Source organism: Pongo pygmaeus, chromosome 6 (assembly GCF_028885625.2).
Source record: "Pongo pygmaeus isolate AG05252 chromosome 6, NHGRI_mPonPyg2-v2.0_pri, whole genome shotgun sequence".
Taxonomy (NCBI): Eukaryota; Metazoa; Chordata; class Mammalia; order Primates; family Hominidae; genus Pongo; species Pongo pygmaeus.
In genome coordinates this window covers 128,398,617-128,636,594 of record NC_072379.2, presented here as the reverse complement: position 1 = coordinate 128,636,594, position 237,978 = coordinate 128,398,617, and the positions used below count along the sequence as shown (strand labels likewise).

The 237,978-nt window shown below is 43.1% G+C and overlaps 1 protein-coding gene and 1 long non-coding RNA gene across 8 annotated transcripts; one reads left to right on the top strand and one right to left on the bottom strand.

Moving 5' to 3' along the window:
• Positions 1-786: 786 nt before the first annotated feature.
• NRF1 (nuclear respiratory factor 1) lies at positions 787-141,978 on the bottom strand. 7 transcript variants are annotated; one of them, XM_054497254.2, is made up of 12 exons: positions 141,851-141,978; positions 96,748-96,976; positions 84,270-84,384; positions 78,345-78,471; positions 65,223-65,363; positions 48,621-48,779; positions 47,293-47,490; positions 46,285-46,386; positions 40,473-40,630; positions 30,497-30,621; positions 13,574-13,630; positions 787-2,846 (listed from the first exon to the last, which is right to left on the bottom strand). In XM_054497254.2, exons 2-12 carry the CDS (start codon positions 96,968-96,970, stop codon positions 2,683-2,685), a joined length of 1,569 nt encoding a protein of 522 aa, XP_054353229.1. In that variant the 5' UTR covers positions 96,971-96,976; positions 141,851-141,978; the 3' UTR covers positions 787-2,682. The 7 variants fall into 7 exon arrangements, with proteins under 7 accessions (XP_054353229.1, XP_054353228.1, XP_063524523.1 ...); XM_054497253.2 differs by having other exon boundaries at positions 96,748-96,979; positions 141,851-141,971; XM_063668453.1 differs by lacking the exon at positions 141,851-141,978 and adding an exon at positions 141,251-141,337 and having other exon boundaries at positions 96,748-96,979.
• A 44,365-nt stretch (positions 141,979-186,343) lies between these two features.
• LOC134739938 (uncharacterized) lies at positions 186,344-195,128 on the top strand. Its single transcript, XR_010127111.1, has 3 exons — positions 186,344-186,496; positions 191,264-191,355; positions 194,543-195,128. It is a non-coding gene; the product is annotated as an uncharacterized LOC134739938 (long non-coding RNA).
• The last annotated feature ends 42,850 nt before the right edge of the window (positions 195,129-237,978 follow it).

The window sequence follows — 237,978 nt, the reverse complement described above, 5'->3', positions numbered from 1 at the left end:
GTTGGTGACTTAGGCAGGAATGGAAGGGAAGGTCTCCATCGGCCCCACCAAAACCATTTGTGAAGCGTAAGCTGTGTGAGAAACCGGGGAGTGAGGATGCAGGGGAACAAGTCATGGCTTGAGGCTTCTGCTTGGAGAAAGACAATTCACTTTAACAGTAATTCCCAAGATGGAGAGGCACCATCACTCACCCTCATTTTTTTTTTATTTTTTTGAGATGGAGTCTCGCTCTGTTGCCCAGGTCAGAGTGCAGTGGTGTGATCTCAGCTCACTGCAACTTCCGCCTCCTGGGTTCAAGGGATTCTCCTGCCTCAGCCTCCTGAGTAGCTGGGATTACAGGCGCCCGCCACCATGCCCAGCTAATTTTTGTATTTTTAGTAGAGACAAGGTTTCACCATGTTGGCCAGGCTGGTCTGGAACTCCTGACCTCAAGTGATCCACTCACCTTGGCCTCCCAAAGTGCTGGGATTACAGGTGTGAGCCACCGTGCCCGGCCTAGGATTTTTTAAATTTGATTTTTTTCCCAGAACACCAGTATAAGAAAACAAGTTATATATGAAATGTGTGAAATGGAGCAGGTCTGGTGATGGGGCTCGCAGCGGGCTCTGGGCAATCTTCAGTGTCTTCTTCACGGAGGTCCCCAGCGTCGGAGCGGCACAGGTCGGAGACCACTGATCTCGAGTAGGACTGCATTTTAAACGCAGAACGAGCTGCCCCAAGACAGAGTTCCTTTTGCCTAAGAAGCCAAGAGCTCCTATAGAGATGAACAATTCCACTTCCTGTTGCCACATTTTTAACTATTTATTGAATGAGGCAGTCAAAGACAGAATGGGAAACAACACAGAATCCATGCTCTGCTACTGGGGTTTTGCTTTTTTCTTCGTCTTGGCAACTTCTCAAACTATTTGGAGGTTATTTCACCACAAAGGAACATGGACTTTAAAGTCCCCGGACAACTTCACAATGACGATAAAAAATAATAATTAAAAAAATAACAAATTGTAGAACTAGGACTATTTATATGTAAATTTCCCTCCCCTTGCCCCGTTACGTACAGAAAAGAACATATAAAGAACATTAGATAGTTTTATATAAAACAAGCAAATACAAGAATCTGAAACTTCTCTCAAAGGTTGAGCAAGACGTGGAGAATCTTTTAATGTCGCATTAAAAAAACACATTAAATACACTATCACACACATGGGGAGAGCTGGGAGGAGGGAGGAGGAGCTGTCCCTGTACTCAAGGTTCAGAGATTTGGCCTGTTGAAAAGTCAGGTGAATTCAGCCACTGGAGACTCAGGGCTTGCAGCTGAGAAAGACAGAGTTAACGGTTACCAAGAACACCCAGATGGTCAACACCTCTGAGGAGGCAAGCTGCTCCCGGCCTGGGCCACGAGGCTGCGTCAAGGAAAACATGGGCCTCCAGGAGTCCCTTCTGAAGCAGAGCCTGATCCAGGAACACAGCAAACACCCTCAGCTGTTTTCTATGGCTAGGTGTCCCTTCTTCCCTTCCGCGTACTGACCGGGCCCAACCAAGCTTAGCTTCCGAGATCACGGACGATCAGGGGCATTCAGGGTGCTGTGGCCACAGGCCAGATGTCCCTTCCTGCTCGTTCCAGCGCCTCCTCTGCGAAGCTACAGACAGCAGAGAAAATTGCTCCCACGGGTGTATCCTGGTCTAGGAAGATTTTCCTTTCCTTCCTTTCCCTTCCACCCCCCCACCCCCTTCCCATCCTCTCCCCCACCACGCACGCACGCACACACACAAGCACACTTACACGCACGCACTCCTCAAACCCCTAATACTTCTGTTACCTTCAGTTCATATATACGAGCAATTCAGGACTGACCTTAAAACCAGAGCAACATTTTAATAGTCATGAGATCAAGGATTCCTGGGAAGGAGAGGAGATGGGAGGCTGAGGCCCGGGAGCTTTCAAGACATTCATCTGCCTGTGGCAAGGTCAGCACCTGGGCCAGCCGGAGGAGCATCTCAGCTGGCAGACCACGCAGCCCCTGGACCTTGCGAGCACATCTCTGACCCACTCCATGCTGGAGCCTCTTTGCTCAGGTGAGTCCAGCAGGGAGAGTTCTGTGTGGCCACTGGGAGGCAGCTTTGGTGAAGGGCATGGTCACCTCCGCCTGAGTTTGTCAGTAGCTCAACGCATGACCCTGGTATGAACAAAAACTGGGTGACTGTGTCTGGCCACGTACCCTACCACCCACTAAACTGGGTGAATTATTGTTTCCACAGCTCACCTTGATTTCATACAGATAATTCCATGCGGGTTTCATACATATATATATATGTATATATATATACTTTATATATATGTAAATGTGTATGTCCATATGTACACATATACATATATTCACACTCACACATACACACACATAAGTATACACACACATTTCCGCAGAAAGAAGTCCTGCCACAATTTGGCTTTTTTGGGACAGTGAAATTGACAATGCAGTTTCTTCACCAATCCCAGAAAATCAAGAGTGGTGCTTTAAAAAATGCAATTCCAAAATCCGCTGTCTTTCTTCCTTTTTTAAAAAAAAAGGTTAACAAAACTTTTCTTCCAAAGTCGAGAGACTTAATTTCATTTGATTGCACCTCTGCAAACGTGTAAAAAATTTTGAAGTAGACTAGAAAACAATGCCATAATATGGCTGTATGTCACTGTTCCAATGTCACCACCTCCACAGCTTGGCCGTCCATGGTGACTGCGCTGTCTGATATCCTGGTGGTCACAGGGGCCATGGCCACCTGCACTGGTCCGTTGCCCTGGGCGAGGCTGGTCACCACAGTCTGGTACATGCTCACAGGGATCTGGACCAGGCCTGGAGAGACAAAGAGAAGACCGTTGGTGGGGCTCAGGCTCAAGTTCCCGGATGCTGGCTGGATGGGGGCACCCAGGTCTTGCCTTTGAGGTATCGTGGTCACCAGCCTCAGGTGATCACATACCCATGGCCCAGGCACAAAGACATCTCTTTCCCACCTCATTAAAATTTTTTTCATTAATTTTTAAGATTTATAATTGATATATAGTAACTGTTCATGTTTATGGGGCACAATGTGATGTTTCAATGCATGTATACATTGTAGAATGATCAAATCAAGAAAATTACCTTATTAATCTCTTTAAAGATTTATCATTCATTGTGGTGACAACATTCAAAATCTAGCTATCTTGAAATATAGACTACATTGTTATTCGCTAGAGTCACCCTACTGTGTAACTGAACACCAGAACTTATTCTTCCTTTGCACCTGCTGGCCAACCTCTCCTGCCCCCCTCCCCAACCCTTCCCCAGACTCTGGTAACTATTATTCTACTCTCTGCTTCTAGGAAATCAACTTTTTTCCATTTTAACTTTTTTTTTTTTTTTTTTAAGAGACAGGGTCTGGCTCTGTAGCCTAGGCTGGAGTGCAGTGGCGTGACCACAGCTCACTGCAGCCTCGAACTCCTGGATTCAAGTGATCCTCTCACCTCGGTCTCCTGAGTAGCTGGAACCACAGGCATGTGCCACCATGCCTGGCTAATTTTTTTTTTTTTTTTTTGAGATGGAGTCTTGCTATGTTGCCCAGGCTGGTCTTGAACTTGTGGCCTCAAGTGATCCTCCCACCTTGGCCTCCTGAATAGCTGGGATTACAGGCGTGAACCACCAACCCTGGCCATTTTAATTTTTTTAAAACAGACTATCAGGAAAGAAAAGTTTAGAGAAATTGTGGAAACACGCCTTAGGGTAGGGCCTTCCCAGCTTGCCGTGAGAGGGCCCTGCCTGCCTCCGCATCTAGGAAGCACAGGCCCGTCAAGTGTGAATGTCCCCGGCCTGTCTTCTCCGTTTCAGAACAGGCCACCATTACTTGTCTTTGATATTTGGCTACACTGCCTTTTTCAACCCTCTTTCTGCCTATGCTTAAGTCTCTCTCAGCCTGAAAAGAAAAAACTTGTCCCTCTCCTATCCTGTCTTCTGGCCACTGCTCCATCTATGTGCCTGCCTTCATAGTCAAGCTTATTTTATTTATTTATTTATTTTTAAAGCCTAGGTCACTTGTTTCCTGATTTCTAGATTTTACACACCAGTAAAATGTAAAAACACATTTTGGGGTCAACTTAAAAAAAAAGACCCCAGCTACTCCCTAATATCACTATTATTTCAGAGTAGAAAGGATGGCTTAAAGGAAGAAGCACATAACCCCCATAAAGGTAGTCCTGCCTAAAAAGGGAAAGCTGATAATATATTAAAAAAAAGGATTCCCAGTAAGGCCGTAACTAATGTATACATCAATCTCTCTTCCTTCTGAAACTAGAATTACAGTGAATGAGGAAAAAAGGATATAACTGAGGGATGTCAACATTTTTTTGGAAGATGCAAAGCAAATGTGAAATGGTTCTGATTGAGCAGAGAAGTGGAAGGGGCAACTCCTATGCTCACACAGGGCTCAGCACATAGAGGCCTAGCTACTGCAGAAAGAGGGATGAGGCTAAAAATGAGAATGAGTGGAAAGTTTGAATTTAATTGATTAGACCAACCCCAACATCCAGACCCAAAGACCTTTGCTGACTGGGCCTCTGAGGTTCACTCACTGTATTGAGAAACTGACCCAGAGAGGCCCCTTTTAGTTCTTTTTGACATTTAAACCATAGGCTACTTTGATGAAGATAAAAATTATTTAAAAAAGGGTTGTCAAAATATTTTCTAATGCAAAAAAATCAAATATAAGATTTTCTTTTCTAATGTTAAATTGTATGTAACTTTTTTCTAGGAGTAAGTTTTGCCAGTTTAGGGATAAGGGGTAAGCACTTGATGATGCAGTGAGACTTCATGAAATGAGACTTGCTGTTCTGGTGACACATCACTATAAACCCTGGCTCTTCTGGTGTGCCCTCACACAAATGGAAGACGTGGCCAGGCGCCCCCACACTTGCAATGCAGGCCTGAAAGGAGAAAGAGAGGCCAGCCTCCATGTGCACGTGGGCATGGGGGAAGCAGGCGGAAGGGCCAGGCCTTGGCCTACAAAACTGTGGGCTTCAGTTTCTTTCAACTAAACCTTTGCAAATTGCTCTTAACTGTCTTTAATTAATCTCTCAGTTCACCCCTTCCCAGTCACTCAAATTATCTTTCTTTATTATTTTTTATTTTTTTAAATAGTGACGAGGTCTCACTATGTTGCTCAGGTTGGTCTCGAACTCCTGAGCTCAAGTGATCCTCCTGCCTCGGCTTTCCAAAGTGCTAGGATTACAGGCATGAGCCACCACACCCAGCCAAATTATCTTTCCATAATGTGTTACTCCCCTCATCTCAAACATTTAAATTCCATGGTTTTTAAAAGGTTTCCAAAGCTTGTAACAAAGTTCAAATGATTTAGCATGGTCTTCAAGGCCTCTCATGATTTGCCCTGGTCCATCTTTCTAGTCTCATCTCCCTCACTCTCTCACAGGTGCCCTGTGCTCTAGGTGCCCCCCACCCCCAGACTACTCTCAGTTCCCCCAATCTATCAGCCACACTCTTTTGGGCCTTTGCTCAGGTTATTCATGAGATAGACTTATCCCCCACTCCTTCCTTTTACACTGGGGTGAGCTTTCCCTCCTTGTGGAACCTGCCCCATCCCAGCCTTATCAATGCTGGAGTAGCCTCCTCTGGATTCATAGAGGCCCAGGGACAGCCATGGATAAGCCAGCTGGGCCAGTTGATGCATGTCTGCAATAGGCCTTCCCACTTGACAGAGGGTTCTTTCAAGATCAGGCCTGGCTCTGGCTTATTTCATGTTCCTCACAGTATGAAGTACAAAGTGTGCCACAAGTTGCTATCAGCATAGCCTCAAGGGCCATATACTGCTGGCCTCAACCAGCGTGCAGCTGGGCCCTCTCCCCAGCCTCTAGACTCAAGGCATGGGCCTGAGTATATATATGTGAAGATTGTATAACCCTGTCAGTCCCCCGCCTCCTCCTATCACGATCATGCGCTCCTCTGGTCAAAACAGGCAAAGTTAACGAAATCACCCAAAATGCCCAGTGGCAAAGCCAAGACACCTGTGTGTTCCTCCAGGGAACCCACATACTGGCAAGTAGCAAGCAAAACCAGAAGCAAAGGTCAGCCTCATTTCACTGCTCTTGCCTTTGGGCTCCATTCAGTTCCAAAAGCTCCAGGCTTGGGGAACAAGTCCCCTGCTGTACAAATACAGTGACTACAGTGTGCAGGGAGATCTTTTCTAACTGTGAGCAACCATCTGGGTTAGGGCTGGTGTGAATAGAAACTAAAAGAATTGTCAACGTTGAATTTCTTTCACCCTGGCTGTGATGTGTTTGGGTTTCCTATGATGTGGGCCCATGCCCAATTGTTAAAATAGTTTTCATAGTATCACGGAAGATTTTCCCCAGAATAAAATGAAGCAAGGTTCTAATGCAAAAATCTATCTATTGGCTGATACTGCCATCATCAGAATGGTCTTCTGAACATCTGACCTGATCTTGCTGTTCTCCTTCCCAGTTCTTCAGTGGTTTCTAGTGGCCTACGGGATATAAAGTCCAAACCCCTTTGCAGGTATTTAAACTCTTCACGTCAGCCACTGTTGTTGAGTTAAGCCTGGTGATCCACTAATCCCCACTCACTTCACACGCCAGCCAGATGAACTACTTGACTGAGGTTCTCCAAGTACACACCTCCATGCCTTCTGCCTGGAGGGGGCTCCTCCCCAGCCTCTCTCCTCCCCATCTTGGGTCCTCTTCTCCGATGCTCCTCCTCTGCTCCCTGTACAGGCTCCTTGGAGACAGTGGCCTCATTCATCCTCACTGCTTGTATGTCTTGTCCCCAAGGACACCGTAGATTCCTTAAGGGAGGAATTAAGTCTCCATCTTTGAGTGGCCAGCAGTCAGCAGGTGCTGGAATGTTTTCTACTACCATGAATGAAACCTGCTTACTAAGATTTAACTTGTGTCCCTTCTAGGGACTGCGTGATTAAGGTGGGTGAGCCTTAGGGTGATGAAGCTGTTTTGGAACAAGAGCTTCCAGCCCAGAAAAAAAGCAACCTAAAAAATACTGCATTCAAGACGCACCCAAATAAAGCTGTTTTTGAAAGATTCCATCTTCTGTACTCCACCCTAGACAGGGAAGAAGCATATTTGGCCACACCTGGGTAAGGAAATGGTCCCCACCCAAAGCTCCCAGGGATGAGTAACTGGTGAGGACAGCCACACACCTTAGAAGCACGGGAGAGGGAGGCCATGATGGGAGTCATTTCATCACCTCGCATGCCTTGGAACCCCAATTCCGCTATTTTCTACATAGAGTTTCTGTCTACTGCCACCTTAAATAAATGCATGACCATTCCCACTGTAGGGATTTTAAGACCTCTCTCTCTCTCACACACAGTCATTTTGACATGGGATTAGATTAAATCGCCTCAGTGTCTCTGACCTAACAGCCTTCATGTCCCTGGCAAGGGAAAGGGGGAGGGGCTGGAGGCCTGGAAACCCAGCGTGCACTAAGTCGGGCGGCTGCCCTTGGAAGAGAGATGATTAAATGCTGAGGTACAGTAATCAGGCTGGGACTGTCCCTGCATCTGCTCAGCCTGCCCCTGATTAGCCCTAATCTAGAGGCGCATGTTAATCCAAGCTTGTATTCTGGGTCATTTTGATTGATTAAGCAACAGGAAGCCCTTCGTGTTCTACTTTAAGGGGTGGAAGTCCTCCTTTTTCTTACAGGGCCCTTGTAGAGTCCTGGTAATGAGACCCTTGGCCTCAATACAGCCCCTTTCCGAGCCCTCTCACTCCTGCTGCATGTCACTTGACTTCTGCCGAGACCCTAGAGAAGTCCACAGGGCAGGCTCCTTCCCTTTCACGAGTCAGAGCCAGAACCACGGGCTCATCATAAAGGCACATACTTCTAATGTCCCGAAGACTTTAGTATTTCAGAGCTACAGACAACCTTAGAGTTAACTCAGTTTAGTAAATACAACCCGTCTTTTTATTTGAACTCAAAAGTAAACATAACAATTTTATTAAAAAAAAAAAACCTCAACACAGATCAAAGGAGGACTGATTTTGTTCCCCAAATGACTGAGTTGATGGTGAAGTCAGGGGCCCAGGCCTTTGATTTGGGAGTCTTTCCATATATTAGAATGTCCTTAAACACTTAACACTAGGGCCAGGAAGGACCCAGAAGGGTGAGGACTGTCCTCTTTGGGCCCCCTGCTGCTTTTCTTCTCAAGCTTCATGGCAAGGTTTATAGAATTGGTCAAAATGGAAAAAAGGTCAAAGGTGACTCAGAAACTTCAGGTGCCAACATAAAGATTTCCTCATCAAGCAGCAGTCGGACCCAAATCTCTGGAAGAACTGGCTGCAGGACCACGTTTCCCTGTCAAGGACAATGAGGCCTGACATGGCTCTATTTTTTTTTTTTTTTTTTAATGTGTATCATTCTTGAGCCAAAATGGTGAAACATGCTTTTCCCAAGTCTCCTCTCTTCCCAAATAAATGGCAATAACATTCTTCTAGTTGCTCAGGCCAAAAGCTCTGAAGTCATCCTTGACTTCACATCCAACACACCAGCTGATTCTCTCCCTTCAAATACAGACCCCAAATTCAACACTTTTCCCCCTGCCTCCCTGGACAGGCATTACCATCTCTTGCCTTCCTTTGTAATCACCCTACTTTAGCGCTTGCCAGAGGGATCTTTTAAAACTTCCATACAAAGTGATGCCTCTCAAATCACATTACATGGGTGGCAGATTATGATATCTACTCATAAGCCTGGCCTTGCACGCTGCAAAACAAGGGGCCATGAGGTTTTACAGTGGTCTCTGATGGTGGCACCAGGGGAGCACTGTGGTAGACCACGGGCGCCAATGAGAGTTGCTTTAAAGGTTAGGGTCACAGCCTTGCACACTCTGGATTTATCATTCATGAGCCAATCAACTCTATTCTAGATCTCTCCTGGGGCAATGAGTTTCATCACTTGCCTATTGTGTAATGAAATTTACACACATAAACATATGTGCATGTATCCGTGGAAATGGAATTTATTTATTTTGAGGGAATTTATTTTTCCCAAGGCTAACTTCTTTCAGTATTCAGTATTATTGGATGAATAAGTATGTTTATCATGGTTAACATCTTAAAATATTGTTTGGCAAAAGCCATCCCATCCCATCAAAAAAATTACTTTGCTTTCTCCTATCAGGAAAATAAAGTCCAAATAGCTAATAGTTGAAGGAGTTTATGTAGCCTTTCCTGCAAACACCCTACACTATCCCCTCACTACAATCACATGTGTCCCTTGGATGCCATGTGAACTTCCTCAGGCAGGTCTCTCTGTCTGGAATTAGGCCCTGCCAGTCTCAGGCCAGTTCTTCTGGCAGATTCCACATGGTTCATGGGGTTGCCTCTGAGGGGACAGCCCACCTGGTTTCTCCCTCCTGTGACTTTATTGCCGCCACCATTCATTTGGCCCCAGGTATGTGCTGACCTGTTCCCAAGGAGTTGCTGCTTTTCTCTCTATAAATCTGCATGCTTGCATTGTTGGTAGGACAGTCTTTTTTTTTTTTTTTGAGACGGAGTCTTGCTTTGTTGCTCAGGCTGGAGTGCAGTGGCGTGATCTCGGCTCACTGCAACCTCTGCCTCCCAGGTTCAAGTGATTCTCCTGCCTCAGCCTCCTGAGTAGCTGGGATTACAGGCGCGCACCACCATGCCCGGCTAATTTTTGTATTTTTAGTAGAGGTGGGGTTTCACCATGTTAGTCAGGCTGGTCTTGAACTCCTGACCTCGTGATTCACCTGCCTCGGCCTCCCAAAGTGCTGGGATTATAGGCGTGAGCCACCGCGCCCAGCCGAGGACTGTCTTTTAATGTTGAGCAACTTGAACACAGTAGGTGCTCAATAATTGAATATGATATGAAAATGTATCATTGATCATACTCTTCATGAATTTCAGAAACTTGATGGTACTCCCTTTAGTCTTGCCCTCCACAGACCGAACAGCCTTAACACCTTTTACTCTGATTCAGAATGAAGTCGAATTTTCTCCACAACCACATTCTCATGGTGCTGTAGATCAGAAAAAGTAGGCTGTTTATTTCCATTAAAGGCTTCCCAGTCAGAAAGACCTACATGTGAATCTTGGTTCTGCTGTTTAATGGCTTGTGAGCCTGTTTCCTCATATGTAAAATGGTGATCACTCATCTCACAGGGCTGCTGAACTAGATAGATGGAATGACACATTAAAATCTATTACACTGCTTGGCACATAGTAGGTATATAATAAATGCCACTGCTTTTCAAAGATGACTTTGAGGACGAAGTTTGATGGAGTATGGCTGGGGTCACAGATGTCAGACTAAAGCTCTCGGGAAACAGAAAGAAAAGCAGAGACAACACAGATCTCCTTTCAGCAGTGATTTTCTCCTGCCAGGAAGCACATCATTCACCACAGGCCTTCAAAGATGTAAAGATTACAGATAACAGCCATGAAATCAGGGCAGATGGACTGGCAGGCAGCTTCCCTTCTGAAACACAGTGATGGTCAGAACCGGCACTGCACATGACGTAGATGAAGTGGTTGCTAATCGAGTGCACTGGTCAATAAGCAACCAGGCAAAACCACTCCTCAATATTAAGAATGTGAAAAATACAATCAGGGCAGTATGATGTGATGTCATCACCCTGATACATTTCTGAAGTCCTCCAGAAACTAACAGGCTTGAGCCAGGCAGAGCACAGGGCTGCAGGGCTGTTGAAGTTATCCAGCACCATAGCTGGCCCTCCTCCCCTCACCCCACGACAAGATAGAGCAGGACAGACAACCTGAGGAAGAATGGGCCTTTCATTTGCCCTCACAGTCTGGGAAACCTTTGGGAATTGTTGTTTGCTGTAACTGAATCTTTCAGCCCGAAGCCCTTCCAAGTTGGTCATGGAAATATCTTTAGTTGGGAGAAAAATATTGATGGCTGTTGAGAGAAAAAGAGAGCTAAACAAATAATAAACATGACAGTAGGTGGAAGAGAAATAATTCTTAAAACCCAAAGGGAAATTTACATTACGTAATGCCTTCTTTAGTTTATGAACATGAACGCTAACCATGTACATCAAGGAAATACTGGCCCAAATGGGAACCGGGACCATGATTAGAAAGGAGAGGAATACATGAGTAAGAAATTAAATTACAGATTATATTGCTTGAGTTTTTAAGGAGCCAGCAAGGGTATCTATAGGTGTTTCTAGGGGTGACAGGCAGGAATGAAGTCCTTTAAAAATCTTACATTTACAGGCCTGGAAAAATATTTACATCAGTGGCTGACGTCTGAGGAAAGCCACTATAAGCAGAAAAACAGGCATGGTATGTGCCAATATAGAAGTGGAAGAAGGTAACAGGAAATCAGTAAAGAAGCTAGTCTAGCAGGCAGACAGCAGTCAGACAGGCTGAGAATACCAAGGACTAGATGGAAAGAGGACACATGTAGGGCAAGAAGAGGGAGGTCATGAAGACAATGTCAATATCAAACAAAAAGGAGGTCCAAGTAACCTCATGATAGCAGGGCAAGCGGGGAAGAGAAAAAGCGTTTCCCAGTGGTTCTGTTTCTGTTCTATTAGCTGCTTTTGGGACATTTAATCTCCCTTTTCCGTGTTTCCTAAGTCCAAGCTTTTGGGTACATTTGGGGGATTTATGGATTAAAATATGTCTTACATCTGGCAAGTACTGAATATTCTCATGAAGCCAAGAGCAGCCTCACAGGTGCCTTGGTGCACAGGGTGCTTTTCAGCACTCAAAGAGTTTTCTTCTCTCTTGCTGGACCATCTCAAGACTAAGAAAAACTGCTTTCTGGAATAACATTCAAAGGAGTGACTCTGGTTGAGACAGGGTCACTCTATCTTTTACCTGATTTTGCAGACCACCAGGAAGCTTTTCATGCCCCTCATCCCATAAGCCAAATATTAAAACTGAATTCATTTTTACTTTATTAGTAAATATATCTCAAAACCTATTTTGGAGATACAATGTCATGATTTCCTCTTGAAATTACTGGCGATGCCCAGGAGCATTATGAAATCGGGTTCTGTGTTTCAGTATTCAGAACCACCATGGTTTATTATCCTGAAAATTGAGCTCCCAATGTGGGGATGAACAAGCTAACTGCAAGGCATGTTGACCCTGCCAAGAAGGCTTTAAACTGAAAATGGCAGGAGAGAAAGCATTCTGCTAAAGCTTGTGGAATATGCACGTGCTCCGGAGCAGCGGTCCCGAGCATTTTTGGCACCAGGGACTAGTTTCGTGGAAGATAATATTTCCATGGATGGGGGGGTTGTGGGGGATGGTTTGGGGATGAAACTATTCCACCTCAGATCATCAGTTCACAATAGGGTTCGTGCTCCTATAAGAATCTGATGCCGCTGATGATCTGACAGTAGGTGGAGCTCGGGCGGTGATGCTTGCTCACCTGCCACCCACCTCCTGCCATGCCAGGGGTTGGGGACCCCTGCTCTGGAGGACATCTGATCTGACTGTACAGAGCAGGGCAAGGGGTACCCAGTAAATTCCCAGAAGAAATCACTAGGAAGAAGGGTGGGAACAACACTCAGGTTGAAGTCTGTGTCCCAGAGGATAGAGTATGGCAATACGCAGAGTGCACCAATATTTTAAAATGGAAAGTGGAGCCCAGATGACAAACCTCAGAAGAAAGTCACCAGGAGCCTGCAACAGTCAGGTGCAGATATGAACAGCAGGCCCACTCAGGAGTTACTCAGAGTTAGGAAAGGAGGTTTACTTTTCTGTTATTATTATTTTCAAACTTTTTTTTTTTCCTTCAAACTTTATGATGGAAAATGTCAAATAGGCACCAGGAGAGGGAGGAGTACAACAAACCCCCATGTGCCTGTCATCCAGTCCCTGCCTCTTCTATCTGACCAGGGATACGCTGAGGCAACGAAGCTTCCAAAAATGTACTCGTGACTTTTCATCCCCTCACTCAGCAAAATCTGTAGAGCACCATTTAGGAAAAAAACCACAAAAAAACTAAAACTTTTTAAGAGCGCATAAAGCGCAGAATTAAATTTGCTCTAGGCAGTGAGACACCTGAAAAAAGCAGATCAGTAAGTGGAAATAGACAGTAATGGGGCTTTAGAGTCAGATGGAAAGAACTCTATCCCAATAAACTTCATCAAGTTTTTCTCCTGCTTTTCCTATCTGAACTGTACTTAGCATAGCCAAATTGTTAATGGGGACAAGTTCTTTATAAAAGAATCCCAGCTAGAGGTGGGAGGATCACTTGAGGCCAGCAGTTCGAAGCTGTAGTCTGGGAATAGCCACTGCACTCCAGCCTGGGTAATGTAGTAAGACCCTGTCCCTTAAAAAAAAAAAAAAAAAAGAATTCCAGCTAATAAATGAAAAGGAAACATTTAACACTAGAAAAATCAGATAATCAATGGTTACTAAAACTATCAGGTGACCGAGTGAGGGGGACTGCACAGTAAAGGAATCCCACCATCCATGCAGGAAGCAGCGCCTGGAATGACAGCCTCACAGTGACTCTATCCTCCAGCTGCTTCCTTCTTTCCCCAAAGATGAACCCACCTGTGGCTTTGTCAGTCAGGATCCACTTGCGACCTGCACGATCTGCCATAAAGAGGCCTGACAATAACACAGAACTGTTAAAAAAAAAAAAAAAAAAAGCACCGGGCAAGATGGGCCACCAGCCCCACTGCGGCGCTGCAGCCTCCCATGCACATCCGGTGCAGGGTGCACAGCCTCGCTCCTTCCACCCGTGAGGAAAGCCTTCGGCAAGCATGCCAGCACCAAGTGCTAATGTGCACTTAGACCACCAGATCTTAGTTCAGTTGAAGGGAGAGAAGGTCATTTCCCTCATATTTCCCCCTCACCATTGGAATTTGTGATGTGATTTTCTTGTAGCAGACTTACCTTCCTAATTATGTCTTCTTTAAGCTAATATGAAAACTAATTTGTATTCCCTAAGTACCCAGCAGCTGGGTCGGGGGGCGGAGGAGATGGTCCAGGCTTACACTGGCTCGCTCAGAGAAATTGCCCAAGGATTTAAAATGTGTCACAAGTAATCTGTGTGACAGATAATCTGTAGGTAACAAGTAAGAGTTGACTATATTCACATTTGTAAAACCAACAGGCCACTTCTGTATCTTAGGACCACTATGAGGATAAATAACATCATGCTTACATGATTTAAGTTCTTGAGAAAAAAAGACACTGTCTAAATTTGAAGTAGTATTGTTATTTTACGTGGGCTTTCTCCAGGAGTCAAAGCAACTGTGTAGTAGCTACTAGACACAGACAAATGGAAGAAGCAAGATTAAAGGCCCTGTCCTTGGTCCCAAGAGTTGCTGGAAATGGAAAGTGTTGGCAGCCCAGCGTTCCACGCCCAGCAGCATTGTCCACACAATGCACAACTTGTTTACACGCTCTTGGCCCGAGTGTTCACATGCCCTCTTGTTTTACTAAGGTGCTCCGTTTAATGAGAAAAGGACTGTCTGGTCCAACAGCAGGGCTGTGAAAGCTTAATTAGGAGAAGGCCAAGGAGAAGGTCAGCTGAAAGTGGACATTCCTAAAATTAAATTTCCTTTTCATTGTTATAATTCATTTTTTTTTTTTTTAAACAAGGGGTAGGAGTAGGAAAAGGACATGAAATCCTTGGAGAAAAAAATACAAAAAGGTGAAAAAGAACACAGTCCAGGTAACATGGCTGGAAGGAGTTGTTCCAGAAACATTCAGGCAAATTTCACTTTTTCCTTCCAACAAGACTGCAATAGAAACTCCGAGGCTTCCTTAAGCAGTCGAGGCATTTCAAGAGGTTCAGACCAACCTCAAACAGTGCGGTCCACTAGAGCTTCCTGTGATGATGGGCACGTTCTGTTTGAGTGCTGTCCGACACAGTGGCTACAGAGTGCTTGAAATGTGGCAGCGTGACTGAGGAACTGATTTTTAAATTTTATTCTGTTTTAATTAAGTTTAAATAGCCAGAGCACAGCTCTAAAACCTTTCCAGAGCTTCCAGTGTGCCAACTCCATATCATAAACATGCCTCCGACAGACACATACACTCACACTGTGTAACACTCTTAAGAGTTGCCTTTGTTTAAATGGAAACTGAATCTAAATTGGATGCTTTGTATTCACCTAAAATACAGATTTCTGGCATTTCCCTTATTTAAATCACAGGTTCTTTCCTTTACTGCCATACCTCATCAACTTATTTTAACACCCTCCAGCCCCACCGCCAGGCCTTTGCATGAGAAACTATCAGCATGTGAGAGCAATGCAGTGTAGATGCATGTTACAGTGCTACGGGAATAAGGAGAGGATGGGCTGGGCAGAGTCAAAAGACTGCTGGACGCCTCTCTAGAGAGTCAATCTGATAGCATGGTCTTTGTAGTCTCACTCACAGCAGTGTCTCGGTTTCCATATTTAGACCCCTTCAATGATTCTCAGACCCAATTGCTAGGCTTTATGATGGCAAAGTTTTTTTTTTTTTTTAATCAATTTCACTTAGAAAATCCCATTTAGGCTCTGAAAATCTCTAAATTGGGGCCTTTCTAATAATGAAGATTTGGTGTAATTATAATGTCACAGACAATTGTGCTGACAAAGCAAAACCAGTATGTCTCCTTGCCAGGCCTTTGCTCTCAGTCTGACCAACAGGAGGAGAAAAGAGGCTTTGTCAGGAGCAGATGTGCACTGGGAGGCCCCAGGAAAGCAGATCTGTTGAATGAAGCAGGTGCCACTTAGACATTCACTTCACTGACTCCAACCACAACCTCCCCTTCATTTGATATCCTGCTCTTGGCAGGAGGATGGAGAAAGAGCATCGCACAAAGAGGAAGCATGTTTATCCTGTTCAGATTACTGCTTCTGCCAGGCTGCTGCTGCTGCTGTTGGGTTCTGCACATTTGCTCTTTATTAAGCAAATGTTAGAGCTGGGTGCTGGCAAGTGAATCCCTGTATTTACACAGGTAACCTGAGAGCCAGAGGGCCCCAAACCATCCTGGCTGCGAGGGACAAGCTATTAGAGTTAATAACAGTGCACTGGCATTCCTTCAAAATCCTAATGGAAGCATAAATAAAAAGAGGAAAGTCCCCTTTACCCAAGAACCTGAAAAACTTTATTCTATAAGAATTTTTCCTGTTCTAATATTCTGATTGCTGTGTGAACAGTGATTAATGCCCTTTTTACATGCTCAATTAAAACCCACTTTTCCATCCATGTATTGAATAGAAATGACTCCAATTAAACTTGTCCAATTATGGTTCTGGATTTGGTATGCCAGAAAAAAAAATCCCTTTACAGAATAGCGCTCACAATGACAGGCACAAGATTCAGTCTTGGTTTATAAGGAGCTGGAATAATCTAAGACCAAAATCTGCCTTTACATACAAAGACTCCGAAAGATCTGCGGACCTAAAGGGAAGGAGAATGAGACAAAGCAGCAGGTAACTTGGCCTTGAGGACACCCTGGATGGAGAGGAGACCACAGTCAGTGGTGTCTATCTGCCAGATGGCAGGGACCTTCTTGGGAATCCGTCCGGAAGCCCTGACTTGAGTTGTCTGCTCGGAATGTCCCTGGCTTAGATTGGTGTTCTGTTCATAGGATGGTGTGCTGGCTCATCGAGTTTCCCCAAGCTGAGAATACCCAACACAGGCAGACCAAAGAGTAAATGAATTTGCATCTATTGAAGTACAGAAAAACAAAAAAAGAGGACATGAAGGTATGCCAAAGGGACTTGATTCCTTTGGGGCCCTGACATGTCGACTGGAGGTATCCAGTCTTTCACATGAAAAGTATCTAAAAGCTACATCTGAAGGACATGGTCATGGCTTAGATGAGCACTAAGAATAAAGACTGACAGCTACTGGCCTATCATCTCATTGTAAAGGCCCTCTATGTCCACTTTTGATCTGCAGTCTTTAAGCCTTCAAATAGCAGAGCTTAGGTCAGCAATTCCTGGCATACAAACGATGAATGCCCAAGGCCACCCCAGGTTATAATGGTAGAGAGAGAATGACACATCCCCTCTGGATGTGCAGACTACACAAGGAACCTAAACCCGCAAAGAGGGACAGGAGATACTTTCATGAGGCAGTGCTGGTCTTTCTGAAGGTGTCCACAGCTCAGCATCTCTGCAGGAGGCAAAGAAAAGCACCAAAGAACCCTGGCAACTGGAAATCCCTCCAGCTATGGGGGGTATGCCTGAGGAGCGACAGGAAAGGCCTGGTAATTCTAGAGAACAGAATCTCAGTATGCCTGAGGGATATGATGGACTTCCACCAGGAACACAGGCTTCCTGAAGTAGGGATCCTTGTGGGAGATTCACTACCACCTCTCTGCGAATGAAGACTGGCCCTGGCCCTAAGCATGTGTGCCAGAAGTACTAAGAGTGAACCTCTGAAGGTTACTTCCCTTCCCATTCAGTGTGAGTGATTAATCATTATAATGGTAATAATCACAACAGCAGTTGTAGCAGTGGTAGTCAACAGTTACTGCATGCCTCCGATGCCCCAGCCAGTAAAGAGAGTAGGGCTATAGTCTCTGCTACCCCTCAAATTAGTGCCATCAACACATCTCCCAGGATGGGGGAGACTGGGGAGTCAGGAAACTGCCAGCTCTTTCCAAGAGCTATTTTGGAAGGCACTTTGGACTTCAGGAGGTCATTATGAAGACAGGGAAGGAGGACACATTTGAGAAGTGAAGAATCACCACTGAGCTGTCCCTTCCCCTCCTCAACACCATGGAAAGGTTGGGTGAGAAACACACATGGGGCAGAGAACTGTACCCCTCTTTGAGTGTCTAGAATCAAGAGCCCCAGTGAACATCTCTGTGCTCCCATTTTTCAGCAGCAGCTCCGTTTCACTGTGAAATCTGGAATTCATGCAATAGTCATGGCTCCTGTCAGCCTTGTGACCCGTCAGGCTTCGGATATTTGATCTTTTGGCGGGCTACTATAAATCCATTAGAGCACCTGGCTGCAGATACCTGTAGCCTAGAAGAGAAATTTGCACTTGTGAGGAATCCAAGTGGAAATATGCACGTGGCCTGGGTCATGAATAAACTCACTAGGAAGTGAGTCTCGGTGTCGCCACTGTCTCCAGTCTCAGGTTTTCCTGCTTGGACTCTGCAGTGCATAAAAATAGATCAGTTCTCCTCACAACCGTCCCACCCTGCTGTTTACTGGCTGCGGATTACTGCAGTCACATGGGTAGATTTTTTTTTTTTTTTTTAAAGCAAAGCCATGCTGTTTATGAGCTGAGAAGGTCACCGGAAGACAAAGCTCATGAAGTATTTGTGTTGTCCTCCCCTGTGCAGAGAGGGTACAACTTGCCAGGAGACCACAGTGTTATTGATATAGCCCTTAGATCAGCACTACCCAATAGAACTGTCTTCAGTGATGGACATGTTCTGTATCTACACAATCCATTAAAGTGGCTACTAGGTACATGTGCCTGTTTACATTTAAATGTGAATAAATTATAATTAAATTAAAAATTCAGTATCTCAGGGCGTATGTGGCTATTCAGCACTTGAAATATGATTGTGACTAATAACTAGCTTTTACATTTTATTTCATTTTAATCAACTTGCATTTAAATTCAAATAGCCACATGTAGCTAACAGCTATCATACTGGACAGTACAGATTTACATGTTAGGTTTTGGTATCACGTTTTTATTTGCCTCTGCTAAGATTTACCATGAGTCTTTGACTTCTAAAGTGAGTAAAACATAGCTGCCACCATCCCTTAAAACAATCCTGCAAAGGAGTCACCACACCAAGTACTAGCGTAACCAGATGAATAAGAAAGGCCACGATTCTCATTTGTATTATGCCTTCTTTACTTCCTAGGTAGGCTAAGCTGGCAAGAGGGAGTGAAGGGGAAGAAGGGAGTTTCACTGGGCAGTAGAAAGAGTACTGGAGATCTGGTATGATTTCCAGTCTTACTATTTAAGAGCTGACAGATCCTGGGCAAGTCCCGGTTTTAGCTCCTTCTGAACAGGGCTCAGATCTGTTCTACTCAGTTTACTGGGTGAAGGTAGAATAATGCAGACACTGCTTAGCCATTTGCAAGGAGATGATGGTGGCAGTGGTGGTGGTTGTAGCAGTAGTAAAAAAACAAAATGAAAGAATGGACAATGAAAGGAAAAAGATGAAGACTGTAAATAATTATGCTCAATGACAGAATGGACAATGAAAGGAAAAAGACGAAGACCCTAAATAATTATGCTCAATGTGTATAGCCAAAAGGCAAACTTACAGCCGACTGAAATGGTTATTTTCCTGGTATGACATCTACCAACATGCTTCCCAGAATGAAAACGATTCATCTTAGAGAAAAGTTAGCTGACTTAAATGGGAAAGTCCCCGTCTGCAAAGAAAGCCTATTTCCCAGGGGGGTGTGTGGAAGACACTAAGAGACACTGCTGTCCCAAGGTGCTGCACCACACACTGTTCAGTTCCCAGGAACAGCCGCCAGCTCCCAGCTCAGCTGGAGCCGCAGGCAACGCTGCATACTCCCCTCACTCCTCTTCATTTTGATCCACAGCTCACAGCTCTCCTTATATTACAAGAAGGAATCTTTTCAGGTCTAGGACTATCCCCTCCTCCCCCTCTATTTAAAAAAGACCTATGATTCCAAAGGAGAAACAATTGTAATACACATAAATCTTCATTTGCTTTTTCTCACAGAACAGGCGATGCCTCAGCGCAGTCTGAGACCAGCACTCTAGTGTCTTCATTTTCTCTCAAGTTACTCTATCAACAAGGGAGTGGGTGGAAAAGACCATTTACCTTACAGTAGGGCAGCCTAAAAATCCACAGCTACCAGCTGTGCTGCTCTTTGGGGACCTTGAAGATGAGAGGCTTGTATCCTGGGACTCACAGCTCACACAAAAAACAGTTGCTTAGGGGCTGCCTGCTTCAAGTCCTGAGGCACTGAGCTTACCATCTTTGGATGAAAGCTACAAATAGTATCACAGTGTCATAGAACACAACAGCACTTTTAAGGCTATCATGCTTATGGTGACTGAAAACACACTCTTACACTAAGACTATTTAACACATTCATTTATTTAAACTTTAATTAAAATAATGAGGCAAAAAGTGATTTAGTACACACTGAAATAGCACATCAGCAACCTTTTTGGGGAGAAACAATAATACAGTTCCTAAATTAACATTTACATCTCAATGGACTCTTGTGAGAACAAGCCCATATGCTGATGTGTCCAGGGAACGAGGAGCACAGAAAAAGGTGGAAGGAGACGTGTTTTACAGTCTAACATGTGGAGGATTGGCATCATCCCTCTCATTTTTAAAGAGTTGGAACAGTGGGACATGCAGTAAGTAAAAATGGATGATGGTGGTGACAAAAAGGAAAAAATGGCAAAAGCTACCTTTCATGATAGAGTTGAAATACAATGCATCTGTTGAGATTTGAAGACAGATTGTGCCATTTTAGGAGTAAAAAGGCCACACTCATGACTGCAAACTATGTGCAGAAGCGAACAGCAGCCCTAGACAAAGGCAAGTGATAGAGCCTTTAAACAATGTCACCTTGTATTTTCTTCAGTCAAGGTTATAGAAAGGGCTTCTAATCTATTCCCATTTTTACAGCATCCACCTCTGCAACATACATCTTCAACTGCGAAAGGCAAGCATTCGGATCCATCTTAAAGACAGGAAAGCAGCGTCTACATAGTACTGTGCACTCCAACATATGTGAGTAATGATGGAGAAGAAACTGATGCCGACAGCTAAAGAATTTTATGTTTATGATGCATCCCTGTGCCAGGCACTATGCTAAGAACTTGACAGGAATCATCTTGTTTAATGCTCACAACTTCCTTCTGAGTACAGAACTATCATTATCCTAATTTTTATAGCTAAGGCTTAGAGAGGTTAATTTGCTTGCCTAAGATTACAGAGCTTGTTAGAGGTTCAGCTTTTAGGGTATCCAGCTCTGCGGGACCTCCCCTCTCCATTGCTCCTCCTTTTACTCTCAGTGCTATACCAGGTATCTACAAGTTAAACAATCCTCACCACCACCTTCTGTAGTAGAGGTTCTTAACCTTTTTTTGTGGGCTGGCGATGAACAGGGGTGGGGGTGGGGGTGGGAATGCCTCTGGTCTAGTTACACATTCAATCAAAGCTAATACCCTCCCTGCTGCTAGCAGAGGCAAAGAAAAAAAAAAGCTATAGATACCAAAAAAAAAAAAAATACAAATACCTTTGTATAGAATTTCTCAGGGTCCATAGACCCCAGGTTAAGAATATCCTATTGGGCTGGGTGTGATGGCTCATGCCTGAAATCCCAGCACTTTGGGAGGCCGGATCATTTGAGGTCAGGAGTTCGAGACCAGTCTGGCCAACATGGTGAAACCCTATCTCTACCAAAAATATAAAAAATTAGCTGGGCTCTCTCAGGAGGCGGAGGCAGGAGAATCGCCTGAACCCAGGAGGTGGAGGTTGCAGTGAGCCGAGATTGTGCCACTGCACTGCAGCCTGGGTGAGACAGAGTAAGACTCTGCCTCAAAAAAAAAAAAAAAAAAGAATATTCTATTGAGCATTGTTGAGATTAAATTCTGCTGGGAAAACATACATATTTTAAAAAGTTTTTATTAAGGTCAAAGAAAACAGGGATGTGAAAAGGTGAAGATTGTTTAGTGTAAAAAAGAGAGAATGTTTTTCCCTAAAGAAATGTCTATATTAATTTAATTTGGCAGTTGGAATGCATAGTAAAATGTACATTTGTTTTATAGCACAGTAAGGCAGAGTGGGGTCTTATAATTTTATTTTTTTATTTTTTATTTTATTTATTTTTTTGAGACGGAGTCTCGCTCTGTCTCCCAGGCTGGAGTGCAGTGGCACCATCTCAGCTCACTGCAAGCTCCGCCTCCTGGGTTCACGCCATTCTCCTGCCTCAGCCTCCCGAGTAGCTGGGACTACAGGTGCCCACCACCACACACGGCTAATATTTGTATTTTTTAGTAGAGACGGGGTTTCACTGTGTTAGCCAGGATGGTCTTGATCTCCTGACCTCGTGATCCGTCTGCCTCGGCCTCCCAAAGTGCTGGGATTACAGGCGTGAGCCACTGCGCCCGGTTGTCTTATAGTTTCAGAAAATATGACGTTGAAGTCTTAAGGTGGAACCTCAGCAGCAAGACTGGTTGCCAGGACCAGCCCAGAACGTGGGACACGCTACCCTGACGATACTTGCAAAGGGCTGTTCCTTCTCTAAGTGTAATGACAAAGCCTTGTCATCAGCTTTAATTTTTATTTTTATTTTATTTTATTTTTATTTTTTATTTACTAGGGAGTCTCACTCTGTCAGCCTGGCTGGAGTGCAGTGGCGCAATCTTGGCTCACCACAACCTCTGCCTCCTGGGTTCAAGCGATTCTCCTGCCTCAGCCTCTCAAGTAGTTGGGACTACAGGCGCGTGCCACCATGCCCGGCTAAATGTTATATTTTTAGTAGAGATGGGGTTTCACCATATTGGCCAGGCTGGTCTCGAACTCCTGACCTTGTGATCCGCCCGCGTCGGCATCCCAAAGTGCTGGGATTACAGGCGTGAGCCACCGCACCCAGCAGCTTTAATTTTTAAACAGCCCTCCAGTCCATTTCTCTTCATTCAGAACATGAGGAGGGAGGGTTGAGACCCCTAGTCTTAACCAGGGCAGCATAGGTAGTGGGTGGTTTCTGAGTCTTCAGTGCTGACCAGCGGAGACAGATGTGCTCTTCAAAATCTCTGGGGGACCCCAAGCAAGGGCTGTAGGCAGAGCCAAGTGGAAGACCCGGTGAGGAGCTGGGGAAACAAATAAGCCAATAAACTCGCTCCAGGCAAAAATGAACACGCCCCTGACCCGTTCCCCAGGCTCCATAGCCCTACCACCTTGGTCTCAACTTTGTTAGAGACAGGTGGGAAGGCTGAAAGAGTCCTGGCCTAAATTGAAGAGCAGCAGGAAGGCTTGAGCAGAGGCTTCTAGGAGCTAATGAAACAAGTCGTCTGCTGGGGTTCCTTCCTTCTGAACATCATCTACTTCCCTTAGTTTCCCTGGCTCTAAATAGCACCCGTAGCCCACCACCCAACTCCAATCAAGATGACACATTCACTAATTGCAAAGTACTCTGCTCACTGAAAATGTTTAAGGCTGACAGCCAGACAATGATGAGTTCTGCAACCGGAGAAGCATACAGACCTGTCGGCTCCTCTGGCCAGCAAAGGCAAGCCTGTGTGTGTGCAGAGGGAGGGCTGCTGAGCCCAGGGCACTCAGCAGCATGAACCTCCAGGGCACCCCTACAGCCCTCAGAACAGCTGGGCAGATGGGTGCTGTGGCTAAACTAGACTAAGGCAAGCAGCCTCTGGCATGGGGTGGGGAAAGGTTTGACATTTCCAAATTTATTTGTTCAACAATGGTTATCACCCTGTATTTGTGGAGTCTAGGCAGGAACCCAGAGCTCACATCAAAGGGAGACAGTGTAGTACAGTGGTTTGGAAACAAATTGCCTGAATTGTCTGCCACTCTCTATGTGAACTTGGTTAAGTTACTGAAACTTTCTGTGTCTCAGTTTCCCTATGTGTTAAATCAGTTTGTGTTTACTCATAAAGTTATCATGCGTTTTAAATATAATGCATGTAAAACACTTAGAATGCTTATACATAGTAAGCATTATATAAATTTTGTTAAATGAATAAAATAATGATACAACAGGATTGAGAGACAGAATGCAAGGTCAACAGCTGAGAAGTATGTTGATGTCCTAGGTCAGAGAGCTCCATAAGTGGGGTATGCCCTGCTAACATCTTTTTTTTTTTCTTTTTTGAAATGGAGTCTCACTCTGTCATCCCGGCTGGAGTGCAGTGGCACGATCTTGGCTCACTGCAGCCTCGACCTCCTGGGCTCAAGGAATCCTCTCACCTTAGCCTCCTGAGTAGCTGTGACTATAGGCATGAGCCACCGTGCTGGGCTAATTTTTATATTTTTTGTAGAAACAGGGTTTCACCATGTTGCCCAGGCTGGTCTTGAACTCCTGAGCTCAAGCAATCCACCTGCCTCAACTTTCAAACTGTTAGGATTATAGGTGTGAACTACTATGTCGGGCCTCCACTAACATCTTTATTAACGAAAAATGAAATTGAAAAAAATCAAAAGAAAATAAAGAAGAAAGTGAAATTTCAAAGTGCAAGAACACTTGTTTCCCTCACCTGGTCCATCTCTGTGATGAAAACTCCCTACAACCCTGAACCTGGGGAAAGCTGGGGTAGAAGCAGAGGAGAAAACTTGAGTCAATTTTACAGTTTATTAGTGGTTCTGTTGAAAGGCTTGGTAGGATAAAAAATGGCTAAGATAAGGTTTTCTTTTCTTTTTTGTTTTTTTGAGACGGAGTCTGGCTCTATACCCAGGCTGGAGTGCAGTGGCGCGACCTTGGATCACTGCAAACTCTGCCTCCCGGGTTCACACCATTCTCCTGCCTCACCTCCCGAGTAGCTGGGACTACAGGCGCCCGCCACTGCACCCGGCTAATTTTTTGTGTTTTTAGTAGAGACGGGGTTTCACTGTGTTAGCCAGGATGGTCTTGATCTCCTGACCTCGTGATCCGCCCGCCTTGGCCTCCCAAAGTGCTGGCATTACAGGCGTGAGCCACCGCGCACGGCAGGTTTTATTCTTTCAAATGAACTTTAAAATCAGTATAAAGTTCATATTCCCAAAACACTCTTTGGAATTTTGAATGCAATTTTTTTCAAATTTAAAAGATGAACCTTTTGTTTGTTTGAGGCAGTCTCGCTTTGTTGCCCAGGTTGGAGTGCAATGGTGCAATCTCAGCTCACTGCAACCTCTGCCTCCTGGGTTCAAGCAATTCTCCTGCCTCAGACTCCTGAGTAGCTGGGATTACAGGTGCCCACCGCCATGCCCGGCTAATTTTTGCATTTTTAGTAGAGATGGGGTTTCACCATGTTGCCCAGGCTGGTCTGGAACTCTGGGAGGCTGAGGCGGGCAGATCACCTGAGGTCGGGAGTTCGAGACCAGCCTGACCAACATGGAGAAACCCTGTCTCTACTGAAAATACAAAATTAGCTGGGTGTGGTGGTACATGCCTGTAATCCCAGCTACTTGGGAGGCTGTGGCAGGAGAATCACTTGAACCTAGGAGGCAGAGGTTGCAGTGAGCTGAGATTGAGCCACTGTACTCCAGCCTGGACAACAAGAGTGAAACTCCGTCTCAAAAACAAACAAACAAACAAACAAACAAACAACAAAAAAACCCCAAAGGACAAAACCCAAAAAAACCCCACTGCAAACCAGCAAATGCTACATCCTCTCTTTTTTCTTGTGGCATCATTAGGAAAAGTGTCAGCTATATTAAAAAATGCTGATGCTTTCTTAGCAGCTCTGCTAAGAGGCTTATTAGGTTGGTGTGAAAGTAATTGCACCAACTTCAAATATGCCATTACTTCTAATGGCAAAAAAACCCACAATTACTTTTGCACCAACCAATACTTACGAACTTGTTAATCTATTTTGTTTTCCCCCATCTACTTTTCAGGAATGAAAAATAGCTGTATGAATCTGCGATAAGATCTCAGACAGAAGAGTGTTTCTGAGGTGGCCAAGTGCCGATATAATCCTTCTCTTTCATTACGTTTGCTGCAATAGGAAGGAAGAGAAAGGTCTATAGGCCTGGTTTTCCGAGGCTTGCCAACAATGGGTGTTAAGGTCTGGGTGAGAGGTGAGAGGCACTCAGCAAAGAGCTCCTCAAGTCTGAGTGAATGCCTGTATCTGTCAGTCCTGGAGGTGAGGAGTCCTGGAACACAGGGGGTTCTGGGGACCAGCAGAGAGGAAGGCAGAGTGAAGAAAAACAAATGGGCTGAACTGTATGACTTCTAACATTAAGGTGTATAAGATGAAAAGAGTATTGAGATAACTGTGTTCAAAAAATGAAGTAAAGGGCCGGGTGTAGTGGCTCATGACTATAATCCTAACACTTTGGGAGACTAAGGCAGGAGGATCATTTTGAGCCCAGGAGTTTGAGACCAGCCTGGGTAACAAAGGGAGATCCCATCTCTACAAAAAATACAATTAAAAAAATTAGCCCGGCGTGGCACTGCGCACCTGTGGTCCCAGCGTCTCAGGAGGCTGAGATGGGAGGATAGCTTTAGCCTGAGGTCAAGGTTGCAGTGAACCAGTCTAGGTGACAGAGCGAGACCCTGTCTCAAAACAAACAGACAAACAAGTAAAGGAAGGAATTAATCTGGTAGCCTTCACCAGCCTTAGGCAATTCTACCTACATCTAAATGAAAAGGCACCTGTGAAAATCTTTATATTGAACTGAATCATGAAACTCCATCCTAAGAGACCAAAGACTCTATTGAAAAAGACAGAGAACATAGAAATAAAGTAATGTGAGTGCTTGGGTAGTTCCTTTAGTGTCGGGGTAGTGTGGGGTAGATGTCCAAAAAGAAGAAGTCTTCAGGGTGTGCAGGTGCTAGGTGCAATGTCTTCATCAGGTCTGCTTTGGTGATCCAGAATTTAAACTTCTGGCTTGCATGGGTCATTATCTTTTTTTTTTTTTTTTTTTTTTCAAGATGGAGTCTTGCTCTGTCGCCCAGGCTGGAGTGCAGTGGCATGATCTCGGCTCATTGCAACCTCCATCTCCTGGGTTCAAGCAATTCTCGTGCCTCGAACTCCCGATTAGCTGGGATTACAGGTGTTGCCACCACGCCTGTCTAATTTTTTGTATTTTAGTAGAAACAGGGTTTCACCATGTTGGTCAGGCTGGTCTCAAACTCCTGACCTCAGGTCATCCACCCACCTTGGCCTCCCAAAGTAGTGGGATTACAGGTGTGAACCACTGAGCCTGGCTTTTTTTTTTTTTTTTTTTGGAGACAGGGTCTCGATCTCTCACCCAGACTGGAGTGCAGTGGTGTGATCATGGCTCACTGCAGCTTTGACTTCCTGGGCTCTAGCAGTCCTCCCACCTCAGGCCCCCAAGTAGCTGGGACTACAGGTGTACACCACCACTCCTGGCTAATTTTGAAAATTTTTTGTAGAGATGGGGTCTTACTATGTTGTTCAGGTTGGTCTTGGACTCCTGGACTTAAGCAATCCTCCCACCTCGGCCTCCCAAAGTGCTGGGATTACAGGCATGAGCTACTGTGCCTGGCCTATGGTCATTATCTCTAACTTGAAAAACACCATCCCCTAGGATATTGCTTCATAACCTCACCTGCCCCTGCCACTTCCCAATGGTTATGGACTTCATCAGGCTCCACATGCAGTGGTCCTCTATCCCTGCTAGTTCCATCCCACAAACTTTTTCTACTTCAGGACTGAACAATATCCAAATTGCTCTCAGAAGAGTCATCTGCTATTCCAATTTTGATTTAAACCATACTCTGAAATATGGGATACATGTTTTCCCCTAAGTAGTATCTGTTTCCAAGTTAGTTTTATGTCAACAAACAGCACCTTGTTCTGCTATCATCTGGTTCTTCCTGATAAGAAACTCTTTCTGATTAAAAAAACTTGGCCTGGCCAGGGTGTGGTGGCTCATGCCTATAATCCCAGCACTTTAGGAGGCTGAAGTGGGAGGATCGCTCGAGCCTGAGAGTTTGAGACCAGCCAGAGCAATATGGAAAGGCCTCTTTCTATTAAAAAAAGAAAAAAGATTAAAAAAAATGTGACCTACTGGCAGATGCCATAAGCTTGTCTGCCCAGAAGTGACAAACACAGGCCGGGCACAGTGGCTCACACCTGTATTCCCAGTACTTTGGGAGGCTGAGGTGGGTGGACCACCTGAGGCCAGAGTTCAAGACCAGTCATGGCCCATCTCTATTAAAAACACAAAAATTATCTGAGCATGGTGTGGCACGTCTGTAATCCCAGCTACTTGGGAGGCTGAGGCACGAGAATCATTGGAACTTCCAGGAAGCAGAAGTTGCAATGAGCTGAGATTGTGCCACTGCACTCCAGCCTGGGTGACAGAGCAAGACTCTGTCTCAAAACAAAAACAAAAACAAAAAGAAACGACAAACTCTGGCAACAGGACAGAATCCTAAAGAATGATGAAAAAGAGAACCTCTAAAAGTCTAGCCAGATATCAAAATTGCTGATTAAGAGGGAAAAATCTGGTTCCAATCCCAAAGTAAATACTATAGCACTGTGGGCAAAAATGTTAGAAGACAAGAGGATTATCAAAGTTACTTGGATCATATCCAATATGAGATTCATTCTTTGGATTCCCAAGGGCAGATGAAATGATTGGCCTTTGCCTAAAACTGCTGGGATACGGCACAACTCAAGGGTCTGATTTGATATAGAAACGCTGCATTCAGAAAGAGATAACTTCCAATTCTTAAGGCCTGAGTTCAGCAAATACTGGCAGTCACAGACTGAGGATGGCCTGCTTTGGGGGAACTACTGGCTTTTAGGATGTGAACCAGAATTTTCCCAGATCACAAATGTAGCCAACAACATGAAATCACACCAAATCATTCACACAACCCAATGCTACTGAAAAGAGGCAGCTTCCAGTAATCAATAGTAGCGGGTGTGGTTCAACTTTATTGTATGGCTGAACGGTTCTACTTGGCCGAGAGCCAGAGGGTCCTTGGACTTACCTATAAATTCATCCATCTGAAAAGGTGATGCTGGGGAGGAGCCAGAATTATAAAGCAGTCTGTTCTCTCCCAGACAGGTCAAGTCGATTAGAATGGATAATAAAGTTTCCTACTGAACCCACATGGCAAGTTATTTTTAGCAGTTCCATAGTGAATAAGAGCAATCACACTTCACATGAATGCCACATAAGCCAGATATCCTACCCTTTGCTCAGGGTGCCTTAGGACTCTGATGAGGAATGGAAAAAGGTAAAAAAATAGAAGTAGGATTCTAGCTAGAGAGAGAGGTTTTCCTTAATTCCAACCATGGTCCATTTCATCCTGAACATGTGTGGCTATAAGATGTCCTTTGTCCTGCAGCATTCTGGTTGAGATCAACTCTTTCTAGATTTAGATAAGTTCATGAAAGCCTCTTTCCCTACAGAAAAAGTAGGCTATAGTTTTAGAATTGAATTTGTTTGGCATCTTTGGAAAATGATTCTCAGAAGCCACGATGGCTCTTTGCATTTCCTATGTTATTCTTCTCTGGGGGGACAGAGGTACTTTGTTTCCTCCTATTCCAAAGGAGGACACAGCACTATGTCTTTCTTCAAAGACTTTTCCAACTAATAGAGCATTCGGTTCTTAGGGACCTACCATAAAACAAAGTGCCAGGTACTTTTCTTTCTGCCACTAATGCCATTAAGGAACCTTCTGCTTACATGATGAAAGTATGTTATTTATCTATCCTCATTCCAGGATTGGTTTTTTTTTTTTTTTGAGACGGAGTCTCATTCTGTCACCCAGGTTGGAGTGCAGTGGCGCAATCTCAGGTCACTGTAACCTCTGCCTCTCGGGTTCAAGCGATTTTCTTGCCTCAGCCTCGCACACCACCATGGACGGGGTTTTGCCATGTTGGCCAGGCTGGTTTTGAACTCCTGACCTCAGGTGATCCACCCACTTTGGCTTCCTAAAGTGCTGGGATTAACAGGCATGAGCCACCATGCCTGGCCCCATTCCAGGACTTTAAAGCAACAATTTCCCCCAAAGCCATGGAGTATTTAATTTGTCCTGCTTAATTATATATTATTTAAAAATATAACAATCACATAGGGTCTCACAGAACAGATCTGGCCCTCCTCTTTGACCCAGACTTCTGAGGCACTTCCTTGGGCAGCTTGTCTTGCCAACTGACTCCTTACCAACGTGGACCCAAAGAACTGGGCTGAAGTTGCATATTTTTGCCACCATTATTTCTATGAATTTTATCCCTTTTGCTTATTCAGGATATTCACCAATGTCTAGGAAGTCAAACAGCTGGGGAAGAAGCTCAGGGTAGGGGCATGTAATTGGCTAAATCCAGAGGTCCTTCATGAGGCTACATATAACAGGAAGCAGAACCACAGTACCAACCAGAGAGGCACCGGCATCACAGCCTGCTGCCTGACCCCAAGCACAGGTGAGACAGTGGCGCCTTTCTTGATGTAGTCAGAACTTTCCATGATGGTCCTGCCCATGAGAGAGTCTCTGCTACAGTAAAGGACATTGATCTACCCTATCCGATGAGAGAGTAAAAGACAAAATGTGGCTCACAGTGAATTTTAAGGTGCCTCTCAGCAAGTCTTGGCACAAGAAGATAATCACTTTTTAAGTAACAATTCAATTAGGTAGCCATTATCATGGCATTTTCCTTCAGGAACCCCCATGTCTCCTACTAGTGAAAGGAATCACAGGCTCCTAGAATATTCCTAGGCATGAAATGTCTACCAATGAAGAAAAAAAAATCGAAGCTTGAACTCTTTCTGAAGGCTTTGTTGCCAGTCATGTCAGGAAGGTTTAAGTGGAAACAGGGAAGAAATTTAATAAAATATTTATGCTCTCTTACCATTAGCATCTTGGACTCCAGTAAGTGCTCCGACGGCTGCTGCGGTTTCCCCAGACAAGACGATCTGTCCCCCACCTTGTAAGGTGGCCTCAGCCAGGGTGGCGACAGCATGGGCGGCAGCTTCGCTGCGGGCACAGGAACAGGAGAGAGGGGGATGTGTAAGATGAATAGAGGAACAGCACTGCAGCCAAGACAAACCATCCTTTCAATGCCTTCCTTGGGTCTTTCTACTGACTCCATGGTTGTGATCCTACCAGCAAATACGTGATAACAGTGCTAATAGATAAAGCCAAGAGTAATTTTGAAATAATATTAATGGCTAGAGAAATCTCAAGTCTTACATAGCTATAAAGCTAATGGTGAGAATTTCTCTGAACCTCGGTAATGAGTGTTTGAGGACAGAAGGCACTCATTATCAGTTTCTTCCTTATCAATATCAGTTGAGTGCTTGCAAGCCATAGTGGAAGCTCTGATCCATATTCACAGTGCAAAAGCCATTTTGGTTGTCAATCACAAAGTTTTCCTTTTCTCTTTTCTCCTTACAGCAACATAAGGCAGACCATCTGAGACTGGCCTTTTATAGCCAAGGATGAACGATAATATGAGGAGTCAGCAGCAACCTGGACTCACTCTTCAATTAATACTAAATATTAATTTGATTTATAGTCATGCTTTTCAAATACAGAGTAATGGCTGATTAATATCCTGAAAAGTCCAACTCTTCCCTTTGACTCACTGTATATCCAGGCAGGGCTAAAACAAAGACTTAAAGTTTAAAATTATCACTACAAGTCCAAACTGTATAAATACAGTTTGCCTCTATAATTACAACAAAATAATAAACCTCCCTACATAGCACAAATGCTCTGTAGAATAGGAAGACATTAACCATTTGTTCATAGCAAGTACTATTTTAACAGTGTGTCCCATTTTTCTTTCTTTTCCTTGCTATATGCTTTTACTATGTGCATAAATACCCATTTTTCTTGATTCTATGATGCTACAAACTCTAAGACATACTATTATTTCATGGGCCAGTAAGGAAGAAAAATTCCTGACAATTGTAAGATTATAATCTGCCATCCAAATTTCAGAGATGTAAAAATGTGAAAAAACAGGCAAATTCATTATCCCTTCTGGTAAAGTATCAGGTGTCAATTTGCAGTTACTGAGGGACTACCGAATTCCAGTAGGCATAGAATAGAGATGGTGGTGCCATTTAGTTTAGCAGAAGTGGACAAATAAGCCAGTTGAGTCAGCTTTGCTGTAACATGGCAGTGGTCTTGTAAGCACAAGCCGTAAGTGGAGGTGGGTAAGGGGACAGGGACTAATTGGAGTAAACATGTTAGGACTGTGGGCAAAGCAACATGTACCAAACTCAATACAGTCTCCTTTACCTAAGACAGTCAGCACACAAGTAAAACAACAGATATAGTAATTCCCCTGCAAAAGACTTCTTGGTCACTGTAAGAATTTTAGGAAGCAGGAAAAGAAACCGAATGGACAGAAAAGTGTCATTAAACAGAAAAATTTCCTCTTCTTACTAATTTGTCTTGCTTTTAAATTTTTATGCCTGTGTTTTAAACAGTTATCTTTTTCTGATAATAAAAGCAATATACTTGCTTTTATAGAAAGTTTGAGCAAACTCTATTAAGTATAAAAGAAAATTTTAAATATCATAATTATTTCCTTCTAATCTTAAATATAACTTTAAAAAGATAAGATAAGGCCAGGCACGGTGGCTCACGCCTGTAATCCTAGCTCTTTGGGAGGCCAAGGCGGGTGGATCACCTGAGGTCGGGAGTTTGAGACCAGCCTGACCAACATGGAGAAACTCCGTCTCTACTAAAAATACAAAATTAGCCAGGTGTGGTGGTGCATGCCTGTAATCCCAGCTACTCAAGAGGCTGAGGCAGGAGAACTGCTTGAACCCGGGAGGTGGAGATTGCGGTGAGCCAATATCATGCCATTGCACTCCAGCCTGGGCAATAAGAGTGAAACTGTCTCAAACAAAAAAATAATAATAATAATAATAATTAGGATTGTACTGTACAGTTTTAAAAATTATTTTGTTGTGGTAAAATGCACATAACATAAAATTTACATTCTTAACACTTAAGTGTGCAGTTCAGGGAGTTAAATACACTCAGAATGCTGTGCAGCCATCACCATCATTCATCTCCACAACTCTCTTCATCTTGTAAAACTGGAACTCTGGACCATTAAACTTCCTATTCTACCATCTCCCTAGGCCCTGGCAACCACCATCTACTTTCTGCCTCAATGATTTTTTCATTTTTGTTTTTATTTTTTAGAGACGGGATCTTGCTATGCTGCCCAGGCTGGTCTTGAATTCCCGGGCTCAAGCAATCCTGCTTTAGCCTCCTGACGCAAATAGCTGGAACTATAGGTGTGTGTGCCTTTGTTGTCATATCTAAGAAATCACAGGCAAATCCAATGTCATTACATTTTGCCCCCATGTTTTCTTCTAAAAGTTTGATAGTTTTAGGTCTTAGATCCATTTTGAGTTATTTTTTGTCTCTGTGATTTGGACTACTCTATCTCACATAAATACAACCACACAGTATTTGTCCTTTTGTGTCTGGCTTATTTCACTTGGCAGAATGTGCTCAAGATTCATCCACGTCATAGCATTTGTCAGAATTTCCTTCCTTTTAAAGGCCGAATAATATTCCATTGTGTGTATACACCACATTTTGTGTATCCATTCATCTGTCGATGATCACTTGGTTGCTCCCATGTTTTAGCTATTGTGAATAATGCTGCTGTGAACATGGGCATACAAATATTTCTCTGAGATCCTGCTTTCAATTCTTTGGGATATGTACCCAGAAGTGGATTTGCTGCAACATATGGTAGTCCCATTTTTAATTTTTTGATGAATTATCATATTGTTTTCCACAGTGGTTATGTCATTTTACATTCCCACCAACAGTGCACAAAGTTTCCGATTTCTCCACATCCTCACCAACACTTGTTATTTTCTGTTTTTTGGATTGTGGCCATCTTAATGGGTGTGAGGTGATATCTCATTGTAGTTTGGATTAGTGATGTTGCACATCTTTTCCTGTGCTTATTGGCCATCTGCATATCTTCTTTGGAGAAATTTGGAGAAATGTCTATTCAAGACCTTTGCCCATTTTTGAATAGAGTTTTTGTTGTTGTTGAGTTTTAGACATTCCCTATATATTCTGGATATCAATCCCTTATCAGATACGATTTGCAAATATTTTCTCCCATTCTGTGGCTTGCCTTTTTCCTCTACTGATAGTCTTTTGATGCACACATTTTAACAATTTTCGTAAAGTCCAATTTGTCTATTTTTCCTTTGCCATATCCAAGAAATTACTGGCAAATCCAATGTCATGAAGTTTTGCCCCATGTTTTCTTCAAAGAGTTTTATAGTTGTAGGTCATGGAACCACTTTGAGTTAATTTTTATACACGGTGTTAGGTAAAGGTCCAACTTCATTCTTTTTATGTACATATCCAGTTTTCCCAGCACCACCACTCACACTTCTGATTTCAAAACTTAACACAAAGCTGTGGTAATCAAAACAGTATGGTACTGGCATAAAGACAAACATATAGACCAGTGGAATAAAATTGAGAGCTTAGAAATAAACCTTCACCTATATAGTCACATGGTTTTTGACAAGGGTGCCAACACCATTCAATAGGGAAAGGACTGTCTTTTCAACAGGAGACCCTTGATCTGGAATTACTACTAAGACTGTTCTTTACATTTTTCATGATAGAATTTAATTTTAAAGTGCTTTTAAGTATTTATTAGAGAGACTTTAATGAATATTTTTTAGTACTTAGGCCCTTAATTTTTAATATTTTGCTAAGAAATTTATGTTAATAAACACTACTACCAACCACTGGGATTTTTTTTTTTTTTTTTTTTTTTTTTTTTTTTGAGCTAGAGTTTCACTCTTGTTGCCCAGGCAGGAGTGCAATGGCACGATCTTGAATCACCGCAACCTCTGCCTCCCAGGTTCAAGTGATTCTCCTGCCTTAGCCTCCCGAGTAGCTGGGATTACAGGTACCCACCACCATGCCCAGCTAATTTTGTATTTTTAGTAGAGACGGGGTTTCTCCATGTTGGCCAGGCTGGTCTCGAACTCCTGACCTCAGGTGATCCACCCGCCTCGGCCTCCCAAAGTGCTGGGATTACAGGCATGAGCCACCGCACCCGGCCTGGAAATTTTATTAATTACCTATCTCGGAGAAAAAAAAAGAAAAAGATACATAAATATATGACCAGCCAATTTTACAGCATCCACCTGTCAATGATTAATGATGCAAATATTTACACTGTGACCTGAGACTTTATGGAAAGTAGAAAAGTATACTCTTTGGAAAAAGCTGTGTGATAGTCTGAAGAAGAAAACTGTAAATGAGAATTGTTTATATGGAATTAGGATCTTTGTTTATAGGTCACCTCAGTGACTGCTTATTTCCTATAATTATTCTTACAATTTACAATAATCTCATCTTTATGACCATCAAAGATGACATCCTGCCACTCCTGTACATCCTGAACACACTCTGGCAGAATGAGTTTCATGGGCAGTGAAGGGAGAGGGCAGCTCCCCAAGCCTTGACAGGAAAGTGTACCTGCAACTGATCACACTCATTTCGACTTAAAGCCCTAAAAACTTGAAGTTATCTTCTTTAACTTCTTTCTAAAATATGGTATGGTAGAAGAAAAGCTGAAAACCAGCAACAACCTAAAACAATCTGGAATGCCAGGGATGAGGGGTCCAATGCAATGGGGGTGACAGGTTGACAGGTCAGTACGATTAATTATTCAATCCCCAGTTAGGGTCTTTACGTGGGGCATGAAGACATCGATGATGCCTATGGTAAGCAGGGCTATCATTTCCAGAGCGATTCTAACCTTTTACACTCAACTTTATGGGAAACGACCAAATTAAACTGCTAGAAAAAGATTTTTTTTTTTTTTTTTCTGAGATGGAGTTTCACTCTTGTGGCCCAGGCTGGAGTGCACTGGTGTGATCTCGGCTCACCATGACCTCCGCCTCCCAGGTTCAAGCAATTCTCCTGCCTCAGCCTCCTGACTAGCTGGGATTACAGGCATGCACCACCACGCCCGGCTAATTTTGTATTTTTAATAGAGACGGGGTTTCTCCATGTTGAGGCTGGTCGCGAACTCCCGACCACAGGTGATTCGCCCGCCTCGGCCTCCCAAAGTGCTGGGATTACAGGCGTGAGCCACTGCACCCAGCCTAGAAAAAGATTATGTTCACTTAAAAAGGTGAATAGCAATTAAAAAGGCCCTGAGCTAGACCACTTCACAATTTTTAGACAAAAGTCACTTCAAAACCAAAGCTATAAATAAGAGGTTTCCATCAACCTTTTATCTGTAAGTGTCTAATCTTTACCTCTAGGAAAGAAAAGCAGTTGTACCATCCCTGACCTCTATTCCAGAGAAGATTTCTAATCTAAGTTTTCCATCCCATTTTATTGGACAAATATCACTCCGTATATAAAAGCCCCATTTTATTTTAATAATATGTCTAATTTTAAGTCAATAATATTTCATCTTAAAGACTAAGAGCAGCTGGGCGTGGTGGCTCACGCCTGTAATCCCAGCACTTTGGGAGGCTGAGGCGGGTGGATCACGAGGTCAGGAGATTGAGACCATCCTGGCTGACACAGTGAAACCCCGCCTCTACTAAAAATATAAAAAATTAGCTGGGCGTGGTGGCGGGCGCCTGTAGTCCCAGCTACTCGGGAGACTGAGGCAGGAGAACGGTGTGAACACAGGAGGCGGGGCTTGCAGTGAGCTGAGATTGCGCCACTGCACTCCAGCCTGGGCGACAGAGCAAGACTCTGTCTCAAAAAAAAAAAAAAAGACTAAGAGCAAATTTTTCTTTCAAAATATGACTTTTTAAAAGCAAAATCTTCACAACAAAAAAAAGACAAATTCTAAAATTCCTTGAGAAGAAGAATTAATCTAAGTATTTCCCCATAGCACTGAGTCACAGCCCTGCACACAGTAGACACACAATAAATACTGTCTCAGTGTTAACAATATACTATCAAGTAAGTTTCCACTACTTTAGAAACGTAGAGTAAGTCTACAAAGCCAAATCATGATCTCTACATGCAAGGACTATACTGGCCATATTCAGGAAATGGGTTTGTAGAAGGACATGTTTAAGAGGAACTACAAGTCCAGGACAGCCTAACGAAAGAACTGAAAATTCAAATTAATCACTGTATCACAAGTAAATGATGATATTACTTCCTTTCCTCCCTGGTTGTTCAGGCTAAATAGCTTATATATAAGCTATTTTATATATACATATATATATATGGTATTATATATATGTATGTATGTATATACACACACATACACACACAAATTTTTTTAAAGCTGTGATGTTCTGCTCATTTGCTCACTTTGATTCCCTTCCCACCTCCTTTCCAAAAGTGATTTATTCTTTATTTTGAAAATGAAAATTAACATAGTTTTTAGGTTTTTAAAGGACAATTTCTCCATACCCACTTTGGGTTGTTAGAAAGCCAGGGTGGGCTAAAAGCTGTGGAGCCCTGGGCCCTTGTGACTTGCAGTATGAAATTCTCTTAACAGCGTGGTTGAGAAACAAGTCTGTCCTGCAACTGTCCTGATCCCATTTTACCCTGTAAAAGATGAAGGAGCCCCTCTGCCTCCTTATCCCCAACCTGCCATTGCACGTAGCTTCCTCTCCCTTCTCACCCTGTGCCCACATCTGCTGTTTACATTGCAGCAGAGGTACAGGTGGTTATTAGAGAACCATGCTTGTTTTATCTGCACCCGAAACAGAGCAAGTTGCAAGAGGGCAGATTATGAAACTGCTTTGTCATCATAGGAACAAAGACCAGATTTCTCTGTGTATTTCTCAATGAGATGACTTCCAACAGAAAATTCTGCGGAGAGGCTCAGAGTGCAGGGACTAAATGATTCTACTGCATCTCGTCCACAAAGAAGCGAACATTAAGGGCTTGTTTCTTACATCCAACCCTCCTGACTAAGACATTAGACCATGGGCTACCTCTGTTGGGTTCAGAAAGCCCTGATGTTCCCCTAATAGTCTGCTATAGTCTAGTCTCTGCTGCCAGGCTTGGTTTCTCCATCCCCAGCAGAAGCTGCAATCCACCAACCCCTAACACTCACTGGGGCATCGAACTACCTGATTGCAAAGAGATTTTAACATCTCTTTATTCCTCCTCTATGCCACAGTGAACACATTCTCCTTCCTTTGGAGTAAACACTGTAGCCACCTCAGCTGCATCTGAGTTTGTTAACAAGCCCTCAGGGGATACCATTACCCGCTTGCCTTTAGAAATAAGCTCTGGTCCTTACAACAAAGGGAGCCCAAATGTGCCTCATATTTTCCACTATGTACAGAGTTCCCAGGACACACACACTTCACTGGAATATCCAAGGTGTTGGCTGCAAGTCTCAATGAAATCAAGTTTTGCTGGTCTTTAGTGAGGGCCTGTTAGACCCCAAGCTACAGTTGGGCGGGGAATGGGGGGTGTTACTGGACTAAAGGAACGGAGGGTCTCACTTGGCCATGCCTTTCAGGAAGTTTATCTGGGTGTTTCTCTCAAAGACAGGGGTAGAATTGAGCCAAGTGTAAGGAACCAAGTAAGACTTTCATGTTACTGAAAAGCAACATGATGAGTATATACGTGAGTGGGGGAAGAAAAGAAATGAAGAGCAACACGAGCAACATGGCTCAATGGGCTGCAAAAAATGTTCTGATCACTAGGGACTAACTAGGTAACTCTGAGAAGATGTGTTGTGTGTGTGTGTGTGTGTTTCAGTTTCCTATCCCTCATCAACCACCAATCTCTGGCCATACTTCTTTTAAAATGAATCACTTAGGCTGGGCATGGTGGCTCAATGCCTGTAATCCCAGCACTTTGGGAGGCTGAGGCAGGTGGATCACCTGAGGTTGGGAGTTCGAGACCAGCCTGACCAACATGGAGAAACCCTGTCTGTACTAAAAATACAAACTTAGCCGTGTGTGGTGGCGCATGCCTGTAATCCCGGCTACTTGGGAGGCTGAGGCAGGATAATCGCTTGCACCCGGCAGGCAGAGGCTGTGGTGAGCCGAGAACATGCCATTGCACTTCAGCCTAGGCAACAAGAGCGAAACTCCGTTTCAAAAAAAAAAAAAAAAAAAAAAGAATCACTTTACCTCCATACTTCAGCTTCCAAGACCTTAACAAGGCGTGCCTGGGGTGCCTCTTCCTAACTGATCTTCTAATCTCCTCTCACTATAATCAATTCAGAATAGACAACTCTTAAAATATAACTTAAATGATAATAACTATAATTCTTGAAGTGCTAACTATGGGTTGGACACTGCAAAGAGAATTTTATCTATATTATCTCATATACATGATTCTGTGTGATGAGTCTTATCCTCATTATAACAATGGGGAAAACAAGGCTCAGAGGTTATGTTTCTCAGGATCAAATGGTGGAGCCAGGATTCAAACCTGAATCTATGTGACGTTGGAACCCTGCTCTCAGCCACCATACTATACAGCCTCATACAGTGAACTGTACATAAATCCATCACAGCTCTCTAGTATCTATCATAATCAATCTAAACTTTCACTGATTTTATATTTAGGGGAGGTGATCACCCTCCTCTGAATTTCTACAACGTTCATAGTCTTTACCATACAATTCAATAGTGAGTTACACTCTAAGTAATACTGTTTGCTGAGTGTTTTACTTAAATCAGTCTCCCCAATAAGAGTATGATTTGAGGGCAGAGTATATGCTAGAACACTCTATTCTCTATTTACAGCCTTACCCAGTAGAGCTGGCATGCTGCAAGAGTTCAGCCCTTACTGCATACAAGACACTGACCTAAGGATTTCACATGGAGTAACTCAGTTCTCATAACACCCCTAGAAGAATGTACTGTTATCACTCCCATTTTACAGAATAGGAGAGCCTGGCTACTGAGAGTTCAAATGAACTGCTCGATGCCAAACAGCTTGTAAGTGACAGAGCTGGGCTTCAAACCCAAGTAGTCTGGCATCAAGGCTCATACTCTTGACCATTAATTTAAATGCCTGAGTCCATTAAAAATAAAATTGCATCAGGAATGAAGAAGTGGGAGAATGATATGAAGCTGATCCTTCCTGTCAACAACCAGTAGAAGGAACCAGGCAGGGAACAATACAATCGAGTTTCAGAAACCACCTCTTGGAGCATCCCATTTGGCAGCACCCTTCCTAACATACCTGAAGAAAAAAGTTCATTATTTTCCCCAATAATCCAAAACTTATTTATCTTGAGCTCACTGATAAGCAAGGGCAACACATTTTTCTCAAAGGCAAGTAAAATCAGCCACTTGCTGCTTAAACGTGGATTAATACCCCCAACAAAATGCAGTTTCTTTTGTAGGGCAAAAGGACAATAATCCGAAGCCTCTTAATTTGTTCTGTATCCCTTGAAAACATGAAGCACTCAAGCCTTACTGCTTCTGCTTACTGGACACAGAATAGGATAAACGGGAAGGCTTAACCAGCTTGGGCTGGAAGTCAGAAAGGTTGCACTGGTTGTTGGGGCTGGGTGGTGGCAGGAGTGAAGAATGATGCGGAGATGATCTTTCCATCAACAGCCAGTAGAAGGAACTAAGCAGGAAACAATACATTGAGTTTTGGAAACTACCTTTTACTGGAGGATTCCATTTCACATCACCTTTCCTAAGCACACCTGAAGGAAAGAAGTTTAATTTTTCTTGGTAAGGGCTGACCTATTATAGGCCAAACTATAATATTGTATGGGCCAAGAGTGTTAAGTTCCAACTGCCAACTGTGGCAAACAGATACATTTCTCTTTAAGGGGCCTCCACCCATATCTGCAGGGACAGATTTGTGATCCTCATTTATTCCCACACTCTTGCCACCACCTGTTAAGCGCCATAGTGACTGTAGCTCCCTGCTGCATCTCCTGAGAAGCTGCCACTGCGGCCTCTGCCAACGATGCCACTGCCTGGGTGGCCTCTGACGCTTGCGTCGTCTGGATGGTCATCTCACCTCCCTGTAACGTGGCCCAATTTTGTTCCACCTGAGGCAGAAAGGACACGATAGTAAAAAAAAAAGCCACAAAAGTATAATTTTACAAGTAATTTTTCTAATAATTGCTACTTTTTGGCTAAATACACATACTCTTTAAAATGACCTGCAATGTACAGAACAGAGCTTTAAGCATGCTACCTTTTGCATAAAAAAGGGGGTATTAGAATATATACCTGAATTTGCTTGCATTTGCATGAAGAAATTCTGGAAGGACACACAAAAGCCACTGAAATTGTATGTGTGGGGTTAAGAAGTTGGAAACACGTTGGATGGGAGACAGAAAGCAAGACCTTCCACTGTACCTTTTTTTTTTTTTGAGAGGGAGTCTCCCTCTGTTGCCCAAGCTGGAGTGCAATGGCACGATCTTGGCTCACTGCAACCTCCACCTCCCAGGTTGAGCAATTCTCCTGCCTCAGGCTCCCAAGTAGTTGGGACTACAGGTGTGTACCACCACCCCTGGCTAATTTTTGTATTTTTAGTAGAGATGGGGTTTCACCATGTTGGCCAGGCTGGTCTCAAACTCCTGACCTTAGGTGATCCACCTGCCTCAGTCTCCCAAAGTGCTGGGATTACAGGCATGAGTCACCACGCCCGGCCCACTCTACACTTTTAAATGCGTTTCTCAATTTACTTCCTGATGTATACATACTTCAAAACAACATGTTGTGCCAGATAAATATATACAATTTTTTGTCAATTTAAATAAATACATAATAAAGTTTAAAAATATATAGGCTGGCTTGTTAGAAATGGGCCATGAAAGGAAAAAAAAATTCAAACTATACCAAAATTTCAAACTGTATCAAAGAGAATATGATACCAGTACTCTAGACACTTTGTCCAAAGAGTCTACTACTGTGCCTATTTTCTTTCTCTTTTATTATTTTTTTATCATTATACAATATTTCCATGTAACGTACCTATTTTCTGGTGTACCTTTGTAGAGCTATTCCTGCTATATGGAAGTATATTTATACAGACACACACACACATTCACCCCATTTCCCCTTTCTACTCCCTCCTCTAAAATAAAAATGGCAGCATATTCTACATATCTTTTGTATCTTGCTTTTTTCACAAACAGTACATCTCTGAAATGATTCAATTTTGGAACATATAAAACTACTTTACTCATTCATGATTCTTAAGAATGGCTGCATACGATTGCATTTTTTTTTTTTTTTTTTTTTTTTTTGTTGGAGACGGAGTTTTGCTCTTGTTGCCCAGGCTGGAGTGCAGTGGCGCGATGTCGGCTCACCGCAACCTCCGCCTCCCGGGTTCAAGCGATTCTCCCGCCTCAACCTCCCAAGTAGCTGGGATTACAGGCACCCCAACACCACACCCAGCTAATTTTGTATTTTTAGTAGAAACGGGGTTTCTCCATGTTGGTTAGGCTGGTCTTGAACTCTCGACTTCAGGTAATCCACCTGCCTCTGCCTCCCAAAGTGCTGGGAAGCATTGCATTATATAGAAACATCATGATTTATTTAACAAGTCATCTTTTAATGCACATTTAAGTGGTTTACAGTCTTTTGCTATTAACAAACAGTGCTGTGATGAATATCCTTATATACTATTATACTTTGTATATTACATGTGAGTCTATTTATAGGGTAAATGCCTAGAGGTAGAATTATAGATCAAACTTATTTGGCATGTTTATTTTTGATAGAAACTGCTAAACTCAGAAACTAATTTTTTAAAGTGTAGCAAAAGCTGCTTTCTTTTTAGTAGGGGAGAAGTTATGAAGACTCTCCCACTGCCCACAGCAAAAAACCCAAAAATAAAAATCATACTCTCTGGTGACAGGATACATGAGAATCCAGGTTTGCTAGGCCTACAGAGTCTCTCAGCCTTGGCATGCTAACATTTTGGCCAAGGTATCCTTGGTTGTGGGGCTGTCCTGTGCATTGCAGGATGGTTAGCAGCATCCCAGCTTGTACCCACTAGATGCCAATAGCACCCTCCTCAGTCAGGACAGTAAAAAATGTCTCCAGGTATTGCCAAATGTCCCCTCTGGTCCGGGGTACAGAACTACTGATTTTAGTACAATTCTCTGTGTTTAGAGACTTAGTTCTGAATACCTGTATCTAGTTACTTCAGTCCATTTTGCTGAATAAATACTGGTTGATTAACTACCCACCCTCAAAACTGAAAAGCAGCAGGGGCAGTAAAAGCAATTTCTATTTGGAAGTACAGCAGGTGATCCATCAGCTCAGGTGTATATGTCTTTGGACTCCTGGGTCTCAGGACCTTAGCAGTGCTTACTGAAGCTCTTGCTATTCCTGCTTCACATTGCTGGGGCCTAGTGAGTAGTTATCTTGTGCCTGCTTGTTACTGTGTCCCAAAGAAAGTGCTCCAAGCTCTAGGAGGTAGATATTTTAAATGCTTCCTGCTTTAGTTCTATTACCATATTTAGATTATGATAATGCTTTTCAGAATGTTTGCCAAAAGCCTCCCAGAGAAAGAGACATTCCTTTGAGCTACCTTCGTGTTTGTCCTGAGTTCTCATGGGCAGTGTATTGTGCCAGCAAGCCTTCAGGGCCCATCACTCCTGAGGCAGAGATATCCTAGAGCTGCAAAGTTGCCCCTCAGGAACTTCAAAGCTCTTGCTTTCCAAGGTTGGTTGCTTTGATCTCATTGCTCCAATGAACATCACTGCCAACACTGCCACCATAAGAGGCAAGCTGCACTATCAATTCTTAGGTGGCTGATGAGTCCGTTCAAAACATCCACTGAAGCCGGGCAGCGCTGTTGCCTACTGCTAGGGAATGGTCTTCCTGTTTCTGATCTGCCCCTCTATTTCAGTCTGGCCCATGTTGCTGGTCTCACTTGAGCTTGGCCCAGTGAGGCTCTCTCAAGTCCTCAAACTCAAAAGGCAGCAAGTCAATATAGACACATTTAGTTACAACTATATTTGTAGTGAAAATAGCATTAGAATGCTGCCATATACAGTATAATTTAAGAAAGTTAAATTATATGGCATGGAATGACAGTAAACAGTGAAGAGAAAATAGGAGGAGAAACAGAGAAGAGATTTCTAATCAGAAACACGGCAGATGATCAAGAAATCAGCTCAAGTGCCAGCATCTCTTCGGAATTTCCTATTCCTGAGTTCTCAGTGCTTTCTTAAACTGTGTTTACTTGAGCTCTTGTTGCACTCCCTTCCCCAAAGAAAGGGCCACAAGCCCTGGGAGAGGAAGATATTCAGAAGATATCTCATTAGCTACTATGCATTTCTGAGAGAGGCCCACTACCACAAGGCCCTTCAAACTGTGGCTGTCCCACGCTTTCACAAGTCAAGGCACTGAATGTGTTGCTCCCTTTGACAGGATAGAACTCCCATCCCTCTCCTTTGTTTGGCTAGTTACCACTCTAGTCTAAGCTCAGGGGCTACCTCTGGGAAGTGTTTCCTGAGACAATTCCACTCCCCTGAAGTCCAGATGAGGGCCTCTCCTCTGCTGTTCCATAGCACCCTGGGCTTGCTGCTAGTAGACCCTTATCTCACTGCAATTGTTCTTTGCTTTTCTCTACCGCCTACCTATGTGCTCCTTAAGGGAAAGGGGAGTCTTTATTATCTTTTATCTATAGTCTCTACAGTGCCTGGCACAGGGCTCAAAAAGTGTTTACTGAAGGGATGGATGGAAAAATACTATTGATATTTTCCTACTTGTTATTCAGCCTGCCCATATTTAAGGTAAACTGACATTCATAAAAATGCACCTAAAATGAGTTATGCAATTCAAAACTGTTACATATATTGATGGTTCAGTTTAAAATTCACATCTCTAATGTTTTTGTACTTTGGCTTTCTCTTCTTCTAACAGAATTATATGTACTATATATAATCCTAGCACTTTGGGAGGCCAAGGCAGGCGGATCATGAGGTCAAGAGATCGAGACCATCCTGGCCAACATGGTGAAACCCCGTTTCTACTGAAAATACAAAAATTAGCTGGGCATGGTGGTGCATGCCTGGTGCTACTCGGGAGGCTGAGGCAGAAGAATCGCTTGAACCTGGGAGGCGGAGGTTGAAGTGAGCTGAGATCGTGCCACTATACTCCAGCCTGGGCCACAGAGTGAGAGTCCGTCTCAAAAAAAAAAAAAAAAAAAAAAAAGAAACGCAACTCCATTAATGTTATAAATATTATGTGTCAAAAACAAATTTTTTTATAGAAGGAAACAAAGTTACTTTCTTTAAATAGTACCAAGAAACATTCAGTAGAGAGATATGGTTGATAACTTTGTCTAAGCCAAAAACTAACACATCTCCTAACTGTACCCCTCATTGTCTTCCACCTCTTTCAGACTTTAAAGAGTGTCATCTCGTTCTAGTGTTCTGGGACTGACAAATTCTTTGCTTTGTTAATCCATATCCTTTAATGATGTTTATATACTTAGAAAGTAAGTGTCCTGTCAACCTTCACCTTTCCTCACCCAATAACCAAGTTTTTCAGTGTCCCAAACTTTCCCGGGCTCCTTAGGTGGAAAGGAGGCACATATGCTTTGCAGCATCCCTTACAGCAAGGCTAGAGTTCATTCACGTGGACATCTCTCTTCCCTACTAGACTGGAGTCCCATGACAGCAAGGATCCTGTGCGAATCAACTCCACACAGCTGCAGCTACACAGGGGTTTGGCACATGCAGGCTGGCCGAGGAGCCTGCAGTGCACTCTCCCTCCATCTCCCAGCCATGCGGCCTTTGCCAGTTCTCCCCCTCTCCTGAGGGGCACAAATGAAAGTGACTTTGTGGTGTTCTAAAGGGAAATGCTCCATGGCTCTCAACAAGGGTGAGATAATACTCTTAGCTTTATTCTGATACTGCTCTTTGACATCTGTTGGCTATTTTTCAAACTTCAGCACACCACATCAGTATCTTCAAGGGAAACACTCATGGTGACGTAACAAACCCCTTCCTTCACTGTTGAATCTTCACCAATGGCTCAGAGCCTAGGCAATGTTTTTCTCAATGCATTATCCAGCTTCAACACTGCTATGGGACTTTGGGCAAATCATCTAAGCTCTGTTATGTCTTGGTTTTCTCATCTCTAAAGTGAACATGATAACAGAACTTTATACTGCATAGGGTTGAGTGTTTAGCCCACCAAGTGATCAATAAAGGTTGGCTGTCTTTAGGTTAATGTCCCATAATTATCCCAATTTTGGTAAGGAAGAATTCTCCTAAGAAATCTTTTCAAAGGCATATTTAAAATGTAATAAATCATGTTACTGACTTGCAAACATATTTATCCCTTCAAAGAAGGCTTCCCTTAGTCAGTTCCAGTTTTAATGTGTCATTTTTTTTAATAAAGACCAAAGATGAAATTCTTTGGGATTCACAGCATAAAAATGGTAAAGGGATAATCCCTCTGTATTGTGTATAATACCAAATGCTATACATTCAAATGTAAAATTCTAAGTTCCTGACAGTTGGGTTTGAGTCATACTAATCCATGAATCTTAACTGTTACAATTAATACACATAGCATAAGACACTTTCTAAAACTTTCATGGTCTCATGTTCAAAAGGTTTAAATGAAAGAGTGCTACAGCCATGCAGGCTACTCCATCTTCTGGACCCTCGCTTTTCCCTCATTATACATTCAAGTATTTAAGAAGACGCAGATGGAATCTCTTTCTTACCTCTCCATCAGCCACGGCAGAATAATTCACTTGGGCAACGGTGACCGTGGTTGGCAATTCTGAAGCATCAGCCAATGTGGCTACTGTTGCCCCTGTACCAACCTAAAGAAAAATATGGAGAGTGGTTAAGTGTCAGTGGATGGATCTTTCCACTTCTTTACTCAGAAGCTAAGACTCATTTAATCCCAAATTCAACACAGATAACAACTAATATGCCTTATGATGTGAAATCTAAAATCATAGCTCACTAAAATCATAGTTCAGAGACTATGACGAGTTTCAGAATTTTACTTCAACCAAATAAGTCAATATGAGAAGAGCTATCACATCGCCACATCCATGCCCAGTGTCGGTTAACCAACTTTTTATTCTCACTTCAATCTAAACTTTAGAGGTTCCCAATCAACAAATTGTGTTTTACCTCAGAAGAGGTCATTCAGAGGGAATATTTCCCTATCACTGACAGTGAAACTGTAAAACAGAAGTCATTTTAAGGCCAGGCATGGTGGCTCACATCTGTAATCCCAGCATTTTAGGAGGCCGAGGCAGGAGGATCACTTGAGCTCGGGAGTTTGAGACCAGCCTGGGCAACACAGCAAGACCTCATCTCTACTTAAAAAAAAAAAAAAAAAAAAATTCAGCCAGGCCTGGTGGCATACACCTGTAGTCCCAGCTACTCGGGAGGCTGAGGTGGGAGAATCACTTGAGCCCAGGAGGTTGAGGCTGCAGTGAGCTGTGATGACAGAGGGAGATCTTGTCTCAAAAAAAAAGAGCCCTTTAAAAGTGCTTTGTTTTGGAAATGTCCAGGAAGCTACGCATAGCCCTGTATTTAGCAAATGCAAAGAATTTAAACTATTCTTCAGAAATCAATTTCAGGTAGCAAGATCTTGGGGAGCTATATAAAGTTCATACAAGAGTTCGCACAAAGGAAACTTTCCCTAGTCTGAGGTGAGGTGCCCACTGATCCATCTCAGAAGCCACAGTCTGGTAGCCCTCAGGTTTACTCACCTGGATAAGTGAGACAGTGCCATCAGGATTACTAAAGGTCTGGACTACAGTCTGTGATGGTACAAGATGAGCTATACTATGTGTGGCTGTGGCCTGTGTTTGCGTTTGCTGATCTTCAAAGGCATACAAAAGGTCTTCCCGCCCATGCTGTTTATAACAGTTTTTAACTATGGTCCGTAGTGCCTGGGTCCATGAAACCTGTCACCAAATGACCGGAAAAGCACATTAAGCCACAAAAAACTTTGGTTATTTAGTCCCAATATGCAATAAGCAGCTACTTCTTTATCAAATCAAACCAAACCAAACCTCTTATAAACTCTCCTAGGATTACCTCCCACAGACTGGTTCTGGTAGAAAGAAGCTGAGTACAAAGTATCAAAGAGGGCTTCTCATTGGTTTCTTCTTGATCAAAGTCTAGTTTACACCCTATTCCAACCTGAGGCCAAACTCTTAAACTTCTTGCAAAGAAAGATTATTCTGATCAAGAATGGCATATTAAGATTCTCAGTAAACTTCCAAGCTAAATGAAAAATAAATACGTGGCCAGGCATGGTGGCTCGCGCCTGTAATCCCAGCACTTTGGGAGGCTGAGGAGGGCGGATGGCCTGAGGTCGGGAGTTCGAGACCAGCCTGACCAACATGGAGAAACCCCGTCTCTACTGAAAATACAAAATTAGCCAGGCATGGTGGCACATGCCTGTAATCCCAACTACTCGGGAGGTTGAGACAGGAGAATTGCTTGAACCCGGGAGGCAGAGGTTGCAGCGAGCCGAGATCACGCCATTGCACTCCAGCCTGGGCAACAAGAGTGAGACTCTGTCTCAAAAAAAAAAAAAAAAAAAAAAGAAAAGAAAAATAAATACACAAAAAAAGTAAGGAATGGTATGTAGTTTAGTCTTTCTTGTAAAAGTTTTGTTATTAGCAGGCTCAGCTGGCAGACTTCATATCCCTCTAAATCCATATTTACATTTTTCAACAATGATTTTTAGTAACCAGAAATAAAAGCATTTCTAAGTGTTCAAAGTGATTAATACTTTTACTTCAAGTTTCTTTGACTTTCCCAAGCACTTCATAAAATTAAAACTGCTCCAAAAGGCAACCCTGAAGACACATTTTAAATTCATGAACTCACCCCAGTCTTCTCTTTATAGTATAGTGATGGAGCGACAAATGGAAAAGGCTATAAATCAAAGAACATCAGTCTTTGGAGGGACAGGCTTAACTATTACCCAAAGACTTTCTAGCACAAGATGTAGAAATGACAAAAATTGAGGTGGTTAATTTAGGATGGAAAAGCAACCAGGCAACTCAGTCAGAGGAACTCTCACCCTCTGCTTTTGCTCTTCTGTGCGGACATCACTCCGGACATTTGCCCAGGGGATATCTTCAGGCCACCAGATGGGCTTGCAGCTTTCTTTCCCCCAGCCTGGTTTTCCCCGACCTGTAGAGTACTTGAGCATCTCTGGGATAAATGCCCGAAGCTGGGCCTGGAAGAGAACAGTGTGGTCATCAATACTCATGAAAGACATCTGGGGTATGTTTATGATTCCTTAAATTCTAACCTTATAAAACAGAGAGGTTTCCAGGAAGGTCCCAGAGAATTCTAAGATGTGACTGATGAAAACTCACTGTTTTCCATAGGTTCCTATATCTCCATGGGTGGTTGAGAATTATAAATATGTTGGTAAAGTGCACCTTAGGCTGCATTTTGTAGACTTGTTCCTCTAAGAGTAAGAATATCTACCCCTAAGTTTAATTTCTGCTTCCCAAGATATTACTGGTACTATAGCTTATTTCCCTTCTACAGTTTTCATGCATGTAAGGTGCCAAACTCGGGGTGTTTTCAACACTGTTCTGGAAGTAGGAATCCATGCAATTAGATAAGAGAGAAATAAGAGGTGAGCTGATAAAATCATTATTATTTATAGATGAAGTCACCTTATATCTAGAGAATTCCAAAGAGATCAAATGAAAAACTACTACAAACAATAATGAGAATTCAATAAGGTGGCTGATTATAAAATATACGAAAACAAACAGACCTTCAACTTAATAAAAAGGGAAAATAACCCTAAAACTCTTCTAGAAATTTTCCAGTAAGCTAGGCCACTGTCCATGAGTCTGACATATAGACATAGTAAAGCATGTGCGAATTTAAATGCATTATGGACTTCATTCAGATTTATTTTACAAATCAAATCCAGATCAAACAGGTTTTAAACCACAAAGACAACTGCCATTCTTATTTCCTGGCATAGTAACCACACTCTGTGTGTGCTGGGGGAGGGTCTACTTTGTGAATATTCTTAATCGCTGATAATGATTTCTGGCAAGAAAAGCAGTTTATCAAGTTATGATCTATTCCTCCTTCCCAGACCTACTGTTTTCCTTTTAACCTGGTGGTCTATAGCACTCCAGATATAAGTAGCATCCTGCAACTAAGGATGCACCCATATTGCCCCTGCAGCTGAAAACCAAAAAGAGGCCACTTTTAGCAATGAATCAGACTCAGGGGCGTGGATTTGTAGTTACAAAGTAAAACAAGAAAAAAACAGAAATGAGAATACTTAAGTATTAATGAGAGAATGAGTACAGCAACACTTTAATATTAAAGATTTCTATAAATATCAGGTGTTCTTATCATTCTTATAATAAATATTAGATATTATTTTATGAGAAGATGATACAAATTGTTACATAATAGGGAACCATGAACCCAATCAGTAATGTTTACCTAATAAAGTTCTGGTTGACGGTAGTCATGCTGTTAATTCCTATGCCAAGCCTGCCACTTCACCTCTCTAAGTCCCCAATGCCCTGACAGTCTCCTGCCTACAGGATATGATATAATACACTCCATATATATTTGGCTCTGGCATCAAGCAGCAGGCTGATAGAAGCGTATCCATTTAAAAACCCATCAGCTGGCTCATGCGGTCATTACTTCAGTTATTTTAGGAAAGTACATCTCAAAGTCATTTTTCCCTTTATTCTAATTTCTTGGGAGTGTGTCTTTTTCTAGGCTCAAATACACAGAGCAGGAAAGGGCTTAATCTTCACACACAATATTTTATACTTCTTCATGTTAAAAAAATGGCTTTCTCAGAGGTATAGATTAAATAAACTGATATAGACTTTCATAAACTCCCTTTTCTTTGAATACCATTAACAGTTTCCAAAAAGGAGAATTCTTTATATTCATACCTAGGAGAGTCTGGAGAAAATGAAATGAGAAGGCTAAATAATTCTAAATTAACAAAATCCTAAAGTGGGTTGGGTGCAGTGGCTCATGTCTGTAATCCCTGCACCTTGGGAGGCTCAGGCAGGCAGATTGCTTGAGACCAGGAGTTTGAGACCAGCTTGGGCAACACAGTGGGACTCTGTCTCTACCAAAAATACAAAACTCAGTCGGCTACAGAGGCACGTGCCTGTAGTCCCAGCTACTAGAGAGGCTGAGGCAGGAGGATTGCTTGAGCTCAGGAGGTCAAGGCTGCAGTGAGCCATGATGGTGCCACTTCACTCCAGCCTGGGTGACAGAGTGAGACCTTGTCTCAAAACAAAACAAAAATCCTAAAGCGGGTGACAGAGCAAGACCCTGTCTTAAACCAAACAAACAAAACAGAAATCCTAAAGTGATCAGAAAGCACTCACTGTGGAGAATACTAGACTGACAGAGTCTGCTCAGATCCACCTGGAACCCTCTATATTCCCTAATTCTGGTGATTGCTTCACTTCTGACGCCTCACCCTATTTGCACCAATAGTTCCTTATGCTCCTCAGTTCTGGGTCACGTTGGCACCTGGAAGTGGATACCTTTCATCCTCAAGTCTTCCTTCGGCTCTCCCACCAGGCCTTCCAACTGAGTTCCAATAACTTAATGTTACTTGAAAGGTGGGCTCAGCATCAGCCTCTTCATTTAAACTCCTACCCTACCCTCTCTCCAATCTACTTGTCTTCTCAACTTTTTTATCTTAGCAAGTAGAAAACCACCCTTTCCCCAGCCACTCAAACTAAAAATGTTAAAGTTATCCTTACTTTTCTCCTTCAACACTTACCTAGTCACACACTGCAAGTCCAGTTCTTTTGTTTTCTTTGAAATGTCTCTGGTGTCTATCCCTTCTTCTCCGGCCCCACCTTTATTCTAACTTTTTGGCCCAAAGCTAGTGTATCCTTCTAGTTGGCTTTCTTGGGAAACTCCAAGTTCTCCCTTCATTCCCTCTTCCCACATATCCTTGCTGGAGAGGTTTTCCTAAATGTTACCTACATAGCTCCAAAGCTCAAAACACCTCCAAATGTCTTTTAACTATGGCAACTAAACTAGATCCTTCTGCCCAGCTTTTCAGACCCACCACAATCTAGCCTCACATTACAGTCAGTTCCCATTAATTCCCACCACTCAGCCTTTGTCCTCCATCAGACAAATCTCTGCACTGTCTTAAGAGCTGCTAAGCCCATTCCCGCTTCTTTGCCTTTGTTCTGTCCCCTTGCTGGACTACTTTCCATGCTACTATTCTAATGCCACCACTCATTCTTTAGTGCCCAGAAAGTCCTACATTCTTTGTGGAACATATACTAACTATTCGTTCATTCTCTCTCTCTCTCTCTCTCTCGCTCGCTCTCGGATCTTGCTCTGTGGCCCAGGCTGGAGTGCAGTGGCATGATCACAGTTCAATGCAGCCTCAACCTCCAGGGCTCAAGGGATCCTCCTGTTTCAGCCTTCAGTAGTTGGGACTAAAGGCGCATGCCACCATGCCCAGCTATTTTTTTTTCTTTACTTTTCTTTCTTTTTTTTTTGTAGAGAAGGGGTCTCCCTACATTGCCCAGGCCAATCTCAAACTCCTGGACTGAAGCAATCCTCCTGCCTCGACCTCCCAAAGTGCTGGGATTTCAGGTGTGAGTCATTGCACTCAGCCTCACTTCTCTTAAGTTAGCTCTTTCTACCAAAAAGAACACAAGGGCCGGGCTTGGTGGCTCACGCCTGTAATCCCAGCACTCTGGGAGGTCAAGGAGAGCAGACTGCCTGAGGTCAGGAATTTGAGACCCACCTGGCCAACATGGTGAAACACCATCTTTACTAAAAATACAAAAATTAGCCAGGCATGGTGGCACATACCTGTAATGCCAGCTACTCAGGAGGCTGAGGCAGGAGAATCGCTTAATGCCGGGAGGCGGAGGTTGCAGTGAGCTGCGATCGCTCAACTACCCTCCAGCCTGGGCAACAGAGCAAGACTCCATCTCAAAAACAAAAAACAAAAAACAAACCAACAAACAAAAAAAAACACAAGACTCAGAGTTGGCTCTGAATCTTAATGTTCTCATCTGCAAAATAGTAATAATAGCAAATATACAAGGTCAATTAAGAGGCTGAGATAGCAGGTATATTAATTAATAGAAGTTTTATTATTATTACCTCAGTCATCAAGCCATCTTTTTTCAGCAACTTCTCCAGTATTCATAACTTTTGTTCTAAAATTTAGAGCTTAATTTGTTATAAAATTTAGGTGCACCACAGCTCTTTGGCAACTGATTGGTAATTCTGATTTTATAATAAGAAAAGGCTGTTCTTTTTTTAAAAAAAGTAGATGCTTTAAGCATCCACTCTCCAAATCTATTAAATAAAACTACTCTAAATGTAAAACAAATAAGGACTCAGAAACATCATGGCTTTAATCCAGCACAGTTTTAATCCTTAATCTGCTAGAGGTTGAGCATCCCTAATCTGAAGATCTGAAATCTGGAATGTTTCAAGTGTCACGTGGAAAATTCCACCCATGACCTCAAGTCGCTGTCAAAACTTTATTTCATGCACAAAATTATTAAAAATACCCTAAGAAATTACCATCAGGCTATAGTGCATAAGGTGTATATAAAACACAAATAAATTTTGTGTTTAGATCGTGGTCCTATCCCCAAGATATCTCACTAGGTATACGCAAATGTTAAAAAAATCCAAGAATATATGAAATCCAACGTACTTCTGGTCCCAAACATTTCGGGCAGGGAGTACTCAATCTATATTAAGTTTCTATCAAAGTCTAAATGTGACCATTTGCCAAAAATAAATATTTCAAAGATAAATGAGATTTTACTTTTAAATCAGGGAAAATAGGGAATTTGTTCTCCCAATGCAAACAAATAGCTAGCTTTCTGAAATGGTTTACTAATACTGAACACACTGTAATGTACATTAAGACATTCATCGTTAGTTTTTCAAGGATGGGTAAAGTGGAAAAAAGCAGAAGGCGGCAGAAGAATGAGTTTATATGTATCTTAAACAAGGTTGAGGATGAGAAATAAAGGGTGCTAGAACCAAGAAGGAACAAATTGACCATTTGGAGCAATTATTTGCTTTGAAGCAAGCAAGATATTACCAACCCACCCACAATGTACAGGAAGTTTAGGTGCCTTGTTCTGCTCGGTCCTTGAGCATTAAAAATATGTATTAATGCAAGCAGCTCCCTCTCGCACATGCACTGTTTCTCTCAATCAAAAAAAAGCGGGGGGAGGGGGATGTACAAGCAGATTACTAATGGAAATTGTCAGAAAAAAGGGTAACCATAATTAGAGGAAAGACAGAACTGGGAAACTTTTCAAAGATGATTTATTTGCTAGAAATCTCTGGATGAGAAATGTTTCAAATTCCTAGGAAGATGATCCTAGAGGCTAATATGAGAGGCAGGAGAAACAGAAACAGTACAAAAAGGTTACTTCCACAGGCAGAAACCCCATCAAGTCAAAAAATGGAACCAGAGTGAAATCAGCTGCTGGTATACAAGTTCTAATTCAGGAGCAGATCATAGCTTTTAAAAATGCTAATTATCAAGCATATAAAATTTGCCCCTATACCAAAAGAAGTAAAAGGTATTTTCTACTATAAGAGTTTGTTTTTCAGGTGTGTATATTTTGAGAATGAAGGGTATTTTTTACTTTTAAATGCTTGAGATAATTTGACTTCACTGAAAAAGGCAATCTTCCTACAGGTTCTTTTTATACTGTCCCAAATAAACAGTGCTAAGGCTAAAAAGACTATTAATAAAGGGAAACTAGCAGTCCAGTACAGGAAGAGTCAAATGATTCCTTTCCAGAATTCGGAACTGTGCTCTCATTACCAGTTGAATTAATTACTGGTCCTGGAGAGTTTTGGAAACCAGAGCTTCTTGATGTGCTTGTTAAGGAAGGTTTGTCTTTAATCCACAGGGAGACAATCAACAGGATCAGCAAAGCTAAAGCCTAACCTCTCAGACCGTCCTTTAATTGGGCTGGAACAAGCTTTCCTGGACTCTCATTCTTATTTAGGGCTCTAGGTGGGCCTAAGGTACTCTAGCTTGGTCAGTACAGCCACACCAAATCAGCAAAGAATAGAAAATACTAACACTTCCCGGGACAATCAGCAAAGATAAGGATATCAAATTCATGCCTGTGTCAGTGAAAAGTAAAGATTATGTGGAAACCACAGATAGGTTTAAAATAAAAGGTTCTCTAAAACTCTAAAACGTCTTATCCAATTAAAAAAAAATTCTTGCTACGCTAGAAATTTCCTTTGTAAATTCAGTTAGTTCTTTGCTACCCAACAATGCATTATCCTTACACATCCTCCAAACACCCTCTCCTCTTGTTCCCTCTATCTTTGCTCTGCATTTATCTGAGTCTAGGGATTTTGAGGTTCCTGATGTCCATTTAGGCTCAATTACCAAGAAAAGGTCTTTCAGACCAACATATCTGCCAACTCCACCTCTACTGAAGAGGTCAGATAATACATAATAAATTTAAAGAGAAGGCAGTTGAAAGCAACCCATGTTGAAAGGTTATGTTTGTATAGCCTACAGAAAACAGGAATGTAGCAGGGAAGGAAAAATGGAGATTTTTCAGACTGTGGCAACATTACTTTAACTTAAAATTATTACCGTTCAGGCTGACAGACCCAATTATATTTGAATGGCTATTTAAAGGGCATTAAAGAGCTAAAGCAAAGTGATTCATTTGCCCAATATTGGGAATTATTTGTAGTACTGATCTCTGTTCAGAGAGATGACTATGGTGGTTATTATCAGAAACACCACTCCCTAGTAGTGCCAACCAAAACACTGGCTTTCTTAATCTCAGTTTCCCTAAAAACACATTCCCATAGAAACCACAAGAGCAAGTTTGGAGAAAAGATCAACGTAACTTCAGAATTAGTGAATTTGAAGGCCAGTCAATGGAGACACTCATTTAGACTCCTCTCTCAAGCCAAGACTTCTGCTTCTGTATCTCGGCATCCCCAACCTATCAAACTTACTCTCTCTTTTTAATCGAAATGCTCTTAAAGTCCTACCTTCTCTTTGAAGGAGACAGTTTGGTTAGTTTCTGTTACCTTATGCTTGTTGTACTCTTCTGTACAAAAATGTAAATAATATAGATAAAGTCAAAGTCCTCTTTGCCATCTATCCTCCCTCAATCCAGTCTCCTGTCCAGAGGCATGAGCTTGATGAACAGCCTTCCTTCTAGGCCAAATTCTATATATTTACATAAATACATGCTAGAAAGGCAGTTTTATGTGATTAAAGAAAAACACAAATGGTACCATATTGTACACTATTTTATAACTTGTTCTTTCCACTCAACATTTTGTCATAGACATCTTCTCATGGTAGTGCAACTAGAATAATCCAATTTTTAAAAACAGTTGCCTAGTATCCATGGTATAGAATTTCCATTTTATTTAGCCATTCCCCTATTGATAAACATTTAGATTGCTTACAGTTTATGAAATCAGTTTAGCAGAAATTCAGAAAAGTGGAATTGCTGGTTAAAGGGTATATGGATTTAACATTTTAACACACTGCCAAATTGTCCTCCAGAAAGACTTTGCCAATCCCACTGTCACTAAGAGTACCAGACAATACCCATTCATCCTCTTCCACATTTTATTACCAAGTTTTCTCTCTTTTTTTTTTTTTCTTTTTCTTTTTCTTTTTTTTTTGAGACAATCTCACTCTATCACCCAGGCTGGAGTGCAATGGTGTGATCTCGGCTCACTGCAACCTCTGCCTCCCGGGTTCAAGTGATTCTCCTGCCTCAACCTGTAGCTGAGACTACAGGCATGCGTTACCATGGCCGGCTAATCGTTTTGTATTTTTAGTAGAGACGGGGTTTCACCATGTTGGCCAGGCTGGTCTTGAACTCCTGACCTCAAGTAATCCACCCACCTCAGCCTCCCAAAGTGCTGGGATACAGGCATGAGCCACTGCACCCGGCCTTATTATCAAGTTTTCTTATTTTGGCTCATCTGACATGGGGGAAATGTTTTCTTATTTTAATTTCTATTACTAGTGAGTTGACAATCTTTTTATATATTTACTGGTTATTTTTCCTTTCTATGAACTGCTTATAATGTTTGCTTATTTTTCTAATTATCTTTTTCTTATGAATATGAAGAAAATATTAATCTGCACTGGATATTAATTGTCATATAAATGCAAATATTTCCTTAGTCAAGTTGTATCCTACGTAAGTAGTTTATATGGCTATTTTCTTCTCTTTAGTATTTCTGAATATACCCTTATTCTTTACTCAAAATATGCTATGTTCTATTTAAGAACACATCCAGTGTTTTTATTTGTTACATATATATTCTCTCTTTCTTTTCCTTTCTTTTTTGAGACAGGGTCTCACTCTTTTGCTCAGGCTGAAGTGCAGTGGCGTGATCATGGCTCACTGCAGCCTTGAACTCCTGGGCTCAAGTGATCCTACCACCTCAGCCTCCTGAGTAGGTGGGGCTACGGATGCACCACCATGCCTGGCTAATTTTTAAATTTTTAGTAGAGATGAGGTCTTGCTGTGTTGCCCAGGTTGTCTCAAAACTCCTGGCCTCAAACCATCCTCCTGCCTCGACCTCCCAAAGTGCTGGGATTACAGGCATGGGCCACCACATCTGGCCTATATATATTCTCTTAATTTCATCATGCCTACTAAACATGCAAAGACATCATATATGTAAACATTTTTTGATAATTTCAGACAGTAAGAAGAGCCTGCTTTGCCAGTAAATTCTGACACTACGATATGGAGAAGCAGTTTGGAATTGTGATCCATTATAGTGGTTCTCAAAGTTGCCTGCATGCTGGAATCACTTGGAGAGTTTAAACACTGCAGATGCCTAGATCCATCCCTGAAGACTGTGACTTAATTGGTCTGGAGTGTGGCCTGGGCACTAGGATTTTAAGTTCCCTAGGTGACTCTACTACGCAGCCAATTTTGAGAACCACCAAACTAAAATACTTTTTATCCAGCTCTTCTTTTCAAAAAAATTTTGTAAAATAATGGCAAAATACACATAACATAACATTATCATTTTAACATGTACCATTTAGTGGCACTAAATATGTTCACAATGTTGTATAACCATCATAATTATTTCTAGAACTTTTTTTTTTCGAGATGGAGTCTCACACTGTCTCTCAGGCTGGAGTGCAATGGTGCAATCTCAGCTCACTGCAACCTCCACCTCCTGGGTTCAAGCGATTCTCCTGCCTCAGCCTCCCAAGTAGCTGGGATTACAGACACCTGCCACCATGCCCGGCCAATTTTTTTTTTTTTTTTTTTTAGTGGAGACGGGGTTTCACTATGTTGGTCAGGCTGGTCTCAAACTCCTGACCTCGTGATCTGCCCGCCTCGGCCTCCCAAAGTGCTGGCATTACAGGCATAAGCCACTGTACCCGGCCTATTTCTAGAACTTTTAAATTATCATCTCAAACAAATTCTGTGCGGTGGCGTGATCTCAGCTCACTACAACCTCTACCTCCTGGGTTCAAGTGATTCTCCTGCCTCAGCGTCCCCAGTAGCTAGGATTGCAGGCACCTGCCACCATATCTGGCTAATTTTTTTGTAAATAATACAAAAAAATTTTTAGTAGAGATAGGGTTTCACCATGTTGACGAGGCTGGTCTCAAACTCCAGACCTCAAGTGATCCGCTTGCCTTGGCCTTCTAAAGTGTTGGTATTACAGGCATGAGCCATCATGCCCAGCCACTTCTATTTTCTATCTTTATCATTTTGCCAACTCTAGAAACCTCATATAAGTAGAATCACCCAATATTTTCCTTCTGTGTCTGGCTTATTTCACTTAGCATAATGTTTTCTACTCTTTGGGTAGAAGAGGTGAGACCTATGTTTTTTCAAAACAGAACAAAACTCTCAAAAAACCGAAGCAGATAACTGACTGACTGTTTTCTAAGTAAAACATCTCAAAAGCCTTGTGAATAATGCCTTCCTAATGAAGCAAGCACTCTGCTGAACATTTCAGAAGGTTTACCTGAAACTGCTGTAAATTACTATCCTGTTGCATCATCATGCCACGGGAATATTAAAGCAACAAAGATTGCCCCAGTGACAGTAAGAGGATGGCAGTAAGTTCAAGGAAGGTGAGGGAAGGGAGAAGAGAAAGAACAGTGGATTTTAATCAATAATACCGCCCAGGTCTTTCCAGTGATGATTCTTCTATAATTGTTTCTTTGCCTGGATATCTTCTAATACAGATTCCAAAGAGATTTACCACCTCCCAAGAACAAGAGAAGCCTACAGGACCCAAGTCTGGTAAAGAGCAGAACTGATTTTCCACTAGCAAAATCATAATTATTGTTTGAAGACTGCAAGAAGCTATGCAATTCCTTGAATTCAAAGCATAGTCTGAGAAACAGCAGCATTGGCATCACCTGGGGGCTCACCAGCAAGGCAGAACCTCAGGCCCATTCCAGACCTACTGATTTTGCATTTGAACACCACTTCTCTGCATTCGAACACCACTTCTCAGGTGACTGCTGCACACTCTGAAGTTTGAGAGGCACTGACTTAGCCCATCCACTAGGCCCCGGTCTGTAGTATCCTAAAACAAATTTGCTAACCTGACTTTCAAAATCTGAAAAAGGAGACTTCATTGTAAATGAAGTCTGGGGTTGCAGAACCTACCCCAAACTAAGGATCCCTTTTGCTAAGCTTTATCTCAACCTCCTCCAATTCTAAAACAGATATGGAGTAAGTATAGAATAAGTTCCAGCCACTATTCTTAAAGGTGCCTAGAAATCCAAATTTTCATTTTAATAACTAAAAATACCACAGAGCTATGTAGTTTTCTAACGCGCAGACCCACCCCCCACCCCCCTGCCAAAATAAGGACTATAATCCAAGTCATGGCACCAAAAGAAGAGACTAAAAACTTTAATATAGTTATAATAATAAAAACAGAAACTTTTCAGGTAAAACATCCTATTTACTAATAAAGAATCATGTTTTCAACAAAACAAAAGACAAAAGACAAAAACCAAGAGAGCTGCTTCCTAAAAGAACAGAGCATTTAGTTCTCACAGAACTTCAGACATTGTTATGTGCAATTTTTATATGTGTAGGAGACAAGTTTGAGAGTTTTGGGGCAAGTAAAAAATTCTTTTAAAAAGTAAATGTTGGCTGGGTGCAGTGGCTCACACCTGTAATCCTAAAACTTTGGAAGGCCAAGACCGGCAGATTGCCTGAGCTCAGCAGTTCGAGACCAGCCTGACATGGTGAAATCCCGTCTCTACTAAAAATACAAAAAATTAACCTAGTGTGGTGGCGTGCACCTGTAATCCAAGCTACTGGGGAGGCTGAGGCAGAGAATCGCTTGAACCCAGGAGGTGGAGGTTGCAGTGAGACAAGATCGCACCATTTCACTCCAGCCTGGGCGACAGAGTGAGACTGTCTCAAAAAAAAAAAAAAAAAAAAAAAAAAAAGGTAAATGTTTAGTGCAGACTAGCTGAAAGAGTCAATCTGAATAATGAACACAATACAGTTTTACACAAAAAAGATTTTTTAAAAAGCACTGGCAATATGAATGCAGCCCTAAGGTCTATTTGTCACTAGCTTGCTTCATAAATTTCATTTTCTATTTATGCCTCAATTTTCTTTTTTTTTTGAGACTGCGTCTCGCTCTGTCGCCCAAGCTGGAGTGCAGTGGTGTGATCTCGGCTCACCGCAACCTCCGCCTCCCGGGTTCAAGTGATTCTCCTGTCTCGCCCTCCCAAGTAGCTGGGACTACAGGCGTGTGCCACCACACCAGGCTGATTTTTTTTTTTTTAATTTTTAGTAGAGACGGGGTGTCACCATGTTAGCCAGGATGGTCTCGATCTCCTGACCTCATGATCTGCCCACCTCAGCCTCCCAAAGTGCTGGGATTACAGGCGTGAGCCACTGCGCCCGGCTATTTATGCCTAAATTTTCAATCTGAAAAATATTTTGTTTTCGTAGACACCAGGGAAAAGAAAAAAAAAGCCACCTGTGTTTTCCCACTTAATTGTTGAGAAAAATTAAAATCCTTGGTTCATGAACTTTCTCTAATAAAGCATGGCTGAGAGATGGTATGTTCCGGTTATTCAAAAATGAATACAGGCAATACATATAATTAACATTAATAATTAGTAATAATACCTTGGTGTGATTATTACTTGTGTAATTTTACTATATTTCCTTGGTGTAATTCCTTGGTGTAATTTTACTATATAAAATCTAAACACCATCATAATTTAACCAATCACATTGTTCCCAATTTTCCCATTGTAAACATGCTGTAATAAACAATGTACATCTGTATTTAATTGGAGGGCATGATATACACCTTTTAGACTTTGATATGCATTGCCAACCTGCCCTCTAGAGAAAGTGTACCAATCTGCATTCTCACTAACAGTGTATTAAACTGCTTGTAGTCCCATACCCTTGCCTATCTAGGTTTGGGTAGAAATAAAACCCTCCTTTTACTCCCATTAATAGTGAAAGTCTTCAGGATCAATTATAAAAGAGAGCTATTGGCTGGGTGCAGTGGCTCGTGCCTGCAATCCCAGCACTTTGGGAGGCCAAGATGGGAGGATCACTCAAGGTCAGGAGTTCAAGAGCAGTCTGGCCAATGTGGTGAAACCCCGTCTCTACTAAAAATACAAAAAAAACTAGCCAGGCATGGTGGCACATGCCTGTAGTCCCAGCTACTCAGGAGGCTGAGGTGGGAGAATTGCCTCAACCTGGAAGGCGGAGGTTGCAGTGAGCCGAGATTGTGCCACTGCACTCCACTCCAGCCTGGGCAACAGAGCGAGACTCCGTCCCAAAAAAAAAAAAAAAAAGAGACAGCGAGCGAGCTATTTAGCTCAGGTTAAGAAAAAAGTATTCGATGAAAACAAACAACAATAAAACGTTGAGGGGGGAAAATGCCAGGATCCAAATACTTGGAAATTCCCATTCAATTGGGAGCTGGGTTTTTCATCATCCTGCTCCCTCTTCCTCCTCATTTGTTTGTTTTATTTTATTTGTTATGTTTGACTTTTTAGTCATCATCTTTGGTAAGAAGGGGAAAGAGGGAGCATATGATAGAGAAAATGTCCACCTCCAACAAAGTATCTATGCATTTGACAACTGAGATCCAGCTCCTCATTCACCAGCACACCAAGCTCTACTGAGTGTGGTTTTGACAAATATGGAAAACAACACTTTCAAATGTCTTACCTCCAAAATGATAATAACTAAACTGTTTGCTGACTTCTGTGGCCAATCCAAGATGATATAATCAAAACCTCAGACTGCTTTACCCTAACACACCAAATGTGACAAAGAACAAAAAATACCCATCACAGGAGAGGAGTTTACCTAACACAGTATTAGAAACCAAAGGCTTAGGCAGTAGATGTACTTTACGTCTGAGACAGAGTAGATTCTTTACATCAACTAAATAAAAATAATTCACTTTATGTTTTCTTTACTTGAACCAGTCAGAATGCCTCTAGAAACAGAATAACAGAAACGTAAAAAGGCAGTAAAGAAAAGTTTAGATCGGGGTGTCCAATCTTTTGGCTTCCCTGGGCCACATTAGAGGAAGAATTATCTTGGGCCACACATAAAATACACTAACATTAATAATAGCTGATGAGCTAAAGAAAAAAATGCCAAAAAATCTCATAATGTTTTAAGAAAGTTTACGAATTTGTGTTGAGCCACATTCAATGCCATCCTGGGTCGCATGCGTCTTGCGGGACGTGGGTTGGACAAGCTTGGTTTAGATAATGCTTTCCCTTCTGAACCATTATTTAGAGATCCTTCCAGTGTCCACAGAAAGGGCTATGAATCCAACAATCAAAAGATCACTATTTAGGTTTATATTTATAAAATGTAGTATTACTTCAGACCAAGTTGCTGGTTCAGATGGAACAAAAAGTAAAAGTGCCACCCCTGAGCAGCAGCATCAGCATCCGCACTGAGTAAACACCTGCCCAAGGGACTTGCAATCCTGTTCCCCACCACTACGCTTAACTCATTTTTGCTCTAACTCTGAAGTCATTTACTGAACAGATACTATTATTTAGATAACATGTTATTTCAGAGGCTGAGCAGCTATACTGAACCGAAGTAAAGGATAGAAACTAAATTCCTGAAATTCTAGCTGGGGAGAACACAAGTAAGTATACAAGTTAATAAATGAGATAATTCCAGGTAGTAACAAGTGTTATACAGACAAGAACACAGAGGATGTATTAGTGGCTTGGTAGGGAGAAGAAAGCTTCATTTAGGTGGGATAATCAAGAAAGGCTTGTCTCAGGAGGTGATATTTGAGCTAGACTTTGAATAAGATAGTCCATCATGCAATCATCTGGGAGAACAATATTCAGGCAAAGGGAACAGCAAAAGCAAAAGAATGGATGCAGGGTGTTTGAGGAAAAGAGGGCTAGAGTGGCTGCAGCCCAGTGACTGAGGGGAAGATGATGAGGCAGGAAGAGGTCAGATTACATAGGGCCTTCAAAGCCATGGCAGAGTCTGAATTTGATTCTAGGAATAGTGGAAAACCATTCCAGGGCTTAAACAAGGAAGTGATATGGCCTGAATTAAATAAATAAATAAATTTATTCATTCATTCAGTCATTTATTTGAGGCAGGATCTTGCTCTGTCACCCAGGCTGGAGTGCAGTGGCACAATCTCGGCTCACTGCAGCCTCAACCTCCCGGGCTCAAACGATCCTCCCACCTCAGCCTTCCAAGTATTTGAGACTACAGGCATACACCACCACGGCCCCAGCTAATTTTTGTATTTTTTGTAGAGACAAAAAAAATACCAGCCTGCTGCCCAGGCTGATCTCGAACTCCTGGACTCAAGGGATCCTCCTCTTGATTACAGGCATGAGCTACAACGTCCGGCATGATTTAAGTTTTTTAAAAAACTACTATGATGGCTACATGGAGAACGGACTGCAGCAGACCACAGTGGACAGGCTATATGAGAGATGCTAAAGGCTTGGACTTGGGTGCTGATGGGAAGTGAGAAGAATGGCCAGAGTCAGGGTACATTTCAGAGGTGAACTGACATGACCTGCCACCTGGAGGGTGGCAGGGGACTGTGGAGAGAGAGAGGGCAAAACAAGGAAATCAGGATTACTTCTATGCTGGGACTTGAGCAACCAGATGGACAGTAGTTCCATTAACTAATATGGGGAATGCTTGGAGAGGAACAGATGTGGAGTGGAGAGTAGGAACAACCAAAGGTTCTGTTTGGGGCGTGTGAGGACCAGACATCTAATAGTGAGGGTAAGCTGGGTGAAAACAGCATATCGATGATCAGGTAAGAAGAGGAAGATGGGCCCCAGAAGGGATGAGGGGAGCACCTAGTGAGGGATGAGGATCTTCAGAAGAGGGTGTGGTCAAGAGACAGAGAGAAGATGCTTTAAGGAGTAATCAACTGTGTCAAATGCTGCTGAAGACTGAATAAGATAAGGAAAAAAACCTGACAAGTGGATTTAGCAAGATAGAAGTAAATTAATAAAGAAATAGGGTGGGCTGGGTGTGGTGGCTCACGCCTGTAATCCCAGCACTTTGGGAGGCCGAGGCAGGCGGATCACATGAGGTCAGGAGTTTGAGATGATCCTAGCTAACACGGCAAAACCCCATCTCTACTAAAAAAACAAAAATTAGCCAGGTGTGGTAGCCCGCACCTATAATCACAGCTATTCGGAGGCACGAGTAGCGCTTGAACCCGGGAGGCGGAGGTTGCAGTGAGCCAAGATCGCACCACTGCACTCCAGCCTGGGCCACAGATGGAGACTCCGTCTCAAAAAATAAATAAATTAAATAAATAAATAAATAAATAAATAGGGTGGGAAAATATGTTAAAAAGGTGTTTGATTTTGATCAAGCTAAACTAAAAATATATAAAAGGGATAATTTCATAAAAATTACTAAGGTATGCTGATTTATCATGCTAAGTACATTTTTGACTTCCCTTCTTAAAGAAGAGGAAATCAGGCTGGCACAGCGGCTCATGCCTGTAATCCCAGCACTTTGGGAGGCTGAGGCAGGAGGATCGCTTGAGCCTAGGAGTTTGAGATCAGCCTGGGCAACACAGTGAGACCCTCATCTTTAGAAATCATAAAATTTAAAACATTTAAATAAAAAATTTAAAAAGGACGAAGAAATCAACGACTCAGAAGACTGTCATTCTGAGTTTTACATTCTTGTGGAAGGGAGCTGTACTTAGTAATAATTATGGAAGTATTTAGAATTTACATTGAAAGAGGAGCAGAGCAGCCCAAGGGCTAAAAGTTTACTTGGCTACCTTGACTGTGATTCATTAAACTCCTAATGTTCTTTTGTTCAGACCAACCCCAAGCTAAAAGTTTTTTGTTTTTTTTAAAATCCAACCCAAAGGCCCAAGTGAAATGGAAAAAAAACTGCCAGAAGAAAGAGGATACCACAGCCATGCCCTTGGTTGGGAGCACTCTTCTGGCACTACAATGTCTTTTCCAAGGCTGCTACTGTTTCACTACAAGACTCCAGTCTGCATCTCACTCACTGGTCAGATCACTGAGGACAAAATGCAGAAAAGTGATCAGAGGCCCGCCCACACCTGTGCCACTTGTCTTTGAGTCTCCTCCTCACCTCCCACTCCTCACCTGGGTCATTTTGTCCACAGAGACTGGAATTCCATCGATGGTGAGAGGCGGCAGTTCTGAGTTAACCTCCTGAGGCGCAGGGGCGTGTTCTGCCAGAGCAGACTCCAGGTCTTCCAGGATCATGCTCTTGTACTTACGCACCTGCAGGGAATTAAGGGCAGAAGTAAACAAGATGCCCAACAACCAGGGAGGATTGGTGCCAAGCAACAAGAGAGTGGGTGGAGCTGGCCTTCCTGAGCCATTGCATAGTCTTAAAAACAAACACTTCTACAAGCAAATAAAAATACCCACTGGTCCCAAAGACATCATACTGAACAGAATTAGATGAAAAGATGATGAAATTGCAGGTAACAACAATAGAAGAGAGCCAGTGAAAAAATTTTCCAGAAATACTGCTTCTCAGTTAAAATCATTTTCTCAATGAGGGTGCCATCGCCTGTTCCAGGTCTAACAGGCATGGTATTCATGGTTCTGCATTTCCCAGGCCATTGCATGAACAACTAGCTGTGGCAGCTCATCACCAAAATCATTTTCAAGATCTTCAAGGACTTACATTTCTAAAACTTAAAGTAACCAATTCATTCAAAATTGCTGCTACATCCTGCAAAGCCAGACTACCAAACAGACAGGAGATTCAAGCATACAAGAGACTGGACTGAAAAGAATCAGAGAAAAAAAAACTGATAGGTGTATGTTGTAGCTTAGTGCCACTACTGGTAAGGCCCGGGCCAAAGGGAGCCCCAGAGGTCAAATCTCCCTTGCTTCTGGTAGGGCTTGGTGACAGAAGTGAACCTCCAACCCATGACGCCTTTAGCTCTAGCCCAGGTTGGAACCAGATATTGTTGTTTGTTGTCTGCATTCCCACTACTACCAGTGAAATGTCTCAACTTAACAGTAACACACTGGGCATGCATACATTCTTCTATCATGAACAGAAAGGGTGGACAGACGCTGGGTCCTCCAACCACCAGTATAATGGGTTCATCTGAATGCCTGGAACTTGGGAGAGGAAAAAATGGGTTCATTCACTTAGGAGAATACACAAGGGGGATGAGGATATCTCTGGGAATAACAAAGAAGCCATGGAATTATGGAAATGTGACAAGCGGGATAGGAAATTAACTTGCTTTCTGGGCTCAAGGCACTATTTTAGGGAAACAAATGGAAGAGAAAATGAGGTTTGACTAGAAGTTCCAACAATGTTTGAATCCTGGGTTGTCTGCTGAGTGGGCTGGACTCTACACACTTCCTTATAAATACCTCATTATGTGGATTAAAAAAGAAAAATTCCCATACTCTACCCCAAGCATCTGGAAAAATAAATATTATTACTGGCTACATGGTGCAACTTCTGCAGTTGAAGAATCCTCCAAATAGGTCAATAACTAAGGGGATAAGAGAAAAACAGCACAAACTGGTAGACTCATTATCTTTCCAGAGATTCAGTTGTATCCTGGTCTCTAATAAAAAATGAAGTTTCAAAAATTATTGCCATTATATTTATTGCATCATAAGCAGCTGATGTTGCCACAGCAACTTTACAGGATTATATTTTCTGCTATGTTCCTGTATTCTAGACAGTATTTATGCTGCCTACTCACACACACACACAAATGAATCTTACAAGCCTAGTGATATGGTTTGGCTCTATGTCCCCACCCAAAGTTCATCTTGATTGTAATCCCTACATTTTGAGGGAGGGACCTGGTGGGAGGTGACTGGACCATGGGGGCAGTTTCTCCCATGTTGTTCTCGTGATAGTGAGTTCTCATAAGAGCTGATGGTTTAAACGTGTTTGGCAGTTCCCCCGGCATTCCCTCCCCGCACCTGTTTCTCTTTGTCTCTCTCTCTCTCCTGCCACTATGTAAGACGTGCCTTGCTTCCCCTTCTGCCATGATTGTTAAGTTTCCTGAAGCCTCCCTAGCCATGCGAAACTGTAAGTCAATTAAACCTCTTTTATTTATAAATTACCCAGTCACAGTTAGTTCTTTATAGCAGTGTGAAAACAGACTAATACACCTAGCTTCTGGTCTTAGAACTTTAAGGTTTATAAGGTTAAATCCTTCCATTAGGTATAAGCCAATAGGAAGAATGATCATATTAGAAAAACAGGCTGTGTGCAGTGGTTCACACCTGTAATCCCAGCACATTGGGAAGTTAAGGCAGGCAGATCCCTTGAGCCCAGGAGTTTGAGACCAGCCTAGGCAACATGGTGAGACCCTGTGTCTACTAAAAATACAAAAATTAGCCGGGCATGGTAGTGCGCACCTGTGGTCCCAGCTACTCGGGAGGCTGAGGTAGGAGGATGGCTTAAGCCCAGGAGGTGGAGGTTGTAGTGAGCCAAGATCGTGCCACTCCAGCCTGGGTGACAGAGCCAGACCTTGTCTCAAAAATAAATAATTTTAAAATAAAAACAAACTTCATTTGGTTTTAGAAACACCTGGCATTCAAAAATGGAAAATCATTAGGTTATTACTTATTTATTAGACAGTTTCAAACAATTTCAGCCATTTTTATGAGTCAGCTTATCAGTGCTATATAATTCTTTTAAAACATCTTTTGTTTGTTTGTTTGTTTTTTAGTGCTAGTAGAGCATCCCTAAGTAATTTGCAACAAAACAACTTCAGGTATTACCAAAGCATTTCTATCTAAGCTTGCTTACTAAAGTTAAGTAACTTTCTCAGAATTACTGACCTCATGTTTTAATTCTATCTGATCTATCAATTCTGAGATGCATTTTTCTTTCATATTTATCAGTCTTCTGAAATTGGGATACATCTTAAAATTGCTATGGACAAGGCAACAACAGGGCATAGCTGTCATTGCCTGCAGCCATGTGAACATGTTTGCTATCCCTGGCCTTTTTACTCAACAAATCATTTAGCACCATTTGAGAAGAGAATGTGAGTCTTGGCTGTTGTCTATAACCTTCCCAATGACAATTTCTGTTAAGATCAAGAAGCACGGCCAGGCGCGGTGGCTCATGCCTGTAATCACAGCACTTTGGGAGGCCGAGGCGGGCAGATCACCTGAGGTCAGAAGTTCAAGACCAGCCTGACCAACATGGCAAAACCCTGTCTATACTAAAAATACAAAAATTAGCTGGGCGTGGTGGTGGGCGCCTGTAATCCCAGCTACTTGGGAGGCTGAGGTAGGAGAATTGCTTGAACCCGGGAGGTGGAGGTTGCAGTGAGCTGAGATTGCACCATTGCACTCCAGCCTGGGCAACAGGGCGAGACTCCGTCTCAAAAAAAAAAAAAAAAAAAAAAAAAAGGACTTGCATCAAACCTGTTGCTGCTTGGGGGAAAAAAATCAGACAATAACAGAGCACTTTTTAAAGAAATATAGCATTGCCCATTTTCATGATGGCACAGAGGACAATATTACATGAAAAAACACAGACAATGATGACTGAAATGAAGTAATTCAAAAGGGTTGGACTCTGAATGTGAAGAAGTTTTAGGAATACCTTATTTCACTTATATTTTCCTTTTTATATATGTATACAAAAATGATATATGATTAAAAGCTATGTCTAAGTAAGCCTTGAAAGAGCTCTTTCAATAAGTAGAAAATAAAAATTCTAAGTGATAGCATTGTGTCAACATTCATCAATGTTTTTTTTCTTCATAGTACACAAATAACAGCACATCTTATAATCAATGGTGTCACAGATGAGATAAAATACAGGTTTGTGTTCCAACTTATGCCTTCTATTCCAAAAACCATAGCTTACGCCTTTGTCACTTCATACCAATATGTCAATTGGTTTCACAACTAAGGTAAACAACCACTTAAATCAAAATCAGTTACCATTCTCTTCCCGCAATTCATCTTGTATACCACTGCCATTTTAAATTTTGGAAACACTTATTATCATCAAACACCGTTTATTGAGCACTTACTTTGTGCCAAGCACTACATGCGTTGTCTCAAATAATCCTTACCATAATTCTATAAGGAAAATATTATACTCATTTTGCAAATAAGAAAACCGAGGCTTAATAAACTTAAGTAACTTTCCCCAAATCATATTAACTACTAAGAAGTACAGCCAAAAATCAAACAAATTTTTATCTAGCTCCAAAGCTGGTATGTTTAGCCACATCACTATCATTTATCTTTTTTTCTCAAGAAACTGCTATAGTTCCTCACTTCTTATAGGACAAAGTCCAAGTTTCTCTGGCCAGCATTTCAGTCTTTCCAATTATTTATTTTTCCAATACTCCTTTGCCAGAGCCACCAGATACAGTTGTGCCTGCCTAACCCTGGAGACTATGTGAATGACACCTCTTGAGCTCCCAGCATACAACCTCCATGGAGTCCTATACTGAGCAACTTTGCTCACCTTCTTCCTTCTTTAGCTGCCCAATCTCGTCACTCACCTTGGCATCTAGCAAGTTCTTTTCTTTGAAACTTCTAGAGACCTTTTTTTTTTTTTTTTTTGAGATACAGTCCCACTCTGTTGCCTAGGCTGGAGTGCAGTGGCGTGATCTCAGCTCACTGCCACCTCCATCTCCTGGGTTCAAGAGATTCTCCTGCCTCAGCCTCCTGAGTAGCTGGGATTACAGGTGCCCGCCACCATGCCCGGCTATTTTTTTTTGTATTTTTAGTACAGACGGGGTTTCAACCAGGCTGGTCTCAAACTCCTGACCTCAAGTGATCTGCCCACCTAGGCCTCCCAAAGTGCTGGGATTACAGACATGAGCCACCACATAAATCTGCTTCTTATCCAAATATTTTCCATTTTTCTAGGTCCAATTCAATTCCCACTTGCTCTGAAAAAACTTCCCAAGTATCCTTGCCATAATTCTCCTCCTTCTTTAAATTCCTACTGACACAAATAAACATGTGTCACTTCAACTGTTATTTCCAGAATACACTATACACAACCAGTGCATGACATTGCTAAGCATAGGGACCAGGTCTTTTGCTTATTTTTCATACACACACACACACACACACACACACACTTGAATGAGACTGGGTCTTACATGTTGCTCAGGCTGAAATATTATAAAATATTTTAAATATACATATACAGGTAACACATTAACAAACATTTTATAATTACTAGAGATGGAGGGTGTTTAGGGTATTTGCAGGAGCCATTAGAGTTTTATTTTGTTTTGTTTTTTGAAACAAGGTCTTGCTCTGTCACACAGGTTTGTTCACTGCAGCCTCGAATTCCTGAGCTCCAGTGATCCTCCCACCTCAGCCTCCCAAGTAGCTGGGATCACAGGTGTGTGCCACCACACTTGGCTAATTTTCAAAATGTTTGCTATAAGGTCACTGGGCCTTCGGTTGGGTTGCAAAAATAGTCCCAGACAAGATACCATAATTTTTTTGTATTCCTGAAGCTTAACTGGATGAAGGAAGAGTATTTGGGAAGGTCTCATAAAATTTTTTTTTTTTTTTTAATTTTCTACAAGCTCTTATGAGACTAAAAACATATTGTCATCTGAGGTATGTAACAAAGAGCTGCTGCCCTCAGACCTGTGACTGTGAAGCACATCTGGCTTCCAGCCAGGCTGCAGGCTGTGGCCCCTGAAGTTATGTTGACTTCATCCTATTGTCTCTCCAGCCCCAGTGTCTGCCCCCTTTCTTCTCCTGCCTCAGTTCAGGGCTCTCATTTCCCCTTAGTCCTTTGGGATTCCCAGTTTTGAACCCTGAAACCCCAAAGGACTAAGATGGAATCCTTATTTCATACCTTGTATCCAATAGTGTTAAATAGTTATATGTTGACCAAGTAAATACATGAGCAACGGGGCTTTCACTATACTACTTTCCACATATCTTCCACATTGCATGCAACTCCCACGGTTCTTCATCGCCCTAAAGACAATGATTATTTATCATTAATCATTAGGGAAATGAAAATCAAAATTTGATTATTAATGATAAATGACTATAATAAGACTAGGGTATAAGATTAGGGAATTATTTGTACCTTAAATGTTTAACAGAAGTCAACTAAAATAATTGGGGCCTAGAGGGTCTCTTTGAGGGATGTAGTTCTTTAATCACTTTTCCAATTTTGTATATGTTTATTAATCTATTGAGGTTTTCGGTTAATGTTTATTCTGAGGTTTGGATGTGTTTTGGTTATTTTATTTTCTTACTAAGTTAATCCACTTGGCTGAGATTTTAACTTGCAAGAACAGAACTAATACATAGCCTTTTCTTAAAATTTTCAATCTCTTCTTGTCTGCAATTATAGCTATCTTGTTTCTAAAGCTACATATTAGTTTTCTTCTCCCTTTTCCTCATTAGCATGTAGCAGTTTTTCTGTTTTATCAGACTTTTTATAAAACCAATTCTTGAATTTAACAAGTCTACTTTTCCCTGTTCGCTAACTCATTCATTTCTTTCACATGTTTATTCTATTTTTTCTTAGACTTATTTTATTATTCTCTTTCTACCTTCTTTAGCTAGATGAAGTTGCTTTCTTTTCCAACTTTCTCATATAAACTTTTTTGAAAATAAGACAATGAATATTCCTTTGAATACCAGTTTAGATAATAACTTCTAAGTTTTTATTTTTGGTTATCATTTTTGTTTCTAAATAACCTGTAAATTAAGATTTTCTTTTAAAAATTTCTGGCCAGGAGGGGTGGCTCACGCCTGTAATCCCAGCACTTTGGGAGGCTGAGGCAGGAGGATCACCTGAGGTTAGGAGTTCAAGACCAGCCTGGCCAACATGGTGAAGCCCCCTCTCTAGTAAAAACACAAAAATTAGCCAGGCATGGTGGTGGGAGCCTGTAATCCCAACTATTCGGGAGGCTGAGGCAGAGAATTGCTTGAACCTGGGAGGCAAAGGCTGCAGTGAGCTGAGATCGCACCACTGCACTCTAGCCTGGGTGATAGAGTGAGACTCCATCTCAAAAAAAAAAAAAAAAAAAAAATTCCAGCCAGTTATGGTGGCTCACGCCTGTAATCTCAGCACTTTGGGAAGCCGAGGCAGGTGGATTACCTGAGGTCTGGAGTTTGAGACCAGCCTGGCCAACATGGTGAAACCCCGTCTCTAGTAAAAACATAAAAAATAGCCCGGCATGGTGGCATGCACCTGTAATCCCAGCTACTCAGGAGGCTGAAGCAGGGAGAATCACTTGAACACGGTAAGCAGAGATTGCAGTTAGCCGAGATCGCACCATTGCACTCTAGCCCGGGCAAAACAGCAAGTCTCTCTCTCTCTCTCTCACTCACACACATACACACACACACACGCCACATGATTGAAATTTTTTTCTTGTCTTTTGAAATTCTAAAATTCTGAATTTTCTGCACTATGATCAGAAAATATTCTCTGGGGCCAGGGCTGGTGGCTCACACCTGTAATCCCAATGCTTTGGGAGGCCAAGGCGGGTGAATCACTTGAGGTCAGGAGTTCAAGACCAGCCCGGCCAACATGGCGAAACCCTGTCTCTACTAAAAATATAGAAATTAGCCAGCTACTCAGGAGGCTGAGGCAGGAGAACTGTTTGAACTGGTGAGGCGGAGGTTGCAGTGAGCTGAGACTGCACCACTGCACTCCAGCCTGGGCAACAGAACAAGATCTTATTTCAAAAAAAAAATTCTTTGAGGCCTGGTAATAATAAATGGTCAATTCTTATAATCCATTAATGTAATTTTTCAAATATGATACATTATCCCCTTGTAAGGTGTCAATGCTCCTGTATCTATTGTATCAGCTTCTTTTGTTTGTTTTTTGAGCCATTGTCTCACTCTGTCACCCAGGCTGGAGCACAGTGGAATAATCATAGTTCACTGTATCCTTGAACTCCTAGGCTCAAGTAATCCTCCTGCCTCAGCATCTCAAATAGCTGGGATTACAAATGCACACCACCACACCCAGATCCTTTTTTTTTTTTTTTTTTTTACATTTTTTTGTAGAGACGGGGTCTCGCTATGTTGCCTAGACTGTCAACCTTATTAAATCTGTTATTCAGATCTCTATATTCTTGTTTATATTTTGCTTTGTTGATCTGGCAAGGATAGTAAATCCTCTTACTATCATTGCGGGGTTTTTTTTTCTTTTTTTTCTTTGGGACAAGGTCTTGCTCTGTCATCCAGGCTAGAGTGCAGTGGTGCAATCACAGCTCACTGCAGACTTGACCTCTGGGCTCAAGCAATCTTCCCATCTCAGCCTCCCAAGAAGCTAAGATTATAAGCATGTGCTACCACATCTGGCTAATTTTTAAATTTTTTGTAGAGATGAAGTCTCATTATGTTGCCTAGGCTGGTCTCAAACTCCTGGCCTCAACCAATCCTCCCGCCTCAGCTCCCAAAGTGCTGGGATTATACATATGTGCCACCCTGCCCAGCCCCATTGTGGGTTTTAACTATCTTTTTTCCTTATATTTCTAACTTTTTGATCTACATGCTTTGGTATGTATATATGTCTGGCTGACTGATTGACTAACTGATTGAGACAGGGTCTCACTCTGTCACCCAGGCTGGAGTGCAGTGGCATCATTATGGCTCACTGTAGCCTTGATCTCCTGGGCTCAAGCAATCCTCCTGCCTCCGCCTCCCAAGTAGCTGGGAGAACAGATGTGGGCCAGTATGCCTGGCTTTTTTTTTTTTTTTTTTTTTGTAGAGATGAGGTCCCACTATGTTGCCCAGGCTTGTCTTGAATGCTTGGCCTCAAGCAATCCTCCCACCTCAGCCTTCCAAAGTGCTGAGATTACAGGCATGAGCCACTGCACCTGGCCCCATGTTTTGCTTTAAAGTTACTTGAAGAATATAAAGGTTCTTGGTAAATATGTACTTCTTATCTTAGCTGGGTGTGGTGGCACCTGCCTATAGTCCCAGCTACTCAGGAGGCTGAGGCGGGAGGATCGCTTGAACCCAAGAGGAGGAGATTGCAGTGAGCTGAGATTGCGCCACTACACTCTAAGGTGGGCAACTGAGTGAGACCTTGTCTCTAAATAAATTAATAAATAAATACTTCTTATCAATACTAAATGACCCCTGGTTGTCAGTTAATACTTTTTTGCCTTGACAATTAGGCTTTGTCTGATATTAATGCTGTGATCCATGATTTATTTTTGTAGGCATTTTTCTGACAAACTTTTGCCTGTTATTTTACATTTAACATTTGTAACAGCTTTACTGATACACAGTTCACACACCATATGTATTTGTTTCCTATGGCTCCCACAAATCACCACAAACTGGGTGGTTTAAACCCATACAAATTTATTTTCTTGGTTTCACTTGGCTAAAGTCAAGGTGCTGGCAGGGCCAGGTCCTTCTGCAGGCTCTAAGGGAGCATCTCTAAGACAGAATTGTTTCTTTGCCTTGTCTAGCTTCTGTCTAGCCTGTATCACTGGCTCCGGACCCCCTCCTTGCACCCAACCTCTTGCTTCCACCAACACGTCTACTTCTATGCCAATCTCCCTTTGTTTCCCTCTTATAAAGATACTTGTGATTACATTTAGGGCCTACCTGGATAATCAAGAATAATCTCCCCATTCAAGACCCTTTTAATTACAACTGCACTTTTGCTGTATAAGGTAACAGTCACAGGTTCCAGGGATGGAACCTGCACATCTCTGGGGGTCATTATTTAGTTTGCCATACCATACAATTCACCCATTTAAAGGGTAAGACTTTATACTCATAGGGTCCTAAAATTACCACCAAAATCTAATTTTAGAGCATTTCATTCCCCCTAAAAGAAACCCCATGCCCACTGGCTGTCACTCTCTTCCCCTTCCCCAGTCTCTGGCAACCACTAATCCACTCTCTCTCTATAAATAGGATTTATTTATCCTGGACATTGCATAAAATGGAATCATACAACATGTGATCTTTTGTGACTGGGTTCTTTTGCTTAGCACAATGTTTTAAAGGTTCATCCATGCTGTAGTATAATATCAGTACTTCTTCCCTTTTTCTTGCTGAATAATATTCCATCCTATGGATATACCACATTTTATTTATCCATTCATCAGCCGATGAACATTTGAGTTGTTTCTACTTTTTGGCAATTATAAATAATGCTGCTATAAACACTGTATACAAGTTTGTGTGTGAACATATGCTTTCAGTTCTCTTGGGTATAATAGGAATACAACTGCTAGGACACATGGCAACTCTACTTTTAACATTTTGAGAGACTGACAAATTGTTTTCCAAAGCAGCTGTACCATTTTGCTTTTTCTTTCTCCAAATCTTCACCAACACTTATTGTTGTCTTTTTGATTATAGTCATCCCTGTGGGTATGAAGAGGTATCTTACTGTGGTTTTTATTTTCATTTCCCTAATGACTATGATTATTAATCATCAGCATTAGGGAAATGAAAATCAAAATGTGATTATTAATGATAAATGACTATAATAACGATTAATGATAAATAATTATTTATCATTAGTTCTCATGTGCTTGTTGGACATTTCTACATCTTCTTTGAAGAAATATCTATTCAGATCTTTTGCCTATTTTTATTTTTATTATTATTATTTTTTTGAGACAGAATCTCGCTGTGTTGCCCAGGCTGGAGTGCAGTGGCATGTGATCTTGGCTCACTGCAACCTCTGCTTCCTGAGTTCAAGAGATTTTCCTGCCTCATCCTCCCGAGTAGCTGGGATTACAGGCGCCCGCCACCACGTCTGGCTAATTTTTGTATTTTTAGTAGAGATGGGGTTTCACCATATTGGCCAGGCTGGTCTTGAACCCCTGACTTCAAGTGATCCACCCACCTTGGCCTCCCAAAGTGCTAGGATTACAGGCGTGAGCCACTGTGCATGGCCCTTTTGCCTATTTTTAAATTGGGTTGTCTTTCTTTTCTTTCTTTCTTTTTTTTGAGATGGAGTCTTGCTCTGTTGCCCAGGCTGGAGTGCAGTGGCATGATCTTGGCTCACTGCAACCTCCGCCTCCTGGGTTCAAGAGATTCTTCTGCCTCAGCCTCCCGAGTAGCTGGGACTACAGGCATGTGCCACCATGCCCGGCTAAGTTTTTTTGTATTTTTAGTAGAGATAGGGTTTCACCATATTGGCCAGGCTGGTCTCGAACTCCTGACCTCATGATCTGCCTGCTTTTTATTGTTGAGTTGTAAGAATTCTTTATATATTCTCAATATATATCAGTTTATCAGACATATCGGAATTCTTTATATATTCTCTATATATGATAAAAGTTTTTTTATCAGACATATGATTTGCAAATATTTCTCCCACTCTGCATGTTGTCTTTTCACTTTCTTGATTCTATTACTTGCAGCTGCTTTTAACATTTGTGAGTGGCTATGAGTATGACACATACATTGAATAGAGGCAGGTTTGATTTGGATTGTTGTTCCAACCTGAAAGAACATCTATGCCTTTAACAAGGCACTTTAACCCATTTATATGTATGGTTTATAACAGAATTAACTGGCCTCACTTGTATTATTGTGTTCTAGACTATGTGTTTTATTTAGTTTTTAAACATTTCTTTCTTGTTTTCTATTTTTTTTTTTTTAATTATACTTTAAGTTTTAGGGTACATGTGCACAATGTGCAGGTTAGTTACATATGTATAATGTGCCATGCTGGTGTGCTGCACCCATTAACTCGTCATTGAGCATTAGGTATATCTCCTAATGCTATCCCTCCCCCCTCTCCCCACCCCACAACAGTCCCCAGAGTGTGATGTTCCCCTTCCTGTGTCCATGTGTTTTCATTGTTCAATTCCCATCTATGAGGGAGAACATGCAGTGTTTGGTTTTTTGTCCTTGCGATAGTTTACTGAGAATGATGATTTCCAATTTCATCCATGTCCCTACAAAGGACATGAACTCATCATTTTTTATGGCTGCATAGTATTCCATGGTGTGGTTTTGTTTTTTTTCTTCGGTGCTCTGGTAGATATATTCTGCTTCTAATTTTACTGGTACTTGCAAGTCCCTAACCTGTATTTATCAATGTCAGTCAAAGGTAAAATGCTTTTTATCTCAGTCTAGTGTATCCTGTTTAACAGAGTCTTTATCTTCTTGTATTCTATGGAGGACTCCAACAGTTTCCCAAAACTTAAAAAGATTTTTTTTGCAGTGAGTAATTTTCTGAAGTATTTTTCTGAGTCTTCTAGATGAATCTTTTTCATAGATTGCATCATCTTTACTACTATCAGTAGTAGTATTGTTTTAGATTTTCAGTACTAAAGAAGAGAAGAAATGCCCAGATTTCATGTTTGTCAACAGTGTGACAGTAAAGGCTATTTCTCAGGCACCATTTTGAACTAGGAGCCTTCTACTATATTCTTCTAAGGAAAGGTCCTAACACATCCTAATTCTAGGGCTTCAGGAATTTTTGGAAAAACTCAAAACAAAACTCAAAAATGTTGAGAAATACCCACAACATTTCAGGGATAGGAAGATGGTGTGAAAAAAATACAACAAACAGAATTTCGATCAATTGATTACTAATTCTGAACTCAAAAAATGCCTATATTCAATATGGAAGACATCTAATAAATGTCATTTAAGCTAATAAATTTTATCCTAATAAAAACAAAATGCAATTTAAATCTTTACAGATCATTAATCTACTAATAATTCAAAGTTAATTTGGCCCGAGAAAGAACAGTTCCTATTGTATAAGTATGCAGGGGCAAAAGACTATTTTTATAAAATTAGCTCTGGATAGTTATACAATCAAAATGTTCAAATATAGTTCTATATTTGGAGCACAGTATTAAATCAATTCTTTGATAAATGTAAGATATTTCAAATATGTAACTCAAATAACTGATCAATAAAATGCCCCCAGGTTTCCCTCAGGAAGTTGACACCTTGGAATTATCTACTATTTTGTTTCTGATATAAATCAGTAATTTTCTTACAAAATCCTGCATTGGTTTCCTAACAAACAAAACACCTTGTTTCCCCGCCCCCTCCCCCCTTCCCCCGGCCACCCATTGCATCTGGGGAGGTAAAATACCTTGACGTAGGAAGTAAAAAGAGTAATGATCATTTTGTTTTGATATGCATAAAGCAGTCTGAAAACTAGTCCCCACTCCCATGCCTGGATTAGGGGGTAACAGAAATGCCAACTGTTATACTTGACAGAGGATCAGAAGAACGGAAGCAGCCGACAGAAAGCAAAGGGCAAATGAGAACAGCTTGGTTCTGACTTACCACATTCTCCAAAGGTGCTGCACCAAACACTTTAAAGACAGGGTTAGGTTTGGAGGGTGAGATACAGAGGACAATAGCTTGCTGTCCCACGCGAGTAGTATATTCATCTAATGTGGCTCGAAGTTTCCTGAATCAGAAAAGGAAACAAGAATAAAAAGTTTTAAAAAGACGGAAACTATAGTGACATAGACACAAACGAGTTAAGATAGTTTATTCTGATCAGATATGCTCTTTTACGTAAAATGTGAAAAGGGGAATGTGAGGTTTGCTATCCTATTCAGCAGAAATATGTACATACCTTTTTCTTAAAGATTACTGATAGAAGGCTCAACTGAAGGTTTTGCCTTGCGACATAGCCATGACACAATTTTGAACATGGTATTATTCTTCTTGATCTGAGCAACATCACTTACTGCTACTTACAATTATAAAGATTACAACTGGCCAGGCATGGTGGCTCATGCCTGTTGTAATCCCAGCACTTTGGGAGGCCAAGGCGGGCGGATCACTTGAGGCCAGGAGTTCGAGACCAGCCTGGCCAACATGGTGTAAAACCCGTCTCTACTAAAAATACAAAAACATTAGCCAGACATGGTGGCACACACCCGTAATCCTAGATTCTTGGGAGGCTGAGGCACAAGAATTGCTTGAATCCAGGAGGTGGAGGTTGCAGTATGGTGCCACTGCACTCCAGCCTGGGCAACAGAGCGAGACTTCGTCTCAAAAAAAAAAAAAATTGCAACCAAGATGTGCTCTTACAGAATTTATTATATCATCTCCATGCTTAATAAAAGGGGTTCAAATGATTTGCTTTTACTATCTTTTATTGATTATTGTTTATATCTCATTGTTTATATTTCATTGAGATAATTTTGTCCAAAAATACTACAAGCATACCTAGTTTTATTGTGCTTTGTTATTTTGTGTTTCACAGATACTGTCTGGGATCTTTCTTTAAAACAAATTAAAGGTTTGTGGCAACCCTATGTCAAGCAAGTTGATCAGTGCCATTTTTTTCCAACAGTATGTGCTCACTTCGTGTCTCTGTGTCACATTTTGGTAACTCTAGCAATATTTCAAACTTCTTCATTATTATAATCTGTTATAGTGATCTGTGATCAGTGATCTTTGATGTCACTATTTTAATTGTTTTGGGGCACCACAAACAGTGCCCACAAAAGATGGCAAACTTAACTGATAAATGTTGTGTGTTCTGAATGCCCCACTGACCAACTGTTTCCTGCCTCTCTCCCTCTCCTCAGGCCTTCCTGTTCCCTGAGACACAGTATTGAAATTAGGTCAACTGATAACCCTACAATGGCCTCTAAGTGTTCAAGTTTAAGGAAGAGTTGCACATCTCTCACTTTTAATCAAAAGCTAGACATGACTAAGCTTAGTGAGGAAGGCATGTCGAAAGCCAAGACAGGCTGACAGCAAGGCTGCTTATGCCAAACAGTTGGCCACGTTGTTAATGCAAAGAAAAGTCCTTGAGGGAAATTACAAGTGCTACTCCAATGAACACACAAATGATAAGAAAGCAAAACAGTTTTATTGCTGATATGGAGAAAGTTTTAGTGGTCTGGATAAAAGATCAAACTAGCCACAACATTCCCATAGGCCAAAGCCTAATGCACAGCAAAGCCCTGACTCTTTCAGAGGTTGGTTCATGAGGTTCAAGGAAAGAAGCCATCTCCATTACATAAAAGTACAAAGTGAAGCTGCAAGTGCTGATGTAGAAGCTGGAGCAAGTTATCCAGAAGATCTAGCTAAGTGGCTACACTAAACAACACATTTTCAATGTAGATAAAACAGCCTTCTACTGGAAGAAGATACAATCTAGGACTTTCCTAGCTAGAGAGGAGAAGTCAATGCCAGGTTTCAAAGCTTCAAAGGACAGGTTGACTCTGTTGTTAGGGGCTAATGCAGCTAGTGACTTTAGGGTCTTTTAAAAATCATGCTAAATCTACTCTGCCTGTCCTCTATAAATAGAACAATAAAACCTGGATGGCAGTACATCTGTTTACAGCATGGTTTATGGAATATTTTAAGCCCACTGTTGAGACCCACTGCTCAGAAGAAAAAATTCCTTTCACACTATTGTTGCACATTGACAATGCATCTAGTCACCCAAGAGCTCTAACGGAGACATACAACGAGATTAATGCTGTTTTCATGCCTGCTAAGATAACATCCATTCTGCAGCCCATGGATCAAGAAGTCATTTCAACACTCGGGTCTTTTTATGTAAGAAATACATTTTGAAAGGATATAGCTGCTATAGTGATTCCTCTGATGGATCTGGGTAAAATAAATTGAAAACCTTCTAGAACAGATTCACCATTCAAGATGCCATTAAGAGTACTTGTAATTCATGTGCAAGTACATGGGAGGAGGTCAAACTATCAACATTAATGGAAGTTTGGAAGAACTTGATTCCAAGCCTTATGGATGATTTTAAGGAGTTCAACACTTCAGTGGAGGAAGTAACTGCAGATGCAGCAGAAACAATGAAAGAACCAGAATTAAAAGTGGACCCCGAAAATGGGACTGAATTGCTACAATATCATGATAAAATTTGAATGGATGAGAGGTGCTTCTTATTGATGAGCAAAGAAAGCGGTTTCCTGAGATGAAATCCACTCCTGATGAAGATGTTATGTATACTGTTGAAATGACAATAAAAGATTTAGAATACTACACAAACTGAATTTATGAAGCAGCAGCAGAGTTGGAGGGGATTAACTCCAATTTTTAAAGTCTTACTGTGGGTAAAACGCTATCAAACAGCATCACATGTTACAGAGAAATCGTTCATGAAAGGAAGAGTCAATCGATACGGCAAAATTTGTTGTCTTATTTTTAAGAAATTGCCACAGCCACCCCAACCTTCAGCAACAACCACCCTGATCAGTCAGCAGTCATCAACATCAAGGCAAGACCGTCAACCAGCAATAAGATTATGAGTCACTGCAGGCTCAGATGAGCACTAACATCTTTTAGCAATTAAGTGTTTTAGTGGTCAGGCCCAGTGGCTCACACCTGTAATCCCAGCACTTTGGGAGGTTGAGGTGGGAGGATTGCTTGAGCCCAGGAGTTCAAGCCCACCCTGGGCAACATAGTGAGACCCCGTCTTTACAGAAAGAAGAAAAAATTCGCCAGGTATGGTGACATGCACCTATTGTCCCAACTACTTGGGAGGCTAAGTGAGAGGATCACTTGAGCCCAGGAGATTGAGGCTGCAGTGAGCCATGATCGCACCACTGCACTCTAGCTTGGACAGCAGAGCTAGACTCTGTCTCCGAAAAAAAAAGTATTTTAAAATTACGGTATGTACATTGCTTTTTTTTTTAGATATAATACCACTGCAACACTTAACAGAGTATAGTGTTAACACAACTTTTTTATGCACTGAGAAACCAAAAAATTTCTGTGACTTATTGTGATACTTGCTTTATTGTAGTGGTCTGGAACCAAACCTGCAATATCTCCGAGGTATACCTATGCTTTTAAAATGTTGTAGCTTCAGATTTTCATTGTGATATAAATAATTATTCTTAGTCCTACAGTATTTCACAAGTGCGGATGAAATGAAAACAGCTTTTTTTTTTTTTTTTTTAGATGGAGTTTCACTCTGTCGCCTAGGCTAAAGTGCAGTGGTGCGATCTTGGCTCACTGCAGCCTCCGCCTCCTGGGTTAAAACTATTCTCCTGCCTCAGCCTCCCGACTAGCTGGGATTGTAGGCGCCTGCCACCATGCCTGGCTTATATTTTGTATTTTTAGTAGAGATGGGGTTTCACCATGTTGGCCGAGCTGGTCTCGAACTCCTGACCTCAGGTGATCCGCCCACCTCGGCCTCCCAAAGTGCTGGGATTATAGGCATGAGCCACCATGCCCAGACAAAAATGGCTTAAAAATTTTTTTTTTAAATTTTACTTTAAGTTCTGGGATACATGCGCAGAATGTGCAGGTTTGTTACAAAGGTATACATGTGACATGGTGGTCTGCTGCACCCATCAACCTGAAAACAGCTTTTTAAAATATAGTAACAATGGATGAAACAGAAACACTGCCTCTTCCCTCTGAAATCATGGGAGATGATTTCAAAGTTCTGCATTTCAGAATTCTGAAATGTGGTAAGCAAAGGACCACTTCTCAAACAAGAAATCTGATGGAATTCCTTGAAACAATGGTTTATATTCACTGTCTCCAATTCCTCTCTCCCCATTCTCTCTTAAAGCTATTCCAATCTTTTCACCCTTACCACTCCTTTGAATATACTCTTGTCAAGTTCAATCGTGAACTCCATGTTACTAAATCTAATGGTCAGCTGGCATCTTTTTCAATCCATCAGCAGCATTTGATAGCTGATCACACGCTCTCTTTCCTGACACACTTTTTGTACCTGGTTTCCAGGATACCACTCTCTTGGTTTGTTTCCTGACTCACTGGTTGCTTCTTACACTCTTTTGCTGGTTCCTTTAATCTCTCTAACCTCTAAAAGGTGGAGCGCTTCAGGCCTCAGTCCATACTCACTCCCTAAGTGACCTCATCCAGTCTCCTAGTTCTAAATACTACCTATATGCTTATAATATCTTCAGCTAAGGCCTCTCATTTGAATTCCAGACTCATATATCCAACTGCTTATTTTGTATCTCCACTTAATGGTTAGAGGCATCACAAACTTACCATGTCCAAAACCAAATTCCTGATTCTGCCTCACCCTCACTGTCATGCTCGCTCCTCCTCCAGTAAATGTCATCGCAATCCTTCTAGTAATCAGACCAAAAATCACCCAGCACTCCTTTTTTCTCTCAAACTCCATGTCAATGAATCATGATGAGTTGACGTTCGAAATACATCTAGAACCTGATCACTTCTTACTACCCATGATGCTGCCATGTTGGTTTTAACACACTATCATTTCTGGCCTAGATTACTATAATCACCACCTAACTGGTCTCCCTGATTCCATTCTTGTATCCCCAGAGTCTATTCTCAACACAGTAGCCTGAGTGATTCTTTAAAAATATAAGTCAGATGATACTATTGCTCTGGTCAAAAGCCTACACTGACATCTCATCTCACTCAGAGTAAGAGTCAAGCCCCTGATATTCGACTATAAGATCTCCTAGGCTGGGTGAAGTGACCCACACCTGTAATCCCAGCATTTTGGGGCTGAGGCACAAGGATCGCTTGAGGCCAGGAGTCCCAGACCAGCCTGGACAACATAGCAAGACCACATCTATCAAAAAAAAAAAAAAAAAAAGATCTCCTGGCATGGCTCTTCTCTACTACTCTGAACATCCTCTCATATCTCCCTGGCTGTTCCTCAAACACAACTACCACATTCACACCTCGGGGCCTTTGCTCTTGATACTCACCCTGCCTGAGATGTTCTTCCCCCCAGCATCAACATGTGTGCTCTTTCAGCATCTTCAAGTCTCTTTTCAAAGGCTGCCTTATCAAAAAGGATTTCCCAGACCATCTCCGTAAAAGAGAAAACTGACTATATCCCCCTACCTCTTGACTTTTCTATTTTCCTTACTCCACTGCATTTTTTTCCCATTGCACTTATCATCACCTGACATACTGCATATTGTTTTTTTTCTTTCCCCCTCTAGCAGGATACAAGCTCTTTAAGGCAATTTGTTTTGTTCACTCTTCCATGCCCATAGTCTACAACAATGGCTTGCACATAGCAGGCATACAACTTTTCTGAATGAATTAATGTGATATTACATATCTGTTAAATCGTTATTTCTTTGTTTTCATGTATTTAATTTTGTGAGAATACTTTTAAGTCTACATCTGTCATCAAGGAATCGAACCAAGCATCCTTGACAAACCTAATCACGTATGTTCTAAGTCTGTCATCCACAGGAAGTATTTGAGGAATAGTAACAATATGGATAAGGGAGCCCTCACCGAAGCAAACGTGTTTGTTGCCTCTTCCGGATAGATGGATTAGACTCAAATACATGAGGCCGTTTCCGTTTCTTTCCTGTTGCCACAGCAGCAGCAGCGGCCATTCCCACAGGACCTGAAATAATAACGTATGTGCTGAGATTAGGCAGCTGCCTGTAAACTGTTCAAGACAGAAACAATTAAAGGTACAAAAAAGGTAGCACTGCTTTCCTAATATGTTGTCGGTAAATATAGAATGGTCCTGACATTATCAATATACTTCACTATTGTTTAACATGATTCATATTATGATTTACCAATAAAACATACAATGAATCTTTTAAAAAAGCAAATGACTTACACCTCCCCACCACACACTAGTTTGAATTTTGTATAATGTTGTTTTTCTTTGGCTTTGTTTTGCCAGCATGCCCATACTGTAAAGGCAATATTCTTAGAGGTGCTAGGAAAAATTGCAGCACTGAGAGGAGAAGCTTGCCAAAATTGAAAAAATTTACAGATTTCAGTATTTACTTCTATCTCTGTACCCCTGTTTCCATTACTCCAAGACAATGCCAAGTTAAGGAAGTTGGAGATAATCACTCCATTTGGAACTCCAACAACACCTAAAGGAGTATCTGAATGAATACCATCTTAATTGAAAAAATTTTCTTCTACATCTGGGAATTGTGCCAAAAATGGAGATGTTCAACACAAGGTCAAGTTGATGAAGGCATTCTGGCAGAAAAGAGATAACTTTCCCACTCTGAGAAAATGTTAATAAAAGTTAGTCTGGCTTGCCCTGAAACTAATGTATAATGTCTTGTTTTGTCTTTTGAAGGGTAGATGGAGGGTAGACTCAAAGGAACTATTGAAGTCTCTGATTCCTGGGACCTCAACATATCAAAGACAATCTTTTTTAAAAGATATTTTACCTTTTTCCTTATTTGTGAATCTTGTAAAAGGCTTAAATAAAAATTAAATTTAATTGCTCATCTGTATATTGGCATATATATTCTAAGTGGCTCAAATAAAATAAACCTCCCTATAAACCTAAATGAACTTTTCTACATGTTGTTAGTAATATAATCAGCCTGACTTAAATAAACCCCTCTAAAGAACCTCAAAGCAAATAAAAAAATAAGCAACTGCTTTTTACCTTTCTTTCCATCATAAATAGCTGTTACAGAAAAAATTTTATTGCTGCATTTCCCAAAATTTTACTTATTTTTCAAAATTGTGGTAAGAACACTTAACATGTTTGTTATCTACTCTCTTAAAATGTAAAGTAGACAACACATCATTGCTAACTATAAGCCCAATGTTGTATGGCTATCTAGAACTTATTCCCCTTGCATCACTGAAGAGCAACTCCCCATCTGTCCCTCACCCCAGACCCTGGCAACCACCATTCTCCTCTGTTTCTATGAGTATTTTAGATACCTTCTATAAGTAGAATCATGTAGTATTTGTCTTTCTATGACTGGTTTGTTTCACTTATCATAATGTCCCCAAGGTTGAACCATGTTGTCACATATGACAGCATTTCATTGTGTTTTTAAGGGTGAATAATGTTCCATTGTACATACAGATCACATTTGCTTTAGCCATTCATCTGCTGGTGGGCATTTCGGCTATTTTCACATCTTGCTATCGTGAATAATACAACAATGAACAAGGGAGTGTGGATATCTCTTTGGGGTCCTGATTTCAATTCTGTTGGATAAATACCCAGAAGTGAGACACCAGGACCATATATGGTAGTTCTATTTTTAATTTTTTGGAGGAATCTCCATGCTGTTTTCCAGAGAGGCTGGACCACTGTACATTCCCACCTACAGTATATAAGGGTTCCAGTTGCTCTACGACCTCACTGCCACTAGTTTATATTTTTGATAATAGTTGAGCATCTAACCTGTTGGTGATTTGTATGTCTTCCTTACAGAGATGTTTATTCGAGTCCCTTGCCCATTTTTTATATTGAGTTATTTGGTTTCTTGCAGCTGAGTTGTAGGAGTCCAATATTTTATTACGAAAACTTAAAAACATATGTGCAAAGTTGAATTTTAACATCTTATTATATATATCTATCCATCTTTCTATCCATTCATCAACTCACATTGGGGTTTTTAAAATGTGTTTCAAAGCAAACTGCGAATATCAATATGATCCCCCTAAATACTTCAGCAGGCATAGCATTAGCTAGAGTTCAATATTTTATAATTTTTTTCTTTTGAGGTAAAATTTGCATATAGTGAAGTATACAAATCCAAGTATACATTCAATACATTTTAAAAATGTATGTACTCATAAAACTCAAGATCTGGCCAGGCACAGCAGCTCACACCTGTAATCTCAGCACTTTGGGAGGCTGAGGTCAGAAGTTTGAGACAAGCCTGGCCAATATGGTGAAACCCCATCTCTACTAAAAATACAAAATTAGCTGGGCATAGTGGTGCACGTCTGTAGTCCCAGCTACTCAGGAGACTGAGGCAGGAAAATCGCTTGAATTTGGGAGGCGGAGGTTGCAGTGAGCTGAGATCACTCCACTGCACTCCAGCCTGGGTGAAAGAGCAAGACTCCATCTCAAAAAAGGAGAGGAGATGGGAGGGGAAGGGAGGGGAGGGGAGGGGAAAGGAGAGGAAACTCAAGACCTATAACATCACTCCAGAAAGTCCTTTCATGTCCCTTCTCAGTCAATTCCCATCCTTACTTCTCAGCAATACCTAGAATTCTTCTTTTTTTCACCATACATTAGAGTTTTGCCTATTCTAGAGCTTTAAATAAATGGAATCATATAGTAAGTAGTAAATCATATAGTAATACTCTTTCACTTAAAACTTCTTTCACTTAGAATAATGTTTCTAGATTCATCCATGCTGCCACATGAATCAGTTGTTTTTTCCTTTTTGTTGCCAAGTAATATCCCATTGTTTGGATAAACCAGGTTGTTTATCTGTTCTTCTATCTGATGGATACTTGGACTATTTCCAGTTTTAGGCTATTGTGAATAAAGCTGCTTGATTTGATTGATTTATAAATTTAATACAGTTCAAATAAAACTCTCAACATGGGATTCTGTGGAATTTGATAAACTGATCCCAGTATTTAAATAGAAGTGCAAATGGCCAAAAATAGCCAAAACAATTCATAAGATTTTAAGAATTTGAAGGCATTCATCCTACCACATATTAATAATTATAAGGCTATACTCATTAAGGTTATATCTCCACTGATTAGAAGGATGAGATGAAATAAATAAATAAGAGCATAACTATAGTCATTAAACTAGTGTGGAACTGACTCAGGGATAGACAAATCAATGCAACTGAATTGCAGATTTCATAAACATCCTCCTGTGTCAGAAAAGACAAAAAACGGATAGGCTATTAAATATATGATGCTGGTTATCCATATGGAAAAATAATGAAATTAGATCCTTACATACAAAAATAAATTACAGGTGGATTAAAGGCCTAAATATAAAACAATAACCTCAATAAAACAATGAAAAACAAAAGAAAGCTTGTAATCCAGCACTTTGGAAGGACAAGGCAGGAGGATTGCTTGAGGCCAGGAGTTCAAGACTAGCCTCGGCACCATAGCAAGACTCCGTATCTGCAAAAAAATTTAAAACCAGGCATGGTGCTGCACACCTGAGGTCCTAGCTACTCGGAAGGCTAAGGCAGGAGGATCACTTGAGACTAAGAGTTTGAGGCTGCAGAGAACTATGATTGCATCACTGCACTCCAGCCTGGGTGACAGAGTAAGATTCTATCTCTAATAAATAAATACCTTTAAAATTGAAAATTAAAAAAATTATAATTTCTAAAATAAACTACTATAGAATATTTTATAAAGTCAGAGTTAAGAAGAATTCCTTAAACAAGATCCCCAAAGGATAAACTATAAGGTTAAAGGTTAATAAATTTCACAATAATATAAATAAAAACCTTCATGAACAAAAAAATAAATAAATGGGGGGGGCAACAAACTGGGAGAAAATAATTACAATACATATTATTGGGAAAGGAATACAAAATATATATCAATAATTTTTACAAATTGACATGAAAAAAGACCAAAAAACTGAGTTGGGAAATGGGCAAAGGTATAAACAGGAAATAGGCAAAGAAAGAAAATTGAGACGTCAATAAAGATCCAAAATGGTGCTCTACTTTGTCTTACTGCCTGGCTGGAACCTCTAGCTCAAAAATACAAATTAAACCAACACTGAGATGCCATTTTGTACCTACCAGATCGGCAAAAATGAAAAAGACTGATAACACCGATGGTGAGAATGAGAAGCAACAGGTGCTACAGCATACTGCTTGTGGGGATGTAAATGAACAGGATTTGGAAAGACATTTAGCAATATCTAGTAAAGTTGAAAATGGACATCTTTGGCCCTCCAATTCCCCTCCTGGGTATATCCTCCAGTAGTACTTTTCAAGCTACAGCTAGTGTGACCTTTCAGTGACTCATGAGTGTATTTTTTTCTAATAAAATAGAACAGACTAGAACATATCACAGAGTATATAATCTGCAGTAGGGGTTAAGTATTATTTCATTAAAAATTGTTTTGGCTATATGTGTACTCATTTATTCTGGGTCACAATGTAAAATGTATTACTGTGCTACATTGTCAAAACAGAAAAAATTACAAACAACCTGAGTATCTACCAATATGTGAAATATTCAGGCTGGATGTGGTGGCTCTCGCCTGTAATCCCAACACTTTGGGAGGCTGGGGTGGGCAGATCACTTGAGGTCAGGAGTTCGAGACCAGCCTGGCCAACATGGTAAAACCCATCTCTACTAAAAATACAAAAATTAGCCAGGCATGGTGGTGTGTGCCTCTAGTCCCAGCTACTCAGGAGGCTGAGGCAGGAGAATTGCTTGAACCCAGGAGGCAGAGGTTGCAGTGAGCCGAGATCGTGCCACTGCACTCCAGCCAGGGCAACAGAGTGAAACTCCATCTCAAAAAACAACAACAACAGAAAAAGAAATACTCAGATAATGAATGGAATACCAAATAACAGTTAAAATAAAAACAGCCACATTATCAACATGGGTGAATCTCAGAAAAATGTTGAATGAGATAAACGTATTACAGAAACATAGTATCAGAGTGATACCATTAATATAACATTTAACACATGCACAACAATGCTAAATATTGTTTAATCATACAGACACATAATAGCAAATATAGACAAATGCAAGAGAATGACAAAGACCAAATCTAGAATACTGGTTACCCCAGTGGAGGGAGGGAGGGAAGGGAGCAGGATTAGAAAGAATTCCACTGAGAATTTCAACCATATCTGTACTTTTTATTTCTTAAAAAACATTTGATGCAAACATGTGAAAGCAGTAATAACTGACAAAGCTGGGCAGTAGGTGCACATGCATTTGTTATGTCAATCTTGATACTTCTCTGTATGATTCAAATATTCAAGTATTTTCTACTTGCTGCACAATTTACCAAAACTATCACTCTCAAGATACTAATTATGTCTATAGACCACGTGAATCTTTCTCCACTTCTTTATTAACCTATCCTTTATAATTTCAAAGAAAATGAAATAATAAATCCAATTTTGTTTAAAAAGAAGTCCTCTAGGGCTAGGCCCAGTGGCTCACGCCTGTAATCTCAACACTTTGGGAGGCCAAGACAGGAGGATCACTTAAGCCCCAGAGTTCAAGACCAGTCCTGGGCAACATGGCAAAACGGCATGTCTGCAAAAATTTAAAAAATTAGCTGGGCATGGTGGCGTGCACCTGTCCACGAGGATGAGGTGGGAGGATCACCTGAGCCCAAGGAGGTTGAGGCTGCAGTAAGCCGTGATTGTACCACTGCACTCCAGTCTGGGCAACAGAGTGAAACCCTGTCTCAAAAAAAACCAACAACAACAACAAACAACATACTGGCGATTGATACTAAAAGAGGTCAACCAACCTGAGATATTGTTTTTATTACTTGAAGATTTCATTTAGTTGCACTACTCATAAACTTTTTTTTTCTTGAAAATCAACAATAATCAGGGGCTGCCTGTGCTGCAGAGAATTAGAAGTGTTTCTGACAGGCAACACAATATAGTGAATGGTCATTTACCTTTTCTGGGTCACCTTTCAGATATGATGAATGCTACAGACCAGCTCCTCAGAAAAATCCCCACGCTGGTTAAGTGGAGTTGGGATTCCAACCCAGGAAGCCTGATTCCAGAGCCTGGGCAGGCAGGTAAGCTCTGTGCTCTGCTGCCTCTCGAAATTCCTTACCACACACAGCCCCTAGGCCCTGGGTGGTCTGACTCATGCCTGCCTCACAAGGCTCCAACCACACTGGCCTCCTTCCCATTTCCCATCTGCAAGTCCTTGCTTTCAACGTTTCTCAGTCTGAAATGCACTTCCCTTTGCTGACACCTAACCGCCTGTCAGTCACAACCTTCCTCCTCAGAGAAGCCTTCCCAGACCACCCAAACTAGCAGCAATCTGCTGTCCTTCTCTCTCCGTTACCTTTCCCCATTATTTTATTCAGAGCATCCAATGCTTTCTCAAATTATTTTACTTTATTATTGGTAGCTCTCCTCCACCACTGGATGAAAGCCCCTTCAGAAACAAACTCTTTTTTCCCCCCAATAAGCCTTTTGCACTCCTAAGAAGCAAACTCTTGCCTGCCTTGTACATAGTATCTACATAGGTTACATATATGTACTATACATTATAATTCCTCAATAATTGAATATTAAATGATCAAATGGTAAGTCATTTCTACCAGCTGTGTCTCACTTTCCACATGTGCCACACAAAGGGGTCAAATTAAAGTCTTTTCCTGGTCTTAACACTATGACAAAGCAGTACAGTAATACAGCAAAGCCATGTCTTAAAACCATCTTCCTTCATAGAAAAGCAGTGGACCTGGATTCATTATGTTAAGATGCCCTCTGCTGGGACACATAAGCATTTCACAAAATATATTTTACAAACAGTTCATGTGTTTTGCCACTAAGACTTATTTTTAAATTCACCACTCCGGAAATACACAGTGGACAGTAACTGACAGTAATAAAGTTGTTCTTCATTGATCTGTCTTCCTCTTCTTAAATACAGCATATATTCAAAACATGTAGTATTCTGGTCACTCCTCATCATTAATTTCTTGTCTAGCTTTTCTAAATACCTTCTAAGATCAATATCTAATACCATACCCATTCGGGCATGGTTTATATGAAGTCTTTTCACCATGGTGCTAAATGTTCAATGTAAATAGGAAAGTGAAAGATATAAGCTTTAAGTCATTTAGTAGCCCAGAAAATTTTAAAACCTTAAATTGGATTAAGATGATCCAGGATTGCTAGGGCCCTCAGGCATCTAGCAGAAGCAAACAAAAATCCTCTCTAGAGGAAGATAACATTATACTAGACCCCAAATTATTTCTAGAAATAATTTTCCAAACACAGCATCCAGTATTCATTGAAATACAATAGTACACCAAGAAAATAGCCAACGTGAACAAGAAATGACATTAACAACATGTAACAGAAACTTGAGAGAGAATTACCAGGTAAATTATAAAATTATTTGTTTAAAAGAAATTTTTTTCCACTATTGGAAACTGTTCAGTGCAAATCTGGGAGGAAACAGACGCACACACACACACACACACACACACACACACACACGCTAGAAATTCTAAAACTGGAGAAAAAAAACACTTGGTTAGTAGTTTTGGTTAAACTATTAACAATTACCAAAATTAATAAGTCAATGAACAGATTTAGAAGCACCTTAATAAATAAAGAAAAAACAAAGAAAAGAGAACATAAAAAAGGCACCTCAAACACAGCTGATATGGTTTGGCTGTGTCCCCACCCAAATCTCATCTTGAATTGTACTCTCATAACTCCCACATGTTGTGGGAGGAACCTAGTGGGAGGTAACTGAATCATGGGGGCAGGTCTTTCCGGTGCTCTTCTTGTGATAGTGAATAAGTCTCATTAGGTCTGGGGGTTTAAAAAAAGAGGAATTCCCCTGCACAAGCTCTCTCACTCTTTGACTGCTGTTATCCATGTAAGACATGACTTGCTCCTCCTTGCCTTCTGCCATGATTGTGAGGCCTCCCCAGCCACATAGATCTGTAAGTCCACTGAAACCTCTTTTCTTCCCAGTCTTGAGTATGTCCTTATCAGCAGCGTGAAAATGGACTAATATAGTAAATTGGTACCAGGAGTGGGGTGCTGCTGAAAAGATACCTAAAAATGTGTAAGTGACTTTGGACCTGGGTAATAGGCAGGGGTTGGAACAGTTTGGAGGGCTCAAAAGAAGACGGGAAAATGTAGGAAAGTTTGGAACTTCCAAGAGACTTGATGAATGGCTTTGCCCAAAATGCTGATAGTGATATGGACAATAAAGTCCAGGTTGATGTGGTCTCAGGTGGAAATGAGAAACTTGTTGGGAACTGGAGCAAAGGTGACTCTTGTTATGTTTCAGCAAAGAGACTGGTGGCATTTTGCCCCTGCCCTAGAGATTTGTGGAACTTTGAACTTGAGAGAGATGATTTAGGGTATCTGGCAGAAGAAATTTCTAAGCAGCAAAGCATTCAAGACGTGACTTGGGTGCTGTTAAAGGCATTGTTTTATAAGGGAAGGAAAACATGAAAGTTTGGAAAATTTGCAGCCTGATAATGCAACAGAAAAGAAAATCCCATTTTCTTTTCTGAAAGAAAGTTTTGAGGAAAACTTCAAGCTGGCTGCAGAAATTTGCATAAGCAACAAGGAGACGAATGTTAATCTCCAAGACAATGGAAAAAATGTCTCCAGGGCATGTCAGAGGTCTTCACAGTAGCCCCTCCCATCAAGGCCTGAAGACCTAGGAGGTTTCAAGGGCTGGGCCCAGGGTCCCTGTGCTGTGTGCAGCCTAGGGGCTTGGTGCCCTGCATCCCAGCTGCTCCAGCTGTGGCTGAAAGGGGCCAACACAGAGCTCGGGCCATGGCTTCAGGGGTTGCAAGCCCCAAACCTTTTTAGCTTCCACAAAGGTGTTGAGCCTGCAAGTGTACAGAAGTCAAGGATTGGAGTTTGGGAACCTATGCCTGGATTTCAGAGGATGTATGAAAACGCCTAGATATCCAGGCAGAAGTTTGCTGCAGGGGCGGGGCCCTCATAGAGAACCTCTGCAAGGGCAGTGTGTAAGGGAAATGTGGGGTTGGGTCAGAGATCTCACACAGTCCCTTCTGGGGCACTGCCTAGTGGAGCTGTGAGAAGAGGGCCACTGTCCTCCAGCCCCCAGAATGGTAGATCCACCGACAGCTTGCATCTTTTGCCTGGAAAAGCCACAGACACTCAACACCAGCCCATGAAAGCAGCTGGGAGGGAGGCTGTACCCTGCAAAGCCACAGGGGGCAGAGCTGTCCAAGACCATGGGACCCCACCTCTTGTATCAGCATGACCTGGATGTGAGACATGGAATCAAAGGAGATCATTTTGGAGCTTTAAGATTTGACTGCCCTGCTGGATTTCGGACTTGCATGGGGACTGTAGCCCTTTTATTTGGCCAATTTCTCCCATTTGGAATGCCTGTATTTACCCAATCCCTGCACCCCCACTGTATCTAGGAAATAACTAACTTGCTTTTGATTTTACAGGCTCATAGGCAGAAGGGACTTGCCTTGTCTCAGATGAGACTTTGGACTGTGGACTTTTAAGTTAATGCTGAAATGAGTTAAGACTTTGGGGGACTGTTAGAAAGGCATGATTGGTTTTGAAATGTGAGGACATGTAATTTGGGAGGGGCCAGGGGTGGAATGACATGGTTTGGCTCTATGTCCCCACTCAAATCTCATCTTGAATTGTACTCTCATAATTCTCACATGTTGTGGGAGGTAACTGAATCATAGGGGCAGATCTTTCCCATGCTGTTCTTGTGATAGTGAATAAGTCTCACAAGATCTGATGGTTTTAAAAGGAGGAGTTTCCCTGCACAAGCTCTCTCTCTTTTTGCCTGCTGTCATCCACGTAAGATGTGACTTGCTCTTCCTTGCCTTCCACCATGATTGTGAGGCCTCCCTAGCCAGGTGGAACTGTAAGTCCATTAAAACCTCTTTCTTCCCAGTCTTGGGTATCTTTTATCAGCAGCATGAAAACGGACTAATACAACAGCTAAAGAAGAAAATCACAAGCTGAAAGACAGAAGAAACTACACAGAAAGATGATACATACAGAACAGATGGTAACAGACATACAAGTGAGGAAGACTAACATAAGTAACTGGAGCCATGGAATGAAAAGAGATGGAATGCAGCAGAAGCAAAATCTCGTGGCTAAAATTTCCGGGAGAGGGGGCAGGCCATGTGGGAGATAATCTTTGAAAGAGTAGCAGTTAGAATGAAATAGCTGAATTCTCAATAGCAACAATGGAACCCAGAAGACAGTGGAACAGTACCTTCAACATGAGGAAAGAATAACCACCAAGCTAGAATTCCATACTCAGTGAAAACATCCTTCAAGGCTGAAGTTTAAGTAAAAACATTCATAGACAAGCAAAAATAGAACTTGTTACTAGCAGATCCATGTTAAAGCAAATACTAAATGGTGTCTTTAGGCGGAAGAAAAACAATCTCAGGAGACCAGTTGGAGATGCAGGAAAAAAAATGAACATTATTTTTTAAATAAAAATATTGTTCGCTGGATGTGGTGGCTCACGCCTATAATCCCAGCATTCTGGGAGGCCGAGGTGGGTGGATCACCTGAGGTCAGGAGTTCAAGACCGGCCTGGCCAACAGGGTGAAACCCCATCTCTACTAAAAACACAAAAATTAGCTGGGCATGGTGGCACAAACCTGTAATCCCAGCTACTCAGGAGGCTGAGACAGGAGAGCTGCTCCAACCCAGGAGGCAGAAGCTGCCGTGAGCCAAGACTGTGCCACTGCCACTGCACTCCAGCCTGGGCGACAGAGTAAGACTCCATCTCAAAAAAAAAAAAAAAAAAAAAAAAAAGTCCTGTGGTGTTTAAAATACAGTTGTCCCTTCAAATCCTCGTGAGATTGCTTCTAGCATCTTGATGTGCCGATGCTCAAGTCCCTGATATAAAATGGTGTAGTATTTGCACATGACCTATTCACGTCCTTCTGTATCATCTCTAGGTTACTAATACTAATATTATAATACCTAATACAGTGTAAATGCTATACAAATAGTTGTTATATTGTATTGGCCTTTTATTTGTATTATTTTTAATTGTTATATTGTTACTTTTATTTTTTTTTTCTAATACTTTTGATCAAAATTGGTTGAATGTGCAGATGTGGAGCCCACAGATAAAGAGAGCCAACTGTATACCAAAAATGAATACAAAGGGCAACAATAGCATATAGGATGGGCGCATGAAATGCAAGTGTTCTAAGAAGTTTGTATTATCCCTGTAGAGGTTAAAAGTTCCAAGTACATACAACTTTTTGCTTTTCCTTTTTTTTTTTCAACTGGATACAGGCTCTCACTCTGTCACTCACGCTGTAGTGCAGTAGTGTAATCATAGCTCACTGCACCCTCAAACACCTGGGCTCAAGCGATCAGTCATCCCACCACAACCTCCCAAGTAGTTGGGACTAGGGAACACGTCACCACACCCAGCTAATTTTTTTTTGGTAGAGATGGGATCGCACTACATTGCCCAGGCTGGTCTCAAACTCCTGGGCTCAAGTGATCCTCCCACCTTGGCCTCCCAAAGTGCTGGGATTACAGGTGTGAGCCACTGAGCCTAGTCAACATAAGACACTGATAAATAAAGGATGTATGTTACAATTTCTACAGGTATTGATAATAGTAAAAGCTTATAACTTTCAAACTAACAAGAAAAAAATGAAAAAATACAAAATTTTCAATCACTACAAAAGAAAACGCCAAGAAAGAGAAAAGTAAACAGAACAGGTAGGGCAAAGAGGAAGCATATAGAAAAGAAGGTAAATTTAAATCTAAATATGTGTCAGTGATTCTGTTTAATGTAATTGGAATAAATGCTTCAGTTTAAAGCCAAAACATAGGCAGAATAGATGAAAAAATAAAACCAAAGCCATAACACTGATAGTAAGTGATTCCAGACCTTAAGTCTCAGTATAATACAGGCTCAAGTTATAACTGCAAGGCTTAAAAAAATTGTGATGAAGACCAGGCATGGTAACTCACACCCATAATGCCAATAATTTAGGAGGCCGAGGCAGAAGGATCGCTTAAGCCCAGGACTTTGAGGCCAGCCTGGGTAACAAAGTGACATTTCTGTCTCTACAAAATATACAAAAATTAGTCAGATGTGGTGGTACACATCAGCAGTCCCAGCTACTCCAGAGGCTGAGATGGGAGAATCACCTGAACCCGGAAGATCAAGGCTGCAGTGAATCATGATTGTGCCACTGCACCCCAGCCTGAGCAACAGAGTGAGACACTGTCTCTAAAAAAAAAAAAAAAAAAAAAAATTAAAGAAGAGCTTCTAATCCAAACAACATTACCTGCAGCTGCCAGATGAGCTGTCACCTCATCAGCTGCTGTGGAGTTGAGTATATCTGAGTCATCATAAGAGGTGTCCTCGGGAGAAGAAGGCGAGTCTTCATCAGCACTCAGCATACTGTGCTCGGTGTAAGTAGCCACATGGACCTGCTGCACTTGCTGGGCCACTGCATGTGCTTCTATGGTAGCCATATGTTCAGTTTGGGTCACTCCGTGTTCCTCCATGAAGTTCTACTGTCAGACAAAAGAGAAAAAGAACAGGATTCAGTGCGTAATATAACACAATGTTTAAACTAAGAGATATTTTCTTCAAGAGCAGAGGAACCTTGACAAACTTCCAATTTCACTACTTACCGTGCTACACCAAGTCACAGGAAATGGGAAGCACCATTCAAATGTGACATAAAAATGACAGAGTGGTGTTTCTTACATGAAACCATTTTGATGGAAATTCGCTGTACTAATTTTATACCTCAGATCACAAAACAATGGATACCCTTAATAATAAAAAGACATTCAAATATAACAATAAAAACATACTTAAGATACCTCAGTGACTAGCATTTGGCCTTGTGAACATAAAAACACTTAGTAAATAAGTGAAATACTTAACATTTTCTTTGTATGTCAAAGACAAGTGAGAGTCAAATAACTTTTTTCCCAAAAATTCAAATTGGTCTTTCTGCTTATAAAACTGCTTCTTGAGGGCATGGCGGCAAGTGCCTGTAGTCCCAGCACTTTGAGAGGCCCAGGCAGGTGGATCATCTGAGGTCAGGAGTTCGAGACCAGCCTGGCCAACATGGCAAAACCCTGTCTCTATTAAAAATACAAAAAAATTAGCCAGGCGTGGTGGCAGGCGCCTGTAATCCCAGCTACTTGGGAGGCTGAGGCAGGAGAAGTGCTTGAACCCGGGAGGCAGAGGTTGTGCCATTGTACTCCAGCCTGGGAGACAGAGCAAGACTCTGTCTCAAAAACAAACAAACACCCCCCCCCCCCACAAAAAAAACCCAAAAAACTGTGCTTCTTGTAAACCCCAAAATGATACAGTAATGTATAAAGCAGTAAGGTTAAAAGTTGGCTCTCCTATTACACTTATAATCTCCACTCCCCCCTACCCCAGAAGTTCATTATTTTTGAAAAATAAATTTGGAGCCATACATGTATAGATTTAAAATAAAAACAGGTTCATATTATACATATTGTTCGTCTTTTTCATATTACAATATATCTGGACATTGTTACATGTCAAAACATACAGATCTACCATATCTTTTTCAAACAGCTGTATAATACTTTATTATATGCATGTGTCATAATTTATATAACCAGTCACCTGCTGATCAAATATGCTGCCAAGTTTTTGCTATTATAAAATAAACATCAATGCAGTATAAAATATGTCCTTGTATATAAAATTTTTCATATTAGTTCCTCAAAAAAAATCAAAAATAGAAGTACCACATGATCCAGCTATTCCACTTGTGGATATATATGTCCAGAAGAAACTGAAAGTAGGATCTTAAATAGACATCTGTACACCCATGTTCATAGCAGCTTTATTTGCAACAGCCAAAATGTGGAAGCAACCCAAGTGACCATCGATTAATGCATGGGTAAAAAAAATGTGGTATATACATACCACTTATTATTCAGTCTTAAAAAGGAAGAAAATGCTAATTAGAAAGAGAGGAATTTCCTCAACCTGATAAAGAACAGCTACAAAAAACCTACTATTAACATCATAATGTGAAAAACTAGAAGCTTTCCCATTAAGATTAGGAAGAAGGCTGGGCGAGGTGGCTCACGCCTGTAATCCCAGCACTTTGGGAGGCTGAGGCAGGTGTATCACCTGAGGTAAGGAGTTCGGGACCAGCCTGGCCAACATGGAAAAACCCTGTCTCTACTAAAAATATAAAAATTAGCCAGGTGTGGTGGTACACATCTGTAATCCCAGCTACTCAGGAGGCTGAGGCAGAAGAATCGCTTGAACCCAGAAGGTGGAGGTTGCAGTGAGCTGAGATCATGCCACTACGCTCCAGCCTGGGTGACACAGCAACGGCGGGACTCTGTCTCAAAAAAAAAAAAAAAAAATCAGGAAGAAGACAAGGAAATCTCCTCTCACCACTTCTTTTTAACATTGTACTAGAAGTCCTAACTAATGCAATGAGATTTTTAAAAAGAAGTAAAGGGTACCCTGATTGGGAAGGAAGAAATAGAACTGTCTTTCTTCATAGATGACATGATTGTTGATGTAGAAAATCCAAAATAATCAATAAAAAAACCTCCTGGTAAGTAAGTAATTACAGCAAGGTTGCAGGGACAAGGTTAATTGTTTTCCTAAACACTAGAAATGAATAAGTGGAATCTGAAATCAAAAACACAATACCATTTACATTTGCACCACCAAAAAGTGAAATACTGAGTAAGGTATAAATCTAACAAAATATGTACAAGATCTATATAAAAAAACACAAAACTCTGATGAAAATAATCAAATAAAAACTAAACAAAGAGAGATATTCCATGTTCACGCATAGGAAGACACAATACTGTCAAGATGTCAGTTCTTCCAACCTGATCTCTAGATTCAACATTGTCCCAATCAAAATCCCAGCAAGTTATTTTGTGGATATCAACATGTAAAGTTTACATGTAAAGTTTCCATGTAAAGTTTACATGGACAGGCAAAAGACCCAGAACAGCCAAAGAAAATATTGAAAGAACAAAATCAGAAGACTGATACCACACAACTTTAAGACTTACCATAAACCTACAGTAATCAAGATAGTATGGTATTGGTGAAACACCAGAGAAATAGACCAATGTAATGGAAGAGAAGGTCCAGAAATAGACCCACATAAATACAGCCAGCTGATCTCTGAGAAAGGAGCAAAGGCAATACATTAGTTTGGCAAAGTTAGTCTTTTCAATGAATGGTGCTGGAACAAGTGGACAGTCACACATCAAAAAAATGAAATCTAGACACAGACCTTCACAAAAACTGATACAAAATGGATCATAAACCGAAATGTAAAATGCAAAACCATAAAACTCCTATAAGATAACATAGGAGAAAATCTAGTTGACCTTGGGTATGGCAATGACTTTTAAGATACAATGCCAAAGGCGCAATCCATAAAAGCAAAAAATCGATAAGCTGGACTTCATTAAAACAAGAAACTTCTGCCCTGTGAAAGACACTGCCAAAAGAATGAGAAGACAGGACATAGACAGGGAGGAAATATTTGTAAAAGATGAATCAGAAGGATTGTTATCCAAAATAAGGAATTCTTAAAAACTCAACAATAAGAAAATGAACCCAATTAAAAAAAGGGCAAAACACCTGAAGAGATCTCACCAAGGAAGATATATAGATGGTAAATTAAGCATATGAAAAGATGCTCAACATCATATGTCATGGGAGAATTACAAATTAAAACAGTGAGATATCACTACGCATCTATTTAAATATCTAAAACTCAAAACACTGCCAACACCAAACGCTGTTGAGGATGTGGAGCAACAGGAACTCTCTTTCACTGCTGGTGGGAATGCAACATAGTACAGCCACTTTGGAAGACAGTGTGGCAGTCTGTTATAAAATTAAACATACTCTTACCATACAATCCAGCAATTACACGCCTTTGTATTTATCCAAAGGAGCTGAAAACTTACATCCACATAAAAACCTGCACATGGATGTTTATCATTTTATTCGTAATTGCCCAAACTTGGAAGCACCAAAATGTCCTTCCATAGGTGAATGGATAAATAAACTGTGGTACATCCAGACAATAGAATATCATTCAGCACTAAAAAGAAATGAGCTTTCAAGCTATGAGAAAATGTAGAAGAAGCTTAAATGCATATTGCTAAGTGAAAAAAGCCAATCTGAAAAGGCTACACACTTATGATTCCAATTACATGGCCTTCTGGAAAAGCAAAACTATGGGGATGGTAAAAAGATTAGAAGTTGCCAGGGATTAGGGGGAAGGGAGAGATGAACAGGTGGAGCATTTTCAGGGCAGTGAAACTACTCTGTATGATACAATAATCGTGGATATGGGTTATACATTTGTTCAAATCCATAGAATGTACAATACCATGAGGGAACCCTAATGTAAACTATGGACTTTGGGTAATAATGATGTGTCAATGTGGGCTCATCAATTGGAACCAAATGTACCACTCTGGTGCAGGATGTTGATAGTGGTGGAGGCTATGCAAGTGTAAGGGAGAGAAGCATATGGGAATTATCTGTATCTTCCACTCAATTTTGCTGTGAACTTAAAACTGCTATAAAAAAAAAAGTTTTATTTAAAACCAGTTTTTAAAAAAAGGAAATTCTGACTCATGTTACAACATGGATTAACCTTGAGGATATTCTGCTCAGTGAAATAAGCCAACCACAAAAAAGAACAAATACTGTATGATTCTACTTATGTGAGGCACCTAGAGTAGTCAAATTCATAGAGACAGAAAGTAGACTAGTAGTTGCCAGGGGCTGGGAGTACAGAGTTTCGGTTCTGCAAGATAAAGAGTTCTGGAGACTGGTTGCACAACAGTGTGAATGTACTTAACACTACTGAACTATATGCCGAAAAATGATTATGATGGTAAATTTATTGTTATGTATATTTTACAACTAACTTTTTAAAATTACCCTATATACCAGTGTAATTTCTGTGCAAAGAAGTGACTAATCTGGCCGGGCGCGGTGGCTCATGCCTGTAATCCCAGCACTTTGGGAGGCCAAGGCAGGCGGATCACGAGGTCAGGAGATCGAGACCATCCTGGCTAACATGGTGAAACCCTATCTCTACTAAAAAAATACAAAAAATTAGCCGGGAGTGGTGGTGGGCGCCTGCAGTCCCAGCTACTCGGGAGGCTGAGGTAGGAGAATAGCGTGAACCCGGAAGGCAGAGCTTGCAGTGAGCTGAGATGCGCCACTGCACTTCAGCCTGGGTGACAGAGAGAGACTCTGTCTCAAAAAAATAAATAAATAAAAATAAATTTAAAAAAAGGAAGAAGAAGTGACTAATCTTACAGGAGAATAATATAACCAGCCTGTATTATCTTTATTAAAAATCTTGTATATTATTTGATTATTTTAAAAAATAAATTCTTTTAAGAATAATAAACTCTTGAAGGTAAATTGCTGGGTCAAAAGGCATATATATTTTAAATTTTGATGTATATTGAAAAGCTGAGTGCTTCAGTGGTACACTAACACTATCTCTACTTGTATTAATACAAACCCACACGAACACATATACACATTTAAAATTTAACTATCATGTAACAGTATACAGCACTACACATCTGGAGTTTAACAAAAAATGTCAACCATATAGATATAGAAATATGACCTCTATGGCTGCATGTAAAAGAACATAATTATTTATTTATGTAAAATTTTTCTCTTATTTTGTCCTACTCTACTATAGAAGTCTTTCTCCATCTTAAGATCTTCTGATTCTAAAATCCTTTGTTCCTCTGAGTAACTGCTCTCTTAAACTAATCCTGCTATGTCTTCATTCTTTAGGTGATTTGTTTCTATGTAGATAATCAAATTTTCAATTTTCTGAGGTCTTTGAAAACACAGTAAAATGTGAACATTTGGAAAATCTGGGTAAAGGGTACATAAGAATTCTTTGTACTATTCTTGCAACTTTTCCCAAAGTCTGAAATTATGGCAAAATTAGAAAGGAATTTTTAAGCTACCTGATAAGCTATCCTTCCATATCCTGTTTTATGTGAGTTTCAGAATATCCACGGGAATATATCCTAGCCCCCAGATTTGTACTAATCTAAAACAATTTAACACACTAAGTCACACAATTGAATATAATATATGAGAGAAAGATACCGTTAAAATGCTGTTTTTCCATCCATTTCACTGTTCTTCGAGACAAACTGTTTAGGGCATTTTAGAATTCTGGGTACTTCAGAATTATTTTTAAATGATTTGGGATTAGATGGCACCTAACTGCTTTTCAAAGGGATTTGTAGGCTATGCACTTGGCATAATGGATTTCAATTCTTTGCTCCAGAATGCAGTTCACAGCATGAATCAATAGGGCTGTCTGCTTCACAGGCTTGCCATTTCTGCCCAGAGCCTCATCTCTTTCCACTTCTCTCCCTATCCCATTCTTTGGCCTCTCTAACCATTTTTTTTTTTTTTTTTTTGAGACAGAGTCTCACTCTGTTGCCCAGGCTGGAGGGCAGTGGTGTGATCTTGGCTCACAGCAACCTCTGCCTCCTGGGTTCAAGCAATTCTCATGCCTCAGCCTCCCAAATAGCTAGGATTACAACTGCACCACCAAGCCCAGCTGATTTTTGTATTTTTAGTAGAGACCGGGTTTTGCCATATCGGCCAGGCTGGTCTCAAACTCCTGACCTCAGGTGATCCACCTGCCTCGGTCTTTCAAAGTGCTGGGATTACAGGCTTGAGCCACCACACCCGGCCTCTCTAACCATTTTTATTCAGCACACTCTGTGAAAAGCAAAGGCAAAGGTATTTCTGACTTCTTTTAACTAGAGTGGGATACTTATGAATGATACTTACAATGTTTCCGTAAAATCATAAAGGAAGCAGGCTGGTTAATGCCGGATATGACTGATATGTCATATGACATATGACATATTGCTGGACATCATCAGACCCCACTCTCCCAAGTCAATTTAGTGAAGCATTTTAGCTTTCCTCCATGAGGAGTTAGATTCCCTGGATAGCTAAAGTGATGTGAACTGTCAATAGGTAAAAACATATTAAATATTCTCTATTTTATAAAACAGCACAGTCTATCACCAAGATATCCAGAACCACTGGACAAGTTATTTAACCTCTAAGCTACCACTCTATCATTTTAAGTGAAAAAAAAAAAAAATGACTACCTATTCTCAAAAGGATGATATGAGGATTAAATGAGATAACCCAGATAAAGTGAGGAACACAGTGCCCAGCAATAAGTGCCTGACATTAATTATGATGATGATGCCACAATCTCTATGTCTTCCCGATTCTATCCTTCTTGACTCATTACTTGACTAGTCTCACAAGCACTGGGCCTCAATTTCTTCATTTCTAAACCAGAAAGTCATCTCTGAGGATAGTTTTCTTAACTGTGTATAAGAGACTGAATCAGGCATCTAAAAAGCCCTATATTAACTCCAGCAACTGAAATACTGTTCTCCTGGACATAAAATAAGGAAACTATAGGAAACCAAGGCCCCTAGCACAATTTCACAACAGTGCACAAAATGAAGAGGCAGCAGATGGACTTGAGAGTGATTCCTCTGAACTCATATAAAAAGTAAGACGAAAGCGCCGGCAACACATAATGACCTGTGACTCAACACCACATTCAAATAAAACAGCATACCTATCATCCAGAGCCAGTGGCGTTCAGCAGATTAGTCAACACTTCATTTAAAAAAAAAAAAAAGAAAAAAGAAAAAAAATTCCCCCAAACAATAACTTAACATGGTAACAATTTTACTAAAATCTTTCTTACCCTGGATCATCACCTGGGGTGCAATATATCCTTCATCTAAAGGTCCTTCTTGGTCGGACACAGTGGTTCACACTCGTAATCCCAGCACTTTGGGAGGCCAAGGTGGGAGGATCGCTTACGTCCAGGAGTTCGAGACAAGCCTGGGCAACATAGGGAGACCCCCTCTCTACAAAAAATGAAAAATTAGCTGGGCATGATGGCACATGCCTATAGCCCCAGCTACTCAGGAGGCTAAGGCAAGAGGATTGCTTGAGCCTGAGAGGACAAGGCTTCAGTGAGCCAAGATCGCGTCACTGCACTCCTGTGTGAGTGACAGAGTGACACCCTCTCTCTCAAAAAAAATTTTAATTAAAAAGTCCTTCTTTATAATATAAACTACAAGAGGTTGGGGTAGGGGTAATCTGGTACAGAAGAGCTCCTAGTTTTGTCCCTCTAGGCCAGTATGGGTGGGTTGGTGGAAGAAAACACAGAAAAAGATTGTCTTGGACCAGAGCACCCTGGTACTTGTAGTCAATAATACCTAAGGAGCTACTGGAATTTGAAGGAAATGTCCAAGGGAGTTAAATTTAGTCTAATCCACACATAATGGATGAGATTAAGTGTAGAGTATCTTAAAAATCAAAGCAGAAAGAAAAGCAGGCCAGGAAATCTAATCAAAGTGTAACTAAATGTAAAAGAAAGCATTAGTCTAATCAATAGCATTATCATATCAAAAGAAAAACCGCAAGAACTGCCTAAGGGAAAATCTGACACCTAGCCTCAGTCTACAGTTCAAACAGTATTACAATGTAACTATCAAAAGTAGAAGGGAAAGGAAAAGTACTAAAAAAATAAGTACCTTATATTCCATAAAAGAAAGTCAAGCTGGGCGCGGTGGCTCACGCCTGTAATCCCAGCACTTTGGGAGGCCGAGACGGGCAGATCACCAGGTCAGGAGGTAGAGACCATCCTGGCTAACACGGTGAAACCCTGTCTCTACTAAAAATACAAAAAATTAGCCGGGCGTGGTGGCGGGCGCCTGTAGTCCCAGCTACTCCGGAGGCTGAGGCAGGAGAATGGCGAGAACCTGGGAGGCGGAGCTTGCAGTGAGCTGAGATCGTGCCACTGCACCCCAGCCTGGGTGACAGAGCGAGACTCCTTCTCAAAAAAAAAAAAAAAAAAAAAAAAGGCCGGGCGTGGTGGCTCACGCCTGTAATCCCAGCACTTTGGGAGGCTGAGGCAGGCGGATCACGAGGTCAGGAGATCGAGACCATCCTGGCTAACACGGTGAAACCCTATCTCTACTAAAAATGCAAAAAAATTAGCCAGGCATGGTGGCAGGTGCCTGTAGTCCCAGCTACTTGGGAGGCTGAGGCAGGAGAATGGCATGAACCCAGGAAGCGGAGCTTGCAGTGAGCCGAGATCGCGCCACTGCACTCCAGCCTGGGCAACAGAGCAAGACTCTGTCTCAAAAAAAATAAATAAATAAAAATAAAAATAAAAAACAAAAAAAAAAGTCAATAATGCCCATTTGATAAATCAAGAAATAGTGGTATAGACATATTATTTAGAGTTATGGAGGCATTACTGTTTGATGTTACTATAAACAAAACAGTTAAACTATAAACAAAAAACAGTGAATTGTCTCTGAAAAGTGGGACTCGGGATGGGGAAAGACTGGCAAAAGACTATTGATTTTTATTGTAAGTCCTTCTATATGATCTTTTATTATATGAATGTATTACTTTGACTTTTAACAAAATGAGCTTTAAAAACAAATAGCTATGATATAGTCTTCCAAATTGATCATTTTGAAAATTAAAATTAAATGACATGCTAGAGCAAACTGTCACTAGATAAATAAAGCTCCCTTCTTACGTTAAGAACTGAGAACAGCACAGTTCAAGTTTAGAAGTGGCCTTGCCTTGAGTAAGACTAACTTCCTAATTTGCGGCATCTAAAACTAACAAAATTGTATGACTAATCAAATATTTTTCATACCAATAGGTTAACTTTGTAAATATTCCTTAATATTAATAACACGATAATCCAGTTAACAATGATGCTTTTATATAACGCTTAAGAAAAACAAGCTTTAGGCTGGGCGTGGTGGCTCACGCCTGTAATCCCAGCACTTTGGGAGGCCAAGGCTGGGGGATCACGAGGTCAGAAGTTTGAGACCAGCCTGACCAACACGGTGAAACCCCATCTCTACTAAAAATACAAAAATTAGCCAGGCGTGGTGGCGTGTGCCTTTAATTCCAGCTACTCTGGAGGCTGAGACAGGAGAATCGCTTAAACCTGGGAGTCGGATGGAGGTTGCAGTGAGCCAAGATCGCACCACTGCACTCCAGCCTGGGCAACACAGCGAGACTCTGTGTGTTAAAAAAAAAAAAAAAAAAAAAAGCAAGAAAAGAAAAAAAAGCTTTACCACACAATTTCATAATGACTTAGGGATGAGTGGATGATTTTATGAAAATACTGTAAGCGCCGGGCATGGTGGCTCATGCCCGTAATCCCGAGAGGCCGGAGGCGGGCGGATCGCGAGGTCTGGAGTCAGCCGAGCCAACATGGTAAAACCCTGTCTCTACTAAAGATACAAAAATTAGCAGGACATGGTGGCACATGACTGTAATCCCAGCTACCCTGGAGACTGAGGCAGGAGAATTGCTTGAACTCGGGAGGCGGAGGTTGCAGTGATAACTCTCCTATAAGGCTGTGCTGGCTGTTTATCTCTCTCTCCCTCTCATTTCCAAGCCCTGTCTTCTATTCTTGTCAGAGTTGCACTATTCCTCGCTCTGGGGCTGAGCCTGCCAACCATGTTTTCCAGACTTTACTGCCAGTATCCTGTTAGGTTTTGCCTAGGGAGACAGGAAGGGGAGAGAAGAAGGGATTTCTTTGCTGTTTTCATTGTTATAATATCAGCATTGCTCCAGCAAGAGGAGTGTTGCACCTCCCAACTCCAGCTGTGCCCCTTCTCTCCTGGTGGTTGAGTACCAGCTGAATGGCATTCCATTCGGAGATCAGATTACCAGCTGTGGGAGGACTTCTCTGAGCTTCCAGGTTCTTCTCTTCTGTTCCCCCAAACCGAGGGGTGGTAGTGCTTCCTATCTGGATTACCCTAGTGTCTTTTGTGCTCTTTCATCTTGTAACACCTGTGTACCCAATTCCCAGAATTAAATTCTCTGAAATGCCACACATGGTTTTCAAGGCCCCAATTAACACTTAAAGAATAAAATACATACCTGCATTCAAAATTACTCATACAGTGCTGGTAAGCAGCAATCTGGGATTCTCATACCCTCAGTAAAGAAGTGATGTAAAAAATGAAGCCAATTTTTACAAGACTACAATTGCAGTTTCTGTTTTCAGACACTGATGAATCTCAAATTTAACGAATCATTAAAAAGATGCTAAGTTATAGAGTATAAAATGTCTCACAGGCCTGGCGCGGTGGCTCATGCCTGTAATCCTAACACCTTGGGAGGCAGGTGGATCAGCTAAGGTCAGAAGTTCAAGACCAGCCTGGCCAACATGATGAAACCCTGTCTCTACTAAAAATACAAAAATCAGCCGAGTGTGGTGGTACACGCCTGTAGTCCCAGCTACTCGGGAGGCTGAGGCAGGAGAATCGCTTGAACCCGGGAGGCAGAGGCTGCAGTGATTTGAGATGATGCCACTGCACTCCAGCCTGGGCGACAAAGTGAAACTGTATCTCAGAATAAATAAATACATAAAAATAAAATGCTTCACACAGACAGAAATGGGACACTTAGAAGTGAGAAGGGAGCACAGACAGGAAAGTAGGTGATAGCAACACAAACTTATGTTTGTGAGTCTATCTGCCCTACTCTTTAAGTCTAACATTCCTGCAAACTTCAAAATCAACATCATAGTACTATACTGTCTCTTTATAGAAATAACACTGACAAACAGAAAACGATTTGTCATATTACTCGATGAATAGATCAGGTTTTTGGAAACCAAAGAAAATGTGGTAGCAATGGTACCTTTGACCTTTATCTACCATTCTAACTCCCTAGCGGACTGCGTAGACCTACTGAAAATCAATGGTGGGTAATGGCTATCATTTCCAGCATGGGAAAGAGCAATTTAGAGTTACCATTCTTTTTTCTTATTATACAACTGGACTCAGCATGTACAAGTGTCTGGAGAGTCTCCTCTCCATTCTACCTCATGCCTACTTAAACACATCCTCACTTCTCCAGCGGGGTGGTACAAACTCTGGAACCAGAATACTGCATTCCATTTCTTGCTCTGCCACTTACTAGCAACTTGGAGAAGTTTCATTTGACTTTTTCTATGTCTTAGTTGTAACATCTGTCAAATGAAGGAAAATAACAGAATCTACTTCATAGAATTACCGGGGACAAAATGAATTACTATTTGAAAAAGGGCTTAAGGGGACATGGTATATAGTGAGTGCTATATAAGTGTAACTTATTCTTATTCCATGTTCAAAGACCAGGACAGCAAAGAAATGTCGAAGGGACAGTTACATGATTTTTTTTTTTTTTTACACTGGGTGAAATAATGTTTACAGATCACATTAGGAATTTTGACCATACAAATACCTCTATCATAGAGTTCTTAATCGTTTTTGAATCATAAACTTTCTTGGGGATGGGTGAAAGCTACAGAGCTCCTCCCTAGAAAAATGCTACACATACAGAATTTTCCAAAATACTCCAATGTTCTTCTATTCAAATCACAAATAGACTGTGTATTGCTAGAACACTAGAGGGTGCCACAAGCAAAGGAAAAAATGTAAAGAAAGCACGGGGAATTTCGGCTTGCCGGAACAACTTTCCACAGAGAAGAGTTAAGTGAATGTATTTCATCAAATGCTTTAAAATATGTCAACTCTCTTATAGGTTCTGGATTAGCACTGTCCGGTAGAACTTTCTGCAATGATGGCAATATTCTAAATGTGTGCTGTCCAAAACTGTAGCTGGACTTGTGGACTACTGACCACATGAGATCATAAGGAATTAAATGTTTAATTTTAATTAATATTAAATGGCCATATGTGGCTTGTGGCTACTATACTGAACAGTGCAGTTGTACATTCTAAAAAGTTTTGACTTGCTTCTTATCACAGGCCATTACCTATCAGTGTGAAGGTAATTTCTAATATAGTGGGTTCATACAATTATTCAGGCCAATTTGTCCCTTGTGATAATTCAGCACTATAGAGACAGAAATAAAGATTGTCAGCGTTTTGTCCTTGCCCTACAGACGTTCACAGTCAAAAGTACGCTGTCTTTTTACTCATTATAGATGACCCTACCTACCTAATTTCCTGTTTCTTTACTGAAACATCTCTCTAAGCCCCTGGGTTATAAGAGCTTAAAAAATAAATAAGTGTATACTGAAAGACTGAATTAATACAGTTAAGTAAGTAGGCTTTTGCCATTTAAAAAACAAATCCTATTCTAGTGATATTTGCTAAGGGTTAAGGGAGCACAGAGAAGACAAAACTGCAAGGACATGGGGCAGGCATCCTGAAGGAAAAGACAGAGTCTACAGTCAGAAGCTCGTCAGGCTCCAGAATGAAAAAAAGGGCACGGCAGGCAGCAGCAACAGCTTGTGAAAGCACATGGCATAGCAAGGGGACATCAATGAACGCCCAGACAGCAGATTCAGGGGGAGTCTGGGGACCAAAGGAACACAGCTCTCAACTGCCTCCACACCCGATTCTTTCTTTACACTGCCATTTAGTCTACTAAAAATAAAGCTAATGCTGACCCACCTGTCAAAATGAAAGCAGTCTATCCACACTGTATAACATCTTACAGCTTACAACCCCGTGTCTGGCACACTGCCTGAATGAAGTAGGTGCCTAGTGAAGGTTGGTGACAACAATAAAAAAGCATTAGAGAGTGCATTCTCAAATATGTAGATGCTTACCAGCAGCTACAAATATCAATAAAAAGCAGGTGAGTTGTTGAAGCTATCCCTGGTTTAGAAAGATGGTGAATAGGAAGTTTGGTCTACCCAAGCATTTGCAACTGGGTCAGAATGCAGCTGGCATGGCTCTTTTTGCAGGATAATTGTTTGTCCACAGCTGCTCCCAAATTACCAAAAATCAAATAAGTAGTTGCCATGTGTGATAGCAGGATTAGAGGCTGCCTCAATTTCCATTATGGAAAAATAACGTAAATTGCCACAAGTCCCGCCCCCCAGTCTCAAATAAGCACAAAAGACACTTTTATTCAGATCCTGCATACTATGAAACAGCATTGTTGCCTGGCTGCTTCAGTGGCGGGCTCAATTCTGCTGGACCTGTCACTACACAACCAACATCCAGTTAAAGCTATTTCCTAGCTTCTGTAGGACAGCTCAATTCATGATTTTTCTTCTGAAATAACTGAACTAAGGATTTGTTTCTGAATAAAATTATGAAAGTATTTAAGTGCCAATACCACAGACCTAGGAATCTCTGCTATTCAATCATTCTCTCCTTCATTCAACAAATATCTACTGAATTCTTATCAGGTACTCCTACATTATTGTAGCATGCGTATTCCAAGAAAACCTAAGACTGGCAATTCTAATTTTGTATCTCTAAGTTTAAAAAGTGTATTCTCAGCCTGGGTGAAATGGTGAAACCCCATCTCTACTAAAAATACAAAAACCAGCTGCGTGTGGTAGTGCATGCCTGTAGTCCCAGCTACTTGGGAGGCTGAGGTGGAAGGATGGAGTGAGCCCAGGAGGCAGAAGTTGCAGTGACTTGAGATTGCACCACTGTACTCCAGCCTGGAAAACAATGGGACCCTATCTCATTAAAAAAAAAAAAAAAAAAGTTTTTAAAGAATGTATTCTTTTAGAAGTGACTTGTGTTCTTTGGGGGTAACTGAGAAAATATAGGGGCATTAAAAATAAACACAAATCACTGTAACCTGAGATAGCTACATTACCAAGTTAACAATTTTATGTATATGCTTCCAGCATTTCCCCTGCTAGTTTCTTATATGGTTGGTTTTGTTTCATTGTTTTTAAACAAAAATGAGCCTATATTGTATATACTGTATTACAAATATTTTTTCACTTAATATAGATTAAAATATTCCATGTTATTAATATTTTTGTATCTTTTTAAAATGTCTACAGAGCATTCCCTGTAAGAACATACAGTAGTTTAGTTTACCAATCCTCTGAAGTCATTTAGGTTATTTCCAATTTCTCACTATTATAAATAGCGCTGTTAATGATAACTGTAGTATTCAATAAATATCTCTTGAATAATGAGTAAATAAATGGTTTAATAAGCTGAGTCTTGGCGGTGGCTCACATCTGTAATCACAGCACCTTGGGAGGCTGAGGCGGGCATATCACTTGAGGTCAAGAGTTCGAGACCAGCCTGGCCAACGGGGTGAAACCCTGTCTCTACTAAAAAAAAAAATACAAAAAAATTAGCTGGGCATGGTGGCGAGTGCCTGTTATCCCAGCTACTAGGGAGGCTGAGGCAGGAGAACTGCTTGAACCTGGAAGGCGGAGGCTGCAGTGAGCCGAGGTTGTGCCACTGCACTCCAGCCTAGGCAACAGAATGAGGCTCTGTCTCAAAAAATAAAACAAGCTAGGCTGGGCGCGGTGGCTCACGCCTGTAATCCCAGCACTTTGGGAGGCCGAGGCGGGTGGATCACAAGGTCAGGAGATCGAGACCATCCTGGCTAACACGGTGAAACTCCATCTCTACTAAAAATACAAAAAATTAGCTGGGCGTGGTGGCACACACCTGCAGTCCCAACTAATCGGGAGGCTGAGGCAGTAGAGTCGCTTGAACCCGGGAGGTGGAAGTTGCAGTGAGCAGAGATCACGCCACTGCACCCCAGCCTGGGCAACAAAGCAAGACTCCATTTCAAAAAAATAAATAAATAAAAATAAAATAAAATAAGCTGAGTCTTTAAGCACATACCAAATTACTTCCTTAGCTTTTAAAAGACATAAACATTTTGAGTAATCATACACTTATGATTCTGCATATGTTCGCAGCAGGCAGAGAAAGGGAATGTAGTAAAAACAGCAATCTAAATATAAAGGAAAGCACACAATACTTGGTGGTGAATGGAAGACAGAATAAAAATATTAACCTTTTATAACCTAGACAATATGTAAGTTGAGTACAGGTGTCAGAAGGTAGAATATAAAAAGAGGGACGTGAAGGGGGTATTTACAATCCCATTTTCCAAAATGGCAAGTTAAGAGGCCCTACAGGAAGTTGATGGATCAAAAAATTAAAGTTTATCATTTAAAATTATAGAGATAATAAATGACTTTCAAAGTAATATAAATACTAAATAATGATGGGGTAAAAAAGTGAGTTAAATTCTCATTTTTCACATCAAAAACTTCACAGGTATCGTCTAAAGTTGATAAATCAAGGAACAGAAGTCTAAACATATTATTAAGGCTTATGGAAGTAACCACAAGCAAAGCTAAAAACAGAAATAGTGAAATAGTTTTTAAAGGCTGTCTCTGGATAGTAGGACTGGGATGGCAAGAAAAGGGAAGAGCCAGGAGGCTTATGGTTATTCATCATAAGGTCTCCATGGCTCTGTGATTTGTTAGGATGTACAAATAACACCCTGATGAAGACTGGCTGAAAAATCTGGAACTGTTTACTTTGGTTTCCCAAATATATAATCTTACCTTGATAACTGGTCAAATCCAACTGTCCACAGAGCATTCCTTTAACCAGAGGCAAACCTAAAATGCTTAAGACTTTGGAGACTATCTAGTTTGATGTTCTCATTTTCCAAATTGTGACCAAGAAAGACCCAGTGAGTTACCCAAAATCACATCTCTAATTGGTGGCAAATCCAAAACTTGAACCCCTATCTCCTGCTTCTCAATCAAGTGTTCCAGCTGCTCCATCAGAGACCCACCCTTTGTACCCGAGCACAGTCTCCACTCATTACTTGCTTGGGCTCCTTAACTGCTAATGCCAGCTATTATGTATTAATAGCTTAATAATTAAGCTATTAATTAATCTTCAAGCCAAAATTTGGGTTTTACTGGGGGTACAGTAAATTTGGGTTTTGTCTTTTAAGAAACAGGGTCTCACTCAATCACCTAGACTGGAGTGCAGTGGTGCAATCATGGCTCACTGCAGCCTTGACTTCCTGGGACCCTCCTGCCTCAGCCTCCAGAGTAGCTGGGACTACAGACGGGAGCCACCATGCCCAGCTAATTAAAAAAATTTTTTTGTAGGGACTAGGTCTCACTATGTTGCCAGGCTGGTCTTAAACTCCTGGGCTCATGCAATCCTCCTACCTTGGCCTCCTAAAGTACTTGAATTACAAGCATGAACCACAGCACCCAGCCATGAATTTGTATTATAAAATGGTATGCATGTTGAATTGATTTTTCAAATTGCACCTGCAGCCACCCATCCTGGTCCCTCTAAAACATCTCCTGCTCCCTCAACCCTCAACCCCACCATCACTGCCTTAGATAATATACAATAGCTACTTTGAGAGCTGATTCCCACAAACTGAGAGGCCTGACAGCATGATTCTCAGCCACAGGAATAAATGCAGTTCATAAAGTTGCCAAAGCAGTCTTGTGAAGCTACAGTATTCTGTGAGCACAAGAGTGTTCAACTGACTTTATGTTCTTCTTCACCTATATTAAATTGTTTAGCTAACTATCCATTCCCATTTTCAGTAGATGGAAAGAGAAAAATATTACTTTTTTTAAAAAAAGGGGGGCGGGAGAGCGCAGTGGCTCACGCCTGTAATCCCAGCACTTTGGGAGGCCGAGGCAGGCGGATCACCTGAGGCCAGGAGTTCGAGACCAGCCTGGCCAGCGTGGTGAAACCCCGTTTCTACTAAAGACACAAAAATTAGCCAGGTGTGGTGGCACGCACCTATAATCCCAGCTACTCGGGAGGCTGAGGCAGGAGAATGGCTTGAACCCAGGAGGTGGAGGTTGCAGTGAGCCCCGAGATCATGCCACTGCACTGCAGCCTGGGCGACAGAGCAAGACTCCATCTCGCAAAAAAAAAAAAAAAAGGGTTGAGGGGACAAGGGGCTGACTTTTTAAGGAAAATGGAGAGTTGGGCATACCATTTTTATGTTTGTATTAAACCAATTTATAAGAATTATTTTAAGTTGAATTTTAAAAGGTATGAAAATCTGTACAGATTATTATTTATATAAATTTAGGAACAAGGAAACAACAAAATGTAAAACTGGAACCACGCCAATTACTGGAAATCAAATATATATGGAAGAGTCAAGATCAAATAACCAAAATCCCCATAAATTGCCAGGAGTTTGAGAGCAGCCTGGCCAAAATGGTGAAACCCCATCTCTACTAAAAATACAATAATTAGCCAGGCATGGTGGCACACGCCTATAATCCCAGCTACTTGGGAGGCTGAGAAGGGAGAATCAGTGAAGCCATGGAGGTCGAGGCTGCAGTGAGCAGAGACTGTGTCACTGCACTGCAGCCTGGGGGACAGAGTGAGACCCTGTCCCAAAAAAATTCCCATATTTACTTTGTGAGTTAATTCATTGAGATAAACTGTATCTTGAATTACTTACAAAATTAAAGATGCCATATAATCAAAATTAGAGGCACAGTAGTAAGAAGGAAAAAAAAATCAAATCAGAATCCTACACAAGGATGTTAAAGTAAAAAAGCACATTATATTTCAAGACTAAAACAAACAAAATTTAGAAAATAATTGAACATAAAATTAAAATGCCTTTACCTAAAACTAGGCATAACATCTCCATTTTAGAATTTAAGTCTATGAAAGATATCACTAAACTCACAGAAGGAGGGGAGAAATGCTACCTAAGTTCCTAAAGAAATCAAAACTACCTAAATAACATTTACACTATATTTCCTGTTTAAAAAAACCAATCACCAAAATTTTTCCATGACTACTACCAATGTTGTCATTTACAACAAGTATAGGCTAGAGAAGAGAATAATTATCCTATAAGAATAAAAAATATTTTTCTCAATACCACTTTCTCAGTGTAATCTTTGATAAAATTCTCAAAAACAGAAGGGGAAAAGAGGCCATCAAATGTAATTTACCATACCCACACTTATCAGCAGCTACTCGGTCCTGGCCACAATGGATGTCCTGCAGCTGGCTGTCAAACCACCAAAAGCTGCTCATCATCCACCTTCCTAGTCTCTTAGAGCTAAGCTCACTTGGGTCAAAACAAGTCAACCGCCTTTCTCACCAGCAGTAATATGCTGGAATAAAGTGTCAAGTATAATTCTGGCTGCCAAGATTTTGTTCTGAAGAACAGACTTGTAACTATGAAAGGGGACATTAAATTAGAGCTATCGTCTGAAAGAAAAGGGCAATCTGTATCTGTAGCTTGACTGGGATAACACAGGTCTTGATCTGTAGTCAAACCAGAGGAAAAGGAAGCAACTAGAAAAAAACAACACATATCACAACCCCCAAAAAGAGTGAACTATTGAGAAAAAAAAAAAAAACTGTGCCAGTAGCAATATACAAATAAAACTAGAGTCTGCTTTAGAATAGACTCCATGTGCTGTGCAACAAGGAATATTAACTGTTGGTACACAGAAATATCACAGAAGCCTTAAAGCAGAGGTGTCCAATCTTCTGGCTTCCCTGGGCCACGTTGGAAGAATTGTCTTGGGCCACACATAAAATACACTAACACTAATGATAGCTGATGAGCTTAAAAAAAACAAACAAACACAAAAAAATCTCATAATGTTTTAAGAAAGTTTATGAATTTGTGTTGGGCTACATTCAAAGCCATCCTGGGCCACATGCAGCTTGTGGGCTGCGGGTTGGACAAGCTTGTCTTAAAGGACGAAATAGATTTATGTGTATTGACACACAAAAAAATCCATAAAATGATGGAAATTGAAAACAACAGGTTATAAAATCTGCTAGAATGAGTGTGGTCTCATTTTTTCAAGTGTAAATAAATATGGTTGTGGACAAACAATAATTTCGAAAGATATACTAAACTATTAAGAATACTTTTTATCTATGCAAAATAGAATTATGGATTATAAAAACTTTATTTCTGCTTTATAGATTTATTTCTCCCTTCAAAATAATAAGAATGTGATTACTTTTATAACCATTGTTATGTCCAGGTTTGAGAAAGAAAAGACAAACAGCATAAGCTCTTCTTCTTTTTACCAAATGAAATACCAGAGGCCTCCAAACTCATGAAATCAGGGACACATACAGAATTTCCAAGCTGCCCAGCGTCCTCTGGGAGCCATTTTCTTCCTTGCTTTTTTGCAGGGGTTTCCAATGAATCTTCTTTTTTTTTTTTTTTTTTTTAGCAGAGCCTTTTCTTTAAGCAGAATCCTGTACACAACCTCAAAATGTAAGGTAACAGTGGAATTTCTTCTATTGAAGGGGAAGGGAATGCAGAGAGTTAAAGCCATTCATCCTCCTCACCACTCAGAACTCCAGAGCACAAGTGGAAACACTGTGATTAATTCAAGTATTTCACTGTACAGCTGGGAAACTGAGGCCCAAGGATTACTCTCCTGTTAAGCCCTGTCTTATTGACTGGTCTGTGGGTCATTTTACTTACTAGGCATTATAGATACAGTAACTAGGGCCTACAAGCTTTTCAAATACATACTGAAAGTTTAAGAGAAACTGAAAACACACAAATTGGCTCCAATAACTGTCAAAAAGACAAAGAAACATAATGGTTCTTGAAGTTCAATATGATTCAAGCACTCCAAACACCCTGGCAGCTTTGCAAATGAATACGTTTTTCTATTGTCTGAGGTTTATGTTTAGCCATATGTATCTATCGAAGCAACACAAACTAGAATCAGCTATTGAGAAAAGACAAGTGGAAGAAAAGCAGCAGCAGTGGGATAGTTTTCGAAACTGAAAAGAGACAGAAAAGATACATTGATCAAATTCCCCAAACACCCCAATGGCTTAATGAGCATAATCTAACAAGATAAATGTTCACAGGTATAAACATATCATTCTAAACTTTGTTCTAAAAAAACTCATTGAAAGGCCAGAAAGGCCAGGTGCAGTGGCTGACGCCTGTAATCCCAGCACTTTGGGAGGCCAAGGTAGGCAGATCACCTGAGGTCAGGAGTTTGAGACCAGCCTGGCCAACATGGTGAGACCCCATCTCTACTAAAAATACAAAAATTAGTCGGGTGTGAGGGCACACACCTGTAATCCCAGCTATTTGAGAGGCTGAGACACAAGAATCGCTTGAACCCAGGAGATGGAGGTTGCAGTGAGCCGAGATCACACCACTGTACTCCAGCCTGGGCAACACAGTGAGACTGTTTCAAAGGAAAAAAAAACACAATCCATTGAAGAAAAACAGGATGATGGAGACTTGTGTCATCATCACAGAGAAAGTAAAAAGATTCAGAAACACTGGCTCACAGTAAATTTAGTCTGGAAAAAAAAAGTATCACATGACAAGCAACATATGCACAATGTGAACAATGACCACTCCTGTACTTAGCCCTGGGCACTCCACTTTTAAAGATACGAGAAAAACCCCGTTATATTTCACTGGGACTATGAAAATGCTTAATTAATGAATAGTTAGAAAAATAAGAGGTGTTTAAATCTAAAGAAGGACTTTAGGAATCTCTCTCACAAAATATTAAAAGACCATTATTAGGAAGAGGAATTAGATTAAGTCTGTGACCCTAATAAAAAAAAAAGGTAAGAAATTATGGCAAAATTCTGGTCAACAGATCATTTTTCTAAAGGGGTGTATAGACAGAGTGGCTGGAAGCAGTCAGTTCTCCCATCACTAGATGTCCTCTTGCAAAACCTAGACAACCACTTGGGGGCACTGGAGACGTGGGCCTTGCGTGCATCCTGACTCAAACTAAGCAGGCAGAAAGAAAGGTAAAAAAAGATTCCACCCCAGGAAAGTCTGAACCCTGCGGTCCAAAAGTGTTTATTAGGAAGACTGTCTTAGGTCATTTGGATACATACCCCAGATAAGACTGGATACAGTCCTTGCCCTTCTCCTGGGAGAATAGAATCTATTGATATTCTGCTGCAGTTGGGGGTATGTACAAATGCACATACAAACAGAATTACACAAACAGTATGAAGCTAGCCTTAAGCGAAGGCTCAGTCCTCTTTAAAGAACTGTAACACTCCCAAAGGTGGTGTGCTTAAAAAACAAACAAACAAACAAACAAAACTGTAACAGTAGAAGCTGAAAAGCTCTCCCAGAGAAAGGCAGGGAAAAAAAAACAAAACTCTTCTGCTATCATAGTCTTAAAACATTTTATACAGTTGCCCTATAATTAACAAATTACAAAGGAAAGCAAGTTTTATTAACGTATTGTTTCCCTTTTCCCATCTCTGATGATTATATTCTATATAGTCAAATTAATGCTCCAACAATACCTTACTTAATGCTACAATCTCAACCATCCCCAACCACCTAGAGACCCTGAGAAACGACTTGGACCTGTTTTATTTTGCCTTTTAAATTTGTACACTATTCCAACAAATGTAGTCCTCTGACTTCTGAGGACAAAGCAGAAGTGGTAAAGCAAGATAAAGAGAGTAAAAACACAAGGAAAAGGAAAAAAATAGATAAAGAAAAGAGAAAGCAAACAAGAACAAGCAAAGTACAACCAGCTGGTATTACTTATGTTGGGACAATCAGCCCCACAGACCTCAATTACTTGTAATCCTATCACAGGGCAAGCAGTCCATCAATATACCTGAGTAAGGTGTTTTTGAAAAACACACGAGCAACCTAAAAATATATACATCCAGCCACTTTGGAAGCCTGTTTGGCAATTTCTTACAAAACTAAACATAGTCTTACCATAGGATCCAACAACTGCACTCCTTGGTATTTACTCAAATATGCTGAAACTTATGTCCACACAAAAACCAGCACACAAATAAATATTCACAGCAGTTTTATTCACAATTGCTAAAACTTGAACACAACCAAGATGTTACTCAGTATGTGAATGATAAACAACTTGTGGTACATCCATACAGTGAAATATTATTCAGCATTAAAAAGAGTTATCAAGCCATGAAAAGTTATCAAGTCATTAAATACATATTGCTTAGTGACAGAAGCCAATCTGAAAAGGCTACATTTGTATGATTCCAACCATATGACATTTTTGGAAAAGGCAAAACTATGGAGACGGTAAAAAAAATAGTTGTCTGGGGTTAGAGAAAGGAGGGAAGACAGGAGCACCAGGAGACTTCTGGACTAGTGAAACCATTCTGAATGATTATATATTTGTCAAAATCCACAGACTGCACAAACACACAGAATGAACTTGAATGTAAACTATGGACTTCTGTTAATATTGGTTCATCAACTGTAACAAATCTACCACACAACAGCAAGATATTAATAAAGGAAACGGGTAGGAGAGAATATGGTAACTCTCCATACTCTCCACTCAATTTTTCTATAAAGCTAAAACTGCTCTAAAAAATAAAGTGTATATATATATATATTTTTTTAAATACAGATGTAAAAAAACAATATTCCCTTAAAAAATCACGGTCAAAGTGGGTACAGGGATTTTCAGGCATGGTCAGGAGCTCCACCAATCTAAATCACCACAGCCTGCCATTACATAATGCTGAATACTTTCACAGATTTATAGTTTATATATTATAAATTTGTTGCACATATATTATAGTTCATATATATTTATTCTTAAAGTACAGTTTCATATATATATATATATACACACATACACACACACACACATCACTTATAGTTAATAAGTATGGTTATCTAGTGCTGAATACATCTGAACATAAAGGGTGAGCAGTGGTGGGAAAAGACTGAGAAGTCAGGAGGGTTGGTCAGCTGCATCCACTGAAGATTCCATGTTGCTGGTGGAAGTCTCCCCCCTACTGCCACTGGTGAGAAAAATGGCTCAGACTGCTGCTTCTTCACTTTAAAAAGTTTGGTGGAGCTCTTGTTTGCCAACAGTAGCCTATGGTAGCACTTGTCTTAAATTGTGTATCATGCTTTTCCTGCTCCCTCCCTGCAGTGGCATAGCATGTTAATAAAGATCTAACTAAAAAGTGCACAAGGGTTCAAAGGCACCTAGAACAAAAGGAGTCACAATACAGTTCAGTAATCAGTGCTTTCCACAGTGACATCGAGTTGCCAAGAAAAGACAAAATTATAAGCACACCACAGAATTCTGGCTTAATGAGCACAGAAATACTGTAGGCTTCTTTTTACTTTCCTTTTTCCCATAAAAAATGGTTAAAACCAAAACAGTATTTAACGTTTAAAAAGATAAGCATCACCTATCTGGAAAATTTGTTTACTAGAAAAATCTCATATAAATTTAAAAGCATGTTCAGTAATACAGCCTCTTTCCAGATGCCACTTCCATGGTGTTTGCATACTAACAAATAGACTATCAATATCTGGTATAGGTAGTAAATTTACCAAATATGTCTGATGTATAATGCTCATTCATTTTCTTTCCCCCTTTTCAACTAAGAATCAATTAAAATGGGATTACAGGCTTTATGTAGCTGTTTTGCAATTTTATGTAATCCTTAAAACTGGGTCCCTTTTATATTAAAGGGTACCAAAAAATACATACATAAGTGGGAAGAGAAGAAGCAAAGGAAAAAACCAAAATATTGACTGTAGTATCTCTGGATAGCTGGGCTACAAATTTTTACCATCTTCATACTTCCCTTTATTTTTAAAATTCCCTACAAAAAACATGTATTACTTTCACACTCCATTATATCAAATATCTACAGCATTTAAAATGAGTAAACTACAACTACATGTACCAATAAAGTTTAACCTCTTATACAAAGCTTAAAAACATATAAAACAATATTACACTTTTTAGTTTTCCCTGCAATCCAAACACTGTTATTTTTTTTTAGTGGATACATATACATACAGAAAAAGTTTGTAAAAATGCAGGGAGAGAATAAATATCAAATTGAGAATAATGGTCACAGCTGGGAAGAGAGAGGACTAGGATGGGGAAGGGGTGCCCAGTAAGCTTCAACAATAACTGTGATTTTTATTACTTTAGGTAGTAGGTATACGGAATTTATTATATTGTTCTATATCCTTTTTTATGCCTAAAGTATTTCAAAAATTGTTTAAAGTGGCAACTACTGTAGTCACACTAAAAACAGTAGGACTTAACCCTAATCTCTTCAAACTACTTAAATGGGTAGTACTGAGTAAATCAGAGATAAATGTATCTATTATAATAAGAAAATTATTTTAAGAGACAGGGTCTCGCTTTGTCACCCAGCCTGGAGTGCAGTGGCATGATCACACCTCACTGTGGCCTCAAACTCCTGGGCTCAAGCAATCCTTCAGCCTCAACCTCCCAAGTAGCTGGGACTACGTGCACATTACCCATGCTCAGCTAGTTTTAAAAATTTTTTTAGAGGTGCAGTCTTATTATGTTGCCCAGGCTGGTCTCGAACTACTGGCCTCAAGCAGTCCTCTTGACTTAGCCTCCCAAGTAGCTGGGATTACAGACACAAGCCACTGAGCCTGGCATATAATAAGAAAATTTTTTGAGAAATTTAAAGCAGTTCTGAAGGTCAGCAGTTATGTATATTTATAAGCAAACAGCAATCTGAAATCTGTGTTCCAAAAAATACCTGTAGCAAACATTCCAATCTATGCCTTACACAAAGAACTCAAATTTAAATCTGTCCGGTAAACTTAAATATATACATTATTTTGAATATGCCTTTTTTTACACGCTTATAACTCTAAAAGAAGATTTTTTAGTTTGGTCAGTTTTAAACAGTCTTTTAAGAATGTCATAAAAATTGGATTAATTTCTGACTGGTATTTCCCAGGTTGGTGATTTCAAATCAGATGGTTTCAGTTTATCATCTTATGATATGCTATGGTAAAACCAAGCTGAGGAAGTCCAAGGAAACACTGAATAGGCTTCTCCCTGAAAATCAAGTTCCTGGCCAGCCTCCATGGCTCACACCTATAATCCCAACACTTTAGGAGGCCAAGGTGGGAGAACTGATTGAGCTAGGAATTTAAGACCAGCCTGGGCAACATAACAAGACCTCGTTTCTAGAAAAAATTTAAAACCAGCCTTGGCAACATAGGGAGACCCCATCTCTACAAAAAAATTAAAAAGAAGGCAGGCATGGTGGTGCACGCTTGTGATCCCAGCTATTCAGGAGGCTCAGGTGGAAGGACTGCTTGAGTCAGGGAGATCAAGGCTACAGTGAGCAGTGATCACATCAGGGTAACAAATCGAGACCTTGTCTCAAAAAAAAAAAAAAAAAATTAAATCGACTTCCTTAGAAAGATTCAGAAATATTCAAGGATGTTAAGATGTCCCTGGGTCTCTTGCTATAGTCTCGCTCAACTTTATGAAAAGCAAGTAAGCAAACTGATACAAGAAAGCTCATGAAAATGTCCCACATAAAGGCAGAAACTTTGGCTCAAGTATTTTAAGTATCAACTTCAAAGTTATAATATTTTCATAATATAAAAAATTTTGCTCAAAACAACATATGAGTGTTTCATTTACTGGTCCTCAGCATTTGATACTGATTTAAAATCAATTTAGGACAAAAATGAGGTCAAAGTTCAAAATGCCTACAAAATAATTTTTTTAGGTTAACATAAAACTGGTTTAAATATTCCAGGTATTTGAACTGATCAATCTTTTTATTAATCTACTTTCTTTAAAAGAATAAATAAAAATACTCTATTTCAAAGCAATGCCCTCACCCAATTTTACACTTTAACTTCTGTGAGGACAAAATAATCTGACAATTTATCCAGTGTAGTCAGACTCTTTCTTATTCAGGAGACCGCCTCTTCCAATCCGAAGAATATCAGGATTTATAGAAAACAAAGGTTTCCTCGGACTACGTCTCACAATGTCAAAACAAGAAAGAAGCCCAACATATTACTTAGAAAGCAGAAGAGGAACAACAAAATGTATTTCTTAACTCACTATGGAAAATCAAAATGATTTGTTTTAACATTCACCTTCTATAATCCCTTTTGAAAAGACATTACTAGATCAAGCACAAGCAGAGACCTATTGAAATTTAAATTGAATGTTTGCTTTTCAGATCAGATCCATCCTAGTTGAGGATCCTCTCTCTAAGAGACCATTACAAATTTAAAGACACAGAAAGTAGAGGACTCATTAATAGGAGCCAGGCAAGGCTCAGACTGTTAGCTCTGTAAGTACTATCACCTTATACTTTGTTCTTTTATTTCATCATTTGCATTTACCAAGTGTGTATCATCCACATTCCATTTGTTCACTCTATTCTCACAAACGTCTATGGAAAAGCTGCCTGAATGGATGGGAGACTGCCTACATTAATTTTACTCACCAAGTTTTGTCCTGTTTAAATGTCAGCATACCATATTCATTAAACAAATATCCTTTGAACACCTTTTCTGTGTAAAGTTCTGGACCAGGAACTGAAAGGGATATTAGGATGATTAGTTCAACCCTCAAATAGCTTACCAGCAGTTCTCAAAGTAAACCATGGGACCCTGGGGGTCCTTGAGATTCTTCAAGTGATCAACGAGGTCAAAATTATTTTCATAACTAAGATGCTATTTGCCTTTTCTCAATGCATTTATATTTACACTTACGATGCAAAAGCAATGGTGGGGTAAAACTACTGACACTTAGCACAATTTAAGGTAACAGCACAAAACTATACTAGTAGCCATTATATCTTTCACCTTCATGTGCTCACAGTAAAAAGGAGAAAAAAGTCCATTTTATTTAAGAATGTGCTTGATGAGAGTAAATATTATTAATTTTATTAACTCTTCTCCCCAGAGTTATGTCTTTTTACTATTCTGTGTAACAAATGGGAAGTATGCATAAAGCGCTTCTGTTGCATTCAGAAGCTTTCTGTTGCATTCAGAAATGGATGTCTCAAAAAGCGTGTGTGCGGGCTGGGTGCAGTGGCTCACACCTGTAATCCCAGCACTTTGGGAGGCTGAGGCGGGCGGATCACCTGAGGTCAGGAGTTTGAGACCAGCCTGGCCAACATGGCAACACCCCGTCTCACTAAAAGTACAAAATTCAGCCAGGCGTGGTGGCAGGCGTCTGTAATCCCAGCTACTCAGGAGGCTGAGGCAGAGAATCGCTTGAACCCGGGAGGCAGAGGTTGCAGTGAGCTGAGATTGCACCACTGTACTCCAGCCTGGGTGACAAGAGCAAGACTCCATTTCAGGAAAAAAAAAAAAAAAAAGCGTGTGTGCCATGTTTTATGTTGCAAGCTGAATTAGCTGCTTTTTTTCACAAGGAATACCATTTCTACTCCAAAGAGTGGCTGACAGACAAACTATATTGTTCTTCAGACCTCGGTATTTGACAGACATTTTCTCAAAAATTAAAAGTGGGTCTGTCACTTCAAGGAAAACAACTGACAATATTTTTTGCCAATGATGGAAATTTGATATTTGAAGTGATAATCAGAATTTTGGAAAACTTGTATCTGCTACAGTGAGTCTAATAGTTTTCTATTACTTAAAAGCCTTTTCTGATGAGATTGGTGGTGATGTTAAAGAATGTGATTTTTGTGTCAATATTTGAAAGATCTCCATAAACTTGATGAATTAATATTTTCCAAATTACCAATAGATGATGTTACGAAATCACGCATCGGTTAAAATATCCATTCATACAGCATGATAAACCAATAGGTTTTAATGTAAGAGTAGTTACCATTTCACATTTCACATTGCAACTCATCTTCAAGAAACTACCACTGCTGAGTTTTAATATATCAAAGAATATCCACAATTATCTGAAAAAGCTCTTAAAATACTCTTCCAACCACATATTTGGTATGAGACCAGATCTTCTTTTTATACTTTAACCAAAGCAACATACTACAGCAGACTGAGTGCAAAAGCAGATGAGACTTCAGCTGTCTTCTCTTAAGCCAGACATTAAAGAGATTTGCAAAAACTGTAAAATATAATGTTTCTCACTAAAGTGTTCTGTTTTGAAAAAGTTGTTTTTCATAAAATAGTAACATAATTAAAATATTAACTTTTTAACATGTACAGGGTTATTTTTTAAATTAAGCATTTTTAAATTTTCTCAGTTTTAATTTCTAATATAGTATCAAAAGTTATAACATACATAAATAAAAGCTATTATATTTGGAGTCCTCAATAATTTTTATGAGAGTAAAAGGGTCAGGAGAGCAAAGATTAAGAACCACTGAGGCGGGCAGATCACGAGATCAGGAGATCGAGACCATCCTGGCTAACATGGTGAAACCCCATCTCTACTAAAAAAACAAAAAAATTAGCCGGGCGTGGTGGCAGGCGCCTGTAGTCCCAGCTACTTGGGAGGCTGAGGTAGGAGAATGGCGTGAACCCGGGAGGCAGAGCTTGCAGTGAGCCAAGATCGCGCCACTGCACTCCTGCCTGGGCGACAGAGCAAGACTCCGTCTCAAAAAAAAAAAAAAAAAAAAGAACCATTGGCTTATAGTATAATAAGAGAGAAAAAAACACAAATAATAATCCAAGGTAGAATGTGATGATTGCCAGAGTCCTTCTATTCCTGGGCATTCCTGCTCTTCCTAACCTAGACCTATGCTACTTACCAGGCTCTTGAAATAATTTATTTAGCTCTGCTGTCAATATAATCAAAATGAGTCATTCATTTAGCAACCATGAAAAGGGTACAAGCAATACCAAGATAACGTGTTAAACTAATTTCAATTGATGGGTTTTTCTTTACTTGCTTTCTAAATAAGTGACCTGAATTAAAATTAGTTTTATTTCCCTGGTAGAAACTGAGTCAGCCTATAAGGACAATTCTTTCACAAAAGACTACATATAATAGTCAATTCTCTTGGAAATGCACCCCACACAATCAAATTGTAATGGAAAGCTATGGAATTTGGTGCCCTATCAACAATAGGATAAAAAACTTGGAGTCCTACAATGGTCTTGAGGATCAGGATACAAAATGTTACTCTTTTTTAAAAAAGCACTTTTGCTGGGCAAGGTGGTTCATGCCCGTAATCCCAACATTTTGGAGGATTGCTTGAGCCCAGGAGTTTGAGACCGGCCTGGGCAAGATGGTGAGACCTCGTATCTACGAAAAAAAGAAAAAGAAAAAAAAATGGCCAAGCATGATGACAGGCACCTGCAGTCCCAGCTACTGGGGAAACTAAGGTGGGAGGACTGCTTGAGCAGGGGAGGCTGAGGCTGCAGTGAGCCGAGACTGTGCTACTGCACTCCAGCCTGAACAACAGAGGGAGATCCTGTCTCAAAAAATTAATTAATTAATTAATTAATTAATTAATAAAAGCACTTTCTGGAGAACCATATGCATGTATGCTATCATTTGTGTTTTAAAAAGGGAAGGACACAAACACACAATTTCTGCTTAGCCTACCTGGAAGAATACGCAAGAAACTGCTAGCAGTGGTGGTTTCCAGAAAGGGAAACTGGGAAACCCACTTTTCATTGTATTCCTTTTAACCATGTGCATGTAATACTTATTAGAAACCACACTAACCTAGTTAGTTTGAATATTTTAAAAATACCACTTCACCTATTTCTCTAGTCTTTTATATCAAATGCAAATTCCAAAAATACTAGTAGATATGAAAATCATCAGATGTACATTTGTTACTTTAGCAATGGATACACATCTCACACTTGACAGAAGCATCAAAAGCAAGCTGTCCATCAACCTGAAGGTGATCAGCCATTGATTACCTGAAGGAGTACCTGATTTCCTGATTACAGAAGGAGAATAAAGATGCATCCATCTACCCAACATAATTGGTGTAGTTGCTACTTCTTCCCCTTCTTGTATTCATCACAGCATTTAAGAAGTCTGATAGCACCAAAGTAGGTAAGTTTAAATGCTCCTTTAAGTCACCCAGTAACATTAACATTAAATTCAGCATTCATTCAGCTCCTACTATGCACTATGCAGTATGACTTAATGTAACACTTGTAACACACAACGTAATATGTTAGAGGGTGCCCTTGCATCCAAACACTTTATCCAATAAGTTCAATCGCCAATGACAAAGATTTGGAGGTTTTAACCAATTCTAAGTTTAAAGAGCCAATCGTATGATGTGGCTACAGATAAACCTAATTCAAACTTAGACTACCTCACAGTTGGCTAAATGATGTCCAGAACGCAAAAAAAATCGGAGCCACTGCAGTCTGTACTTATCGAACCAGCCCTACAACTCATGCTGGGTTCTAGGCCACACAGGATACTCAGGGACTCTGACAGTAGTGCAACTACTGTATGTCGAAGGCAACATTGAATGAGTTAGCTACCATGTGCCAAGTATTTAATATGAATTTTCCTTATATCTTCACAAATCAATAATAAAGGCATTATTGTCCCTGTCTTAAAATTAAGGCAATTCAGCCAGGGATGGTGGCTCATGCCTGTAATCTCAGCACTGTGGCAGGCCAGGGTGGGAGGATCACTTGAAGCCAGGTGTTTCAGACCAGCCTGGCCAACACAGGAAGACCCTGTCTCTAAAACAAAAATTAAAACATGGGGCTGGACGTGGTGGCTCATGCCTGTAATTCCAGCACTTTGGGAGGCTGAGGCGGGTGGATCACAAGGTCAGAAGATCAAGACCATCCTGGCTAACACGGTGAAACCCCATCTCTACTAAAAATACCAAAAAATTAGCCAGGTGTGGTGGCAGGCACCCGAGGTCCCAGCTACTCGGGAGGCTGAGGCAGGAGAATGGTGTGAACCCGGGAGGCGGAGCTTGCAGTGAGCCGAGATCGCACCACTGCACTCCAGCCTGGGCAACAGAGCGAGACTCCGTCTCAAAAAAAAAAAAAAAAAAAGTAAAACATTAGCCGGGCATGGTGGCACATGCCTGTAGTCCCAGCTACTCAGGAGGCTGAGACAGGAAGATTGCCCGAGCCCAGGAGTTTAAGGCAACAGTGAGCCATGACTGAGCCACTGCACTCCAGTTGGGGAGACAGAGACTGTTTCTAAAAAACTAATAAATTTAAAAATAAATAAATAAAACTAAGATGATTCAGACTCAGAAAGGTTAAGTAACATGCTCAAGGTTGCAAACTTAGTAAGTGACATTAACAGAATTTAAGCCCAGAGCTCCTACAGTAGGTTGAACTGTGGCTCCCAAAAAGATATGTTCACATGCTTACCATTGGCACCTGTGAATACTACCTCATTTGAAGAAAGCGTCCTTAGAGATGTAACTAAGGATCTTGAGATCATCCTGAAATATCTAGGTGGGTCCTAAATCCAGTGACAAGTGTCCTTTTAAGAGTGAAGCAGACAGAGATTACACGGAGAGGAGACAATGAGACCATGGAGGCAGAAACTGGGGTGACGTAGCCACAAGTCAAGGAACGCCACCAAAGGCTGGAAGAGACAAAGAACAGATTCTCCCCCAGAGTCTCCTGAGGGAGCGCTGCCCTGTGAACACCTTGATTCCAGACTCCTGGCCTCCAGAACTGTGAGAGAATACATTTCTGTTTCTTGAAACCACTAAGTTTGTGGTTTTATGGCACCCCCGGAGACGAAAGCAGTCCACAAACTCTCTCTCTCCAGCATTCCCTATTGCCTTCCCAAGGTTGAAGGATCTAGGGATGTGTAAACCAAAATAGGGACGACTCGGACAATAAGGAATATGAAAACTATACTTGCTTTTGCAAGCCCTAGAAAACAGAGTAAAATCAGTAGGTAAAAATTTTAGGGATACCACTCGGGAGACTGAGGCAGGAGGATCCCTTCAGCACAGGAGTCTGAGAGCAGCCTGGGCAACACAGAGACCTTGTCTCTAAAAAAAAAAAAAAGGTTCAGGGAGAAATTTCAGTTGGAAAAACTTTCCAACCATCCAAATATCTTAAAGACTAACCAGACTTTTGGTAGGTGGTTGCATTTCCTATCACTGATGTGTTCAAGGAGAGACTGAAGACTTTTAACTTTGGAGAGCAGAGCTGCCTTAGATGATTTAGAATCTCTTCCCATCCTGAGTTCCTAAAATTATAAAATGTTAGATAGTACCACAAAAGCCTAAGTAAAATATTACAAATGAGTTTTGCCAGGTTTCTACAATCATTCAAATAAATACTGCTTGTTATGTCTCAGGCACTGTGCTTGGTAATGAACACCAACACAGTATCTACTCTCACGAAGCTTACAATCTGGTGGAACAGACATATATCAAGCAATATGCAAACAAACGTAAAATTATATATATGACCACCTATGATGAAGGAAAAACGCAAAAAAGAGGGAGACCAGGTAAAACTTCCCTAAGGAAATGATGTTTGAGCAGAGACCTGATGGATTTACTCATCCTTTGGTATCTGGGGGTGAATCAAAATCCACAGATGCTCATGTCCCTTTCAGCTGGGCCTCCACATCCACAGGTTCTGTATTCTCGGATGGAAAAATACCATACCATCTGGCTACAAAATGGATTTCTTCAGAATGAAAGCAATCACTGTGGTGGATTCTCAAGTGAGAATTAGCTCTTGCTTTCATACCTTTCAGATACAGAAGTTTAAGAGAGAAAAAGTTTGTACTTTTTATTCTCAGATTCTCTACCTCCTGCCATGTCTGGAAGATAGTGATTTAAGAATCGTGTGAAGCATACATTCTAAAAGTTCTTCTTTTGGAAAAGATCTTAATCTTTCAAAGTAGAAGGGAAGAGAATAAACAAGTTGGAGTTTGTCATCGTCACCTCTACAGGCTTTACTATACTTAGAGAAAAAAATGACATTACTTTAGATACTAAATGCGGTCACTAAGAAACTATTTACCCTAGATTTGCTTTCCATTTTGTATAAAAAATAAAAACAAAAACAAATCAGTTACCAGAGGGATTAAAAACAGAATTAAATGAGTAGGCAGGAAAATTGGGTTACACTACTAGCTCTAAATAGGATTCCACCATATAAAATTTTTAAGAAAGATACCTTTGAGAAAGTTCCAGTTATTCTTTACACAGAATTAGAATTATATATATCACATATTTCACTGAGTGTATGAGTTGGATTACACAGCATTTTGAATATTTATATTTTATGTATACAAAATCTTTTGAACTCCCTAGAGATAATGCAAAAAAAAAAAAAAAAAAAAAAAACAGGTATTTTTAACACTACTGTATTATACTATTGCTACTAATACTTCATGTGCTGATAATTGGAGTAACTCAGAAGGTCCCAGGGTAAAATAAAAGACCAATGCTATCTTGAGACAAGGTTCTTCACTTCAGAAACTAACCTGCAAATAGAAATCTTAGCTCAGGAAGTATCATGGCAGAGTCAAGAAAAAGCAAGTTAATATGTGAACGAAATCGAGGTTAACCCAGGATTTAGCTTTCATTCTGCACTGTTAGCTTTCATGGGCAAGCCCTTACACCCTTACTCCAAGTTACCCTTACCTCAGCAAAACCATAAAGAGTATGAAATGGTAAGCATTTCCTCAACAAATAGGTACTAGGAGAGAAAATTTAAAAATATCTTTTACGTTTCATTAAAACAAACGGATCTGTAACTGTCTCATTAAGAAAGTTTCAAGGTAAAAATAAATTGATAGTGTGAATATGTATTGTGTATATCCATGTATGCTTAGAAAAATATCTAAACCAGCTGGTTGCAGTGGCTCAAGCTGGTAATCCCAACACTTTGGGAGGCCAAGGTGGGCGGATCACCTGAGGTCAGGAGTTCAAAACTAGCCTAGCTAACGTGAAATCCTGTCTCAACTAAAAATGCAAAAATCTGCTGGGCACAGTGATGGGCACCTGTAATCCCAGCTATTCAGGAGGCTGAGGTGGGAGAATTGCTTGAACCTGGGAGCCGGAGGTTGCAGTGAGCCAAGATTGTGCCACTGCACTCCAGTCTGGGCAACAGAGCAAGACGCTGTCTCAAAAAAAAAAAAAGAAAAGAAAAAAAAGAAAAATATCTAAACCATGCATATTAACATATCTTTGTATTGTAGAATTATTTTTAATTTTCTTCTGTTTTTCTACAATGAACATGACGTAGCTTTTTCCATTAAGAGAAAAATATATTTATTGTTTAACATGTAACATGGACTTAGAATCGATTTTGGAAGAAATTTTAATTTAGAAGAAAATTTAAATATCATTTCTGTCCTCCTCATTTTTCAAATGGGGAAAAAGGCCCAGTAAGGATAAGTAACTTGTCTATCCAAAATCTGACAGTGAAGTCATCAGGGCCATAATTGTGTTATCTGTATTTATGTTTATTTTTTCTGCTCGTAAAAGCTAATGCATTTTCATTAAGGATAACTTGAAAAACAATGGAAGGTACAAGAAAGAAAATGAAAATCACCTATAAGCTTATAGACCAAAGACAACCACTAATGGGGGGGTGCTTTTCTTCTAAATTTTTCACTATAAATACATTTCAGCCGGTCACGGTGGCTCACACCTGTAATCCCAGCACTTTGGGAGGCCGAGGTGGGAAGATCACGAGGTCATGAGTTCGAGACCAGCCTGACCAACATGGTGAAACCCTGTCTCTACTAAAAATACAAAAATTAGCCCAGCGTGGTGGCGGGTGCCTGTAATCCCAGCTACTCAGGAGGCTGAGGCAGGATAATCACTTGAACCCGAGAGGCGGAAGTTACAGTGAGCCAAGATCATGCCACTGCACTCCAGCCTGGGCGACAAAGCGAGACAGTACCTCAAAAAAAAAAAAAAAAAAAAAAAAAAAAAAAAATTCTATGGAGAAAAACTTTTAAAATAATAGAGCCAAAAATTAAAGAAGACAACAATTTTAACACTCAGTCACATTACCACATAATTCTGGTAACATATCAGAATTACTTCTTCTTTAGACTTAGCACCTACAGCTAGTTTTGGGGTAAGAGACTAGTTGTATGATGGTATTCCATGATGTGTTCTTACTTAGCAAATCTTGGCTAGTTCTTTGATTTGTGGGCTATTTTTACATGGAAGATCTGTTACCAAAAATTTTATTTCATAATTGTTTAATGAAAGAAAGAACCAAAAAAAGTTCCCAAAGGAAAAGACAAAATACTCCATTCTATCTGGGTCTTCTTTGGAGATTTACTGAATGTAAAGATCATCCACAAACACAAGCTAATTACAAATCACATAACACAAGTTTAAGATTACCCAACATATTTATTCATATCATTCTTGTATTTACCAAGACTATTGGTAAAATAAATAAAAGTTGTAGACCCTCTCCCCAGAAAAATCGCAAATTAATCCCAAGTGGCATTAATTTACTTTGAGGGTAGCAAGCAAAAGTTTGGATATCACTGCCCCAGAAACTAGGGCCTAGCTGACAAAACTGCCTCCTAATCTAATTTCAAAGATGCAAAGATTAGCAGAAGGAAGTAAAAATTACCAATTATCTAAAATTTCAGAAAGAAATATTTTGGAAATCAAGTAAGATCTAGTGAACACATAATGTGCTTGAATTTCTTAATTTTATTCACGACTTTAGAAATGTGAATGCCAGCAATTTCTTAGCATTAAATCATCCTGGATCTCAAAGTATTCCATAATCGTCATATTTCAGAAAGAAGCTACAAAAACCATCAACGGTATTTTCATTTCATGGTCAGAAAAAATTTGCAAAGAGAAAATATATGTCTTGCCCCATATCACTAGACTGAAATATTTGTGCATTTAAAATTTTTTCCAAAGCATAAGCAACACCTAACTTAAAAATGATTTTTTTCTGACAGATGAGCCAGCTTGGTAAAAAAATTTTTTTCCAACAAGCACAATCTACCAATTTCTTTTCTTTCAAAACACTTTCCCTTTAAAACAATAGTAATTTGGGCCCAGTGCAGTGGCTCACGCCTGTAATCCCAGCACTTTGGGAGGCCGAGGCAGGCGGATCACAAGGTCAGGAGTTCAAGACCAGCCTGTCCAATATGGTGAAACCCCATCTCTACTAAAAATAAAAAATTAGCTGGGCATGGTGGCAGGCGCCTGTAATCCCAGCTGCTTGGGAGGCTGAGGCAGAAGAATCACTTGAACTCGGGAGGCGGAGGTTGCAGTGAGCCAAGATCATGCCACTGCACTCCCGTCTGGGCGACAGAGCGAGACTCTATCTCAAAAAAAAAAAAAAAGTGATTTGATTCCCCTACCCCACAAAGCCTACTGTATCTACAGTGCATGAATAAACATATACTAAGTGTCAGTCCTAGAGTATAAAAAAACCAAGCAATCCAGAGACTTGACAAAATTCTGAAATTGGTTAAGCTTTGCTTTGGCATTCCTCCTACCTTCCTTCTGGTGCTCCTACTCCCATTTCCAAGAAGTTCCTCATATCTTTCCAAAGTTCTTCACCTGAGACACCTACTCAAGATTTCTTTCCCTTGATCTATCTCACTTGTTGAGACAACCAATTTCAGCCAACTAATACAACCAACACTTGACTTAATCATTAACATTTAGTAAAGGCCCTTGACTTTTCTGTGTGTCAACAGCCCCCTTGAAAATCTCATAAATGTTGTGGACCCTCTCCCCAGAAAAATCACACATGCACTCACACATAACTTTTCATACAATTTTAAGGGATTCAGGGTCACACAGCCAAAATATATGAACCCCAGAACCAGAAAACCCCAGGTTAAAAACCCCCATACTTAACATATTAATATCATAAAACCTCAAAACTCTGCAAGAGGTATTTATATTTTAAGACACTGTCAACTCAAATGAAATCTCCAATTCTCAGAATTTAAGACAATGTAAAAAAGGCAAAAAAAAAAACAAACCCCAAACAATATGGAGATTTTTAGGCAGCCTTGTCATTGGGGGTCATCTCCCAAAGCATTTAAGCTGCAACTCCCGTTGCAGAGAGACGTGGAGGAACAGGAACTACTTCTAAGCATGGGTCTTCTACTAAGTCAGATTCTGTAGGACCTACCCCTGAATTTAGTAATGCTCTAGAAATCTGTCTAAACTATCATGGTTCCCAGCAAAACAATACATATATATATATACGTATGTCAAGCCCAGTTTTTATCCCAATGAACTTTTTTTTTTTTTTTAATAGATACGAGGTCTTGCTATGTTGCTCAGGCTGGTCTTGAAGTCTAGGTTCAAGCGATCCTCCAGCATTGCCCTCCAAACCAATGAACTCTGTGGTATTTCACACGGCTAACTTCCCTGTCAGTATTCACTTAATCCCTCTCTTCAGCTTCTTCAACCCTATAATCTTATCTGTTCAGGCATTCTTTCTCAACTTACTTCATAGGTTTCTATTCTTCTACTTGACCCTCAGATGTAGATGCTCTCCAAGATTGCCCTTAGTTTTTTTTCTTCACTCCTGATATGGTTAAGCATTCCTAATCCAAAAGTTTAAAATCTGAAATGCTCCAAAATCTGAAACTTTCTGAGTGTTGACATGATGCCACAAGTGGAAAATTCCACACCTGACCTCAGGTGACATGTTGCAGTCAGAATGGAATCAAAACTTTGTTTCCTGCACAAACTTATTTAAAATATTGTATAAAACTGCATCCAGGTTATAAGATGTATATGAAACACAAACGAATTTCAAGTTTAGATTTGGGCCCTATCTCCAGGGTATCTCATTATGTGTATACCAACATTACAAAGTCAAAAAAAACTCCAAAACACTTCCGGTCCTAAGCATTCTGGATAAAGGATACTCAATCTGTACTATTTTCTCTTTCTTTTTTATAGACAGCGTCTTACTCTGACACCCAAGTTGGAGTGCAGTGGCCCTATCATAGCTTGCTACAGCCTCAAACTCCTGGGCTCAAGTCATCCTCCAGCCTCAGCCTCCCGAGTAGCTGAGACCACAGGTGGCTACCACTATACCTGACAAATTTTTAAAATTTTTGTAGAGACAGGGTCTCACTACGTTGCCCAGACTGGTTTTGAACTCCTGGCCTCAAGTGATCCTCTGCTTTGGCCTCCTAAAGTGTTAGGATTACAGGTGTGAGGCACCATGCCTGGCTTTCTGCAGTTTGTATATGGCATTACACTGATGAATGCAAATCCCCTAATTGATCCCAATGTCCCCTTGAGCTCCAGCCCAAATACCCAGGTACTTACTTGACCTTTCTTGATTCCCAGATATCTAAACACATCTGGAATCATACTCTATTACCTTCCTCCTCAAATTCTGTTCTTCCTATACATTCCCTATCTTAAAGGCATCATCATCACCCAATAATTACACTATAATCTTTAACTCCCCTTTACTCAATTGTCACTCAAATCTGACAACTGTGAAGTAAAAATTATCCCCAGAATCTATGTCCTTTTACATTACAATTCAATACTCTCACAAGTCTCTAGTCAAATCTTTACATGTCATCTTTTTAAAAACCAGAGTGGATGTCCTACTCAAACCTCTTATGGTCCCTAAATGCCTACAGAATAAAGTTCACACTCATGAGCATGGAATTACAAACTCTTCCCAATACGGCCACAACCTTATCGGTTTCACCTTCCACTATTCTCCAAGTCGAGCAAAATCCACTTGCTAGTTCTCAAATCAGACTACTGATGCCCTTCCTCTCAGCCCCTCTTCTCCATCAGTAATGCAGCTACTCCCCCTTCCAAGTCCTACTCAAACTTCCCCTATATGAAAAGTCTTCCCTAACCTCACTTTTCTCTGTGTATCATTCTCCTCTCCCTAGAAGGAATTTCTCCCTCCTCCTATAATCCCACACCACTCTGTTTGGTCTATTTTGGTTCTCTAGAAGTTGTAACACAGCTAGTTGAGCCCATACCTTTCTGCTCTACACAACAAGGCCCAAGATTTGTTACTTTAGCACCTAGCACATGCCCAGAATGTGGTATATCTTTAATCATCATCAGGTGAATGAGTGGCAAAACTCCAAAGTGAGAATACACTTAAGGAGGTTATTTCTCAATGGAGAGAATGCTTCACTCTCCTTTGAACATAAAACAAGAATCAGGTGCCCTAGTCCCCAACTCCCCATTTCTAGTCCACTGCTCAAATAGTTTTAAGCAATGTTTCATGGGGACATTTCCTCATTTCCCCTTGTTCTTTGTAGGTTTAGCTGCCAGCCTAACCACATTAGCATTCAGTAGCAGCAACAAAACGGACTCTTAAAGTTTTAAAAAGCAAAAACTTTACAATTACCAACAGTAAAATACATGCTCTTTTTTTAAAAACTGTCTTAATATATATGCATACAAAGCTCATTCTTCATGAAGATTCAGAAAATGGCTTGGCATAGTTTATCCCAACAGGCACCACTTAAAGAGTTCTTAAGAAAATGTCCACTTAAGCCATCAGCCAAACTTTTCACATTTGTAACCACAGAAATCAGCATGCATGAATTAATCGAAATACTATGCATACTAAACAATGCGATTACTATAGTCTAAATCACCAAACTGATAACCCATACAAAAGTAGCTCTTACAACTTTTTTTGAGAATATTTCCCCTAAAAAATTCCAGTGATCATCCCAACCTATAAAACTAGATTATTTTACTAGTATCATCTTCTCTTTCCTCCTCTTCTGCCCACCAACACTCCTTCCAACACACACACACTTCTCCTTACGAGAAACGGCTTCCTCAAATTATCTGATGGTTCAGTAGCAGTTGGAGTTTTACACAAACTATGCTGTGATTGGGCAAGGCAGACTACCAGATCTGGGATTCAGTAGACCATTCCTTACTGTCAGATTATCTTCTAAGTGACTGCTCTTAGAGAAACAACACTGATTTGCCTCAAGAGGTTACAAATGTGGTAGGCCTACCTTAACAGCAACTAGTTTTTTTGGTTAAGAAACAGGGTTGCACTGTCGCCCAGGCAGGAACACAATGGCATGATTATGCTCACTGCAACCTCAAACTCCTAAGTTCAAGTGATCCTCCTGCCTCAGCCTCCTGAGTAGCTCAAACTATAGGCATATGCCACCATACCCAGCTAGTTTTTCGTTTTTTTGTTTTTTTAAATATTCTGTAAAGACAGGATCTCGCTACATTGCCCAGGCTGGTCTAGAATTCCTAGCCTCAAGCAATCCTCCTGCCTTGGCCTCCCAAAGTGCTGGGATTATAGGCATGAACCACCATGACCAGCCATTGTTTTCTAATATACTAGAACATGTCTGTAAAGTTTTATTTCTAGCCCTTCTTTGGGTCATAGAAAGTTTACTTGGTATCACACAAATGTTCACATTTTAAAACATTTTAGGCCTAAAGACCACAACACGATGAAGCCTTTTTGATGTTTTGCTAACTACACTGCATTAAGTTGGGCTGAAAATACATTAGCCTAATTCTGAAGTGCACTTCTGAAAAAATAAAAAATATATATATGTGTGTGTGTATATATATATATACTAAGGTATAAGCAACCCACTTATTTTTCTTGAGCAGTCAAAAATTCATTTCCCAAGTTTTGTCCATATTGCACTAAAATAACTTCAAACAAAGCATTGTTGTTGCTCGAGGATTAAAAGTTTCCAATAGCTCAATATGGTTTTAATCTTCTGGAAACACCTGAAATTGATTTGTTTCACCTCCTTTTACTATTTATCTTCCAGTCTGTTTACCTTAGTAGAAAACTGATGGATAAAAGTACTAACTGAAAACCCAAGAAAGTGGGTAATCCACCCTCTAGTTAATAAGGAAGGAAATATATGATACATAAGGCACAAAAATTAACATGTATCTTGAGACTCAAAAAACATTGGACTTGGTCTAAATAAAATGTTTCTAAAATAACAAGTGGTTCCTTTCTCATTGCTGTTTTACTAAGCATTCATGGAAAATTATATTTGGGTAAGCTCAGGCTGAACACACTAGCTTTAGCTATCAAGCAAAACATGAAAGAACACAAAGAAAATGTATTTTAGTATAGAACATTTTCTGAAATGTTTTTTACAAAATCGAAGATTGGCATTTTAAGATTGATTTTCCAAATACTCTATATATACATATTAATAAGCATCACACACAGTCACACACAAACATCTAAATTCAGATATCCCATTTTCTGGATGATTACGGGCCCAGAAAGGGCGCATCTAGGTTAAAGTAGACATTTGTGAAATTCAACAGCCCAGGGAGTTTCCCCTCACCCTCCAATTTTTCACAGTGGCACTGTGTGAATGAATAAGCCTGCTTCAGCATGAAGCAAAGGGCTTGTCTAAAGACATCTGACAGAAGCTGAATGTATACATTAACTTCCTGTTGAGGTAGGACTGTAGACTGTTTCTAAAGACTGACAGTTCATAGTCCCTCCAGAAACCAAAAAATCAGCATGCCTTTTCAAATACTCATGGAAAAATTTTAATTTCAGTAATTACTGTTCATCGTTATTATTCCTCAACTTTACTGAATGCCTTATTCCATACAAGAAAAGGCATAAAAATTTAATCCCAGACCACAGGAGCTTAAATTTCTCTTAAAACAAGTCACTCATTAGTGATTATTTCACATAAAATGCTTCTAAAGACAACCCAGAGATTTGGTTGAACCTACAGTGTGCAGGCAACGCAAATTCAGGTATTTAAATCATGGGAAGTTGGCCTTCGGTTCCCTAACAAAATTAGCCTAACAAAATTAGACAAGTGCCTAATTATGGTTTAATAAAACAAAAAACCTACAATTTGGGGTCCTAACGACATACACAGGAATTCAGAAGGAAACCTGAAATCCTTTCTCCTTTAAACCTTCTATATCTGGACAAGGGCCCTCATTATCTTCTACTTCTATAGTTCCTTCTCTTAACACAAGAGCTAAATTTCCTTGAAACATGTTATGAAGCCACTGCCAGCATGGTGGCACTTGCCTATAGTCTCAGCTACTGGGGAGGCTGAGGTGGGTGCATTCCTTGAGCCCAGGAGTTCAAGGCCAGCTTTGGCAACATAGCAAGATCCCCATCTCTAACTTAAAAAAAAAAAAAAAAAATTATATATGTATGTACACACACACACATACATATAAATACATATTTTTATAAGAAAATTATTGGGCCAGGCGCATTGGCTCATGCCTGTAATCCCAGCACTTTGGGAGGCCAAGGCCAGCAGATCACCTTAGGTCAGAAGTTCGAGACCAGCCTGGCCAACATGGCAAAACCCCGTCTCTACTAAAAATACAAAAATTAGCCGGGCATGGTGGCCCACGCCTGTAATCCCAGCTACTTGGGAGGCTGAGGCAGGAGAATCGCTTGAACTCAGGAGGCAGATGTTGGAGTGAGCCGAGATCGCACCACTGCACTCCAGCCTGGGTGACAGAGACTCCGTCTAAGAAAAGAAAAAGAAAAAGAGAACTATTTCCACAAAAATTCCCGACTTGGGGATAAGAAATTTTCTTTGTTACAGGAGACTATGACCACTGACTACTAAGCAAAAAGTCATTTTCCCTCCTATATGTCGAGTTTGAGGCTGTGTGAGGAAATTAAAGGACTTCAAATAAGGATGGGCCAAAAGATTAAGTAGAGTTTTGTTTTTTTATTTTATTTTATTTTTTTTTAGATGAAGTCTCGCTCTTGTCCCCCAGGCTGGAGTGCAATGGCGCGATCTCCATCTCGGCTCACTGCAACTTCTGCCTCCCAGGTTCAAGCGATTCTCTTGCCTCGGCAGCCCCCGCCCCCGCCCCTCCCAGCAGCTGGGATTACTGGCGCCTGCCACCACGCCCAGCTAATTTTTGTATTTTTAACGGAGATGGGCTTTCACCATGTTAGCCAGGCTGGTCTCGAACTCCTGACCTCAGGTGATCCACCCCGCCTCGGCCTCCCAAAGTGCTGGGATTACAGGTGTGAGCCACCGCGCCCGGCCGTAAAGAGTTTTCTTAATCTGATTGTTGTTTTTTTTGGTCATGGGCCCTGCTGAAAGCCACTAAGTCCTATCAAAAGAAAAAAAAGCCCCTTGACACAAAAAAATTCTGCCCGCAATTTAGGATCCAAGTTAAGAGTAAATATTCTACATTGCATGTGATAATTATGTCTGCTTTCGGACTCATAAAATAAGGAAATTACACTCAGATGCACGGAGAGAACTAGTCATATTTTCACTGTCTTACGGGGTAACCTGTCAAGAACTGTCAAACACAATTTTAGGGAGTCACGATACTAATGAATCAAACACACACACACACACACACAAACAGCATCTCCAAGACTCCAGCACTCCAGCACCCCCCTTTCCCAATTACTTACTGGTCAAGCCCAAAGGAAAAATAATTTTTTAAAAGGCTAGGCTGAGATGGAATGGGAAAAAGGATCACTGTGAGCACAGATGATGTCCCGGGACAAAAGCTCTGCCCAACACTGCCCAACCTGACAGGCTCACTCACACTACCTTTCTCCTTATGCGCCTCTCAATACGCGGTCTCTGAACACTTAAAAAAATGTGAATTTTGCTCTGATCACATAAAGAAATCAGTACGATTGACACCAGCTCTAAAATAAGCAATTAATATATTCTAATCTAATGCTTAAGAAGAACGGAGAGCAGGCAACAGCTCCTCCAACTGGTTGGAGCAGATATCACTGGAAGCCCCCCAAGTATTAAGATTTTTAAACAACTTCAAGTTCTGGTGGGCACAACCAAATACACTGCAGAAACTTTGGGACCAGCAGCCACGACACAACAGGCGAGAGAGGCAGCAGACATCACTGCACGATGGAGTGCACAACATTCAATGACAAACCCGAAAAGGTCTGGGGATATGGGAAAATACCATGCACACGGCCATCTCAGAGCCCCTGTCTTTCCACTGGCAAAAGGTTCGGTTCCTTCGGAGGGGCGTGCCACTCCCCCTCTCCCTCACCCAGGGGACCACCACCCCAGGCACAGGAAGAACCGCGGCCCCTCCGCGGGCACATCTCAGCTGGGGAAGAAAACACAATGTCGCTCCTTATTTCTGCGTACAAAAGGACTTTGCGCCCTCCTCCTCGAACTGCCGCCCCGGCCACCTCCTAACTTGCAAGAAGGTGGGCAACGCGCCATATTCCAGCGTCCCCCAGTCTACCTGGGTAACAAGCCCACGCCACCCCGGCAGGAGGGAAGCTTCGGAGGTCGCCCAAAGAGCCAGCCTCCTCTCCCGCAGGAGACAGCGGCTCCCGCGCCCCAGCCCGGCCCCACCGCGCCGCCCGCCCGCGGACGAGAGCCGGGAAGGGCCGAGGGGGCGAGCCGAGAGCCACGGCTCCGGTCCCGCGCAGCCCGCCCACCTCCCGCTCCCGGGCCCGGCGCACTCTCCCGCGCCTCCCGCTCCCGAGCTGCGGGAAGGCCGGGCCCCGGGTTCCACAGCGGGGAGAAGGCCGTGGCCCCGAGAGCCCCAGGCGGCGGGGGAGGCCGGAACCCTGGGGCTCTCGGGAGGGCAGCGCCTCCCTCCCGAGCCCGCCAGGACGCCTGGGGCCTAGTGCGGCCTGCGCATCCTCGGGGTGGCGGTTTGGCTGGGCCGGGCCGGGGCCCCCCGCCCGAGGCGGGCCGAATCCGGCGGGGGCCCAGGCCCGGAGCCGGGGGCGGCAGGGTGCCGGCTGCGGGGCGGGCCGGCCGGCCGGCGGGCGGGCGGCGTGTTGCGGCTGCGCCGGGGCTGAAATAGCTGGAGATTGCGCGGTAGGGCACTCACCTCAGAGCGGCTGCGCTACCGTGGGCCTGCGCCGTGGAGACTGCGACCGCGCCGGCTCCTCGCAGCCTCCTGCCACCAGCGGCAATGGCGAGCGCTGCCGCTTCTGCCGCCGCCGCCGCCGCCGAGGAGGGGGAGGGGAGGGAGAGGGCACGCACGCGACGCACGGCCCGGCTTCCCCGCCCGGCCGCCGCCATGATGAGGAGGTCGGCGCGGCTGTTCTGCCGGCAGGCCGCGGAGAGGGCTCGCGGCGAGGGCTCCAGCTTCCCCCGCCGCCGCCTCGCGTGCACGGAGCGCTTCAGAGGTTTGGAGGGGGCCAGAACCTCAAAAGCAACTGGATTAGCACAATGCGGACGCGCCGGAGAAGCGGCGCAAGCGGGCCCAATATGGTTGCTGATCAGACGAGTGGCATCTCTCGCCCCCCTACCGCGGGAATTGGGACCTCCAGACTGTGCCTGGGGGATCGGCAAGTGGTTCCCCTCTGTTTTTTTCGGCGCTGCCTTCCCGGTGGTATCCTCACTCTCTCTCTTTGAAATGACCTCTGCTTTCCTATCTCTAACTCTTCCCAGATGTTTGAAAGCAAAAGTTTTTGTACAAAGCAACATATGAATGTATTCAGCCATTCGATCGTTCGGCGAACATTTCTAGGGGTGTCGTGCTGTGCCAGATATTGTTCTGAGTGTGCTGAAGATGCACCTGTTAGCAAGACAAAGTCCTGGCTCCCACGGAGCTTATTCGAAGCAATAGGGACCCCCAAGCAGGTGCCTGAGAAGTAGGGAGGGGTGGACAGTGGGAAAACAACCTAACGGTGGAGACACACGAGGGGTCTTTTTTTACTTTTAGAAACGGGGGTGGGTGGTCTCCCTATGTTGCCCAGGCTAGTCGCGAACTCCTGGGCCCAAGCGATCCTCCCGACTCAGCCTCCCAAAGTGCTGGTATTACAGGCCACCATGCCTGGCAGAGGGGTCGTTTTTGTTGTTTTTTTAGTGTCAGGAGACTCCCTCCATCAGAATTACTCAGGCTGATTGTTTTGAGTCCTGGGACCCAGTTGGTATCCAGAATCTTGGCTTGTTTGCCTAGGAACCTGCATTTTCACATCCCCATCTCCACACCCCTGGTGATTCTTATGCACATAATAACGTGAAAAGCATTGCATTGGAGAATTGCTAAAGGGTGTCAGAAAACGGATTAACAAAATCAGGAAGCTTTAATTTTCAAGATTCTATTAACCTCAAAATTCAACATATCCAAAAATTGAATGTCTTTTTCTCCAGTGTTTTCTAGGGGAGTGCCAACACCAGCCACCCAAGTGCTCAAGCCAGAAACCTGGAAATGATCCATTGCTCCTTCCTCTCTCTCTGGAGTCCCCATGTTAAATTAGATGTGTTTGTTTGTGAGACAGATTCTCAGTCTGTTACCTAGGCTGGAGGGCATTGGTGCAATCATTGTTCACTGCAGCCTCAACCTCTCTGGGCTCAAGGATCCTCCCACCTCAGCCTCCCCAGTAGCTGGGACTACAGGTGCCCACCACCACGCCCGGCTAATTTTTGCATTTTTAGTAGAGATGAGGTTTCGTCTTGTTGGCCCGGGCTGATCTCAAACTCCTAGGCTCAAGTGATCTGCCTACCTTAACCTCCCAAAGTGCTGGGATTACAGCCGTGAGCCACTGCACCCAGCCCCAATTAGATTTTTAAAACTGTTGTTCCCTGTCAGTTCTTACTCTAATTCAATCTACTGTCATCTCTCCTAGAGACACTACAGTAGACTCCTCTTGGTCTCCCTGCCACCGAAATTGCCCTCTCCAAATCCACTACAGCTTGAATGGTCTTTCAAGAAAGAAAATCATGTCGTTTCCCTGTTTAAGACTCTTAAAAAGATCCGATTAACATGTAGGTTAAAGTCTAAAATTCTTTGAGGTGGCTACAGGGCCACTGGTGATCTCATCCATGTTGCCATCTCTGACCTCATCTGCCACAGACATTTCTCAGGCTACACTCAAAACTGGGAAGCTCTCAGGTCATTTAAGCCTGGAAGTTGTGCCACCTCACAACTGTTGCAAGGGCTGTTCCCTTTGCCCATAACTTCATTTCTTTCTACTCCATCTATGCACTTACTTGAATCCTCACCTGAATAATTCCTACTATTCTTTCAGATCCCAACATTAATACCATCGCTTCCAGGCAGCATTTTTTCATCTCCCAAGATTGGGTGCATTAGACCCTTTGTCATCACACCCAGTACTTACTCCCCACGTTTATTGAGCGCTCACGATGCGTCAGGCCCTAGTGTAAGCCTTTATGCACATTATCTTCTTTCTCATTTAATTATCAAGTAGAGCCCACAAGGTAGATACTACCTTTTTTTTTTTTTTTTTAACTTTTGAGACAGGGTCTCACGGTGTCTCCCAGACTGGAGTACAGTCGCAGAAACACAGCACACTGCAGTCTCAACCTCCTGGGCTCAAGCGATCCTCCCATCTCAGCCTCCTGAGTAGCTGGAACCACAGGCAGATGCCTGTTGCCCAGGCTGGTCTCGAACTCCTGGGCTCAAGCCGTTCTCCTGCCTTAGCCTCCTAAAGTGCAGGGATTACAGGTGTGCAACTGTGCCCGGCCTGGGTAGGTACTAATATTATCCCATTTTACAGATGAAGAAACAAGGACATGTAGGGATTACTTGCCTAAACCCAGACAATAAGCTAGATCTGAAAGTCATCAGCCTGACCTCAGAGTTGTACTTTTAACCCTTATCAGGGTCTCAGGCCAGTACCCACTGATGAAACACATAAGTAACTTAGTGGGTCATGACCAACGTTTCATTAAAGAAATAGAAAATGGCAGAGAACATCAAACTTAGTAAGGCTCTTGTTTTGTGAAACTTGTCAGATTCTCTAATATGATAAATACTAAATCTTACAAACATTGAAAATACAAAATTAAAATATTACCAAGGTTAACACAAAAGTATGAACACTGCAGATCTGATTTATTTTACCATCCTCATCTTTAATGCTGAACCTTCTTAGGATTAAATGACATTTACCATCCCGAGCAAATTGAGGTTACTGCCCCAAATGGACTGGGCTTACCTTTGCAGGAGAACAGGGTTTTGTTTGGAACTGTGTTTTGGCCGGAGATTTTTGGCTAAAAGTCAAGACACAGAGATTCTTCTGCTACCACTATGAACACATCGAGTCCCTTTCACATAGATGCTATTTCCACAGGGGTCTCCCCACACCCTACCCTACAGATTAGATTCCTGTGATGCCTTATTTAATTCTTGTTGGATCTATTGATTTGGTTATGAAATAGGTGAAATTCTGGTAACCTCACCCAGGTTCCTTCCCCTCTTGAGTAGATCCAGCCGATCTATTCACTGGATGATTAAATTTGGCATTCCTTTTCTGTGCTTTCCCTATCTGCTACTATCCTAAAGTCATTCTAATGACCAAAAAAGGTGTCTTGAGCCAGACTGTAGAGGGTTCTAATGGCCTCCTTAGAAATTGTGTTTTTTTGTTTTTTTGTTTTGAGATGAGGTTTCGCTGTTGTTGCCCGGGTTGGAGTCCAATGGTGCGATCTTGGCTCACTGCAACCTCCGCCTCCCGGGTTCAAGCGATTCTCCTGCCTCAGCCTCTCAAATAGCTGGGACTACAGGCATGCGCCACCACACCCACCTAGTTTTGTATTTTTAGTAGAGACGGGGTTTCACCATGTTGCCCAGGCTGGTCTCGAACCCCTGACCTCAGGTGATCCACCCACCTCGGCCTCCCAAAGTGCTGGGATTACAGGCCTGAGCCACCACGCCTGCCAAGGAGTTGGTTCTTAGTAGGCAATAGACAGTTGACAATTTTGAGCTAAGCACTGAGGTCATAGCAGTGTAGATTCACCAGGGAGTGAGTTGAGCTTCTGGTCTCTAGAGGGCGCTCAAGGCTTCTCCCTCCCTACCCTCTTCCTTCCCCCAAGGTGGAGGTAGGATGGTGAAGAAATTTCATCTCCCCACCAAAAAACACACACAAAGGAAGAAAATCTTACTAAAATTGGAGAATATGGAATAACATTTTCTTGGGACGGAGCCCTTAAAAGATAACACGTTCAACAAAAAGGTGCCGCGTCTTTCCCGTTCTTCAACATACTCTGAGTGGTAACAAGGGCTGCCCTTGCCTTTCTCAGAGGCAGCCCAGCCAGCTTGCTCTCTTTCCCTCTCCCACAAGGTAGCCAGGCCCTAAGGCTATGGCCCACAGAAAAAGTCTTAGCCAGGCCCCGGGCTTGGGGCAAAGAGGCTGTGGATTTGTCTTTCTCTCTACTTTTTCTGGTTAGTGTGCCTCTATCCCACTCAGAAGAAAAGTTCCAAGACTCATATTTGGGCATTGATGTGGGGAGGATAGACAGAGATGACCAGAATCCAGCCTATCTTTCCTGACTTCTGCATTGTGGTTCATACCCAGCTAATAATAAAGTGCTCCTTTCCCTGGTGTGTCATTGCACATGTACTCCCTACACTTCTGATGAGTAGAGATGGCTGGCCAAGACAGGATTCAGACATTCCCACATCCCCAACCAAATATCCTCTCCATACCATCTTATTAATCAGTCCTTGAACAATTTCCTAAACTCCCTAACACGTTGGAGATGGCTGGAAGAAATGAAAAGAAGAAGACTAACACAGGCGATAAAGAAAAATTCAGCACTGCTTGATAACTGATGAGATAGTGAAGGACTAGGAGGGCAAAGGTCGGAAGTAATTCCAGGTGTTCAAGAACTGAATGCTGAAGAGATGTTAGTGTCATTGACGGTCTTCTAATGGGAAGTGAATTTCAATAGAAAGAGGATGTGTTTGGTTTCAGACAGATCGAGTGACTGGTAACAACAGGAAAGCCACGTGTTTGGAGCAGATTACTCTGTACAGTCAGCAGCTAGAATGGAAGTGAAGAAGGCCCAGCAGAGCATCAGACCTGTGTGCAAACTATGGTGGTGTTGGTGGAATAGAGGGAAGGGAGAGATTTGAGAGACATTGGGAAGAAAGGTTTTGGTTTTTGAGACAGAGTCTTGCCCTGTCATCCAGGCTGGAGTGCAGTGGCATAATCTTGGCTTACAGCAACCTCCACCTCCCGGGTTCAAGGAATTATCATGCCTCAGCCCCCTAAGTGGCTGGAATTACAGGCGAGTGCCACCACATTCAGCTAATTTTTGTATTTTTAGTAGAGACAGGGTTTCACCATCTTGGCCAGGCTGGTCTCGAACTCCTGACCTCAGGTGATCCACCTGCCTCGGCCTCCCAAAGTGCCAGGATTACAGGTGTGAGCCACCATGCCCAGCCACCAGAAGTTTAATCAAGGCTCAGAGACTGATTCCAGTTTGAGTTTTCTAGTAACTATCTAATACTTAGCTAATAGCTTTGGACCGTTGCTCTTTTTAAAATGAGATCATTCAATCATTGCATTCATCTTTGGGTATGACTCACTAGTCAACAGAGTCCCCCTTCTGTAGAAAGTGCCTCATTCACAGAGATGACCTCCACCAGTCATGCCTGTATTTGAGACCCTCTCTCTCTTTACCCCCCATTGCTGAGTGATTCAGGGGTGGTCACCTGACCCAGGCGATGCCAAGTTTATTCTCTGTCTTGGGAATTTAGAATGTTTGTTTGGCTAAGAGACACAGAAACTGGAAGCTGGAGCTGATGATGGAGCTGATCACGCTAATGATGGAGCTATGGAGATAAGATGCATGAATACCACTGAGGTCCCCAAGATTGCCATATTCCTGCAGTGCCTTCTGGCCACAGATGGTTGGTCCAGAAGCAGGTTCCTGACTCAACCTGGGCCAATTAGAGCCTTTCATGGAGATTTTGAAATTGAAGTTGAGATCTCTCTCTCTCTCTGTGCCCTTTGGTGTATGTGTACTTGGGCTACAAGTTACCCAACTTTGGAAGCTGTAGGCAGAGGCAATTTTCCACTAAATGAAGGGAGAAACAGAAAGTCCATCATTAGTGAGAGAGGAACAAGGCAGATGCACACAGAGAAGCAGATAGAGGAGAAGCGGGCAGGAGTGGGGCGGGAGTCCCCACAGTGCTCTAGTTTCTCATTCTCTTCCTGAGACCCACAGGATTCCTGCCTTTGGGTTTCTTAAGTTCCTGAATAGCTCCTGATTGCCTTTGCCTTTTTTACGAAAGTCCTTTGAGCATGGTTTCAGGTGAGTAGACAGTCCTAAAGAGCTGTAACAAATACACGTGGGCTGTGTGTGAGGTTCCGGGAGAGGCACCAGGGATCCATTGTGGGTCAGGCGTGGTGCCGCCCTCAAGGAACTTAATGGGGAGAAAATGAAGTCTGTACTTCAGTAACTACAGTGCAGGCTAGGAAGAGAACACCCTTAGAGATGTGCAAATCAAGCTCTTTGGGGGTTTAGAGGAGGCCTAGGACTGCTAAGGAAAGGCTGGGACTAGGGAGAAGTAAGCAAGTCACTAAGGAGGCAAAATTTAAGAAGCCACACACTCTCAGGGTGTGTGAATGCAGGGTTGGCACTTGCATGACCCTGAGAATGAGCAACCCCTTAAATGTTGTATCTTAGGCACCTTGCCAGACTCACTTTTAGCTTGCTGGACTAATTGTGGGGATCAGGAGGCCTTCAGAGGAAAGTTAGTGTCTGAGCTGAACTGAAGGATGGGGTGGTTTTGGACTTGGTGGCAATGTCATATACCTCAAGGTAAAGTAACAGCATGGAAAACGCTCCCGTGAGAATTCACAAGGTCTGCTCTAGGATCATCAGGCTCTTCGGTGTGACTTAAGAGTTCAGGGCATGAAGGAGGAGGGGGCAGTAAGAAAAATGGAGAGAACGTAGCATCAGATTCTGCAGGCGAGGAGAAAATTGCTAAGCTGGGAAATAACATAATCAGAGCGATACTTAAGATGAATCTAACGGAATAGCATGAAATAAAGGAAAGTCTAAGGAGAGGACAAACAAGAGGCTATTGTGGCAATTCAGGCGTGAAAGTCTAAACTAATCGGCACTGGGAATAGAGATGCCATAGGAAAAATAATACATCATTAATATAACTTGGCAATTGAGTAAATGTTGGACACAAAAGAGTAGAGAAATCAGAAACACTGCTAAACACTATGCAGCTATAACAAAGAATGAGAGAGCATTCAATAAGATCACATCCAAGATATGTACGTGAAAAACACAAGGGATAGAACTGTGTATATGGCAAGCTATCACTTGCATTTTTTATTTTTTAAATGGTATTTATTTATTGCTTGTTTTTTCTTTTTTTTTTAGACTAAAAAATCAATTATAAAATGCTCAACCAGTTGATTTTTTTTTTTTAAGTTCCTGGGTACATGTGCAGGACGTACAGGTTTGTTATATAGGTAAACGTGTGCTATAGTGGTTTGCTGCACTTATCAACCCATCACCTAGGTTTAAGCCCCGCATGCATTAGCTCTTTTCCCTAGTGCTCTTCCCCCACCATCCTCCCCTGACAGGCCCCAGTAAGTGTTGTTCCCCTCCCTGTGTTCTCATTGTTCAGCTCCCACTTATAAGTGAGAACACGTAATGTTTGGTTTTCTATTCCTGCATTAGTTTGCTAAGGATAATGGCTTCCAGCTCCATCTATACCCCTGTAAAGGACATGATCTTGTTTTTTTATGGCTGCATAGTATTCCGTGGTGTATATGTACCACATTTTCTTTATTCAGTCAATCATTGATGGGCATTTGGGTTGATTCCATGTCTCTGCTATTGTGAATAGTGCTGCAATGAACATATGCATGCATGTATCTTTCTAACAGAATGATTTATATTCCTTTGGGTATATACCCAGTAATGGGATTGCTGGGTCAAATGGTATTTCCAGTTCTAAATCTTTGAGGAATCACCACACTGTCTTCCACAATGGTTGAACTAATTTACATTCCCACCAACAATGTAAAAGCATTCCTATTTCTCTGCAATCTCACCAGCATCTGTCATTTCTTGACTTTTTAATAATCGCCATTCTGACTGGTGTAAGATGGTATCTCATTGTGGTTTTGATTTGCATTTTTTTTTTTTTTTTTTTGAGACAGAGTTTCAAAAACTTGTTGCCAAGGCTGGAGTGCAATGGCGTGATCTCGGCTCACTACAACCTCCGCCTCCTGGGTTCAAGTGATTCTCCTGCCTCAGCCTCCCAAGTAGCTAGGATTACAGATGTATGCCACCACGCCCAGCTAATTTTTGTATTTTTAGTAGAGACAGGGTTTCACTATGTTGGCCAGGCTGATCTTGAACTGACCTCAAGAGATCTGCCCACCTCTGCCTCCCAAAATGCAGGCATTACAGGCGTAAGCTGCCGCGCCCAGCTGATGATAGTTTCTTTTGCTATGCATAAGCTCTTTAGTTTAATTAGATCCCATTTGTCGAATTTTGCTTTTGTTGCGATTGTTTTTGGCAATTTTATCATAAAATCTTTGCCCATTCCTATGTCCTGAATGGTATTGTCTAGATTTTCTTCTAGGGTTTTTGTAGTTTGGGGTTTTACATTTAAGTCTTTAATCCATCTTGAGTTAATTTTTGTATAAAGGTGTAAGGAAAGGATCGAGTTTCAGTTTTCTTCATATGGCTAGCCAGTTGTCCCATCACCATTTATTAAACAGGGAATCCTTTCCCCATTGCTTGTTTTGGTCAGGTTTGTCAAAGATCAGATGGTTGTAGATGTGCGGTTTTATATGTGCTGCCAAAGTGAGCACTATTTATTTATTTTTTTAAACAAAGTCTCACTGTGTTGCCCAGGCTAGAGTGCAGTGGCACAAACATAGCTCACGTGGCCTTATTTGCATTTTTAAAAGGGAAATATGTTTTGTTTTGTTTTTTGAGACAGAGACTCACTCAGTCGCCCAGGCTGGAGTGCAGTGGCACCATCATGGCTCACCACAGTCTCGACCTCCCCAGGCTCAGGTGATTCTTCCACCTCAGCCTCTGGAGTAGCTAGGATTACAGGTGTGCACCACTACACCCAGATAATTTTTTTTTTTTTTTTTTCTTGAGATGGAGTCTCGCTCTGTCATCCAGGGCTGGAGTGCAATGGCGTGATCTCGGCTCACTGCAACCTCTGCCTCCTGGGTTCAAGTGATTCTCCTGCCTCAGCCTCCCAAGTAACTGGGACTACAGGCACCTACCACCATGCCCAGCTACTTTCTGTATTTTTAGTAGAGACGGGGTTTCACCATGTTGGCCAGACTGATCTTCAACTCCTGACCTCAGGTGATCCACCCGCCTCAGCCCCCCAAAGTGCTGGGGTTACAGGCACAAGCCACCATGCCTGGCCCTTTTTTTTTTTTTTTTTTTTTGTATTCTTTTAGTAGAGACGGAGTTTCACTGTGTTGTCCATGTTAGTCTTAAACTCTTGGGCTCAAGAGATCTGCCCAACTTGGCTTCCCAAAGTGCCATAAAGGCATGAGCCACTGCACCTGGCCATAAAAAGGAAATATGTAAACAAACATCTTTGCTTACATATGTTTATATATCCCTAGAGAAATACGTACAAAATTGATGACATTAAGTGGCCTGTTTAAGAGAAGTGGGGTGGCTGGGGGTCAGTAGTGAAAGAGAGTCTTTTTAGTGTTTATAATTTGAATATTTTAAATCTTGAACCTTTTGGATGAATTACCTAATGAAGAAAATTAGTTTAAATTGCTTTAAAAAATAAATAAATATGAGCCAGGCATGGGGGCTTATGCCTGTAATCCCAGCACTTTGGGAGGCTGAGGCGGGCGGATCATCTGAGGTCAGGAGTTCGAGACCAGCACGGCCAACATGGTGAAACCCCGTCTCTACTAAAAATACAAAAATCAGCCGGGTCTGGTGGCAGGCGTCTGTAATCCCAGCTACTCAGGAGGTTGAGGCAGGAGAATCGCCTGAACCTGGGAGGCGGAGGTTGCAGTGAGCTGAGATCACGCCATGGCACTCCAGCCTGGGTGACAAGGGCGAGACTTCATCTCAAGAATAAATAAATAGGCCGGGCGCGGTGGCTCATGCCTGTGATCCCAGCACTTTGGGAGGCTGAGGCGGGCGGTTCATAAGGTCAGGAGATCGAGACCATCCTGGCTAACATGGTGAAACCCCGTCCTGTGAAAAATAGAAAAAAATTAGCTGGGTGTGGTGGTGGGCGTCTCCCAGCTACTGGGGAGGCTGAGGCAGGAGAATGGCATGAACCCAGGAGGCAGAGCTTGCAGTAAGCCAAGATCACGCCACTGCACTCCAGCCTGGACGACAGAGCGAGACTCCGTCTCAAACAATAAAAATAAATAAATAAATAAAATAAAATAAAAATAAATAAATATGTAATCCCAGCACATTGGGAGGTCAAGGAGGGTGGATCATCTGAGGTCAGGAGTTTGAGACCAGCCTGGCCCAGATGGTGAAACCCCGTCTCTACTAAAAACACAAAATTAGCTGGCCGTGGTGCTACATGCCTGTAATCCCAGCTACCAGGAGGCTGAGGCAGGAGAATCGCTTGAACTCGGGAGGTGGAGGTTGGAGGTGGAGGTTGCAGTGAGCTGAGATCATGCCATTGCACTCCAGCCTGGGTGATAGAGCCAGACTCCATCTCGAAAAAAAATAAATAAATAAGACATAAATAAATAAATAACCCCAAAGCCCAAATACGATACTGAAGTATGGAGCTGAGTGACAGTAGCTCCATTAACAAAAATAAAGAACTCAGGAAGGGAAGTGCACTTGAGAAAAATAATGATGTGTTTGGCTTGGGATACACAGAGTCTGAGGTGCCAGTTATACATACATAAAAGAGTAGAAGCCCATAAGCAACGAAGGAGGGCAAGCAATCCAATAGGAAGTTTGAAAGAGCTTTGTCGGAATAGTTATTGTGGAGTGGTGCGAGCAAAAGCCAGAATTCAGGAGGCAGCAGGATGAAGGGAAAGTGGGAATGTAGCGGTAACTAGAGTAGAGTCCTTTAAGAATGGTGGGTGGAAAGGGAGTGATGGAGAGGTTGTGATAGCTAGAGAAAGCTTGGGATCAAGAGAGCATGTATGTATTGGGCATGAGGGAGATTGAACCTAGTTAGAGGCTTCTGGAAAGGAATCAGTAGAAAAAGAGGTTGAAGTGATGTTTTTTGTTTTGTTTTGTTTTGTTTTTTTAAAAAAGAATTATGAATGCAGGGGGTTAGAAAACAAAAAACAAGGGGAAGAAATTGATGGAGGAAGTGTTCTAAGGAGGTGATAAAGCACAAAAATGGCAGGGGACTGAAAGGATGTGGGGCACCTCCACGTTTGAGAGACTGGAGGGGAAGAAGGAAGGACAGGAGAGGGTGTGGACCTGAGTGTTTGCAGGGGCCCTGGGAGGGAGAGAGATGTCAGGCTGGTTGCTCCCTGCTTTTCTATGAGGCAAGAAACAAAGTCATCTGCTGGAAGGGCCCCCCACCGCCAGTCAACAGGGAGCGGGGAGCAATGGCGAAGGTGTGGAACAGGCCTTGTGGAGGGAGATGGTGCCAAACAAGGGTAGGCGTGAAACAGCCCTTGTGGAGGGAGATGGTGCCAAACAAGGGTAGGCAAGGGAGCTGACCGCCAGCATTGAGGACCCAGCTGAAACTAGGACCCACTCAGATATGTTGACACCAGTTAACATGGCTCATGCTTTCTGGAACCTTCAACAGCAGACCACAGACATTCAGGTGGCTAATGCATACTTTTGTTTGCTTGTTTTGAGCTTTCTGTTCTGTTAAGTGTCAACTTAGGGTTTTCTTATTGGTTGGTTGGTTGGTTGGTTTTTCTAATTATGGTAAAATATATTGTATTAGTTTTCTAGGGCTGCCTTAAAATCCCACAAACTGGGTGGCTTACACAACAGAAACGTATTCTCTCACAGTTCAGGAGGCTGGAAATCTGACATCAGGTGTCAACAGGGTTGGTTTCTCCTAAGGCCCCTCTCCTTGGCTTGCAGACACAACCTTCTAACTGTGCACATGCATGTCTGGTATCTCCCTCCCTCTCCCTCTCTCTCCCTTTGTGTCCCAGTTTTTTTGTTTGTTTGTTTGTTTTTGAGATGGAGTCTTGCTCTGTTGCCCAGACTGAAGTGCAGTGGCATGATCTCAGCTCACTGCAACCTCCGCCTCCTGGGTTCAAGTGATTCTCCTGCCTCAGCCTCCCAAGTAGCTGGGATTACAGGCGTGCGCCACCAGACCCGGCTAATTTTTGTATTTTTAGTAGAGACAGGGTTTCACCATGTTGGTCGGGCTGGTCTCGAACTCCTGACCTTGTGATCCGCCCGCCTTGGCCTCCCAAAGTGCTGGGATTACAGGCATGAGCCATTGCACCTGGCCCAATTTCCTCTTCTTATAAGGATGCCAGTCATACTGAATTAGGGTTCTCACTAACTTCATTTTTACTTAATTACCTCTTTAAAGGCCCTGTCTCCAAATAGTCACATTCTGAGGTACTCAGGGTTAGGGTGTCAGGATTCAAATTGGCAGGAAGTGGGACGCAATTCAGCTCATAACATACGCATGACATAAATGTACCATGTTAACAATTTCGAAGTGTATAGGTCAGCGTTTTTTGGGGGTTTTGTCTTTGCTTTTGTTTTTTATGTATTCATGATGGTTTGTATGTCTTACTGCTTACTTGCTTTCTGTAACATGATGATATCCCGGGCAAAAATAAGATGTCTCAGGCTCATTCTGGCCACATACTAACAATCAGCATTCCTATAAAAAGCCCAGGTTCCAGTTAGTGAGGAATATTTATAGGCTGCAATTTAGACACTGGGAGAGATCATGACTACAGGGTTGTCATTTCAATGGACAGTGCTATGAAATAAGTATTTTTGAAAACAATGAAAATAGTTTATATCGATACTTCTGATTCAAATTTAACCATACAATTGTTTAATTAACCTTACTGATTTTTTACCTATATCACTTTTCTCTTACACTGAAAATATTAGTCCTAATAACATTAAGAGAATTACCTATTTGCTTTATAATGTATGTAAAATAGCTTCAAGGTAATAATATCAATATTACTATTTACAGCAAGACTATTGAGGAAAGTGTGAGATTTCTTTGCAGCTTTGTGTGCTTTAAAAAAATTTTCCACTAAGGATGTATAGTCAAAATACTATGGTCTAGACAGGGCATGGTGGCTCACACCTGTAATCCCAGTGCTTTGGGAGGCTGAGGCAAGAGCTTGAGCCTAGGAGTTTGAGACCAGCCTGGGCAACATAGGGAGACTGTCTCTACAAAAAAAAAAAAAAGTTTGTTTTGTTTTTTTGAGACACTCTTGCTCTGTCGCCCAGGCTGGAGTGTAGTCATGCAATCTCGGATCACTGCAACCTCCACCTCCTGGGCTCAAGCGATTCTCATGTCTTAACCTCCTGAGTAGTTGAGACTACATGCTTGGCTAATTTTTCTTCTTTTAGTAGAAACAGGGTTCTACCATGTTGGCCAAGCTGATCTCGAACGCCTGACCTCAAGTGATCCACCCATCTCAGCCTCCCAAAGTGCTGGGATTACAGGTATGAGCTACAGCGCCTAGCCAACAACAAAAAAATTTTTTTAAGTATCCAGGCATGGCAGGATGCACCTGTAGTCGCAGTTACTCAGGAGGCTGAGTCAGGAGGATTGCTTGAGCTCAGGAGTTTGGGGCTGCAGTGAGCCATAATCGTACCACTACACTCCAGCCCGGGTAACAGAGCAAGACCCTGTCTCAAGAAAAAAAACAAAAAAGAAAAAACTATGGTCTAAAGACACTTGAAATAATCTTTTTCTCTTTGTTATAATACTAACTTGAGATACACTTAAGCTCATTATTCCTGTTGTGTTAAAAATGTGTATTGCCCACCTAAGTGTCTGCATACTACTGTGGAAAGTCATGGAATTTTTTTAGTGTAATTTTTGAGTTATTTTGGATTTTCTTCTTTTTTTTTTTTCTTTTTACTTTCCTGTGCTATTTTAGGAGGGATAATTACTTTATTGGTTGTTTAGTATTTTTTGAGAGACAAGGTCTCGCTCTACCCAGGCTGGAGTGCAGTGGTGCAATCACAGTTCACTGCAGCCTTGAACTCTTGGCCTCAAGCAATCCTCCTCCCACCTCGGACTCCTGAGTAGCTGGGACTACAAGCACATGCCAGCTAATTTTTCTCTTTCTTCCTTCCTTCCTTCCTCCCTGCCTTCCTCCCTCCCTCCCTCCTCCCCTCCCCTCCTTTCTTTCTTTCCCTCTTTTTTTTTTTTTTTTTTTTTTAAGATACAGGGTCTTCTCATGTTGCCCAGGCTGATCTCAAACAATCCTCCCGCCCCGCGTCAGCCTCCCAAAGTACTGGGATTACAGGTTTGAGCCACCATGTCCATTCCATCTCTACCTTTTAATTGGGATATGTACACTGTTTCCATTTAATTGATGATTAATATGGTTGGCTTTAAATTTATCATCTTTTCTTTTTTTGAGAAAGAGTTTTGCTCTTGTTGCCCAGGCTGGAGTGCAATGGCGCAATCTCGACTCACTGCAACCTCCAGCTCCCGGATTCAAGCGCTTCTCCTGCCTCAGCCTCCCAATTAGTTGGGATTACAGGCACGCACTACCATGCCCGGCTAATTTTTGTATTTTTAGTAGAGGCGGTGTTTCACCATGTTGGTCAGTCTGGTCTCAAACTCCTGACCTCAGGTGATCCACCCGCCTTAGCCTCCCAAGTGCTGGGATTACAGGTGTGAGCCACCACGCCAAGCCTAATTTTTTGTATTTTTAGTAGAGACAGGGTTTCGCCATGTTGGCCAGACTGGTCTCGAACTCCTGACCTCAGGTGATCCGCCTGCCTCGGCCTCCCAAAGTGCTGAGATTACAGGCGTGAGCCACTGCGCCCGGCCTAAATTTGTCATCTTACAAGTTGTTTTCTTTTTGTTCCATGTGTTTCTTGTTCCTTTTCTCCATTTGCTTGTTTTCTTTGGCACTGAGGGTTTATTTTTCTTTTACGATTCCTCGTTATTTCTACTATTGGCTTGTTAGCTAAACCTTTTTGTTTATTTATTTATTTATTTTTTAGTGGTTGCTCTAGATTTTACATATGTACACTTTTATCACAATCTCCTTTCATTTGATATCACTTCACATTTAATATAAGAACTTAACTGTAATATAAATCAATTTCTGCCAACCTGTCCCTTCTGCTATTTTTGTCATAGGTTCTTTTCTACATATGTTATAAATGCGACAGTACATTATCCTATTTTCTCTAACAGCGATTATAACTAATTTTAAAATGAGGGTAGCATATGAAAAGATGCTCATTATTTGTCATCAGAGAATTGTAAATTTAAACCACGGTGGGATACCACTACATACCTATTAGAATAACTAAAATCTAGCCGGGCATGATGGCTCATGCCTATAATCCCAGCACTTTGGGAGGCCGAGGTGGGTGGATCACGAGGTCAGGAGATCGAGACCAGCCTGGCCAACATGGTGAAACCCCATCTCTACTACAAACACAAAAATTAGCCAGGCGTGGTGGCATGTGCCTGTAGTCCCAGCTACTCAGGAGGCTGAGGCAGGAGAATTGCTTGAACCTAGGAGGTGGAGGTTGCAGCGAGCTGAGATCCGCCACTGCACTTCAGCCTGGGAGACAGAGCGAGACTCCGTCTCAAAAAAAAAAAAAAGAATGACTAAAATCCAAAAAACTAACAATACTAATTGCTGGTAAGGACAACAAGCAACAGGAGCTCTTATTCATTACTGATGCGAATGTAAAATGGTACAGCCACTTTAGAAAACTGGCAGTTTCTTACAAATCTAAACTTAGTCTTAACATATGATCCAGCAAACGCACTGCTAGGTATTTACCAAACTAATTTTAACATTTAAGTCCTCTCAGAAACTTGCATGCGATTGTTTATAGCCACTTTATTTTTATTTTTTTGAGACAGACTCTCACTCTGTTACCCAGGCTGGAGTGCAGTGGTGCGATCTCGGCTCACTGCATCCTTCACCTGCCAGGTTCAAGTGATTCTTCTGCCTCAGCCTCCCGAGTAGCTAGGACTACAGGCATGCACCACAACACCTGGCTAATTTTTGTATTTTTAGTAGAGATGGGGTTTCTCCATGTTGGCCAGGCTGGTCTCGAACTCCTGACCTCAAGTGATCTGCCTGCCTCGGCCTCCCAAAGTGCTGGGATTACAGGCATGAGCCACTACACCTGTCCTGGATGCGCCTTTTTAAATTGTAGTTTTTTGTTTACATAATAATTGTACATATTTTATAGGGTACACAATGTTTCAACATATAATGTATAATGATGAGATCTGGGTAATTAGCATATCCATCATCTCAAACATTTATCATTTCTTTGTGTTAGGAACCTTCAATATTCTCCTTCTAGCTATTTGAAACTATATATTATTGTTAACTGTATTGTACTCAATATATATATTGAAACTGTATATCACTGTTAACTGTAGTCATCCTACAGTGTTAACTGTAGGGCCTTCTAAGTGCACTAGAACTTAATTCTCTTATCTAGCTGCAGTTTTGTATCCTGAGCTTGCAATATCTTACAGTGCCAGAAAGAAGGAAGTACTCAGGAAGCACACACACACACACACACACACACACACACCCCCCGCACACACACCCGATATGGTTATTACAAAGGGACATGGGAGCCAACTCAAAGACCTCCCAGTGGCCAAAGCTGGAACAATGTGGGGCAATAAAAATAGATGACGTGGCCAGGCACAGTGGCTCACACCTATAATCCTAGCATTTTGGGAGGCTAAGGAGGGAGAATCTCTTTAGCCCAGGAGTTCAAGACCAGCCTGGGCAACATAGGGAGAACCCATCTCTAAAAAAATTAAAAATTATCTCATCCAAAGGCTCTAGGAGATAAGAAAAAAAAAATAAATTAAAATTAAAATTAATTTAAAAATTGGCCAGGCATGGTGGCCCGTGTCTGTGGTCCCAGCTACTTGGGAGGCTGAGGCAGGAGGATCACTTGAGCCTGGGAGGTTGAAGCTACAGTGAGCTATGATCCCACCACTGCACCCCAGCCTGGGTGATAGAGAGTGAATCTCCGTCTCAAAAAAGAAAAAAATAGATGAAGTGGTATTGGATTGTAATTCAAAGTATAAAATAGATATCCATGAGTTCATAGTGATATAAACGAATGAATGAATAAATGAATGAGGAAAGACAAAGCTCCTATGCAGAATTCTACATAATGTATGTAGATACTCTGCCTTCAAGGAGATGGAGTATAACTCCCCTGTCCTTAAGTGTGGGCTGAGCATAGTGACTTTCTTCCAAAAAATACAATTTGTAAAGGGACTGGGGAAAGAGTAATTTTACAGACTGTCTGAGCCAGGCGATTGAGGTTAACATCAGCAGTGATAACTCATATTGAAAGTATGTACCCTTGATATGATGTTATGTGAATGGTACTTGACTTCTGTGGTTCTGAAAAACCCATCACCCAGTCTAATCATAATTTTCTCATGAGACAAATTCCAGTTGGGGGACATTCCACAGAATACCTCATCGGTACCCCTCAAAACTGTCAAGGTCATCAAAAATAAGGAAAGTCCAAGGAACTGTCGCAGCCAAGAGGAACCTAAAGAGATGTGATGGATAAATGTCATATGGTGTCCTGGATGGGATCTTGAGACAAAAGACGGACGTTAGGTAAAAACTAAAGACTTTTGAATACGGTGTGGGCTTTATTTATTTATTTATTTATTTATTTATTGAGACAGGGTCTCACTCTGTTGCCCAGGCTGGAGTTTTGAATAAGGTGTGGGATTTGTTTGTTTGTTTATTTATTTATTTATTTATTTATTTATTGAGACAGGGTCTCCCTCTGTTGCCCAGGCTGGAGTGCAGTGGCACGTTCACAGCTCACTACAGTTTGACCTCCTCAGGCTCAGGTGATCCTCCTACCTCAGCCTCCCAAGTAGCTGGGACTACAGGCATGTGCCACCATGCCTGACAAATTTTTGTATTTTTTGTAGATACGGGCTTTTGCTATGTTGCCCAGGCTTGTCTTGAAACTTCTGAGCTCAAGCAATCCACCCACCTTGGTCTCCCAAAGTGCTAGGATTACAGGCATGAACCACTGCACCCGGCCCTGAAATGTGGACTATAGTTAGTAATAATGTATCAAGACTTTTGTTTTTCAGTCTGGCATGTATCTTAGAAGTCCCATTCATACAAGAAAAAACCGAACGGACTGAAAATTAATAACTCTTCTTAGACCCATCAGATAACTGAGGTCACAGGGCAAACCACTGCCCCCAACACTGGAGGGGCAGACTGGAAAATACAGAGAAACAGAGGGGTGTGTGTGTGTGTGTGTGTATGTGTGCATGTGTGTGTGATGGAGTCTTGCTCTGTCACCCAGTCTGGAGTGCAGTGACTCAATCTCAGCTCACTGCAGCCTCCACCTCCCAGGTTCAAGGGATTCTCCTGCCTCAACCTCCCAAGTAGCTGGGATTACAGGTGCACTGCCACCACACCTGGCTAATTTTTGTATTTTAAGTAGAGATGAGGTTTCACCATGTTGGCCAGGCTGGTCTCAAACTCCTGACCACAGGTGATCTGCCTGCCTCAGCCTCCCAAAGTGCTAGTATTACAGACATGAGCCACCACGCCCAGCCAGAGAATCAGAATTTTATTTTATTTTTAATTATTTATTTTTTGAGATAAGAGTTTTGCTCTTGTTGCCCAGGCTGGAGTGCAATGGTGTGATCTCGGCTCATTACAACCTCCACCTCCCGGGTTCAAGTGATTTTCCTGCCTCAGCCTCCCTAGTAGCTGGGATTACAGGCATGTGCCACCACGCCTGGCTAATTTTTGTATTTTTAATAGAGACAGGGTTTCACCATGTTGGTCAGGCTGGTTTAGAACTCCTGACCTCAGGTGATCCACCTGCCTCGGCCTCTCAAAGTGCTGGGATTACAGGCCTGAGCCACCACGCCCAGCCAACAATCAGAATTTATCGGAGCAGAAACCTCTGCAGCCTGGGATAGGAGAACCTCAACTGTAATTGCAGGATTGCTAGAGGCTCAGCATGGACAAGTTTGTGAGTTTAAGACTCTGAAGGAGCCCAGTCTCAATGGAGCACCCACACTTTTGTGAGTTTTACCTCTACCCCATTCTCACAGTGAAAATACGACAAAAATCCTCTCATGCTTCTGTCAGGGGAAAGGGGGAAAGTAGCCATTTAGAAATACACCTAGAGCACTCTGTTCTTCCTAACAAGAGCAGCCCTCAAGGGAAACTATTTCATCATAGCCTAACTGACGGGTTTTACCACAGCCTAACTGGGCTGGGGAAAGGAAAATATCCAACTCTGACCCCTTCTAGCCTTCTTGTCTCATCTAAAGGGGGTAGTGGAGACTGAGAGGCACATATGAAGATCACAGCTCAAGGGCACAGGCTCACTAAAAGACTGAGACCTGCTGGGCATGGTGGCTCACGCCTGTAATCCCAGCACTTTGGGAGGCTGAGGCGAGCAGGATCACCTGAGGTCGGGAGTTCAAGACCAGCCTGACCAACATGGAGAGACCCCATCTCTACTAAAAATACAAAATTAGCCGGGCGTGGTGGCGCATGCCTGTCATCCCAGCTACTCGGGAGGCTGAGGCAGAAGAATTGCTTGAACCCAGGAGGCAGAGGTTGCCATGAGCCGAGATCGCACCATTGCACTCCAGCCTGGGCAACAAGAGTGAAATTTCACACCATCTCAAAAAAAAAAAAAAAGACTGAGACCTACTCGTAGGAGTTTAGAATGCTTCCCCTTTCCTACAACTCAGGCATCCGAACCAGACTCAGATATGGCAGGGATGCTAGAATGATCAGACCAGGAATTTAACAACTATGACTAATATGCTAAGGGTGCTCTTGGAAAAGGTAGGCAACATGCAAAAACAGATGGGTAATGTAAGCAGAGAGATGGACATTCCAAGAAGAATAAAAAAAGAAATGCTAGAAATAAAAAACATTATAACAAAAATGAAGAATGTCTTTGATGGGCTTATTATACACTGGATACAGCTGAGGAAAAAATCAGTGAGCTTGAAGATATGTCAATAGAAACCTCAAAAACTGAAATGTGGAGAAAAAAGACTGGGCCGGGCAGTGGCTCATGCCTCTGATCCCACAACTTTGGGAGGTCGAGACCAGCGTGGGCAATATGGCAATACCCCGTCTTTACAAAACAAACAAACAAAAATTAGCCAGGCATGGTGGTGCACGCCTATAGTCTCAGCTACTTGGGAGGGTGAGATGGAAGGATGACTTGAGCTTGGGAGGCAGAGGTTGCAGTGGGCTGAGATCGCACCATTGCCCTCCACTGCACTCCAGCCTGGGTAACAGAGCCAGACCTTGTCTCAAAAAAAAAGAAAAAAAGAAAAAGAGACTGAAAAGAATAACAGAATATCCAAGAACTTAGGGACACTTACACAAGGTATAAATACACATAATGGGAATACCAGAAAAAGAAGAAAGGAACAGAAGAAATATTTGAAGCAATAATGACTGAGAATTTCCCAAGATAAATGTATCAATAGTACCTTTCTATTGGCTCTTCTCCAGCTAAAGATAGGCCAGAAGTGCTGGGGAGTTACACCTCCAGAAATAGTCCTCAGTCAACTATCAGATGGGCACTGAAGGATAACGACCCCAGCTTTTTTCCTCCGTAGTCGGGACAGTGTGAAGTGAGTTCTCCACTCTCTCCCCAAGTTCTTCAGCAGGATCCAGCCTCGATACCCACAACAGAACCTTGCCCTATTGCACACCCTCTGTTGGCTTAACTTCCCTTCCCTGTCTCACTTTCCTATTCCCAACAGAGCTTCCCAAGATCACTTCCCAAATAAAATATTGCATGAAAATTATTGCCCACAGGATTGCTTCTGGGGGAATCCAACCCAGTCTAACAAGATATGTTCATTAAGATTTATTACCTTTATAAAAGAGGAAGATAGGGAAAAAATAATCACATCTATAAGGTGTTTTCAAGCATGAACCTAAAGATAAGATTTTAGCCAGACTGTAGTGTATTCATATTATCTGAGTAACCAGGCATTGATGAATTTGGACAGCAGGGAATGGAAAGGATTTCTTAGCTAAATGAGTTAGAGTACTTTAAGTTGCATATTTGATATTTTGGTACCAGGCCCACTGTAATGCAAAAGTTGGATAGGAAAACTTGCATTCTGGGTGTAGTCTCATTATCAACCATGTGCCATGTTTTTCTTACCTAAAGAGTAGAGAAAATAAAAGTGTCCCCTTTATGTAAATAAGACTATCAAGAGTGTAAACTGCTTCAAGGTGCTTGGAATTTAATCTATATTATTATGCTATTTTTTGAACAGCAAGTGAAGTTTACTTTGTATTTTTATCTGACATATATTCACAGCGCTAAGTATTTTAGAGATGACCATAAATGCTGGGTAAATAATAAACTATTTTCAAATTATAGAGAAAGTGACTAAAACTCTGAATAAGAAAAATAATGTATTTTACTTTAAAATACATTAATGTGCAGGAAGAAAGATTAGAAGAAAATGTATCAAAATTATAAAGCAATTTATGTTTAAATGGATGGGAGAGGTTAGGCGTTTTGTTTCTTTCTAGTTTCTGAAATTTTGTCTGTATGATTATATTATTTTCATAAGGAATACAGTATTTTGGAAGAATGATTTGTAGAAACAAATGATAGCAGATTTCATCAAAGGAAAGTTACTCTAGGCCAGGCACAGTGGCTCCCACCTCTAATCCCAGCACTTTGGGAGGCCGAAGCGGGGGGATCACTTGAGGACAGTAAAGACCAGTCTGGCCAATACAGCAAAACCTTGTCTCTACTAAAACATACAAACATTTAGCTGGACATGGTGGTGCATGCCCATAATCCCAGCTACTCGGGAGGCTGAAGCATGAGAATCTCTTGAACGCAGGAGGCGAAGGTTGCAGTGAGCTGAGATGGCATCACTGCACTCCAGCCTGGATGACAAAGCAAGACCTTCTCTAAAAGAAAAAAAGAAAAGAAAAGGAAAGCTACTCTAATATTCTGCTGTCCTCTTGTTTACATTTGACATTTTCACAATAAGAAAAGACTGGCCGGGCGCGGTGACTCATGCCTGTAATCCCAGCACTTTGAGAGGCCAAGGCGGGTGGATCATGAGGTCAGGAGTTCAAGAGCAGCCTGGCCAGAATGGTGAAACCCTGTCTCTACTAAAAACACAAAGATTAGCCCAGCATGGCAGCGGGTGCCTGTAATCCCAGTTACTCAGGAGCCTCAGGCAGAGAATTGCTTGAACCTGGGAGGCGGAGCTTGCAGTGAGCCGAGATGGCGCCACTGCACTCCAGCCTGGGCGACAGAGCGAGACTTAATCTCAAAAAACATGTATATAAATAAATTAAAAGAAGATTCAGGAAACTACTGTGCATAATTTTGGCAGCCACTGGATTATTAAATAGGGTCTCCTCATTGATTTTTAAGTATGTATTTCTAATAAATTTTTTTTTTTCAGACGGGGTCTCACACTGTCGCCCACGCTGGAGTGCAGTGGTACGATCTCGGCTCACTGCAAGCTCCGCCTCCTGGGTTCACGCCATTCTCCTGCCTCAGCCTCCTGAGTAGCTGGGACTACAGGCGCCCACCACCATGCCCGGCTAATTTTTTGTATTTTTAGTAGAGACGGGGTTTGACCATGTTAGCCAAGATGGTCTGGATCTCCTGACCTCATGATCTGCCCGCCTCGGCCTCCGAAAGTGCTGGGATTACAGGCGTGAGCCACTGCTCCCCGCCTCTAATAAATTTCTTAAATGACATTTAACATCCGCCTTAAATTTCTTAAATGACATCTGCCTCCCGGGTTCAAGTACACAAATCAGAAGTGTAGATGTCAATGAAGTTCCAGTTAACTCACCTGTGTAACCTTCCACCCAGGAGAACTATTAGTAATATGTCACCAGCACCCCAGATTCCTCCCTCAACACCTGACTTCTAACACCATATATTAGTTTTGCTTGCTTTTGAAGCTTATATAAACAGAAATTTATGGTATGAATTATTTTGTACCCTGCTCCTTTTGTTTAACATAGTTTGTGAGAGTAACCATATCCTATGTAGCTGTAAGTCATTTGTACAATATACCATAATTTATCTAGTCTATGATTCTGGACATTGAAGGTGTTTCTGGTTTGGTATTATTCATGAAGAATGCCTATATATTCTTGTGTATGTCTCTGGATGCACATAAACATGCAGTTCTGTTGGGTGAATACCCAGCAGTGGAAGTGCTTGATCATCAGCTATGTGTATGTTCAGTTTAGTAAATATTTCCAGTTTTCTAAGGAGGTTGCACCAGTTTCCACTCCCATGAGCAGTGTGTGAAAGTTGTCATTGGTCCACATTTTTTTGCCAACACTTGACATTGTCAGTCTTTCTAAATATAGCCATGCTGGTAGGTGGGTGTGGTATCTCATGGTAGTTTCAATGTGCATTTCCTTGTTAACTAAAGAGGTTAAACACCTTTCACATCCTTACTATTTGTATAATTTCTCTCTTTTTTTGGGGGGAGGGATGGAGTCTTGCTCTGTTGCCTAGGTTGGAGTGCAGTGGTGTGATCTCAGCTCGCTGCAACCTCCACCTCCTGGGTTCAAGGATTCTCCTGCCTCAGCCCCTGCAAGTAGCTGAGGCTACAGATGCCCTCCACCACACCTGGCTAATTTTTGTATTTTTAGTAGAGATAGGGCTTCATTCACCATGTTGGTCATTCACCAGGCTGGTCTTGAACTCCTGACCTCAGGTGATCTGCCCGCCTAGGCCTCCCTCCCAAAGTGCTGGGATTACAGGTGAGAGCCACCGTGCCCAGCCTCCTTTAAGGGAATTCTAGCCTGGGAAGAGAGCCAGACATTTACACAGGGAAAGGTGATCAGCAGCGCTGACTGGCAGGAACACTGAATGCCAAATGTAGTGAACACGAGGCCAGAGGCAAGAAGGCTTCATTCTTCCCTGGAGTAGTCAAAAGGATTCACAGAGAAAAGGAGACTGGGTGTGTGTGTGTGTGTGGTTTTTTTTTTTTTTTTTTTTTTTGAGACTGAGTCTCATTCTGTCACCAGGCTGGAATGCAGTGGCACTATCTCGGCTCACTGCAACTTCCACCTCCCAGGTTCCAGCAATTCTCTGCCTCAGCCTCTTGAGTAGCTGGGATTACAGGCTCCCACCACCACACCTGGCTAATTTTTGTATTTTTAGTAGAGACGGGGTTTCACCATCTTGGCGAGGCTGGTCTTGAACTCCTGACCTCATGATCCACCCCCTCGGCCTCCCTAGGTGCTGGGATTACAGGCGTGAGCCACCATGCCCGGCCCTGTTTTTGTGTTTTATGTCTTATTTTAGTAGATAGTACATTGACACATTGACATGGTCCAACATTCAAAAGGTACAAAAGGGCATACCGTGAAAAGCCTTCCTTCCAACCTAGTCCCCTGAGCCTCTCAGTTCAAGACTGAAGTTTGATGGATCTATAGGATTTGCACCATAAACTGGGCTCAGTGGCCTGCTCCTATAGTCCTAGCTACCCAGGAGGCTGAGGTGGCAGGATCACTTGAGCCCAGGAGTTAGAATCTAGCCTGGGCAACACAGCAAGACCCTGTCTCTAAAGACAAAAACAAACGAACAAAAAAACGACACCTGAGGCTAGAGTCTTGGGGTAGGGAGTAAGGCACTGGTGGTGAATGTCATTTAAGTCAACGTTATGAGTGAGAATTTGGATGGCCAGGCTCAGGTCCTGCTGCCAATGGCCCAAGCCATGGAGGATTTCTGGTGAAACTGAGGGAACTGTTAGTTTCAAATACCCCCAGTCTGGGTGAGCACAGGGTCAGTGAACACACGGAGAGGCCATCCTGTGCTGTGCCACAGACTGCAGGGAAACAGCACTCTCTGATCCAGTAAGAGTAGTATCATTTTACTGAAAGCTTTGTTTTTAAAATTTACTTATTCATGGATTTATTTACTTTTTAAAATACATATTTTATTTTACTTTATTTCTAAAAATAAATATCCATAATTTTTTTTTTGTAAATTTTAGAGTTATAGAAAAGTTATAAAGATAGTACAGAGTTCCCAGATCCACAGCCAGCTTCCCCTGTTATTAGTGCATTTTGCATAAATCTTAACCAGTACACATTAACATCATATGGTAGCAGGAAGAGCTGTGGACAAAACCCCTCATTTAGGGGGTTAAAGAAGGAAGGGGATTTATTTGGCCGGGAGTGTTGGCAGACTTGTGTCTCAAGAACTGAGCTCCCTGAAGAAAGAGTTCCTGGCCCTTTTAAGGGCTTATAATTCTAAGGGGTCCACGTGACAGGGTCATGATAGATTGAGCAAGCATGGGGTATGTGACTAAGTTGGGGTAAGCAAGGCAAGTATTTCTCTATACCATTGTCTGTGATCTATAGATAGCACAAGCGATTAGGATGGGGGTTAATCTTTAACCTACAGGCCTGGCTAGTGGCGCCGATCAGTCTGTTATTTTTCAGTTTTTACTTCCTCCTTTTCTTTGGAGACAGGAGACAGTAAGAGAAACGGCCTCTCTCCTCATTCCCCCCTTTGAGAACCTCATTCACTAGTGGGAGTTCTCACTCTTATCCTCACTATCCAGGTCTTCCTGCGAGACAGATCCATAGTGATTCATGTAATACATTTGTGCTGAAGTTTTCTGATGAACCAAGGTGGCAACAAAACTTCTTAGTAGTTGGGGAACTATGGGTAGCAAACAAGGGAGCACTAGGCAGGTTCCTAACACTATTACTATACCTATTGTAAGAGTTTTAAATCCTCCTAGAGCTGGAAACCAACTTTCCAAATAGGGATCCAGGATCAAATCCATGCCAAACCTGCACAGGCACATGTGCCAGCTTTACTATGTCTCTAACTATATTTTCGACTACTTGTCCTTGATTGTCTATTTGCAGACAGCAATTGGTCAAGTTGAATTTTCCACAGACTCCTCCCTCAGCTGCCAGCAAATAGTCTAAGGCTAATCTATTCTGACAGATCGCATTTCTTATTTGGGTTTCCTGCCAGGCTAAAATAGTCAAAGCTCTGCCAGTTTCATTAGTGGTTATTTCTAAAACAGCCTGTAACCATATGATCCAGTTAAGCATGTAGATGGGGGTTCAGTATCCCCACGAGCTGTCTTGTGCCCATGTGGCAGGCCCATAGTACTATATGATTCTTTCAGGGGGACACTCATCATCTTTCCAATTACCTATGGCTATGCTTCTTTTTTCTCGGGAGGTATAGACAGGGAAACGTAGAAGCTCACCTGTCTTTATGGGTAACAGGAAAAAGGATGGCTTAATGGTACCAATGATACAACTACCTGACCAATGGACAGGGTAGGCTCTGTGCCCACATATCCAATACAGTCCAGTGGGAGCCGTCCACTCCCAATGAAATTCTGGATGGGCCTAAAATGTTTGCAACTTAGGAAACTTACTGAATGGATTCTTTTCAGTATGGGTTTAAGCCCCACCAGGTGATTGTCTTTGCTGTGCTGTTATACAGCTTTTGTCCTAGGCAACTGAGCTTTCCTACAGGGACAGTGAAGTTTTTTCCCTCTAGCTATGCAATATTGTCCAATAATGGAAGTTTTTAAGACCCAGAAGTTGCTAGTTTGGGCCTTCTGGACTGGAATTATGCCAGGAACTGGATCAAGAGGCACCAACTCTCAGGCTTCCCAAGGCCATCGGTATCCTATAATGGTGCCCCCACATACATAACAGGAAGTAACATTGAGGGAATGAGCTATATTTTCTGCCAACTGGAGAAACAAGTTCTTTGTCTTTTTTGGAAGCTCGGGTGCTGGCAGATTCAGCTCATCACAAAAGGTCTGAAACACTGGTTTGGGAGAGCGCCTGTGGACCTCCCCTTGGACTGAAATATTTACTTGGGGATCCAGTCCAGTTCCATCAATTCCTAGAGTTACATACTCTCCTGTTTTCCAACAAGGATCAAGGGGATTGGTAATTAGCAATTCTAATGGGTTACAGTGACCACTAGTGCAGGAAGAGTTACTCCTTCCTTTTTGAAGGCAGACAGGGTCCTTCTCATCTTTTTTTCCAGGTGGCTAAATGACAGAATCAGTAACTACATTCATCACTACACAGTCCCAATTCATGACAAACATACTTATTTTCTACTCTATAGCCCCTTTCCCAATCTAGAGAGCCACATCTTATTCTATTTCCATACGGGTCACTGTTGATTGCCGCACAGGGTCAAACTGTAAGATAATTTGTTTGGGGACTCCTTTCTCTTCTGTTCTAGTTATTACTTTACTCATATCAGCTTTTCCCCAGCTGCCAGTCCTCAATCTTATTTCAAAAACGGTAGTCATAGGGGGTTCAGATGGGTTATAGCACACATCAGGCTGGTCATGTCCTGGGCTACATACTTTGTATAGAGTAGCATTATACAAACAAGTTCCTTTTAGAGTCCCAGTACACTCATAATAACTATAAAATAATAGGACTGCAGCAACCTTTTGTCCTACCTAAGTGACTTGATGTATACACTGGGAACAGTGCTCAGTCTGAGGAAGGTCAGTTGAAGTCCTTACTGTACAAGTCCAAAATTTAAGGAAAATGAGTCCTGCAGTGAGTTTCCTCATGCTTCGGCCGTGAGTGGACCAGCCAGCTTCCGGGTGTGACTGGAGCAGGGCTTGTCGTCTTCTTCAGAGTCACTTTGCAGGGGTTGTGTAGGCTTGGTCTCGCTTCCCAGGTCTCAGGTGCTGCAAGTTTTACGCAGCTGTGATGGACCCAGGCTGGGATTCCCTCTACCTTCACGGCTGTGGGAGTGGTCAAGATGACGGTCTGGGGTCCTTTCCACCGTGGCCGCAAGGGGGCTACGTTCCAGTCTTTGATCCATACTCATCACCTTTGCTGTCTTCTGTACCAAGTCAGCCACAAACGCCGGCCCGTTTTCTCAGCCGATCCATAAGGGCAGTCCAAACCTAGCGATGAGATCTCGGAGAAGCACACAGGTTACTTCATGAGCTTTCTTGGTTCATGTTGGATAGGCCTCCACCCACCCAGAGTATGTACACACTAGAACTAGCAAATACTTGTTACCTCCACATTTGGGCATCTTGGTGAAGTCTATTTGGAGATCTTCAAAGGGGGCTTCTCCATAAGCTTGTATGCCAGACAGGACAGTTGGACCTTGCCTAGCATTGTGCTGTCAGCAGGTGACACAGTGCTACGCCACCGTTTTGGCAAGGGCTGAGAGATGTGAGACGTAGAAGTACCGGGCTAACAACTTTTCAAGTGACTCTTGGCCTAAGTGGCTGGTCTCATGCACAGCCAGTACAACTGCAGCTCCTAGCAGCTGTGGCACGGCTATCTTCCGTCCGATAACGGGATCCATCCCTCTTCTATCACCTGCCCTCCTTCTGCCTGGAGAAAGTCCTTCTCTTCTTTAGAATAAGTAGGTACAGCCAGGTGCAGTGGCGCACGCCTGTAATCCCAGCACTTTGGGATGCCGAGGCAGGCGGATCACAAGGTCAGGAGATCGAGACCATCCAGTGACACCCCGTCTCTACTAAAAATACAAAAAATTAGCCAGGTGTGGTGGCAGGCACCTGTAGTCCCAACTACTTGGGAGGCTGAGGCAGTAGAAAGGCGTGAACCTAGGAGGCGGAGCTTGCAGTGAACCGAGATCATGCCACTGCACTCCAGCCTGGGCGACAGAGCAAGACTCTGTCTCAAAAAAAGAAAAGAAAGAAAAAAAAAAAAGAATAAGTAGGTACAAGGTCAGGTGCTTGAGGGAGCAGGGGGGCTGTGACTGATGCCCGGTAGGGGGTGGATATTGCTTTTTGAGCTTCTAAGTTCCCTCTGTAGTTCCCTAAGGCAATCGAGGTGGAAGCTCGCTGGTGTCCTCTGCAGTGCATGACTGCCACCTTTTGGGGCTTCCACACTGCCTCTAATAATTGCAGGATCTCTTGCTGATACTTTATGTCTTTTCCCCCAGAGTTCAACAGGCCTTTTTCCTTGAATAATGCACCATGTACTTCGAGGGTTAAGAAGGCATACCGAGAGTCAGCGTAAATGTTTACAGTCTTACCTTCACTCAGCTCTAAGGCCCGAATTAAAGCGATGAGTTCGGCCTTCTGGGCTGAAGTGCCCTGGGGCAACGATTTGGCTTCAATGACAGCATCCAGGATTACCACCACATATCCCGCACACCTCTCTCCTAGTGGGTTGATGAAGCTGCTCCCATCCACGTACAGCTCCCAGTCTACTGATGTCCAAGGATGGTCTCAGAGGTCAGGCCTGCTAGAATAAACTGAGTCCAACACCTCTACACAGTTATGTTCAACTGGGCTCTCTGATACCAGGAGCAAAGTGGTGGGGTTTGAGGTGTTGCAAACTTCAATAGTTATGTGGGGATTCTCACAGAGCAAGCTTTGGTACCTAGTTAGTCTAGCATTCATTAGCCAATGATGTCCTTAGATGTTCATTAGTGTTACCACAGCATGGGGGGCCTTTATGTTTAGGTTTTGCCCAAGAGTTAGCTTATCTGCTTCTTGTGCTAGCAGGGCTGTTGCTGCCAAGGCCCTCAAACATGGGGGCCAACCCTTAGAAATCCCATCTAGTTGTTTAGAGAGGTAGGCCACTGGCCTCAGCCAGGGCCCCACAGTCTGGGTCAAAACTCCAACCGCTATTTTTTCTCTCTCTGACACATATAGTGTAAAAAGTTTTGTCAGGTCAGGTAGCCCCAGGGCTGGAGCCCACTTGACTTTTTTTTTTTTTTTTTAACTCATGAAAAGTTCGTTGCTGTTGGTTGTAATAGATGTAGTTTATCCAATCTACATTTTTATTAACTGTCACCCACCAAAATATTGACTCAAATCCTGCAACTATTTGATTTCAGGCTTTAAACTGATCTGATATTCCCCATGGGACTCCAATTGCATCTAAATAGATGTGAGAATCAAAAGACCTATAAGGGGCTTCTCTCGCTCTACGATGTCTTATTTTTCCTCCCTCTGTTTGATGAAATGCCAGGGTGAAAGGGATAGCCAAATGGACTAAAGCACAAGTGCCACTCCAGTTATTCGGCAGAGTGTCCAGTAAAGGTCCACCACGATATCACCGCACATCTGCTTGGGGACAAACAAGGGCTGACTGACTGATAAGCTTTTGAAAATTCTTAAGCTCACTGCATCCCTTCAGGTCTCCAGGAGAAGGAATGCTAAGTTTCCTCCCTGTCGTGAGAGACATGAAGTGAACTTAGTGTTGGGAGACAGAAGCTGGATGGCCCTCAGGGGCTGACCCACAGGGTGCTGAACTTCAGGATATAGCAGAGAGAGAGCTTGGCATGACTTATTACTCCAGGCTGTAGAATCCTGGAAAAGAGCTACCATGCAGTCAATGCCTGGTCGACTGGAGGACCACTTTAGTGGAAAGGGGACAATCTGGGCCTCTGGTCTGCCATGTGCACAAGCATAACAATTGCTTTTGTTTAACGTGCGGACTGAGTATTTGATCTATTCCAACCAAGCATTTGCATCTTGTTATCCTGTCTTAATTGCCAGTTTGTTTTAAGTCTTTAACTTCTATGATCCACTAGTAAAATGAATGTTTGGTTTTAGGAAATTACAAAAACCGGTTGGGGCAGTCCATCCTTGCTCTTTAGTGGTCCACAAAACGTTGGACCAACTACAGCATAAAAGCTCTACATCAGGGGACAAGACTCCTGGTTGACTCTGGGGTCTTTATCAAAATCTCCCCAGATTAAATGGTCCCAATTTACTAATGCCCAGTCTGAGGAGAGTCAGGAGGGGCAGAGGTACTTTTCTGAAGTAGAGAGCTGTCTTTGACTTGGCAAGTCCCCATAGGGTATAACAAGGCAAGCATTAAATGCAATAGTTTGAGGCAAAATTGACTTGGTTTTGTTAATAACTAGATGGTCAGCAATACAGCAAGGAAAGAAGTAATAGAATAGATGAAAGAGTTAAATTTCTCTTAGCTTCAGTTTGGTAGGATTTTCCCCTGGGACTATGACCCACAACTCTGGAGAGGGTGCCACTTTCTTGACTTGGTTGTGATGAGTCCATCCGTTTTTCGCCGTACGAACAGCAATCTCGGTGGTTAGCAGCACAAGGTAGGGTCCTTGCCAGGCTGGCTCGAGTTTTCCTTCTTTCCACCCTTTGATGAGAACATGATCTTCAGGCTGGTGCTGGTTTACTGGAAATTCTATGGGTGGTACATGTGCTGAAAGACTTTTAGTTTTGAAGGAAAGTAAAGTGGAAGATAAACCAAGTATATAATTTCTAAGAAATTGACCTTTTGTTTTAAATGTGGGGACATCAGCAGTGGACTTTATAGTCCTTGGTGCCTTCTTACTGAGAAATTTCCTTTAGCACCTATTTTTATTAGTTTTTAGACCAAAGAAAGCCAAACACGAGTTTTTATTTGACAATGCTTCCTGTTTGATTTTTATAACAGATAAGCTAAATTTCACCTTTATATTAGTGTGTTATTAATGTTAAACTTAGTTTTAATAAAACTTTGTAGACATATTTATTCAATTTTTAATGTCTGACCATAAGGTAAGATTTTTATAGACTCTTTTTAACCTTTTATAATTTTTGTTAAAGAGCAGGTTAGTGCTTTAAGAAAAACCCGTTGTGTTTTTATTTTAATGTCCGGTCACAGAAAAACTGGATGATATCCCTTTAATTTTAGCCAATATGTTTACACACAGAATTTCCTTTACAATTAATGTTTCAAAACTTGCTTAAACCTTCAAAACAAAATTTTTTTAACCTTTTAATGTAGGTAAAAATCCACATTCTTATGCCTCCTTATAATCCTTTTATTAAAAGTATATTTTATTTTCCTTGTACACCTTGCACATAAACTGTTTCTTCAATAGTTTTACATTCAGGAGGCCTAACTACTTTGAAATTATACAGCATTTCTTGCATAAATTCCTTTTTATAACACATTTTTTTTTCTTTCACGACTTCCACAGACAATTCTTCGACATGCCTCAACTTTCTGACTTATTGCAAATATCCCTTTCTTTAAACAACAAGTTAATTTATTTCAGGACAAGAATTTACCATATAATATTCTTTTTACATAAATTCTCCCCCCTGTTTGCCACTAGTACAACTGCTGCCTGTCCTCTTAACCACTGTGGGGGGTTTAAAACCAGCTGTAACCAAGGGTCTGTGTATGGAAACTGGTCTGGGTATCCTGGCTTACCAGCTACCTTGTGCCATACCTTTGAAATAAGGGACCTATCTAGGCTTCCTTCTGATGGCCAACCCACTTCTAATGCTGGCCAATCTATCTCACACAAGGTCCTAAGTTTTCCTGGGGTCACAGTAACCCCATCATCTCCATTAAAACCTTTTTTGAAATTTTTTTTAAACATAGTCCCTAACAGGGTGGGCTTACTCTGTGTTTTACCCATTTTCCTCTCCGAGACAAAACGACACTCTTGCCACAAGAAGGGAACGAAAAAGGGCAAAGAGTAAAAGGTAACTCACTCGTCAAGGAATTCACACCAAATCAGAATCAATACCAAAACCAAAGTGCCGATAAAGGCAGGCCACGCTTCCACTGAAATGGAGTGGGCAAGTTCCCAAGACCAGTCCTACCATATTCCAGATGTCCAGACTCCAAGTGCCAATTCCTTCCTGGTGTTCAGCCACTGTGTTGATCCTCCGCGGGGGCCTGCCATGCACGGCTCTGACGAGGCGTTCCACTGGGGCAAATGTCTACCCGGGAGCGCTCTCAGGATCTGCTTCACTCAAGCTGGCTGGATTCCCCCTGCAGGGATGCTCCACAGGGCAGGCCTAAGCCGCCTAGGGGCTGCCTCGGCCATCCTTCAACCACCTCGCTTCCCTGTCAGGGAACCAAGAAATGTAGCAGGACGAGCCGTGGACAAAACCCCTCAGACACTGGGTTAAAGAAGGAAGTGGGCCGGGCGCAGTGGCTCACGCCTGTAATCCCAGCACTTTGGGAGGCCAAGGCGGGTGGATCACGAGATCAGAAGATGGAGACCATCCTGGCTAACAGGGTGAAACCCCGTCTCTACTAAAAAACAAAAAATTAGCTGGGTGTGGTGGCAGATGCCTGTAGTCCCGCTACTCGGGAGGCTGAGGCAGGAGAATGGTGTGAACCTGGCAGGCGGAGCTTGCAGTGAGCCGAGATCTCGCCACTGCACTCCAGCCTGGGCGACAGAGCAAGACTCCATCTCAAAAAAAAAAAAAAAAAAGAAGGAAGTGGCTTTATTTGGCCGGGAGCATCGGCAGACTTACGTCTCAAGAACCAAGCTCCCCAAAGAAGAGTTCCTGGCCCTTTTAAGGGCTTACAACTCTAAGGGGTCCATGTGACAAGATTGTGATAGATTCAGCAAGCATGGGATACATGACTAGGTGGGGGTAAGCAAGGCAAGTATTTCTCTATACCATTGTCTGTGGTCTATAGATGGCACAAGTGATTAGGATGGGGGTTAATCTTTAACTTACAGGCCTGGCCAGTGGTGCACAATCAGTTTGTTATTTTTCAGTTTCCTCCTTTTCTTTGGAGACAGGAGACAGTAAGAGAAATGGCCTCTCTCCTCAATATCATATTTTGTGGTTGAGAAACACCCCTCTGTGTTACATGTACTGATCTGTGGTCATATGTACTGATCCCTAGATTTTTACCTTTTTAGCTTACATTTTCTCCACCTGGCAAACACCTATGGTTGTTTTGTTACCAGCTCAAATGTCACCTCTGCAGTAAAAAGATTTTCCTGTCTTCTTTGGAAGTTAACTTTTACTGCTGCTGTGTTGCCATCTTCACAGCCCCCTTTCTGTGACTGTGTCCTTGGAGGCCCTGGCAAACACCATGTCCTCTGCTCTCCCAGCATTCTCCCAGGATTCTAGATCCAATTCCAGTCAGGATTCAGCTGCAAGCCACAGAAGAATCCCAGCTTCAGTTTCCTTACTTGAGAGTTGAAGGGGTTGAGTCAGGACTGGGGGGATCCCCATTTCTGATATCTTCTGCTTTTTAAAAATAGAATTATAGGCCAGGCGTGGTGGCTCATGCCTGTAATCCCAGCACTTTGGGGGGCTGAGGCAGGTGGATCACCTGAGGTCAGGAGTTCAAGACCAGCCTGGGCAACATGGTGAAAACCCATCTCTACTAAAAATACAAAAATTAGTCACGTGTGGTGGAGGGTACCTGTAGTCCCAGCTACTCAGAGGGGCTGAGGCAGGAGAATTGCTTGAACCTGGGAGGCAGACTTTGCAGTGAGCTGAGATTGTGCCACTGCACTCCAGGCTGGGCGACAGAGTGAGATTCTGTCTCAAAAAAAAAAAAAAGTAGAATTATAGAATTTTAGTATTGATAAGAGATCTCTTTTTTAAAAAATCCTTTTATTATTATTATTATTTTGAGACGGAATCTCTCTCTGTCACCCAGGCTGGAGTGCAGTGGCGTGATCTCGGCTCACTGCAACCTCCACCTCCCGGGTTCAAGGGATTCTCCTGCCTCAGCCTCCCGAGTAGCTGGGACTACAGGCATTTGCCACCACGTCTGGCTAATTTTTTGTATTTTTAGTAAAGACGGAGTTTCAGCATGTTAGCCAGGATGGTCTCTATCTCCTGACCGCGTGTTCTACCTGCCTTAGCCTCCCAAAGTGCTGGGATTACAGGCACAAGCCAAAATTTACCATTTAACCATTTTGAAGTGTACAATTCAGTGGCATCAAGTACATTCACACTGTTCTGCAACCATCACCATCATCCCTCACCAGAACTCTTTTTGTCTTGCAAAACTGAAACTCTGTACCCATTAAACACTAACTCTGCATTCTCTCCTTCCTCAAGCCCCTGGCAGTCACCATTCTACTTGCTGTTTCCATGAATTTGACTGCTCTAGGTACCTCATATAAGTGGTATCATACTGTATTTCTCCTTTTGCATTGGGCTTATTTCACTTAGCATCATGTCATCAAGGTTCATCCATGTTGTAGCATGCATCAGAATTTCCTTGCTTTTAAATTTTCCTTCCTTTTAGTGAATAATATTCAATTGTGTGTATATACCACATTTGTTTATCCATTCAGTGTTTTGAGAGTTCTTGCAGATCCTGCTATTTCACTCCTTCATAATGTGCACTGTCAAGTACTTTCCTAGGAGGCCAAAGGCCTTATATGTTTCTTATTTATTGGGCAGAAGGACCAATTGGTGTGACTATCTTTTCTTAGGGACCACAAGCTGACCTCTGACACCTCCGCAGGCCAGAGGCCATGTCTTTGGTTGACTTGGTTTCTGGAAAGAAACACTTCCTTTCCAAGCCCTTTGGGATCTCAGCCCTGTTAGCTGGAAACATCCTTCTGGAGCTGGACTGGTCCGTGGGGATCAGGAGCCTGCAGACATTTTGCTGGGCAGCTCCTGCCAAGGTGCTCAGGACGGTGTTTTTTCACATTCCCCACAAGGAGCTTCAGGTGTGCTGCCTTTTTTCACCCTGCCCTTCTTTTTGGGCTCCTGAGACACAACCTTCTCTGCACCCACCCTCGGCTCCATCTTTTCAGATATTGCGTCCCCCATCACCTGGGGCCTTTGCTGAAGCTTTCACAGGGAAATCTGGGACCCTCAGCCTCGATTCTTCTACCTACTTAAAAAAAACAAAGAGCCAGGTGCGGTGGCTCATGCCTGTAATCTCAGCACTTTGGGAGGCTGAGGCAGGTGGATCATCTGAAGTCAGGAGTTGGAGACCAGCCTGGCCAACATGGTGAAACCCTGTCTCTACTAAAATTACAAAATTTAGCTGGGCGTGGTGGCCGGTACCTGTAATCTCAGCTACTCGGGAGGCTGAGGGGCTGAGGTGGGAGAATTGCTGGAACCTGGAAGGCGGAGGTTGCAGTGAGCCGAGATAGCACCATTACACTCCAGCTCAGGTGACAACAGCAAGACTCCATCTCAAAAAAAAAAAAAAAAAAAGTAGTAAGAGAGCACCTTTATCAGGAAATACACACTGAATATTCAGGGGTAAAGGAGCACCATGTCTCCCAGTTACAAACAGTTCAGAAAAAGATACATCTGTATAAACATGTTCAGAGAGAGGATGACAAAGTGAATGGGGTAAAATGTAGACAACAGGTGAATCTTGGTAAAAGGCTTACTTATAGGAACTCCTTGTACTACTGTAACTTTTCAGTGTTTGAAGTTACATCAAAATTTAAAAATTACAAAAACAACAAAATTTCTCTTTTAGAAACAGTACTACTCCCCAAGAATTAAAAACAAAAGATTTTTTTTAAACTTTTTTTTTTTAAACATAATATTCCAAATTACAAAGCAGGTATTTTCACATCTGTGCTCACCTTTGATGTTCCAGATATTTGTTGAGCAATTAAAAGATGGTGTCCCAGCCTTCAAGGCCTTCACGGTTTAGCAAAGAACACAGGAAGTGTTGAGTGCCACCCATATCCATGCCAGGGCAGGGGATGATATTCCAGTGGGAAGTGGTGGAGGGGGCCCGGAAAGTTCTTAAACTTCAGCTAGGTCTTAAAGGGTGGAAACATTAAGGAGGCAGATGCAAGGAGAGAGGACAGAAAGCAGGGCAATTCACTGGGGAGGGGAACAATGTCTGTTGAGGTGCCTATTATACACCAAATGCTGTGCCAGCAGCTGTCCTCTGTGGGGCTAGCAGCTGTCCTCTGACTTAGGCCTTGGAAGTCAAATACGATGATCTCACTTTACCAGGAAGTCTTGGGTGTGGAGAGAAGCCAGTAACTTTCCCATTCAGGATGTGACTCTGAGTTCCAACCAGATGTGCTTAATTCCAAGCCATGCTGCTCTGCTTCTATGCAGAGGAAACAGCCATTATTCTCGCCTCCATTTTACAAATTGTTGTTGAACTTCCTCAGTTTCCCCAAGAATCACTGTGTTGGAGACCATGAACAAGAATGGATATGAGAAAATGCAGTGAGCCCAAGGTGGATTGCCCTCTCTAGGGACTCACCACTCCCTGCGAGGGTGGGAGTTAGGGCAGCCTACCAGAAGTCCGCTTCTCTAGAACAAAATATACATGAGGTGCTTAGAACAACACCTGGCATATAAGAAGTGCTATATTCATGGTTACCCATGTTATTATTATTATTATTATTTATTATTATTATTATTATTTTGAGATGAAGTCTCATGCCCAGGCTGGAGTGCAATGGCGCAATCTTGGCTCACCACAAACTCCGCCTCCTAGCTTCAAGCAATTCTCTTGCCTCAGCCTCCCGAGTAGCTGGGATTACAGGCATGCACCACCTTGCCCAGCTAATTTTGTATTTTTAGTAGAGACGGAGTTTCTCCATGTTGGTCAGGCCAGTCTCGAACTCCCAACCTCAGGTGATCCACCCACCTCGGCCTCCCAGAATGCTGGGATTACAGACATGAGCCACCACACCTGGCTAGCTTCTTGTGTTATTATCTGGGAAACAATAGCAACTTCCCCGTGGACCCAGCCACAGTGAAACATTTCCTAGATCAGAAACTGGCTCTCTGGCGAGGCCGAGGAGGGCAGATCACTTGAGGTCAGGAGTCTGAGACCAGCTTGGCCAACATGGTGAAACCCCGTCTCTACTAAAAATACAAAAATTAGGCGGGCTTGGTGGTGTGTGCCTGTAGTCCCAGCTACTTGGGAGGCTGAGGCAGGAGAATTGTTTGAACTTGGGAGGCAGAGTTTGCAGTGAGCTGAGATCGTGCCACTGCACTCCAGCCTGCGCAACGAAGTGAGACTCCATCTCAAAAAAAAAAAAGGAGGAACTGGCTCTCACCCACAGCTCTGGCCTTTTAAGTGCTCTGTGTTCAGGAGTGGGTCCTTCTGGCTGAACCCTACTTGAAGAATTAATGGCTCCACAAGGAGGGCACTAAATCTTCTCAAGCTACACTGAAGATACATGTACAGCTGACCTTGCAAATGTCTACTGCTGGAGAAAGGACCCTATGCATGCCTGAGGTCCATAATAAGTGTAGGAAGTCTTACCTGGGTACAAGGTAGGGATCATTGTCTCTGAAGAATAGATTAGACTGAAAAAGCCTAAATAACCTATTCAATTTCAGAGTAAGGGGTTGATCTGGGTTCTGAAACCAGTTATCCCTGGCTGACATTCATTCCACTAGACTGCACTGACCCCTCTAATCCATGTCTTAATCCACTGCAAAAGCTTCACTCACAATAATGACAAGGACCCACAAAACCCACCTAGGTCTCTGCTGGCAGATTCTCAGGCAAAAGATAAGATTCCTTAGAATTACTTTAGAAGATTTTTTATGCTAATTTACAGCTATTCGCACCAATCAAGTGGATTTTCTTACTCTCTGAGAAAAATGGAGGATAATTAAATGCAATTTTCATTGCAGTACCAAGCAAGAGGGCCAAGAGAATAGCAGACCTGCATCTCTCCTGGAAATTTCTCCCTAAGTACAGCTACCACAGCCACCCGGGTTTTCCCAGGACAATCTCATTTTCAAATTGTGTCTAGTTACATTATCTTGCATTTTAATTTTTAAAATGCAGTCATTCTGAAGAAATGGAATTTAGGAAATATTTGTCAAGCACCCTGTAGGTACCAGGAATTTTTCTAATTGCTGTGGCTGCTAAAATGAATAAGACCAACTTGTGGGGGAGACAAAAATGAGAGGCCCCTAAGTATCAGCCTCAAACTCTGCCTCTCTTCTAATATCCAACAACTATATCTTCCCCAACATCTCTCCATCCCCACTGCTCACCATTATCTCTTACTTGGGTAACTGTAACCTCTTCTATCTATTTCCCTTCCAATCCATTTTCCGGACTATTGCCACAGTAGTCCCCTTTTAATGCCTCCGAAGGCTCCCTTTGCTCTGCAAGATCAAAGGAGTTGGGACTTGATCAGGGCTCCTGTCAACCTCTCTGGTTTTGTATCTCACAGCCCGCCACCACCCCCTTCTAAATTCCACAGGAATTAATTAATTAATTAATTTATTTATTTATTTATTGAGACAAGGTCTCACTCTGTCAACCAGGCTGGAGTGCAGTAGCACAATCGCGGCTACACTACTCCTAGGCTCAGGCTATCCTCCCGCCTCAGCTTCCTGAGTAGCTGGGATTACAGGCATGAGCTATTGTACCTGGCCCAGAGAAATCTTGAGGTCCTTGAAAACATCCTTCTTTCCCCAGTCTCCAGGTGTGCATAGATTGCTTCCTGAGATGCCATTGCCTATACTTCTTTCTATCCCCAGTCTTCCTTGACTTGTAATGCAGCATATTGGAATTGACAGATTAGTTGTTTCCTTCTCTAAACTCCAGTGTGATGGTGGAGACAAAGTCCTGTTCACCTTCGTATACCAGAGCCTCGGGCAGTGCCTGGAGGACCTGAGGTGCTCAGTCAATACTTGCTGGATGAACACATTAATGGGTGAATGCAGTGATGCCGTGGCGCTGTTAAAGGCAAACAGAAGAGGGATGCAGGTTGAAATCCAAGGAAGAGAGAAAGTTTCCCAAACTAATCATTTCTTTATGTTTATTTTTTGTTTTTTCTTTCTTTATTTGGATTTCTGTTCCTGTGTTAAGTAGTCATTTCCTTTTTTGTTGTTGTTTTTTTGTTTGTTTGTTTTTTAAAATGGAGTCTTGCTCTGTCTCCCAGGCTGGAGTACAGTGGCGCAATCTTGGCTCACTGCAACCTCTGCCTCCCGGGTTCAAGTGATAGGCAGCCTCCCGAGTAGCTGGGATTACAGGCATACACCACCACACCCAACTAAATTTTGCATTTTAGTAGAAACGGGGTTTTGCCGTGTTGGCCAGGCTGGTCTCGAACTCCTGACTTCAGGTGATCCACCTGCCTTGGCCTCCCAAAGGGCTGTGATTACAGGCGTGAGCCACCGCACCTGGTCCCATTTCTTGAAATGAGTCTTGAAAGACATCTTTTAGCCAGGAGGAAAAATGGAGAGAAGAGCATTCCAGCCAAACAGAGTCACAGCTGCAAGAGAATGTGTGCTTTGCTCAGCAAAGAACTGAGAATGGCTGGTGCATGGGAAGCATGCAAGGTGAACAGTGAAAGGATGAGTTTGCAATGTCTGCTAGAACAGCCACACGGAGACATGCCGGATGCAGATGATTACCTGTGTCCAGGGCTCAGGAAAGAGGGCTGGACTGGAGATACAGATTTGGATATAGGTAGAGGTGGAATTCTAGGGAATGGGTTGGACTATGCAAAGAGAGTGTGCTCACAGAGAAGAGAATGGTCTAGGACAGAATTCTGAACAGTGCTGACATCTAAGAGACAGGTAGAGGAAGGAGTCAGCAAAAAGACTGAGAATTCTCTGGCCAGGCGCAGTGGCTCACACCTGTAATCTCAGCACTTTGAGAAGCCAGAATGGGAGGATCACTTGAGGCCAGAAGTTCAAGACCAGCCTGGTCAAAACAGTAAGACCCCATCTCTATTATTTAAAAATGTCTTAATTAAAAAAAAAAGACTGAGAAGTCTCAAGAGAAGGAAGGAAAACAGAAATATATGGGGGTAAGAAAGCCAACATATGGAATGAGATGTTGTAGGTTGAAAAGTATCTATTGATATCTGTTGGTCCATGTGTGAGATTCCTATTTTTGATGTAACAAATTGTCACAAACTTAGTTTGCCCTCTGGTTCCCAAAGATTCACATCTGTCGTAAGTGCAAAAATATATTCACCCATAATGTCTCAACCCATTGAAGCAACAGCTCAAGTCCAAAATGTCATTGAAGTCTCATCAGCTCAAAAGTCCCAAATCTCATCATCTATATCATTTAAATCGAATATAGGTGAGGTTGTTGGTACAGTCCCTCTTGGGGCAAAACTTCTCTCCATCTGTGGATGTTTGAAAATAGAAAACAAGTTATCTGTTCCCAAGATACAATGGTGAGACAGGCATAAGATAGCAATTGTAGACATTCCCATTCAAAAAAGGGAGGAAACAGAAGGAAAAAAGGAAGCATCAGTCCCATACAATTTCAAAATCTATCCAGGCAGGCCAGGAGTGGTGGTGTTCACACCTGTAATTCCAGCACTTTGGGAGGTCAAGGTGGGCAGATCACTTAGGTCAGGAGTTCAAGGCCAGCCCGGGCAACATGGTGAAACCCCGTCTCTACCAAAAATACAAAAAAAAAAAAAAAATTAGCCGGGTATGGTGGTGCATGCCTGTAGTCCCAGCTATTCAAGCTGAGGTGGGAGGATCGCTTGAGCCTGGGAAGTGGAGGTTGCAGTGAACCAAGATCACGCCATTGCATTCCAGCCTGGGTAACAGAGTGAGACTGTCTCAAAAAAAAAAAAAAAAAAAAAAAAAAAAAAAATCTATCTGGGCAAACATTAGTTTTCAAGACCTGGTAATGACCCTCTGTGGTTCAAGGCTCCACCTCACCCTCTGGGCTCAAACCTTGGCCCTCTGAGTCATCATTCCTTTTTCATGAAACATAGCTGGTGTTTGCAGCTGAATAGTTTTACCAGCCTGTTTCTTGCCAGTAGAATTTTGGGGATCCACAGCCTTCTTACATTTCATCCTCTCTCTCTCCCTTTCAGTCCAAGCTGGCAGTATTTCTGCTGCAATAAAATTCTCAAGAGCCTAGTGGGTTTCCTGTGAATGTCATGGGGATTCATTCCATTAGATAAGAGGCTTGTGCACAAATCCTTTCAAGATAAACTTTTCTCTATGTTTGACTTTTGCAGAGATGGCTGGGGGACTTTTGAATCCCACAATCTTTAAACAACCTTCTTTTTTGTTTGTTTTTCTTTTTTGATCCAGGGTCTCAGTCTGTCACCCAGGCTGGAGTGCAGTGGTGCTGTCAGGGCTCACTGTAGCTTCAACTTCCTGGGCTCACGCGATCCTTCCACCTCAGCCTCATGAGTAGCTAGGACTACAAGCACATGCCACTATTAGGCATATCTTTTTTGTTGTTGTTTTTTGTTTGTTTGTTTTTTAGAGACAGGCCTCACTCTGTTGCCCAGGGGGGTCTTGAACACTTGGGTTCAAGTGATCCTCCTACCTCAGCTTCCCAAAGTGTTGAGATGACAGATATGAGCCACTGTGCCTGGCCTAAAGAGCCTTTCATGTGACTAATGATGCTGACTTTATTTTGTTTTATTTTATTTTTATCTTTCCAAGGTATTCCCAAAAGTTTGTCTAGACACCTTTGTGTTTTCCCATAGAGCATACTTTCCCGATAGTGAATATCTTAATTTTAACATCTTTTGCAATCCAGCCTGATAAATTCCCAAATAATCCGAGTCCTCAGTCCTCTTTGTTTAACAATTTTCTTCCCCTCATTCGATTTATTTCCTCTTGCATTTTGCTATAAACAGCAAGAAGAAACAAGGCTGCATCTTCAATGCATTGATTGGAAATGCCCTCAGCTAAATGTCCAATCACATCATTTATAAATTCTGCTCTCCATATGACTGTAGTACACAATTCTGCTCAGCTTTCTGCCACTATATAATAATAATTCCCTTACTTCTATTCCAATAATTGACCCCTGCTGTCATTTAAATGTTCCCTCCAAAACTCATGTTAAAATGTATTTGCCATTGTGACTGTGTTAAGAGGTGGGACCTCTAAGAGCTGATTAGGTCATCAGAGTGCTACCCTCATGAATAGATTAATGCTGTTATCATAAAAGTGGGTTAGTAACAGTACTTAATTATAGTCATAGTAGGAGTGGGCTCTTGGTAAAAGGATAAAACCACTCTCTGTCTTACATGCTCACTTGCCATGTGATGCCTCCTACCATAGGATAACCCCCACCAGACGCCAGTGCCATGTCTTAGATTTCCCAGCCTCCAGAACCATGAGCCAAGTAGACTTCTATTATTATTATTACTTTTTTTTTTTTGAGATGGAGTTTCACTCTTGTTGCCCAGGCTGGAATGCAATGGCTCGACTTCGGCTCACTGCAACCTCCGCCTCTCGAATTCATGTGATTCTCCTGCCTCAGCCTCCTAAGTAGCTGAGATTACAGGCACCTGCCACCATGCCCAGCTAATTTTTTTTTTTTTCAGTAGAGAAGGGTTTCACCATGTTGGCCAGGCTGGTCTTGAACTCCTAACCTCAAGTGATCCACCCACCTCAGCCTCCCAAAGTGCTGGGATTACAGGCATGAGCCACCATGCCTGGCCAACTTCTATTATTTATACACTACTCAGTCTGTGGTATTCTGTTATAGCAGCAGAAAATGGACTAAGACAAGACCTCATCAGCAATGTCTTTAATATCCACATTTCTACCAACAGCTTGTTTGTGATTATTTTGGTATTCTCCAGGGCGATATATGTTTTCTCTACCATGCCCCTCACTTCTTTCTGGGGCTTGACTGGCAGAATTATTAACATCGATATTTCTACTAACCAGCCCATTCAAGGCAATTCAGGTTTTTTCTGTTAAGCTCCTCAAAACTCTTCCAGCCTCTTCTCACTGCTCAATTCCACATTTTTAGGCATTTGTTACAGCAGCACCCCACTTGTAGGTATCAAAATCTGTATTAGTTCACCTTTGCTGCTGTAACAAATTATCCCAAACATAATGGCTTAAATCAACACAAATTTATTATCTTGTACTTTTTTGAGTCAGATGCCTGAAATGAGTCTCACTGGGCTAAAATCAAGGCGTCACAGGACTGTGTTCCTGCTTGAAGCTCTATGAGAGAAATCATTTCCTTGCCTTTTCTTCCAGAGCCCTCCCACAGTTCTTGGCTCATAGCCCCATTCCTCCATCTTCAAAGCTAGCAATGTCAGGCTGAGTCCTCAAGCTGCTGCCATCTCTCTAGTTCTGTCTCTTCTGCTTCCCTCTTCCATATATAAGGGCTGTTGTGATTGTATTGGGCCTGCTAGGATAATCTGGATTAATCTACCCATACCAGCAACTAGCAACCTTAATTCCAGCTTCTACCTTAATTCCCTCTGCAACCTTTATTCCCCCTTGCCATATAACCTGACATTTTTTTTTTTTTGAGACAGACTTTTACTCTTGTTGCCCAGGCTGGAGTGCAATGGCATGATCTCAGTTCACTGCAACTTCCGCCTCCCAGGTTCAAGTGATTCTCCAGCCTCAACCTCCCAAATAGCTGGGATTACAAGCACCCACCACCACGCTCACCTAATTTATTTCAGAGATTCAAACGTGAACATCTCTGTGGTAGGGGGTGGTGGGGGGGGTGGGGTGGTGGCATTATCCTGCCTACCACAGTACACGAATTTAATCACAAGTAATTCAGGCAAACCTAAATTGAGGGACATTCAACAATAAAACTGGCCAGTATTCTTCAAATGTGTTAAAATCAGAAAAACAACAAACAGAAAGAAAGCCTAAGGAACGATTTCAGATTAAAAAAAAAAAACTAAGGTGATGTGATAATTTGATGTGGTTTGGCCATGTCCCCACTCAAATCTCATCTTGAATTGTAGTTCAGGGAGGGAGGGAACTGATGGAAGGTAACTGAATCATGGGGACAAATTCCCCATGCTATTCTCATGATAGTGAGTAAGTTCTCACAAGAGCTGATGGTTTTATAAGGGGTTTCCCCCTTTGCTCAGTTCTCATTCTTCTCCTTCTTGCTGCCCTGTGAAGAAGGAAGCATTTTCTTCCCCTTCCACCACAACTGTAAGTTTTCTTTTCTTTTCTTTCTTTCTTTTTTTTTTTTTTTGAGACTGAGTCTCTCTCTGCTGCCCAGGCTGGAATGCTGTGGAGTGATCTTGGCTCACTGCAACCTCTGCTCTTAGGTTAGGTTGTCATCCCTCTGTCTTGGACAATTACAAGAATCTCCTAAATGGTTTCCCTGCCCAGGCTGGAGTGTTGTGGGGTGATCTTGGCTCACTGCAACCTCTGCCTCCTAGGTTCAAGCTATTCTCTTGCCTCAGCCTCCCGAGTAGCTGGGATTACAGGTGCATGCCACCACACCCAGATAACTTTTGTATTTTTAGTAGAGACGGGGCTTCACCATGCTGGCCAGGCTGGTCTTGAACTCCTGACCTCAGGTGATCTACCTGCCTCAGCCTCCCAAAGTGCTGGGATTACAGGCATGAGCCACTGCGCTCGGCCGACTATAAGTTTTCTGAGGCCTCCCCAGGCATGCTGAACTGTGAGTCAATGAAACCTCTTTCCTTTATAAAGCACCCAGTCTGGGGGATGTCTTTATTAGCAGCGTGAGAATGGACTAATACACAATCTAACACAATATGTGATCCTGGATTGGATTCTGTCCCATCAGCAGAACAACTGACAAAATTTAATTTAAGGTGTACAGATCAGTTAATGGTATCAGTGTTAATTTCCTGGTTTTGTTAATTGTATCGTGATTATGTATGATGCACTTTAGAGGAGCTGGGTAAAGTATATGTGGGTTTTGGGTTTTGTTTTTTACTATATTTGCAACTTTTTTGTAAATCTGAAATTATTTCTAAATTAAACATTTTAAAATGTAAAGAAAAGTATCCAGCTGGGTGTGGTGGCTCATGCCTGTAATCCCAGCACTTTGGGAGGCCAAGGCAGGTGGATCACAATGTTAGGGGATCAAGGTCATCCTGGCTAACACAATGAAACCCCATCTCTACTAAAAATACAAAAAATTAGCTGGATGTGGTGGTGCGCACCTGTAGTCCCAGCTGCTCAGGAGGATGAGGCAGGAGAATTGCTTGAACCCAGGAGGCAGAGGTTTCAGTGGGCCGAGATTGCGCCACTGCACTCCAGCCTGGGTGACAGAGCAAGACTCTGTCTCAAAAAAAAAGAAAGAAAGAAAGAAAGAAAAGTATTCAGTGGTGATCTTAGAAGAGTAGTTTCTCTGGTGTTTTGGGGACAGAAGCCAAATTACCCCAAGTTAAGAAATGAACAAGAGCTGAAATGATGCAGAGGCACCTTTCTTAAGAAGTTGACTATGAAATGGAGCAATGCAAAGACATCAGTAGGTGGCTGAAGGAAGCCATGTTGGGTACTGTTTTCTTAAGATGTAACTGGATACTGTCTTCTGGACATCATCCACGTTTTAAAACCTCCAAATTCAACTCTTCTCTCCTCCGTCTGTCCTGACATGCTAAAGACCTTTTGGAAATTAATCTGAAAGCAACAGAGGAGCTCTTGATGGATTTAAAGAGGAGACAAAATAATCAGGTTTTTGCACTTTAATACCAGTTCCGTTGCCAGCATAGATATTGGAGGGTAATGATATTGGAGTCAGGGAAACCATTTAAGAGATTCTTGTAGTTGTCCAAGACAGAGGGATGACAACCTAACCTAAGGCAGTAACAGTAAAAATAGAAAGGAGGGGAAGAAGGGGTAGGCGTGATAGCTCATGCCTGTCATCCCAGCACTTTGGGAGGCTGAGGTGGGAGGATTGCTCGAAGTTGGGAGTTGGAGACCAGCCTAGGCAAAAGAGTGAAACCTTGTCTTTAATAAAAATAATTTTTTTTTTTTGAGATGGAGTTTTGCTCTTGTCGCCCAGGGTGGAGTGAGGTGGTGCAATCTCAGCTCGCTGCAACCTTGCCTCCTGGGTTTAGGCAATTCTCCTGCCTCAGCCTCCCAAGTAGCTGGGATTACAGGCACCCACTCCCACGCCCAGCTAATTTTTGTGTTTTTAGTAGAGACGGGGTTTTACCATGTTGGCCAGGCTGGTCTTGAACTCCTGACCTCAGGTGATCCGCCCACTTCAGCCTCCCAAAGTGCTGGGATTACAGGTGTGAGCCACTGCTTCTGGCCTATTGATTTATTTATTTTAGAGACAGGAGTCTCACTCTGTTGCCCAGGCTGGACTCGAACTCCTGGGCTTAAGGGATCCTCCTGCTTCAGCTTCCCAAGTAGCTAGGACTACAGGCATACATCCCTGTGCCCAGCTTATTTATTTTAGAAAGAGCTTTTGGAAATAAAATGTTCATAGCAAAAGTTTTAAATTCAATAGAAGATAAAATTGTGGAACTCTTCTATTAAAGGTAGAATAAAAAGATAAAGAAAATAGGTGGTATGGAATCAAATAACAAAATTAGTGACACAGTCCAGGAGGTGCAGTTTCTGGCTAATAAGAGTTCTGGGGGCAGGGTAGGGAAGCAAAAAAGAAAATAGAAGAAGCTTTCAGTGAAAAAATGCAAGAAAACCTCCAGGACTGAAGAACATGAGTTTCTAGAATGAAAGGTTCACCAATTAGCACAGTGAACAAATGAAAAAGAAAAAAAAAAAAATACCAATCATCCAGGCATATTTTCCTGAAATTTTAGAACACTGGAAATAAACAAGATCCTGCGGTAGGCAGGATAACTGCCCCTTGCCCCAGGATGTCTATGTTCTAATCCCCAGAACCTGTGAATTTGTTAGGTTATGGCAAGGGGGAATTGAGCTTACTAATCATCTGATTTTAACACAGGGAGATTATCCTGGATTATCTGGATGGGTCCAGTGTAACCACAAGAGTCCTTAAAAGTTGAAGAGGGAGGCACAAAAGGTAGAACTGGACAAATTGCAGCCTGTGAAGGACTTGGCCCAAGGCTGCTGGCTTTGAGATGAAGGAAGGGACCATGAGCCAAGTAAAGTGGGCAGCTTCTAGAAGCTGAAAAGGCAGGAAGACAGATTCTCTCCTAGAGCCTCTGGAAGGAATGCATCCAGCCAACACTTAGATGGCCCAGTGAGATCCGTGTTGGACTTCTGATCTACTATAAAATAGTAAGTTTGGCCGGCGTGGTGGCTTACACCTGTAATCCCAGCACTTTGGGAGGCCATAGAGGGCGGATTGCCTGAGGTCAGGGATTTAAGACCAGCCTAGCCAACATGGTGAAACCCCGTCTCTACTAAAAATACAAAAATTAAGTCTGGGTGTGGTGGCTCACGCCTGTAATCCCAGCACTTTGGGAGGCCGAGGTGGGCGGATCACGAGGTCAGAAGATCGAGACCATCCTGGCTAACATGGTGAAACCCCGTCTCTACTAAAACTACAAAAAATTAGCCGGGCGTGGTGGCAGGTGCCTGTAGTCCCAGCTACTCGGGAGGCTGAGGCAGGAGAATTGCTTGAACCTGGGAGGTGGAGGTTGCAGTGAGCAGAGATCATGCCACTGCACTCCAGCCTGGGTGACAAGAGTGAAACTCTGTCTCCAAAAAAATGTTTGTGTTGTTTTAAGTTGCTACATTCTTGGTAATCTATTACAACAGCAACAGAAAACTAGTGCAGCTCCTAAAATCTTTCACAGAGAAAAAGCCTATCACATTAAAAGATCAAGAAATTAGAATGACATCAAACTTCTAACATCAGTAATGAAAGCAAAACACAGTGGAGCAAAGCCTTCAAAATTACGAGAAAAGATAATTTCCAACACAGACTATATACCCAGCCAAACTATTAATCATTATGAGGGTGGATGAAGATATTTTCAGTCTGCCAGGCATTGGGAACTTTGGTGCCATGTACCCTTTTTTTTTTTTTTTGTAAGCCACTGCAGGCTGTGCTCCACTAAAATGCAATCTAGGGAACAGGGGATGCAACACAGGAGGGAGGTGAGGAAATTCACAAGGTGACAATGAGGGAAAATCCCAGGATAATAGGGCTAGAGAGTACCCTTGCAGGCTGGTACAGGTAGACAGACCTCCAGGAGGTGAATACCAGAGGGAATAAAAAGGAACTAATAGAGGGCTGGGTGTAGTGGCTCATGCCTGTAATCCCAGTACTTTTGGGAAGCCAAGGTGGGCAGATTGCTTGAGACCAGGAGTTCAAGACCAGCCTAGCCAACATGGCGAAACCTCATCTCTACTAAAAATACAAAAATTAGCCGGGCGTGGTGGCAGGCACCTATAATCCCAGCTACTTGGGAGGCTGAGGCACGAGAATCGCTTAAACCTGGGATGGGGTGGTTGCAGTGAGCCAAGATTGCACCACTGCACTCCAGCCTGGGTGACAGAGCAAGACTCTGTCTCAACCAAAAAAAAAAAAAAAAAAAGGAACTAATAGAGAAGGAGGAGGAAGAGATCCTGTATCTCTTCCCTTTCTTTTCTCTGGACTATTAATAGCAACTTCCATCCTTCCGAAAGTGTTGGAAAGAATAACTGTGACCTTTCTCTCAGCCCACTTGCCCACTCCCTCCCTCTTCCCCGGGGGAAGATGGTGAGTATTGATTGGTGATGCTGGGAAAGGCCTCAGCGTGTGAGGTGCCTCTCTTCCCTCTGGAGAGGCTTGTTCTCTGCACAACACAGCCTTGCCTGCCTGTGGTCAGATCCCAGAGCACGCTCCGCCTCTTTGGAGGGGCCGCCTGCAATTCCAAGAGGAGGTCTAACACAAGGAGTGGGCTGTGGTCAAAGATGCTCGGCTACCAACTAAGTTCTGTCCTCCATGCCCCTTTATCTAACAATGTGGATATTTTATCTCAATTTATCTGATTCCTGCATTGCTTTTGAATGCAGAGGGGAATTTAAACACAGCAGATTATCTGATTCGTTTGTATGAACAACTTGGATTGAAGGGCTGTTGGAGGATGTGCTGCATACAAAGCAAAGTAAGTGAAAAACCAAGATAAATATTAACTTTGGGGAGGGGGAGGGTAGGAAATTGTACAAACAATGAAAAGCATTCCTTTACTCTAAAAGGTTTACTGACAGCCGTCTATGCACCAGGCATGTTCCCAGGCCCTGGGAGACCTAACAGTAAACAAAGTCCCTGCCCTCAATAAATATATAATTGATATTCAAGTCAATAAGTATATAATATAATGTCAGGATGTGTGTGTGTGTGTGTCTGTGTGTGACATCTGTGAAGAAAAGTAAAGCTGAGTAAATGGATGGCAGTGAGGATATTATTTTAGATAGGAGAGCAAGAAGTTCTCTCTAATCAGGTGACATTTTAGCAGAGTCGGGAATGAAATAAGGAAGTGGACAGGAAATGTCAGGGAGGGGAGCAGTCTGATGGAGAGAAGGGCAAGTGCAAAGATCCTCGGGTGGGAGTGTCCTCAGGTCTGAGGAGCCAGGGAGGCCAGTGATGCTGGAGACGAGTGAGTGAGAGGGAAACAGCTGGAGGTGAGGGTGACAGGGAGCCAGGAACCAGATCCTAGAGTGGTTTTTAAGACATGGCAAAGACTGAAATCATTCATAATCACAATAAACTATACACCAAATATTTATTTAACTAAAATGTGTGATCAGAGGATGAAGGTTGTGCAAAAACATCAAATCCTCATCTACCAATAACAGAAAACCAACAGATATTACCTAAAATTGGTAAATGAAGAAATACACGAGTGAGCACATTATTTGGAAATGTGGAGATAAGAACCAGAAGAAATAGCTAGAAGAGTTGCCTCTGCAGAGGAGCCTGGCTGGGTGGGCAAAGAGTGGGGAAGGAGACTTGTTTATTGTTGGAAGTCTTTTATTATAATTGAATTTTCAAACTACATGCTATATTGCTTTGACTAAACAAAAAATCAAAACAGGCCAGGCGTGGTGGCTCATGCCTGTAATCTCAGCACTTTGTGAGGCCAAGAAGGGAGGATCGCTTGAGCCTAGGAGTTCGAGACAAGCCAGGGCAACACAGTGAGGCCTTGTCTCTACAAAAAATCAAAAAAATTAGCCAGGCATGGTGGCATGTGCCTGTGGTGCTAGCTACTTGGGAGGCTGAGCCATGAGGATTGCTTGAGCCTGAGAGGTCAAGGCTGCAGTAAGCCGTGATTGTGCCACTGCACTCCAGGCCGGGCAACAGAGTGAGACCCTGTCTCAAAAAAAAAAAAAAAAAAAAAAAGCCAGGCACAGTGGCTTACACCTGTAATCCCAGCACTTTGGGAGGCCAAGGTGGGTGGATCACTTGAAGTCAGGAGTTTGAGGCCAGCCTGACCAACATGGCAAAACCCTGTCTCTACTTAAAATACAAAAAATTAGCTGGGCATGGTAGCGCGCACCTGTAATCCCAGCTACTCGGGAGACTGAGGCAGGAGAATCGCTTGAACCCAGGAGACAGGGTTTGCAGTGAGCCAAAATGCCGCCACTACACTCCAGTCTGGGTGACAGAGTAAGACTGTCTCAAAAAAAAAACAAAAAACAGGAGCCAAAAAGACTGAGGAGTGACTTTCCATGTCTTAGGTCCACAGGCAGTGAAGTCTACTCCCTGGAATTTTCACCCGTTGGCCTAGTTCATCTATTTGGAAAGACCCTGGCCTAGTTCATCTATTTGGAAAGACCCTGATAAGGCTGCTCCCTGTTTCCCATGAGGGCCATTAGATATTTGAGGGCAGTTCTCTCAGGAAACAGATCTCCTGAGACTGCCAGCTCCTCTGCCTCTTTCTCCCAAGACAAGGTTTCCACACAGAACCAACTCAGCGATAAGCAGTGGCTGCAGATGGGGCAGCCAGGCCATGATAAGGGATGGGACAAGGGTTTGAACTTCAGCCCCAAAGCCACCGAGGCCTTCTTGCTCTCCTTCACAGCATGGTGCACCACGTTTAGCAGGAGGAATCCTCAGAGGGGCCCTTATATTCATGGAGCACTCACTGCACTCTAGCTTGCGTGCTAGAGGCTTTATATACATTATTTCACTTAACCCTCAAAAACAACCCCGTGTGTTTAATGCCATTGAACCATCCACTTAAAATAGTTAAGAAGGTACATTATCCAACCCTGACAACAGTGAGACCCTGTTGCCACAAAAAATTTTAAAAATTGGCCGGGTGTGGTAGCACTTACCTGTAATCCCAGGTACTCGGGAAGCTGAGGCAGGAGGATCGCTTGAGCCTGAGAAGTCGAGGCTGCAGTGAGCTGTGATCACGCTGCTGCACTCCAGTCTGGGCAACAGAGTGAGACCCTGTCTCAAAATTAAAAAATAAAAAAGAGGCCAGGTGAGGCGGCTCATGCCTGTAATCCCAGCACTTTAGGAGGCCAAGGCGGACAGATCACGTGAGGCCAGAATTTTGAGACCAGCCTGGCCAAATGGCGAAACCCCGTCTCAACTGAAAATACAAAAATTAGCCAAGCATGGTGGTGCATGCCTATAATCCCAGCTACTTGGGAGGCTGAGGCAAGAGAATTGCTTGAACCAGGAGGCGGAGGTTGCAGTGAGCCGAGATCACACCACAGCATTCCAGCCTGGGCCACAGAGCGAGAACTCGTCTCAAAAAAATAAAAATAAATAAATAAATAAATAAGAGAAGGTACATTTTGTGTTATATGTATTTTACCACACTTTAAAACCAAAGCCACAGCCTTGTGTGGAAGGTATTGTCCCCATTTTTGAGAAGAGGAAACAAAGGCTCAGAGACGTTAACTTGCCCAAGCTACCCAGCTAGTCAGTGGGTGTCTGAGCCAGGTGTGAACTCAGGTTTGCCTGGCTTCAGAGCTAATGGCTTTCTGCGCTGTTGAGATGTCCCAGGTAATAAGATAAATGCTCAATGAAACTGAAGGAATCCGCTATGGACAGGGATTGTGATCTTTCTTTAGAGTCTCACCATGTTGCCCACTGCCAGCTTGGCCCTCCTCCCTGGAATAGTGAACAACTGCCCTGAAAGAGGCGACCCATCAGCCCGTTTCTCATCCACGAAGCCCACGTCAATGAGGGCCATGAAATTGCAGCAGAAATCGAGCCCAGGTGATCATGCAGCGCTGAGGCTTCTTCAGTACTTCCCAGGACATTTCCTTCCCTTGATTTCAGGCTCTGAATCAGCTGAATTTTTAGATGATGCAAATCGAATTCTTTCTCTGCAGGAGCTGGGGGAAATGACACCTGACAGAGGGCAGACAGAGCAGCAGCCGATCATCTAACCCAGCTGCGAGTGCCGGACCCCGGGTGGGGGCAGGGAGGCGGGGGGATGACGCAGGAGGACAAGTGGAGGTGTGAGGAATCATTATAATAATAAAGCGGGCAAACACGTTTCTACAGTGGGCCAGGTGGCAGGCACTGTTCTGAGCACTTTATATGTATTAATTCACTTAATTCTCATAACCATGCTATGAGGTACCTGTTATTGTCAATTAGCTAAAGGGTACAAAGTTTGAAAAGATAATTTGGCCATGTGTGGTGGCTCATGTCTGTAATCCCAGCACTTTGGGAGGCTGAAGAGGGAGGATTGCTTGAGCTCAGGAGTTTGAGACCAGCCTGGGCAATGTAGGGAGACACCATCTCTACCAAAAATTAGACAAAATTAGTCAGGCATGGTGGCGTGCACCTGTGGTCCCAGCTACTCAGAAGGCTGAGGCAGGAGGAGTGCTTGATCCTGGGAGATCGAGGCTGCAGTGAGCCACGATCATGCTACTGTACTCCAGCCTGGGTAACATAGCAAGACTCTGTCTCAAAAAAATAAAAATAAGATAATTCAAAGTACTGAATTATTCTATATTTTCACAAAAAGTGTTGTTTATAATACACAAAAACTAAAACCACCTAAATGTTCAACACCAGGGAATATTAAAGCCATGGAATTAAGGCAGACAAAAAGAATAAATAATCATAATAACCATGATTTACTGGGCGCTGCCCATGTCCATGCATGCTTTACATACGCTATCTCCTGTCTTTACAAGGACCTTGTAAGGGAGGTCTTAGTAGGAGACCATTGTGCAGGTCTGGAGACTGAGGCTCAGAAGCTTTCGAAGGCTAGCTAGGGTAGATTTGAAACCCAGCCCCATCTAACTTCAGGACCCAAGCTCTTACCTGCTATGTCACCTATGTCACCCTGCCTCTGAAGACTAGAAGGCAAAAGGCATTGCACAAAACTGCTACCGACCAGGATGGCAACCACATAAAACTTGAGGCCATGAGAAAATGCCAGTGACGACTCTGATATGTGATCCAGGTACAGGGTTAATTTGAGTGTAATGAGTGGAAGTTGTTATCTCTGAATACAATTGTCAAAGAAGGCCCAGAACAACACTCTTCCTTGGTTGCACGGGTCACTGTTCCCCTTTAGCTGTCAACATGCTCTCTGCCACTTTGGGCATCTGGTCCTTCATATCTGGGGTTCCAAAAGGGAGAAAGAGAGGCGGCATAAGGTAGTATTTGTCCTTTCCCAGGCTTCTCTGCACTGACACATTCCTTGTAGAAGTTGTCTGCTAGGGGCAGCTGACTGGCCAAGCTGTCTCTGCTACTACTTGCATTTTAGATGAGACCCAAGCGTCCTCTCCCCACTTGCATGGCCTCCTCTATCTCCTGGCTGCTGTGTCCTTTGATGCATCTCAGTTGCACAAGGCATTTCAGAGATGAAACGTGGCCCTCTCTTTGACTTTCACTCACCAGAGTTCTGTCAACATCGTGGAGTTTACTGGTGACTTCAGAGGGGAGACAGGAGAGGCTTACTTCGCAGCCATACAATGTCAGCCCCTTCAAAGTCCTCTGCCCTCTCTCACCAGTCCCAGCCTCTCTCTGCCCCTCTGGCTCTTCTCCGTGTCTCTGGCTCGTCCCTTTCACCACCCCCTTTCTTCTTTATCAGTCTCCTCCCTGGTCGGGAGCAAAACCAGGGACTCTTCCTTTTGCTTCCTGCGAGCTGCTTCTCCTCAGCCACCAGCTACCTGCATTCCCACAAGTCACACATCTTACTCCGGGAGACTTATCAAGGTTCTTTTCTTCAAAGACACATCTTTTCCTAAAAAGAATTCTAGTAACAACTGTTAACAAAAAATATTTTAAAAAAAACTTTTTTAATGTCTGTGATCATCTTAGGGCAGCTTTCCCAGACAACAGACAGAGATGTGTGCAGGAGGTTCATTGGGAAACAGCCACTGTAAGGAGGGAAGGCAGCAAGACTGAACAGAGGGAGGGGTGAGGCTGGGGAGCATTGCAATGAGAGCGTTTGCGGGTTCCTTGGAAAGCTCTGCAGCTGGAGTGGCCCTTTGGAGTTATACCACTGAGGCATGGGAGCCAGGCCTTTGTTCACCCTACTCCACACACACATTAACCATGTCAGGCATGGGGTGTCAGGCAGCCTACTTGGCTGAGGACAACTCGTCAGCAGGAAAACTCCCGGCAGCCGCGGAAATGAGCGCCCCAGTCTTGAAGGCCGATGTGTTTGGCACAGCACAGCACCCACTATGGTTGTAATAGTTTTTAAAAAGTAGGAAATCCAGGCCAGGTGCGGTGGCTCACGCCTATAATTCCAGCACTTTGGGAAGCCGAGGCAGAAGGATCACTTGAAGTCAGGAGTTAAGGACCAGCCTGGCCAACACGGTGAAACCCGTCTCTACTAGAAATACAAAAATTAGCCGGGCGTGGTGGCACGAGCCTATAATCCCAGCTATTCGGGAGGCTGAGGCAAGAGAATCGCTTGAACCTGGGAGGCAGAGGTTGCAATGAGCCAAGATCACACCACTGCACTCCAGCCTGGGCGACGCAGTAAGACTCAGTCTCAAATAAATAGGCCGGGTGCGGTGGCTCACGCCTGTAATCCCAGCACTTTGGGAGGCCGAGGCGGGCGGATCACAAGGTCAGGAGATAGAGACCATCCTGGCTAACACGGTGAAACCCCATCTCTACTAAAAGTACAAAAACAAAATTAGCCGGGCGTGGTGGCAGGCGCCTGTAGTCCCAGCTACTTGGGGGGCTGAGGCAGGAGAATGCTGTGAACCCGGGAGGCGGAGCTTGCAGTGAGTCGAGATCGCACCATTGCACTCCAGCCTGGGCGACAGAGCCAGACTCCGTCTCAAAAAAAAAAAAAAAAAAAAAAAAATGCTCCTTCCTTCCTCCCTCCCTCCCTTCCTCTCTCTCTCTCTCTCTCTCTCTCTCTTTCTCTCTCTCTCTTTCTTTCTTTTTTTTCAGACAGGGTTTCATTCAAGCAATCCTCCTATCTCAGCCTCCTAAGTAGCTGGGACTACAGGTGTGTGCCACCACACCCAACTAATTTTTTAAAATTTTTTTAGAGATGGGGTCTCACTATGTTGCCCAGGCTGATCTCGAACTCCTAAGCTCAAGCAATCCTCTTGCCTCAGCCTCCCAAAGCACTGGCATAACAGATGTGAGCCACTGCCCAGCCAAGATATATTCCTAAGTGACAAAAGTAATTTGCAAAACAATATCATCTCATTATCCCACTTTTACATTTTAAAAATATATATACTTGGCCGGGTGAGGTGGCTCATACCTGTAATCCCAGCACTTTGAAAGGCTGAGGCAGACAGATCACCTGAGGTCAGGAGTTCGAGACCAGCCTGAACAACGTGGTGAAACCCCTTCTCTACTAAAAATATAAAAATTAACCGGGCACGGTGGTGCATGCCTGTAATCCCAGCTATTTGGGAGGCTGAGGCAGGAGAATTGCTTGAACCTGGGAGGCAGAGGTTGCAGTGAGCCAAGATTGCGCCATTGCACTCCAGCCTGGGCCACAGAGTGAGACTCCGTCTCAACAGTAAATAAATAAATAAATAAACTAACTTTTAAAATATTCATACAATATAGTCTAAAAATATTTAGTCTAAAGTTAATCCTCACCACCTTTGGGTAGAGGAGTATGCCCAAAAAAATTAACAATAAACATTATTTTTATTATAATAATCTGAGAGTAAAACTTTTCTTAAAACAAAAGTCTTAGACAAATGAGAGCAGGTAGCAGATGATCAGATTTAAGGAAAGGAAATGAGTGTTCTTGCCGCCAACTCGAATTTCTCTTCCCATGAATTTTCTGTAAGAAATGGCATTTCTCTCCACTTCCTGCCTTAAATTGTGCTGTAGCCTGTGCAGCTGCTGAGCAGCTGTCTCGTCCTGCTTTGACACAGAGGTGGCTGTGAGTACCTACCGGGTAGGCTGCGGGCTTTGTATGTCACGTGGGAGGAAAAGGATGAGTCGGGGTGGCCTCGATTCCACAAAACACGGACAGACTCCCAGGCAGTGACCACAGCTCAGCATCCTTTTTGAGGCACGAATCCCTGCTGTTCCTCTTCTTCCATCATCCTTGTCATCCTTATTGTGGAAATAATAATATCATTTATTAAGACTTGCCCGCATGCCAGGCAACGTGCCAGCACTTTACACATAGCTCATTTGTCTCTCACAACAATCGCATGAGGTTATATACAACTATCCCTGTTTGACAGACAGGAAACTGGTCTTTGCAGAACTTTGTGAATACACTGTACTGAGAACCACTGACCTGTACACTTTATATGAGTGAATTTTATGGTATGTGAATACTCTCTCAATAAAGCTTTTTTTGTTTAAAAAGACAGAGAGAAAAAACCCACTAAATTCTGGCTGGGCATGGTGGCTCATGCCTGTAATCCCAGAGCTTTGAGAGGTTGAGGCAGGAGGATTTCTTGAGTCCAAGAATTTGAGACCAGCCACAACAACATAGTGAGACCCTGTCTCTATAAAAATTTTAAAAATTAGCCAGACATAGTGGTATGCACCTGTAGTCTTAGCTAGTTGGGAGGCTGAGGCAGGGGGATCGCTTGAGGCCAGGAGGTCAAGGCTGCAGTGAACCATGGTTGCACCATTGCACTCCAGCCTAGATGATAGAGCAAGACCCTGTCTCTAAAAAACAGCAAACAAACAAATCCCACAAAATTATGGCCAGGTGCGGTGGCTCACGCCTGTAATCCCAGCACTTTGGGAGGCCAAGGCAGGCAGATCACTTGAGGTCAGGAGTTCAAGACCAGCCTGGCCAACATGGTGAAACCTGTCTCTACTAAAAATACAAAAATTAGCCGGGCGTGGTGGCAGGCACCTGTAATCCCAGCTACTCGGGAGGCTGAGGAAGGAGAATTGCTTGAACCCGGGAGGCGGAGGTTGCAGCGAGCCAGGATGGAGTCACTGCACTCCAGCCTGGGCAACACAGTGAGACTGAGTCCCAAAAACAAACAAACAAACAAAAATCCCACAAAATTGAAGTCCATAAAGATTACAAGAGCTGCCCAAGGTTACAGTTAGAAAGCCCCAGGATTTTGTTAGTAAGAAGGAGGCAGGGGGTGGACAGCAGGTAGTGTCTGTGATCCCAGTACCTCCCGACAGTGCACTGCATACCCTGGTGCATGCAGTCACTGACAACCTCAGTTCTTGGGGATGGTGAAGGCTCTGGGGTGGGCAAACACTTCAGGCAGTCCCTTCCAGCTGTGTAAGAACATTTGGTCCTCAGAGAGGGGCCCAATCAGTGTGGGGGTGGAGAGGAGGTGGTATGAGAGGGAGTGAGGAAAATGGGGACAGCTGGCACTGGAAGCCGCATGCCCCAGCGCTAGGTCAGTAGCTGCTGCAAATGGGTTTGGCACAGGTGGAGATGAAGGGGCTGGAGGAGATACTGGGGTGTTAGGGAGCCCAAATGGGGAGAGTGGGCCGTGGGCAGGCTGGGCTGAAGAAGCAGCACCAGGCTGGGGCCTGATTCACTTCAGCTGGAATCTGTCCGTGTGCACCTGCGAACCCTTTGAGTGGTATCCAAGCCAAAGTGTGACACTGGCTCTGTAGGCACATGCACAGCTGCTAACCAGAGGGCAGGCATTATCTTGAAATACACAGCACGGCTGGGCGTGATGGCTCATGCCTGTAATCCCAGCACTTTGGGAGGCCAAGGTAGGCGGATCACCTGAGGTCAGGAGTTCGAGACCAGCCTTGCCAACACTGTGAAACCCAGTCTCTACTAAAAATACAAAAAAAAAAAAAAAAAAAAAAATTAGCTGGGTGTGGTGGCCTGCGCCTGTAGTTCCAGCTACTCGGGAGGCTGAGGCAGGAGGATTGCTTGAACCCAGGCGTGGAGGTTGCAGTGAACCGAGATTGTGCCACTGCACTCCAGCCTGGGTGACAGAGAGACACTCCACCTCAAAAAAAAAAAAAAAAAAAAAAAAAAGTTCAATGGCTTTGAAACCCTTTGCCTTATCACAAGAAATTTCTGTAATAGCTCTTAAACTCTTTAAAGATAATTTCTGGGTTGATGGGTATGGTGGTTTACACCTATAATCCCAGCATTTGGCAGGCCCAGACGGGAGGATTGCTTGAGGTCAGTAGTTCAAGGCCAGCTTGGGCAACATAGCAAGACCCTGTCTCTACAAAAAAAATTTTAAAAATCAGCCTTGCCTGTACTCCTAGCTGGTCAGAGGGCTGAGGCAGGAGGATCGCTTGAGCCCAGGAGTTCGAGGTTACAGTGAGCTATGATTGTGTTACTGCTCTCCAGCCTGGGTGACAGTGCGAGACCCCCATCTCAAAAAAAAGAGGTAATTTCAACTGCTGTAAAATTGTGAAGAGTGGGAAAAATTGTGGTTTTTTTGTTGTTGTTGTTGTTTTGTTGTTTGTTGGTTGGTTTTTTCTTTTTTTTTTTTTTTTTTTTTTTTTGAGACGGAGTTTCGCTCTTGTTGCCCAGGCTGGAGTGCAAAGACGCGATCTCGGCTCACTGCAACCTCCACCTCTCGGGTTCAAGGGATTCTCCTGTCTCAGGCTCCCGAGTAGCTGGGATTACAGGCACCTGCCACCACACCTGGCTAATTTTTGTATTTTTAGTAGAGATGGGGTTTCATCATATTGGTCAGGCTGGTCTGAAACTCCTGACCTCAGGTGATCCGCCTGCCTCGGCCTCCCAAAATGCTGGGATTACAGGCTTGAGCCACCACACCCAGCCGGGGAAAAATTGTTTTTAAATGTTTCTTTCCTATTTAGTCCAAATTTCTCATTGATGGCAGTTATCAAGAACTTGAATAGATCATCATTCAAAAATCTTCATTGGTGATTATTTATAGCCATTTCAAGCATATGAAAAAAGAATGCTTAAAAAAGCCCATGTCCGTGCTACCTTTGCCATCCTTGCTGCAGAGCAGTGCCTCCTATCAGGCAGCCACTGGCCACATGTGGCTGCAGAGCATTTGAACTGTGGCTACTCCAAATTGGAATGTGCTAGGTATATAAAATGCACACCAGATTTCAAAGATGTAGTAAGAAAGCAAGAATGTAAAATAGCTCATTCATAATTTTATATCGATGACAGGTTGAAGTCATAATAGTGTGGATATATTAGTTTAAATAAAATCCATTATAAAAAAATTTTAAAGTTATGTTCATGGAAGCAAGCTCAGGTCTCTCATTAAAATTTTGAAAATATTTTATTTGGAAAATTTCATACAAATTCAGTATGTAATATGTTCTCTAATTACATTATTTTCATTTTTATAATTCTTTACTCTAAAGAAAACATAATTACTTTTTCCATCAAGCTCCACATAGATGTCCCCAGGTCCCTCCCCCAACCCCTCCAGTTTACTTAAGTGTGTCATTAAAAAATGGACATTTCTTATGAGTGTGATGACATGAAATAGTTTCCAGAAAGGTATTTTTGAGCATCTTTATGATTTGGAAAGGCATTTTTGAGCATCTATTCGTCCCAGGTGACCTGCTGGATTGTGGGAATACAGAGTTGTATATATTGTATATTGTGTTGTATGTGTATCAATAATTATGCAGACAGGCGCAGTGGCTCATGCCTGTAATCCCAGCACTTTGGAAGGCCGAGGTGGGCAGATCACTTGAGGTCAGGAGTTTGAGACCAGCCTGGCCAACATGGTGAAACCCCATCTCTACTAAAAATACAAAAATTAGCTGGGGGTCGTGGCATACGCCTGTAATCTCAGCTACTCGGGAGGCTGAGGCAGGGGAATTCCTTGAACCCAGGAGGCAGAGGTGCAGTGAGTTGAGATCCCGCCACTGCACTCCAGCCTAGGTGACAGAGCGAGACTCCATCCCTCCCCCAAAAAAATACATATATATTCAAGGGAACTCTTGGTTGTTCCACTAAGGAGCTCCCAGCAACCTGCTCTGTGCGCTGCAGAATTTGTGGGTATCCCTGGGAGACCTGGACCAGCCACAGAGCAGCAGCAGGCCAGGAGGTGTCAGTCTTAACAAAGTGACTTCTAGGAGAGGCAGGGCCCTTTGCTTTTTTTGAGATTGTGTTTAAGTAGGGCCCTTTTCTGGCTCCTTATTGAATGTTTCCACTCTACTGGATTTTCTCTCTATTGTCCTGTAAACTCCCGAAGCCCTTGCTCAGCTACCAACATCTGTGCCGGGTTTCCTATAATCCATATGCCTGAGGCAAGGCACGTCCAGAAAGCAGAGGCTGTGCTACCCGGGTGCTTGTAAACTCGATTATTGTTTATATGTATGACTTTGGCAACCCATTTAGTCCTCGTTATGGGCAAGCCTAAGGCCAAGACTGACTTTCTGTTTCCAACTTCACACTTCTGGGCTGAATCCTGCACACTCCATAAACAGCCTCTGCAACATGGGAAGCCACCTGCGTGTGCCCCTCCTTCGCATAATTCAAGAGTTGCTGGCATTTTTTCAGCTCTTCTGGGATCAGGAACTCAGTCTTGTGGAGCCCAGGAGACTGTCCATTTGGAAAATCATCAGGGAGATCTGAAGGGGACAGATGTCAACATCAGGTCCCAGGCTATGGGATCACTTTTTGGACATGCAAATACACGATATGAAATCTGTTCAGGCCAGGCGTGGTGGCTCACGCCTGTAATCCCAGCACTTTGGGAGGCCAAGGCAGGCAAATCACTTGAGGCCAATTCGAGACCAGCCTGGGCAATGTGGTGAAACTCTGTCTCTACTAAAAATACAAAAATTAGCCGGGTGTGGTGGCATGTGCCTGTAATCCCAGCTACTTGGAAGGCTGAGTTGGGAGAATTGCTTGAACCCGGGAGGTAGAGGTTGCAGGGAGCGGAAATCACACCATTGCACTCCAGCCTGGGTGACAGAGCAAGACTCTGTCTCAAAAAAAAAAACAAACAAAAAGCCAAAAAAACAAAAAAAATATGCGATCTATTCAGAGTAATATTGTTTTTTCAAATTGTGTGTGGATTTAGGCCGGCTCTGTGATGTAATTTTGTGATGTAATTCTTCATCTTTGCCCAAAAATACCTACATAATTGTGCCTGAAGCAACCGGTATACAAGGATAAGTGGAATACATTGCTATAAAAACTATGTCTACGTGTGAGCTGGGCACAGTGGTGCATGTCTGTAGTCCCAGCTACTCTGGAATCTGAGGCTGGGGGATCCTTTGAGTCCGGGAGTTCGAGGTCAGCCTGGGCAACATAGCAAGACCCTGTCTCAAAAAAATCTTCTAACTGTGTCTGTGTGTGGATGTACAGTGGAAGGGGTGTACTTAGTTATGAAAAGTGTTGTATTGAGATGACAGAGGTCATGAGTGTTATTTAATGTTGAGTTGTTTAAATATTAAATAAATATTCAAACCTTAAAAACTGTTGAGTTATTTAAAATGTATGCTTAAAATGTTTAAAGGGATAAACTGATAAAGTCCTTTGAAGAAAGCCTGTTAAAAGAATTTCTGCCATTAAAATGTCCAACAATAGCGGCCAGGCCTGATGGTTCACGCCTATAATCCCAGCATTTTAGGAGGCCGAAGTAGGTGGATCACTTGAGCTCAGGAGTTCAAGACCAGCCTGGGCAACCTAGTGAAACCCCATCTCTACCAAAAATACAAAAATTAGCCAGGCGTGGGGGTGCATATCTGTGGGCCCAACTACTCAGGAGCCTGAGGTGGGAGGATCACTTGAGCTGGGGACGTGGAGGTTGCAGCAAGCTGAGATCATGCTACTGCATTCCAGCCTGGGTGACAGAGTGAGACTCCATCTCAAAAAAATAAAATAAAATAAAAGTCCAACAACAGGAGAATGACGAAGTAGATTACAGTATTAATGCATTATCATTTATGGTACACTTACTCTGTATTAGGTACAGGCTAACTACTAGGCTAAGCGTTTTGTTTTTTTTTTTTTTGAGACCGAGTCTCACTCTGTCACCTAAGCTGGAGTGCAGTGGTGCGATCTCGGCTCACTGCAACCTCCGCCTACTGGGTTCAAGCGATTCTCCTGTCTTGCCCTCTCGAGTAGCTGGGACTACAGGCACGTGCCACCACACCCGGCTGATTTTTATTATTTTTAGTAGAGACAGGGTTTCACCATGTTAGCCAGGATGGTCTTGATCTCTTGATCTTGTGATCCGCCCGCCTCAGCCTCCCAAAGTGCTGGGATTACAGGCGTCAGCCACCGTGCCCGGCAGTGTTTTGTTTTTTTAATTTTTTTTTTTTTTTTTTTGAGACAGGGTCTCGTTCTGTCACCCAGGCTGGAATGCAGTGGCACAATCACAGCTCACTGCAGCCACCACCTCCTGGACTCAAACAATCCTCCCACCTCAGCCTCCCAAGTAGCTGGGACTACAGGCACGTGTCACCACACCTGGCTAATTTTTGTATTTTTTTGTAGAGATGGGGTTTCACCATGTTGCCCAGGCTGGTCTTGAACTCCTGGACTCAAGCAATATGCCTGCCTTGGCCTTCCAAACTGCTGGGATTACAGGCATGAGCCACCATGCCTGGCCAGTCTATGTGTTTTATATGCATTATTTCATTTTTTTAACGTTCAAAATAACCCCAAAGAATATAACTATTGTCATTATCATTTTCATTTTATTGATATGAAAACCAGGGCATAGAGACGTTAAGTAACTCAGTAAAGACCTCGTAGCTAGCTAGTGGCAGAGATGGGATTTGAACCCAAGATTATTTGGGTCCTACACCCAAGTGTTAACCACTAGGTTACCAAGCCACACACTACCACACAGCCACGGGAGGTTTTCATAGCCATGAACACTATCGGTGGAGCTATGATGGTTAGAACTTTAAAAGGAAGGCAATTTGCACACAATTAAAAATGCACATACAAGGCTAGGCACGGTGGCTCATGCCTGTAATCTCAGCACTTTTGGAGTCTGAGGTGGAAGGATCACTTTAGCCCAGGAGTTTGTGACCACCCTGGACAACATAGTGAGACATCATCTCTATCTTTATAAAAAATAAACAAAATTAGTCAAGTGTGGTGGTGCACACCTGTAGTCTCAGCTACTTGGGAGGCTGAGGTGGGAGGATCGCTTGAGCCTAGGAAGTTGAGGCTGCAGTAAGCTGAGATTAAGCCACTGCACTCCAGCCTGGGCAAAAGAGTGAGACCCTGTCTCAAAAAATAAATAAAATGCACATACCAATTATCACACAAGTTCACTTCTAGGACACTGTGATGGTTAATTTCATGTGTCAATTTGACTGGGCTAAGGGATGTCCAGCTAGCTGATTAAACATAACTTCTGAGTGTGTCTTTGAGGGTGTTTCCACAAGAGATGAGCATTTGATTCAATGGCCTAACTAAAGAAGATCCACCGTCACCAATGTGGATGGGCATCATCCAATCCATTGAGGGCCCAGAGGAAACAAAAAGGTAGAGGGAGGGTGAACTCATTCTGGCTTCTGGCACTGGGACATCCATCTTCTCCTGCCCTTGGATATCAGAACACCTGGTTCTTGGGCCATCAGACTCTGGGACTTATACCAATGGGGCCTCTTCCACCTCTTGCTCAGGGCTTTGGCCTTGGACTGGGAGTTTCACCATTAGTTCCCCTGGTTTTCAGGCTCCCACACTGAGACTGAGCTATGCCACCTGCTTTGCTGGGTCTCCAGCTACAGACAGCAGATGGTGGGACTCCTTGGCCTCCATAATCAAGTGAGCCAATTCCCATCACACATCTCTTTTATCTATATCTGTAGCTGCTATTGGTTCTCCTTCTGTGGAGAACCCTAACTAATACAGGCATCATCCAAGAGAAATGAATCTATAGATGCAATATATGGCAGCTCTTTCTCTCTCTTTTTTTCTTTGAGATAGGGTCTCACTCTGTCACACAGGCTGGAGCCCAGTGGCCCGATCTCGGTTCACTGCAGCTGAAGCGATCCACCCAACTCAACATCCCAAGTAGCTGGGATTACAGGTGTGCGCCACCACACCAAGCTAATTTTTGTATTTTTTTTTTGTAGGGGACTCATCCTGTTGCCCAGGCTAGTCTCAAACTCCTGACCTCAAGTGATCTGCCTGCCTTAGCCTCCCAAAATGCTAGGATTACAGGTATGAGACCCGCACCTGGCCTTGGCAGCTTTCTTAAAGTGCAGTGGATCCCTATGTACTGATAAGAAAATAGCTCCAAGATATACAGAAAAACTAGTTGTAGAACTTTTTTTTTTTTTTTTTTTTTTTTAAGACGGAGCCTCACTCTGTTGCCAAGGCTAGAGTGCAGTGGTGTGATCTTGACATCTCTGCTCACTGCAACCTCTGCCTCCCGGGTTCAAGTGATTCTCCTGCCTCAGTCTCCCAAGTAGCTGGGATTACAGGCACCGGTCACCACGCCCGGCTAATTTTTGTATTTTTAGTAGAGATGGGGTTTTGCCAGGTTGGCCAGCCTGTTCTTGAATTCCTGACTTCAGGTGATCCACCCACCTCGGCCTCCCAAAGTGCTGGGATTACAGGTGTGAGTCACTGTGCCTGGCCAGAACCATTTTTAAAAGCTGTTTTGTATGAGCATAGAGAAAGGTCTGCGGCCAGGCACGGTGGCTCATGCCTGTAATCCCAACACTTTGGGAGGCCTAGGCGGGGGGATCAACTGAGGTCAGGAGTTTGAGACCAGCCTGGCCACCATGACGAAACCCCGTCTCTACTAAAAATATAAAAATTAGCCTGGCATTGCGGTGCACACCTGTAATACCAGCTACTCAGGAGGCTGAGGCAGGAGAATTGCTTGAACCCGGGAGGCGGAGGTTGCAGTGAGCTGAGATCCGGCCACTGCACTCTAGCCTGAGCGACGGAGCGATAAAAAAAAAAAAAAAAGATCTGCAAGGATAAAAACTAAACTGTTAAAAAGACTGTTAAAAGTGGTTCTCCCTGAGGCATGAGGGGAAAAAGAACTAAAGTGAAAAATTTTACTTTTTTCTTTACATATTTCTGAATTTTTTTAGTAGTAAGTATGTATTACTTTTATAATAAAAAAGGAATATGGAAAACAATTAATGTTTTCAACCAGTTTTAATGATATGGGCAAATACTGTAACAGGTGAAAAAAATTAGAGCATGATATGATGTGTACAGTATGAGCTCAGCTACAGAAAAATGCATTTAAAATCCAAGAAGGAAATATATCAAAATGTTAATAGGGATTGCCTCTGGGTGGCAGGATTATAGGTGGGGTTTTTTTTTTCTGCTTTTACTTTTCTATACTTTCTAAATGTGCCTTATTATTTGTATAATTAGGAAAAAATTAAGTTGATCTGCCAAAGGTTCATGGCAGGTTGTACAACACAGGCAGCTGAGGCCAGTTTCAACTGCAGGTCATTGCTCCCCACACCGGGGGACGTGACGGCCGAATCTTGTTAACCAGCAAAGGAAAATTTCCTCATTGCAGGCGAGGAGAAAACATGGTTTGTCTCCATTTTGCTTTTCTGATTAGATTGTAGGAGAAGACAGGGGAGAGAGATGCCAAGGGAACAAAGTTCTCCTGGTAAAGAGGAGCAGAATCAGGAGTCTCTGGGCTAAGGGATGTCCAGATGTACTCTTCTATCAAATTTTTTTTTTTTTTTTGAGATGGAGTCTGGCTCTGTTGCCCAGGCTGGAGTGCAGCGGCACAATCTCAGCTCACTGCAACCTCCACCTCCTGGATTCAAGCAATTCTCCCACCTCAGCCTCCTGAGTAGCTGGGATTACAGGCACCCACCACCACACCTGGCTAATTTTTGTATTTTTAGTACAGTCAGGGTTTCACCATCTCGGCCAGGCTGGTCTTGAACTCCTGGCCTCATGATCCACCCGTCTTGGCCTCCCAAAGTGTTGGGATTACAGGCATGAGCCACCACGCCTGGCCTCTCCTAGCTATTTTGAAATATATGATACATTATTATTGGCAATAGTCAGTCGGCTGTGTAACAGATCTCAAAAACTTATTCCTCTTCTCAAATTGAAACATATAAGTGAAATCATGCAGTATTGGTCTTTCTGTGCCTGGTTTATTTCACTGCGTGCTGTCCTCCAGGATTCATCCATGTTGTCACAAATGACAGGATTTCTTTCTTTTTTTAGGGTTGAATGATGTTCCATTGTATATACACTCTAGCATCCTTTAATAGCTTAGAGGCAGTTGTCCTCTGCAGCACCACAGCTAAGAAAGAGGCATAACACTAAATGGAACTTTATGGTCCTTAGCGGCAACATAATTTCACATTTACGTACGCTGTTTTGACACATTTGTTGAGTTGGGAAACCAGCTATCCGGTGGTGGGGTGACTGACTCCTTTATTATGGCATCTAGAATTGTCATGCTTGAGAATTTACTTATTTAAATACATTTTAACTTTATTTTTTACAAATTATTCATTTCCCCTTTATTATACAGTTAGGAATAGAGATGGATAAATAGATCTTAAAATTTATGTATGTAGTTAGGATGTTTTACCTCTGAATTTCGTTCAGAGTAGTAAAGGGGATATTACAAAATATTTGTTTTACAAAGAGGTTTTGGGGTGGGAATAGAAATCCTGGACCAGAAGTGGATGTGGCACTAATGAGACTCCAGGTTACTTCCCTTTGCAGGTAATGCATACACTTCTTTTTTTTTTTTTTTTTTTTTGAGCTGGAGTCTCGCTCTGTCACCCAGGCTGGAGTGCAATGGTGCGATCTCGGCTCACTGCAACCTTTGCCTCCCAGGTTCAAGTGATTCCCCTGCCTCAGCCTCCCAAGTAGCTGGTATTACAGGCATGCGCAACCATGCCTGGCTAATTTTTGTGTTTTTTAGTAGAGATGGGGTTTCACATGTTGGCCAGGCTCGTCTCTACCTCCTGACCTCAGGTGATTAGCTTACCTCAGCATCCCAAAGTGCTGGGATTACAGGTGTGAGCCACCGTGCCCAGCCCACGTCTGATTATACAAAGGATTGTATCTTTGTATCAGCGACAACATTTTCATTTTTGAAGTATGAAAATGGGGAGAATTTTTTACATTGCCAAGCAGCCAGAGATGTGGGCTCTGGTGGGCATCTGTTGTTCTTCTCATTACCCAGCTCCTGAACACCCCATATCTGGGTCCTGGGCATTCCTCGCCTCATGAGTCTCAGGACAGGCAGAGACTGCCTTCCACTGCAGAAGCTAGAAGGTCCAGACGCTGCCTTCCCAGCTTCCCAGCAGCTGGGTGTGGACTCCTGTCCTAGGCACACACAGAGCAGATGCTCCTGCCCTGGACTTTAAGTGAGGATCTGATTGCCCTTCCCTGGGTAAGGGGGGAAGTCCTTACTGAGCAGGTGATATTTCAGCTGAGCTTTGAAGGAGAAGTAGAAACTCATCAAGTTGGGAGGTTGGAGTGAGCAGTAGGTGGGTTAGAAGGGTTGGGTGGGTGGGCAGGTATTCCAGGTGTGGCAAAGGAATAAGTATAAAGATATTTTAAAGTAGGCAAAATGCTATTAATTTTACTCATGGATATTGGGGTCTAAGGACCCTGAAAAAGGATCAGATTTAGGTTCTTTGTATGACCTTGGGAAAGTTTCTCAACCTCTGGGCTTAGTTTCCTTACCTGTAAAAAGGAACTACTCCTAGTGATGTGCCAACCTCACAAAGTTTTTGTGGGATCAAATGAAAATGAAAGTAAAAATACTTTTTTTTTTTTTGAGATGGAGTCTCACTCTGTCACCCAGGCTGGAGTACAATGGCGCGATCTCGGCTCACCACAAGCTTCGCCTCCTGGGTTCACGCCGTTCTCCTGCCTCAGCCTCTCGAGTAGCTGGGACTACAGGCACCCGTCACCACACCCAGCTAATTTTTTTCTATTTTTAGTAGAGACGGGGTTTCACTGTGTTAGCCAGGATGGTCTCGATCTCCTGACCTCAAGATCCACCAGCCTCAGCCTCCCAAAGTGCTGGGATTACAGGCGTGAGCCACTGCGCCCAGCCAAAAGTAAAAATACTTTTAAATGAAAAAGCCTATTAACCGGGTGTGGTGTGTGCCTGTAATCCCAGGTACTCAGGAGGCTGAGATGGGAGGATGGCTTGAACTCAGGAGATTGAGACTGCAGTGAGCCAAGACTGTGCCACCGCACTCCAGCCTGGGTGATAGAGTGAGACCCCCATCTCAAAAAAAAAAAAAAAGAAAGAAAGAAAGAAACAGCCTAAACAAAAATTAGTAACTATGAATAATTGGCATGGGGTTGTGAGAGCAAAAACAAAATAGAGGGCACAAAGTCCAGGCTGAGAGAGGTTGGAAGAGAATTAAGAGTTTGGGAAGGAATTTGTCAGATAAAAAACCGACTTTTCTGGAAAGCAGAAAGTATGGGCCCCGGAGGGTCAGGGTAGGTTGGGGGAGGTGGTCAGGAAGCTTTTCACACCTAGCCAGCCGGCAGGTGTCAGAAGGAGCAGAGAGATGCAGCTAGAGAAGGGAGGTGCCGGGGCTGGGCGCGGTAGCTCACGCCTGTAATCTCAGCACTTTGGGAAGCTGAGGTGGGTGGATTGTCTGAGCTCAGGAGTTTGAGATGAGCCTGGACGACATGGCAAAACCCCGTCTCTACTAAAAACACAAAAAAATTAGCCGGGCGTGATGGTGCGTGCCTGGTAGTCCCAGCTACTCGGGAGGCTGAGGCAGGAGAATTGCTTGAACCCAGGAGGTGGAGGTTGCAATGAGCCAAGATCGCACCACTGCACTCCAGCCTGGGTGACAGAGCAAGACTGTCTCGAAATTTAAAAAAATTAAAAATTAAAAGGGAAGAGCCTCATGCTTCCCCTCTCCTGAGGCAGGGTTCATCCTACATGTCCCCACGGTTCTTGTCCAGTCACCCCAACTGCTTTGTGGGGTGGTCCCAACCTTTCAGTCATTCTTGCTACAAATGCCTTTTGTTACTTGTTTTCTCTATCTAGCCAATGTCTTCTCTCGCATTTTGAGTCTAAATTTTCATCTCAGAAAGTAATTCTAACTTCATCTGGGGGAGCTCTGCCAACTCTCCCATGCAGAATGTGACATATGGCTGTAAATGACCTGTCAGCCTTGTGCAGACGAGGAGCTTAATGCAGCTCTTGCAAATATTGTCACTTAGGTGCTCCTCAGGACCCGCAAGGTCAACAGGTCCTAAGAGAATTCGTCACTGTTGTTCATTAACACTCCTCCTCCTTTGTCTCTCTGTCTTGGGCACCATCTTCCTAGTTACCTGGGCTCAAAATCAGAACTCATATTTGACACCACCTTCCTGTTTGTGTCCCAACCCAAACTTGTGACTGTGAGTAACTTGAAAGTCTTTGCCCTCAGGCATTTGGGGTACTGCAGAGGGCTGGCAGGAACGTGTGCTTCAGGCATCAAGGTTGCTGAGAGGGAAATGAATCGTTTAGCAAGGGAGCCTGGACCACCTGCAGCACCTTCAGCCCAATGGGTGATGCTCTTAAAGCCGGGGATTCCTGAAGGTCTGCAAAAGCGCTCCTCATGGATGACAAGGACCCATTCCATCGCCTCTACAACGTCTCTGGGGCTCCTGTGCTGTTTGCTCCCCAGGCCCATTTGCGTGCTCATCTTCACTTGGGCTCTGGCAGTGATTTCCCCATTTCTTCCTGTCCCCATACATATGGCCTCCATCCTGAAGGTCCTCTCTCACACACACACCTGGCCACGCCCTTCTCAGACCTTTGGGAGGGACTGCATCCCACAGAATCAGGGTTGAGCCCTTCACCTGGCCCTCCAAGCCATCACAGCCAGGCCACAGCCCTTTCTCCAGTCTTCCCTTCCATCCAGCTTTTCTTCTTCATTGCCGCCTCTCCTGCTGCAACCAAATTCACCTGTGTGGCTACTCTGCAATGAAAGAACTAGCCCATGTCACATGCTCTGTCAATTTGATCAGTGTTGTCATTGTCCTGGGTCATCATATTGTTACTCTTACTACCATTCCAAACTATAAATAGTCTGCTAAGAAGAGCAAGACCAGGCCAGGCGTGTTAGCTCACGCCTGTAATCCCAGCACTTTGGGAGGCCGAGGTGGGCGGATCACTTGAGGTCAGAAGTTTAAGACCGGCCTGGCCAACATGGTGAAACCCCGTCTCTACTAAAATACAGAAATTAGCTGGGCGTGGTGGCGGACGCCTGTAATCCCAGCTATTCCAGAGGCTGAGGCACAAGAATTGCTTGAACTTGAGAGGCAGAGGTTGCAGCCAAGATTGTGCCATTGCCCTCCAGCCTGGGTGACAAGAGCGAAACTCCATCTCAAAAAAAAAGAATAGCAAGCCCACAAATGCTGAAAACAGAGCTGATGATTCAAGTTGCATAAATTAATTGTATAAGTGAGAGAAAGGACAAGGACCTGGTGACAGCATGTGGCCCTGGGCTGAAAGACGGCCTGCTCATCCCAGGAGGGCCCGGGGAGCTGGAAAGATGTGGGTAACGGCACACCCCTGCCATGCTCCTGGGCCTTGTCCCCAGCCAAGCCACCCCACTGAGGCTGCCAGATCCACAATGTGAGGAGATACAACTTCACATGGAGTTTTCACACCTTGTAGCTGGAAAAAGTTCTGGAGGCAAATGCATCCTCCCCAGAGCTCTGGTGGATTCGAGCAGGCACTGATGTGAGAGGAAGGGAAATGGAGGAAACTAAATAGGTCACATCCTTGATTTCGTCCCAGGCCTGGCCTCTCCATGAACCCAGGCTTAGCCTTTGGGCTTTAGGGGAAAGGGTAGAAGAGGCAGGAGCTTGGCTGGGAGCGGTGGCTCATGCCTGTAATCCCAGCACTTTGAGAGGCTGAGGCGGGCGGATCACAAGGTCAGGAGATCGAGACCATCCTGGCTAACATGGTGAAACCCCGTCTCTACTAAAAATACAAAAAATTAGCCAGGCGTGGTGGCGGGTGCCTGTAGTCCCAGCTACTCGGGAGGCTGAGGCAGCAGAATGGCATGAACCCAGGAGGCGGAGCTTGCAGTGAGCCGAGATCACGCCACTGCACTCCAGCCTGGGTGACAGAGCCAGACTCTGTCTCAACAAAAAAAAAAAAAAAAGAAGAGGCAGGAGCTAGAGAAGGGGGGAGAAAAGGCCACTCACCCTAATGTAAGAGGCAGGCGGATGATGCACAGGACGCCCCCTGTAAATGGGAGAGGGGACAGCTTCAATGAGAGTGGCCCACTTTGGCCCTCCTCATCCCTCTTTCCTATGGCTTAAAATGAACCTGGGGCTTTGCTTTTCAAACAAAGAGAGCAACAGTGCAGGGGATGACTGCCTTTGAAAAAGTAGTTTGTTACTCACAGTTCCCATGAGGAAGGGGCATACCACACCACACAGGCTCACACAGGGCAGCACTAGGGTTGGTCAGGAGGCAGAGGCGGTAAGAGTGGAACATGGGCCGGAGCCTGTATGGGCCGAAGGGTTTACGGGGAGGAAACACGGGCCGGAGTTTTGTGGGAAATCATGCACAAGGCGGGGTATGCAAGCTGAGCAGGCTCTGGATGAGATAGTTCGAATAATTTTGGTGGGCTCCAGGGGTGGTCCCTAGTTGTCTGCTACCTGGCCTTGGGGTGATTCAGACCAGGGGATAGTGTCCTGGACTGCAGGAGCCAGTCCTGATCAAAGGACACAGATCAAGAGTGTAGACTCAGAAGGAGCTGGTCTGGGCCGGGCTCAGTGGCTCACAGCTGGAATCCCAACACTTTGGGAGGCCAAGGCAGGAGGATCGCTTGAGCCCAGGAGTTTGAGACCAGCCTGGGTAACATAGCCAAGACCTTATCTCTACTAAAAATTTTAAAAATTAGCCAAGCATGATGGTGCACACCTGTAGTCCCAGCTACTCAGGAGGCTGAGGTGGGAAGGTGGCTTGAGCCCAGGCAGCCGAGTCTGTAGTGAGCCATGATCGTGGCACTGACACTCGAGCCTGCGTGGCAGGGTGAAGAGGTGGCTGGTTTGTATATGAAAGACAGGCTCCTAGGTGGGTTGTCTGCTATTTCTAGGCATTAACTAGCCCTGGTAGAAGAGCAGTCTCTCTCCAGGTTCACAAGGCCCCCAAGATGTCAAAGCATCACAAAATACAGAAGATAAAAAACATGAGTAATATCTGCCAGAATGTGGCAAAGCATCAGTGAATCTCTGCAGGATCTGCAACTTCTCTGTAAGCCCCAGCCAATGACGTAGGGCCCAAGAGCCAAAATGGCAAAGTCACAGCAAGATGCTCCAGTTTCCCTCAACTCTAACGTCAGCTGGTGGAAACTTACACTGTCACCCTCTCCCAGGCTTCATTTTCACTTATCAGTGACCTTGGACTCCTCTGTGACCTTGGACAGGTTACTTCTCCCCTAGGGTTGTTGGGAGAATTGAAGAAATCTGTGTACAGAAGCTTCTCTACCCAGGCTTCTTGCTCTGAGCTGCATAACTCCTGCCTGAGATCCCTCTGGAGCTGACTAGGAAGGTCCTGACTCTACCGGAGACCTTCATATGACCTGTGCCTGGGCCACATTCAATTAACTGTGGATACATCGTGAGGCCAAGAGAAGTGACTTTTTTTGTTGTTGTTGAGACAGAGTCTTGCTCTGTTGCCCAGGCTGGAGTGCAGTGGTGCAATCTCGGCTCACTTCAACTTCCACCTCCCTGGTTCAAGGATTCTTGAGCTTCAGCCTCCTGAGTAGCAGGGGCTACAGGTGCACGCCACCAGGCCCAGCTAATTTTTGTTTCTTTTTTTGCTTTTTTGAGACAGGGTCTCACTCTGTCATTGTTGGAGTGCAATAGTGCCATCTCGGCTCACTGCAACCTCTGCCTCCTGAGTTTCAGTGATTCTCATGCCTTAGCCACCCAAGTAGCTGGGTCTACAGGTATGTACCACCATGCCAGGCTAATTTTTGTATTTTGAGTAGAGACGGGATTTTGCCATGCTAGCCAGGCTGGTCTCGAACTCCTGGCCTCAAGTGATCTGCCCACCTTGGCCTCCCAAAGTGCTGGGATTACAGGCGAGAGCCACCATGTCTGGCCCTTAATTTTTTTTTTTTTTTTTTTAGTAGAGATGGGGTTTTGCCATGTCAGCCAGACTGGTCTTGAACTCCTGGCCTCAACTGATCCACCCGCCTCAGCCTCCCAAAGTACTGGGATTTCAGGGGTGAGCCACTGGGCCCGGCCAGAAGTGACTGTCTTAAGGAGACATTTCAGGGAAGAACAGGCAGATACTGGGGCAATGTCAAATCACTCCAAACAGGCGAAAATGAACACCATTAACTGGGAGGGCTGGCTGGGCTAGGCAGTCATCACGAAGGACTGGAAGGGGGCTCTGAGGGCCTAGGACACAGAGCTCACCCCAGAGTGTGAGGTTTTTTCCAGTGCCACATGCAGAAGGCTGGCATCCCTCGGCTGGTCCGCAGATCTGCTGTAGCCCTAATACTGAAATTAGGGATATACAGTAAACATAAAACAAAGACAACGTTTTTAGCTCTGTTAGGCCCAGGATGAGAAATAAATTCACAACCTCAAAGGAAAATGGAAACGTCACATCCTTTTCAAGTTCCTGGTAGTATCTGTACATTCCAAACTGGAGAACGGACTATTCATTTACTTTGAAAATGGACTCTTTTTTTTTTTTTTTCTGAGATAGAGTCTTGCTCTGTCGCCCAGGCTGGAGTGCAGTGGCATGATCTTGGCTCACTGCAACCTCCATCTCCCGGGTTCAAGCAATTCTTCTGCCTCAGCCTCCCGAGTAGCTGGAATTACAGGCGCCCGCCACCACACCTGGCTAATTTTTATATTTTAGAGACAGGGTTTCGCCATATTGGCCAGGATGGTCTTGATCTCCTGACCTCATGATCCACCTGTCTTGGTGTCCCAAAGTGCTGGGATTACAGGTATGAGCCACTGCGCCCGGCAGAGAATGGGCCTTTTTAATATTTTTTAAATTTTTATTTATGTTTTTGAGACAAAGTCTCATTCTGTTGCCCAAGCTGGAGTGCAGTGGTGCGATCTCTGCTCACTGCAACCTCCACCTCCCGGGTGCAAGCGATTCTCCTGCCTCAGCCTCTTGAGTAGCTGGGACTACAGGCATGTGCCACCATGCCCGGCTAATTTTTTTATTTTTAGTAGAGACGGGGTTTCACTATGTTGGCCAGGCTGGTCTTGAACTCCTGACCTCAGGTGATCCACCACCGCGGCCTCCCAAAGTGCTGGGATTACAGGCGTGAGCCACCGCACCTGGCCTGAATGGACCTTTTTTTAAAGTAAGATTGTTTCTCCTAGTCTTCTTGTATTTACAAATTCCATGAAGACTAAAATTTAGAGTTCATCTCCGCAAATACTCCTCAATCCCACCTCCTCTCAACACAAAGATATCTCTATATAATTCCGGATAAGAGAGCAACCTTTCGTTGAAGAGATTTCACATAATTCTGTAGCCAACACTCTTTGTAATCCCATGTCCCAGCCAGCACCATGATTGTGGAACCACCCAGACCTTAGACCCCAGGGTACCCCCTGTACCCATGTTTTCTAAAACGCCTGACTCATCCTGCCCAGGCTTTCATGAAGAAAGCGAAGCAAAAGCCTCCCACACGCCTTTAAAAATGTCTCCTCTAAATTCCAGTTGTCGTAGTAACATCTTCATGCTGCCTTGGTGCCTTTATATATTTTGGTGCTGATGGACCCTCCGTTACCATGAGAACAGAAGTAGATTTAAACAAAGAGAATTTTGTGGCGCTTATCTTAATGTCTTATGGAAAACAAAACCCATGCCCACGGCGACCGCCTCAGAAGAGTTCAGAGGGTTTAACAATGGAATGGCAAGAAGTCTTGAGTTCCTGGGACCTAGAATGCCACTGGAGTTCCATTTCATTTGTTCTTTAAATTTTATTTTGAGGAAAATGTGCATCGTTGTTGTTTTTAAGATTCTGTTGCACCATTGCCATTCTGAAGTGAGCAGATCTGTTATAAATGCATATTCTTACCTTCAACTTTGAGGACAAACTTGTCACTCCTACCACAAAATTGTAACCATTTCCTGAGCTATGCTGCACTCTACCCCCACACCCCAGCCCCACAGCCCCTTGTGACAGGGCAGTGCCAGCTGAACTGATGTTCCCTGCTATTTCAGACTCAAGGTCTGTGCATCCATTCTTTCTTTCAAAGCTAAATGTTTGAAAAATTGAAGGTCATTGAGCTCAAGGACATTAACACACTTCTTCAGCACTCTCTGCATAGTCCTAATTGTCAGTTTGTTTGACTTTTTTTTTTTTTTTTGAGACGTTATTTTGCTCTTGTTGCCCAGGCTGGAGTGCAATGGCGCAATCTCAGCTCACTGCAACTTTCACCTCCCGGGTTCAAGCAATTCTTCTGCTTCAGCCTCCCAAGTAGCTGGAATTTCAGGTGTCTGCCCCCACAACCATCTAATTTTTGTGTTTTTAGTAGAGATGGGGTTTCACCATGTTGACCAGGCTGGTCTCAAACTCCTGACCTCAGGTGATCCACCTGCCTCAGCCTCCCAAAGTGCTGGGATTATAGGTGTGAGCCACTACGCCTGGCTTTGACTTTAAACTTTCCATTCTGATGTACAGAATTAAGTTTCTGTTGAGAATTTTAAATAGTTAACTTCACAGGATTTGTGTGTGGGAACAAACTTGAAGGTAGGAAGAAACCAAACCCATAGTCTGAATAGCAGGCTGTGTCAGTGACACATTCCTTAATTAGTCCTTGAGAACACTAACATGTATTGTGTATTTACCACATGCTAGGCGCTAGGCTAACCACACAGCATGTTGTCTTCATCTGTTTTCTGTAGCTATAACAAAATCCATATACTGGATAATTTATAAAGATAAGAAACTATTTCTTACAGTTTTGGAGGCTGGGAGCCCAAGTGCATGGGGCCGGCATGTTTCAAGGGCCTTCTTGCTGCTTTGTAACACTGTGAAGGGCATCACATAGTGAGGGGGCAAGAGACTGTGTGTCAAGTTAGGTCTCTCTTCCTTGTTTTTTTTTTTTTTTTTTTTTGAGACGGAACTTGCTCTGTTGCCCAGACTGGAGTGCAATGGTGCAATCTCGGCTCACTGCAACCTCCGCCTCCCAGGTTCAAGCAATTCTTCTGCCTCAGCCTCCTGAGTAGCTGGGACTACAGGCCCGCGCCATCAGATGCCTGACTAATTTTTGTATTTTTTTTTAAGTAGAGACAGGGTTTCACCATATTGGCCAGGCTGGTCTCGAACTCCTGACCTTGTGATCCGCCCGCCTTGGCCCCCCAAAGTGCTGGGATTACAAGCGTGAGCCACCACGCCTGGCCGGAGGAGGATTTCATTCCGAGGCCTCTTCTCTTGGCTTGTAGGTGGCCGCCATTTTGCTGTGTTCACATGACACCTTCTTTGTGCGTACACGTGGAGAGAGAGGGCAAGCTCTCTGGTGTCTGTTCTTAAAGGGACTGTGAGGCCTCTCAGCCCAAGCTAAGCCATCATATCCCCTGTGACCTGCACATATACATCCAGATGGCCTGAAGTAACTGAAGAATCACAAAAGAAGTGAAAAAGGCCTGTTCTTGGCTGGGCGTGGTGGCTCACACCTGTACTCCCAGCACTTTGGGAGGCCGAGGCGGGGCGGATCACAAGGTCAGGAGATTGAGACCATTCTGGTTAACACAGTGAAGTGAAACCCCGTCTCTACCAAAAATACAAAAAAACTAGCTGGACTTGGTGGTGGGCGTCTGCAGTTCCAGCTACTCGGAAGGCTGAGGCAGGAGAATGGCGTGAACCCGGGATGCGGAGCTTGCAGTGAGCCAAGATTGCACCACTGCACTCCAGCCTGGGCGACAGAGCGAGCTCCGTCTGGGGGTGGGCAGGGGGAAAGGCCTGTTCCTGCCTTAACTGATGACATTCCACCACAAAAGAAGTGAAAATGGCCAGTCCCTGCCTTAACTGATGACCTTGTGAAATTCCTTCTCCTGGCTCATCGAGACTCAAAAGCTCCCCCACTGAGCACCTCGTGACCCCCGCCCTTGCCTGCCAGAGAACAACCCCCTTTGACTGTAATTTTCCACTACCCACCCAAATCTTACAAAACGGCCCCCACCCCTATCTCCCTTCACTGACTCTCCTTTTTTGGACTCAGCCCGCCTGCACCCAGGTGAAATAAACAGCCTTGTTGCTCACACAAAGCCTGTTTGGTGGTCTCTTTACGCAAGTGAAAGGGACACTAATCCCATCATGGGGATTCCACCCTTGCGTTAGGGTCCTCCAGGGAGACAGAACCAATAAGATATATGTATATACGAAAGGGAGTTTATTAGGGAGAACTGGCTCACACGATTACATGACCAAGTCCCACGATAGGCTGTCTGAAAGCTAGGGAAAGAGAGAAGCCGGTAGTGGCTCAGTTAGAGTCTGAAAGCCTCAAAACCAGGGAAGCCGTCAGTGCACCCTCCAGTCTGCAGCTGAAGGCCTGAGAGCCCCTGGGAAGTCGCTGGTACAAGTCCCAGAGTCCAAAGGCCAAAGAACCTGGAGTCTGCTCTCCGAGGGCAGGAGGTGGGGAAGCAAGCATCCAGCGCTAGAAGGAAAAATAGAGCCAGAAGACTCAGCCAGCAAAGCTGTCCCTCTTCTTCCACCTGCTTTGTTCTAGCTGCCCTGGCAGCCGACTGGATGGTGCCCACCCACAATGAGGGTGCGTCTTCCTCTCCCAGTCCTCAACTCCAATGTCAATCTCCTCTGGCGACACCTTCACAGACACACCCAGGAGGGTACTTTACCAGCCATCTAGGCATTCTTCAATGTAGTCACCCAATATTCACCATCACAACCCTCGTGACCTCATCTAAACCTAATTACCTCCCAAAGGCCCCACCTCCAAATACCATTACATTTGGAGTTAGGGGTTCAACAAATGAACTGAAGGGGAAGGAACAAAAACATTCAGCTCTCAACAGGCAGTTCTTGCCCCCGTCTTCTGTACACAGTGGCAGCTGGAGACATTCTGGGTGGGCTGGCCGTGGGAGCCATGGTGGCCGCCCAAGGTGGAGCTGGAGAAGGCACTTGACCTTCCTTGTCCGTCCTTGGAGCCTACAGAGGGCTGAGGTCAACTTACCGGCACTGGGGAGACAGAGACTGCAGTAGGGCCCGTGAATGGAGGGCTCTGGGTAAAAGGCAAAGATCTGGGGCACAGGGGCAGATGCCTCTGACTGGGCACCTGTGGTGAGCCAGACTTGTCATTCGAGGGAAGGACCTGTCAGCAGGCTGCTGCATTTTGACCAGAGGCCTAAACCAGGAGAACCTCAGCTGACCCATCCATCAAAGCAAAGCTGGGCCAAGGGATTCTCTCCACCACAGCGACCTAGGGACCCGTCCCTCCCACACCCTGCGCCGCCCTTTCATCGCCTCTCAAGATCAACATTAGCCACACCTTCAAACTCTTGTGTCCTCCATCTGAGCTCACTTGGTGGTGGTGTGCACACACACAACACACACGCACACAGTGTACACATGCACTCAGACACAGAGTGTGCACGCACACACACAGACACACGCACACATGCACATGGACACATACAGAGTGTACACATGCACACACACAGTGTGCACGCATGCACACGGACACACGCACATGCATGCACACAGACACACGCACATGGACACACACACAGAGTGTGCACATACGCACACACAGCCTGGCTGTACTGCGGCCTCAGGCTGTGGTGTTGCCATATGGGCTCTTGGAGGCTGAATTTAGCAGGGCGGATGGAGCTCAACCACGTCCCAGAACAGAAGCCCTCAGGCTGCACACACTCGGCACTACACTGTCAAAGAGGTCAAGGGTGAAGGACACAGAGAGAAGGGGTCAAGTGGTGCTGACGATTCAACTCCAAGGCCAAGGCGTGGGTTCTATTGGGTGGACACTGCTGTTTATAGCTCCCCTTGTGAAGCGTTTTTGGCAAATACGATGATGGTCCGCATGACAGTGACTGGGAACACGCGAGTGAGCCCCTTAGCTCGCAGCCGCAGTTTGCATGGCCTCCCTGAGTCTGCACTCTGAGGCTCTGCCTCCAGCCTGACGTCTCATCACAGCTTGTCTACCTCCTAGTCTATATCCTACCTTCTATATCCTAGTCAGGGAGAGAAAACAAAATTGAAATAACTGCAGAAGGCTGTTCACCGCATGACAGATCCAAGATGTGAATAAGGAAACGTAGATTCCAGCTGGGTGTGTCAGGAGCGGTGAAGAGTGAGCAGGCAGGTGTGGACTGTTTTCTGTGGGAGGTGGGTTCGAGGCCTCAGAAGGTAGAGGGGTGGGGTGGGCCAGGTGACTAGTGGCCCAGGTGTGGCCTTGAGACTGGAGGGCGAGGTGTGCAGGGAGGATTGGCTTCTCTGCGTCTCGAGGGGAGAGAAGTAAGGCTTGGAGCAAAGGACTGGGGTGGGGGCCTGTCCTTCTGAGAAAGCCCCTCCCTTCTATCTGCCACCCGCCCCACCCTGCCCCCATGCAGAGAGAAAGCCTCGGGGCATGGGGGCCTCTGCCCTGCATCTGCTGTCCCTTCCCCGCCACCTCTCTCAGAGACCTGGAACAAAAAGGGAGAAACCTTGATTTTATTTTGTATTTTTTATTGTTGTAAAATATACGTAAAATTTACCATTTTAACCATGTTTAAGTGTACAAATTAGCAGCATTAAGACCATTCACAATGTTGCATAACCATCACTGACATCCATTTAGAACCTTTTCATCATCCCAGACAAATGCTCTAAACAATAACTTCCCAGCCAGGTGTGGTGACGCACCCTGCAGTCCCAGTCGCAGCTACTAGGGAGGCCGAGGCCTGAGGATTACTTGAGGCTGGGAGGTGGAGGTTTCAGTGCCACTGCGTTCCAGCCTGGGTGACAGAGCGAGACTCAAAAAAACACAAAAACAAAAACAAACAATAATGACTTTCCATTCCAGCCCCTCCTCAGCAACACCCCCCTCCCACCCACCACCACCACCAGCACTATTCTACATTGTGTCAATGAACTCACCTATTCTATATTACTCATCTAGGTGAGTCACAGAATATTTGTCGTTTTGGGTCTGGCTTATTTCACTCAGCAGAATGTTTTCAAGGTTCATCACTGTTGTAGTATGTGTCAGGATTTCCTTCCTCTTTAGGGCTGAATATTGCGTGAACGCATCACATCTGTTTATCCATTTGTCCGCTCATGGACGCTTGGTTTGATTCCACCTTTTGGCCATTGTGAATAATGTTGCAATGGAAATTGCGGACAAGTATCTGTTTGGCTCCCCACTTTCATTTCTCTTAAGTATACCCCTAGAAGGGGAATTGCTGGGTCATGTTCTATGTTTAACTTTTTGAGGAATATCCAAACTGTTTTCCACAGTGGCTGCACCGAACCTTGATCTATTTTTTAAATTTTTTATGTTTTTTTTTTTTTTTTTTTTGAGACAGTCTCACTCTGTCACCTAGGCTGAAGGGCAGTGGCATGATCTCGGCTCACTGCAACCTCCACCTCTCGGATTCAAGCAATTCTCCTGCCTCAGCCTGCCGAGTAGCTGAGATTACAGGTGCCCACCACCACGCCCAGCTAATTTTTTGTGATTTTAGTAGAGACGGGGTTTTGCCATGTTGGTCTGACCTCGAACTCCTGACCTCAGTTGATCCGCCTGCCTCAGGCTCCCAAAGTGCTGGGATTACAGGCCTGAGCCACCATGTCGGCCTTTTTTTTTTTTTTTTTTTTTTTTTTGAGATACAAGGTCTCACTCTGTCACCTAAGCTGGGGTGCAGTGGTGCAATCTCAGCTCACTGGAGCCTCGAACTCCTGGGCTCAAGCAATTCTCCCGCCTCAGCCTCTCAAGTAGCTGGGACTAGGGGCATGACCCACCACATCTGGCTAATTTTTTAATTTGTTTGTAGAGACAGGGTCTCTCTCTGTTGGCCAGGCTGGTCTTGAACTCCTGGCCTCAAGTGATCCTCCTGCCTCAGCCTCCCGAAATGCTGGAATTATAGGCATGAGCCACCATGCCTGGCCACTTTGATCTATTTTAAAGGAAGAATGAATCTATTCTAAAAGCCTCATGCTTGGTAGGGAGGGATGGTCTACCAGCCAGATTTCAGGAGCCCAGAGCCTCACTGCACTATGAAATCACACAGCCAACTGTGGAGGTTCCATCTTAGCTAGAGGCACAATGACAAACTGGCTGCATCCAAAAGAGGGCGACCTAAGAGGGGGTCAAGTAAAAAGCGTCTAAAGGGATTGGGTGTCTGAGGCATCCCTCTTCACAAAGAACTGCCCCCAGGTTTATGAAAGGCCACTTTGCAGCAGGGTGGATAGACCTGCCTGCAGCCACAGAGGCAGGACCTGGGGTGTGGGGTGGGCCTGTGTGCGAGCTTCCAGGGACCAACTTTGGCTGCACACTGCTCTGAGGGCTGGAGGGTAATCTCCAAAGCTCCATGACTCTGCCAGGCCAGGAGAAGAAGACATCATGCTCCGTGAGATTCTTTTGTTGTTAATTCTGCTTTGAACAAATGGGAAGGCTGAACTCCTAAGAATTTTTGCAATTGAAAAAAATCTTCCACTTTCTTTTTCTTTTTGAGATGGAATCTCACTCTGTCTCCCAGGCTGGAGTGCAGTGGTGCGATCTTGGCTCACTGCAACCTCTGCCTCCTGGGTTCAAGCGATTCTCCTGCCTCAGCCTCCTGAATAGCTGGGATTACAGGAGTCCAACACCACAACCGGCTAATTTTTGTATTTTTAGTAGAGACGAGGCTTCGCCAGGTTGGCCAGGCTGGTCTTAAACCCCTGACTTCAGGTGATCCGCCCACCTCAGCCTCCCAAAGTGCTGAGATTACAGGCATGAGCCACCATGCCTGGCCTCCACTTTTTTTTCACACAGGAAATCAGGAAGCACACTGTCTCAACACAAATAATAGTGTAAATGCTGAATTTTGAATTGCATTTTGATAAATGTAAGCACTAATCAAAAGAAAATATTTCAGGACAGACATCTTATTTGAACGATTTCTCTAGGAGTTGGAGGTGCAGAAACAAATGCAATCAGAGATTAAGAAGAATTTTGAGACCTGAAGCTCCGTGCTTTGTTCAGGCATCGTGAAGGCTTTGGACACCTCTACAGGCGGCTGGAGAAATTAAACACAGTGCACAGAAACAGCAAGTTGAGGAATAGGTACCAATCATGCCACCTCTTCTTCCACCCAGCTCCTGATGCCAGCTGTCTCTCAGCCTTGTGCTTTTTTTTAATTGTTTTCTGAATTTTAAAAAATTCATTACAGGCTGGGTGAGGTGTTTCACGCCTATAATCCCAGCAGTTTTGGAGGCCAAGGCAGGCAGATCACTTGAGGTCAGGAGTTCGAGACTAGCCTGGCTAACATGGTGAAACCCCGTCTCTACTAAAAATACAAAAAAAATTAGCTGGGCATGATGGAGGTACCTGTAACCCCAGCTACTCAGGAGGCTGAGCCAGGAGAATCACTTGAACTGGGGAGGGGAGGTTGTGGTGAGCCAAGATCATGCCACTGCACTCCAGCCTGGGCAACAAGAGCAAAACTCCATTTCAAAAAAAGAACAAAAATTCTTTACAAATGTGGCACCTGTCTGAGGAAGTGAGTGCTGTCCAGCCACTATTTCTGGTTCTCCTCTGGGGCCTGTTGTGTCATCATTTCTCCATGCTCCCTGAAAGTGAAGTGCGGCTATGTGACGTGCTTTGGCCAACAAAACAAGAGAAGTGGCACCTGTCACTTAAAGTTCCCCTCCAGGTGGGAACTCTAAGAGTCTGCGGGCCGGGTGCAGTGGCTCACACCTGTAATCCCAGCACTTTGGGAGGCCGAGGCAGGCGGATCACAAGGTCAAGAGATCAAGATCATCCTGGCCAACATGGTGAAACCCCATCTCTACTAAAAATACAAAAATTAGCGGGGCGTGGTGGTGGGCACCTATAGTCCCAGCTACTCGAGAGGCTAAGGCAGGAGAATCGCTTGAACCTGGGAGGTGCAGGTTGCAGAGAGCCAAGATCATGCCACTGCACTCCAGCCTGGGCGACAGAGCGAGACTCCATCTCAAAAAAAGAAAAATAAAATAAAAAGAGTCTGTGTGCAATTTATACTTCTGAGGAGGGTGACAGAGAGCAGCCTACCCCATCTACCCTCAATGGGCGCAAAGCCTATACAAGAAATAAACCTTGGTTGCATTAAGCTGCTGAGGTTTGGGGGCTACTTGTTACTGTAATATAACTTGTTATAAAAATCTTCCATAAATATTTACTTACGTGTCAAGGTGCTGGCAATATAGCTGGGAACAAGAAAGCCATCAATAAGCTGACAAGCTCTCCTCTCAGAGGGCTACATGCTAGCAGGGAAGAGAGCCATAAACAACCCATTGTACAATTCACCATTTTGTTGTAAAAGTATGGAGAGGCTGGGCGTGGTGGTTCAAGCTTGTAATCCCAGCACTTTGGGAGGATGAGGTGGGAGGATCACTTGAGGCCACGAGTTGGAGACCAGACTGGGCAACATAGCAAGACCCCTATCTCTACAAAAAAAAAAAAAATTAGCCAGGTGTGGTGGCATGCACCTGTAGTCCCAGCAACTGGGGAGGCTGAGGTGGGAGGATCACTTGAGCCCGGGAGGTCAAGGCTGCAGTGAGTGGTGATCATGCCGCTGCATTCTAGCCTGGGTGACAGGGAAAAACCCTGTCTCCAAAAAAAAGTATGAGGAAATGCAGGGCACTGAAGAGTGTAGGTAGCCAGGTGACCTGCCTGCCAGGGCTCGGGGAGGGCTGCTCTTGGAGGACGGAAAGCCGAGCTGGAGGATGAACAGGAGTTAGGCAGGGGGAAGGGTGACCAGTGTGGCGGGCAGAGGCAGAAGGGAGCTTGGGTGGCTGGACTGCCAGGAGAAGGGTGAGGAAGGGCTAGCGGGGTGCGGGCTGGGCAGGGCCAGGCCACTCAGGGCTTGTGGGCCCAGGTCTCATCCCAAGAGCAACGGGATGGCCGTCATGGAAGTGTTGAGGCAGGGGAGCAGCGTGCCTCTCCCCAACCCCCACTGTTGCTTTTAAAGACCAATGGCCAACGGGGATTGTGTGTGATAAGAAACCAGATGAAGGGAAGTCAAAACCATGTCCACTCTGTCCATCCGACAGGACAGGCTACATTCCCGCAAGCCCAGCAGCGGTAGCTCTGCCTGCACTTCTGCCCAGTCTCCAGGAGCAGCAGCCACTCCAGGGACGCTGCTTCAAACTGGCTGCATCTCTAGGTTCCGATGGCCACTCAGGACACCCCTGCATCCTCCCTAGGCCCAGAGAGGGTGCACATGCTGGCCATGCCCGCTTCAGCACAGCTCAGGTCAGGATTCAAAGACCAGGATGTGTCTGTGCCCTCATCATTATTATTATTATCATTATTATTATTATATTATTAGCACCAGCTGAAGGCCCTGGTTCCTCCCTTCCACATTTACTCTCAGCTCCTATTTTTCAGCAGAGCCTGACAAGGACCCTTGTCCTTGTCCCCATCCCTCATCCTCCCTGGTGTCTCTGCAATGTGCGTGGCCCTGCAGACCCTCCTTTTCTTCCACAAATGCCTCTCCAGGCTCCTTACCCTTCCCAGCTCCTCCCACAACTTTCACAGCTCCTCCTTTTCCTTCTGCCCCTAAAGGAAGGGAGGTCATTCCTGAGGTTCCTAACTCCTTTTTTTAAAAAAATTATTTATTTAATTAATTAATTTATTTATTTATTTTATTTATTTACTTATTTATTTATTTATTTTGAGACGGAGTCCCACTCTGTCGCCCAGGCCCAAGTGCAGTGGTGCAATCTTGGCTCACTGCAGCCTCCACCTCCAGGGCTCAAGGGATTCTTGTGCCTCAGCCTCCTGAGGAGCTAGGATTACAGGTGCCCACAACCACACCCGGATAATTTTTGTATTTTCAGTAGAGACAGGGTTTTACCATGTTGGCCAGGCTGGTCTTGAACTCCTGGGCTCAAGCAATCCTCCCGCCTCGGCCTCCCAAAGTGCTGGGATTACAGGTGAGAGCCACTGTGCCTGGCCTCTAACTCCTTTCTTATCTTTACACTATCCTTCCCAGTTCTTGGATCCAACCATGACCTACAGTTGACAGTGCCTAAATCTACCCCCGAGCCAACACCTTTCTTCTGAGCCCTAGTCCCAAATTCCCCACTCCCCAAATCAGGCAGGATATCTCCCTGACTTTCCACAGCCGTCTTCATGTCTCCAGAGAGAAACTCTGATTCATCCAGCTGTGGTCGTATAGTCCATGATCCCATCCTGGTCCCATCTGCCCAGGCCAGTGAAAGGTGGGGGGAAGAGGTACAGAGCACAGCCGAGGTAGGGGGGCTACAGAGAGACCAACACATCAGTGGAGACCACAGGAAGAGAAGAAGCAAAAGGATGTAGAGGAACAGTCAGAGACAGGAGGAGAGTCAGAGAGAAGGCGTCAAAGCAACCAAGAGAGGACAGAGTTGCAAGACGGGAGTGAGTGAAAACAGGGGATTCGCCTTGGCAATTACCAAATTTCATCCAAAGACCCCCTTTGAATGAAACTTGAACACGATGTCTCGATGTCTCACACCACAGATGGCACTTCATTGTTAAACGGAGTTAGGAACCGCAGGAATGACCTCCCTTCCTTTAGGGGCAGAAGGAAGAGGAGGAGCTGCTGTGAAAGTTGTGGGAGGAGCTAAGAAGGGTGAAATAGGGTGAAAAACACCAGTGGGGTGGGGTGTTTTTCTTGCTTCTCTCTTAGTGGTACATAAAGTGATGGAATGGCTTAAAAGCCATGGACTCTTAGAACTGATGGAACAAAGGCAGCTATGAAGCTGCTCCACTGGAGCAGTAGGGGCAGATGTCCAAATGCAATGGGTTGAAAAGGCAGAGGAGCAGCCGGGTGCAGTGGCTCACATCTGTAATCCCAGCACTTTGGGAGGCTGAGACAGGCAGATCACGAGATCAAGAGATGGAGACCAACCTGGCCAACATGGTGAAACCTCGTCTCAACTAAAAATACAAAAATTAGCTGGGCGTGGTGGCGGGCACCTGTAGTCCCAGCTACTTGGGAGGCTGAGGCAGGAGAATCACTTGAACCCGGGAGGTGGAGGTTGCAGTGAGCTGAGATGGTGCCACTGCACTCCAGCCTGGCAACACAGTGAGACTCTGTCTCAAAAAAAAAAAAAAAAAAAAAAAAAGGCAGAGGAACATTCCACAAAACAACCGGGCCAAGACTTCTCAGAAAGGTCAATGTTGGCAGGGCATGGAGGCCCATGCTTGTAATCTCAGCATTTTGGGAAGCCCAGGTGGGAGGATCACTTGAACTCAGGAGTTTGAGACCAGCCTGGCCAACATAGTGAAACCCCATCTCTACAAAAAATACAAAAAAATTAGCTGGGTGTGGTGGCACATGCCTGCGGTCACAGCTGAAACGGGAGGATGGCTTCTGCCCAGGAGGTTGAGGCTGCAGTGAGCCATGATTGCATCACTGCTCCAGCCTGGGCAACAGAGGGAGCCAAAAAAAAAAAAAAAAAAAAAAAAAAAAAGGTCAATGTCATAAAAGACTCCTCCCCCGACAAAAAGGAGGGAACTGTTTCAGATGACCAGATACTAAAGAGACATAACAGCTAAATGCAATATGATCCTTGACTGGATCATCTGGATCATTGATCAAAAAATCCATTAAAAACATTATTGGGATAATTAGGAAAAAGTGAATAGTGAATACAGAGTATACATTAAATAATACTGTATGGATGCAAATTTCTTGATATAAATGTTTTATGTGTATATATACATATATGCATTTGTATGATATCTGCATATTATATATGTATATGAAGAGTGTGTATAAATTAATGTGACAAAATGTTAATTCATAAAGCCAGATCAATGGCTCTCAACTGGGGGCAATTTTGCCTGGAGGGGACATCTGGCAATGTCTGTTTGGTTGTCATAGCCAAGGGGGTGCTAGCAGCGAGAGGCTATAGCGTCCTCAGCGAGGAAGCTGCTAAACATCCTATAATTCACCAGACTCCCCCAGCACAAAGAAGTATCCAGCCCAAACTATCCAGGGTGCTGGGGTTGAGAGCCTTCATCTATGTGAAAAGTCTGGGTGTTCACTGTACTTTCTTTCAACCTTTCTGCAGATTTTTAATTTTTTATTTTATTTTATTTTTTTGAGACAGAGTCTCTCTGTCGCCCAGGCTGGAGTGCAGTGGTGCGATCTCGGCTCATGCAACCTCTGCCTCCTGGGTTCAAGTGATTCTCCTGCCTCAGCCTCCCGAATAGCTGGGACTACAAGGCATGTGCCACTGGACTTGGCCAATTTTTAATTTTTTAAAACACAAAGCTGGGGCCGGGCACGGTGGCACACACCTGTAATCCCAGCACTTTGGGAGGCCAAGGTGGGCAGATCACCCACTGACTTCCACTCGAAGTCAGGACTTCAGACCAGCCTGGCCAACATGGTGAAACCCCATCTTTACTAAAAATACAAAAATCAGCCAAGTGTAGTGGCGTGCCCTTATAGCCCCAGCTACTCAGGAGGCTAAGGTGGGAGAATCACTTGAACCCGGGAGGCTGAGGTTGCAGTGAGCTGAGATTGCGCCACTGCACTCCAGCCTGGGCGACAAAGCAAGACTCTGTCTCAAAATAAATAAATAAAATACAAAGGTGGCAACCAAAAAAAAGTGAGAGGAAAAAATGTGTGACACAAAGGTGAGGAAGTAAAGGAAAAAGACCGAAGAGTAAGCAAGTTCTTCCCAGGATCTTGACTCTAAAGGAATGGACTTCAGCCTGAGGGACAGACAAAGAGACAGAAGCAAACCCTCATGCAACCTGTGGTCTCCATGCCCCAACCCCAAGGCAGATTCCTGGGTGGGTATTTTGCAGCTCCTGACCGTTGCCACCCTCAGGCATAGCTGATGGGGGTGGGAAGCCCCGGACCCCCACAGCTCATTCAGTGGCTGCCACAACACAACCTGGCCCCGAAAGACAAGGGTGGTCAATCAGACTCTTGCTCCTGTCAAACCCTGAGAATAAGGCATTTAGGAGAGGAAGCTGGAGCTCCGCGCAAGCAAAGACAGAGACCAGAAAGTAGAGCAGGACTCACAGGGGATCCCGGAGGATCACAACAAGCTGCGGTGGTGGAGACGCTGAAACCAACAGACGGCAGAACCCACAGGCGGAGAAAGCGGTGCAGAGCCAAGAGGACCAGGCAGCCGCTGCTCGCGGAGTCTGTCCTCTCACTACAGCAGCTCAGGAGCGAGGAGTCACCACGCTGCTGCTGCGGTCCTTGGCGCCGGTTGGGATACTGGAGCCACCAGGCTGGCCTGAAGGGGTCCGCTAGGATTCCACAAGGTTCTCGTCGCCCCCTCCCCCGGTCACTGCTCTGTTCAGTCCCTTCGCCCTGCCACGCTCCCTTCTTCCTGCCTTTGCACGTGCTCTGGCCGTGTCTAACTTAGTCCGGGGCAGAGCCAGGTTTTGTGGGGCCTAGAGCTTGGGGACTTTCTTTAAGAAAAAGAACACAACAGCATGAATACAAAACGGCCACGGCTTTGCTGGCTTCATGGTAAATCCCTCTCTAGCTCTCAACTCCAACATCGCTTCCTCAGTAACATCTTCCTGCCTCTCTCCCCCTCCCCAACTATGTCAGAGCATTTCCACAGGTAGCTCTGCGCTGTCTGATACAATAGCCACTAGCCACATGGGGCTACTTAAATTTGAATGAATTACAATGAAACCATATGAGACATTCAGATCTTCAGTCACACTGACCACATGTCATGCTCAGCAGCCCCATGCAGTTCGAGGCTGTGATGGACAGTGCAACATAGAACATCTCCATTATCAGAGATGATTCTCCTGGACAGTGCTGGTACACCAAGCAGCACCAGCTGATACCTACTCACCTTTAGCTCTGCGTAGACTGGAGCCCCAGGAGGACAGGACCATATGTCTCTTGGCCTCATGTCTGTCGCCCAGTGCCTGGCACACACAGGCCCTTGATAAACACTCATTTAATGAATGTGCAATTCTTACTGGTCCACAGGTCTTTGGACCACCCTCACTCCTAACTCACTCCTACCTTCAATGAGCCCCAGATTCTTGCATTAAAAATTGGGGAAAAAAGTCTGTCTTTTCCAGGCTATGAGGAAGGAGCTGGCAGGGAGGAAGAGCTTGAAAATGCAGAAGACAGACTTGCCCTAGAATAAAAATGTGTACCCTCGTGTACATGGAGATACACTCATACCAGCATGCAGAAAACAGCCTGAGTATATACCAAATGTGACAAATGGCTGACAGAACTTAGCTGTAGATGGGCAGGACTTGGGGTGATTCTAATTGTCTTATTTGTGGCTCTTGTTTTTCCCAAGTGTTCCCTGCGTACTTTTTTTTTTTTTTTTCTGAGATGGAGTCTTGCTCTGTCACCCAGGCTGGAGTGCAGTAGTGTGATCTCAGCTCACTGCAACCTCTGCCTCCTAAGTTCAAGCGATTCTCCTGCCTCAGCCTCCTGAGTAGCTAGGATTGCAGGCGTGTGCCACCACACCTGGCTAATTTTTATATTTTTAGTAAAGACAGGGTTTCACCATGTTGGCCAGGCTGGTCTTGAACTCCTGACCTCGCGATCCGCCTGCCTCGGCCTCCCAAAGTGCTGGGATTACAGGTGTGAGCCACCATGCCTGGCCTTTTTTTTTTTTTTTTTCCTTGAGATAGAGTCTCAGTCTGTTGTTCAGGCTGGAGTGCCGTGGTGCAGTCTCAGCTCATTGCAACCTCCGCCTCCTGCGTTCAAGCGATTCTCCTGCCTCAGCCTCCCAAGTAGCTGGGATTACAGGTATGCACCGCCACGCCCAGCTAATTTTTATATTTTTAGTAGAGACAGTGTTTTACCATGTTGGTCAGGCTGGTCTCGAACCCCTGACCTCGGGTGATCTGCCCGCCTTGGCCTCCCAAAGTACTGGGATTACAGGTGAGAGCCACTGTGCCCCAGCCCCTGTGTATATGTTTAAAGGGCTAATCAGGGAAGTAGGCTCTACATCCTGAAATGAGGGAGAAAGGATTCCAAAGCCAAGTGGAAGTCAGTTCAAAGACAGAGTCTTCCTGGAGACCGTGTGAGGGTGGAAGCAGGCAGAGTGCAGGGGACCTATTCAGTCCTGAGAGCCTCCAATTTCCCCGTGAAGAGAAACAGGAGGGGAAACAACAGGCTGGATAAGTGGCCAGGGACCAGAGCCGTCTCTCTCTTCTAACCCTCAGCCCAGCACCTGCCAGATGGGAGGTGCTGAGAGCACATAAGTTGAAGGATAAAGCAAAGAATTAAAAGGACGGAGAAAAGCCCACTGGACCGAAAACCAGGAAGTCACTGGTGACTTGAGAAAAGTTTTGGTGAAGTGAAGGAATAGAAGCACAGATACCAAGGGATATGGGGTGGTTTGGGGAAGGCAGGTGCTATGGTTTGAATGTGTCCCCTCCAAAAACCTGGCATTTTCAGTGTGATAGTACTAAGATGTGGGACCTTTAAGAGGTGATTAGAACTTGAGGGTTCCTCCCACGGGATGGATTAAGGTCCTTATAAAAGAGGCTTCATGTGGCTGGGCATGGTGGCTCACACCTGTAATCCCAGCACTTTGGGAGGACAAGGTGGGTGAATCACGAGGTCAGGAGTTCAAGACCAGCTTGGCCAAGATGCTGAAACCTCGTCTCTACTAAAAATACAAAAAAATTAATGGGCGTGGTGGCATGCGCCTGTAATACCAGCTATTCGGGAGGCTGAGGCAGAGAATTTCATAAACCTGGGAGGTGGAGGTTGCAGTGAGCCGGTTTCACACCACTGCACTCCAGCCTGGGCACAGAGTGACTCTGTCTCAAAAAAAAAAAAAAAAAAAAAAAAAAAGGCTTCATGTAGCATTTGGCCACTTGCCCTTCTACCTTCCTCCATATGAGGACATAGCATTTCTCCACTCCAAAGAATGCAGCAATAAGGTGACATCTTGAAAGCAGAGAGCAGCCCTCACCAGATACTGAATCTGCTGGCACCTTGACCTTGGGCTTCACAGCTGCCAGAACTATGAGAAGTAAATTTCTGTTTTCATCAGTTATCCAGGCACAGGTATTATGTCATAGCAGCGGGACGCGACTAAGACAGTGGGCCTGACCATGAGAAGATGTTGCTGAGGAAGAGACGTTGGAGTTGAGACCTGCAGAGGGATTTACCATGAAGCCAGTGAAGCCCTGGTGATTTTGTATTCAGGAAATACGGCAAACAAGGAAAACAAGAAAAGAACAAAAGGAGAGGACAGAATGGGAGCAGAATGGAGGTGGGAGACAGGGCCATGCCAGACTTGTCAAAACAGAGGTCGCTGGAGGGTATTCGGGAGAGGAGAAGGGTGTAGCAAGAGTGGAAACCACATCTCTCCCAGCAAGGTGGGCCCTTGACAGACAGCCACGGAGTAACACAAATCACAGCGGGAACATGCCTGGAGTTAGAGTGCAAAGCTACCTGTTTAAAATATCAAAGAGGCCAGGTGCGGTGGCTCACACCTGTAATCCTAGCACTTTGGGAGGCCAAGGTGGGCGGATCATGAGGTCAGGAGATCAAGACCATCCTGGCCAACATGGTGAAACCCTGTCTCTGCTAAAAATACAAAAAATTAGCCAGGCATGGTGGCATGCGCCTGTGGTCCCAGCTACTCGGGAGGCTGAGGCAGGAGAATCACTTGAACCCGGGAGGCAGAGGTTGCGGTGAGCTGAGATCATGCCCCTGGACTGCAGCCTGGGTGACAGAGCGAGACACTGTCTCAAAAAATAATAATAATCAAGGATACTGATGTATTCCAGGGTAAAATGGCACATTTTAAAAAGTTAGATTGGCTTTATAATGTAACTAATGAATTAAATAAATAAGGGATAAACTAAAAGAATAAAACAAAATATAAGAAGTTGTTGGAGGCCTGGGTGTGGTAGCTCATGCCTATAATCCCAGCATTTTGGGAGCCTGAGGCAGGAGGATCACTCAAGCCCAGGAGTTCAAGATCAGACTGGGCATCCTAGTGAGAGCTTGTCTCGCTAAAAAAAATAATAATAAACAAAATTAGCCAGGCTTGGTGGTACATGCCTGTAGTCTCAGCTACTCAGAGGCTGAAGTGGGAAGTCTGCTTGAGCCTGGGAGGTCAAGACTACAGTGAGCCACGATCACACCACTGCATTCCTACTGGGTGACAGAGTGAGACCTTGACTCAAAAAAAAGTTGTTAGAAATGGAATTTATTGTAGTCCTTTTTTTTTGAGACAGAGTCTCACTCGGTCGCCCAGGCTGAAGTGCAGTGGCATGATCCCGGCTCACCTCAACCTCTACCTTCTGGGTTCAAGCAATTCTCCTGTCTCAGCCTCCCAAGCAGTTAGAATTACAGACGCCCACCACCACACTTGGATCGTTTTTGTATTTTCAGTAGAGACGGGGTTTCACCATGTTGGCTAGGCTGGACTCAAACTCCTGATCTCAAGTGATCTGCCCAACTCAGTCACCCAAAGTGCTGAAATTACAGGTGTGAGCCACTGTGCCCGGCCTTTTTTTTTTTTTTTTCTTTTAAGATGAGTTCAGCCCTGGCAGGAACGTTGTCAGTCCTCCCTCGGGTCTGCAGACACCTCGGGTCTGTGGTCCCTCCTGCCACAGCTCCCAAGTTTCTCTGTTCCAGGATCTAGCTGCAGAGGTCTGACCGGGCCGTGTTCCCTCTTCCGTGGCCTCGTCTCTGTTGGGGCCACGTGCTCTGGTATCTGGGACTTGCCTCCTCTTTATCTCTCAGTCTTGTTGGACCTTTTCTAGCTACCATCAGCTTGAGACATGATTCACATACCATCAAATTCACTCTTTCAAATGTACAGCTTAGTGGTTTCTAGTATAGTCACAAGGTTATGCAACCATCACTACTATTGAATTCCAGAACATTTTTACTACGCGAAAAAGGACCCAAAGGTTAAAGACCCATTAGCAGCCACTACTTCTCATTTCCCCCTGGCACTCACTAATCCACTTTCTGTCTCTAGGGCTTTACCTGTGTGAGTATTTCATCTAAATGGAATCACACAATATGTGGCCTTTGTATCTGGCTTCTTTCACTTAGCACGGTGTTTTCAAGGTTCATCCATGCAGTGTAGCACATGTCACTATTTCATTCCTTTTTATGTTTAAATAATATTCCATTGTATGGATAGACCCCATTTTATCTGTTGTTGATGGACATTTGGGTTGTTTTCACTTTTTGGCTATTATGAAGAATGCTGTAATAAACATTTGTATGTAAGTTTTGTTTTGTTTTTTGGTATCTTTGAGACAGGGTCTTGCTGTGTTACCCAGGCTGGCCTTGAGCTCCTGGGCTCAAGATACCCTCTGGCCTCAGCCTCCTGAGTAACTGGGACTACAGGCGAGCACCGCTGTACTTGGCTTATGTACAAGATGTTGTGTGACCGTGTGTTCAGTTCTCCGGGCGTGTACTTGGGAGTGGAATTGCTGGGCCGTATGGTAACTCTACTTACATTCTGAGTGGCTGCCAAACTGTCTTTCACAGTGGCTCCATTTTATATCCCCACCAGCAACGCATGAGGGTTGCAATTTTTCCCACCCTCGCTGACACTTGTCACTGCCTCTTTGGATTCTATCATCAGATTTGTAATGGAAAATTCCATCCTAAAACATGTCTTCCCCATCCACATGTGACTGCCAAGTCCTCCTTCCTCCTCAGTGGACATTTTTTCTATTCCTGCAGTCACCATTCCCTTCTCTTCCACTTTTTTTTTTTTTTTTTTTTTGAGATGGAGTCTCACCCTGTTGCCCAGGCTGGAGTGCAATGGCGCGATCTTGGCTCACTGCAACATTTACCTCCCAGGTACAAGCGATTCTTCTGCCTCAGCCTCCCAAGTAGCTGGGATTACAGGTGTGCACCAGCATGCCCGGCTAATTTTTTTTATTTTTAGTAGAGACGGGGTTTCACCACGTTGGCCAGGCTGGTCTTGAACTCCTGACCTCAGGTGATCCACCCATCTCGGCCTCCCAAAGTGCTGGGAATACAGGTGTGAGCCACTGCACCTGGCCTTCTCTCCCACTTTCTAACCATCAAACCCCATTTCCATCCTCACCGTTGCATAGAGCCTTCCTCATAAAAAGCCCCCATGGCTTCACAGCAAGGCCTTCACTTCAGCTGTTGCCTCCTCCAGGTAGCCCTCATGACCTGTATGTGGACGTACCTATCACTGCTTGTATTTGTCCCTGCCCAAATCTCATGTGGAATTGTAATCTCCAGTGTTGGAGGTGGGGCCTGGTGGAGGTGTTTGGGTCATGGGGATGGATCCTGCATGGATTGGTGCTGGTCTCGGGATAGTGAGTTCTTTCCAGATCTAGTTGTTTAAAAGTATGTGGCACTGGCTGGGTGCGGTGGCTCACGCCTGTAATCCCAGCACTTTGGGAGGCTGAGGCGGGTGGATCACGAGGTCAGGAGATCGAGACCATCCTGGCTAACACGGTGAAACCCTGTCTCTACTAAAAATACAAAAAATTAGCCGGGCATGGTGGCAGGCGCCTGTAGTCCCAGCTACTCGGGAGGCTGAGGCAGGAGAATGGCATGAACCCGGGAGGCGGAGCTTGCAGTGAGCTGAGATGACGCCACTGCACTCCAGCCTGGGCAACAGAGTGAGACTTCCTCTCAAAAAAAAAAAAAAAGTATGTGGCACCTCCCCACACTCCTCTCTCTTTTGCTCCTGCTCTAGGCATGTGGTGTGCCTGCACCCTTTTGCCAAAAGTAAAACCTCCTGAAGGCCTCCCCAGAAGCCCAGCAGACGCTGGTGTTATGCTTGTACAGCCTGCAGAACTGTGAGCTAATTAAACCTCTTTTCTTTATCAACTACCCAGGCTCAGGTTGTTTTTTGTTTTGTTTTGTTTTTGAGACAGTCTTACTCTGTTGCCCAGGCTGGAGTGCAGTGGTGAGATCTCAGCTCACTGCAACCTCCACCTCCTGTGTTCAAGCAATCCTCCTGCCTCAGCCTCCTGAGTAGCTGGGATTATAGGTGTGCACCATCATGAGCAGCTAATTTGTGTGTGTGTGTGAGAGACAGAGTCTCACTCTGTCCCCCAGGCTGGAGTGCAGTGGTGCGATCTCGGCTCACTGCAACCTCTGCCTCCCTGGTTCAAGCGATTCTCCTGCCTCAGCCTCTTGAGTAGCTGGGACTACAGGCACACACCACCATGCCTGGCTAATTTTTGTGTTTTTGGTAGAGATGGGGTTTCACCATGTTGGCCAGGCTGGTCTCAAACTCCTGGCTTCAAGTGATCCGCCTGCTTGGCCTCAGGTATTTCTTTTTTTTTTTTTTTTTTTTTGAGATAGAGTCTCACTCTGTCGCCCAGGCTGGAGTGCAGTGGCGCCAT

Bases quoted from the DNA above. Each gene is read 5' to 3' on its own strand.
- NRF1 (XM_054497254.2), bottom strand. From the start codon at position 96,970: ATGGAGGAACACGGAGTGACCCAAACTGAACATATGGCTACCATAGAA. The intron at 48,780-65,222 runs GTGAGGAGTGGG...GTTCTCTTCCAG, and splicing joins CTGTGGACAAAATGACCCAG to GCCCAGCTTCGGGCATTTAT. The intron at 40,631-46,284 runs GTAAGAAAGAGA...TTTCTGCCTCAG, and splicing joins CTGCCGTGGCTGATGGAGAG to GTGGAACAAAATTGGGCCAC.